General features: G+C 38.3%; 20 protein-coding genes, 3 long non-coding RNA genes and 14 pseudogenes across 25 annotated transcripts in view; 15 read left to right on the top strand and 22 right to left on the bottom strand.

Annotated features, from left to right (window-relative positions):
• Positions 1-502, top strand: part of LOC148931874 (norbelladine synthase-like) — a 714-nt gene extending 212 nt beyond the window's left edge. Inside the window, exons 1-2 of the mRNA XM_089064300.1 lie at positions 1-22; positions 103-502. The exon at positions 1-22 is cut by the window's left edge and continues 212 nt beyond it. Coding sequence (XP_088920426.1) covers positions 1-22; positions 103-401 — 321 coding nt within the window. The 3' untranslated portion in view covers positions 402-502. The remainder of the gene's footprint in view (positions 23-102) is intronic.
• Positions 503-4805: 4303 nt separating this feature from the next.
• LOC148931873 (norbelladine synthase-like) lies at positions 4806-5523 on the top strand. Its single transcript, XM_089064305.1, has 2 exons — positions 4806-5043; positions 5124-5523. Exons 1-2 carry the CDS (start codon positions 4860-4862, stop codon positions 5420-5422), a joined length of 483 nt encoding a protein of 160 aa, XP_088920431.1. The 5' UTR covers positions 4806-4859; the 3' UTR covers positions 5423-5523.
• Positions 5524-8719: 3196 nt separating this feature from the next.
• LOC148931872 (norbelladine synthase-like) lies at positions 8720-9433 on the top strand. The gene is made up of 2 exons (XM_089064310.1): positions 8720-8953; positions 9034-9433. Exons 1-2 carry the CDS (start codon positions 8770-8772, stop codon positions 9330-9332), a joined length of 483 nt encoding a protein of 160 aa, XP_088920436.1. The 5' UTR covers positions 8720-8769; the 3' UTR covers positions 9333-9433.
• A 3195-nt stretch (positions 9434-12628) lies between these two features.
• LOC125202516 (norbelladine synthase-like) lies at positions 12629-13342 on the top strand. The gene is made up of 2 exons (XM_048100921.2): positions 12629-12862; positions 12943-13342. Exons 1-2 carry the CDS (start codon positions 12679-12681, stop codon positions 13239-13241), a joined length of 483 nt encoding a protein of 160 aa, XP_047956878.1. The 5' UTR covers positions 12629-12678; the 3' UTR covers positions 13242-13342.
• Positions 13343-16537: 3195 nt separating this feature from the next.
• On the top strand, positions 16538-17251 carry LOC125202435 (norbelladine synthase-like). The gene is made up of 2 exons (XM_048100831.2): positions 16538-16771; positions 16852-17251. The coding sequence occupies exons 1-2, from the start codon at positions 16588-16590 to the stop codon at positions 17148-17150; spliced, it is 483 nt and encodes a 160-aa protein (XP_047956788.1). The 5' UTR covers positions 16538-16587; the 3' UTR covers positions 17151-17251.
• A 3191-nt stretch (positions 17252-20442) lies between these two features.
• Positions 20443-21152, top strand: LOC148931871 (norbelladine synthase-like). Its single transcript, XM_089064354.1, has 2 exons — positions 20443-20672; positions 20753-21152. Exons 1-2 carry the CDS (start codon positions 20501-20503, stop codon positions 21049-21051), a joined length of 471 nt encoding a protein of 156 aa, XP_088920480.1. The 5' UTR covers positions 20443-20500; the 3' UTR covers positions 21052-21152.
• A 24582-nt stretch (positions 21153-45734) lies between these two features.
• Positions 45735-49079, bottom strand: LOC148931870 (receptor-like protein 54; annotated as a pseudogene).
• Positions 49080-53531: 4452 nt separating this feature from the next.
• Positions 53532-56388, bottom strand: LOC125189773 (receptor like protein 27-like; annotated as a pseudogene).
• Positions 56389-60182: 3794 nt separating this feature from the next.
• LOC125201944 (uncharacterized) lies at positions 60183-60699 on the bottom strand. The gene is made up of 2 exons (XR_007173004.2): positions 60562-60699; positions 60183-60405 (listed from the first exon to the last, which is right to left on the bottom strand). It is a non-coding gene; the product is annotated as an uncharacterized LOC125201944 (long non-coding RNA).
• A 286-nt stretch (positions 60700-60985) lies between these two features.
• LOC125201943 (uncharacterized) lies at positions 60986-62724 on the top strand. The gene is made up of 2 exons (XM_048100241.1): positions 60986-61781; positions 62302-62724. Exons 1-2 carry the CDS (start codon positions 60986-60988, stop codon positions 62337-62339), a joined length of 834 nt encoding a protein of 277 aa, XP_047956198.1. The 3' UTR covers positions 62340-62724.
• Positions 62725-66866: 4142 nt separating this feature from the next.
• On the bottom strand, positions 66867-88824 carry LOC148931868 (receptor-like protein 41; annotated as a pseudogene).
• Positions 79994-81767, top strand: LOC148931869 (uncharacterized; annotated as a pseudogene).
• Positions 88825-94289: 5465 nt separating the features above from the next.
• LOC125207299 (receptor-like protein 41) lies at positions 94290-97246 on the bottom strand. The gene has a single exon (XM_048106581.2). The coding sequence runs from the start codon at positions 97209-97211 to the stop codon at positions 94452-94454; it is 2760 nt and encodes a 919-aa protein (XP_047962538.1). The 5' UTR covers positions 97212-97246; the 3' UTR covers positions 94290-94451.
• Positions 97247-102700: 5454 nt separating this feature from the next.
• LOC125189820 (serine/threonine-protein phosphatase 7 long form homolog) lies at positions 102701-104441 on the top strand (the record flags this gene model as incomplete). The annotated part of the gene is made up of 4 exons (XM_048087051.2): positions 102701-103557; positions 103625-103712; positions 103792-104241; positions 104319-104441. Coding segments are annotated over exons 1-4 (1518 nt in total), but the record flags the coding sequence as incomplete, so codon positions are not given.
• A 14-nt stretch (positions 104442-104455) lies between these two features.
• LOC148931867 (uncharacterized) lies at positions 104456-104989 on the top strand. The gene has a single exon (XM_089063687.1). The coding sequence runs from the start codon at positions 104471-104473 to the stop codon at positions 104987-104989; it is 519 nt and encodes a 172-aa protein (XP_088919813.1). The 5' UTR covers positions 104456-104470.
• Positions 104990-105537: 548 nt separating this feature from the next.
• On the bottom strand, positions 105538-107425 carry LOC125189827 (uncharacterized). Its single transcript, XM_048087056.2, has one exon. It carries the CDS (start codon positions 107408-107410, stop codon positions 105539-105541), a length of 1872 nt encoding a protein of 623 aa, XP_047943013.2. The 5' UTR covers positions 107411-107425; the 3' UTR covers position 105538.
• Positions 107426-121769: 14344 nt separating this feature from the next.
• LOC148931865 (receptor like protein 27-like) lies at positions 121770-135910 on the bottom strand (annotated as a pseudogene).
• Positions 131214-131945, top strand: LOC148931866 (uncharacterized). Its single transcript, XM_089063815.1, has one exon. It carries the CDS (start codon positions 131235-131237, stop codon positions 131895-131897), a length of 663 nt encoding a protein of 220 aa, XP_088919941.1. The 5' UTR covers positions 131214-131234; the 3' UTR covers positions 131898-131945.
• Positions 135911-149121: 13211 nt separating the features above from the next.
• On the top strand, positions 149122-150908 carry LOC148931864 (uncharacterized). Its single transcript, XM_089064926.1, has 3 exons — positions 149122-150241; positions 150356-150489; positions 150774-150908. The coding sequence occupies exons 1-3, from the start codon at positions 149122-149124 to the stop codon at positions 150906-150908; spliced, it is 1389 nt and encodes a 462-aa protein (XP_088921052.1).
• A 3519-nt stretch (positions 150909-154427) lies between these two features.
• Positions 154428-163410, bottom strand: LOC125189849 (uncharacterized). Its single transcript, XM_089064925.1, has 2 exons — positions 162248-163410; positions 154428-154770 (listed from the first exon to the last, which is right to left on the bottom strand). Exons 1-2 carry the CDS (start codon positions 163408-163410, stop codon positions 154428-154430), a joined length of 1506 nt encoding a protein of 501 aa, XP_088921051.1.
• A 13400-nt stretch (positions 163411-176810) lies between these two features.
• LOC125197932 (receptor-like protein 50) lies at positions 176811-180561 on the bottom strand. 3 transcript variants are annotated; one of them, XR_016134882.1, is made up of 4 exons: positions 180165-180561; positions 179875-180049; positions 179173-179437; positions 176811-177089 (listed from the first exon to the last, which is right to left on the bottom strand). XR_016134882.1 is itself a non-coding variant. In XM_089063430.1 (3 exons), the coding sequence occupies exons 1-3, from the start codon at positions 180279-180281 to the stop codon at positions 177085-177087; spliced, it is 387 nt and encodes a 128-aa protein (XP_088919556.1). In that variant the 5' UTR covers positions 180282-180561; the 3' UTR covers positions 176811-177084. The 3 variants fall into 3 exon arrangements, 1 of the variants encoding a protein (XP_088919556.1); XR_016134881.1 differs by having other exon boundaries at positions 179875-180561; XM_089063430.1 differs by lacking the exon at positions 179875-180049.
• A 1856-nt stretch (positions 180562-182417) lies between these two features.
• Positions 182418-185529, bottom strand: LOC125189739 (uncharacterized; annotated as a pseudogene).
• A 2482-nt stretch (positions 185530-188011) lies between these two features.
• LOC125189746 (receptor-like protein 41) lies at positions 188012-190398 on the bottom strand. The gene has a single exon (XM_089064349.1). The coding sequence runs from the start codon at positions 190276-190278 to the stop codon at positions 188470-188472; it is 1809 nt and encodes a 602-aa protein (XP_088920475.1). The 5' UTR covers positions 190279-190398; the 3' UTR covers positions 188012-188469.
• A 3260-nt stretch (positions 190399-193658) lies between these two features.
• Positions 193659-196457, top strand: LOC148931863 (uncharacterized). The gene is made up of 2 exons (XR_016135359.1): positions 193659-193841; positions 194194-196457. It is a non-coding gene; the product is annotated as an uncharacterized LOC148931863 (long non-coding RNA).
• A 1084-nt stretch (positions 196458-197541) lies between these two features.
• On the top strand, positions 197542-209064 carry LOC125201647 (mRNA-decapping enzyme subunit 2-like). Its single transcript, XM_048099847.2, has 4 exons — positions 197542-197677; positions 201170-201317; positions 203151-203246; positions 208726-209064. The coding sequence occupies exons 1-4, from the start codon at positions 197595-197597 to the stop codon at positions 208987-208989; spliced, it is 591 nt and encodes a 196-aa protein (XP_047955804.2). The 5' UTR covers positions 197542-197594; the 3' UTR covers positions 208990-209064.
• Positions 209065-209862: 798 nt separating this feature from the next.
• Positions 209863-215047, bottom strand: LOC125209840 (receptor-like protein 40; annotated as a pseudogene).
• Positions 215048-223027: 7980 nt separating this feature from the next.
• On the bottom strand, positions 223028-226007 carry LOC148931862 (uncharacterized). Its single transcript, XM_089064220.1, has one exon. The coding sequence runs from the start codon at positions 225936-225938 to the stop codon at positions 223194-223196; it is 2745 nt and encodes a 914-aa protein (XP_088920346.1). The 5' UTR covers positions 225939-226007; the 3' UTR covers positions 223028-223193.
• A 5203-nt stretch (positions 226008-231210) lies between these two features.
• LOC125189724 (receptor-like protein 49) lies at positions 231211-233738 on the bottom strand (annotated as a pseudogene).
• A 3856-nt stretch (positions 233739-237594) lies between these two features.
• On the bottom strand, positions 237595-239218 carry LOC125202829 (uncharacterized). The gene is made up of 2 exons (XR_016135210.1): positions 238712-239218; positions 237595-238648 (listed from the first exon to the last, which is right to left on the bottom strand). It is a non-coding gene; the product is annotated as an uncharacterized LOC125202829 (long non-coding RNA).
• Positions 239219-250883: 11665 nt separating this feature from the next.
• Positions 250884-252316, bottom strand: LOC148931861 (receptor-like protein 6; annotated as a pseudogene).
• Positions 252317-253734: 1418 nt separating this feature from the next.
• LOC125189702 (receptor like protein 24-like) lies at positions 253735-256531 on the bottom strand. Its single transcript, XM_089066232.1, has 2 exons — positions 255674-256531; positions 253735-255610 (listed from the first exon to the last, which is right to left on the bottom strand). Exons 1-2 carry the CDS (start codon positions 256529-256531, stop codon positions 253814-253816), a joined length of 2655 nt encoding a protein of 884 aa, XP_088922358.1. The 3' UTR covers positions 253735-253813.
• A 1281-nt stretch (positions 256532-257812) lies between these two features.
• Positions 257813-260692, bottom strand: LOC148931860 (receptor like protein 27-like; annotated as a pseudogene).
• A 2829-nt stretch (positions 260693-263521) lies between these two features.
• On the bottom strand, positions 263522-264343 carry LOC125189691 (receptor-like protein Cf-9; annotated as a pseudogene).
• Positions 264344-268605: 4262 nt separating this feature from the next.
• Positions 268606-269227, top strand: LOC148931859 (uncharacterized; annotated as a pseudogene).
• Positions 269228-271370: 2143 nt separating this feature from the next.
• Positions 271371-272309, bottom strand: LOC148931858 (receptor-like protein 33). The gene is made up of 2 exons (XM_089064924.1): positions 272008-272309; positions 271371-271956 (listed from the first exon to the last, which is right to left on the bottom strand). Exons 1-2 carry the CDS (start codon positions 272307-272309, stop codon positions 271371-271373), a joined length of 888 nt encoding a protein of 295 aa, XP_088921050.1.
• A 7492-nt stretch (positions 272310-279801) lies between these two features.
• LOC125189683 (receptor like protein 27-like) lies at positions 279802-285588 on the bottom strand (annotated as a pseudogene).
• A 1345-nt stretch (positions 285589-286933) lies between these two features.
• On the bottom strand, positions 286934-287461 carry LOC125189677 (receptor-like protein 9DC3 pseudogene; annotated as a pseudogene).
• Positions 287462-288358: the final 897 nt, after the last annotated feature.

The following is a 288358-nucleotide window of genomic DNA, read 5'->3' as shown; positions in this document are numbered from 1 at the left end:
CTCGAGATTTTTATCCGTCCAGGTACCATCCACATTCAATTCAATTAAATTCCGCTAGATTTATATAATTATCCTAATTAATTTAATTGATTAATTGAGCAGGGATGGGAAGGGGATTGACGTCGTTCAAGGAGAAATTCATGGTGGTGGATCACGATAAGCGTGTGAAAGTGGCAGAGGTTGTGGAAGGTGGATTTCTGGATCTAGGGTTCACGCTGTATCGAATGAGATTCGATGTGATAGAGGTGGAGGGAAACGAGAAGCAGTGTATAACTCGATCTACGGTCGAGTACGAGCTCAAAGAGGAAGCTGCAGCGAATGTTGAAATCGCTTCCATTAAACCATTCACTACCGTCATGCAACTCTCTGCTAAGTATTTGCTCCGCAACAATGATAATTGATCAACTATTAGCCGCAAGAATGACAATTGATCTACTATTAACTTGGGACTATGTGTTTTACTTCCATGTTTACTAAAATAAATTTCTATCCTCCTACTATATATCTCAGTATTTCATTTTCTCTTTTTCCATGCGATTAATGACAACAATCAATATGAATCTTCATATTTTATCAATTCATAACTATGAAATCTAGAAAAAGCTGCCACAAAGAAATCCTAATCCCTCCATTAGCTATTGAAAGTCACTTTATCCGCCACAAATTTTTAAAATGTTAATAGAAAGAGAATTGAAAAAATTAATGAAATTTGAGTCAAACTTTTTGATACGCTCGGATTTTGCACTCTTTTTGGGCCTTTATTTGGTCGATTTTGAGTATCAATGTTGGATTACATGTTCAATAATTGTATATTTTATCTGTTTTGGTATTTTTATGTATTTTGTGAGAAATGTGCAAATTTGAGCCTAAAAAGATAACTACAAGTTGAAGATGAAAATCTGGAGCATTCAACCCGCTCAGCAGACCGCTGGCGGCCAACGACCGCTGAACAAGTAGCGGTCCGCTTTGAGAAAGTTGTGCTGAAAAGATCAGTTCAAGACATAATTGTAACACCCCAAATCAAGGTTTAGTTGGAAAATTCCTTTCTACACAAATTTGTCAATATAGGGTGAAATTCTTATAATTTGTGCACAACATAGGTTTAATAATTAAATGTTATTTTATATAGGATTGGGTCGCACAAGTATCACGGTGAGAAAGATTGAGCAAGAAAATAGAATTAAATAGGAAATTATATAGCGTATACAATAGAATGGAGAAATGGTCATTTTGCATGAAACGGAACAAGCGGGCCTTCAAAACCTTAACACACTAATACTATTTGATTAGCATAGGGAAGTAAGGATCGATCCCACGGAGATGAGGCAATTGAGATTTGCATGCTAGACACGAAATGGGAATGGCTGCTGCCGCGTTTCTAGGTGTGGGTTAAGTAAACTACTGGATTTGTGGAACTTAAACTGCTAAATTGATCAACTGGTCTAAACTACTTGATCAACTAAATTGTCTTTCCATAAATGGAAAAACAGAATAAACGGGAGACTTTCAGTCTCCTGCAAAAGGTACAATAAAGCAAAATAACTTTAACAACTTCATCTTCTTCAACAAGTAAACATGGAAAGACAGAGTACATTACAGATCTGAACAAATCAGGAAAAATCAAACTTCAAATCATCGCATGAAACTAAGATTACCCCCTAAGATTTAAGCTACGATGACAGAATCACAAAACTCACCCATACTCATGAAGACGCGAAACAAATACGACGAGATTACAGCATCCTAAGAACATTCCAGCATAAAACATCAGATCGGATCAAATCAAAACATTACAGAACATTTTAGAGCTAAGATATGCGACGGGAACAAAAACCTATAGCAGATCAAGAAATATCTGTTATGACAAATAGGGTAATACTGTAATCGACAAACAAAAGAACGTAAAGAGACACAGATTTACGTGGTTCACCAACGTTGTTGGTTACCTCCACGGACAGGAAACGGAGAACAAATTGTATTCAAAGTGTTTTCAGATTATGGCTACAGATTGGATCTGTCAGATCACAGAATTATGTGCCCTACTCCCATATAAATAGGCACACATAAAATCCTATCCTAATTCAGAAACATAATCCTATTCCAATTAGGAAACACAATCCTATACAGATTCAAGGCATACTAACAAATCTCCACCTTGACTTGAATTCTCCCTTGCAGACGCATCATTACAATGCCAGATGAACAGACTTCTCCTTCCCTGCCTCAGATTTGCCATAAACCGAATTCACCTTGCAAACGCATCATTACAATGCCAGACGAAGAAACTTCTCCCAAATTTGTCGACCTTCACGTTCAGAGCAGACATCTTCGATTTACCAGAAAACCCTAGCAGCGGAATTCAAAACCCTAGTCCGAAAACCAGGCTCTGATAATTTGTTAGGATCGTCGACTGCAACAAACGTTTGATATTGTCCGCTTTGGGTCAAGCCCACCCGGATTTGTTGTTGGGTCACTTCCAAAAAGCCTCAAACTAATTGAGGTTGGACAGGAATTACATACACCTTCCAATTTCCCTCAGACTCCCGATGTGGGATGGACTTTGTACAGAAAAAATTTCCCCCTCAAACCAGATCACATCGGGACAGACGCAGTCGACACAAACATGGGTCGCGGTCCGACCCATAGCCACCTAACCTGGCTCTGATACCAGTTTGTTATGACAAATAGGGTAATACTGTAATCGACAAACAAAAGAACGTAAAGAGACACAGATTTACGTGGTTCACCAACGTTGTTGGTTACCTCCACGGACAGGAAACGGAGAACAAATTGTATTCAAAGTGTTTTCAGATTATGGCTACAGATTGGATCTGTCAGATCACAGAATTATGTGCCCTGCTCCCATATAAATAGGCACACATAAAATCCTATCCTAATTCAGAAACATAATCCTATTCCAATTAGGAAACACAATCCTATACAGATTCAAGGCATACTAACAATATCATACATGAAGCAGAACACATCTACTGAAACATAACTCCAATTCAACATAACAGAGGTCAATAATATCCAAAAGTAAACTGTAAAAAAATAAGGAAAACAGGAAATTGTTTCATCGCTTCTTCTCGAAGCGAAACAGCCGAACAGATGATAAAAGTGCAGAAAACCAACACCAAAATACTAGCTAAACTAAACTAGAATGGAACCAAGTGTGTAATCTTCGGGGGATGAGGAGTATTGAGTGTTGGGAGCTCCCATTCCAACAATAGAAGAGAGCTGAAATCTACTAAGTGTCACGGCTCGGAAGCTCCTCCTTCCTCCTTCTCCATCTCCATTTGTAGAAAGGCGTGAGGCCTTGATCCTTAGTGTGTATGTTCTCTGAAAATTCCTTCCTACCCTTCGGGATATGTATAGTGTGAAATAATTCTGCGACACGTTCTACCGTCACACTAATAAAAATATGAAACATCTATGTCAATAATAATTCAACTGGTGGATAACTTCAACTTGAGCTCGATTAGGATGGTTCAGTCTGGGGCGGCGCCGCTGGGTTTAGTGTTTAGGGTTTAAGGTTTAAAATAACTTATATACCTAACTTCATTTTTCATGTCTTTTAAATGATCATTTAATACCAGAACACTAAATTCAATTTAATTGCTCCCTATATTTGTGTAGGATTATAAGAATTATACTACTAATTGATTTACATTATTTTACTCTAAATTCAGTGTTAAGAAAATTAGTTAGGTAGGTGGAGGAATGTGAAGTTAGGTCGGATTAATTTTTCATTTCTCCTTATTGATGTATTGCATACAAAACTAATCGATTTGAATCCTTATTATGGTATCACTTGCATCTAATTCTTTGTCAATTTTGATATATAATATAACTAAATGCACGACCCTAGAGAGAGATATTGCACCGAATTTTCAACAAATTCAACATTTATTTATTGAACTATAGAATAGCTTACTTATTTTGGCAGTTATATTATTGTCAAAATTGACAAAGTATTAGATGCAAGTGGTACCATGATAAAGATTCAAATCGATTAGATATATATGCATCACATCAATAAGAAGTAATGAAAAATTAATTCGACCTAACTTCACATTCATCCACCCACCCAACTAATTTTCCTAAAACTGAATTTAGAGTAAAATAAAGTAAATTAATTAGAAGTATAATTCTTCTAATCTCTACACAAATTTAGGGAGTAATTAAATTTAATTTAGTGTTTCTATTATTAAATGATCATTTGAAGGACATGAAAAATGAAGTTAGGTATATCAGTTATTTTTCACTTTTCACCTGTCCATAAAAACCGCCTGCGACACGCGGCTGAGCAGAGCCGGTTCCTGCTCCTTCCGCAGCGGCGGCGCCCCTGGCATAACCATCCTAATCGAGCTCAGGTCGAAGTCCAGCGGAATTATTAGTGACACAGATGTTTCTTATTTTTATTAGTGTGATGGTTGAATTTGTGGCAGAATTATTTCACCTACTGACATAGATCAATTATGTCGTGAACTAGTCTTTTTCAAGTGATGTTTCAAAGCCAATAAAGATGATTTTTATATTTCTACGGTCGAGGGCTATATTAGTAAATTCTATGTAATTTAAGATTGAAATAGTGTTGCACATATTATTATCACTGAATTTTTCATGATAATACAACAGTCAATTTCAGCCTTAATTCAATGGGCCCTTTCCCATTAAACGAGTTACACAAATTTTATTACCAACAAATCAAACACTACATTGGGGCATTAAATGCACTATGAATGCCCCTATCTACCAATTCAACCACACGCTTATTTTATAAATAATAACCCTCTCAATCTCAACTCCTCTCTGTAGTGCATAGACATCTCATCCGCCACAACCACAAATCGAAGATGTACGGAACAATGTCTGCTGAGATGACGGTTAACGTACCGGCAACCGAAGCGTGGAAGCTTTATAGCACTCTCCAGCTCCCCAAATTGGCGAAGGAAGCCAACTCCGACCTCATCAGCCGGATCGACGTCGTCCAAGGGGACGGCGGCGCCGGAACCATTCTCGAGATTTTTATCCGTCCAGGTACCATCCACATTCAATTCAATTAAATTCCGCTAGATTTATATAATTATCCTAATTAATTTAATTGATTAATTGAGCAGGGATGGGAAGGGGATTGACGTCGTTCAAGGAGAAATTCATGGTGGTGGATCACGATAAGCGTGTGAAAGTGGCAGAGGTTGTGGAAGGTGGATTTCTGGATCTAGGGTTCACGCTGTATCGAATGAGATTCGATGTGATAGAGGTGGAGGGAAACGAGAAGCAGTGTATAACTCGATCTACGGTCGAGTACGAGCTCAAAGAGGAAGCTGCAGCGAACGTTGAAATCGCTTCCATTAAACCATTCACTACCGTCATGCAACTCTCTGCTAAGTATTTGCTCCGCAACAATGATAATTGATCAACTATTAGCCGCAAGAATGACAATTGATCTACTATTAACTTGGGACTATGTGTTTTACTTCCATGTTTACTAAAATAAATTTCTATCCTCCTACTATATATCTCAGTATTTCATTTTCTCTTTTTCCATGCGATTAATGACAACAATCAATATGAATCTTCATATTTTATCAATTCATAACTATGAAATCTAGAAAAAGCTGCCACAAGAAAATCCTAATCCCTCCATTAGCTATTGAAAGTCACTTTATCCGCCACAAATTTTTAAAATGTTAATAGAAAGAGAATTGAAAAAATTAATGAAATTTGAGTCAAACTTTTTGATACGCTCGGATTTTGCACTCTTTTTGGGCCTTTATTTGGTCGATTTTGAGTATCAATGTTGGATTACATGTTCAATAATTGTATATTTTATCTGTTTTGGTATTTTTACGTATTTTGTGAGAAATGTGCAAATTTGAGCCTAAAAAGATAACTACAAGTTGAAGATGAAAATCTGGAGCATTCAACCCGCTCAGCAGACCGCTGGCGGCCAACGACCGCTGAACAAGTAGCGGTCCGCTTTGAGAAAGTTGTGCTGAAAAGATTAGTTCAAGACATAATTGTAACACCCCAAATCAAGGTTTAGTTGGAAAATTCCTTTCTACACAAATTTGTCAATATAGGGTGAAATTCTTATAATTTGTGCACAACATAGGTTTAATAATTAAATGTTATTTTATATAGGATTGGGTCGCACAAGTATCACGGTGAGAAAGATTGAGCAAGAAAATAGAATTAAATAGGAAATTATATAGCGTATACAATAGAATGGAGAAATGGTCATTTTGCATAAAACGGAACAAGCGGGCCTTCAAAACCTTAACACACTACTACTATTTGATTAGCATAGGGAAGTAAGGATCGATCCCACGGAGATGAGGCAATTGAGGTTTGCATGCTAGACACGAAATGGGAATGGCTGCTGCCGCGCTTCTAGGTGTGGGTTAAGTAAACTACTGGATTTGCGGAACTTAAACTGCTAAATTGATCAACTGGTCTAAACTACTTGATCAACTAAATTGTCTTTCCATAAATGGAAAAACAGAATAAACGGGAGACTTTCAGTCTCCTGCAAAAGGTACAATAAAGCAAAATAACTTTAACAACTTCATCTTCTTCAACAAGTAAACATGGAAAGACAGAGTACATTACAGATCTGAACAAATCAGGAAAAATCAAACTTCAAATCATCGCATGAAACTAAGATTACCCCCTAAGATTTAAGCTACGATGACAGAATCACAAAACTCACCCATACTCATGAAGACGCGAAACAAATACGACGAGATTACAGCATCCTAAGAACATTCCAGCATAAAACATCAGATCGGATCAAATCGAAACATTACAGAACATTTTAGAGCTAAGATATGCGACGGGAACAAAAACCTATAGCAGGTCAGGAAATATCATACATGAAGCAGAACACATCTACTGAAACATAACTCCAATTCAACATAACAGAGGTCAATAATATCCAAAAGTAAAATGTAAAACAATAAGGAAAATAGGAAATTGTTTCATCGCTTCTTCTCGAAGCGAAACAGCCGAACAGATGATAAAAGTGCAGAAAACCAACACCAAAATACTAGCTAAACTAAACTAGAATGGAACCAAGTGTGTAATCTTCGGGGGATGAGGAGTATTGAGTGTTGGGAGCTCCCATTCCAACAATAGAAGAGAGCTGAAATCTACTAAGTGTCACGGCTCGGAAGCTCCTCCTTCCTCCTTCTCCATCTCCATTTGTAGAAAGGCGTGAGGCCTTGATCCTTAGTGTGTATGTTCTCTGAAAATTCCTTCCTACCCTTCGGGATATGTATAGTGTGAAATAATTCTGCGACACGTTCTACCGTCACACTAATAAAAATATGAAACATCTATGTCAATAATAATTCAACTGGTGGATAACTTCAACTTGAGCTCGATTAGGATGGTTCAGTCTGGGGCGGCGCCGCTGGGTTTAGTGTTTAGGGTTTAAGGTTTAAAATAACTTATATACCTAACTTCATTTTTCATGTCTTTTAAATGATCATTTAATACCAGAACACTAAATTCAATTTAATTGCTCCCTATATTTGTGTAGGATTATAAGAATTATACTACTAATTGATTTACATTATTTTACTCTAAATTCAGTGTTAAGAAAATTAGTTAGGTAGGTGGAGGAATGTGAAGTTAGGTCGGATTAATTTTTCATTTCTCCTTATTGATGTATTGCATACAAAACTAATCGATTTGAATCCTTATTATGGTATCACTTGCATCTAATTCTTTGTCAATTTTGATATATAATATAACTAAATGCACGACCCTAGAGAGAGATATTGCACCGAATTTTCAACAAATTCAACATTTATTTATTGAACTATAGAATAGCTTACTTATTTTGGCAGTTATATTATTGTCAAAATTGACAAAGTATTAGATGCAAGTGGTACCATGATAAAGATTCAAATCGATTAGATATATATGCATCACATCAATAAGAAGTAATGAAAAATTAATTCGACCTAACTTCACATTCATCCACCCACCCAACTAATTTTCCTAAAACTGAATTTAGAGTAAAATAAAGTAAATTAATTAGAAGTATAATTCTTCTAATCTCTACACAAATTTAGGGAGTAATTAAATTTAATTTAGTGTTTCTGTTATTAAATGATCATTTGAAGGACATGAAAAATGAAGTTAGGTATATCAGTTATTTTTCACTTTTCACCTGTCCATAAAAACCGCCTGCGACACGCGGCTGAGCAGAGCCGGTTCCTGCTCCTTCCGCAGCGGCGGCGCCCCTGGCATAACCATCCTAATCGAGCTCAGGTCGAAGTCCAGCGGAATTATTAGTGACACAGATGTTTCTTATTTTTATTAGTGTGATGGTTGAATTTGTGGCAGAATTATTTCACCTACTGACATAGATCAATTATGTCGTGAACTAGTCTTTTTCAAGTGATGTTTCAAAGCCAATAAAGATGATTTTTATATTTCTACGGTCGAGGGCTATATTAGTAAATTCTATGTAATTTAAGATTGAAATAGTGTTGCACATATTATTATCACTGAATTTTTCATGATAATACAACAGTCAATTTCAGCCTTAATTCAATGGGCCCTTTCCCATTAAACGAGTTACACAAATTTTATTACCAACAAATCAAACACTACATTGGGGCATTAAATGCACTATGAATGCCCCTATCTACCAATTCAACCACACGCTTATTTTATAAATAATAACCCTCTCAATCTCAACTCCTCTCTGTAGTGCATAGACATCTCATCCGCCACAACCACAAATCGAAGATGTACGGAACAATGTCTGCTGAGATGACGGTTAACGTACCGGCAACCGAAGCGTGGAAGCTTTATAGCACTCTCCAGCTCCCCAAAGTGGCGAAGGAAGCCAACTCCGACCTCATCAGCCGGATCGACGTCGTCCAAGGGGACGGCGGCGCCGGAACCATTCTCGAGATTTTTATCCGTCCAGGTACCATCCACATTCAATTCAATTAAATTCCGCTAGATTTATATAATTATCCTAATTAATTTAATTGATTAATTGAGCAGGGATGGGAAGGGGATTGACGTCGTTCAAGGAGAAATTCATGGTGGTGGATCACGATAAGCGTGTGAAAGTGGCAGAGGTTGTGGAAGGTGGATTTCTGGATCTAGGGTTCACGCTGTATCGAATGAGATTCGATGTGATAGAGGTGGAGGGAAACGAGAAGCAGTGTATAACTCGATCTACGGTCGAGTACGAGCTCAAAGAGGAAGCTGCAGCGAACGTTGAAATCGCTTCCATTAAACCATTCACTACCGTCATGCAACTCTCTGCTAAGTATTTGCTCCGCAACAATGATAATTGATCAACTATTAGCCGCAAGAATGACAATTGATCTACTATTAACTTGGGACTATGTGTTTTACTTCCATGTTTACTAAAATAAATTTCTATCCTCCTACTATATATCTCAGTATTTCATTTTCTCTTTTTCCATGCGATTAATGACAACAATCAATATGAATCTTCATATTTTATCAATTCATAACTATGAAATCTAGAAAAAGCTGCCAAAAGAAAATCCTAATCCCTCCATTAGCTATTGAAAGTCACTTTATCCGCCACAAATTTTTAAAATGTTAATAAAAAGAGAATTGAAAAAATTAATGAAATTTGAGTCAAACTTTTTGATACGCTCGGATTTTGCACTCTTTTTGGGCCTTTATTTGGTCGATTTTGAGTATCAATGTTGGATTACATGTTCAATAATTGTATATTTTATCTGTTTTGGTATTTTTACGTATTTTGTGAGAAATGTGCAAATTTGAGCCTAAAAAGATAACTACAAGTTGAAGATGAAAATCTGGAGCATTCAACCCGCTCAGCAGACCGCTGGCGGCCAACGACCGCTGAACAAGTAGCGGTCCGCTTTGAGAAAGTTGTGCTGAAAAGATTAGTTCAAGACATAATTGTAACACCCCAAATCAAGGTTTAGTTGGAAAATTCCTTTCTACACAAATTTGTCAATATAGGGTGAAATTCTTATAATTTGTGCACAACATAGGTTTAATAATTAAATGTTATTTTATATAGGATTGGGTCGCACAAGTATCACGGTGAGAAAGATTGAGCAAGAAAATAGAATTAAATAGGAAATTATATAGCGTATACAATAGAATGGAGAAATGGTCATTTTGCATAAAACGGAACAAGCGGGCCTTCAAAACCTTAACACACTACTACTATTTGATTAGCATAGGGAAGTAAGGATCGATCCCACGGAGATGAGGCAATTGAGGTTTGCATGCTAGACACGAAATGGGAATGGCTGCTGCCGCGCTTCTAGGTGTGGGTTAAGTAAACTACTGGATTTGCGGAACTTAAACTGCTAAATTGATCAACTGGTCTAAACTACTTGATCAACTAAATTGTCTTTCCATAAATGGAAAAACAGAATAAACGGGAGACTTTCAGTCTCCTGCAAAAGGTACAATAAAGCAAAATAACTTTAACAACTTCATCTTCTTCAACAAGTAAACATGGAAAGACAGAGTACATTACAGATCTGAACAAATCAGGAAAAATCAAACTTCAAATCATCGCATGAAACTAAGATTACCCCCTCAGATTTAAGCTACGATGACAGAATCACAAAACTCACCCATACTCATGAAGACGCGAAACAAATACGACGAGATTACAGCATCCTAAGAACATTCCAGCATAAAACATCAGATCGGATCAAATCGAAACATTACAGAACATTTTAGAGCTAAGATATGCGACGGGAACAAAAACCTATAGCAGATCAGGAAATATCATACATGAAGCAGAACACATCTACTGATCATAACTCCAATTCAACATAACAGAGGTCAATAATATCCAAAAGTAAACTGTAAAAAAATAAGGAAAACATGAAATTGTTTCATCGCTTCTTCTCGAAGCGAAACAGCCGAACAGATGATAAAAGTGCAGAAAACCAACACCAAAATACTAGCTAAACTAAACTAGAATGGAACCAAGTGTGTAATCTTCGGGGGATGAGGAGTATTGAGTGTTGGGAGCTCCCATTCCAACAATAGAAGAGAGCTGAAATCTACTAAGTGTCACGGCTCGGAAGCTCCTCCTTCCTCCTTCTCCATCTCCATTTGTAGAAAGGCGTGAGGCCTTGATCCTTAGTGTGTATGTTCTCTGAAAATTCCTTCCTACCCTTCGGGATCTGTATAGTGTGAAATAATTCTGCGACACGTTCTACCGTCACACTAATAAAAATATGAAACATCTATGTCAATAATAATTCAACTGGTGGATAACTTCAACTTGAGCTCGATTAGGATGGTTCAGTCTGGGGCGGCGCCGCTGGGTTTAGTGTTTAGGGTTTAGGGTTTAAAATAACTTATATACCTTACTTCATTTTTCATGTCTTTTAAATGATCATTTAATACCAGAACACTAAATTCAATTTAATTGCTCCCTATATTTGTGTAGGATTATATGAATTATACTACTAATTGATTTACATTATTTTACTCTAAATTCAGTGTTAGGAAAATTAGTTAGGTAGGTGGAGGAATGTGAAGTTAGGTCGGATTAATTTTTCATTTCTCCTTATTGATGTATTGCATACAAAACTAATCGATTTGAATCCTTATTATGGTATCACTTGCATCTAATTCTTTGTCAATTTTGATATATAATATAACTAAATGCACGACCCTAGAGAGAGATATTGCACCGAATTTTCAACAAATTCAACATTTATTTATTGAACTATAGAATAGCTTACTTATTTTGGCAGTTATATTATTGTCAAAATTGACAAAGTATTAGATGCAAGTGGTACCATGATAAAGATTCAAATCGATTAGATATATATGCATCACATCAATAAGAAGTAATGAAAAATTAATTCGACCTAACTTCACATTCATCCACCCACCCAACTAATTTTCCTAAAACTGAATTTAGAGTAAAATAAAGTAAATTAATTAGAAGTATAATTCTTCTAATCTCTACACAAATTTAGGGAGTAATTAAATTTAATTTAGTGTTTCTGTTATTAAATGATCATTTGAAGGACATGAAAAATGAAGTTAGGTATATCAGTTATTTTTCACTTTTCACCTGTCCATAAAAACCGCCTGCGACACGCGGCTGAGCAGAGCCGGTTCCTGCTCCTTCCGCAGCGGCGGCGCCCCTGGCATAACCATCCTAATCGAGCTCAGGTCGAAGTCCAGCGGAATTATTAGTGACACAGATGTTTCTTATTTTTATTAGTGTGATGGTTGAATTTGTGGCAGAATTATTTCACCTACTGACATAGATCAATTATGTCGTGAACTAGTCTTTTTCAAGTGATGTTTCAAAGCCAATAAAGATGATTTTTATATTTCTACGGTCGAGGGCTATATTAGTAAATTCTATGTAATTTAAGATTGAAATAGTGTTGCACATATTATTATCACTGAATTTTTCATGATAATACAACAGTCAATTTCAGCCTTAATTCAATGGGCCCTTTCCCATTAAACGAGTTACACAAATTTTATTACCAACAAATCAAACACTACATTGGGGCATTAAATGCACTATGAATGCCCCTATCTACCAATTCAACCACACGCTTATTTTATAAATAATAACCCTCTCAATCTCAACTCCTCTCTGTAGTGCATAGACATCTCATCCGCCACAACCACAAATCGAAGATGTACGGAACAATGTCTGCTGAGATGACGGTTAACGTACCGGCAACCGAAGCGTGGAAGCTTTATAGCACTCTCCAGCTCCCCAAAGTGGCGAAGGAAGCCAACTCCGACCTCATCAGCCGGATCGACGTCGTCCAAGGTGACGGCGGCGCCGGAACCATTCTCGAGATTTTTATCCGTCCAGGTACCATCCACATTCAATTCAATTAAATTCCGCTAGATTTATATAATTATCCTAATTAATTTAATTGATTAATTGAGCAGGGATGGGAAGGGGATTGACGTCGTTCAAGGAGAAATTCATGGTGGTGGATCACGATAAGCGTGTGAAAGTGGCAGAGGTTGTGGAAGGTGGATTTCTGGATCTAGGGTTCACGCTGTATCGAATGAGATTCGATGTGATAGAGGTGGAGGGAAACGAGAAGCAGTGTATAACTCGATCTACGGTCGAGTACGAGCTCAAAGAGGAAGCTGCAGCGAACGTTGAAATCGCTTCCATTAAACCATTCACTACCGTCATGCAACTCTCTGCTAAGTATTTGCTCCGCAACAATGATAATTGATCAACTATTAGCCGCAAGAATGACAATTGATCTACTATTAACTTGGGACTATGTGTTTTACTTCCATGTTTACTAAAATAAATTTCTATCCTCCTACTATATATCTCAGTATTTCATTTTCTCTTTTTCCATGCGATTAATGACAACAATCAATATGAATCTTCATATTTTATCAATTCATAACTATGAAATCTAGAAAAAGCTGCCACAAGAAAATCCTAATCCCTCCATTAGCTATTGAAAGTCACTTTATCCGCCACAAATTTTTAAAATGTTAATAGAAAGAGAATTGAAAAAATTAATGAAATTTGAGTCAAACTTTTTGATACGCTCGGATTTTGCACTCTTTTTGGGCCTTTATTTGGTCGATTTTGAGTATCAATGTTGGATTACATGTTCAATAATTGTATATTTTATCTGTTTTGGTATTTTTACGTATTTTGTGAGAAATGTGCAAATTTGAGCCTAAAAAGATAACTACAAGTTGAAGATGAAAATCTGGAGCATTCAACCCGCTCAGCAGACCGCTGGCGGCCAACGACCGCTGAACAAGTAGCGGTCCGCTTTGAGAAAGTTGTGCTGAAAAGATTAGTTCAAGACATAATTGTAACACCCCAAATCAAGGTTTAGTTGGAAAATTCCTTTCTACACAAATTTGTCAATATAGGGTGAAATTCTTATAATTTGTGCACAACATAGGTTTAATAATTAAATGTTATTTTATATAGGATTGGGTCGCACAAGTATCACGGTGAGAAAGATTGAGCAAGAAAATAGAATTAAATAGGAAATTATATAGCGTATACAATAGAATGGAGAAATGGTCATTTTGCATAAAACGGAACAAGCGGGCCTTCAAAACCTTAACACACTACTACTATTTGATTAGCATAGGGAAGTAAGGATCGATCCCACGGAGATGAGGCAATTGAGGTTTGCATGCTAGACACGAAATGGGAATGGCTGCTGCCGCGCTTCTAGGTGTGGGTTAAGTAAACTACTGGATTTGCGGAACTTAAACTGCTAAATTGATCAACTGGTCTAAACTACTTGATCAACTAAATTGTCTTTCCATAAATGGAAAAACAGAATAAACGGGAGACTTTCAGTCTCCTGCAAAAGGTACAATAAAGCAAAATAACTTTAACAACTTCATCTTCTTCAACAAGTAAACATGGAAAGACAGAGTACATTACAGATCTGAACAAATCAGGAAAAATCAAACTTCAAATCATCGCATGAAACTAAGATTACCCCCTCAGATTTAAGCTACGATGACAGAATCACAAAACTCACCCATACTCATGAAGACGCGAAACAAATACGACGAGATTACAGCATCCTAAGAACATTCCAGCATAAAACATCAGATCGGATCAAATCGAAACATTACAGAACATTTTAGAGCTAAGATATGCGACGGGAACAAAAACCTATAGCAGATCAGGAAATATCATACATGAAGCAGAACACATCTACTGAACATAACTCCAATTCAACATAACAGAGGTCAATAATATCCAAAAGTAAACTGTAAAAAAATAAGGAAAACATGAAATTGTTTCATCGCTTCTTCTCGAAGCGAAACAGCCGAACAGATGATAAAAGTGCAGAAAACCAACACCAAAATACTAGCTAAACTAAACTAGAATGGAACCAAGTGTGTAATCTTCGGGGGATGAGGAGTATTGAGTGTTGGGAGCTCCCATTCCAACAATAGAAGAGAGCTGAAATCTACTAAGTGTCACGGCTCGGAAGCTCCTCCTTCCTCCTTCTCCATCTCCATTTGTAGAAAGGCGTGAGGCCTTGATCCTTAGTGTGTATGTTCTCTGAAAATTCCTTCCTACCCTTCGGGATCTGTATAGTGTGAAATAATTCTGCGACACGTTCTACCGTCACACTAATAAAAATATGAAACATCTATGTCAATAATAATTCAACTGGTGGATAACTTCAACTTGAGCTCGATTAGGATGGTTCAGTCTGGGGCGGCGCCGCTGGGTTTAGTGTTTAGGGTTTAGGGTTTAAAATAACTTATATACCTAACTTCATTTTTCATGTCTTTTAAATGATCATTTAATACCAGAACACTAAATTCAATTTAATTGCTCCCTATATTTGTGTAGGATTATATGAATTATACTACTAATTGATTTACATTATTTTACTCTAAATTCAGTGTTAGGAAAATTAGTTAGGTAGGTGGAGGAATGTGAAGTTAGGTCGGATTAATTTTTCATTTCTCCTTATTGATGTATTGCATACAAAACTAATCGATTTGAATCCTTATTATGGTATCACTTGCATCTAATTCTTTGTCAATTTTGATATATAATATAACTAAATGCACGACCCTAGAGAGAGATATTGCACCGAATTTTCAACAAATTCAACATTTATTTATTGAACTATAGAACAGCTTACTTATTTTGGCAGTTATATTATTGTCAAAATTGACAAAGTATTAGATGCAAGTGGTACCATGATAAAGATTCAAATCGATTAGATATATATGCATCACATCAATAAGAAGTAATGAAAAATTAATTCGACCTAACTTCACATTCATCCACCCACCCAACTAATTTTCCTAAAACTGAATTTAGAGTAAAATAAAGTAAATTAATTAGAAGTATAATTCTTCTAATCTCTACACAAATTTAGGGAGTAATTAAATTTAATTTAGTGTTTCTGTTATTAAATGATCATTTGAAGGACATGAAAAATGAAGTTAGGTATATCAGTTATTTTTCACTTTTCACCTGTCCATAAAAACCGCCTGCGACACGCGGCTGAGCAGAGCCGGTTCCTGCTCCTTCCGCAGCGGCGGCGCCCCTGGCATAACCATCCTAATCGAGCTCTGGTCGAAGTCCAGCGGAATTATTAGTGACACAGATGTTTCTTATTTTTATTAGTGTGATGGTTGAATTTGTGGCAGAATTATTTCACCTACTGACATAGATCAATTATGTCGTGAACTAGTCTTTTTCAAGTGATGTTTCAAAGCCAATAAAGATGATTTTTATATTTCTACGGTCGAGGGCTATATTAGTAAATTCAATGTAATTTAAGATTGAAATAGTGTTGCACATATTATTATCACTGAATTTTTCATGATAATACAACAGTCAATTTCAGCCTTAATTCAATGGGCCCTTTCCCATTAAACGAGTCACACAAATTTTATTACCAACAAATCAAACACTACATTGGGGCATTAAATGCACTATGAATGCCCCTATCTACCAATTCAACCACACGCTTATTTTATAAATAATAACCCTCTCAATCTCAACTCCTCTTTGTAGTGCATAGACATCTCATCCGCCACAACCAGAAATCGAAGATGTACGGAACAATGTCTGCTGAGATGACGGTTAACGTACCGGCAACCGAAGCGTGGAAGCTTTATAGCACTCTCCAGCTCCCCAAAGTGGCGAAGGAAGCCAACTCCGACCTCATCAGCCGGATCGACGTCGTCCAAGGGGACGGCGGCGCCGGAACCATTCTCGAGATTTTTATCCGTCCAGGTACCATCCACATTCAATTCAATTAAATTCCGCTAGATTTATATAATTATCCTAATTAATTTAATTGATTAATTGAGCAGGGATGGGAAGGGGATTGACGTCGTTCAAGGAGAAATTCATGGTGGTGGATCACGATAAGCGTGTGAAAGTGGCAGAGGTTGTGGAAGGTGGATTTCTGGATCTAGGGTTCACGCTGTATCGAATGAGATTCGATGTGATAGAGGTGGAGGGAAACGAGAAGCAGTGTATAACTCGATCTACGGTCGAGTACGAGCTCAAAGAGGAAGCTGCAGCGAATGTTGAAATCGCTTCCATTAAACCATTCACTACCGTCATGCAACTCTCTGCTAAGTATTTGCTCCGCAACAATGATAATTGATCAACTATTAGCCGCAAGAATGACAATTGATCTACTATTAACTTGGGACTATGTGTTTTACTTCCATGTTTACTAAAATAAATTTCTATCCTCCTACTATATATCTCAGTATTTCATTTTCTCTTTTTCCATGCGATTAATGACAACAATCAATATGAATCTTCATATTTTATCAATTCATAACTATGAAATCTAGAAAAAGCTGCCACAAGAAAATCCTAATCCCTCCATTAGCTATTGAAAGTCACTTTATCCGCCACAAATTTTTAAAATGTTAATAGAAAGAGAATTGAAAAAATTAATGAAATTTGAGTCAAACTTTTTGATACGCTCGGATTTTGCACTCTTTTTGGGCCTTTATTTGGTCGATTTTGAGTATCAATGTTGGATTACATGTTCAATAATTGTATATTTTATCTGTTTTGGTATTTTTACGTATTTTGTGAGAAATGTGCAAATTTGAGCCTAAAAAGATAACTACAAGTTGAAGATGAAAATCTGGAGCATTCAACCCGCTCAGCAGACGGCCAACGACCGCTGAACAAGTAGCGGTCCGCTTTGAGAAAGTTGTGCTGAAAAGATTAGTTCAAGACATAATTGTAACACCCCAAATCAAGGTTTAGTTGGAAAATTCCTTTCTACACAAATTTGTCAATATAGGGTGAAATTCTTATAATTTGTGCACAACATAGGTTTAATAATTAAATGTTATTTTATATAGGATTGGGTCGCACAAGTATCACGGTGAGAAAGATTGAGCAAGAAAATAGAATTAAATAGGAAATTATATAGCGTATACAATAGAATGGAGAAATGGTCATTTTGCATAAAACGGAACAAGCGGGCCTTCAAAACCTTAACACACTACTACTATTTGATTAGCATAGGGAAGTAAGGATCGATCCCACGGAGATGAGGCAATTGAGGTTTGCATGCTAGACACGAAATGGGAATGGCTGCTGCCGCGCTTCTAGGTGTGGGTTAAGTAAACTACTGGATTTGCGGAACTTAAACTGCTAAATTGATCAACTGGTCTAAACTACTTGATCAACTAAATTGTCTTTCCATAAATGGAAAAACAGAATAAACGGGAGACTTTCAGTCTCCTGCAAAAGGTACAATAAAGCAAAATAACTTTAACAACTTCATCTTCTTCAACAAGTAAACATGGAAAGACAGAGTACATTACAGATCTGAACAAATCAGGAAAAATCAAACTTCAAATCATCGCATGAAACTAAGATTACCCCCTCAGATTTAAGCTACGATGACAGAATCACAAAACTCACCCATACTCATGAAGACGCGAAACAAATACGACGAGATTACAGCATCCTAAGAACATTCCAGCATAAAACATCAGATCGGATCAAATCGAAACATTACAGAACATTTTAGAGCTAAGATATGCGACGGGAACAAAAACCTATAGCAGATCAGGAAATATCATACATGAAGCAGAACACATCTACTGAACATAACTCCAATTCAACATAACAGAGGTCAATAATATCCAAAAGTAAACTGTAAAAAAATAAGGAAAACATGAAATTGTTTCATCGCTTCTTCTCGAAGCGAAACAGCCGAACAGATGATAAAAGTGCAGAAAACCAACACCAAAATACTAGCTAAACTAAACTAGAATGGAACCAAGTGTGTAATCTTCGGGGGATGAGGAGTATTGAGTGTTGGGAGCTCCCATTCCAACAATAGAAGAGAGCTGAAATCTACTAAGTGTCACGGCTCGGAAGCTCCTCCTTCCTCCTTCTCCATCTCCATTTGTAGAAAGGCGTGAGGCCTTGATCCTTAGTGTGTATGTTCTCTGAAAATTCCTTCCTACCCTTCGGGATCTGTATAGTGTGAAATAATTCTGCGACACGTTCTACCGTCACACTAATAAAAATATGAAACATCTATGTCAATAATAATTCAACTGGTGGATAACTTCAACTTGAGCTCGATTAGGATGGTTCAGTCTGGGGCGGCGCCGCTGGGTTTAGTGTTTAGGGTTTAGGGTTTAAAATAACTTATATACCTAACTTCATTTTTCATGTCTTTTAAATGATCATTTAATACCAGAACACTAAATTCAATTTAATTGCTCCCTATATTTGTGTAGGATTATATGAATTATACTACTAATTGATTTACATTATTTTACTCTAAATTCAGTGTTAGGAAAATTAGTTAGGTAGGTGGAGGAATGTGAAGTTAGGTCGGATTAATTTTTCATTTCTCCTTATTGATGTATTGCATACAAAACTAATCGATTTGAATCCTTATTATGGTATCACTTGCATCTAATTCTTTGTCCATTTTGATATATAATATAACTAAATGCACGACCCTAGAGAGAGATATTGCACCGAATTTTCAACAAATTCAACATTTATTTATTGAACTATAGAACAGCTTACTTATTTTGGCAGTTATATTATTGTCAAAATTGACAAAGTATTAGATGCAAGTGGTACCATGATAAAGATTCAAATCGATTAGATATATATGCATCACATCAATAAGAAGTAATGAAAAATTAATTCGACCTAACTTCACATTCATCCACCCACCCAACTAATTTTCCTAAAACTGAATTTAGAGTAAAATAAAGTAAATTAATTAGAAGTATAATTCTTCTAATCTCTACACAAATTTAGGGAGTAATTAAATTTAATTTAGTGTTTCTGTTATTAAATGATCATTTGAAGGACATGAAAAATGAAGTTAGGTATATCAGTTATTTTTCACTTTTCACCTGTCCATAAAAACCGCCTGCGACACGCGGCTGAGCAGAGCCGGTTCCTGCTCCTTCCGCAGCGGCGGCGCCCCTGGCATAACCATCCTAATCGAGCTCTGGTCGAAGTCCAGCGGAATTATTAGTGACACAGATGTTTCTTATTTTTATTAGTGTGATGGTTGAATTTGTGGCAGAATTATTTCACCTACTGACATAGATCAATTATGTCGTGAACTAGTCTTTTTCAAGTGATGTTTCAAAGCCAATAAAGATGATTTTTATATTTCTACGGTCGAGGGCTATATTAGTAAATTCAATGTAATTTAAGATTGAAATAGTGTTGCACATATTATTATCACTGAATTTTTCATGATAATACAACAGTCAATTTCAGCCTTAATTCAATGGGCCCTTTCCCATTAAACGAGTCACACAAATTTTATTACCAACAAATCAAACACTACATTGGGGCATTAAATGCACTATGAATGCCCCTATCTACCAATTCAACCACACGCTTATTTTATAAATAATAACCCTCTCAATCTCAACTCCTCTTTGTAGTGCATAGACATCTCATCCGCCACAACCAGAAATCGAAGATGTACGGACAATGTCTGCTGAGATGACGGTTAACGTACCGGCAACCGAAGCGTGGAAGCTTTATAGCACTCTCCAGCTCCCCAAAGTGGCGAAGGAAGCCAACTCCGACCTCATCAGCCGGATCGACATCGTCCAAGGGGACGGCGGCGCCGCAACCATTCTCGAGATTTTTATCCGTCCAGGTACCATCCACATTCAATTCAATTAAATTCCGCTAGATTTATATAATTATCCTAATTAATTTAATTGATTAATTGAGCAGGGATGGGAAGGGGATTGACGTCGTTCAAGGAGAAATTCATGGTGGTGGATCACGATAAGCGTGTGAAAGTGGCAGAGGTTGTGGAAGGTGGATTTCTGGATCTAGGGTTCACGCTGTATCGAATGAGATTCGATGTGATAGCGGTGGAGGGAAACGAGAAGCAGTGTATAACTCGATCTACGGTCGAGTACGAGCTCAAAGAGGAAGCTGCAGCGAATGTTGAAATCGCTTCCATTAAACCATTCACTACCGTCATGCAACTCTCTGCTAAGTATTTGCTCCGCAACAATGATAATTGATCAACTATTAGCCGCAAGAATGACAATTGATCTACTATTAACTTGGGACTATGTGTTTTACTTCCATGTTTACTAAAATAAATTTCTATCCTCCTACTATATATCTCAGTATTTCATTTTCTCTTTTTCCATGCGATTAATGACAACAATCGATATGAATCTTCATATTTTATCAATTCATAACTATGAAATCTAGAAAAAGCTGCCACAAGAAAATCCTAATCCCTCCATTAGCTATTGAAAGTCACTTTATCCGCCACAAATTTTTAAAATGTTAATAGAAAGAGAATTGAAAAAATTAATGAAATTTGAGTCAAACTTTTTGATATGCTCGGATTTTGCACTCTTTTTGGGCCTTTATTTGGTCAATTTTGAGTATCAATGTTGGATTACATGTTCAATAATTGTATATTTTATCTGTTTTGGTATTTTTACGTATTTTGTGAGAAATGTGTGCAAATTTGAGCCTAAAAAGATAACTACAAGTTGAAGATGAAAATCTGGAGCATTCAACCCGCTCAGCGGACCGCTGGCGGCCAACGACCGCTGAACAAGTAGCGGTCCGCTTTTAGAAAGTTGTGGTGAAAAGATTAGTTCAAGACATAATTGTAACACCCCAAATCAGGGTTTAGTTGGAAAATTCCTTTCTACACAAATTTGTCAATTTACGGTGAAATTCTTATAATTTGTGCACAACATAAGTTTAATAATTAAATGTTATTTTATATAGGATTGGGTAGCACAAGTATCACGGTGAGAAAGATTGAGCAAGAAAATAGAATTAAATAGGAAATTATATGGCGTATACAATATAATCGATAAACGGTCATTTTGCATTAAAGATGCTATATATATATATTAATCTCCAAAAATCTTTGAGAGGCACGATTTTTTTAAGTTTGTAATTTTTTTTTACTACAATCAACACAATTATATATGGAATCGTCAAGAAAGAATATGAATGATCAAAATAGTGCCATTTGTCATTTACTATTTATAACTAGGGATGTCAATTGGGTAACCCGCTCGGGTTCAGGCCAATCCACTCGGGTTTTCTGGCTATTTGGATGCGGGTTATTCGGGTTGTGAATTTTTTTGGTTATAAATTTTCGGGCCTAACCCTAAATCGTCAGGTTTCAAGCTAACCCACGGGTTATTCGGGTCAGAAGTGATCTTGTATTACTTCTATCAAATCCAGTACTCTTACTTATATAAACACAGATTGTCGCAAATAGTAAAGCATTATCAAAGTGATAGAAATTGAAAATTGTAACAAAATACATAAACATATCGTGAATCTAACTACAATTAAATGAAAATCATGCATTTCGAAGGAGTTGAATAACATTCTTAATTGTATACCAAAAAAATAAATTCTAACTTTCAATTTGATAAAGAAGACATGATTACCATTTATACTTCATATCAATTATGTGTTTAGTATTGATATTAACATATATACATCATATAAGTATATTACCCAAAATTTTAATTATATTTTTATTTTAAATGCTCAACCCATGGGCAAACCCACAACCCACATGGGCCATCCTGCATACCGCCGAACAGGTCAGCCCATGTAGCCCTATTTTGTATTTGGGTTGCAATTTTTCGGCCCTAGCAGTAAAATTTTACCGGATTATTCGGATCGACCCGCGGGTTTCGGGATAGATTGACATCCCTATTCATAACAAATTAAATAATGTGGCTCTTGCTATAAAATCAAATATAGCTACTAGCCTACAATTCACCCCACTTTGGAGAATCAACCGATTAGTCATCAAAGGAGAAAGAAGAAGTTGCAATCTATGTAAGTTTCATTTAATTTGTGTTGACGCTTTGAAACAGTCGAACCAACGTAGGCTTATCAAGGTAGGGCTTTCTTTTATCCTATTTATCTTATATTTGAAACTTATGTAGGTTATGAGGTAAAAATTTTGGTAAAAAGTTTCTGACCTCGTTGGTTGTCAAATAAGGTGTGTGTTATGTTTTGAGTTTATCTATCAATTCTTGTCCGTAGGCGTCAGAAACATAAGTTTTTCCATTAAACTAAATTGAGTTGAACATATGTAGGATTTTGGGTATGAACGGACTATCTTAGGGAATCAATCCATGAATTTTAATTGGTCAATTTGTTGTTGAAAATGGATTCTAGATCTTATTTAGTGACTAAAGTGAATTTATCAGAATTTATAATGGTCATTTGATATATTTTGGAAAATTGATTGGAATATTGACAATTGATTGGAATATTGAAGTGAAAGATCTTTTTTTGAGTAAGGAATTAAATATGGTAGTGACTAATAACTAAATGTGATTATGTGAGTGGATTGACCATAGAAATGAGACTAGAATTGATGATTGAAGCATATTCTGACTACTGCAAATAATTGAGATTAATGAAATTTGGTTGAAAAGGTTAATGAGTTTTATTTATAAGATTTGGTAATAGAAATACTCCCTTCGTCCACAAACAATAGATCTATTGTTGTTCGACACGGGTTTTAATGTAGAATTGGTAAAGTAAAAGAGGGGAGGATAAAAAGTAGGTAAAGTAAGAGAGATAGGGAGAAAAAGTGAGTAAAGTATGAGAGAGGGAAGAAAAAGTGGGAAAAGTATGAGAGATAAACTTTCCATTTTTAGAAAGTGATCTATTTTTTGTGAACGTCTCAAAATGACAAAACTGATCTATTTTTTTTGGACGGAGGGAGTATGATTTAGAATGAATATGGATGTTAAACTAAATTTGAGGACTTAAGTAAGATTAGTAATTACGGAAAATAAAGTAACTAGTGGAAATAGTAACTTAGATTTTGATTAAGGGAATAAAAGACATGGAAAAACACATGGAATGGATTGATAAATGAGTAGGATATGGAATGCATTTAATTAATCTTGAAATTTATCTGTGATTATTAATATTTCAAAATTAGTATTAAGTTGAAGAAAATAAAACTATGAATAGTAATAGAATATTTCGTGATTTTTTTTTATTGGAGGATTTAATTAGTAATTACTCTAGTAAATATATATAAAACCCATTCTTAATACAAAAATACAGAGCCAAGCATACATAGGTAATTTTTAGGTCATCGTAAGCTTATTTTTATGTCATTATAATAAGGATGACATTAAAGGATCTTAACATGACCTCAAACCCAAATTTTATAATATGACCTAAAACTGCTTTATAATAACCCACTGTGTTTTTCTTTAATTATTGACCATTAGATTGAAAAATCTCATGGTCAGGATTTGGTCTGAATTTTGTATTGAGATGCATTTTTTAATTGATTATTTTCCTATATATATATATATATATATATATATATATAGGGATGTGATCAAATGAAAACTCTAAACGTTGTACAAACTCAAAACTATGATATGTATAATATATAAGTTTGCATTTTATCACTATCCTATATATATACATATATAGGGTAGCACTAGGGTGCCCCCTTATTTAGAATCACAACATACATCCAATCTGGTGCTGCCATGTGGCACAAAATATGCAATATTTTAAACACAAAAATGCAATCTAGTTGTATATGCATTTCCGCCGATTGCATTTTAGTTGTAGGTAAATTGCATTTTATAGTGTTGAGTTTTGTAATTTTCACATAAATTGCATTTTATATTGTTAAGTTTTCATTTTCACATATATAAATGCAATCCGTCTATATATAAAATGCAAATTAAACAGTCAATATCTAAAATGCAAAATTCAACAATTAAAAATGCAATCTGCATATAACAAAAATGCAATCTGCCGAAATTCATTTATAGCTTCTACAAATATATATTGCATTTTAGTGTTTACAATATTGCATTTTTTGTGCCACATGGCAGTACCAGATTGGATGTACGTTGTAACTTTAGAATTAGTTGTTATACTAGTACATCCATATATATATATAGGGGAGTGTTATATTGCTAACTCAATGCTTAATTGCTAACTACAACTCAATAATAGCCATTAGATATTCAAATTAAAGACCTAGATCATTAACCACAAAATGTCAATATGATCAACAAAAAACGTCAATAAGGCTATAGGATTAATTCCAATAAAAATCAATAGGGGTATTAATGTCAAGTTAGTTATAATTAACTTTTAAAAGAAATTCCAAAACTTTAAATTCATATAACATATATCAAATTAAAGATAATTTTATAAGGATTCCAACGATATACTACATGCATATGTTCCGACGTCAAAATTTGAAAAAAAAAATTAGAATTTTCGTATTTTTCGAAAGCATTGTGTTGATATTTTCGAAACACTATATTGACATTTTCAAAGCATTGTGTTGATATTTTCAAAACACTATATTGATATTTTCATCCAAAACCCTAATTTGGCGTTTTTTTAATTTTTTTCGATTTAATTAATAAAAACGCAAATTACACGTGGCAAATTGTAGACCACACGTTTTTTAAAATCATGTGGCCTTGAATTAGTTGTAGTTAGCAATTGATCACTCCCATATATATATATATATATATATATATATATATATATAGGGTTTTGATCTATGAAGACCAGATTTAAATACAGAAACGCAGAACACGGTCATACGTAAGGCATTTTTAGGTCATAGTTAGTTTATTTTTAGGTCATGCTAACTAAGCATGACCTAAAATGATCTTAACATGACATAAACCCAAATCTTGTAATATGACCTAAAACTATTTAATTATGACCTTTCGTGTTTTGAGTTAATTATTGACCATTAGATCATCTAATCATAGGGCCAAGATTTGGGCTGCATTTCTGGATTTAAATGCATTCTTGTTTTGATCATCTCCCTTAAGGTTTTGATCTATGCAAAACTAGATTTAAATACAGAAACGCAGAACAATATCATACGTAGGGTATTTTTAGATCATAGTCAGTCTATTTTTAGGTCATGCTAACTAAGCATGACCTAAAATGATCTTAACATGACATTAAACTCAAATCTTATAGTATGACCTAAAACTACTTAATTATGACCTTATGTATTTTTGGTTAATTATTGACCATTAGATCACTTAATCATATGGCCAAGATTTGGGCTGCATTTTTTGATTTAAATGCATACTTATTTTGATCATCTCCCTATATATATATATATATATATATATATGGGAGTGTTATATTGCTAACTCAATGCTTAATTGCTAACTACAACTCAATAATAGCCATTAGATATTCAAATTAAAGGCCTAGATCATTAACCACAAAATGTCAATACGATCAACAAAAAACGTCAATAAAGCTATAGAATTAATTCCAATAAAAATCAATAGGGGTATTAATGTCAAGTTAGTTATAATTAACTTTTAAAAGAAATTCCAAAACTTTAAATTCATATAACATATATCAAATTAAAGATAATTTTATAACGATTCCAACGATATACTACATGCATATGTTCCGACGTCAAAATTTGAAAAAAAAAATTTAGAATTTTCGTATTTTTCGAAAGCATTGTGTTGATATTTTCGAAACACTATATTAACATTTTCAAAGCATTGTGTTGATATTTTCGAAACACTATATTGACATTTTCATCCAAAACCCTAATTTGGCGTTTTTTTTAATTTTTTTTTATTTAATTAATAAAAACGCAAATTACACGTGGCAAATTGTAGACCACACGTTTTTTAAAATCATGTGGCCTTGAATTAGTTGTAGTTAGCAATTAAATGATGAGTTAGCAATTGATCACTCCCCTATATATATATATATATATATATATATATATATATAGGGGTACGTTAGGCTCCTTTGCACCCTAAGTATCTTATTTCCTTCTTAATCTCAGCCCCTGGATCCTTAAATTGGATGGTTGTGATCAATGCATTATTAATCTATAATGTTGCATTATTAGCCGTTGTGCATTATTAGAATGAAAATGTGCATTATTAGTCTATAATGTTGCATTATTAGCCGCTGTGCATTATTAGAATGAAAATGTGCATTATTAAATGACACGTGGCATTAATCTAACCGTCAGATGACAAAATCGTGGGGCTAGGATTAAGAAGGAAAAAGGACAAAAGATATGAAAAGTATTTGAATACATCCCTATATATATATATATATATATAGGGGCACACTAGGGTGCCACCATAGTTAAAATAACACCATACCACCAATATAGTCCGTTAGATCTCATCTATGGACGCCTAGGATTAAGTTTCGTGAAAAAACACGGGTTTGCAGTCTACTATAATAGATATTGCAGTCTACTGTATTAGATATTGCAGTCGCGGTAAACTGCAATATTGTTGTGGTACGACTGCAATATTCAATGAACAGCACTGCAATCTGGTAACGTAAAATTAGAAATTTCCTATTTTACCCCTCCGTGTTTTTACACGTGGCAGCATAACAGGCACACGATTTTCAGATCCAATGGCCTAAAATGGTGGTATGGTGTTACAATAAAGAGGGTTGTTATCTTAGTACATCCCTATATATACACGATTTTCAGATCCAATGGCCTAAAATGGTGGTATGGTGTTACAATAAAGAGGGTTGTTATCTTAGTACATCCATATATATATATATATATATATATATATAGGGGTGCGTTAGGCTCCTTTTCACCCTAAGTGTCCTATTTCCTTCTAAATCTCTGCCCTTGGATCCTTGAATTGGATGGTTGTGATCAATGCATTATTAGTCTATATTGTTGCATTATTAGCCGTTGTGCATTATTAGAATGAAAATGTGCATTATTAGTCTATAATGTTGCATTATTAGCCGCTGTGCATTATTAGAATGAAAATGTGCATTATTAAATGACCCGTGGCATTAATCTAACCGTCAGATGACAAAATCGTGGGGCTAGGATTAAGAAGGAAAAAGGACAAAAGATATGAAAAGGATTTGAGGGTGCAAAGGAGCCTAACGCACCCCTATGTATATATATATGTATGTGAATGTAAATATTAAATATGGGGTGCTATCGAAACTCGCTTCTTTCATATCCTCCTTTCTTCTGGTATTTGTATTGTTGTGGACTGCTCAAGTTGGGTCGTCGAACTGATCAAGCCAGCCTGTTTACGCTCGCTACCTGAGAAATGCGGGAAAGAGGGTCTGATAGAAACTAGGCTGATCAACCTGACTGACTCCGGCTCGATTGAGAGAAGAGGAAGAAAAAACGGAACAAGCGGGCCTTCAAAACCTTAACACACTAATACTATTTGATTAACATAGGGAAGTAAGGATCGATCCTACGGAGATGAGGCAATTGAGGTTTGCATGCTAGACACAAAATGGGAATGGCTGCTGCCGCGCTTCTAGGTGTGGGTTAAGTAAACTACTGGATTTGCGGAACTTAAACTTCTAAAATGATCAACTGGTGGTCTAAACTACTTGATCAACTAAATTGTCTTTCCATAAATGGACAAACAGAATAAACGGGAGACTTTTAGTCTCCTGCAAAAGGTACAATAAAGCAAAATAACTTTAACAACTTCATCTTCTTCAACAAGTAAACATGGAAAGACAGAGTACATTACAGATCTTAACATATCAGGAAAAATCAAACTTCAAATCATCACATGAAACTAAGATTACCCCCTAAGATTTAAGCTACGATGACAGAATCACAAAACTCACCCATACTCATGAAGACACGAAACAAATACGACGAGATTACAGCATCCTAAGAACTTTCCAGCATAAAACATCAGATCGGATCAAATCGAAACATTACAGAACATTTTAGAGCTAAGATATGCGACGGGAACAAAAACCTATAGCACATCAGGAAATATCATACATGAAGCAGAACACATCTACTGAAACATAACTCCAATTCAACATAACAGAGGTCAATAATATCCAAAAGTAAACTGTAAAACAATAAGGAATACAGGAAATTGTTTCATCGCTTCTTCTCGAAGCGAAACAACCGAACAGATGATAAAAGTGCAGAAAACCAACACCAAAATACTAGCTAAACTAAACTAGAATGGAACCAAGTGTGTAATCTTCGGGGGATATGGAGTATTGATTGTTGGGAGCTCCCATTCCAACAATAGAAGAGAGCTGAAATCTACTAAGTGTCACGGCTCAGAAGCTCCTCCTTCCTCCTTCTCCATCTCCATTTATAGAAAGGCGTGAGGCCTTGATCCTTAGTGTGTATGTTCTCTGAAAATTCCTTCCTACCCTTCGGGATCTGTATAGTGTGACACGTCAGTCATCTCATCTTGTGCTCCCGCTGCATGCCTGTTGACTCCACTTGATCAGTTTGCGCAGCAAAAACCACTCTTTTCTCCTGATCTTTCGTCCGCCCAGTTGATCAACTCAATTCTGGAATTTAGCGGATTTCATACACACCTGGCTCACAATTAGATGTTAGTTCATAGATTTAGATGCAGTTTTGACATGGAACACATGTGTTAAACGAGCCCCATCAGTTACAATAATTGATCTATGACAGACACGTTCTACCGTCACACTAATAAAAATATGAAACACCTATGTCAATAATAATTCAACTGGTGGATAACTTCAACTTGAGCTCGATTAGGATGGTTCAGTCCGGGGTGGCGCCGCTGGGGAAGGAGCTGGGAGTCGCAGAGGGTTTTGGACAGGTGAAAAGTGAAAAATAACTTATATACCTAACTTCATTTTTCATGTCGTTTAAATGATCATTTAATACCAGAAACACTAAATTCAATTTAATTACTCCCTATATTTGTGTAGGATTGTATGAATTATACTACTAATTGATTTACACTATCTTAGGGAATCAATCCATGAATTTTAATTGGTCAATTTGTTGTTGAAAATGGATACTAGATCTTATTTAGTGACTAAAGTGAATTTATCAGAATTTATAATGGTCATTTGATATAGTTTGGAAAATTGATTGGAATATTAAAGTGAAAGATCTTTTTTTGAGTAAGGAATTGAATATGATTGTAATATCCCGGATTTTCGAACCCTAAGTTTAGAGCCCTCAAATTTATTATTGTTGACGTGGGAGACGTGAATTAATTTATGAATGCATTTATTGCATGAGTTGCTATGAACGAGTCGAGTCTAGGGTTTGCGTTGGAAGTTTGAAAAGTCAAACTTGTTAATTATGTGATGTGGCATGTGATTTATTAAATTATGAGGTGAATTATTTGTTTAAGGGTGAGTGAGAATATTAGAGAAAATTTCCATAAATACTAGCCACCTAATTCTTGAGATTTTCGAACCCCTTGACTTTTTGAAGAAGGAATTCTATTTTTTTTTCCGGATTTAATTTAGTTCTTGGGATATTTATCCGAATTAAATCCAAAAACCAATAATTCTCTATTTCTTAATGAGAAAAATCGAGCCCTATTGTTTTAAGGTGATTTTTGAAAATCACCTATTCTTGGGAAGGAAGAATTTATTTTATTTTAATTGATCCCTTGTTTGATTTCCTTTCATACCTAGAATTTAAATATTCTACCAAATCTTTCTATACCTCAAGAGATCTTGCCATATCTTATTTTAGTTAATATTAAAAATCCATTCCTTATTTAAAAGGCATTGTACACGCCTCTTTTCCTATTAATTGGGAGGATTATTATTTTTATTTTGCTCCGTGATAATTTATTCTACTCCATAAAATATACCAAACGAAATCTTGGTTAATTAAGAGCCATAATTTTCGAAACCTACATGTTTGAACCCTAGCTCACTTTGTTTATTATTTCTTCCTCCCTACTCCACAATATTTGTTTTTAATTAATTGTGGATAATCAAATCTTACCAAATATTCTATTCTATTTACCTAAAGATTTTATTGAGCACTATAAATAAGAGAAACCCCTAACCCTGGCCATCACAATTTTCGCCCCCCACCCAAAGTACACGCCCCCTCCCTCACTTCTCACTCTCTCTATTTTTCTTCTACTTTTCTTCTATAATTCTTCATCCTTTGAGAAGAAATAGAGTTTGAGCCTCAAGATTTTTGAAGAACCAAGTCTTTACTTCGTTTCTACCGTTCGTTTTGCTCAAAAAGGTATTCTTATATTAATTCTTCTTCACCTAACCGATTAATCGGTATTCTTGAACCCTCTTGCATCTTGTTTGAGTGAAAGTGGGATAAAGGGGATATGGAATATATGTATGCGTGTATGTGTTGCGCGCGTGTGTGTGTGTTACGAGTGTGTGCGTGTGTGTGTTGTGTGGTGTGTGTGTTGGCAAAACACTCATGTGTGACATGTGTTGATGATAGATCTAGAGTTAAGATGCGAATGAAATTTATATGATGAGCATGATTTTGATTGGTGATATTAAGATAAGTCGATGGGAAAAGGGATAGCGTTGAGACATGCATATTTTAGGAGTTGATTTTTGAAACTAATTTGCGATATGTGCCTATGTGATTAAAAGGTGAAACCTCGGTTGCGAAGCAGGATAGCAAAGGGAAAGAACATATTTGAAATCTAAGCAGTCGAGGTGGACTTTATTCTTAAACTCTTTTATGTGCAATTTATGAATGTGGAGAAATAGGGGTGGTTTAATTGTTATGCCATGCCTATGTCTGTTTTGTTGTGATATTGTGCGCCTGATGCCTAGTTTGTGAGTTCGCTCCATTGGGCTATAGGGCTATGGATATGTTTAAACGAATTCGGGTCTGAGTAGGGCCGCAAACCCTACCAGGCTGTGTACACGGTGGGATCGGAGCCGTCCTTGCTAGTCGGCCGGTCTTGTGGGCGAAAAGTGTGGTCACACTTGCGTCTGCGATTGATGAATTCTTGAAAAAATGGGAGATTGTTTGACTGACAAGTCTATGAAAATTATTTTTGTGATACTCATTGATCTTTATTTTTGATATTTGTAAAAACTCGAGTTCATTATGGTAAGGGTGGCATAACTTATAAAATGTTTTGGCAACGAGTTCAGTATTTCAAAATACTCAGCCCTGCATATGTTTTCCTTATGTGCAGATTGAACGACGACGAGCGGTGGCGGGTGTTGAGCATATTAATTAATTAAGATGGATGTTTTGAACTTCGAGTGTAGTTGTGTCTTCATACATAGCTTCACTTCCTCTTGGCCGTTTCCGCTGAATTTTCTTTGAAACACTTTAGTATTATTTGGATATTCTGCACTCGTTCCTTTTGTTTTAGAAACTTGAGACATCTTGTGGTTTTTGTTGGAATTTGTTGAACCCTTAAGTTTTGATCATACTTTATAGTATTTATCCTTCATTTAGTTCTCTTGATTAAACCGTTGACTTGGGACTCTGATAGTTCATTTAATACCTAGGTCAAGTCTCTTTAAATGAAACCCTAGCCTACATTATATTGCTTTTAAGTCCGTTTTGGTAGCATGGTAGCAGTCGCCGTATTTATTATACCCTAGAAAACGGGGTTGTTACAGTTGGTATCAGAGCCTCAGTTCTTTCCGCTCTGGACCCGAGAGTCTTTTCAAAATTTAAGTTATCCTAGTAATCATTTTCTAACGTACTAAATATGGAAGGCTCGACACCGCAACTCGTCCCGTTCAACCACGAAGAAAGAGGTACGAATATTTCTATGACTTGTGTTTGAAACTCATGCTCTTGGAAATTTTGGTGGAAAATGTTATTTTTGTGAAAATAGAAAGCATGCCATAAGTGTTGGAAATATTGTGAATGTGAAGCGATGCTTCTCGAATGATGATCCGTTGAATGTTGTATGTGAACTTGTGAAAATTGTGAAATGCGAATGTGATTACGTGAGATTATGTTGAAATGTCGCGATGCTTAGACCTGGACTTCTTGGAACCTAGCATGCCTTAGTTGTACGATCACAGCACTTATATCAACAGTAGAAACGCGGAATGACTAGTACTAGGCCGTTAGTATGTGTAAGGACTCGACGAATCGTGAAGGGAAACGCGCGAATAGCTGCCTTAGGAACGAGAACATCCGACGATACTATCTTCGTTCCACCATCTTTCGTTTTATACGAATCCTTTTTCACCGCACCTTTTGAAACCTCACACACTTGTTATTCCTTTTCACCCATTTGGGACGATGCTGATTCTTTTCTTCTTATAGATGGCTCGACCCTATCATACCCTTATGCGTCGCCGTTATGCCAAGAACGCGAACTTTCCGGTAGAACGCTACGAGGAGCTGGAGTGGGATGGAAAACAGTTTCTCTTGAACTACGTCACCGGTTTCTACGACCATTGGCTAGACGCTTACGTGTATGGAACCACCCATCACGCGGGGATCATGAGACTTATCCATATGCTACCTTCCCCTTGGAGCGAATGGACAGCCCAAGCCACAGTGTCATACACTTGGTTCAGCCCGCCCAAGTACACGCTGAAGGGGTTGGCAGCGGAAGCGCTTACATAAATCAATTACATAATAATTCCGATCTATTTAGCAGATTATTTAGACAAAATCTATTCGCGTAATTATCACATGTATCATGCTCATAACTCAAATAATAACATGCTTTAAATTAATTGAAACCTAAAACATGCTTTTCTAAGGTTTAGCCATTATACCTTGATGATTCTCCAAAGAATCGAAGATAGCTAGCGCCTTCTCCACGTGAAGATTTTTAGTACAAAACCACGGATCTTCTGACTGGTTCCCGGACTATGGACTGATATCAAGGTGGGCTGATCTCACCAGTGCACTAGGACTTAAATAGAGAAGACAGAAATCCTTTCCCTCGGAGGAGAGAAAATTCGACCACTACTAGGAGTAGGGGGTCCAAAAATTTTAGAGAAAAATAAGTGTATTTTCTGTCTCCTTTATTCTCCTATTTATAATAAGTCACATATTGGGCCCAGACAGGGATCTATGGAAGGCTTTGGATATGGGCTCCTCCAACTAGCTTTTTACTAATCAAATTAAACCCAATTTAATATAAGCTTAAAATTGGAATATTACCAGCAGCCACTACAGAAGTAATACTGCACTCCCCATCCAAATCCGAAACTATAAGTACTTCGGGTTTCCATTACTTTATATTTATTTCCCGCGCTTAAGATAGAAACATCCATTAATTAATTATTGTCTGCTATGGACTTAATAAATCAATATCTTATTTATTCCAAAAGAGGACTCGGCAAGAAAATCTTATTTATTATTCATAGAGTAATTAAACTCCAACTAGCTAGGTTCCGAATAATAAAACCTTATTTCAAGCTTCTCTTGAGGATGTTATCAAACGAGACTCACCTCGCGCACGATTCAACAAGGGATGCAAAACGCCCAGAAGGAGCATAGGGCAAATATGGATATGATGAACAGGCAGTTGGCCCAGCTCGCTAATTCGGTGGGCGAAATGAAAGGGAACTCAGGGAAACTCCCATCTACAGTCCATGTACCTGAAAAGGCAAACGTGAGTAAAATCACATTGCGGTCCGGAATAGCCTATAATGGATCTCAACTCAAAGACCCTACTGGGGAATCTAGTGGAGCAAGGGTGCTGAACAACATCGTCTCAGCAGAAGAAGTCAAGAGGCCTCTACCTCAGATGGAGGATCCGTTTTTTCTAAATGAGAACCCTACTGTGGAAGAAAAGGAGGGAGAAACACAACCTGAAATTGAGCAACCGGAAGGAGCAATGCCCACATCGGAACCTCGAACCCAGGAGGACCCAAGGGAAGGCCTACGAGGACCAACCGGAGAGGCTAAGGGAGAAAAACTGTTTCCCTACCGGTTTGTGATAAAAAGAAAGAAGGAAAACCCTGTGGATTTCATGTCAATTTTTGGGAAGCTGGATGTAACCATACCATTCCTCCAAGCCGTGAGACTACCCCTCTGGGAAGTTTATAAAGGAATTAATAGCTGGAAAGGCCCAGGAGGATGGAAAAATCATGGTGGAAGGAATAGCATCAACCATTGTACAGTAGAAACTACCACCCAAGAGAGCCGACCCAGGTATGTTTACCCTACCCATAACAATTGGAGATGTGAAAATTGAGCATGCAATGTGTGATTTAGGAGCATCTATCAATGTTATGCCGTTATCCATTTATAATCAGTTAAAGGGGGTAAAATTGTCGAATACTAGGGTGTTGATCCAACTGGCTGATAGGTCATGTATAAATCCTGAAGGTGTCTTAGAGAATGTGTTGGTCAGGATACAAAACTTTACTTATCCCGCTGATTTTTATGTCATTAAAATGAGTGAACCAGAAGCTAGGGAGTCTAGCGGGATATTGTTAGGAAGACCATTTTTAAGAACGGCTAAGACAATTGTGGATATGGCTGATGGGACAATCTGTATTGATTTTAATGGTGAGAAATTTGTCTTTGATATCAATGCAGCCATGAAAAAATCAATAGATTCTGAAAATCTATGTTATGTTGATATAATTGACCCCTTAGTCCAAGAATTTCTTGAGACCGAATTATTGCAGGAAAAGCTCCAAACCTTGGATGCGTATGCCCAGGCTAATGTGGAAGCAGCTGCTGTTGGGGTTTGTATACTAAAAGATGCTTCGAGCGTACATGCCTTTGTACAGTCAGCTTGTGCATGTATACAAGAAACGCCACGTCCACTTGTTTACCTATTTATGAGAATAAATAATATAATATAATGGTTTATTATTGAAATATAATAAACAAGTCTAAGGCTTTTTACTAAGAAGGTCAAGTAGGGAAATTCGATGAATCTCCTCATGAGTTTTCCAGTAGGGGACTTGGCCAGATCTAGTAAGAAGAAAAACGTATTCACAACCTAGATAGGCTTTGGCTACCTATCGGTACGGTTGCGGTGTTTGTGATAATTCTCTCTTACCTAAGAAGAGATTAGTAACACCGGTGTGGTAAAGCACTGAAAGGATCTAATCCGAAATGTATTCTTTATTGCTATCTACTGAAAGAATATATTTCAGAAAGTTTAGTATTTTCTAGTCTATAATATTAATATCAATATTGTTTATTCAATCAAACGCCACTTTGACTTATCAATATGTGAGAGTTTGTACGCAACTCAAGTTCATGATATCTTGGGTGGTAGTAATTGAATAACATGAAGGTATTGGAATATTATTTCATAGAATTCGCGTGCCCAGTGTGGTATGATTAAATCCCTAAGGGGTGATCCCCAAGAGGTGTTTGAAAAAGGAATTTATTATTCAGAAAACTGCGCAGTTGGAATTTATTCCACGAATAATAAATAAAGTTTCAAACTAGAAAAACTCTTTGGAGAATTAATTTAATTCTAGTCACATAGCAGACAAAAGAATTAAATTGACGGATCAAGATAATCTTAAACGCGGGAAATATTATAAAATAAAATGGACCCAAGTTATTTGTAATTTGGTGATTTAAGTGGGAGTGCAATATTATTCTTTAGTGGAATAAAATAATATTCCATTGATAATATATTAAATCATGGGTCATTTGATTTAATTAGTTATTTATCTAATGGGTGAGCCCAACACTTAAGTCACTCCATGGATCCCCTTACTAGCCCAATAAGGTCCACTATAAATAATGAATGAATGGGAAACCCTAGCACACAATCCAAGACAACACAAACCCTAACCCTAGTGCCTAGAAATCGGCGCCTCCATCCTCTTCCTCTTGGTCTCGATTTTCGAGCCATAGTTGTGGGAGAATTAGGGTTTTGATTATTGTTCTTGATCTATCCTAATTCATAGGATTAGATCTATACAATTTGGTGTTTGTATTGGGTTTCCCTAGATCCGTTCAAAGTTATTTAATTGGTTTTCTAAGATCCGCCCACACGGATGGAGAATCAAGGACGAGGGAATAGTAAGGAAGATTCGTGGTCGATAAACCAAGGATCTCCGGGTGGTGCAGCTAGCAACGTCAATCCAATGATGGATTATGAGGTAACAATCGAATCTACATCAAATTGCATGTTTATGTGTTTATTTGATGTTATATCTATAGATCTATGTAATTGCATGAAATTGGAATCGAATGCATAATCACCTAAATAGATCCGTCTAGGACCTGTTTGATTTCCGTGTCTTCCGCTGCGGTAGTCCCAACAATTGGTATCAGAGCCAATTTTTAGGCTCTGATTATGTATTTGATTAATTGAATTTTTCGAAAATTATAGTGTGGAAACTTGGGATTTTCGAAAATAATGCAATATGTGTTGGATCTATGTTTTTCTTGATTTTCTTTTCGGATCTATGATATGATGCTCTAGATCGATGAAAGAATATTATGGATCTTGAATTTTATTCAAGTTTTTCACAAAAATATTCTAGATCTATGATGAACATCATTAGATCTATATGTTCTAACTAACATATACTAGTTTATATGTTTGATGTTACATATATGTATGTGTTTAAGTGAATATATGTTTTTGAATCAAGAAATAAAGTGGTCCATGATTGAATACTTGGATCGATGAAAGAATATTATGAATCTCGAATTTTATTTGAGTTTTTCACAAGAATATTCTAGATCTAAGCAAGTATTCATTAGATCTATAGTTTTATGTTCTTAATATGCTAGATCTATTTGAATTGCTAAAAAGCTAGATATTTAAATATGCATATGTGATGAACATAAAAGATTGTTACAAATTGAGAAACGAATAATTTTTAAGATCGCGGTCAAGCGAAGCGACCGCGATGAATCTAGTTAATTAAATTGAAAACGAACAAAGGAACACAAGGGTTAAACCCTAGTTGTGTTCGAAACCGGGCTGTGAATCTTGCCTTGTCGGGGATCGCCGATCCAGATCTGGCTAAGCGAGGTAGCCACGGTGGCTGGGAAAGTCGTCGGCGGGCAGCGGCTCCGGCAGCGACTGCATCGTCTTCGGACAGCAGCGCCGGGCAGCGGCTGCAGAGCCACGTGACAGCAGCGAGCTCCAGCGGCTACGTCGTCTTCGGGCGACGATGCAGGGGCTGACCAGCGGCAACAGCGACAGCCACAGTCAGCGGCTGCGCTGTCTTCGGGCAGCAGCGGCAGCCGGGAGATCTGCAACGTCGGAGGCCGCGAGGAGTTGCGCAAGCAGCTCTGGCAGCGGCAGCGACTCCAGGCAGCAGCTGCGTCGCCTTCGGGCGCCGGCGGAGGAGTTGTCCTAGTCGGACAGCAGCTTCTCCTCCGGGCAGCAGTGACGCTGCAATGGCAGCGGCGTCTGCGACGCCGGATTCTTCGTCGCTGGACGATGGCGGCTGCTCCAGTGGGAGCGGCAGCAACGGACGACGGCGGTCAGCAGCAGCGGCGACGCTGCAGTGGGAGCAGCGCCGGCAGTCGCAGGTGGCGGCGGTGGCTAGACGCGGCAGCAGCGGCTGCTGCGAGGCCCGTGGCGGCCCAAACCCTAATTAGGGTTTTGGGTTGCGTCGTTGCGTCGTCTCGTTCTTCGTTTTCATGTTTTCGTTTCTTAAGGCACAAGTTATTTATAATTGTGGTTTAAAATCCTAAACCTAGAATATTTAAAATATCTTGTGGGAATTAGAATGATTTTGTCATTAAATCAAGATTCTAATTTAAATGAGAATAATTGTCTTTCTTTAAATTTGCCAATTGGAATAATTAGGTCAAATAAATTGATTTAATTTGTTAATTAGTTGATTTTGATGGATTCTTTCCATCTAGATAATATCATGGTAATTAACATAAGGAAATTCAATATTTGATTGATCTAATTTTTGGCTTTTCCTTAATCGGATATAATTTTAAAGAATATTCTCATTATATGCTTTCATGTTTTAATTTTAAGGTTTAATTGAAAATTGTCTAAATTTTATTTGGTGTGTTATGGAATTCTTTCCTAGATATATACCTAAGGAAAAGACATGAGTTTTTCAATTGTTTTAAACCTTCAAAATTTTCGAAAATTACATGTATAATTATTGGATGGATTTTAATTGGAATCAAATTCCTAGTTTGAATTTTGTCTTTAATATGATGCGGGTGAATTTTATTTCATCTAGATAACATCGGATTAATTAAAGAAGTGAAAAATTCTTTTGGCATTAACGTGCTACTAAAATCCTAAATTATTAAATTGTTAAATGATTAATTGGATTTTAATTGGAATTCAATTCCTAGTTTAATTTGAATTTTATCTTTAATTTTGATGAAGGTGAATTTGTTTCATCTAGATAACATCAAATGTGATTTAAAGGTATGAAAATTCATAGAGCATTAATTTTGCTATTAAAATCCATAATTATTTATTTAAGTTGAATTTTGTCTTTAATTTTGATGAAGGTGAATTTTATTTCATCTAGAAAACATCATTTTGAATTAAAGATGTAATAAGATTCTTCTTGTCATGTGATTTTATGAAAGCTATGAGAAATTTAGTTCTCAAATTTAATTGGTGTGTTTTAAATGGATTTAGTCTTAATTGGATAAATGCGGATTTATATATCCAAGTGGGCATTTAAAATTAAGACTTAGCTAATCTTTTATGATATACACCTAGACATTAATTTTAGGATAAGGATGGATTAATTCTATCTAAGTGAATCCTAATAGTATTAAAAGGTAATTCTAATAATCAAGATACGTTATTTTAACTAATAATGTATGATTGTTTAAGATTGGACTTAATGTCTAGATAATCTTGTTTATGTGAAGATAGAATTTTAATTCTATCTATTTTTTTTAGATGCTTACATTAAATGATCAAGTTTCGTCATTATGTTTATGTGAACCTTTTGTAAATGTGTTTACATGTTTTATTGATGAATGATGGGTATTTAATTTGAGTTATGATTTTATTTGTTAAAATCTAGTTTAACTCATGCATCGCCTATGTACTTATTGCTTTACATGCATAGCTAGTACATGTTTAATTATTCTTTGAATGTGGATATCTGCCTTATCTGCTTAAGTGATAATTAAACTATTAAAAACCACCAACAAGAAAATATGAAGCGATAATTACAACATGTTTGTATATGGCCTCCATAAAATTGGTCTTAGTGCGAAGTAGTGACCGGCCTGTCTTTACGGGAGGAACATTACCAGTTCGTAAGTTTGGACTTCTCTAGATAAAGGATTATTAAAATCGTAAAATTAGTTTTTCAGTAATATCGCGACTGGTCTTTACCGGAGCAATATTGCTGCGAAATTATAAGGATTGTATTTTAATAATTCTTAGAGGGAGCTATAGGAGGAGGTGCTTGTCCGGTTCGACCTTTCTTTAGAGGAGTTCACGCACAAGTAAAGAATCCTTAGTGCTTAATTTTATGGTTATACGCTTTAGCATTGTTAGTCAGCCATGCCATTCTTATGGTCTCTGGACTATCTGTCGACATTGTGGCCAGTAAAAATAATGAATTTCTTGCATGAATAAGACTCGGCTTCCTCGTAGAAGAACGTTTGTGCTTGATTTTTGTGGATGTAAAATTGATGAATTGTTTTGTGGTTATTTGCAATTCCTTGAAATTTTACATGTTTATATTGTTGGTATTTATTCTCAGCTTGAACGATAGATGTTTGATACTTGGGATATTTACTATGCCATACTTAGTTCGAAGAAGCATGACTCTGAATTGTTTAAGGAGTGGAAAAGTAAGCTTGATGTTGATCGTTTGATCAATGACTTGAGGTTGATTCTCAGCAAGAATCGTCCGCCCACATACCATCTACAAGAAGAGGACAAGGAATTTCGTGATCAGTGGCATAACGCGGAATGTCATCTCAAGGGCTTCGTTTTAGCCAGTGTTGGCAATGCCCTTGAGAGGTTTGACGATCCCAAAAGGCCGTTGGTCAACAAGCCCACGTGGTTTGAAGAAAAGTCCTCTAAGATACGAGCTGGTATCGCCATGAAACATTTAAGGAATGATGTGTTTGAAGAGAGCCAAGACGTGGGGGTATACGCCCTAGTCATGCTTGGCTACTTCAATAAACTTCACATGTCGGGGGGGAAAATTGACCCAGAAACCCAACAGATAATGATCCTTGATGGGCTTCCAGATAGCTTTAATGAAGTCAAAGATGAAATTTTGTTTAGCGACAAAAGGTTTTCATTTTTGGAGCTTTATAACAAGCTTGTGGCTGCTCAAACTAAGATGAACAAAAGGGGTGGACTTTCGAGATGATCATGTTCAAGTCAGAAGAGTTTATTTTTGCTTTATTTACATTGTTGAATTTTAAGAGTTTTGATATTGTTTGGTTTTGATATCATATGGATTATTGATGTGGAATTTTATTCCTAGACTATCAATTGTGTTTTTGGATTATCGATGTCATTTTATAATGCTTGCATTATTAGATAAATGAAGTTTTGATTATCCAATTATTTATGACATCAAATGTAACATGGTTAATATCAAAATGTTTTTACTTGTGGTTAAAATTGTTGATTCAATTATTATGAAGTTTTCTTCTAGAAATATTGATTATTAAGTTTCTTTAATCCTTAAGTCTTTTGAACCATTATTTTGTTGATGAGTCAATAGAACATTAATGTTCGACATGGATTCAATACAAAATAAAATGATCTTATGATCGCGTTTGTTCAAATAAAGGTGTAAGAAAAATAATCACAATAATTGATTACAAGACAAGTAAATTAAATTCAACTAGAAACAAGATAAGTATTTATTATAAAATACTAGAAATTCTTGTGTGGTAAATATAGTATGCACATTAAATTTATTTTAATGTTCCAAGCCAAGAGTTGACTATTTGATTAGTTATTGTTTTATTTATTTTGTTGTGAAAGTGATAATTAAAATAGTGGGAGCTTTTCTTAAATGAATGATTAAATTCTAAGTGTTTAATAAGAGCTTCATAGCTCATTTTATTAAACTAGGATGAATTTAACTCCAAGCACTATTTAAATTGTTTTAATGGCCTTAAAGAATATTGAGACTAGTTTTTTTTTTTTTCTACTTTTAAAAGTGGGAGCTAAATTTTGTCTCATAGAATATTCATAAATGGAATTAAGGTAATGTTTGATAGAGTTAAAAGGGTTCACACCCTAGAATGAAAGAAGTGATGAATTGCACACTTTCTAAGACTCTAATAACATTAAAAGACATTTCCAAGTTAGCTATTAAAATTAGAATTACTTTTGGGTTTCCAAAGAAAGTATTTCTAAAGATCACAACAAATGGTTAAATAAATGAACTCTTGGAATTTATGACTATAAGACAAAGAATGCAATCATTCGGTTTTATTTTGTCATAAGGACTAATTTCCAATTAGTCATTGTGATGAGGTAATTATGTTCATACATAAATTTACATCACAAGTAATATAGCAAGGATAATACCAAGTTAAATTGGGATTATATACTTAAAGTTTTTGGAATCATATTCAACATGATTAAAACTTTATATTTGCTATAAGTATTCTACTTTAATTAGTAGAAATTCAGAAGGATCAAAATAATGGATTTTGATAGAGGAATATGTATAAGTGCACTTGAGAAAGGCACATAAAATTATTCCACTGGATCAAAGGGCCTAGAAATATTTTGATCAAATAATCGTGCTCCTTAGCAAGAATTAAGGTTATAAATTACAAGTATATTTTCGTTTTATGTACTCTAGAAAACTATGTTGGTAGATTCTTTTAAAAGAATTATAGTTTTGAGTACATAGTGGCCAAAGCCTGCTTTGAGTATAAGTGGGAGAAAATGTGTTGTGAATGTGTAGCACAAGGACAATAAAGCGGTTGGTATACTCGAAAGCATTCTTTGAGTATAAGTGGGAGATTGTTGGGGTTTGTATACTAAAAGATGCTTCGAGCGTACATGCCTTTGTACAGTCAGCTTGTGCATGTATACAAGAAACGCCACGTCCACTTGTTTACCTATTTATGAGAATAAATAATATAATATAATGGTTTATTATTGAAATATAATAAACAAGTCTAAGGCTTTTTACTAAGAAGGTCAAGTAGGGAAATTCGATGAATCTCCTCATGAGTTTTCCAGTAGGGGACTTGGCCAGATCTAGTAAGAAGAAAAACGTATTCACAACCTAGATAGGCTTTGGCTACCTATCGGTACGGTTGCGGTGTTTGTGATAATTCTCTCTTATCTAAGAAGAGATTAGTAACACCGGTGTGGTAAAGCACTGAAAGGATCTAATTCGAAATGTATTCTTTATTGCTATCTACTGAAAGAATATATTTCAGAAAGTTTAGTATTTTCTAGTCTATGATATTAATATCAATATTGTTTATTCAATCAAACGCCACTTTGACTTATCAATATGTGAGAGTTTGTACGCAACTCAAGTTCATGATATCTTGGGTGGTAGTAATTGAATAACATGAAGGTATTGGAATATTATTTCATAGAATTCGCGTGCCCAGTGTGGTATGATTAAATCCCTAAGGGGTGATCCTCAAGAGGTGTTTGAAAAAGGAATTTATTATTCAGAAAACTGCGCAGTTGGAATTTATTCCACGAATAATAAATAAAGTTTCAAACTAGAAAAACTCTTTGGAGAATTAATTTAATTCTAGTCACATAGCAGACAAAAGAATTAAATTGACGGATCAAGATAATCTTAAACGCGGGAAATATTATAAAATAAAATGGACCCAAGTTATTTGTAATTTGGTGATTTAAGTGGGAGTGCAATATTATTCTTTAGTGGAATAAAATAATATTCCATTGATAATATATTAAATCATGGGTCATTTGATTTAATTAGTTATTTATCTAATGGGTGAGCCCAACACTTAAGTCACTCCATGGATCCCCTTACTAGCCCAATAAGGTCCACTATAAATAATGAATGAATGGGAAACCCTAGCACACAATCCAAGACAACACAAACCCTAACCCTAGTGCCTAGAAATCGGCGCCTCCATCCTCTTCCTCTTGGTCTCGATTTTCGAGCCATAGTTGTGGGAGAATTAGGGTTTTGATTATTGTTCTTGATCTATCCTAATTCATAGGATTAGATCTAGACAATTTGGTGTTTGTATTGGGTTTCCCTAGATCCGTTCAAAGTTATTTAATTGGTTTTCTAAGATCCGCCCACACGGATGGAGAATCAAGGACGAGGGAATAGTAAGGAAGATTCGTGGTCGATAAACCAAGGATCTCCGGGTGGTGCAGCTAGCAACGTCAATCCAATGATGGATTATGAGGTAACAATCGAATCTACATCAAATTGCATGTTTATGTGTTTATTTGATGTTATATCTATAGATCTATGTAATTGCATGAAATTGGAATCGAATGCATAATCACCTAAATAGATCCGTCTAGGACCTGTTTTATTTCCGTGTCTTCCGCTGCGGTAGTCCCAACAGCTGCATGGTGCGATCTGATCAGTAGCCGAGGGTTAACTGACGAGGAGATCGAAGAAGCAATTATAGAATTTTATCAGAAGTATGGAGGAAAAATCAGATGCTGAAAAAGAGCAAGATGAAGATTCAAGGAAAAACCCTCTACCTACAGACACGCTACCCCCACAGGTGGAGTTGAAAAAGTTGCCAGCAAACCTTAAGTATGCCTACCTCTGGGAGGAAGACTCGTTCCCTGTGATCATCAATAGCGGGTTGACTGAAGAACAAGAGGCAAGCAAGGCTACTGACTGTGTGCTGGGTAAGAACAAGAAGGCTATTGAATGGAGCCTTACGGACCTGGTAGGTATAAGCCCGGACGTTCGCATGCCCCACATTAGGCTGGAGGATGGAGCCAAGGCGCATAGAGATTCTCAAAGGAAGGTGAACCCAAACATGCGAGAAGAGATACTGAAGGAAATCTTGAAGTTGCTCTCACTGGGCATTATATACTCGGTGCCAGATAGTGAATGGGTTAGCCCATTCCATATGGTCCCCAAGAAGTCAGGGATCCAGGTGATTAAGAATGAGAGGAATGAACTAGTGCCCACCAGACTAGTTACTGGGTGGCGAATGTGTATAGATTACCGTAAGCTGAACACTTCAACTAGGAAGGACCACTTCCCCCTGCCATTCATCGATCAAATGCTGGAGCGACTGGCTGGGAGGAAGTACTTCTGCTCTTTGATGGGTACACCTCTGACTGCGATGAAGAACCATGTGACCGTCTTCTCACCTCTTCATTTAACACTCCATTCTTGGCGATTTCCAAAGTCACAATACCACTGGGAGCTGAATTAATAAGTGAAATCCTTAGAGTTTCCCAAGAATCTGGTAGAGTAGCAAGCAACCAAAGTCCTACAATCTCATCATCTAATATGACCCCCATGCCGAGTAATTGAGTTAATGAACTCTGAAACTCACTCACATGATCAGCTATAGATGTTCCATCTTTGTATCTCAAACATCATCATCTTCTTAAGTAAGAATAATTTGTTATTGCTTGACTTGGAAGCATACAAATTTTCAAGCTTATCCCATAGTGTGCGAGCATGTGTCTCTTGATCAACGTGGTGATAAACATTCTCTTCAACAAATTGCCGAATAAAGCCACACACTTGATGATGTTCAAACTCCCATTCTTCATCACTTTTAGACTCAGGTTTTTGAGTAGCAAAAACTGGAAGATGCAAAGCTTTCACAAAAAGCAAATCCTTCATCTTATTTCGCCAAAGTTGATAATTTGTGCCATTCAACATAATCATTCTGCTTGTGCTAATTTCCATAATTACCGAACACAATAACCGTAGCTCTGATACCAGTTTGTTGGGAAGAAACCAAACAACCAAAGCCTGCGGAAGTACAAATGGTGTTCTTTCTCTCCCAATAAAACAAGTCGATAATTATTTCTAACACAATGTGGCACGATAAATATCAACGACAAACAATCAGCAGAAATATAAATTGTGACAACAATTTTTACGTGGAAAACCCTTTCGAAGCAAAAGGGAAAAACCACGGGACTTGAGAGTCCACTCAAAAGCTCCACTATAATATATTTTTGCTACAAGATCAAATATCCAACCTATACAACAAGTATAAACTCCAACTAGGTTGATAAAACAATCTTAAGCAAAATACCCAAAACAAGATGAGAAAATCACCAAAACAGGGGCAGACTTCGACAGCAGAAAATCTGACCTTACTGTTCACGGATCAACAATCCCACCGTACAAAATCAAGATCTTCAAGTCGACTACCCACTGCCCGAATTTCAGCTCAATCAGACCACGGATGAATACCCGATCGAAGCCTCGAACAGAACTGCACCAAGCTGAAAATCTGCACTCACCTTTCACAAAATGGAGTTATGTTGCCACTCTCAATCTCTCAGTTCTGACTCTGAATTGATGATAATAGCAGCTGACTCTCACCCTCTTTTCTCTTCTCCACCGTCTTAATTTTGTGATTCACCCCAAATCAAAAGATGTGCTGTCAATTTCTAGTTAAACACACACACTAATTAGCATTAAGGAAAAAAAGAAATATGCCCATTTATTTTAAGCCAACTTGAGTTGGGCTCCCACATAATGGGACCAGCCCAACAATAAGCTAAGATAAACCCCTTTTATTTCACTCTTACATAAAACACGGATAATATTTCCAACATTATTGCCTCCTGAGTCGATTCCTTGCTGCTGCTGCTCTTCTTGCACGCATTCTTATCATGTCTCTGGCAATGAACATGTCTTCAGCAACCTCTTCTATTTTGCCAAAGTATTTCTCTCTGAAGCTTCGACAGAATAAAAGTAGCCACACGATGCTTCCTACCCCCACAACATATCCCACTGCAGCACACACGTATTCCCACTCTATCTCCTTCTTCTCTTCCATTGTTTCATCATGTCCTGCTGGTGGTACATTAGTATTATTACTGCAATTTATGCTGACAGGAAAACCGCATAACCCCAAATTTCCTTCAAATGAGTCAGCCGTGAATGTTTGAATTTGGTGGCCTTTTGGGATTGCTCCAACAAACTTATTGTAGGAGAGATTCAAGACTGAAAGGAATGTGAGCCCTCCAAACTCCTTTGGGATTGGCCCTGCTAGTTGGTTTACAGAGAGGTCGAGTGATTCGAGATTACTCAACCTACCAAATGATTTTGGGATACTTCCATTGAGGGCATTGTGGGAAAGGTTGAGTTGATGAAGTAAGGGAAAATCACCAATTGCATTTGGTATATTTCCGTAGAAACTATTGGAAGACAAATCAATGGTACTAAAGTCTGACCAAATCTTGTGAAACTCCATCATTCTCCCTTTCATGATTAATGTCACGTCAAGCTTGTGGCCTAATATGCCTTCGAAATCTTCACCACTCGGAAACACCATAGCTGTCCAACTAGAGAAGTTGATTGATTCAAGACTTCCACTAAAATGATTCGATGATACATCTAGAATTTTCAGATATGGCCAATTTCCATGACATCTTAAATCCCCATGGAATTTGTTGGAGTGCAAAACAAGAGCAAATAACCCCGATGTTAGCATGCATGGAAAAGTGTCGTTGATCATGTTGTTCCCAACATTCAAGTACGCCAACCACATACAACTTTCGATGGACTTTGGGATCTTCCCTTCTAATGCATTATTGTTAAGATCCAAAAAACTTAGCCTACAATCCATTGAAAAAGTATCTGGAATGTTTCCGCTGATGTTGTTTCGACTCAGATCAAGGTCACTAATGTTTTCAAGTAGGCAATGGGGTATGCTGCCACTTAATTTATTTCTAGACAAAAAAAGAGAATCGAGATGTGTAGCATTGCAGAAAGATATTGGAATTGATCCACTTAAACTGTTATTAGCAAGAGAAAAGTTCTCAAGTTCAGATTGAAGTGGAATGGATATCTGCAACTCGCCCTTAAGCTGGTTAGATTCCAAGCGTAGATATTGAAGAGAAGCAGGTATATGGTAAGGCTTTTGCAGACTCGTATGAAGATTGAACGACAAGTCCAAATACCATAGTCGTTTTCCCCAAACCCAACTAGGTACTTCCCCCACAATACTATTATTTGAGAGATCCAATACTTCTAAATCCAAATGTTTGAAGAAATCAGGAAAACTGGACAAGTTACATGAATTTAGGTACAACACTTTTAATTCGAGACCTCCATATGAACTCGAATTGACATTGCCAATATCTACTGACAAGCTATTGCCGGATAGACCAAGCAATGTGAGATTGGGAAGGCTTTGAAAGTTGTCGAGTTGAAAAGTGCCATTAAATTGGTTATAACTAAGATCAAGTTCCAACAGTGATGGGAGGACAAAAAGAGAGCGGGGGATGTTACCAGAGAATGAATTTTTCCACAAATTTATATAAACGAGATTGGAAAGACCTTCAAAGAATGTAGAAGGAAGTGAGCCCGTCAAGGAGTTTAATGACAAATCGACATGAATCAGCTCGGTTAGATTACCAAAGGTGGATGGTATAGAACCCTTCAAACTGCAGTGACGAAGAGTCAAGGTGGTCAGACTTGGAAAATTGGTGAACAAGTCATCAAGTGCTACTGCTGAAAGATTGTTTCGATCTAGTCGAAGAATAGAAAGGGAATGAAGTTGCCAAAAGGATTTAGGCAAAGGAGAATGAAGACTACATTCAGCCATGCTAAAAGAGGTGAGGTTGGGTAAATGTGGTGATTCATTGTGGCTCCATTTTCGCTTTTCATGTGAAAAAGTGATATTGATTCCATCAAGATTGAGCTCTCTAAGCTCTGTTAGATTATGGACAAGCATCTCCAAATTTGGGTGCTCAAGGCTAAGAGTCGTGCCAAACGGACTGGAGATATCGAGACTAGCCAATCTCGTCAAGGTCGAAATTTCAAAAGGGACCTGCCAACCAAAACCAGCATATGACAAATTCAAATGTTTCAAACAAGTCAGCTTGCCAATACCTTTTGGAATGGCATCAGCGAAATCATTGAATGGCGAGGTTAAGCTTCTGCAAATATTTAAATCTGAAGAGACTCGATGAATCCTCAATTCCACCATAAATGGACTCACTATCGAGGTTCAAACTAACGACATAGCCAGAAGCATCACATTCCACGCCGGGCCACTTGCAGCACTCATCACTTTCATTCCATCGCACCAACTTTGTCGAACTAGATGGAAAGAAGATCAACTCGTGCTTGAGTTGAAGCAACAAGGTTTCCTGATGGTGAAGGCATTTGTTGTTATAAGAATGAGTAGTGAAAATAAAGGAAGAAATTAGGAAACAAATGAACCATAACAAGTTTGAAAGCATTGTGAAAGAGGATATTGATAATTCCTTTTTTTGTGTGTGTATACAAATGAAGATATGTGAATTTGGATTTAAATAGACAGTTTGGATATCTTTTCCACAATTACAGAAGTGGGTTACAACTTACAATACTGAGTTGACTTGAGGTCCATATGTCCTAATCCAGGAGACCAGGAATTTCCACAAACACTATTAAATCTTTTAAAACTTCATGACACAACTATATTTCATAATTGTAATTTCCACAAAAGACGATTATATACTACAACAATATTTTCTATATAGTGTTAGCCTAAATATTTATACAAATTTTTTAATTTTCATGAATATGGAGTTATATAAATTAAAGCTTGGAATCATAACTTATACTCAATCGGTCTCGGTCGTATTCTATTTCGGACTTTCTCATGTTACTTGAGTCACTTCCTCAAATAACATGGTGCGGAGGGAAGCAAATATCTTAAACTACTTGCAAATTTAGTGCACTTGCTTATTGGGTTGCTCTTCTTTATTTGAAATCAGTAGTTGCAACTCAATATGGCAACCCTTACTTCCACTCCTAGGTTTCTTGTTTCAACTATAGTGGCTCTGGGGTACTTTCTTCGATCCCTATTAAATGTTCCATATTTGACCGGTGCAGATTTTAGGAAATTATTTGATTTTGTTAAGGAAAATGGATAATATACTAGTTAGTGGAGTGTTAATCCTACTTTTATATGAGTGTGATGAGTAAGTGAAATTTGGGTCTAGTTACTAAAAGTAATAAAAGTGAAATGAGACATTTATTAAGAACCGTCTAAATAATGAAATATGAACATTTAATGGGGACCAGAGAGAGTAATATTAATGAGTTCACACTGAAAGTCCAACAAGTTGTGCAAGCCATACTCAACCAAATTCACTGCTCTCCGTCTCCACTTATATTTTCTTTTCTCCCTCTAATCTCTATTTCTTACTTTGGTATATTATCCTTGTAGAGAATTTGTCATAGGGCTACTTGTCTTGTTAGTCCGGAGAAAATATTTTGTACTCCTATCAATATTATAGTCGAATTTTTGTCTCTCTAGCCGGTGGTTTTTTACCTCTATTTAGAGAGTTTTTCCACCTTAAGACATTGGTGTCATTTTATTGTCTTTATTACTTCCTCAAAATCTTTAGTTGAATTTATCACGCTTCCGCGGTAGCTGTCTATCCCTACATTGCTTTATGAAATTGGAAAGACTTAGCAATTGACTTGAGGTCTTCTCTGGGTCAGTCATTTTGGAATAATGGATCTTGAAACATTAGTAGTCTTAATTGGGGAAAAACTTTGCAAAATCTTAAAAGATGTCATGTGGTTTTCCACTACAAAAGTTTGAATCTGAAATATAGTGTAAATAATGATCAACTATAAAAATTCCTTCGTACTACATACATAAGCTTGAATGGCCTCTCTTGATATATGAAGTCCTTTTTTCATTGTTTCCTTCTATTACAATGCTGGGTTTTACTTACCTTATATGATAACGGTTTGTTTTCCATCGCAACTATTTTTTCCCGAGCGTTGCTAATAAGGCCAGATTGTCATTGTTCGAAATATCTGTTGCTCGATGGTTGCTAATAGGACTCGTATTGCGGGACGGAGAAAGTATTAAATTTTCAATATTTTATATGAATAGTTGTGAAATACAACAAAATTATTATCTCAGAATGCCAAACTCAATATTGAGAATATATAGTCCATATCAAAATTAATTTGGGCGTCCACCGTTGTCTACAACGACCAAGACTTTGAAACAATTGTGACATGTAACCATTGTGCTTTAATGACACTAACAATATATACTTAACTATAATTTCAAAGTCTACGCAGTTGTACATTAATTGGGCCAATGCTATTTATGGTGACAAGTATAGATAAGAAGCCAAGTTTGACAATTCAAAGATAACTATGCAACAAAGACTTCAAGACTTGACTTGAAAGACTAATATATAGCAGTTTCTAACTTGATAAAGTGAGCCTGAGATAAAATTGAGATTGAAATAAAATTCCAAGAGTATATGTTTGGAACAACAAACTAAATGATCAAATCAACCGTTTATGTTTAGCCTAAGTTACAAGTAAAGTAGCCTTTGGATTTAATCAACGAGAAATGCTCGAAGGAGACGATTTAGAGTGATAATTATAAGTGAGGTTAAGCTTTTCTAAATATTTATCGATGAAACATAACTTAATTAGTACTTCCTCCGTCCCACAAAAGATGTCACACTTCCCACAAAAGATGTCGCATTTCCTTTTATGGAAAAAGTTCTCTCACATGAATATAAAAATATATTTTCTCTCTCCATTTAACACACAACAAAACCTCCTAAAATCTAGTGTCGTCCCACAAGTGTGACATCTTTTATGGGACGGAGGGAGTATAATAATTTTCTATAATCATAAATTGAGGTTGCGAACTATCCCAGTTACTAAAGCCAATTCCACAATAAATTATTGGGTCGATATTGGGTACGGCTGGACAGGATTTAGGACAACTGGATTCGCCCTAATTACCTCATTTAACCCGTGGACCCGGCCCGATCCCTTCTAACTTGGTAGTTTATGTGGATATATTTTGAATTATGCTTTAGTTAGTCTCCTTCGAAATTTGGGCCAAGCCCATATTTGTCAAAGGTTTAATAAAAAAGCATTATTTATCTTTTTAAAAAAAATCCCATCTACCCCAACTCATAAAAGGCACGAAAAAGGTTAAATATACGAACCATCATTTATCCTTTTCTGGATAATGTCTTCCGTTGCAGCTGCTGATAGAACTGGATGTAATTGGTGCTACAAAATAGGTGTATTGATGATCAAATTTCTTTCTTGATGATTCTAATCTTGCTCATTGAGTTATTCGGCAACGATCACTGGTTTCTTACTGTGTCGCTTTTATTCACCATGAACATGAAGGCACTACATATTCAGTTATGCAAGCACTCACGTTCCATTGTGTGTTTCCACTAATGATCCTGGCTTTTAGGTACTCCCTCCGTCCCACAAAAGATGGCACACTTTCCTTTTTAGTTTATCCCACAAAAAATGTCACATTTCCCTTTTAGGAAAAAGTTTTCTCTCACATGAATATAAAAATTATATTTTCTCTCTGTATTTAACACACAAAACAAAACCTCCTAAAATCCCCTGTCATTTTCAAAGTATGCCAACTTCTCTGGGACGGAGGGAGTACTAAATTTGTCTAGTTATCGATTTTGCTTAGTCTCCTATAATTTGAGGTCAATTGACACTTCAAAATAGAATTAAGTCCAAAACATTCACTTTTTTATTTCATTTGCTATGGACTTGTTTTTCACAAAGTGAATATTTTGGACCAAATTCGTATTTTGGTCTTATGTTTAGGACCAAAATTGACTTGATAGAGAGACTCAGGAAGTTTTTTAGGGAATAAATTTTGCATTTCTTTAGTAAAACTATATATTTATAGTAAGGATAAGTTGATGGCAGCACATTTAGAATAAATACTACTACCTCCGTTCCTCAAATATTGACACACTTTGACCCGGCACGGGTTTTAAGAAATGTAATGGAAAGTGAGTTGAAAAAGTAGGTGGGATGTGGATGCTACTTTTAAAGTATTAGTTTTATACTAAAATGTGAGTAGGAATGAGTTAGTGGAATATGAGGTCTACTACCAAAAATGGTAAAAGTGAATTGTGTCAAACTTTCAGGGACGGAGACAGTACTTTGGTTTCCTAGTTTGTCAAGAAAAAGATCCTTATAAGCTCAATATGTGTTTATAAAATTTATACTCCCTTTGTTCCCAAAGTCATTGTGAAATAATGGATCGCTGCCAATATTTGAATCATTTAAGGTGGCGGTAGCTCCCCCGTGTGGAACTCTTCCAACATGGGCATCTCGGTATCATCCCGAACATCCTTGATATGAGGTCATGCTCATCGGTTCATTGCCCTGGTTCCTCGATTTTGGACGTGACATGAGTACAAAAGTGAAAGCAGCAGATGGTAAGGATATCATCCTTATTGGCAGTTGAGCCGACGATGTGCTAATTCCGGTGGAGAGATATTACCCGCGAAATGCTAGGGTTTTTGGGAGATTAGGGTTTTCACAAGGAAATAGAAACTGAAAGTCGATTGATGGTAGTTTAAATGACAAAATGATTAAAGGTTTCTTGTATTTCTTAAGGGATAAAGAATACAAGGTCCTTATAATAGACTTAGGCCCTAGGGTTGGTTCGACTCTCTTTTGCAATCCGGGAAAGAATCAACAAAAAAAACCCGGAAGGGAGCTTATAATTTCGCTCGACTCTCTACCTATTACATTCAATTGAATCAAAATAAAGAAACTATTGTCAGACATAGTACGCACCGACGTGGGTTGATGATGAACCATTATTGATCCTTTTCTAATGAAAAGAAGAAAAAAAAAAGAGATAAAAACATGCACACAACTAAACACATTTCCAACACTACTGCCTCATGGCTCGATTCCTTTCTAATGCTGCTCTTCTTGCACGTCTTATTCTCATGTCTCTGGCCATGAACATGTCTTCAACAACCTCTTCTATTTTGCCAAAGTATTTCTCTCTGAAGCTTCGACAGAACAAAAGCAGCCACACGATGCTTCCTAATTCCTATTCCCACAACATATCCAACTGCAGCACACACATATTCCCACTCTATCTCCTTCGCTTCCCCCGTTTCATCATATCCCGGTACCGGTGGTACATTAGTATTACTGCAGTTTATGCTGAGAGGAAAACCGCATAGCCCCGAATTTCCTTCAAATGAGTCAGCTGAGAATGTTTGAATTTGCCGCCCTTTTGGGATCGCTCCAACAAACATATTGTAGGAGAGATTCAATTTTGAAAGAATGTGAGCTCTCCAAGCTCCTCCGGGATTGGGCCAGCTAATTTGTTCACAGAGAGGTCGAGTGATTCGAGATTACTCAGCCTACCAAATGATTTTGGGATGCTTCCATTGAAGGCATTGTGAGAGAAGTTGAGTTGGTGAAGTGAGGTAAGATCACCAATTGCATTTGGAATCTCTCCGTAGAAACTATTGGAAGACAAATCAATGGTACTAAAGTCTGACCAAATCTTGTGAAACTCCATCATTTGCCCTTTAATGATTAATGCCACGTCAAGCTTGTTGTCATATCCGCCTTTGAAATCGCCATCACTCGAGTGCACCATAGCCGTCCAACTAGAGAATTTGATTGATTCAAGACTTCCACTAAAATGATTCGACGATACATCTAGAATTTTAAGATTTGGCCAATTTCGGTGACATCTTAAATCCCCATGGAATCTGTTGGAGTGCAAAACAAGAACAACCAAGAGAGATGTTGTTAGCATGCATGGGAAGGTGTCGTTGATCATGTTGTTCCCAACATTCAGGTACTCCAACTGCATACAACTTCCAATGGACTTTGGGATCTTCCCTTCCAAAGTATTATTGTTAAGATCCAAATAATATAGCCCACAAACCATTGAAAAAGTATCTGGAATGTTACCGCTAATGTTGTTTTGACTCAAATCGAGGAAACCAATGTTTTCAAGTGAGCAAAGGGATATGCTGCCGCTGATGTTGTTTCGACTCAGATCAAGGACACTAATGTTTTCAAGTAGGCAAGGGGGTATACTGCCACTTAATTTATTTCTAGACATGTCAAGAATTTGGAGGTGTGTAGCATTGCAGAAAGATATTGGAATTGATCCACTAAAACTATTATTAGCAAGAGACAATTGCGAGAGTTTAGAATGGAGTGGAATGGACATCTGCAACTCGCCCTTAAGCTGGTTAGATTCCAAGCTTACATATTGAAGGGAAGCGGGTATATGGTAAGGCTTTTGCAGACTCGTCAGAAGATTGAACGACAAGTCCAAATCCCAAAGTCATTTTCCCCAAACCCAACTCGGTACTTCCCCCGCAATACTATTGTTTGATAGATCCAATTCTTCTAGATCCGAATGTTTGATGAAATCAGGAAAACTGGACAAGTTACATGAATTTAGGTCCAACACTTTTAATTTGAGACCTCCATTTGAACCCGAGTTGACGTTGCCAACATCTACTAACAAGCTATTGCCGGATAGACCAAACAATGTGAGATTGGGAAGGCTTTGAAAGTTGTCGAGTTGAAAAGTGCCATTGAATTGGTTGTAACTAAGATCAAGTTCCAACAATGATGGGAGAGCAAAAAGAGATTGGGGGAGTTACCATAGAATGAATTTTCGTACAAATCGAGATGAACGAGATTGGAAAGACCTTCAAACAATGTAGAAGGAAGTGAGCCTATGAAGGCGTTAAGTGACAAATCGACATGAATCAGCTTTGTTAGGTTGGCAAACAATGTGGAAGGAAGTGAGTCTGTCAAGGAGTTACGTGACAAATCAACATGAATCAGATTTGTTAGGTTAGCAAACAATGTGGAAGGAAGTGAGCCTGTCAAGGAGTTATGTGACAAATCAACATGAATAAGCTTAGTTAGGTTAGCAAAGGTGGACGGAATTGAACCGTTTAAACCGCATCCAGAAAGAGTCAAGGTGGCCAAGCTTGGAAAATTAGTGAATAAGTCATCAAGTGTTACCCCTGAAAGATCGTTCAGATCTAATCGAAGAACAGAAAGGGAATGAAGTTGACAAAAGGATTTAGGCGAAGGGGCATAAAGAAAACAACCAACCATGCTCAAAGAGGTGAGGTTGGGTAATGAGATGATATAATATGGCCCCAGTTTTTCATTTCTTGCAAGGAAATATAGACATCATCAAGATAGAGCTCTTGAAGCTCCGTCAGATTTCCGATAAGCATTTTCAAATTTGGGAGCTCAAGGATTAAAGTGCTGAGAAAGCTGATGGAAATATCGAGACTAGCCAATCTCGTTAAGGATGAAATTTCAGAAGGAACCTGCCCAACAAAACAAGCATGTGACAAATTCAAATGTGTCAAACAAGTCATATTGCCAATACCTTTTGGAATGGCATGAGAGAAGTAATTACGGGCAAGGTTTAGCTTCTGCAGATATTTACATCTGAAGAGACTCGACGAATCACCAATTCCACCATAAATGGCCTCATCATCGAGCTGCAAACTAACGACGTAGCCAGAAGCATCACATTCCACACCGTGCCACTGGCAGCACTTGCCACTTTCTATCCATCGCACCAGCTTTGTTGAAAGAGAAGAATTGAAGATCAACTCATCCTTTAGTTGGAGCAACAAGATTTCCTGATGGCGAAGACATTTGTTATTATAAGAATGAGAAGTGAAAATGTAGGGCGAACCTAGTATGGAAATGAACAACAACATGAAGTTTGAAAGCATTGTGAAAGAGGATAATGATAATTTTTTTGCGTACTAATGAATAAAGATGCATGTGGGTTTAAATAGACGATCACTTGAAAGATTAATTAATGGGTAGATGGGTAATTATCATAAGTTTATTCTAAAAAGGAATTATATGTTAATGGAATGTGATCAATTGTTAACTCATCCTTAATTACTAACTATAGTTAATTTAAGCCTATAGGATTTTAGAGATTTAAAAGTCAATAAATTGCCATGTGTAATTTTGCTTTTTTATTTTTTAATATTGAAAAGATAATAACAACTATCAATTTAGGGTTTAAGAACACAATATCAATATAGTGCATTAAATATATCAACACGAAGACATGACAATGTCAATACAATTTCATATTGACATTGTACAAGCAATGTATTGGCATATCATGTAAGATGTATTGACATAAAGCTGCTTTACGAAATTTATGAATATATTTGAAAAATTTGTCAAATTTTGACATCTAAATTTATAAATAATTACTTTAATTAATCATGGATTAAAATCCTTATTTAGTCAAAATTTCACTAATCGTCCGTTGACCGTTTTTTACAGTACCATGAAAAAATTATCAATCCGACAATGATTTCATTTGTTTAGGACTCCATTTTAGAAAGTGAATGTTATAGACCAACTTCTTATTTCAGTCATATATATAAGATCAAAATAATACTTTACTCTTTTTTTTTAAATAAGAACAAAATTATCTAAGAAAACCCTGTGTCTGATATGCTCATTGCACTTAAAGGTGTTCGATGAAATACTTGAAGGAGATGATTTAGAGTGTCTGATATAGGAGATGATTTATTACTGAAAAATGAGTCTCATTATATTATCATTAACTTTACAAATAACAAAAACAAAATTAAATCCTGATTATTTTAGTTTTTCATAAAACTTGCAGTGATTTAATGTAACACTATTTTAGTATCGTGAAAGATAAACATACTGTATCAAACGCATACAATTCCACAATTATCTCAATCAATCAGTTATATTCTGAAAATGAATGATACACTACATGTATAAATAAATAAGGACAACCCATAATTTGTTAATTCCACAAGTAAATGATAGGACTGACATATGTTACTTTCATGATTTCATCAAAGCTGCAATGAGTGGACTTGAGGTCAATGGATGTCCCAATCAGAGAATTATTGGTGGCAAACTCCAATAATTTACAACTGTGAACTAATGAGACAACAATGTTTTCAGTATTATAATTTCCTCCAACACGGGTATAAAGTACAATATATGATAAATTATTTTTTTTCTATATACAATTTATTGTTACCATTACTGTCAGCCTAAAAGTTTATATTGAATTCCACTACCTCACTTCAATTATTACACACTCCAACAACCACTACCTCACTTCATTTATTACACACTCTACCAATTTTTGAAACTCATGCAATAACTAAATCTTACTCTTAAACTGAGACGGATGGAGTATATACTAGTAAATTGGAATTTTTTATGGCTAGGGAGTGTGTTAAGAACCTAAATTCCTAACGAACCGATAAAACGGAAAATAACAATATAAAAAGAATCTGGCGCCCGTTAGGGTCGGCGGAGAGGTGAATACGGATAAATCCGGCGCCCGTGAGGGTCGGCGGCAGAACGGGGCTGAGCGCGGGAGTATTCCCGTCGGCAGCAATTGATTTGTGATTCAAGCCAAGTTGGGCGAAATACTGATTTCATTAATTGGTTGAATGAATAACCAGATAACAATCTATCCTATTCATAATAAATACTACTACCTAACTTATCTAACAAGAAAAACAATATATAGAAAAGATATCAAATCCCTATAATATCTAAACTAAAGAAAAGTCAAATCAGGCTCGTAACAACTCCCCCACGGTTAAAATCCACCTTGTCCTCAAGGTGGAAACTTCGAAACAAAGAGAGTCGAAAGCTCTCCTCCTGGGTCAAATAAATACGCACTGTCAATGTCTTTGTATCCAAAAACTGAACCATGATCCAATTTTGGCTGTGAACAAAATATGGGATCTTGAGCACTTGGAGTGAACATTTATTGCTCTAATATGACCATTCGATTGACTGTGAACTAGAATCACAGTGAAATCCCCACGGCAAGAAACATACTTGTCAAGTAAAGTCTCCAAATCAACTTTTATCTCCACTTTCGGATGTGTTGGAACAAAAAGATCACCAATCTTGTCATCATATGCCTTGACGGCCACTGGCAGTAACTCGTTTTCATTCGTGGCAATCTCTTCATTCTTGACGTTCTCTTCAACGGACTCGTTGGTTGGAATATCAAGAGTAGCACCATCATTGGGAACACCGGTAATGTCATTGGGAGGATCATCACCCAATACTATTACGGGAGTGATATTGGTTTTCTCTTCGGCTAGATTTTCGTCACTAGTGTTCTCCTCAAACCACGCGTTCAAACGGGTAAGCAATGCAGCTTGCTCCAACCTATAAACACGTAATTTCTCATTGTAATCGTTGATGGCGGCTTGTTGGACAGGTGAGAGCGATCGAACCTTGAGGGCTGGATTATTGGGGAGACCATGCTGCTGGGACGATTGAATAAACTTCGTAGGCTGTTGAGGCGGGTGCAGCGAACAATCTGAGACCGGCAGCGGGCGTGGGGGCTGATATTCCGGCATCGGAAGTGGATGATAACCATCATTGATATTCCGTGGCTGCCCATATGAATCTGGGTCTGTATATGGTGGACATGGGGGCTGGTAGTCAAGCAGCATTATGATTTCGGCATTGGGATTTCGCTGCTGCTGCCCGTAGGCGTAGCGCTGCTGCTGCTATGGGCCGTCCGGTTGGGGGCGAGCGTTGTTGTGGCGGTGGCGGCCAGCCGGGAGGCTGTTCGTGCCAGGAGGAGTGATCGTGCTGCCATGTGCGACGCGGTATGCACTGTTCCTGCTGCCATTGCTGATAAACAACGTTTCCACGCCGGCAATTGATTTCTTCCCAACGTGATTCCAACTTGTCGAATCGGGCCATGATGCAATCGAAACCCTGGGTTAGGGAGTCGAGCGGCTGCTGTTCTGTCACAGGTAACGGCTCCAGTGAGGTGTCATCACGAGGCGGAAGTCGCCGCTGACTGATGTGTTCCTTCCGTCCGATGTCGGGGTTGCGTCGCGAGGGACCAATACACACTTCCGGGGTTGGTGGAATTCCCCACGTTGATTTTCTTTGATTCCTTGACATGAGTGGTGGATGAAATAAGAAGGATTGATCGGTGAGTTTTTTGATGAAAAAGGTGTTTCTCTTTTTTTTTTTTTTTTTTTTGGTTTTCGGTGGAAGAAGATGAGGGTGAGCACGGAATGAAAGCACCAGTTGTTAAGAACCTAAATTCCTAACGAACCGATAAAACGAAAAATAACAATATAAAAAGAATCTGGCGCCCGTTAGGGTCGACGGAGAGGTGAATACGGATAAATCCGGTGCCCGTGAGGGTCGGCAGCAGAACGGGGCTGAGCGCGGGAGTATTCCCGTCGGCAGCAATTGATTTGTGATTCAAGTGACAGGCTAATTATTATATGAAGACAATATGAAATCTTTTTCTTGTTTGAAATTTTTATTGTCGGAGAAAAACTATGCAATGCCGTGTCTTAAAAGATGCATTATTGTGTTTTTTCACTAGAAAAACAAAGTAAATTAGGTGACATTGTAATATATGTCGATGACTTCACATTTTAATTATAGGAGTATTTGTTAGAAATAATAAAGATTTGATTGAGAATCAATTATTCCTATCAAAGATTGATTGAATATATTGTATTGAATAGGGTGATTGATTATAGGAACGTACCATGTACATCATACTATATTCTCTATTTAAAGGGAGCAATACTCAATAATAAAATCATCCAATTCCATACAAACCGTATCTTATCTCTCTCTCTTTTTTACAATATGTTCTGTGAACCATTTAACATGGTACCAGAGCAGAAAAACTTCATCACTGTCCTTAAACCTTTCCCAACCCTAGCCAAAATCTGCAGAAAAATAATCAGCAGCCATGTCAGAAACCGAAAAAAATATGACCCCATCCCAGTCAGATGAGATTGCTCGGCAGATTGCCGAAATCATGAGCAAGAGTTTTGCCATGATGACACCACCAACACCCAAAGAAGAAAACACAAATAACCCACCAGAAAAATCTGTAGCATACAAGATCGATACACAACCTCTCCATATCGGAGGAAACAAATTGAATGGAGAGAATTACTCCATCTGGGTCGTCCTAATGGAGGCGGCGATAAGCGGCAGGGTGATGGTTTCTCACGTGACTGGAGTGCCGGGGTCGTCCTAATGGAGGCGGCGATAAGCGGCAGGGGAATGGTTTCTCACGTGACTGGAGTGCCGCCTCCCCCGCCACGAACCGATCCAACCTTTCCACAATGGCAACAAGTAGATCATTGCGTATTTACATGGCTCACACAGAATATCGAACCACGACTGATTGGTCGGGTTTCCAAGCAACCAACGGCTAAACACATCTGGGATGCATTGGCAGTGACATATGGGAGTGGAGGGGACAAACTCCAAATATAAGACCTAGAAATTCAAGCAAGCATGGTGAAACAGGGAAGTCGGTCACTAGAAGAAACATGGAGTACTCTACAAGATCTATGGTTGTCAATAGATCAAAAACGACAAAATCCCATGAAATACCCTGAAGATATGGTGATTCACGACCAATTCATCCAAGAACAAAGGTTGTTTCAATTCTTAATTGCAATTGATAGCAAATATGAATCAACCAAGAGAGAAATAGTCAAAATGGAGCCACTTCCCTCGGTTGATCAAGCTTACAACCTGGTCCGGCAAGAGGAGACGCGGTCCCAGGTTCTACAGCCAGGAACCGGAACAACCACAGATGGTATCGGCGCTGGATTCGCTGTCCGAGGGAGATCGATGCCCAGCCACGGATCTCACGGCGGTTCGCGGGGCGGCAGCAATCTCGGTGGAGGAGGCTGGAACCGACGAAATGATGATGAAGATAAATCGAAATTGGTGTGCTCATACTGCAAACGGAAGAAACACACCAAAGAATCTTGTTTTGAATTAATCGGATACCCAGAGTGGTGGAAGAGAAGCACGGCAAGCCTCCAGCACCGACATCTGCTCGCACGCCCTGGAACCGCGGCGGCGGCCATTGGAGGACAATCGGGGGACGGAGGAAACCATGCTATCACCACCGAGGGAAACCGAGAGGTTGCACAGGCTCGGAGCGGCAACAAAGGGGAAACTCACGGAGCAGTTCAGCCAACAAGCTTGACCGGAACGGCCAATTTCGCCGGCGGAACTGTGATAGCGAATTGGGCAGATGAACAAATGGGGTATAGTAAAACGGCGGCGGGTGAAGAAGGTAAGTTGGGGTTAGGGGATTATTTTAGGATAAATCCTCATACTCCTAATAAATTGCATATCTCACCCCACTCATTACAAATTAAACCCCAAGCTTCTGATAATTTGCATGTTTTACCCCACCAATTGCAAACTGACCCCTATACTTCTATTTGCTGCGGAAATGCCCAGATTTCATGTGAAAATATCAACCCCTCGAAAAACTCGGAATTGCATGCAATATGTATAGTGATCATGAGAAAAATGATAGATGGATATTTGATTGTGGTGCTATTGATACAATTACTTATGATCCATCAGACCTTGAGGGAATTCAAAAGCCTCAGAAATCTCATATTCAGACAGCCAATGGCGAGTTTACAAAAGTTGAGGGGGCTGGGACTATAAAGATATCACCGACTCTGAAATTATCAAATTGTCTTTACATTCCATCCATGTCTCATAAATTATTGTCAATTAGCCATGTCACAAAGGAGTTGAATTGTACTTTGCTAATGCAACCACACATCTGTTTATTGCAGGATATCCGAACAGGGGAGATTATTGGGCGTGGCACTGAACGCGATGGATTGTACTACGTGGATGAGATAGCTCAAAAAGGAACTGTCATGCTAACTCACGGGTCTGCTGATCGGAAAGCTTGGCTTTGGCATCGACGTCTGGGGCATCCTTCCACGGGTTACTTAAAATTATTATTTCCTGATATTGTTCCTAAGCATGATATGTATTGCGAAACTTGTTTTTTATCTAAAGGTCATCGTAACTCTTATCCGTTAAATAATACTCAGAGTTGAATCCTTATTTTCCCTTGTGCACTCTGACGTATGGGGGCCCGCACCAATTATTGGGGGGTAAGGTTTTAGATACTGCTTAGTCTTTGTTGATGATTGTACACGCATGACTTGGGTATATTTTATGAAACAAAAATCTGAGGTTCTCACTCACTTCTCCCACTTCTATAACTTCATACAAACCCAATTTCAGCAAACAGTAAAAATTCTTCGTTCAGATAATGGGGGGAGTTCGTCAATTCTGGTATGAAACAATTCTTCCACGAAAAAGGCCTCATTCACCAAACCACCTGTGCATATACTCCTGAACAAAATGGTGTATCTGAAAGGAAAAATCGAACCCTCCTTGAAATGACCCGATCCTTACTACTAGAGTCAAAAACCCCAGAACATTTCTGGCCTGAGGCCATTGCCACTTCAGCTTACCTCTTAAACCGCTGAGCAAGTCCCTGATGTAGTAGAATCCATCGCGGAAAGTGACAATGTTCCGACAAACTCTCCAACGCGGATATCCAATGTAAGTACACACACACCTGTGGATACAATTATAATTCCTATTGACGCCGAGGTTGTAGAAGGGTCTGACAGTGAAACAGGAGATATTGGTGGGGTAGTGGAAGTGGAAGGAGTAGATCCAGATACAGGTAATACATACTTCCTCCAAGACCAAATAGAGGAGTTCCACCAAAGCGGTATACACCAGAGAAGATTAATAGGAAAGCGCGATATTTTGTGGTGAATCTAGTGAAGGGGCACCTATCAGAGATGGCTCAGGCATTTGAAGATGCTTTATATGAAGAAGAGGAAATCCCACAATCATGGGAGGAAGCAATGAGGCACAAGCACCGGAGGGAAGCTATGAAAAAGGAGATAGATGCACTGAATCGGAATCTCACTTGGGAAAAGTGTACAATACCGCGAGGGAAACGACTAGTAGGATGTCGTTGGGTGTTCACTATCAAGAGAAAACCTGATGGGTGGATAGAGAGATATAAAGCCAAGCTCGTAGCAAAAGGGTACACTCAAACGTATGGAGTGGATTACTCATAAACATTCTCCCCGGTTTCCAAGATGGATACAGTCCGCGTATTACTATCTATAGCAGCAAACAAAGATTGGCCACTACACCAATTTGATGTGACAAACGCCTTTCTTCATGGAGAATTGAGGAAGGAAGAAGAAGTCTACATGGAAGCACCTCCACGATTTGCCACAGACTTTAAAATGGGAGAAGGGTGTCGCTTGAAGAAGACTCTATATGGGCTTAAACAGTCTCTGAGAGTGTGGTTCGGAAGATTCGCAGGAGCAATGAAGGGATATGGGTATAAGCAGAGCAATTCAGATCATACATTGTTTCTGAAGAAACGAGGTGATAGAATCACCTGCCTGATTATATATGTGGATGATATGATCATTGCAGGTGACGACCTCGAGGAGATTGAAAGTCTGAAGAAGAACCTGTTTCAAGAATTCGAGATGAAGGATTTGGGAGATCTTAAATACTTTCTTGGATTCGAAGTGCTTAGATCTCCGAAGGGGATATTCCTGAGATAGAGGAAGTATATTTTAGACATTCTGGCAGAAACTGGCCTACTAGAGTGTAAACCAGCGGACACCCCCATGGCAGTCAACCATGGATTGAAGATCAATGATGGATCCAAGTTAGCTGACTGACGTCGATACCGACGACTGGTTGGAAAACTCATTTACCTCTCCCACACTAGGCCTGATATTGCTTATGCAGTCGGGATTGTAAGCCAGTTTATGCACAAGCCACAGGCAGACCATATGGAGGCAGCACTCAGGATTTGCCGGTATTTGAAAGGGACAACGGGGCATGGAGTGATGTTCTCAAAGAATGAACACCTTGAAATCCATGGCTATACAGATGCTGATTGGGCAGGAAATCCGAACGACAGGAAATCTACAGCCGGTTACTTTACCTTTGTTGGTGGGAATTTGGTGACTTGGAAGAGTAAAAAACAAAAGGTGGTAGCTCTCTCAAGTGCAGAAGCAGAGTTCTGTGGAATTAAAAGTGGTTTGACTGAAATTTTGTGGCTCAGAAGGTTAATGAAAGAAATTAACTTCTCACCAAAGAGGAGCCAACTGTACTGCGACAATAAGGCCGCTATCAGCATCTCAGAGAACCCAGTTCAACATGACAGAACTAAGCATGTGGAGGTGGATAGACACTTCATCAAAGAAAACATTGAGAATGGTACTGTCGAGTTTCCTTTTGTTATATCTGAAGACCAACTGGCTGATATACTGACCAAAGCAGTCAATGCTAGAAGTTTTGAAGAGGCATTATGCAAATTGAGTGTTGGAGATCCCACCATTCAATTTGAGGGGGGTGTTAGAAATAATAAAGATTTGATTGAGAAACAATTATTCCAATCAAAGATTGATTGAATATATTGTATTGAATAGGGTGATTGATTATAGATACATACCATGTACATCATACTATATTCTCTATTTAAAGGGAGCAATACTCAATAATAAAATCATCCAATTCCATACAAACCGTATCTTATCTCTCTCTCTTTTTTACAATATGTTTTGTGAACCATTTAACAGTATTTACATTTTTTTGTGTGAGGATGTGGCATTCTTCTCCATATAGTTGATTTGTGAAATAAGATCAAAATTATCTGAGGCGTTTTAATTATGTTAGCAATTTTTTTTACATGGGATGATGTAGCTCTTCTTTCCATATAGTTAATTTGTGAAATAAGATCAAAATTCCCTTGCTGTTAAAATTACACCTTAGATAATTTTTTTGGTATTTCGTAGTACTACTTTCATTACATAGGTTACTGATTTGATGCATTTCATGATTTAATTATACATTTTCAATTTTTTCAGTAGCATCATTTTCCACGTATTTAATTAATTTTTGAAATAAGACCAAAATTATCTAAGACAACACTGATATGCTTGTTGCACCGAAAAATGTTCGATAATATGCTTGAAGGAGATGATTTAGAGTGAAAATTGTTGGAGAGGTTGGTTAACCTTTGTTAAGGATGAAGTTCCTTAACTCGGATAATTTGCGTCGAACGTCGCGGGAGCTTTTGCCCGTCGATCAATCCGGCGTCAAATTTAGGAATAAAAGGTAGTCGCCGGAGCTTTGCCGGTCGATCAAACCAAGAATGATATGATAAATGCGTAAAAGTATAATAAAAGGATAATTGATATTTCTTGAATGAAATAGAAGAATACAATATCTCCTATTTATAATACTACTCTGACTTAGGAAACAAGAAAATAAAGATCTTAATAATATATGAAAAGATATAGGAAAGCAATAACTAACTAAATAAGAGATATGGAGATAATCCTAGGGAATATGCCGTATCAACCTTCGCCACATATTTGATGATGAAGCGAATATATTTGACAAGTTTGATATCAAAATTAGCCAAAGCTGATAAATTAGTATTTGGATCCAATGTCATTATCTAGTGATATAATTTAGTTGGCTGATAAATGGGCTTGTTATTGGGCTGGGCTGGGCTCTATTTTAGGTTCAACAAGATTTAGGACAGGTGAATTGGCCCACGGACATCGGCCCAATCCTTTATAACTTGATAAATAATGTGTTGGTCTCATGGGCTATTGGATAAGCCTTATTATTATGCTGTTTTGTTAGCCCGATCCAAATTCCCGAGTTGGGCCAGGCCCATATTTACCAATTCTTCTATAGGAAACGTAAAAAGTACAGCCGTTGCTAATAACAAGTAGCATAGCTGAATTCTGAGTTAGGAGTGATTTAGGGTAATTATTATATGTTGCAAATGACAAATAATAGTAGTACGTATTAGATTTGTAAATTGGTTGTTGCTATTTGTAATGAGACTAAGGAAAAATAAGTTGGCTTGAGGAACTGTTTAGAAACTGTTTTAAAGGAGCTAATAAGCTCAACCAAACACCCTTTGAGGCTAGTAACTTATAATTTATTCATCTTTTGCTAAACCTTTTGTGTCACTAAGTTATTTCTATAAATAGGAATGCTTAAAAGTGCCATTCCATTCTGTAACATTTCATTCCAAAATTCACAACACTGTACAACCTACAAACATTAAGATAAAAACACGCACACAACTGAACACATAGGGAACCACACACGCTAAACACACACACAACTGAACACATAGGGAACACATAGGGAACCACACACAACTGAACACATAGGGAACACGCACACGCTATACCCTTTTTATTTCACTCTCTTACATAAAGCTAAGCTGAACACATAGGGAGAACACAGATAATATTTCCAAGTTCCAACATTATTTCCTCCTGACTCGATTCCTTGTTGCTGCTGCTCTTCTTGCACGTCTTCTTCTCGTGTCTCTAGCAATGAACATGCCTTCAACAACCTCTTCTATTTTGCCAAAATATGTCTCTCTGAAGCTTCGACAGAACAAAAGTAGCCACACAATGCTTCCTACTCCCACAACATATCGCACTGCAGCACACACGTATTCTGATAGAACCTCGTTCTATCGGGATTGAGCACACCGTTTGTAACAAGAACAAAAGGAAGATAAACCTAGTTGAAGTGCTAGGGTTTCAGAACCAAGAATGAGAATAGAAGTTAATTCATATTTCTCAATGAAAATAATGCTAAACATATCACTAATTTATAGAATCTAGAATGACTAAATAACTAGAAGACACGAGAGATAATTATATTGATATACACCAAATCCTTGACTTAGAATAAGATATATCTTGTGATGATATCTTCAGATTCGGTGAGATGTGGTTCTTGGGCTTTTGACGTCTCTGCTGAGAAGGGCTCTCCTCGACATCTGGGCTGCATGGGAATGATTGGGCCTTCCATCGTGAACCCACGGAATCGAGCTGTTGGGCCTCGGCTGGAGCAGCTGTGACGTGAGTGTGAATGTTGAGGTCCCTATCATATTCCCACTCTATCTCCCTCTTCTCTTCCCCGTTTTCATTATATCCTGGTGGTGGCACATTAGTTTTACTGCAGTTTATGTCGAGAGGGAAACCGCATAGCCCCAAATTTCCTTCAAATGAGTCAGCATGGAATGTTTGAATTTGCCGCCCTTTTGGGATCACTCCAACAAACTTATTGTAGGAGAGATTCAATTTTGAAAGGAATGTGAGCCCTCCAAGCTCCTCCGGGATTGGGCCTGATAAAAGAAGATTTCTATTCATTTTCTTGTATATTTTACACACTGATTTACATGTCCTTTAATAGGTAAAACTATAGCTAAACATGGTAAGGATTCTCCTGCAATTATTCTCCAAATCACACGGTAATACCATTATCACATGATTCTTTTCTTGATTGCTACTTCACTAATTGATTTCTTTCCAACACTCCCCCTCAAGTTAAGTAATGGGGTCACCCATTCTTAACTTGCTTAGTACTTCACGGAAGCTTCTTGAATCCGCAGCCTTAGTCAGAATATCGGCCAGCTGTCTTCGCAAACGGGAGCTCTACTATTTTAGCTTCTATGTTGTCTTTGGTGAAGTGTCTATCCACCTCGACGTGTTTTGTCCTATCATGCTGAAAAGGGTTTTCAGATATGCTAATCGCCGCTTTGTTATCACAGAACAACTTGCACGATTTTTGTGAGTTTAGGCTTAGCTCTGTCATTAGCTTCTTCAGTCATAAAATCTCAGTCAAACCACTCTTGATTCCTCGAAACTCAGCTTCTGCACTAGATAAGGCAACAACCTTTTGCTTCTCACTTCGCCACGTAACAAGATTACCTCCAACAAAGGTAAAGTACCCTGCAGTTGATTTTCTGTCATTTGGATTTCCTGCCCAGTCAGCGTCTGTGAAACCGTGGATCTCCAAATGTCCATGATTCTCGAACATCACTCCATGTCCTGGCGTCCCCTTTAAGTACCTTACAATCCTAAGAGCTGCCTCCCAGTGAGCTGCTTGAGGTGCGTGCATGAACTGGCTGACCACTCCAACAGCATATGCAACATCAGGTCTGGTATGGGACAAGTAGATTAATTTCCCAACCAGAGGCTGGTATCTCGTGTGATGAGTAGACTCGGCTCCTTCGACTATTTTCAAACCGTGATTCTGTGCCATAGGAGTATCAGCTGGTTTGCAGTCTAGCAAAACCAGCTAGCATTCCAGTTTCTGCCAATAAATCAAGTACATATTTCCTTTGGCTGATAAAGATTCCCTTCTTCGAGCTACATGGAATTCTGATCCTAAGCTTGCTGCTGTTATTGTCGAGCTACAACAAAATCCACAGTGCAACAATAAATTCTCTTGGATTGGTGGTCAGTTGAGGAGGAAAGGTAGATTGGTGGTGGGTGATGATGAAGATCTGAAGCTGAAAATTATCAAGCTCTTCCATGATTCCAGCTCTGGTGGGCACTCAGGAGTTCATGCTACATATAAGAGACTCTCATCCCTGTTTTATTGGGCCAACATGGATAAACAGATCAGGAACTACATCAGGGAGTGTGATGTGTGCCAAACATTTAAGTATGATAATAATGCCTTGCCTGGATTACTTCAACCTCTGCCTATTCCTGAAGAAGCTTGGTCTCAAGTCAGTCTTGACTTCATCGAGGGATTGCCATTATCTGCTGGAAAATCAACCATACTTGTAGTGGTTGATAGACTCACAAAATATGCCCACTTTATGAGCCTATCACATCCTTACACTGCCTTGACAGTGGCTCAAACCTTTCTTGACCATGTGTTTAAGCTACATGGCCTACCTACTATATTGATAAGTGACAGAGATAAGGTATTCTTGAGTAATTTTTGGTCAGATTTCTTCAAGCTACAAGGGGTGGAACTCCATTTATCTATTGCCTATCACCCTCAATCAGATGGGCAAACTGAAGTGGTTAATCGTTGCTTGGAATCATACCTCACGTGCATGTGTGGAGACCAGCCAACCGAATGGAGCAAATGGTTAAGTCTTGCTGAGTTTTGGTATAATACCTCCTTCCACTCAGCTATTGATACCACACCTTTTGAAGCTCTGTACGGCTATCCACCTCCCATCCACATTCCTTACTTTCGAGGTGACTCCCATGTTCATGATGTAAACGAAAGATTGGTGGCTAGAGAGGCTATGTTGGAAGTCTTGAAACATCATTTGGGTCGTGCTCAAAGAAGAATGAAGAGCCAACATGACAAACACAGATCTGAAAGGAAGTTTGAACTCGGAGATTGGGTATACCTAAAGCTCCAACCTTATAGGCAAAACACACTACGTGATCGCCAATTTCAAAAGCTGAGTCCTAGATACTTCGGCCCTTTTAAAGTCATCGACAAGTTTGGAGAAGTTGCATATAAGCTACAGCTTCCTCCTAGTAGCAAGATTCACCCGGTGTTCCATGTATCTCAATTGAAGAAACGAATGGGACCTCTCACTCAACTACACGGCTCTCTACCGGCTGTAGGCAACTCCACTTTCTTGGAACCTGTTCAGATTCTGGAAAGGCGTTTAGTTAAACAAGGAAACAAACCAGCAACCCAAGTTCTAGTTCACTGGGCCAACTCATTTCCTGAAGATGCAACGTGGGAATTCCTTCATGATTTGCAGGAGAAGTACCCAACTTTTAAACCTTGAGGACAAGGTTGATGTTAGGGGGGGAGATTTGATACGTGGAAGATGAGAAGAATAAGTGAAAGAAGAATAAACGCTACGAGGAAGAGTAAATAAAGCGGTGCATGGTCGCATGCATCGCCGAGAAACAGAGGATCAAACGAGCTCAAGCGTGAAGTGGAGAATTAGTTAAACGGTTAGGAGTTAGTTACGAGTTGGTTGTAATTCGGTTAAATACAGGTGGCAGCGTGTATATAAGCTGCCTCCTCACTGTGTAAACTCATACTTTCGAATTAATGCAAAATATCTCTTCTCCCTCTTCATCTTGTAACGCACTACGCATCGGTACTCTCTCGGTCGCCGTTCCTATCTCCGGTGGCCCTGACTTCGTACCACTCCCTCGGGTATTGGCAGTCTCTCGGTTGCCGGTCGTGTCATGGAATAAGCCACCTCCTTCTCCGATTCCAACGGCGAGTCGTGCTTTCGCCTTTTGCCCTTCATCCCACCATTCCGGGAACCCGACTATAAGGAAGCAATTTTCCTTGGTGTGTCTCGTTCGTTGACAGTTGGTACACCACAGTTTGGATTTGTCAGGTTTGAGCCGTCTGCCGACAATCGCAATCTTCATTCGTTTCTTCCAAAGTGGGTAATTTTTCTTGTTGAGTCTAACTTTACTCATCTTTAACCTCGAATCGTGGAGGTTTGGTTTCTCTTCGTCGTCTGACATTCTGTGATGCAGGTTTGGTTGAAGCCTTTTGGCCGAGATTTTGGTATTTTCAGGCTAGGATGAATTCTTTTTTGAGCCCTTGCTCTGATGCCATGATAAAAGGAGGAGATTTCTATTCATTTTCTTGTATATTTTACACACTGATTTACATGTCCTTTAAAAGGTAAAACTATAGCTAAACATGGTAAGGATTCTCCTGCAATTATTCTCCAATCACACGGTAATACCATAATCACATGATTCTTTTCTTGATTGCTACTTCACTAATTGATTTCTTTCCAACAGGGCCTGCTAGTTGGTTCACCGAGAGGTCGAGTGATTCAAGATTCCTCAATTGACCGAATGATTTTGGGATGCTTCCATTGAGGACATTGTGAGAGAAGTTAAGATAATGAAGTAAGGTAAGATCACCAATTGCATTTGGTAACCATAGAAACTATTGGAAGACAAATCAATAGTACTAAACTCTGCCCAAATCTTGGAAAGCTCCACCTTTTGCCCTTTCACCATTAATGTCACGTCAGCGTCGTAATAATTTATCTCTCTCAACTTTCCATTATTGAGTATCATCATTGACATCCAACTAGAGAAATTGATTGATTCCAGACTTCCACTAAAATGATTGGAAGATACATCTAGAATTTGGAGCAATGGCCAAGTGGTGTGACATCTTTAATCCCCATGGAATCTATTGGAGTGCAAAACAAGAACAAATAAATCCGATGAGAGCATACACGGGAAAGTGTCGTTAATCATGTTGTTCCCAACATTCACGTCGACCAGTGACTTGCAACTCTCGAGCGACTTTGGGATCTTTCCTTCTAATGTATTATTGTTAAGATCCAAATATTCTAGCTGACAATCCATAGGAAAAATATCTGGAATGCTACCGTTGATGTTGTTATGACTCAGATCAAGCATCATAATCATTTCAAGGGGGAAAGGGGTATGCTGCCGCTGATGTTGTTACGACTCAGATCGATCTGCCTAATGTTATTAAGTAGGCAAGCGGGTATGCTGCCACTTAATTTATTTTCATACAACTGAAGAAAACTGAGTTGTGTGGCATTGCAGAGGCAGGCTGGAATTGATCCACTGAATTTATTTCTAGACAAGTCAAGATTAAACAGTAGTGTGGCATTACAAATGGCGGTTGGAATTGATCCACTTAAACTGTTATTAGTAAGAGACAAGTCAGAGGGTTGAGATTCAAGTGGAATGGGCAGATGCATCTCGCCCCTAAGCTGGTTAGACTCCAAAAATAGGGTGTCAAGAGAAGAAGGGATATGGAAAGGCTTTTGAAGATTTGTTAGAAGATTAATGGAGAGGTCCAAATTCACAAGTTGTGTTCCCCAAATCCAACTAGGTATCTCCCCGGCAATACTATTGTTTGAGAGATCCAATCCTTCTAGATCCACATGCTTGATGAAATATGTTAACTGGACAAGTTACATGTATTTAGGAACAACCCTTTTAATTGGAGACCACCATATGAACTCGAATTGGCGTTGCCAACATCTATTCACAACCTATTTCTGGATAGAACAAGCAATGTGAGATTGGGAAGGCTTTGTAAGTTGTTGAGTTGAAAAGTGCCATTAAATTGGTTGGAACTAAGATCAAGTTCCAACAATGACGGGAGAGCAGAAAGAGAGCGGGGGATGTTACCAAAGAGTGAATTTTCTCTTAAAGTTAGATGAACGAGATTGGAAAGACCTTCACCAATATATATTGTTTGTCAAAAGTTTATAGTAGAAATAAAAATGATTTTTTCTACATATTATCACCAATACATATTGTTTGTCAAAAGTTTATAGTAGAAATTTGTACTCCATCCACCAATAGTGTCTCATTCTGCCATTTTTGTTTGTCCACCAATAAATGTCCTATTTATTTTTGTTAATCAACCTCGCATTCCACTAACTTTATTTCACTCATATTTCAGTGTAAAACTAATATATTATAAAAGTAGGATTCACCTTCCACTAACTATTTCTATTCATTTTTTACTACATTTCTTAAAACTCGTGCCTGGCCAAATTAGCCTTGTATTAGTGGACACAGGGTCGGATCTAGCCTTTGCCAAGGTGGGGCAATTTCCCCTTCTTATTCCCACTCACCCTTCTATATTTTGCTAAAATTTTCCAAATATATATAAGTTTTTCATTAAATGCCCCCTTATTAAAACTCATAAAATTACTCTATATATTTTTGCCCCGTTTAATATAGTATTCTAGCTACGTCCCTGAGTGGATAGAGGGAGTATTTTATTTTTATGAATACGGAGTTGTGAATTAATTGTAAATTCAGTGCAATTACTTTTTAGAATTGGAAAGACTTGGATATAGACTAGAGGTGTCAGTTGACGGAATAATTATTACTACCTCCGTCCCCCAAAATTTGCTACACTTTGACCCGACACAGATTTTAAGAAATATAATGGAAAGTGAGTTGAAAAAGTTGGTAGGTGTGGGTCCTACTTTTAAAGTATTAGTTTTATAATAAAATGTGAGTAGGAATGAGTTAGTGGACTATAGGGTCCACTACCAAAATTGGTAAAAGTGAAGTGTATCAAATTTTCAAGGACGGATCGAAATAGTAATGTGTATCAAATTTTCAGGGACGGAGGTAGTAATAGGATAGTAGGAATATCATTTTCTTACTTGAAAATTTTATTGTCGTAGAAAAACTAAGCAATGCCGTGTCATAAAAGTTGCCTTGTGCTTTTCCACTAGAAAAACAAAAGAAAGATGACTTTGTAATATGTGTTGATGACTTGAGTAAATTATATATTTGCAAATCTTTTCATAGAGGGATGTTTTCCATACAGTTTGATTTGTGAAATACGAACCATTCCCTAGTTGTCCCTATTTTGAAACAGGGTAAGCCCTGTTTTGGGACCTGTTTTGGATTGGGCTGGGTAACCCCTGTTCTACACATCTTGCTAAACCATTCTGTCACTAAGCTTTCTAACAATAGCACGAGACATGGGACAAAAAAAAAAAAAAAAAAAAAAAGAAATATTCAATACATAGGAAAGATTGGAAGTGTCATTCCATTCTTCAGCATTATTGTAACAGCCCGGATTTCTAAGGTATAATAAATACGGCGACTGCTACCTAAACGAACTTAAATGCAACAAGAACATAGGCTAGGGTTTCATTTAAAGAGATTTGACCAAGTATTTAATGAAGCGTCAAGGCAATAAGTCAACGGCTAACTCACGAGAATCAAGATTTAATAGATATAATAGACTAAGCTCAAAAGTCAAAGGTTTAGCGTAACTCCAACAAAACACAATAATTCCCATTATTCCAAATTAAAAAAACAAGTTCAAAACACCCTAAGATAATAAGGTTTCCAAATATTCAGCGGAAGCATTCCAAGAGAAAGCGAAGCCATGTATGAAGACACGACTACACTCAAAGTTCTAAACACCCATTATTCGATTCAACCGTCTCAACACCACCGACCGCCCGTCGCCGCTCAACCTGCACATAGGGAAAACACATGCAGGGCTGAGTATTTTAAGCATACTCAGTGGACTCATGCCAAAACGTTTTAATAGTTATGCCACCCTTACCATAGTGAACTCGAGTTTTGCATTTATTTAAAGATAAGCATCGAGTATCACAAAATATTTCATGGACTGACCAGTTAAACAATACCTCCCATTTTCTCATCAATCAACAATATCATGGTGCGATGAAGTGTGGCCACACTTTCGCCCACGAGACCGGCCGATGAGCAAAGACGACTCCCGGTCTCCAGTGTACACTAGCCTGATAGGGTTTACGGCCCTACTCAGACCCGAATTCGTTTATATAGCCCTATAGTCTAATGGAGCGCACTCGCAATCTAGGCATCAGGCACACACAATATCCAAAAATAATCATAGGCATGGCATAACAGTTTAATCCACTCTTATTGCTCCACTATCACAATTTTGCAACATAAGAAAGAGTTAAGAATAAAGCCCACCTCGATTTCCTTCGATTTCAAATACGCACTTCTTTTTGTTATCACACTGGGAACGCGAACTATCACCTTTAGTTCATATATTTCAAATAAGTCTCAATCATGGATCAAAATCATGCATGATCTCACGTTTCCCTTTTCCCATCGATTATTTTCAATATCACCAATCAAAATCAAAGTACGATTATCATATCGTTTTTATTCACACAACAATTCCAGATTTATCATCAAATCGTGTCACGCATGAGTGTTTTCCACACAAAACACACGCACACGCACCACACATGTGCATGCCTATCGAGGCGTGCACACGCACACACACGGTCACACACACATACACGGGCACACACCCACACACATGAATCCCAAATTCATCGTTTAATTTCCCCCTTCACTCGATCTAAATGCATGTGGACTCAAGAACACCGATTGATCGGTAGAGGAAGAAAAGATCAAAATAAAAGTACCTTTTCAATAGAACAATTGGTAGGAAACAAGTAGGATCTTGATTCTTCAACAAAATCTTGAATTTCAGCTTCAATTCTTCACACAAGATGAAGAATAAATGGAGAAAAGTAGAAGAAAAATTTGAGAGAGTGGGAGAGACAGAGATCGAGATTGAGGGAGAGTGGGGGACGGTTTTTGTGATCTAGGGTTTAGGTCTTCTCTCTTATTTATAGAGTGCAAGATATAATATCTTTAATTAAATAAATTAAAGATTTGGAGAGATTTGTTAGTTGTAGTTGGCGAAAATTTGAAGAGGAAAAATAGGGAATTCGAATTTTTAGGCTATTTGTTTAGCCTATGGTTTAATTTGAATATTTCAGGGAGTTGAATAAAATATCACGGAGCAAGAAAATAATACTAATCTCCCCAATAATAGTGGAAAGTGGCGTGTAGTTTGACTTCTTCAAAAGGGATTTAATAATAATCCTAATTAAATTAGGATATGGTAGGATCTTCTTAGATTTGGAAAGATATGCTAGGATATTTGAATTTATTTATGGAAGAGAATAAACAAGTGATCAAATAATATAATAATAAAATCCATTCTCCCATAAAACATGGGATTTTCGAAAATCCCCCTAGAGACAAATATAAGGGCTGAAAATTTCATCAATTAAAAAGGAATAATCAGACTTTGGATTTAATTTGGATAATTATTCCAAGCAATAATTAAATCCAAGAAAAATAGGATTTCTTTCCAATAAATAGGAGGGGGTCGAAAATTCCACATAATTAAATAATGCTCCTATTAAATTCTCACTCATCCCTTAGGAAAATAATCCACCAAAATATTATTTCACCCCACATCAAAATATTCACAAATTCGAATTTCACCACCATTTCACATTTTCCAACGACTTTGACCATTCCACGACCACGTCATATTTTCCACAATATTGACTATTCAATAGCCACGTCACATATTCAACAAGTTTGACTATCCAACTCAAACTCAACTCCATACCGCAATTAGGTCACAAAGAATACTGCAATAAATCATTTAATTCCACATATATCATAGCATTAAAGCATTTAATGCAAAAATTTTAACGTCACGAAAGTTAGGATTCGAAAAAGCGGAGCGTTACAATTACAACCCACAAACTTTAAGATAAAAACATGCGCACAATTGAACACATAGGGAACCACACAAGCTAAGCTAACCCCCTTTTTATTTCACTCACTTACATAAAACATGATAACATTACCAACACTAATGTCTCCTGGCTAGATTCCTCACTGCTGCTGCTCTTCTTGCACGCTTTCTTCTCATGTCTCTGGCAATGATCATGTCTTCAACAACCTCTTCTATTTTCCCAAAGTATATCAATCTGAAGCTTCGACGGAACAAAAGCAGCCACACGATGCTTCCAACTCCCAAAACATATCCAACCGCAGCACACACATATTCCCACTTTATCTCCTTCTCCTCTTCCACATTTTCATCATATCCCGGTGGTGGTAAATTAGTATTACTGCAGTTTATGTCGAGAGGGAAACTGCATAGCCCCAAATTTCCTTCAAATGAATCAGCTGAGAATGTTTGAATTTGACGACCTTTTTGGGATCGCTCCAACAAACATATTGTAGGAGAGATTCAAGTGTGCAAGGAATGTGAGCCCCCCGAGCTCCCCTGGGATTTTCTCAACTAGTTTGTTTACAGAGAGGTCTAGTGATTCGAGATTACTCAGCTGACCAAATGATTTTGGGATGCTTCCTTCGAGAACATTGTGGGACAAATTGAGCTGATAAAGTAAGTTGAGATCTCCAATTGCATTTGGTATCTTTCCATGAAAATTATTAGAAGACAAATCAATGGTACCAAAACTTGACCAAATGTTATAAACATCTACCATCTGCCCTTTGATGGTTAATGTTAAGCTAGACCTCCGCATGTTGCAATTGTTAGGAAAAGTGGTGAAAATTATCAAAGAGTATCAAAAATAAATTGATACTTGCGCAGCAGAACCAGAATAATTCTTTTCCCTCTTGCTGGATTAAATAATGGGACCAAACCAAGAAAATAAATTTAGTGCAGAATAAAACGTGAGACTAGAAATTTACGTGGAAAACCCAAATCGGGAAAAACCATGAGACCGAAGTCTAAATCTTCCACTATGTATATAGTAGGCTTACAAATTCTCCCTACACTCTATAGGGGAAATGACATACTTGGATTTTACATTGTTTTAGAGGGTGGTTTTGTATGAATTTGAGCATATTTCATCTATTATTAGGCGTGTTTATATCTACTTCTCTATTATGTTGGTATGTTGATCATTTTGTTAAGAATGTGTAGAAAAAGGTACAAAATATGTGGATGTGCAGCAGCCTTGGTTTGAGACAATATTTACTGGAGATTTTGAAGTCCAATCAGCCCCTAATGCATACCAATATCTTCGTCTTCGAAAGAGCTTCACGTGGGTATCTCGCACGCCTCAATCGGAGTTCGGTAGAAGAAGTTATGGCTGTTATACGAACACTGTGCTGTCTATAAAATCTCACGCGGCCGGGTGAATTATTACCCTATAATCCACCCGGCCGGGTGGCGTAATTATGCCTGCGAGATTCCAGAGAGTACCAAAGAAGTCCTAGTGGATTAATTCCACCCGGCCGGATCCGTCAGTTTGGCGTTTTTTAGAGTTGAAACGCAATTTTTTGAAGAAAAAAATAAGAAGGAAGAATTAGGTCAATTCTAATCATTCCTCGACAAGAGACAAAACACACGCTCTCTTTTTGTGAAGAACTCTTGGAAGAAGATTGAAGATTCAAGCTTCAGTTCCTCCGCCAATTGCGATTCGCATCATGATTTCCACTGTTTTTCATTGTTTCTATTTGTTTTCTACCATGAACAAGAGTAGCTAAACATCTTTTATGTAGAATTCTTGGTGAAGATGCATTGATTTATAGTTTTAATCCAATTGACTTCGTTTTTATCTTGCTCTTGCAATTGTTTGAATTATTCTTGTGCTTTTTCCTAACAATTGTTTGATCACCAATTGGGAGTGTAGGGTTTCTTAGAATAATCGGGAGATGAAATATTTAACCTTGAAAGAAGAATTATTCACACCTTAATTCAATAAAACCCGGGAGAGTTGAGGTTTTGAGTGGGATCTTTAATCTAATCGAACTATTAGGAGTTAGGTCTAAGAATTAGAAGGGGACTTCAATTATTACACCTAATCTACAGATTTCTCACCTCGGGAGGGGGTTTAATCTATATTTGTGATTGATTCAACAATTCTGGAGACTTTAAATGGTAAATCGGTTTCAATTGGGTTAGGCTATGAGTTGAGCATCGGATCCTTGAATTCTGCATATTTCTCTATCATTTTTACAACTTGTTATTTATTCTCTTGTTTAAGTGTTTATTTTAATCTCTGAATTTATATGCTTTTCGTAGTTGTTAGAAAAAAAACCCAAAACTCTTGATCGTCTAGATAGTAGTTAAAATTTGTTTGTGGTACTTAGGTTTACACTTAATTGTCTCTGTGGGATACGATATACTCTTGCTTGCTATTTGCTACAATAACCCTTCACACTTGCAGGTATTATTTGGGTAAAATAAAGTTGAGTCAAGTTTTTGGCGCCGTTGCCAGGGATAATTTTTGTGTTATATAGCTTGATATCGTGATAATAATCAAGACTACTACTTCAGACATTATTGTTTTTTTTTTCTTTTCTGTTAATTTTTCGAGTTCTCACAATTGTGTTTCTTGTTCAGGTGTATGCACACACGTTCTAAAGGCTTGCCTCTAGAACCTTTCGACTATGAGATCGAAGCATCGAACCGGAAGAGGAACGCATATAGGAGACTCATAAAGAAGATTCAAGCTTCTTCACCAAACCGCGTAGGAGCATCTTCAGATCGGAGGGACCTCTAACCTATTCGATCACCAGTTCAGGATCATATTCAGCTTGATCCCGATTCTCCTTTTCTGATGGAGCACGAAGAAGGGAACAACAATGGAGGCAACAATGGTCCACCACCCCCTCCTCCCACTAATGCTGAGCTTCTACAACAGCTGGAGGAATTGCGCCGACAGGTTAATCGTGAACCAGCTGTGCCGGTGCAGAACCAATATGTATACCACGGAGTGGCAAACCCAACTGTCTTCAACAATATTGATGCCAACAACTTTGAGCTGAAACCAGGACTGATCCAGATCGCGGAAAACAATGCTTTTAGGGTCAAATCCTCAGATGACCCTAACAAGCATATTACCAAGTTCATTCAGATCTGCAACACGACGAAAATGAATGGAGTGACAGATGATCAGATCCGATTGATACTGTTTCCTTTCTCTTTGGAAGACGCAGCAAAGGATTGGCTCGAGAGTTTGACACCGGGGTCCATTAGAACATGGGACCAGATGGTCACAAATTCCTGGAAAAGTTCTATCCCCCTAGTGAGGCTATTAAGAGGCAACACGAGATCATTGCCTTCCAGATGATTCCTGTGGAGACTATCGGAGATGCATGCGGGAGATTCAAAGCCTTGCTGAAGAGGTGTCCCAATCATGGTTTGTCCCCAACAGTGCAAGTCATTATATTCTTCAAGGAATGTATACCTGAAGCACAACGAGAGTTAAATCTTAGCGCGGGAGGTAATCTTCTCAAGAAAGGAGAGGAGGAAGCGATGGAGGTGATTGAAGAGCTTGCATCCAGTGATGAAGGATGGAGCAACGAAAGGAGTAAGGTGCATAGGGTGGCTTCTACCACGGATCATGATACAATGAGCACCTTATCCGACAAGCTGGATGCCTTAACCATGAAATTTGACTGCATGGCGATGAGGCAACCGTCTCAAGAGCCCCAAGGAAGTATGGAGGATGTGAATTACGTGCAGCAGGGGGGCAACATGTATTACAATAACTCACGCACGAACTTTAATGGTGGAGGATACAACCAGTATGGGAACAAGGGGCATCCGAATCTATCTTATGGGAATCCCAATAATGCTCTGCAACCTCCTCCGGGTTCACAGTCACTGATGGGATGATGAACGACCCCAAGAAGATAACCACGGACGACATACTCAAGTCCTTCATGCTACAATCTAATAAGGTCATGGAGCAGAACAATCAAAGGATGGAAAAGATCGAGGCGGATGTACAGGGAATGACCACTCATTTGAAGAACATTGATATTCAGATCAGCCAGATTTCCCAGACTGTGAGCACTCTTACGCAACCAGGAAAATTCCCTTCTACCACTATCATCAATCCCAAGGATTGCAAAGCTATACATCTGAGAAGTGAAACAAACTATGAGGAACCTTTAATGCCATCCGAGAATGAGGGTAGAGTAGCAGAAAAGAGATATGAAGAGGAGGAATTGGTCGAAGAAGATGAGACAGTGCAAATTTCTACTCAACCTAAGGAGAACACGGCTATACCTTCACCCACACCACATACAGCTCACACTCCAGCTGAAGTGAGGATCCCTTATCCTCAACGTGTTCAGAAGAAGAAGACAGATGCTCAGTTCTCGAGGTTCTTAGACATCTTCAGGAAGGTGAACATGAATATCCCATTGTTAGAGGCACTTCAAGAAATGCCTACATATGCAAAGTTCCTAAAAGATGTGCTCTCCAAGAAGAAGAAGTGGACTGACTATGAGACGGTGACATATCTGAAAACTGTAGTGCCATAATTCAGAAAAAGCTACCGGCCAAGCTTAAAGATCCTGGGAGTTTCAACATCTCATGCGTCATTGGAAATGACAGACAGACAAAGGCACTTTGTGATCTGGGGGCGAGCATAAATTTGATGCCATTATCGTTTTTCAGAAAGATGAAGATCGGCACTCTCAAGCCGACTACAATCACACTGCAGATGGCAGATAGAACCGTCACATATCCTAAAGGAATTGTTGAGGACGTTCTTGTGAAGGTACACGACTTCATATTTTCCGTCGATTTTGTTGTGTTGGATATGGAAGAAGACGTGAATGTACCGCTTATCCTGGGGCGTCCATTCCTTGCAACCGGAAAAGCATTGATAGATATAGCGAGGGGAGAGCTCACTCTTCATATGGGCAACAAACGACTCATCTTATCTATCTACAATGCTATGAAGAGTCGTGAGGAAGAGGAACTGGTTACGAAGAAGGAGTGCAAAGCTGTGCATGTTGTAGAAGTCCAAAAGGCACAAGAAATTGAGTCCACATTTGGGGATTTCTCTTTGCCGCAGTGGATGTTTGGTTCATGTGGTGGATCAATTTCTAAAGAAAAGACTGCATCAAATCCTAAAGTGAAGGAGAAGAAAACAAATGGTGAAAATTCACCCATAGTGGAGACCAAAATTTCTGATGGAGCTCTGAAGAATGCTTGGTGGAAAAAGAGATTGGCTAGATCCTATGCTTCCAAGATTGACAGAAAAGCCAACACCACCATTTATGGCGTGACATGATGCAGCTCATGGAGGACGTCGAGCCAACGACGATAACCAAAGGCACTGTAGGGGAGGTAACCCCTAGTATGTAACTTTTAATTTTATCGTTTTAGTTTGTTTTTGGTGTGTTTTGTGTTACTTGCATACCATGTAAGTCTTCATTCTCCACCAACTTTTCAAACTTATTCTTTGCATAGCTTTGAATAAGTTTGGGGGGATGATATGGTGGATAGGGATACTAACGAGGTACTTGTCTTACTGCTTTAGATTGATTTGTTGTCTTTTGTTGCCTTTTTGGTATGTTTTAGGATAGAATTGTTTTGTTTGGTTGTGATTGATTGAAAATTTTGAGGCTTGAATTGAAAACAAAAAAAATTGGTTTCTTGGGATAAAGACTAATTGTTAATGATAAAAACATCATCCATCTTTTAAGCTATCATGGTCTTTGACTTAAGAGTTTGAGTAATAGGTGCATAAGTAACGAATTGCTTGTTTGCCTTGATTCATGCTATTACCCGAGTGAGATTTGAGCCAAAACTTCTATTTTGTGTGATTTTTTTTCATATGCTTGTTGTTGTTTCTAGAACTTGCTCCCTAATCATATTAAGTCTACATAGTGAATGTGAATTTAGGAGATGACGTTAGGCATTCTTTGTTTTCCCCTTCACAAGTGTATATATTTTTCTTAATCCCTAGTTAGCCCTTCTAGCCTAAAAAGTGTCCAAATGTCAAATAATTGTTAAGTCACCATCAAGAGTGATAAGCCTACAAACTTAGAAGCACATATGGGGCGTTGTAAAAAAATAAATAATAATAATGGAGGTATAAGCTAGACGAAGTCTAGAGGAACAAAAAAAAAACAATAAATTTGTGGAGGTATAAGCTAGACGAAGTCTAGAAGAGTTATTGGTTGGGTTTCTAAATAAGTGGGGACTGGATGGGAGGAAGAAGTTCGACAAAGTCTTACTTATCTGAGATTTGTATTGGGAAATGGTCTTTTGTTTGGAGTTGTAGTATATGGGTACCTGTGCTTCTTATACTTTTCAGTCACTTAAGCCTAAATTTTCCCTACCGTCCAAAGAGCCACGTTACAACCTTAATAAGTCCTTTCTGATTTTAAATTCACTTTCACATTCTAGTAGAGAAGATTTTTTATTTTGAGCAAGCCTATGGTAAACACTACTTGTATTTTGATTTGAGAGTATTATTTTCTATACATACACTTTTGAGAGTGAGATACACATATACAATATCTTGAGAGAAGCATGAATCCAAGGTGATATACGAGTTAGTAGTAAAAGTGTACTCGACGGCTTGACTTGATAGGATTTGTATTTTGATATGCTCTTTTATTCCATACCCTTTGAAACAATGATGATGTCTAAACCCCTTTAAACCCAAGTCTACTTTTAGTTCTTTTTCTTCATTGCTCGAGGACTAGCAATTATGTAAGTTTGGGGGAGTTGACATACTTGGATTTTACATGGTTTTAGAGGGTGGTTTTTTATGAATTTGAGCATATTTCGTCTATTATTAGGCGTGTTTATATCTACTTCTCTATTATGTTGGTATGTTGACCATTTTGTTAAGAATATGTAAAAAAAGGTACAAAATATGTGGATGTGCAGCAGCCTTGGTTTGAGACAATATTTACTAGAGATTTTGAAGTCCAATCAGCACATAATGCATACCAATCTCTTCGTCTTCGAAAGAGCTTCACGTGGGTATCTCGCACGCCTCAATTGGTATTTGGTAGAAGAAGTTATGGCTGTTATACGAACACTGCGCTGTCCAGAAAATCTCTCGCGGCTGGGTTAATTATTTCCCTATAATCCACCCGGTCGGGTGGCGTAATTATGCCTGCGAGATTCTAGAGAGTACCAAAGAAGTCCCACCTGGCCGGGTGAATTTCCAGCGGATTAATTCCATCCGGCCGGGCGTCAGTATGGCGTTTTTTAGAGCTGAAACGCAATTTTTTGAAGAAAAAAATAAGAAGGAAGAATTAGGTCAATTCTATTCATTCCTCGACAAGCGACAAAACACACGCTCTCTTTTTGTGAAGAACTCTTGGAAGAAGATTGAAGATTCAAGCTTCAATTCCTCCGCCAATTGCGATTCGCATCATGATTTCTACCGTTTTTCCTTGTTTCTATTTGTTTTCTACCATGAACATGAGTAGGTAAACATCTTTTATGTAGAATTCTCGGTGAAGATGCATTGATTTATAGTTTTAAACCAATTGACTTCGTTTTTATCTTGCTCTTGCAATTGTTTGAATTATTCTTGTGCTTTTTCCTAACAATTGCTTGATCACCAATTGGGAGTGTAGGGTTTCTTAGAATAATTGGGAGATGAAATATTTAACCTTGAAAGAAGAATTATTCACACCTTAATTCAATAAAACTCGGGAGAGTTGAGGTTCTGAGTGGTATCTTTAATCTAATCGAACTATTAGGAGTTAGGTCCAAGAATTAGAAGGGGACTTCAATTATTACACCTAATCTACGGATTTCTCACCTCGGGAGGGGTTTTAATCTATATTTGTGATTGATTCAACAATTCTGGAGACTTTAAATGGTAAATCGGTTTCAATTGGGTTAGGCTATGAGTTGAGCATCGGATCCTTGAATTCTGCATATTTCTCTATCATTTTTACAACTTGCTTCTTTATTCTCTTGTTTAAGTGTTTATTTTAATCTCTGAATTTATATGCTTTTCATAGTTGTTAGAAAAAAACCCAAAACTCTTGATCGTCTTGATAGTAGTTGAAATTTGTTCGTTGTACTTAGGTTTACACTTAATTGTCTCTGTGGGATACGATATACTCTTGCTTGCTATTTGCTACAATAACCCTATACACTTGCAGGTATTATTTGGGTAAAATAAAATTGAGTCAGGAAACACAAATCTCAAGTTGAATAACTTGGAATACACACAAGAGGAGTGAGCTACAATTTCAAAAGAGAGAGGAATTTTTCCTCACTTTTTCTTCTCTCAAAATGCACTCACCGAAACTCTCTGTTGCTCCCTCTCTCACTAGTTGCTATAATCTGCAACTCTTACACTGCTCTTCATCGACAGAATGAGCTCTATTTATAGGAGAACTTGAGCTGCAAATTTCTACTCCTATAGCCACCTCTACCACCGCCCAAAAGCCGCAACATTTGATTTTTTGAGGGAGTTGCAGCAGCTTTGCTGCATGAAGTTAGAAAACTCATACGTAATGCATTTATTGCATTAATGCGCACCTACAATTGTTGAGATTCTTAGTCAACTTTGGTGGCTTCCATATGTGGTGGACTATAAAACGCCACCAAGAGTTCTGTCTTTCATGTAGCACAAATCTGTGTGCACCAAATCAAGAGGCTGAACTCTTCTTGAGTGAGAGAAGCTCTTGAATGTGACTGTGTTGTTTTCCGGCCAAACAATCAACACAGGTTTCCAAATGCATTCCTTTTACCTCATGGATGAGGCTTCTTCTAGCCAAGATCGCCAGGCCTTTCTGGCTCAGATGTCCAAGCCTTTTATGCCATATCTCAATGGAGGAATTTTTGACGAATGCATTCACCTCTCCATTGGACAACGTTGCATGCATCAAGTAGCGCGAATTTTTCTTTCTACCTTTTGCTGCAATGAGGGAGCCTTTTATCAGCTTCCATTTTCCTTCGCCGAAATGGTTGATGTAACCATCGTCGTCGAGCTCGCCGGTGGAAATAATGTTGAGTCTGATATCAGGAACATGTCGAACATCTCTCAGAACGAGCTTGCATCCTGTGTCGGTGAGCAGATGAATGTCTCCTATACCAGCAACTTCTGTCACGCCGTGATTGGCCATTCTGACTTTTCCAAAGGTGCCACTGGTGTAGGATGTAAGCATATCACGGTATGGGTTAATGTGATATGATGCACCCGAATCAACGATCCAGTCCGTTTGTTGGCATGACGAACTCACACAGGCATCATCGCAAACTATGACGACATCGCCATCAGTTGCAACTGCTGCTGTGTCCTTCTCAACATTTTCATTATTTCCCCGCGTTTGATCTCTTTTCTTCTTTCTGCAGTCTCTCTCGTAGTGGTTTGGACCACCGCAATATTGGCATTTGAAGTCCTTTTTGTGTTTAGACTTCCCCCTGGATTTCTCTCTCGTGTTTTGAGAGTTTCTATTTTTACTTCTCCCTCGATCACTATTTTCAGCAACCATCGCTTTTGTCTCAGAAGAATGATCTTGCTCCCTTCTCCTGGATTCTTCATTAAGAAGACAATCTTTGACCATCTGCAAGGTCAGTGCTCCCCTGGAGCCGAGTTGCTGATTGACGCCACAAGAGTGTCCCAACTATCTGGCAACGAACTGAGTAGCAATAAAGCTATCACTTCATCATCAAGAGAAATCTTCATGTTGATGGATTGGTTAATAAGACCCTGATATGCATTGAGGTGCTCCGTCATGTTGGCACTCTCCACATATCGCAATCGAACGATTTTTCTGATGATGGATGCTTTGTTCAAGGCATTTTTCCTCTCGAACATAGCTTCCATTTTCTTCCAGAGAACATCAGCCTTTTCCTCATTGGCGAAATGATGGAAGATACTGTGTTCGATGAAGCGCCGGATGTAACCAACAGTTTTTCTGTGCATGATGATCCACTCATCATCACTCATATCCTTTGGTTTGGCATCATCTCCATGTAAGGGCAAATAGAGATCCTTACAGTAGAGAAGATCCAACATGCTTGGCTTCCAAACTGAGTAATTCGTTCCGCTCAATTTGAACATGCCACTAAGCGAAGACGATTCCTCCATTTTTAATCCGCCTCAGAACCACGATGGTCTGATACCACTTGTTGGGAAAAGTGGTGATAATTATCAAAGAGTATCAAAAACAAATTGATACTTGTGCAGCGGAACCAGGATAATTCTTTTCCCTCTTGCTGGATTAAATAATGGGACTAAACCAAGAAAATAAATTTGGTGCAGAATAAAACGTGAGACTAGAATTTTACGTGGAAAACCCAAATCGGGAAAAACCACGAGACGAAAGTCTAAATCTTCCACTATTTATATAGTAGGCTTACAAATTCTCCCTACACTCTATGGGGGAAACACAAACCTCAAGTTGAATAACTTGGAATACACACAAGAGGAGTAAGCTACAATTTCAAAGGAGATAGGAATTTTTCCTCACTTTTTCTTCTCTCAAAATGCACTCACCGAAACTCTCTCTTGCTCCCTCTCTCACTAGTTACTATAATCTGCAACTCTTGCACTGCTCTTCATCGACGGAATGAGCTCTATTTATAGGAGAACTTGAGCTGCAAATTTCTACTCATATAGCCACCTCTACCACCGCCCTATAGCCGCAACTTTTGAGTTTTTGAGGGAGTTGCAGCAGCTTTGCTGCATGAAGTTAGAAAACTCATACGTAATGCATTTATTGCATTAATGCCCACCTACAATTATTGACATTCTTAATCAACTTTGGTGGCTTCCACATGTGGTGGACTATCTCAACAGTAATTAATGCGGCCCATTTTTCCATCACTTGGTAGCACCATAGCCGTCCAACTTGAGAAGTTGATTGAGTCAAGACCACCAGTAAACTGATTCGATGATATATCTAGAATTTGGAGATTTGGCCGACTAGCGCGACATCTTACTTCCCCATGGACTGCAAGTCCATGATAGAAAGAGAAGCAGGGATATGGAAAGGCTTTTGCAGATTTGTTAGAAGATTAAAGGAGAGGTCCAAATACTCAAGTTGGGTTTCCCCTGCGATACTATTGTTTGAGAGATCCAATTCTTCTAGATCCAAATGTTTGATGAAATCAGGTAAACTAGACAGATTACATGAATTCAGAGTTACCACATTTAATCGGAGACCTCCATATGTACTCAGAATTAATGTTGTCAGTATAAACTGACAAGCTATTCCAGGATAGAGAAAGCAATGTGAGATTGGGAAGGCTTTGAAAGTTGTCGAGTTGAAAAGTTCCATTAAAATGGTTGTAACTAAGATCAAGTTCCAACAATGAAGGGAGAGCAAAAAGAGATTGGGGAACATTACCAAAGAACGAATTATGCCTCAAATCAAGATGAACAAGATCGGAAAAACTTTCAAACAATGTAGAAGGAAGTGAGCCTGTCAAGAAGTTAAAAAACAAATCGACACGAATCAGCTTGGTTAGGTTAGCAATGCTCGATGGAATAGAACCCTTCATTTTGCATCTAGAAAGAGTCAAGGTGGTCAGACTTGGAAACTTGGGAACCAAGTCATGGAGTGATACCCCTGAAAAATCATTATAATCTAGTTGAAGAACGGAAAGGGAATGAAGCTGCCGAAAGGATTTAGGAAAAGGGCCACACAGATTACAATTAGACATGCTCAAAGAGGTGAGGTTGGGTAAACGTGATGATATAATATGACCCCAATTTTTCCTTTCATGCAAGGAAGAAATATAGACATAATCAAGATAGAGCTTTCTAAGCTCTGTTAGGTTTTGGACAAGCATCTCCAAATTTGGGTGCTCAAGTCTTAGAGTATACCCGTTGGAGATATCGAGAATAACCAATCTCTTCAAGAATGATATTTCAAAGGGTACCTGTCCACCAAAACCAGATTCTGACAAATTCAAGTGTGTCAAATAGGTCAGATTGCCGATACCTTTTGGGATGGGAAGAGTCAAGGAGATGTCATTGTAGGCGAGGTTAAGCTTCTGCAGATATTTAAATTTGAAGAGACTCGACGAATTCCCAATTCCACCAGAAATGGCCTCACCATCAAGCTGCAAACTAACAACGTAGCTAGAAGCATCACATTCCACACCAGGCCACAAGCAGCACTCAACACTTTCTTTCCATCGCACCAGTTTTGTTGAGCGATAAGGCTTGAAGATCAACTCATCCTTGAGCTGAAGCAACAAGATTTCCTGATGAAGAAGGCATTTGTTATTATAAGAATGAGCAGTGAAAATGAAAGACGAAGTTAGTATACAAATGAAGAACAAGAAGTTTGAAAGCATTGTGAAAGAGGATATTGATAATTCTTTTGTTTGTGTAGAAATGAAGATATGTGCATGTGGGTTTAAACAGGGAGGGGTTTAACCATCTTACTTATTTCTTAGCCCCATCATTTAAATTCTAAAGATGAATGATACACTGCATAAATAAATAAATAAATAAATAAAGACTATATATATTTTGTAAATTCGACCAGTAATTAAACCTAAATGATATGGATGTGAAGAAAATGATAAAGTGATCATATAAATAATTGAGTCAACATGAGGTCCTTCTAATTCTCAATCAAATAAATAAATATTTGAATTAAAAAAAAAACACCAATAATCTCAGCCAAGCAATCCTTTGGCGTTAAATTCGGGCATTAGAACTTTGAATTGGTCATAACAGATTAGTTGTTAATGTGACAAAAATGATACTTGTAATTTCCACAAATTACGGTTAGACAAATGAAAACGAAAGTTTATATTCTTATTATTAGACTAACAGTATGTAGAAAATATGCACCATTTCGTCCCTGAAAATTTGTCATTTATTTTTATTTTCGTTCGTACCTAAAAATTTATCATTTTTTACTTTTATCACTTTTGGTAGTAGACCCCACATTCCAGTAACTTGTTCTCACTCATATTTTATTATAAAATCAATATATAAAAGTATGACCCACATGCTACTAACTTTTTCAACTCACTTTCTATTATATTTCTTAAAATCCGTGACGGGTCAAATGGCGATAAAATATAATGGACAAAGGGAGTAATTAGGAGTAGTATTTTTTATGAATAGGAAGTGATTGAAACTTAAACTTCTTATATATTGTGAGAGGTGTGTGTTAGGGTCCTTACAACATCTTAGTGTAAAATACAGAACAAATCACAGCCCTTAGATCCTTAAATTGGATGGTTGTGATAAACTACATTATTATACTAAAAATGTACTCCCTCCGCTCCTAATAATTCGTCACCATTTGACCCGACACGGGTTTTAAGAAATGTAATAGAAAGTGGGTTGAAAAAGTTGGTGGTATGTAGGTCCTAGTTTAATATATTAGTTTTATAATAAAATGTGAGTGTGAATGAGTTAGTGGAATGTAGGGTCAACTACCGAAAATGGTAAAAGTGAAAGGTGATAAATTTTTAGAGACGAACGGAAAAGGAAATATGTGACAAATTTTCAGGGACGGAGGGAGTACATTATTAGCCGAGGTACATTATTAGACTGGAAATGTACATTATTAGACTAAAATGCTACATTATTATCCGAGCTACATTATTAGGCTAAAAATCTACATTATTAGATGACGCGTGACATTAATCTGACCGTTAGATCACAAGATCCAATTGACTGCAAGTATTTGAGTTTTACTTATATTTAGCGTTTTGATATGAATACATCTCTATTGTGAGAACCGTCAAATGTTTGAACAAATTAAAACTTATAAAAGTTATTTAGCAATTATCGCAAATTACTTGTAAACTCAGTGCAATTACATTGTAGAGTTGGAAAGATCTTTGATAAATTAATGGACTAATAATTATCTGAGTGGTGATAAATATTTATCATAGATAATTGATTGTTCTAAATATTTTGCATGAAAAATTGGTTTAAAAATAGTAATTAATTTAAAACAAATTTATATTTAATGAACTAAAATCACTATAATAATTTAGCAAAGGAGTATCTCGGATTACCAAGAAGTTCAATACAATTATATTTTGAGCTGGAAAGACTTGCACCTAATTTAAGGTCTTCTGGGTCAGTCATTTTGGATCTTTGATAAGTCGATGGACTGATTATATAAGACAATATCATGTCATTTTCTTTTTGGAATATTTTCTTGTCCTAATTGGAGAAAAACTTTGTTATATATTTGCAGTTTTTTGTTTTGCCTTAGAATGGAGGTGTTTCATACTACTACTAATATATAGACGATAACACGAGTTAATTATTTCATCCTTTAGTTATATATTTGCAGTTTTTTCGTGTTGAGCTTTATTAAACATAGAGGCCTAACTGACAGGAGCCAGAAATTCACCACATATTGAATAAAATCTTATGGAAGCTAATTAATTATACATATAAAAGGAAAAGAAAGTATTTTTCCCCACTTAGATACACCCTTGCAATAGTGGGAAAGGAAGGAAGAGGAAGGGACGGCCATAACCATTTTATGAATCTCCAAGCTAATCTTTTCTTCAGTTTATTTCTATGATGAGGGATTAACCGGATGGATATCTTCGTAGAACTCGAAAATAAATCAAGTAAGCCTTTCTTTCTATACTTTTTTTATGACATGAAATTTGTTAATGACTGGAAGTTTTGCCCCAATGGAGTAGTAGTGAGTATATGATTTAATTAATGTTTGATTTATTAATGAATATTTTATGCTCTCGTTTGGTTATTGATTTGAAGATTAAAATACCATAAATTGGAATATGCATAAGGATCGAGGAGAGTGAAACTAAAATTATTAAATAATATTGAGTAATTGTTTGATTTAGTTAGAGTTATGATGTTGATAATGTGATTAAACATGCTTTAAAATAAGAAGTGATTAGTCTTGATAATGGAATTATAGCTTGTTAATTGGTAATAAAATAAGTCGGAGAGGAAAATATTTAATATAGTCAATGAATTTATTTAGGAATTTATGAAAATACCTATGAAATAGTAAAGAATAATTGGTGGTTTTTATTTGAAGGTTTAATGGAATAAAATGGATAAATAGTGAATATATATATTATATATAATGATATAAAGAATGTGTATAATTAATATGAGCTGCTTGTGAGTAGTACATAAGGCGGATGATTATCGACGGTGGTTGCAAAGATAGGATAATGATTGGAAGAGAAAAAGGATGCGAAGTGACTGAAACGTAAAGGTGGTAAAAATGACTTATGCTCATAAGTCTGTCAGGTAGCCTGCTCAGCAATTAAATGGCTTAATTCTCTTATGTGCTATAATATGACACTTATGTGACCATTATTATCTTAGTAAAATTATGAGTAATTATGTGATAAAGACTATGAAGTAAAATATGAGAATACGATTGTGACTGTAGATAATTGTGGAAATGGGTTAAGTTGAATATGATAAGTGATATAAGATGTTGAGATGTATACAAATATGATTAAATGTGATGATGTTTGATCTATCTATCTGTGACGAGGTCTGATCTGTATGTATTGATGGGAATTTGGGATGGTTTTGAGAGTGTTGGAATTTAATCTATAAATTCGAAATGATATGGTGTGAAAATAAGTTGTTGATGTGTTATGTTGGAAATAGTTGAGAATAAGTATTGAGATGAAAATGAGTGTACTTGCATGTGTTTATGCCCCGTGCTTGAGTGCATTCTGTGGTTACAATTGGCATGCCATAGGACAGCAGCGCTGCATTATCTGCGATCACTCGTCTTATAACCGAAGTGAGGATCGTCTCTGTCTCTGATCTCTGATCTCTGATCTCTGTCTAAATCAGGTATCTGTGATCATCTCTGTCTCTGTCTGCATCCTAAATGGGTGGTCTGTGCGGAGTCCTCTCGAGGATGAATTTCGCTCTGCATCTGATTCTGTTTCTGATTTGGTCCGCGTACCCTAGTCTATCACTAAGCACTTAATGAGGGCTATATGTGTTCGGATATGTGAAAATGTTAGTGATCTGTATATGCTATATAAGTTGATTGTGATATTGATGTGATGTGTGGATATCATGTGTAATACTTGATGAATATGTGAATCTGCTGGGATTGATGTTGTCTACTATTGGGTTCTAGGCACGTGTTGGTTATAGGGGAGATGCTGCCCAATTTATGTTAGAAATTAATAAGACAATAATAATATGATAGATGTGGATGATTGGTAGCAAAATAATAAAAAATTTCAAGCATTTTAAGTTGTATAATTTTTGCCTATAGAAAAATTGGCTAAAGTGTTGAGTGTGCTACAGGTTAGTCGGCTTGGGGATTATCAGTCGATGTTTCTTCATGTCTTCCTCAGCTTTGCATCCTTGGCGGGTCACTGAGTTGTCAATGATAGACGTTTCGAATTGTTAGTTGTGGCATATTAGTAATAAATATTATACTAAGTTACTACCGCTGTAATTATAAATATTGATCAATAATTTGAATATTTGGGTTTGAATTCAGAAAATGAAAATTTTAAATTGTCATACTTTACGGTACCGGAAATGTGACATCACCTATTCGGCCGGCGGACGATCGAGTGGGGGGGTGTTACAAACTTGGTATTCCTTGATCATAGAATTTTTTCTCCAAAAATATACTCCCCGTCCACAAAAAATAGAGAACAATTACCATTTTCGACCATCCACATAAAATAGAGCACATTCATTTATGGAAAGTTTTCAACAAATAATAATCCTGCACATCATTCCACTAACACTACTTTTCTCTTACTTTTTTCTCCTTCTCTCTTACCTTTTTCCCTGAACTCCTACTTTACCTATTCTACATTAAAACTCATGTCATTCACAAATTGCTCTATTTTTTGTGGACGGAGGGAGTATATAAAGATATTTTAATATACTAAAAATGGGCAAAATTATGGATATTTAAAAAAAAAACATTAAAATTAACGATTAGAAATAGCATACATGAATTTTTTTTAGGTGGGGTATTTGCCCCTTGTGGAGGCCATATAGATCCGTACCTTAAGTTTCAGATGCCATCATTTGCCACTTCTCTCTTTCTCTTCTATGTTTTTCTATTTCTTGAAATATTGATGTCAATCTACATCTGCAACAATAAGGTAATCAGTTAATTGATCGTCACCAAATGCCAATTCTTGCGACTTAACTAAAAATAGTAGAAACTCAGCAAGATTAATCATAATTTAGATCCAATGACAATATATAGCTGTTTGATGAGTAGGCTTGATTTTGGACTGGGCCGAGCCATAAATTAAAGTCTAATGGGCCGGGTATACCTTATTTTGGACTGGGCTGGATTATGCTTTAGTTAGTCCCTATCCAAATTCTCGAGTTGGGCTATGCCCACATTTTTCAAAGGCTTAATAATTTTTTGAAGATTAAAATCCATCTTCCCATACTTAAAAAAAAGGCACAAAAAAGGATAAATATATGAACCATCATTTATCCCTTTTCGTATAGTGTACTCCTTTGCACATGATTGAAGTGGTTAGCTCAGACAGAAGTTTATGCATTTGTTGCTACAAATTGGTATTTTGATAATCTAATTTGTTTCTTTCTTTCTCCAGAATCGATCTCTTTGCCCTTATTTTTTACAATCCTAATCGTGTTGAGTTATTAAGAAACATATATCATAAGTGTGCCATTAAAGAATTTCTTTTTATGGTTTTTCAACTTGAATGATTGGCTGTAGAATAATTTGAATCACTTGGGTTCTGGAATTTGATTTTAAGTTCACTTGCTATCATATGTATGATCCATGATTGCTTCTTTTCATAATTTGTATTGATATGGAGTAAAGGCAGTTTGTATTGCTTCTAATGAAAATAAAGAAAAACCGAATACAAAAACTTGAATTGAAACTTAAAATCATAATTTCATTATACTGTACAACCCATAAACTTTAAGATAACTAAATCATAATTAAACATAGGGAGCCACACAAGCTAAGCTAAACCACTATTTATTTCAATGTCTTTAGAAAACATAGATAAAATTTTCAACACTAATGTCTCATGACTGATTCCTTGCCGCTGCTCTTCTTGCACGCCTTCTTCTCATGTCTCTTGCAATGAACATGTCTTCAACAACCTCTTCTATTTTCCCAAAGTATTTCTCTCTGAAGCTTCGACAGAATAGAAGCAGCCACACGATGCTTCCTACTCCCACAACATATCCAACTGCAGCACACACGTATTCCCACTCTATCTCCTTCTTCTCTTCCCCATTTTCATCATATCCAGTTGGCAGTGATACATTAGTATTATTACTGCAGCTTATGTCGAGAGGGAAACCACATAGCCCTGGATTTCCTTCAAATGAATCAGCTGAGAATGTTTGAATTTGCCGCCCTTTTGGGATCGCTCCAACAAACTTATTGTAGGAGAGATTCAATTTCGAAAGGAATGTGAGCCCTCCAAGCTCCTCCGGGATCTGCCCTGCTAGTTGGTTTAAAGAGAGGTCGAGTGATTCGAGATCACTCAACCTACCAAATGATTTTGGGATGCTTCCATTAAGGGCATTGTGGGAGAAGTTAAGTTGTCGAAGTGAGGTAAGATCACCAATTGCATTTGGTAACTTTCCGTAGAAACTATTGGAAGACAAATCAATGGTACTAAAGTCTGCAAAAATTCTGTAAAGATCCATAGTTTGCCCTTTCACCATTAGTGTCATTCCAAAGCTCAGAAAGTCGATACGGAACTTTTCATCACTCGATAACATCATAGTCGTCCAACTAGAGAAGTTGATTGATTCCAGGCTTCCACTAAAATTATTCGAAGATACATCTAGAATTTGGAGATATGGACAACTATTGTGACAACTTAAATCCCCATGGAATCTATTGGAGTGCAAAACAAGAACACGCAAGGTCGATGATAGTATGCATGGGAAAGTGTCGTTCATCATGTTGTTCCCAACATTCATGTACAATAACTGCTTGCAGTGTTCAAGGGACTTTGGGATCTTCCCTTGTAAAGTATTATTGTTAAGATCCAAATAAAATAGCTCACAATCCGTAGGAAAAATATCTGGAATGATACCGTTGATGTTGTTTTGACTCAGATCGAGCAAGCTAATCTTTTCAAGTGGGAAAAGGGGTATGTTGCCGCTGATGTTGTTACGACTCAAATTGACATCCGTGAGGTTTCTAAGTAGGCAAGCGGGTATGCTGCCACTTAATTTGTTTCCAGATAAGTCAAGATAACTGAGTTGTGTGGCATTGCAGAGGCAGGTTGGAATTGATCCACTCAATCTGTTACTATACAAGTAAAGTTCAACCAGTCGTGTGGCATTACAGATGGAGGTTGGAATTGATCCACTTAAACTGTTATTAGCAAGAAACAAGTACCTGAGTTGAGATTCAACTGGAATTGGCAGATGCGACTCATCCCTAAGAAGGTTAGAGTGCAAGTATAGGGTTTCAAGAGAAGGAGGGATATAATATGGCTTTTGCAGATATGTTAGAAGATTAAAGGAGATATCCAAAACCGAAAGACGTGTTCCCCAAATCCAACTAGGTGTTTCCCCTGCAATACTATTGTTTGAGAGATCCAGTCTTTCTAGATCCAAATGTTTGATAAAATCAGGAAAACTGGACAAGTTACATGAATTTAGGTATAATTCTTTTAATTGGCGACATCCATATGAACTTGAATTGACGTTTCCAACATCTACTGACAAGCTATTGCTAGATAGACCGAGCAATGTGAGATTGGGAAGGCTTTGAAAGTTGTCGAGTTGAAAAGGGCCACTAAATCGGTTGTTTCTAAGATCAAGTTCAAACAATGAAGAGAGGGCAAAAAGAGAGCGGGGAATGTTACCAAAGAATGAATTGTACCTCAAATCGAGATGAACGAGATTGGAAAGACCTTCAAAGAATGTAGAAGGAAGCGAACCTGTCAAGTAGTTATTTGACAGATCAACATGAATCAGCTTTGTTAGGTTAGCAAAGGTGGATGGAATAGAACCATTCAATTTGCAGTAACTAAGAGTCAAGGTGGTCAGACTTGGACAATTGGTGATCAAGTCATGGAGTGATACCGCTGAAAGATCGTTCCAATCTAGTCGAAGAATAGAAAGGGAGCGAAGTTGCCAAAAGGAATTAGGCAAAGGGCCATAAAGACCACAACTAACCAAGCTCAAAGAGGTGAGGTTGGGTAAATGTGATAATGTAATATTGACCCAACTTTTCCTTTCATGCAAGGAAGCGATAATGACACGATCAAGATGGAGCTCTCTAAGCTCTGTTAGATTTAGGACCAGCATCTCCAAAATAGAATAATCAAGAAATACTGGATTGTTGGAGATATCGAGACTAGATAGTCTCGTTAGGGATGAAATTTCAAAAGGAACCTGCCCACCAAAACCCGCATATGACAAATTCAAATGTGTCAAATAGGTAAGGTTGTCAATACCTCTTGGAATGGGAACAGTATAGTTTAAGTGATTGTCGGCAAGGTTAAGCTTCTGCAGATTTTTAAATCTGAAGAGACTCGACGAATCCCCAATTCCGCCGAAAATGGCCTCATCATCAAGCTGCAAACTAATGACATAGCCAGAAGCATCACATTCCACACCGTGCCACTTGCAGCACACATCACTTTCATTCCATCGCACCAGCTTTGTCGAAAGAGAAGAATTGAAGATCAACTCATGCTTTAGTTGAAGCAACAAGATCTCCTGATGACGAAGGCATTTGTTGTTATAAGAATGGGCAGTGAAAAAAGAGGACGAAATTAGGAAACAAATGAACAACATCAAGTTTGAAAGCATCTTGAAAGAGGATATTGATGATTCTTTTTTTATGTACATATGATGATAGGTGAATGTGGCTTTAAATAGACAATCGCAGTATGGCAAGACTTAGTCTCTTCTGTGAGGAGGTTCAATAAAAGCTAAGGATAATATCGTCAAATTTTCCATAATTTTGTTCATATGGAGTGTAGGCCCTAAATCCGAAACCAATGTTAGTCTCTTCTGTGAGGAGGTCACAAATGATCTCTTATCTTATGCAACCACTACCTGACACAATAAGAGCAAAAGAGAGAGTTAAGACCCTACCAATTAAGTAAAATACTTATTTGTATAATATCATCAGAAATTTCGGTAATTTATTATAATCGTTGTGCATAAGACCCTATCTTTAAAAATAAACACAAGGAAATTATTATCTCAGCAAAATTGAGTAAATGTTAATTTTGGTCCTAAGCATATTACCAAAATATGAATTTACCCCAAAACATACATTTTTTGAAAAATTGGTGCATAACAAATGAAAATGTCGTCGTCAAAAAACTAACGGACAACGCTAATTGCACAGTGGCATGACCGTTAGTTTTTTGACAGAATCGTAGAAAAAGGACCACTCCGACAAGGATTTCATTTGCTATAGACTATTTTTCAAAGAGCGAATGTTTTGATCCAAATTTGCATTTTGGTGATATGCTTAAGACCAAAATTGACCTTTACTTAAACAAATTTCAGCATTCACCCGTATGCCTTATCTACAAGGACTAAGACTTTGAAACAATTGCGACATGTAACCATTTCACTTAATGATAGACTAACAATATATACCTACTTCACTATAACATTAAAGTGTATGCAGTTGTACATTAATTTTAGCGTGTTGATTGAAGTGAGTTTGGGCCACTGCTATTTAAGGTGCCAAGTCTGACATTTTCAAAGATGACTATGCAACAAAGACTTCAAGAGTTGACTTGAAAGACTAATAGGCTTACTTTAAAGTTAAAATAGTTTCTAACTTGATTAGGGCTGGCAAAATATACCGTCGTACCGAAATACCGCACTTACCGTACCGAAAAAATACCGAAAATACCGAATTTTCGGTATACCGCACTTTTCGGTACGGTATGATACCGTACCGACAAATTAAGGTACGGCAAAGGTATGGATTTTGCATATACCGAGGTATACCGCACCATACCGCATCATACCGCAGTTACGGTATATACCGCAAAATTACGGTATATACCGCAAAATTATGGTATATACCGTAATTTTGTGGTATAAACCGTTAATAATTATATATATTTAATATATTTATTATTTATAAAATTATACTAATATTTTTAAATGACATGAATTATGTTTGATTGTAATGGAATTTTATATTTTGGACATTTTCTAGATAGACAAAATGTTATTTTCAATATTTTATACATCAAACCGGTATCATTTGCGGTATACCGCGGTATACCGCAACACGGTACGGTATACCGAAATGTCGGTAAGGTAAAGGTTTTCAAAGATTGATATACCGAATTTTCGGTATACCGCATTGCGGTATACCGAAGAATTCGGTTAGGTATAGGTATGACATTTTCTCATACCGCAGTTTGCGGTACGGTATGCGGTATGAGATTTTCGGTGCGGTATACCGTACCGTGACAACCCTAAACTTGATAAAGTGAGCTTGAGATAAAATTGAGATAGAAATAAAATTCCAAGAGTATATGTTTGGAACAACAAACAAAATAATCAAATCAACCCTTTATGTTTATCCTAAGGTAAAAGTAAGTTAACCCTTTGGATTCAATCTGTCACACAAGCATCACATTCCACACCGTGCCGGTTGCAGCACTCGCCACTTTTATTCCATCGCATCAGCTTTGTCGAAAGAGAAGAATTGAAGATCAACTCATCCTTGAGTTGAAGCAAAGATTTCCTGATGGCGAAGGCATTTGTTATTATAAGAATGACTGTTGAAAATGTACGAAAAATTAGGAAATAAGTGAACCACAACAAGTTTGAAAGCATTGCGAAAGAAGAAATTGATAAATCTCTTTTTGTGTACAAATGATGATAGGTGAAAGTGGGTGTATATAGACAATCGCGGTTTACTTAGATATCGTTTTAAGCCTTTTGAGACCAGAAATAATGCTAGAAGGGGTTTCACCATTAATAAACACAAAAATCTACCTTTAGTCCATATTTCACCATTAATTTTACGAATAACATAAAAATTAAAGCCTGAATTTTTTATTTTTCATAACACTTGAGGTAAATACTACTCCCTCCGTCCCCCATTACTTGACACGGTTCGACCCGGCATGGGTTTTAAGAAATGTAATGGAAAGTGTGTTGCAAAAGTTGGTGGGATGTGGGTCCTACTTTTAAAGTATTAGTTTTATAATAAATGTGAGTAGGAATGAGTTAGTGGAATATGGGGTCCACTACCAAAAATGAAAAAAGTGAAGTGTGTCAAGTAATGGGGGACGGACCAAAATGGCAAACTGTGTCAAGTAATTGGGGACGGAGGGAGTAACATACTGGAGTGAGTTAATGTAAAACTATTTTTTTTATAGTAAAAACTAAACATACTGTATCAAACGCATAAAATTTCACAAGTAGCTCAATCAGTCAGTTATAGTCTAAAGGTAAATGATCATGCACTATAAATAAATAAATAAATAAAGAAGGAAAACTCATAGAATGTAAATCATCTAGCTTATTTTCCTCAAATCATCTCATTCAAGCATTAGATCCAAATTATTTATCTTTTGAAGAAACAAAATGTATATTTGTGTGTCTGAAATTTAACCTTATTCATCTTCATCCAACATTAGATGAAAAAGTGCCTCTTCTAATTAACTACTGCACTTCTCCCAGTTTCTCATTTGTGATGTTTATATTGGCTCATAGTTGCATATTAATTTTTGGGTGCGGAAAATGCAGTATTACAAGCTTTTGTTGAAAGGCTTCAAAGCTTCAAAACTTTTGATTATTCAATCCTTCCCTTGACAGAGTATTTTTGTAGCAGAGGTATGATGGAAGTTTTTTAAAGCATAGTAATTTTTTGCATTTTCTCATCACAGTAGTATTTATTGGGGTCAATACTTTTTTCTTTCTTCTGATGATGAAAGTGCTACTTAAGAAATACTAATATGCATCAAAATCCTTAGGAAATTTGCAGTGCAATTCTAGAAGATACCATAATTGAATGATGTTTTGCAACATACTAACATGCACCACAAATAATCAGTATATTCCAAAATTCATTAAATTGTACAACCCACAAACTTCAAGATAAAAACATACAGGGAACCACAAAAGCTAAGCTAAATCCCTATTTATTTCACACTCTTATATAAAACAAATAACATTTCCTTTCCAACACTACTGTCTCCTGATTCGATTCCCTGCTGCTGCTGCTCTTCTTGCACGTCTTCTTCTCTTGTCTCTAGCAATGAACATGTCTTCAACAACCTCTTCTATTTTGCAAAAGTATTTCTCTCTGAAGCTTCGACACAATATAAGCAGCCACACGATGCTTCCTACTCCCACAACATATCCAAATGCAGCACACACATATTCCCACTTTATCTCTTTCTTCTCTTGCCCCATTTCATCATATCCCGGTGGTGGCACATTAGTTTTACTGCAGTTTATGTCGAGAGGGAAACCACATAGCCCAGAATTTCCTTCAAATGAATCTGCTGAGAATGTTTGAATTTGCTGCCCTTTTGGGATCGCTCCAACAAACTTATTGTAGGAGAGATCAATTTTGAAAGGAATGTGAGCCCTCCAAGCTCCTCAGGGATCCAGCCTGTAAGTTGGTTCACGGAGAGGTCGAGTGATTCGAGATTCTTCAGTTGACCAAATGATTTTGGGATGCTTTCGTTGAGGGCGTTGTGGGAGAAGTTAATTTGATGAAGTGAGGTAAGATCGCCAATTGCATTTGGAATCTCTCCATAGAAACTATTGGAAGACAAATCAATGGTACTAAAGTCTGACAAAATCTTGTGAAACTCCATCATTCGCCCTTTCATGATTAATGTCACGTCAAGCTTGTGGCCAAAACCGCCTTCGAAATCTCCACCACTCGATCGCACCATAGCCGTCAAGCTAGAGAAGTCGATTGATTCAAGACTTCCACAAAAATGATTCGATGGTACATCCAGTATTTTAAGATTTTGCCAATTTCCGTGACATCGTAAATCCCCATGGAATCTGTTGGAGTGCAAAACAAGAACAGCCAAGAGAGACGTTAGCATGCATGGGAAAGTGTCGTTGATCATGCTGTTCCCAATATTCATGTGCTCCAAAAACACGCAACTTCCAGTGGACTTTGGGATCTTCCCTTCTAAAGCATTATTGTTAAGATCCAAATAACTTAGCCCACAAAGCACTGGAAAAGTATCTGGAATGTAACCGCTGATGTTGTTTCGACTCAGATCAAGGTCACTAATGTTTTCAAGGAGGCAAGGGGGTATGCTGCCACTTAATTTATTTCTAGACATGTCAAGAATTAGGAGGTTTATAGCATTGCAGAAGGAGATTGGAATTGATCCACTAAAACTATTATTAGCAAGAGAAAAGTACTGAAGTTCAGATTGAAGTGGAATTGACATCTGCAACACGCCCTTAAGCTGGTTGGAGTTCAAGTGTAGGAACCAAAGAGAAGCAGGTATATGGTAAGGTTTTTGCAGATTCGTCAGAAGATTAAACGACAAGTCCAAATACTCAAATTGTGTGGGTTAATTCTATTTGTGTTCTAGGCTACAATAGCCATTCCAAATTAATACTGGACTTTATTTAGCTTCCCAGTTTAGGAAAGACGCATGAGGATCATGCGTCTTTCGTTAATAAAACGTATCAGATATATGCGTCTTAGGGAAAGACGCATGACCCTCATGCGTCTGTTAATTTTTTAATTTTTTTTATTGAAAGACGCATGACCCTCATGCGTCTTTCCCTAAGACGCATAAGGGTCATGCGTCTCTATTTTGAACATATCAGACAGAGGCAGAACGCAGAATACCATTCTGTGAAACTAAGGCAGCGGCGATTTCCGGCGATTAGCGGCGAATCCCGGCGAAATCTTCCAATTTTCCGTTTGATTTCGGTTAGTTTTCTTTAATTCTTCAACATTCCTCACTTATTCGTTGGTAATAGGCTTTTTTGTTCTGGTTTTAGGTGATTTTGTAAATTAGATTTTTGATGAAGTTGTTCAATTAGTCCGATGATTTGTTGTTTTGTTAATTGTAATGGGTTTTTGTTGATGATTTGCAAGCAATTGATTCTATATGTTTGTAAAATTTGTCCAATTATTGAAGTTGTGAAATTTATCCAAATAGGGAAGAAAAATTGTTGAATCTTGATATTTTTGTTAAGTCTTTTGTCTCCAATTCATGGACAAAATTCAGAAATTAATGTGAGGAATTCACCATACATTGGGTTGTTAAATTGGGTGGATTCTTGTTTGTAATTATTGTTTTGTGAAAATCTCGTAGGATTAGATGACAACTTCAAGTTCTAGAGGGCAATTGTTATATGGACCTGAAGATCCGTCAGTTCTATATCTTCAGAAACAACACATATCAAATAAACTACTGACGGAAGGCACATCACATATTTTCAAAGTTCGCCGGACGGAAAGTAAGACATGGGATGTGGATATTCATGCCAATGTGAGGCATTGGCTTAACATGTTTGGTTTTGGAGGCGTGATCGAATGTGGGAAGTCGATGAAGGTCGACAACGAGCTTATAACTGCTTTGATTGAGCGTTGGAGGCCGGAGACACATACTTTCCATCTACCGGTTGGAGAGGCGACAGTCACCCTAGAAGATGTGCAAGTCCTGTGGGGCTTGAGAGCGGACGGTCGTGTTTTCACAGGCCGTGACCATCATACCAGATATGATGATTGGCCCAGCAAGTGCCGAGATTTGTTGGGATGGATACCCGATGTAGCATCAGAGACAAAGCAAGGCGGTATGCTGATGACCGCTCTGATCAACCAAACGAGGATACCTTTGGGTGATGACCTACCTCCTTATGTCTACATCCAAAGGGCACGTATCCATGCCTTAATCTTGTTAGGAGGATTGATTCTACCAGACACTACTGGGTGTAAGGTTCATTTCATGTGGCTAAATGCATTTGAGGATCAAGACGATGTGATAAATATTAGTTGGGGAAGTGCAGCTTTATCGTACTTGTATCATTATCTGTGCGAGGCTTCCGTGGACAAGAGGAAAGAGTTGGGCGGGCCCATGATTCTTCTGCAGCTTTGGGCGTGGGAAAGAATGCCTACATTGAGGCCGTCATTCGTAGTAGCGCCTGTGCACGAGCCGTATACGCCATGTGGCGCTAGGTGATATATTTAAACATTTATTTGTTTATGCATCTTGAGTTTTTTTTTATACCAATTTTATTTATAGATGGAAAGGAACTACTCAGATAGGAAATGCTCCTAGATATTCAGTGGAGCATTACCGTGATCAAATATCCTTGATTAAACCTGGCCAGGTGACTTTCTCTTTTGATTACTTAATGTATAAATTTATTATGAAGTTAATTTGCGTTTGCATTGCTGGTTTTTTTTTAGTTTGTATGGACACCATATGTGGATCGCATATTGCCAGACTACTGCAATGATGTGAATGAGTGCTATATGTGCGACACTTATTTGGTATGTTGGTCGTATGTCGAGGCGCATGAGGCTGGACGAGTGCGCAGACAATTTAATCGATACCAGGGGATTCCTCAATCCATAGATAGGATGCTCAAAAATGCCGATCATTTGGGTAAAAATGATCGGCGTGGTAAGAAGGGTACTGATTGGGAAAAGATGCATCAGTTCTTCATTGGGGAGTGGGACATGAGGTATGAAAGGTTCCAGGCAACCGTAGATGCCGCGACGATGTCCATAAACATTCCATTGAATCCGGGATATATGGCGTGGTATAACAAGATTACAGTGACGTACCTAACTCAACCTGGGGGGGTACGGACAACTGCTGGGATGAACGAGTCGGCTTCGTCGATTAGATTAGTTGTAAGTTTGTGATATTAAACTATATGCCTTCATTTATTATATACGTATTGATATTTGTATGATTTTCTTTTATGTAGGTTGAGGGTTTTCAGGAGATTTGGCATATGACTACTGAACAAGAAATAGACCCAAGAATACGACGATTTCGTGAAATCGCTAGGCATGCCCTTCAGTCAACGAACCACGGTGATGTCATGGAGTACCAACTTCCCAACACCGCGATGTGGTCATGCCTTTTGAACCACAAGACGTTCCACCACGTCGAAGTCATAGAGTGGGGGGTGCTCGAACTGGTGGGCACGGTAACACAAAACAGATAAGGATGTCGCAGCAGCAGTGGGATTATGTGCAACCAGAGCCTATGAATCCAGAGTATGACCCACCTCAATGGTCTTTGTATCCAAGCCAGGAGTCGCAATCACAGTGGGGGTGTCCCCTCTATTCCCCAAGCCAACCTGAGCCTGATTGGAGTCGTCGCCCATACTCACAAAGCCAAAATGAGCCGCAATGGAGTGGAGCCCGAGCATCAGTCGATTCATACTTCCAAAATTATCAGTTCATGGCTCCTCAACGAGTTGAAGAAGAAGATGATGATGAAGGAGAAGGAGAAGGAGAAGGAGAAGAAGAAGAAAATGAATTTGAAGAAGAAAATGATGACCGAGAAGAGGAAAATGAGGAAGAAGAGGTTCAGAACATCCACGTACAACCTCGACCAGTTGCAGAGGGTCCAACACTAAAAAAAAAGTAGTCCAACACTAAAAAAAAGTAGTCCAACACTAAAAAAAAAGTAGTCCAACACTAAAAAAAAGTAGTCCAACACTAAAAAAAAAGTAGTCCAACACTAAAAAAAAGTAGTCCAACACTAAAAAAAAAGTAGTCCAACACTAAAAAAAAGTAGTCCAACACTAAAAAAAAAGTAGTCTAACACTAAAAAAAAAGTAGTCCAACACTAAAAAAAAAGTAGTCCAACACTAAAAAAAAGTAGTCCAACACTAAAAAAAAAATAGTCCACACTAAAAAAAAAGTAGTTCACAATTATAAAAAAAGTAGTCCAACACTAAAAAAAAAGTAGTCCAACACTAAAAAAAAGTAGTCCAACACTAAAAAAAAGTAGTCCAACACTAAAAAAAAAGTAGTTCACAATTATAAAAAAGTAGTTCACACTGTGACACACATAACAGCATAAACCTTCATTTCTTCAAGACACTGCAAGAAAGTAGTTATTATGTCAGCATTATTATCTACTTAAAGCAAGAAATATTATAAGAACTTACTTGTGCATATAGGCTGCTAGAAACTACATAACACGACCGACTGAGCAATTTCTTCGATCGTGTCCCTCTTGCCCACAATTCCTGCAACGGCGGGGAGCTTTCGGTTCACCTTCCTCGCGGACATCCATTTGATTAGGTATCCTCTTCTTTCTACCACGGCCACGCCTTCGAGGAAGCAACTGCTCAGGGGTGATGTCCAATTTCCATCCAGGTTTAGCCCAATAATCTTCGTGTCTTGGTGCATCCCATGGATGAGGACTAGAATACTGTGCTTCCCATGTAGATTTGTGGAATTTTTTAGATATGAGCTCAAACATAGCGATACCTCTATCTCTAGCAACTGCACAAGCATGTGAGCAAGGAACTCTCCACGTCTGCCACTTCCCACAAGTGCACTTAGAATCTTCAAACTGCACCTTCTGTACATTGTTGCCCTTTGGCTTCCCATCTTCTAACCGTGCCTGACTTCGAATTTGGTAATGTCCTAATCCTCGGTCAAGTACAGTAATGTGATGTTTTTGCCCCTTGGCATCATTCTCAGCAAGTTTGTCCCTCGCCCACGGTGTTAACCGACCTTCGGTGTGCTGTATTTTTGTCTTCTTTTGTGCCCACCATTCCACTGTTCTCCAAAATGTGAGATCAATCAAAGCTCTAATTGGCAACTCTCTTACACCCTTCAAAACATTGTTGTAGCACTCCGACATGTTTGTTGAGGTAACCCCCCATCTAAGTCCATCATCGTAACAAAGAGACCAATTTTCTTTTCCGGCCCTGTTCAGCTGTCGTATCGCATCAGGGCTTTCCTCATGCAGTGCACGCCGCCTTCTCTTATATTTACGCTCTTGAGTTGTAGCACCCAATGCCCACACCATGCCTTTCACAGTAGGACCCTTGCACTTCTGCAAGATATTTTTCCTCACATGGATCAAACAAAATTTATGGTGACATTTCGGCTCCTTTTTCCATTCATCAGAATCCATAGCCTTGAAAATTCCTTTATGCCTATCCGATATGATGCACACCTCCCTCTGGTATTTCACCACATGAATTCTGACATGTTTCAAGAACCATGTCCAACTGTCGCCAGTTTCCTCATCAACAATGGCATATGCAATAGGCAAGCATTTTTTGTTAGCATCAACACCACAAGCAACAAGCAATTTACCTTTAAATCTTCCTCGAAGGTGAGTCCCGTCAATTGTTAAAACTGGTTGGGCCAGCTGAAAAGCATGTATAGCAGCTCCAAATGCCCAAAAACCATAATTGAACACCTTTTTACGTCCGTGACTCAACAGCTCGTTGTGCTTCCACTCAACAATTGTGCCTGGATTCTGTGACTGCAGTTCAAGCATGTAGCTTGGTAACTGTCTGAATGATTCCTCCCATCCACCAAAGACAATCTCTAAAGCCTTTCTCCGTGCATACCATGCCTTCTTGTAACTGATCACCACATTGAATCTTTCATGAATATATGTTTTTATGTTCGAGGCCTTGAAAGAAACATCTTCTTGTATTTGATGTCGTATACACAGAGCAATCATCGCTGATGAAAAGTTAGCATGTCCTCTATTCACACGATGACCTTCACAAGTATGTCGTCTCACCCACTTCCTAATTTCCCAAAGATCATCATGAGCCCTTTGTGTAACAGAGACTTCCCACGAGCATTCATTCGCTTTTTCAGCGTCGGTCTCGCTGATAATAGCTATCCCATCTTCTGTCGTTCCCGCTGGAAATTTGCATACGGCATGCCACCTTCTTAACTTGCTCTCAACGACCTTAAACTGTCTTTGATGCCACAAACTCCACATAGTCATAGCCGTCTTCACATGGAGCTTGGAGTCAAATTTTGTTCCCATACCAATCCGATATGGATGTCTCTCATCCCAGTACATGTTGCTCTATTCATTACCAACTTCATCAAGTACCTCAGAAGGACCACTTGGTAAGTTGCGAAAGAATTTCATCCCCTTGGGAACGTATTTTGGAAGCGGTTGTTCACCTTGCACAACGGGTTTACAAACTACTATCTCATCATCAGAAGCATCACCAAGAGAATCCTCACTTAGACTGGCATCTGCCTCAGATGTTACTGGCGACAATGGTTCATCATTATCTCGTACAATGCGAGTATTATCATCAAGGGTATCTGCAACATCTAAGTCGTTATTTATTCCAACACCAACATTAACAGCATCTGCAACACTCATATCACGATCAGAGCTCACATGTTCAACCCTCGCCGATGATCCAATACCACAATCAACAACGCCATAATCAACACTTGGTGTGATTTCCGAACTTCTCACAGGTGTATACTCAACAAACAATTCAATACAACGAGTAGAATTTTGAGCATCGTTGAACATAAACTCCACACTTTGATCAGTGTAAATCTCAGTACATATATAACTCATAGTGGATGCAAAGACTAGACAATGTCTCCAAGATATTTGAATGACGTGTTGATTCATATCTATTCTCATTGCACCACATATCATTGCAACTAATTCAGAATACGAAACGCACGAATTCAATATAATGGAGCCTCTCGCCCGAGGTGGATCATAACAAATACCCAAGTGTGGAAGTTGAACTATTTTACCACCCCAATACAAACTCACAAATATTTGCATGATTTCTGCATAAGAAAATATAACAAATACAAAAATTAGGGACAATTTTTTTCCTATGAACCCTAATTTAATAAATTAGGGAAAATCAACCTAATCTAACAATATTATTCAATAATTAAGAGTAAGAGATAAACTTACCTAAATATAACGACAAGATGGAAGAAATCTCCGGCAAAATTAACGAAATCGCCGGAAATTAGCTCAAAATCGCGCTGCCTCCTTTTTTTTCTCTCATCTTTCACAGAATGGTTTTTCTGCCTCTGTCTGTCGCGATATGTTCAAAATAGAGACGCATGACCCTTATGCGTCTTAGGGAAAGACGCATGAGGGTCATGCGTCTTTCAATAAAAAAATTAAAAAATTAACAGACGCATGAGGGTCATGCGTCTTTCCCTAAGACGCATATATCTGATGCATTTCATTAATGAATTGTAGCCTAGAACACAAATAGAATTAACCCCAAATTGTGTTCCCCAAATCCAACTAGGTACTTCGCCCGCAATACTATTGTTTGAGAGATCCAATTCTTCTAGATCCAAATGTTTAATGAAATCAGGAAAACTGGACAAGTTACATGAATTTATGTACAACATTTTTAATTTGAGACCTCCATATGAACTAGAGTTGACGTTGCCAACATCTACTGACAAGCTATTGCCAGAGAGAGAAGGCAATGTGAGATTGAGAAGGCTTTGAAAGTTGTCGGGTTGAAAAGTGCCATTAAATTGGTTGTTACTAAGCTCAAGATACAACAATGATGGGAGAGCAAAAAGATATTGGGGGATGTTACCAGATGAATGAGATTGGAAACACCTTCAAACAATGTGGACGGAATAGAACCCTTTAAACTGCAGTTATAAAGAGTCAAAGTGGTCAGACTTGGAAAATTGGTGAACAAGTCCGAAACCGCTACCATTAAAAGATTGTTATGATCTAGTCGAAGAATAGAAAGGGAATGAAGTTGCCAAAAGGATTTAGGCAAAGGGCCAAACAGATTACAATAAGACAAACTCAAAGAGGTGAGGTTGGGTAAATGTGATGATAGAATATGGCTCCAATTATTCCTTTCATGCAAGGATGTGATACTGACATGATCAAGATAGAGCTCTCTAAGCTCTGTTAGATTTTGGACAAGCATCTCCAAATTTGGGTGCTCAAGGATAATCTCTCCAATGTAGTTGGAGATATCGAGACTAGCCAATCTCGTCAAGGATGAAATTTCAAAAGGAACCTGCCCACCAAAGCCAGCATGTGACAAATTCAAGTGTGTCAAACAAGTCAGATTGCCAATACCTTTTGGAATGCGATCATTGTTGAAGTGATTGTAGGCAAGGTTAAGCTTCTTGTTAGGAACCTAAATTCCTAACGAACCGATAAAATGGAAAATAACAATATAAAGAGAATCCGGCGCCCGTTAGGGTCGGCGGAGAGGATAAATCCGGCGCCTGTGAGGGTCGGCGGCAGAACGGGGCTGAGCGCGGGAGTATTCCCGTCGGCAGCAATTGATTTGTGATTCAAGCCAAGTTGGGCGAAATATTGATTTTGGTTAAATGAATAACAAGATAACAATCTATCCTATTTATAATAAATACTTCTACCCTAACTTATCTAACAAGAAAAACAATATATAGAAAAGATATCGAATCCCTACAATATCTAAACTAAAGAAAGGCAATTAGGGCTCGTAACAACTCCCCCACGGTTGAAATCCACCTTGTCCTCAAGGTGGGAACCACGAAACCACGAAACAACGACAACGGTTGTAAGCAAATGCTTTGGCAATGAGTATCCTCCTGGGTCAAACGCACACTGGATTGATGAACATCTCACTTTATCAATTCCCTGACGACCAGTTTGGCCACTCATTTGTACATACCCCCTACTAGATATCCGTCTAAACCTGATAAATCCTTCTCGGAACAAGATTTCCATGACTTCCTTCAGGATCGGAAGAATAAAAGTCTCAGTCAGGAGCTTGATAGCTATTCTCTTGCGGGAAGAAGAACTAGAGCTGACGCGTTTCACACCCTCTGAAATCTCCATTTTCCTTGAGCTGGGGACAACAGCAAGTACAACATGAGGGACCAATGTTGGATTGGTATCAGGGCTGTCCGGCTGAGAGATCACGGTTGGTGGGGGCGGGTCACTGTCTAACAAACCGCCCTCCTCTCCACTGATATCGGGGCTGCACGGCGGAGCTGGTGGGGACCAACAGGAGGGAGAGCGCTGCAGTGGTGGTGGCGGAACAGCAAGGGCAGCAGGTAGAGAGCTGCTAGATAGATCGTGAAGGAGATGGGGATGCGAGAGGCGTCGAGAATCAGCAGCGCGGGGCGTCGGGCAATTACCCAGCTGCCATGGATGAAATCTGGATGTAGTTGCCGGATTACTCACCTGTCCTTTCCCCTTCACATTGTCACTTGGGTCGGCAATTTCATTCGCCGGAAACCAAGTCTTATCCTCAACTGGTTGTCTCATGAAGCTAGCATCAACGTCCTCATAATCAACCCAGTCCCAATGATCAATAGTATAATGTACAGATTCACTATCTCCACTCAGATGCTTGATATTCTAATGAACCTGTTGTGGGGTGTTGCTGATCATATGCTTGAGATTCTTGTTGCACACGATAGTCCCAACATGTAGGTGGGCGCTGTGGTTGGTGCGTAGGCTGTTCAAGCTGCACTCTTGGTGGGACCCAACAGGAATTCGGGCTGGTTGCCGGCTGCAGCGACTGTGTCAGATGAAGCCCCTGCAGATACCAACTTGAACTAGGACGGAGGGCTGGTGGCAGCCAGTCGAGAGGTTGTTTGTGGCAGGAGCGGAGACGAGTTGGGTGCTGATATGAGTATCCCAGATGGCTGCGGTCTGGCGGTGGTCCCCAGCACGATTTGTTCCTCGTCCGCGGCTGATCTTCATGGTCAAGTTCTTGCGGCGAGCGGAACCGACGCTTCACAAGTCTCTGGTCGTTTGCGTCCATACGCGACTCCAATTTGTCGAAGCGTTCCATAATCCGATCGAACATGTGGGATAGAATGATTTCATCATCGGAATTCATGGATGGAGGATGAGCTCTGGATGAAAGCACCAGTTGTTAGAAACCTAAATTCCTAACGAACAGATAAAATGGAAAATAACAATATAAAGAGAATCCGGCGCCCGTTAGGGTCGGCGGAGAGATAAATACGGATAAATCCGGCGCCTGTGAGGGTCGGCGGCAGAATGAGGCTGAGCGCGGGAGTATTTCCGTCGGCAGCAATTGATTTGTGATTCAAGCCAAGTTGGGCGAAATATTGATTTTGGTTGAATGAATAACAAGATAACAATCTATCCTATTTATAATAAATACTTCTACCCTAACTTATCTAACAAGAAAAACAATATATAGAAAAGATATCAAATCCCTACAATATCTAAACTAAAGAAAGGCAATTAGGGCTCGTAACACTTCTGCAGATATTTAAATTTGAAGAGAGTCGATGAATCCCCAATTCCCCCAGAAATACACTCATTAACGAGCTGCAAACTAGCGACGTGGCCAGAAGCATCACATTGCACACCATGCCACAGACAACACTCAGCACTTTTATTCCATCGCCAAAGTATTGTTGGAAGATAGGAATCGAAGATCAACTCACGCTTGAGTTGAAGCAACAAGATTTCCTGATGAAGAAGGCATTTGTTATTATAAGAATGAGCAATTGAAAATGAAAGACGAAGTTAATATACAAATGAAGAACAACAAGTTTGAAAGCATTGTGAAAGAGGATATTGATAATTCTTTTTGTGTTACAAATGAAGAAAGATGCATGTGGGTTTAAATAGACGACCACTTGAAAGATTAATTAATGGGTGGATGGGTAATCATCATAAGTTTATTCTAAAAAGGAATTATATGTTAATGCGATAGTGATCAATTGTTAACTCATCCCTAATTGCAAACTATAGTTAATTTAAGTCTATAGGATTTCAGAGATTTATTAATCTATAAATTGTAATGTATAATTTCGTTTTTCATTTTTTAATATTAAAAAGATAATAACAACTACTACCTCCGTCCCCCAAAATTTGCTACACTTTGACCCAACACGGGTTTTAAGAAATGTAATGAAAAGTGAGTTGAAAAAGTTGGTGGGATGTGGGTCCTACTTTTAAAGTATTAGTTTTATAATAAAATGTGAGTACGAATGAGTTAGTGGAATATGAGGTCCACTACCAAAAATAGTAAAAGTGAAGTGTATCAAATTTTTAGGGACGGACCAAAATAGTAAATTGTATCAAATTTTCAGGGACGGAGGTAGTATCAATTTAGGGTTTAAAACGCAATATTAATATAGTGCATTAAATATATCAACACGAAGACATGCCAATGTGAACACAATTTCATATTGACATTGTACAAGCAATGTATTGACATATCATGTAAGATGTATTGATATAAAGCTGTTTTACGAAATGAAAATTTTATTAAATTTTGACATTGAAATTTATGAATGTTTATTTTAATTAACCATGGATTAAAATTCTAATATAGTCAAAATTTCACTAATAGTCCGTTGACCGTTAACCAATCCGACGATGATATCATTTGTTTAGGACTCGATTTCAAAAAGTGAATGTTCTGGACCAACTTCTTATTTCAGTCATATATTTAGGATCAAAATTGTACTTTACTCTTTATTTTTAAATAAGACCAATATTATCTAAGGCAAAATTGATATACTCATTGCACCGAAAAGTGTTCGATAAAATGCTTGAAGGAGAGGATTTAGAGTGGTAATTGTAGGAGAGGTTAAACTTCGCCACATATTTGATGATGAAACGAATATAATTGGCATAAGTCACATAAGTGCCACGTGCCCAGCTTCATTTTATATACTCTCCGTTTTCTAAAAATAATACTTAAAACAACAAAAATTTTAATATAAAATTAGTAAAATAAGAAGATAGAAAAAAAATGTGAGTGAAAAATAAGTCTCATTATACTAAAGAGAAAGAAATTTTTAGAATAGAAATTTTCTATTTTTAGGTAACATACTAAAAAGGAAACAGAGTCTACTTTTAGGTAACTGGGAGAGTATATATTTTATGCTTGTTGTCTAAAAACTTTTAACTGGTATCATTAATTTTATAAATAACAAAAACAAAATTAAATCCTGATTTTTTTAGATTTTCATAAAACTTGAAATATATACTCCATCTGTTCTATAAAAGATGTCTCACTTTTTTTTTTAGTTTTTCCAACTAAAGATGTCACAATTCTATTTTTGGAAAAAAATTTCTCTCACACTAATATAAATATTAAATATTATATTTTCTCTCTCCACTTTTCTCACAAGACAAAAACCTCCTATGAGAAAGAGGGAATACTATAATTTATTGCAGTGAGTTAATGTAACACAATTATATTCTGAAAATGAATGATAAACTACATGTATAAATAAATAAGGACAACACATATTTTGTGAATTCCACAAGTAAATAATGGACTGACATGTTACTTTCATGATTTCATCAAAGCTACAATGAGTTGACTTGAGGTCAATGGTTGTCCCAATCAGTGAATTATTGGGGGAAAACTCCAATAATTTACAACTGTGAATTGATCATAGAATAGTTTCTGATGAGACAACAATGTTTTCAATATTTTAATTTCCTCATGATAAATTATTTTTTTTCTATATATAATTTATTGTTACCATTACTGTTAGCCTAAAAGTATACAAGTAATTAATTGGAAATTTTTATGGCTATGGAGTGATTTAAACTATCGTAAAAACCTTTGTAGGAACAATTATATTACTTGTGACTTACTTGTAAATTCAGTGCAATAATGTAGTAGTACTATAGAATTGGAAAGACTTGGAAATTGACTTGAGGTCTTCGGGATCAGTTGACAGGCTAAGTATTTGAAGAAATCTTTTTCTTGTTTGAGATTTTTATTGTCGGAGAAAAACTATGCAATGCCGTGTCTTAAACGATGCATTATTGTAATTTTTCTCTAGAAAAACAAAGTAAATTAGATGACATTGTAAAATATGTCGATGACTTCACGTTTTAATTATAGGATTATTTGCAATTTTTTGTGTGAGGATGTGGCATTGTTCTCCATATAGTTTGATTTGTGAAATAAGATCAAAATTATCTAAGGCCTTTTAATTATGTTAGCAAATTTTTTACATGGGATGATGTAGCACTTCTTTCCATATGTTAATTTGTGAAATAAGATCAAAATTCCCTAGCTGTTAAAATAACACCTTAGATAAATTGTAGGTATTTCACAGTACTACTTTCATTACATAGGTTAGCGATTTGATGTATTTCATGATTTAATTATATATATTACAATTTTTTAATATCATCATTTTCCACGTATTTAATTTTTGAAATAAGACCAAAATTAACTAAGACAACACCGATGTCTGATATGCTCATTGTTGGATATTTTAGTGTAATTGGATTAACTTGAATGATCGGTTATTGTTATAATGATACATCATTTAAGTATGGAGGTGCGGAGTGCACGCTTATTTGAATTCGTTATAATATTAGGGGCGAAGCTCCTAGATAGATGAACGAGGGTCCGGGGGCAGCGCCCCCGGGTAGCGGGGTCCAAGGGGCGGCAGCCCCTGGCGGGGTCCAAGAGGCAGAGCCCCTGGCTGGGGTAAATTTTTTATTTCCGACAAAGTTACTGTATCGGAAATTCATCCGAAAATATAATTTCTAAAAGTCAAAGGACTAAATTGCAAATTTGGAAACCTTTGAAATTCGGTTATTTTCGGTTTCATCTCCCAATAGTTGCAATGTTTCATTGCACTGTTTTCATCATCTTCTTCTTTTACTGATCATTTTCTGGTTCAAAGATATCGAAAAATAGAGACATATGATATTCTAATACTCTGAATTTTATCCGATCAAACATTTTGGTTGAACCCCGAAATTGATTTGATCTGAAAGTGATAAACACGACTTTCAGATATCCAGTTATTTGTTTCTCTGTTTTAAATTTCCCTAGCAAAGATCAAATCAATATGTCGAACAAAGAAACAATGAAGGAAGGAGCGAAAGGTTTTGCAAAGTTAGATAAGTTTGCTGGCCAGGACTTTAGACACTGGCAAAAGAAGATGCTTTCATGCTGACAAATCTCAAGGTGGTGTACGTTCTAAGTACTCCCATGCCCGAGGCTGTTGATAATGAAACTCTGGAACAGACGAGGAGGCGGATGAAGTGAGAGAACGATGACTACATATGTCGTGGTCACATCTTAAACGGTATGTCTGATTCCCTCTTTGATGTGTATCAAAATGTAGAGTCTGCTAAGGAATTGTGGGATTCTCTCGAAGCCAAGTATATGGCAGAAGATGCCTCTAGCAAGAAATTTCTTGTTGGTTGATTCGAGGCCTGTCATGGAACAATACAATGAATTGTTGAGGATATTGGGACAGTTTTCCCAATATGATATGAAAATGGATGAATCTATTTATGTTTCTAGTATTATCGATAAATTGCCACCTTCTTGGAAGGATTTTAAAAATAATCTGAAACACAAGAAGGAGGAACTGAACTTGGTCGAACTTGGAAGTGATTTCCAAATTGAACAGTCCATACGTGATATGGAAAAGAGTTCTGGTGGTAATACTAAAAACGTGGTCGGTTCTTCTGTGAACATGGTGGAAGAGGGTGAATCCTCAAAGGCTGGTAAAGAGAAACGTAAGTTTCAAGGGAAACGAAAGTTTCAATGTTATAATAGTAAGGATGGGAATAAGAAGCCCAAACTGACTTGCTGGAAGTGTGGCAAATCCGGGCACTTCAAGAAGGATTGTAAGTCTGGAAAGGGTGGAGGAAAAGGGAGAAACGAGGCTGGTCAAATTGGATCCAAGGATCCGGAAAAGCAATCAGGTTCGTCTTTTGTACCTAATGATCATTCGGTTGAGAATTATTATGCATCAATAATCTCTGAAGCATTTTATGTGCAGGATGATGATATCTCATGGTGGATTGATTCGGGTGCAACATGTCATGTATGCAAGGATCGTCAATGGTTCAAGGACTTTAAACCAATTGAAGATGGATCTTCCTTGAAGATGGGCAATGTTGCAACTGAACCAATCAAAGGAATTGGATCTGTTAGCCTAGTATTTACCTCTGGAAATTCGTTGTTGTTAGAAAATGTTATGTAAGTACCTGGAATTTGTAAAAACTTAGTTTCTGGTATTGTATTGAATAGTTGTGGCTATAAACAAGTATTAGAAAGTGATAAATACATTCTGTCAAGGCATGGTAATTTTATTGGCTTTGGTTATCTTTGTGGCATGTTTAGGTTGAATCTAGATGTCTCTTTTGTGAATAATTCTGTTTGCATGACCTCTTCAAGTATTGATAATCATGTTAGTAAATCAGAATTGTGGCATGTTAGACTTGGACATGTTCATTATAAGAGATTAAAAGATATGTCGAAAATGAGTTTGATACCTGCTTTCGAGTTGAATAATGAAAGGTGTAAAACTTGCATGTTAACTAAAATAACTATACAACCTTTCAATAAGAATGTAAATAAAGAAACTAAGGTATTAGAACTTATACATAGTGACTTGTGTGATTTTCATTCGACTCCATCACTTGGTAACAAAAAGTATATAGTTACTTTTATTGATGATGCTACTAGATATTGCCATGTCTATCTATGTCATTCAAAAGATGAAGCTCTTGATAAATTTAAAATCTTTAAGGAAAGTGTAGAGCTTTATCATGGTGTGAAGATTAAAACTCTTCGCACTGATAGGGGAGGTGAGTATTATGATCCAGCGTATTTTGAATCGACTGGTATAATACATCAAACGACTGCTCCATATACACCACAACAAAATGGTGTAGCTGAAAGAAAGAATAGAACGTTGAAAGAAATGATTAATTCAATGTTGTGTTATTCTGGCCTAAGTGAAGGATTTTGGGGTGAGGCTATGTTAACAGCCTGTTATTTGTTGAATAGAGTTCCTAACAAAAGGAACAAGATTACCCCTTATGAACTTTGGCATAAGAAACCTCCAAAATTGAGTTATCTTAGAGTTTGGGGTTGTCGAGCAGTGGTAAGACTAACTGATCCTAAAATGAAAACCATAGGTCAAAGAGGCATAGATTGTGTGTTTCTGGGGTATTCAGAAAATTCTGTGTGTTATAGGTTCTATGTCTTAGAACCTAATGACTATGTATCTGTGCACTCTATTATTGAGTCAAGGGATGCTGATTTTGGAAATGAGGATAGATTCACGTCTATACCTAAACCTGGAGGCATGATTGTAAGGTCTAGTAACTCTGATGATGTTACTGGAAAGGTGATAGATACACCTCCTGAGGCTAGGAGAAGTAGTAGAGCAAGAAAAGCTAAGTCCTTTGGAAATGATTTCCAATTGTACTTACTTGAAGGATCAAGAAATGAAATTAATTTTCAATATCAGTATTGCTTTACTATTGGTGATGATCCAAGGACTTACAAAGAAGCTATGGCTTCAAGAGATTCCGCTTTTTGGAAAGAGGCAATCCAAGAGGAGATGGATTCTATAATCCAAAATGGTACTTGGATACTGACTGATTTACCACCTGGTTGTGAAGCTTTAAATAGCAAATGAATCTTCAAAATGATGATGAAGGTGGATGGAAGCATAGACAAATATAAAGCTAGATTGGTTATCCAAGGCTTTAGGCAAAGGGAAGGAATTGATTATTTTGACACCTGTGCTCCTGTTGCTAGGATTTCCATAATTAGATTATTGTTAGCACTTGCTGCTATACATAATCTTGTAATTCACCAAATGGATGTCAAAACTGTCTTCTTGAATGGTGAATTAAATGAAGAGATTTATATCAAACAACCAGAAGGCTTTGTCATGCCTGGTAATGAACATAAGGTTTGTAAATTGGTAAAATCTCTTTATGGACTAAAGCAAGCCCCCAAACAATGGCATCAGAAGTTCGATGACGTAGTATTGTCTAATGGTTTTGTATTAAACAAAGCAGACAAGTGTGTATATAGCAAATTTGATGCTACCGGTAAAGGGGTTATCATTTGCCTATATGTGGATGACATGTTGATCTTCGGTACTGACCAAGATCAAGTTGATAAAACAAAGCATTTTTGTCATCTAAGTTTGAGATGAAAGACATGGGGAAGGCTGATGTGATTCTTGGAATTAAGATCACACACGGAGAACAAGGAATTTCCATTTCTCAATCACATTATATTGAGAAGATTTTGGAAAAATTTAACTTCAAAGATTGTTCTCCAGTTAAGACTCCTTTTGATCCTAGTGCAAAACTCGTACCTAATAAAGGAGTTGCTGTAAATCAGCTTGAATATTCAAAGGCTATTGGATCACTAATGTATGCTATGATTAGTACCAGACCCGATATAGCCTTTGCAGTTGGAAAGTTGAGTCGATATACTCATAATCCAAGTTTAATCCATTGGCAAGCCATGAATCGAGTATTTAAGTACTTAAAAGGAACAATGGATTATAGGTTGTCTTATTCTGGATTTCCTTCTGTTCTTGAAGGTCATTCGGATGCAAGTTGGATCACCAATATGGAAGATCATTCTTCCACAAGTGGTTGGGTATTCCGTCTTGGAGATGGTGCTATATGTTGGGCATCAAAGAAACAAACTTGTATAAGAAATTCAACAATGGAATCGGAGTTTGTGGCATTAGCAGCAGCTGGTAAAGAGGCTGAATGGCTAAGAAATTTGATATATGAGATTCCATTGTGGCCTAAACCGATATCACCTATATCTATCAGAAGTAACAGTGTTGCTACCTTGGCTAAGGCATATAGTCAAGTGTATAATGGAAAGTCAAGACACTTAGGTGTTAGACATAGCATGATTCGTGAACTTATTTTGGATGGTGTGATATCTGTGGAGTTTATAAGAACTCATGATAACTTAGCCGATCATTTAACCAAAGGGTTAAGTAGAGATCTTGTGTACAAATCGGCTATAGGGATGGGATTAAAGTCCACTACAAATCTCTGATATTAAGATACCCAATTCCCATTTAGTATATGACACTAGATGCAGAATTCAATGTGGAAAACTTAATGTTGGAGATTGGAACACATTTGAAAATCGTCCCAAGGTATGTGTTCGGACCTACAAGTTAATGGGGTTGAATATATAGATTCTTAATAGTTCTTTTGAAAAATTGCAAATGTAGGTGCAAGAATAAAGGAGCTACCTATATAAGCATGAAGTTTAGCCGCTTCAAGAAGCTGGGACTTGGTTTCGATATGCTTATGAAGGATAAGGACATAGGCTAGTAAAATATAGTGTCAAGATAGAACTATTCATATGTAAACTTTTGTGTACATTATCTTCGTGTATTCAATGGGAGTTCCCAGGGTTCTAACCTTAGAGACACCCGGGGTATTCGAATATTTGGAATGTGTAATGTACTAATATGGAATTCAATCGTTACGATATTTCATTTATGCAAAAGTTTGAATGTTTGAGATGACTTGTTTTAGTTAATCAAGGATTGCACTAAATTAGGGGAGGATTGTTGGATATTTTAGTGTAATTGGATTAACTTGAATGATCGGTTATTGTTATAATGATACATCATTTAAGTATGGAGGTGCGGAGTGCACGCTTATTTGAACTCGTTATAATATTAGGGGCGAAGCTCCTAGATAGATGAACCGGGGTCCGGGGGCAGCGCCCCCGGATAGCGGGGTCCAAGAGGCAGAGCCCCTGGCTGGGGTAAATTTTTTATTTCCGACAAAGTTATTGTATCGGAAATTCATCCGAAAATATAATTTCCGAAAGTCGAAGGACTAAATTGCAAATTTGGAAACCTTTGAAATTCGGTTATTTTCGGTTTCATCTCCCAACAGTTGCAATGTTTCATTGCACTGTTTCATCTTCTTCTTCTACTGATCATTTTCTGGTTTAAAGATATCGAAAAACAGAGACATATGATATTCTAATACTCTGAATTTTATCCGATCAAACATTTTGGTTGAACCCCGAAATTGATTTGATCTGAAAGTGATAAACACGACTTTCAGATATCCGATTATTTGTTTCTCTGTTTTAAATTTCCCTAACACTCATTGCGCTGAAAGTTGTTCGATGAAAAACTTGAAGGAGACGATTTAGAGTGGTAATTGTAGGAGAGGTTAACCTTCGCCACATATTTGATGCTGAAGCGAATATAATTTACAAGTTTGATATCAAAATTAGTCAAAGCTGCTCGGCCCAACCCAAAAATTTAAGATTTAGTATTTGGATCCAATGTCATTATACAATGATACTCCCTCCGTACGCGAATAGGAGTCCCGTTTTACCATTTTAGTCCGTCCGCGAATAGGAGTCCCGGTTCACTTTTACCATAAATAGTATAGTGTCTCACCTTCCACTACTCATTTCACTCACATTTCATTTAAAACTAATATATACAAGTGGGATTCCTATTCTGCTAACTTTTTTCCACCCATTTTTCTTAACATTTCTTAAAACCCATGCGGCAAAGAAATGAGACTCCTAATGACGGATGGAGGGAGTATAATTTAGTTGGCTGATAAATTGGCTTGTTATTGGGCTGGGCCGGGCTATATTTTAGGTTCAACAAGATTTAGGACAGGTGAATTGGGCCACAAACACCGGGCCAATCCTACTTGATAAATAATGTGTTGGTCTCATGGGCTATTGGATAAGCCTTATTATTATGTTGTTTTGTTAGCCCGATCCAAACTCCCGAGTTGGGCCAGTCCCATATTTACCAATTCTTCTATAGGAAAAGTAAAAAGCAGTCGTTGCTAATAACAAGTGGCATAGCTGAATTCCGAGTTAGGAGTGAAAATCTATTTGGGGAATTTTTTGAAAAATATAGTATTAATTAGAAGGGTATATGTTGCAAATGAAACTGTTTTATTCATCTTTTAGTGGCTTCAGCACATTCACTTCTACACATTTGGCTAAACCTTTTGTGTCACTAAGTTATTTCAATACATAGGAATGTTTAAAAGTGCCATACCATTCTGTAACATTTCATTCCAAAATTCATAACATTGTACTGTTAGAAATTTGGACTTCCACATGACTAATTTAATGTGTATGGCTATCTTTCAGTTGCCCAATTAAAGTGATCCAATAAAGATTAAAGTTTGGGCTAAAGTGTATTTAATTGTTATGGAAATAAGTGTAGATACCATAAAGTGATTTTCTATTTGATGAGGGACCGAATAGAAAATAAAGGGGTTTATATTTAATATAAATATAAGCTAGGGTTATGGTCCCCAGACGTCAGAAGAACATTCGATATCTCTGTATTCTCTCGGCAGACATCGTTTGGAAGATCCATAGCCGCTGCAAAGCAATTCCACCGTTCAATTCGTTATGGATCAAGGTACGCTTCCGCTCTATAGTTTATGCTCCTTCTCCGTCGTTCTCGGTTAATCATCATAGAGAACTTTAAGTAATTGTTCACTCAATTAATCCAACATGTACAACCTACAAACTTTAAGATAAAAGCACGCACACAATTGAACACATAGGGAGCCACAAAAGCTAAGCTAAACCACTATTTATTTCACTCTCTTACATAAAACACAAATAACATTTCCAGCATTACTGCCTCCTGACTCGATTCGTTGCTGCTGCTGCTCTTCTTGCACGTCTTCTTCTCATGTCTCTGGCAATGAACACGCCTTCAACAACCTCTTCTATATTGCCAAAGTATTTCTCTCTAAAGCTTCGACAAAACAAAAGTAGCCACACGATGCTTCCTACTCCCACAACATATCCAACTGCAGCACACACGTATTCCCACTCTATCTCCTTCTCCTCATCCCCATTTTCATCATATCCCGGTAGTGGCACATTAGTATTACTGCAGTTTATGTCGAGAGGGAAACAGCATAGCCCCGAATTTCCTTCAAATGAGTCAGCTGGGAATGTTTGAATTTGTGGCCCTTTTGGGATCACTCCAACAAACTTATTGTAGGAGAGATTCAATTTTGAAAGGAATGTCAGCCCTCCAAGCTCCTCCGGGATCGGCCCTGCTAGTTGGTTCACCGAGAGGTCGAGTGATTCGAGATTTCTCAATTGACCGAATGATTTTGGGATGCTTCCATTGAGGGCATTGTTGGACAAGTTAAGATAATGAAGTGAGGTAAGATCACCAATCGCATTTGGTAACTTTCTATAGAAACTATTGGAAGATAAATCAATAGTACTAAAATCTGCCCAAACCTTGGAAAGCTTCACCATTTGCCCTTTCACCATTAATGTCACGTCAGCCTCGTAATAATTGATCTCTCTCAACTTTCCATTATTGGGTATCATCATTGACGTCCAACTAAAGAAATTGATTGATTCAAGACTTCCGGTAAAATGATGGAAGATACATCTAGAATTTGGAGATATGGCCAAGTGGTGTGACATCTTAAATCCCCATGGAATCTATTGGAGTGCAAAACAAGAACAAACAAATACAATGATAGCATGCACGGGAAAGTTTCGTTCATCATGTTGTTGCCAACGTTCACGTGGGCCAACGACGTGCAGCTCTTGAGGGACTTCGGGATCTTCCCTTCTAGTGTATTATTGTTGAGATCCAAATAAGTTAGTAGATCACAATTCATAGGAAAAATATTTGGAATGCTACCGCTGATGTTGTTTTGACTCAGGTCAAGAAACCCAACATTTTCAAGCTGGAAAGGGGGTATGCTGCCGCTGATGTTGTTACGACTCAGATCGATCTGCCTAATTTATTTTCATACAACTGAAGAAAACTGAGTTGTGTGGCATTGCAGAGGCAGGTTGGAATTGTTCCACTTAATTTATTTCTAGAAAGGTCAAGATCAAACAGTTCTGTGGCATTACAAATGGAGGTTGGAATTGATCCACTTAAACTGTTATTAGTAAGAGACAAGTCAGAGAGTTGAGATTCAAGTGGAATGGGCAGATGCAGGTCGCCCCTAAGCTGGTTAGACTGCAAAAATAGGGTGTCAAGAGAAGAAGGGATATGGAAAGGCTTTTGCAGATTTGTTAGAAGATTAAAGGAGAGGTCCAAATTCACAAGTTGTGTTCCCAAAATCCAACTAGGTATTACCCCCACAATCTGATTGTTTGCGAGATCTAATGTCTCCAGATCCACATGCATGATGAAATCGGGAAAACTGGACAAGTTACATGAATTTAGGTACAACCCTTTTAATTGGAGACCTCCATATGAACTCGAATTGATGTTGCCAACATCTACTGACAACTTATTTCTGGATAGAACAAGCAATGTGAGATTGGGAAGGCTTTGAAAGTTGTCGAGTTGAAAACTGCCATTAAATTGGTTGGATCTAAGATCAAGTTCCAACAATGATGGGAGAGCAAAAAGAGAGCGGGGGATGTTACCATAGAATGAATTATTACTCAAATCAAGATGAACGAGATTGGATAGACCTTCAAATATAGTAGGAGAAAGTGAGCCTGTCAAGGAGTTATATGACAAATCGACATGAATCAGCTTTGTTAGGTTACCAAACAATGTGGAAGGAAGTGAGCCTATCAAGGAATTACGTGACAAATCAACATAAATCGTTGTTAGGTTAGCAAACAATGTTGAAGGAAGTGAGCCTGTCAAGGAGTTACGTGACAAATCAACATGAATCAGATTTGTTTGTTTAGCAAACAATGTAGAAGGAAGTGAGCCTGTCAATAAGTTATATGCCAAATTCACATGAATAAGCTTGGTTAGGTTAGCAAAGGTGGATGGTATTGAACCCTTCAAACTGCATTCAGTAAGAGTCAAGGTGGTCAGACTTGGAAAATTGGTGAACAAGTCATCAAGCGCTACTGCTGAAAGATTGTTCCGATCTAGTCTAAGAATAGAAAGGGAATGAAGTTTCCAACAGGATTTAGGCAAAGGAGCTTGAAGACTACAAGCAACCAAGCTCAAAGTGGTGAGGTTGGGTAAATGTGATGATATAATATGGGTCCAACTTTCCCTTGTTGGAAGATCTGGAGTATTCAGCAAGACATCTTCTGGAGTATTCAACAAGACAAATGTTGGAAGATCTGGAGTATTCAGCAAGACATCTTCTGGAGTATTCAAATAAGACAAAAGATTGAGGGAAATCTTACCTTGTATAGCACTATTCTAGCTTATATATAATATACAAATTCATTGTGAATAATATAACAAAGAATTTATCCAATTCTACATGGCATCCGAGCAGGTTAGCCTCTGAAAAATATCATCATAGCCCTCAAATAATAATCCCAGAACAGATATACAATTCTCGACCGAGACGGCGAGAAACCAACAATCAAAATGACCGACGAGAATAAGGAACAAATCGAGCCGATTGCCGAGAAGATCATATCAAGTAAAAGCGTTACCGTAGCCTTCAAATTGAACGGCTCCAACTATTCACTGTGGGCTCGCCTAATGAAGGTGGCCATCGGCGGCAAAGGAGTCTACCGCCACATCACTGGAAATCCGACTCCACCGGGACCGGGAGAGAAGGGATACTGATGCACTATTTATTAGCACTAAAAATACCTGCAAGTTTACAGGGTAGATCTAGTATAGCTAAAGGTCAGTACCAGGATATCGAACACAGGGAATAAGATTGCAACTGGCTATCATATACTAAGCGTCATATACTATCTAGAGACACGCATTATTTTTTGTTTTTGGTTTTATAAACTAGACATAAATATAAATAAATAAAATAAAATGAAATAATACAAAACAGGCTAAAGAATGTAGAGTTTTAGGATCCAACCACTACGACCTAGTGATGATTAATCTCATAGAACCTTTCGCGATTCTAGAATAAGCCCTCTCTCGAGTGCACCTATCCAGTAGATTAGATTCTAACTATCAAAGTCTCCTTCCAATAGATTAGATTCTAACTCCTTAAGTTCCTAAGACTCAAGTCCTCACAAAGGGTCCCCTCTCTCGAGTGCAGATAAACCTATGTGTTGTACTCGTTCCTTTTACCACGTAAAACTAGTTATCTCTCTATTAATCTAGTTAAACGGACATAATTCTAAAGTTGGCCAGACAAAAGAACAATAAAAGCACAAGAACAAGCAAAACAATCACAAGAGCTAGGAAAAAGTTCAATTCAATAAATCAAAATATGTTCATATTAGTCTTCACCAAAAAACATACAAAAGATATTTAACTACTCATAGACAAGTAGTAAAATCAATAAAAGTACTAGACATAAAGAAATTGATAAAACCCAAGGTTGAATCTTCAATCTTCAGTCTTCTCTTGCCTGGATCTGCAGAGCTCCGCTCCAATGGAAGATGGATGATTAGGTGTGGAATATGAGATGGATGAATGTGTAGAGGGGGTAAGGATTGGAGGCTCTGAGATGAAGATTAAAATTAGGTTTAGAGGTTTAGTTAGGTTTAGAGGTATTTATAAGCTGGAAAAAGGTTAATTTTCGTGGCCTTCAAGATATGGGAGAGATTTGGCTTCACAATATAATAATTTATTTTCTTCCGTGAATTTCCGCCTAAATTCCCGTCAGCTTTGACTGCACTGCGCAATTTTCGTAGAATAGTCATAACTTTCTCCACAGAACTCCGATTGAGACGTGCGAGATATCCATGCGAAGCTCTTTCGAAGACGAAGAGAATGGTATGAATTAAGCACTGATTGGACTTCAAACTTGCTGGCAGAATGGGATCGAACAGAGGCTGCTGCACCTTGGTCTTTTTGCACCTTTTTCTATCTTTTTCTATCATTTATCAACAAACACATTAAAAATACCAAATGTATAACATATGCAATTTAAGAACATAATTTGCATTATTGACATTTAAAACAAGTCAAATCTAGCCCTTAAAAACATGCAAAATCCGTGTTTGTCAACTCCCCCAAACTTAATTATTTGTTTGTCCTCAAACAAAACAAGAGAAAAACAAATTAAGAAACACGGATGCTAAGAACTAGACTTCATAGTCGCCTCAAAAATTTTAACAAGAAATAAAGAGTTTGACAATAACACAAATCAAATCAAGCAAAGCTTATTAATGCATTTTCATTACTAGCTCGTTGATCACCTTGAAATACATGCGCTCACAAGTGTTTAGAAGTGTGTTTATCACTCACTCTCAAAGTGTATGTTGGGAAAAGTGTATTCTCTCAGATCATGCAACATGCAAAGTTTACCATAGGCTTGCTCGAAGTCTAATCCCTCCTCTACTTGATGTGATTAAAATCAAAAATCCGAAAGGTCTTTGTTTTAGGTTATAATGTAGGCTCTTTGATAAGGTTAGGAAATATGGCTAAAAAGTGACTAAACCCAAACATAGCAAAAGTGATCAAGTTCTACTACATCAAACTTAGCACCCCACCAACAATTCGAATCTCGGTAAATTCTAGACTTTGTCTAATTTTCTTCTCACTTCCCAAATTCCTTTGATTTTCTTCTTCTTTTCTTTTCATTTTTTTTCTTTTGTACATCCTTTTTTTTCTTTTATGCACAACCAAATATCTCATTCAAACCACATATGTCTATGCACTTTTCACAAGTAAGCACACTACTTTTCTTTCTACCTTATCTCTCCAACTCTTTTCATAAAATATTGACTAAAATTCCCCAAGAGTATATGGATATTCCCCTTTATTTAGCTTCCAAAGAAAAAGGCTTTAAAGGCTCAAAGTGGCTAGCTAGGGAAAAAATGTTTTGAGTAAGGTCAATAATTTGGATATATAAAGTAGCTAATAAGGATGGCCTAACGTCCTCTTTTATCATTTAAACACTATGTAGACTTAGGCAGACTAGGAGCAAGTTCTAGAAACAAATACATGAATGCAGATAAATCACACAAGAAGGAAATAATAGCTCAAGTCTCACAAGGTATAAGCATGATTCAAAGCAAACAAGCAATTCATTAATTGTGCACATTTTCACTGAACCTTCAAATCAATGCATCAAGTCAACTCAACCAACACATAAACGAACTTTTTATCATAGGCAACTCGGTCTGATGTCCCTAAACATGAGTATTTCTAAGTTTTCTAATGCTCATGACAAGATTCACCTCGGGTTTACTAAAAAAAAAAAATTAACAAAAACAACTAAACTCACGGTCCACCACTTCATCCCTCCAAACTTATTCAAAACTACGTCAAGAATAAGTTTGAAAAGTCGGTAGGGATGTGAGTAAACTAAGAAAATAAAATAAACTAAAACAAAATTAAATAAAAAAATGATACCAATGTTGGGTTGCCTCCCAACAAGCGCTTGGTTAACGTCTTTAGCTTGACGTTCTTTGAAGCTCAAGTTATCCCTCATTCTTGGGACTTCCTTTGGGATGCCTTTTGTACCTCATCTGAGCTCGACGGAGCTTATTGGAGCGTGGAATAATCCATTGTTGTGCTCCGTGCTCTCCTTAGATTGCAGCCCTCGCAAAACCAAAAAAATAAAATAAAATAAAATTTAAATAAACTATATAAAATATTACACTCTAAATTAGTATTATCAACCGTTTTACAATATCAGCTTAAAGCAATAATAATCCCCGGCAACGGTGCCAAAAACTTGATGCACTATTTATTAGCACTAAAAATACCTGCAAGTTTACAGGGTAGATGATAGGCTAGTTTTCGTCACTCGGATTTGATCACTTTTAGCACTTATAAGTTGAATATTTGCATGAGAAGATGCTATTTTGGCAGGGAATTGAGCATATGGTTCGGAGGAATTGTAGAAAGGCATTTGTAGTGGAGTGATGCAAAAAGGAGGCAAAAGTGCAAGAATTTGAAGAAAATCAGAAAAATGGCAAACTGCCCAAGCTGTCAGCTTGGCCAAGCTGGACCCGACGGGAAAACTGCATGGAGCCACTTGAGCACAAATACAAGACTGCTTCCTTGTTGCTACACGTGTCCACATCCGTCCCTAGGGCATGAGAAAGGGGAAATAACTTTTATTTGAAAAATGTAACAAAATATTTAACTATGCTTTTCCCCAAAACCACTTAACACTTTATCACTTTAGCTTTAGTTTAGTTTAGCTATTTCTCTCTCTAGGAAACTTTTCTCTCTTCCTTAAGAAGAGAGATTTCAACTTCAAGGCTGCCAAGATCTTTAATTCACCATGGGTTGAAGTAGTAATTTAGTAGTAGTGTTTGCTTTCTCTAGTTAGCTTGTTCTTAACTTTGTAGTACTTTTGCTCCTTTCTAAATCTTAGTTGTTGTTGTTGTTGGACTTGTTTTAAAGGCTCATTTCAAGTAGTAATTGCTCTTAGTGTTATGTATTGAATGTGTTTTAAAGTTTAGTTCTTGTTTGATGGTTTAGCTTGTTGTTTAGTTCTAGTGTTGGTTATGTTCTTGTTTAGTTAAAACCTTTTTCAAGCTTTTAAAATCAGTTTCTCTTCAACATGTTTAAGAGTTCTTGAAGCTTCTTTCTATCATGTTTAAGTGCTTTAATTTTCAGCTTTTCATTTGGTGTTTCCAATGCATGTTTAGGTAGTTTAATTGATGATTTTATGTTTCTCTTGCATTTTTAATTATGTAGCAGCCATCTACTCTCTTTCTTCTCCATATTTTCGTGCCTTATGATGTAGAATTAGGAGAGATATCAGCTTTTAGAAGTTAAGTGAAAGGACCATTAGTTGTAGGCTTTTATCCAATGGTTTTACACCTTGGGTAATAGAAGTTAGGAGACAACAAGTACATGATTCCTTTTCACTTTTGCCAGCTCTTTTAGTTTAGTTAATCCCTGCACTCAACCTCCATTTACATCTTATTTAGTTTAGCTTTTAGGATTAAATTAGTTTAGCCACTTTTAAGTGTCACAATCCTAGTTTTCTAGCTTTCTTTTAGGAGCCAACACTTAATTTATTTTCCTTAGTCTTTTAACTTAGTTCCTTTTGCTTTCTAATCTTAGGATGCTCATGCAAGTTGCTGCTTTCTTTTCATTTCCGTAATGTTATTATTTTCGCCACTGCTGAGTTGCCCAGTTTACCAACTTGCCCAGTCTGCTTTCCAGTTTAAATGCTTTCTTTTAATTGCATGTTATTTGCATGTTTAGTTCCCAATCTTAGCTTAAGTGTTATTTACATTTCGTAGTTCAGTTCCCACCCCCAATTTAAAGCGTGGCGGCATCGCCAAAACCTTTCTAAGTGTGGAAATGCATAACGGATGCTACCGTTCCTCGTGGGTTCGACACCCTAACTTACCATATACTAATTAATAGTATTTTGGAAAGTGGGAACTTATAAATCTTGTTGAATAGGAAGGGACACGTGCCTACGACACGCGTGCAAAATCCTGACCTTTCAGTAGATCTAGTATAGCTAAAGGTCAGTACCGGGATATCGAACACAGGGAATAAGATTGCAACTGGCTATCATATACTAAGCGTCATATACTATCTAGAGACACGCATTATTTTTGGTTTTAGGTTTTATAAACTAGACATAAATATAAATAAATAAAATAAAATGAAATAATACAAAACAGGCTAAAGAATGTAGAGTTTTAGGATCCAACCACTACGACCTAGTGATGATTAATCTCATAGAACCTTTACCTTTATGTGTCTCCAGGATTATTAGGAAAGTCGCGATTCTAGAATAAGCCCTCTCTCGAGTGCACCTATCCAGTAGATTAGATTCTAACTATCAAAGTCTCCTTCCAATAGATTAGATTCTAACTCCTTAAGTTCCTAAGACTCAAGTCCTCACAAAGGGTCCCCTCTCTCGAGTGCAGATAAACCTATGTGTTGTACTCGTTCCTTTTACCACGTAAAACTAGTTATTTCTCGATTAATCTAGTTAAACGGACATAATTCTAAAGTTGGCCAGACAAAAGAACAATAAAAGCACAAGAACAAGAAAAACAATCACAAGAGCTAGGAAAAAGTTCAATTCAATAAATCAAAATATGTTCATATTAGTCTTCACCAAAAACCATACAAAAGATATTTAACTACTCATAGACAAGTAGTAAAATCAATAAAAGTACTAGACATAAAGAAATTGATAAACCCAAGGTTGAATCTTCAATCTTCAGTCTTCTCTTGCCTGGATCTGCAGAGCTCCGCTCCAATGGAAGATGGATGATTAGGTGTGGAATATGAGATCGATGAATGTGTAGAGGGGGTAAGGATTGGAGGCTCTGAGATGAAGATTAAAATTAGGTTTAGAGGTATTTATAAGCTGGAAAAAGGTTAATTTTCGTGGCCTTCAAGATATGGGAGAGATTTGGCTTCACAATATAATAATTTATTTTCTTCCGTGAATTTCCGCCTAAATTCCCGTCAGCTTTGACTGCACTGCGCAACGTTCGTAGAATAGTCATAACTTTCTCCACAGAACTCCGATTGAGACGTGCGAGATATCCACGCGAAGCTCTTTCGAAGACAAAGAGAATGGTATGAATTAAGCACTGATTGGACTTCAAACTCTCTGGCAGAATGGGCTCGAACAGAGGCTGCTGCACCTTGGTCTTTTTGCACCTTTTTCTATCTTTTTCTATCATTTATCAACAAACACATTAAAAATACCAAATGTATAACATATGCAATTTAAGAACATAATTTGCATGATTGACATTTAAAACAAGTCAAATCTAGCCCTTAAAAACATGCAAAATCCGTGTTTGTCAGATACTCCGATTGGGAGGAGATAGACTTGATAGTCTTCTCATGGATTATTGACAACATGGAGACACATATTATAGCCGATTTCGCACACCACCAAACAGCGAAATCTCTGTGGGATACGCTCGCCGTAACCTTCGCAAGTTCGGCAGATTCGTATCTAATATATGACCTGCGAGAGAAAGCAAGCAGAATCACTCAAGGGAAACAAGTTTGGAGGCCTACTGGAGTAGACTCCATGGAGCATGGATGGACATAGATCGGTGTCCACACAGGACCGTAGATTGCTGTGATAAAGGAGTTTCAAGTATCGGAGCATCAAATCGGAGTTGAGATTATTCAAATTTCTCACCGGATTGAACGAGAGGTACGATTGGGTCAAACGCGAGATCCTCAAGGAGGATCCATATCCCTCAGTCGATGAGGCCTACGGATGGGTAAAACGGGAGGCAGCTCGATTGAAAATCATGTCACCGGCGTCCGAATCACCCACCACCGCCGTCGGAAGTGACTCATCATCGGGAGTAGGGTTCGGCTTTGGAGCCAGTGAATACCGCCAGTCGCAACCTCAACACAGGAGTCAACCGCCGCCACCGCCGCCGCGCCCCACCACTAACCGCCGGGGAAACACCAAACCGGACAAATCAAAGCTATGGTGTTCCTACTATGGGATGAACAAGCACACAAAGGAAACTTGCTTCCAATTAATTGGATATCCAGACTGGTGGGAGGAGGCGAAGGCGGCGAAGGCCAAGGTAGCCATCGGAACAGAAGGAGGAGGAAAAATTCAGGGAGGAGCAGGGGCAGAAAGGAGCCGTGAAACGGCTCAATTCCAGGAGCGGCGACCGGAAACCAGTGGTCTCCAAACCGGCGGTGGCCAGCGCGGCGACAACGGAGGGGGAAGAACAGCTGAGGCAATGATCGCCTCCCTCAAGCTTGACGGTGCCGAAAGTGGAGGTAAAGGGTTGGGGAGTGAGAACCCTAGCCCTAATACTTTCTCTCTTGCAATTAAGTCCCCAGTTAATAAAAAATGTGAAAGAAGACTCCATTTTAGGAGTATTACAGAATCCGACCCCATTATTTGCAAGAATTCATTTGGTACCCTTAGAAAATTTGTCGTATGCTTTTGAGGCCCGGGATAGTGATGAAATTGATGATACGGGGTGGATTTTCGATTGTGGGGCCACAGATACAATGACTTATGATAGAAAAGATTTTTTAGAATTTTATAAGACCCCTAAGTCACATATACAAACTGCCAATGGAGGAATAACACCAGTTGAGGGGGCAGGGACTATAGAAATATTTCCGAATGTTCAACTTTCGAACTGCCTCTATGTTCCGAATTTATGTCAGAAGTTGATGTCAATTAGTCATGTGGCTAAGGATTTAAATTGTACTCTGCTGATGCAACCAGCATTTTGTTCCCAAACTTTGGTGCGGCGATGCTTGCTCACGGACCAACCACTCAGGAGACTTGGCTCAGGATATCCGAAGAATGGGTCATACCTCTCCGGGTTATCTAAAATCTTTATTTCCCAAACTTTTTGTTCCTAAGAAATTTTCTTGTGAAACTTGTGTTTTGGCCAAGAGCCACCGTAACACCTTTAAACCGAATGATACTCGTGTTAAGACTGTTTTTTCTTTAATACATTCTGATGTGTGGGGCCCTGCGCCTGTTGGTACTAATCTTGGTTTTAAGTATTTTGTGATATTCGTGGATGATTGCAGTAGAGCCACTTGGGTATATTTTATGAAACAAAAATCAGAAGTTGTTGACAAATTTATTTTGTTCTATAAAATGATCCAAACCCAATTTCAAACATCCATTAAGATCCTACGTTCAGATAACGGGGGGGAATTTGTGAACAAATCTATGACTCAATTTCTTAGGGAAAATGGGTTATTCCACCAAACTTACTGCCCTCACACACCCGAACAAAATGGAGTTGCTGAACGAAAAAACCGAATCATTCTAGAAATGACCCAAGCCCTCCTATTTGACTCAAAAGTTCCACCATATTTTTGGCCAGAAGCCATATCCACCTCCATTTACCTTCTAAATCGACTCCCCACTAAAACATTAAACCAAAAACTCCACTAGACCACTTGACTACCTTGACACAAGTTCCCGCAGCCTTATATCTTCCACCAAAAATTTTTGGCAGTTCGGTCTATGTACACATTCCAAAACACGAAAGAACCAAGTTTTCACCATGTACGATTAAGTGTGTATTTGTCGGTTATGGGATCAATCAAAAGGGCTATAGATGTTACGACCCAAAAACCAAATGGGTTATCACTACCATGAACTGCAACTTTCTCGAAACAGAATTCTTTTACCACCTTGGGACTCAGGGGGAGAGTGACACAGGGGGAGACCCAAGAAACCGGCTCCCTTCGGTGGTATGTGCCAAGTCACTTCGATATGGGGCCAACAGAGCAAGTTGGCACTGTTCATGAGCCGAACTTATCTACAGAAATGAGTCAAACGACGCTTCCGCTGCGATCCTCTGATCCAACCGTAACGGAATCTGAGGTAATATCTAGTCCATATCTTGACAGTTCAGTTATTATTTCTGACCCTCCTAGTACAGAAGAAGAAGACACTAGTATTGATCAAGATACAGGGCAATATGTGCGTCCCGTTAGGAGTACGAGGGGAATCCCTCCGAAAAGATACTCTCCAGAGAGAATAGGGCGAAAGAGCAGGTACTCAATAGCCAACTTCGCCGAGGCCAACATCTCCAAAATGGCAAAGGCTTTTCAAACTGCACTGTACGAGGAGGAGATGCCTCGAACCTTTGAAGAAGCAGTAAAGATCAAACATTGGAGGGATGCAATGCTGGTAGAGATGAAAGCATTAAAGAAGAATGGTACTTGGGAGATTAGCCCATTGCCCGATGGAAAGCATACAGTGGGGTGTCGATGGGTCTTCACAATTAAACGAAGACCAAATGGAAGTATCGAGCGATACAAAGCTCGATTGGTAGCAAAGGGATATACTCAAACCCAAGGGATCGACTACTCTGAGACGTTCTCTCCAGTTGCGAAGATGAACACTGTGAGAGTACTTCTTTCTATTGCGGCAAATAGGGACTGGCCACTTCATCAGTACGATGTAACCAACGCATTCCTTCATGGAGAATTGAAGGACCCTATATATATGGAGGCTCCACCAGGATTCTCAGAAGAGTTTGAGCAAGGAAAGGTGTGCAAACTGAAGAAGACACTATATGGGCTAAAGCAATCCCCAAGGGCCTGGTTCGGAAGATTTACAGAGGTGATGAAGAAGTATGGGTACCAACAGAGTAACTCCGACCACACCCTCTTCATCAAACGGAGAAAGGAAAAGATCACTTGTCTAATAATCTATGTAGATGATATGATCATTACTGGAGATGATATCGAAGAGATACAACAACTCAAGGAACATTTAGCCACGGAATTTGAGATGAAGAATCTTGGTGACCTCAAGTATTTCCTCGGGATTGAAGTACTTAGGTCAGGGAAAGGAATCTCCATCAGTCAACGAAAATATGTTCTTGATCTTTTGGCAGAGATAGGGATGTTGGACTGTAAGCCGGTAGATACACCTATTGTTCAGAATCACAGACTTCAACTCATCAAAGGGGCGGTCCCTACTAATCGGGGAAGATACCAGAGGCTAGTTGGGAAACTCATCTATCTATCCCATACTAGACCAGATGTTGCATATGCAGTGGGAGTCTTAAGCCAGTTCATGCATAGTCCGCAGGAAGAACATTGGGAGGCAGCACTTAGAGTTGTTTGCTACTTGAAAGGAAACAGCCGGGCATGGAGTTCTGTTTCGAAAAAACGGACATCTAGATATCCATGGATACACTTATGCTGATTGGGCAGGGAATCTGGTCGCCAGACGTTCCACGGGAGGGTACTTCACCTTTATTGGTGGGAATTTGGTGACTTGGAGAAGCAAGAAACAGAAAGTGGTCGCCCTCTCTAGTGCCGAAGCAGAGTTTCGAGGCATCAGGAGCGGATTAACTGAAATCCTTTGGCTTAGGAGATTGATGAAAGAATTAAGCTTGGAACCGCAGAAAACTTGCAAATTGTTGTGTGATAATAAGGCCGCGATCAGTATCTCAGAAAACCCGGTACAGCATGACAAAACGAAGCATGTCGAAATTGATCGACACTTCATAAAGGAGAACCTTGAGGAGAAGATAGTGGAAATTCTATATGTGAAATCAGAAGATCAACTGGCCGACATCCTGACCAAAGCAGTCTCGGCAAAGTCATTTCAAGAAGTGTTGGGCAAGTTAAGCTTCGGTAATCCCGTCACTTAACTTGAGGGGGAGTGTTGGAAGATCTGGAGTATTCAGCAAGACATCTTCTGGAGTATTCAACAAGACAAATGTTGGAAGATCTGGAGTATTCAGCAAGACATCTTCTGGAGTATTCAACAAGACAAAAGATTGAGGGAAATCTTACCTTGTATAGCATTATTCTAGCTTATATATAATGTACAAATTCATTGTGGATAATATCACAATGAAGTTTCCAAAAGGATTTAGGCAAAGGAGCTTGAAGACTACAAGCAACCAAGCTCAAAGTGGTGAGGTTGGGTAAATGTGATGATATAATATGGCTCCAACTTTCCCTTTCATGGAAGGAAGTCATATTGACACCATCAAGATGGAGCTCTCTAAGCTCGGTTAGATTTTGGAACTTGCCCAACAAAACCAGCATATGAAAAATTCAAATGTATCATACAAGTCAAATCGCCAATACCTTTTGGAATGGCATCATTGAAGTAATTGCAGTCAAGGTTAAACTTCTGCATATTTTTAAATCTGAAGAGACTCGATGAATCCCCAATTCCACCAGAAATGTCCTCACCATCAAGCGGCAAACTAACGACGTAGCCAGAAGCATCACATTCCACACCGGGCCACTTGCAGCACACATCACTTTCATTCCATCGCACAAGTTTTGTTGAAAAATCGGAATTGAAGATCAACTCTTGCTTGAGTTGAAGAAACATGGTTTCCTGATGACGAAGGCATTTGTTATTATAAGAATGGGCAGTGAAATTGAAGGATGAAATTAGGAAACAAATGAACAACAACAAGTTTGAAAGCATTGTGAACGAAGAGATTGATAATTCGTTTTTTCTTTTTTGTTTTGGTTCACAAATGATGATATTAAATAGGAAATTGCATTTACTTGGATATCTTTTTAGGACCACCTCTAGGAAGACTTATAAATGTGGTACATACGTAATAAAGGATTAAAGGCAGTCCATATTTGGCAAATTCCACAAGTACCGGGCCTACATGATTTGGATTTGATGAAAATGAGAGAATAATATGGCATTGCAACTTTGAATAGGTCATACTAAATTAAATTTTTACTATACAAAACAATCTTTCATGATACAAACTTGCCATAAGAATAGTGAGAGATATAGATGGTAATGAGATAAATAATCACATAACGAGTGTTGAGATATACGCTTAAACTTTTGTTAAAATCAATCTCGACGTCAAAATAATCGACAACGTAGTGAAAATGACGGTATTACTATCAAAACTGATTTTAACAACATTTCTATGACGAATATACATAGCAACATCAGATAAATTACTCCCTTGTCCCTGAAAATTTTGTCACCTATTTTTTTTTCGTCCGTCCCTAAAAATTTGTCACCTTTCACCTTTAATATTTTTGGTAGTAGAGCATGCATTCCACTAACTCTTTTACACTCACATTTTATTATAAAACTAATATATAAAAGTAGGGCCCACATGCTACCAACTTTTTCAACTCACTTTCTATTACATTTCTTAAAACCCGTGCCGGGTCAAATGGTGACGAATTATTAGGGACGGAGTGAGTATATAATATCATTCTTCGCAATTATTCTATTAGGTTTGGTATACTGAAAAGCATGTTTCGAGCAAGTTTCGCTCGAATAGAATCTTGCTTGTATACGTGAAACTCTATAATCCACTTTTAACCTGATTCAGTATTATTCGAGCAATCTCGCACGAATAGAATCACTATTATTATTACATTATGTTTGCTTGTGCATTTATAAGATGTTTTACAAACATTTAAATGCATAAGAAGTAAACAAAGTCTAAGACTTTTGCTTAGTAGACCGGTTGTGGGCGTCGTCCACTTTAAGGTAACACGATCAGATCTATGCAATGCTTTGCAAAAGAAAAAGAAGAATTTCACAACCTAGATAGGCTTAGACTACCTATCGTGAAAGGTTGCAATGTCAGTCCGCATATTTCTAAGCCTTACTGAAATAAGATGACATTGGTGTGGTATAGCACTGAACGGATCTAACAGCAAGACGTGTCTTTATGCTATCTACTGAAAGACTAGGTCTTGATAAAATACTATTTCTTAATCTACATATGTTAGCATTGAGCATACGGTATTGATTATGCAGTACTTTGACTTATCAAATGGTGCGGGTTTTTCGCAACCCAATAATCCTGATATATTGGGTAGTGGTGATTAATATCTAGCGGTACTAGAATTGCTATTATGTTGAAACGTGCGCGGGGTGAGTCTCGTTTGATAATGTCCACAAGAGGAGCTCGAACAAAGTTTTATTATTCGGAAAACTGGTCAGTTGAAGTTTTATTATTCTATGAATAATGAATAAATGTTTCTTGCTAAGTCCACTCTTGGAATTAATAAGATATTAATTAATTAAGTCCATAGCAGACATTAATTAATTAATGGACATTTATATCTTAAGCGCGGGAAATAAATAATAAAAGTGGAAACCCGGATTACTTGTAATTTCGGATTTGGATGGGGAGAGTTCAATATTACTTCTATAGTGGCTGCTCGTAATATTCCAATATAAGCTTGTATTAAATTGTGGGTTCAATTTAATTAGTAAAAAGCTAATTGGGCGAGCCCATATCCAAAACCTTCCATAGATCCCTGTCTGGGTCCAAAAGGAACTTAATATAAATAGGAGAATAAAGGAGACAGAATGATCACAATTTTTATTCTCAAATTTTTTGAAAATTTCGAACTCTCCAGCTGTGGAGGATTTCGAATTCTACTCCTTTTCCCAAAAGGATTTCTTCTGTCTTCTTTATTCGAATCCTAGTATTTTGATAAGATCAGCCCACCCTGATATCAAGATACAGTTCGGGAACCAGAGAGAAGATCCGTGGTCTAGTATTGAAGATCATCACGTGGAGAAGGCGCGAGCAATCGTCGATTCTTTGGAGAATCAAATCGGTAACCTAAACCGTAGAAATCATGTTTAGGATTTACTTTCTATGAGCATGAATTATTTGCGTTCTAGCATGCAATTATCTGTTTAACATGTGAATTGATTAATCGCATAATCGGTCAAATAGATCCGTATCTGATTTATTTATTTTGTACAAGTCTTCCGCTGTGCAAGGGGCACCAAAACCCCAGCATATTCATCACTCTAAATCTTACAATACCCTTTTGGTAAAGCTCTCTATATTTTTTTCGATCGATTTTGTATATATATAAGTTTAAAATAATCAAATATTTGTTATTGAAAGTAATTAGATGTAAAAATAGACTGGCTATATATTTTATATTTTAAAATAAGCAAATATTTGTCATTCAAAATAAATTAGAATAATAACTAATACGATAGTTAAATTATTAAAAAAAAAATTGACTAGCTAGTATAACGAATAGTATTATAAATAAAGGACTAATATTAGATTAGTGGTTAATGAGACAACGATATTTCAGTATTATAATTTTCCACAAACTTTACTAATTTAATTCTAATAACGTAGAACGGTGTCATTTTATTGATATAATATAGTAGAATGTTGGGAGTAATGTTATTTAGCAAATATCGTGAACTATTTGTAAATTTAGTACACTCTGCTTTATAGAATTGGAAGACTTATCTATTGACTTGAGGTCTTCCACTATTTTATGCACTAGTGACTTATGGTAGTACTTCATATACTGTAATTACATATTTGTAGCATCATTTTCCATATAGATGAATTGTTTAAGATCCAAATCATTTAAGATATGTTTTTCCCTTCAATACAATACATACATAAATAAGGACAACTCATAGTTTGTAAATTCCACAGTAGGGCCTATATGATTTGGATTTGAATAAAAGGATAAAAAGGATAAGACCACCACTTGAATAAATAAAGACATCCACAAACTTGATCACAACTTTTAATTGGCCATAAAAGAGTAGTTGTGGATGAGACAACGAAATTACATACTACATATTTCCACAATAACGGTTATTTGCATGAATACAAAAAATTCTACATATTATTGTTAGGCAAAAGTTTATAGAAATTTGTAATTTTTATGAATATGAAATATTTTATATTATCATTAGAACTGAGAAATTGACTTGAGAGGTATTTTTGGTAAGTTGTCGATGAAGACTATATGAATAGAATATCATTCTCTTTGTTGAAAATTTGTTGTTGTGGAAAGACACTTTTTGCTTTTTCCACATAGTTGATTTGTGAAATTAGAACACTACGTTTGATGGCGTGGAAGAGCCTAGAAAATGACACAATTAAAATGTCTGTAACTAAGATCAAGTTCCAATAATGATGGGAGAGAAAAAAGAGAGCGGGGAATATTGCCAGAGAAGTTATCGATAATTCTTTTCTTTTTCTTTTTGTGAACAAATGATGATAGTAGGTGAAAGTGGGTTTAAATAATTTACTTGGATATCTTTTTAAGACCATCAATTAAATAAATAAAGTCACCCAGCCATTTGTAAGTTCCACAAGTATAGAAGTAACGAGATTAGTTGTTAATGAGACAACGATATTTCAATATTATACTAGTAATATCCACAAACACGATTATGTGCATTAAAACCAAATTTTGAATATATTATTACCTTTATAGTACTCTTTGCTCATAAAAATAGCATATCTTGAAAAGACATATGTTTTAATATACTATTATAAAATAAGAGAGAGAAAAAAAATTAATAATTGGAGAATTTATTGTGAAAAATGAACTCCACCTTATTAGAAAAAATATTTTATCAAAAATAGAAATTTCTATTTTTATGGAAAGGTTAAAAACTTCAAAAATAGTCTACTTTTTCGGGGCGCCGCTGTTGGCCTATATATTTATAAAAAAAGTTATATTTTTATTAATAGGGAGTGAATTAAATAAAGCTAAGAATTGTTATATTACCTCTATCCCAAATTATTTGAACCATAGTATGAAGTTGTTTTATTCAAATAACGTAGTAGAACGGAAGGAGTACATGTTATTTAGAAAATATCATGAAAATTTAGTTCACTCGCTTTATAGAATTGGAAAAACTTAGCAATTGACTAGAGGTCTTCCAGTATTTTATTCACTCATTGTGGTGGTGACTTAAGGCATTTCATAACTTTAATTACATTTTGTAGCATCATTTTCTAAATACTTGAGGTCTTCCACCATTTCATTTAGTTTATTTGCATTTTTAGGTTCGCCTAAATTGAGGACAAATGAATAGGCCTGAATTCCACTATTTGGGCTGTTGGCGCAGCCCGATTCCTCCTAAGTTGATAATCATATCTTGTACTCCCCCGTCCCATTTTAGGAGTCCCGGTCACTTTAGCATATACGTTTTGTAAAAATCATAATAAATAGTTAAAGTGGGGAAATAGTAAAGTAAAAGAGAGAATAATGTTGAGAAAAGTCTTTTCAACATTATTCTATCTTATTTTATCATTTCTCCACTTTAACTATTTATTATGATATTTACAAAATGGGTGTGCAATATATATTGTTGCTTGATTAGTAGGCTTGATTTTGGGCCGAGCCATAAATTTAAGTTCGACAAGATTTAGACAAGTGGATTCACCCGAATTTCCCATTTTGGCCCATGAACCTGACCCGATCCCTCCAAACTTGATAGATTATGTGGTCGTCTAATGGGCTGGGTATGCCTTATTTTGGATTGGGCTGGATTATGCTTTTGTTGGGCCTGGACCCACAATTGTCAAAGGATTAATAATAATGCCTTATTTATCTTCTTGCCAAATACAAGTCATTCTTCCCCGACTCAGAAAATGGCAAAAAAAATATATAAACCATCATTTGATAATCATAATTGTTAGTGCCAACTCATTATGGAGGATACCAATGATCAGTACATACCAAAATTCATTACATTGAACAACCCACAAACTTTAAGAAAACACATGCACATAATTAAACGCATAGGGAACCACATAAGCGATGCTATACCCCCTGTTTATTTCAATCTCCTTCTTCTCTTCCCCATTTTCATCATATATCCCGGTGGTGGTACGTTAGTATAACCACAACTAATGTTGAGTGGAAAACCTTTTGACGACCTTTTGGGATCGTTCCAACAAACATATTGTAGGAGAGATTCAAGTGTGCAAGGAATGTGAGCCCTCCGAGCTCCAGTGGGATTGGCCCAACGAGTTGGTTTACAGAGAGGTCGAGTGATTCAAGATTACCAACCTACCAAATGATTTTGGTATGCTTCCATTGAGGGCATTGTGGGATAATTAAGTTGAGATGATAAAGTGTGATAAGCTCGCCAATTGCATTTGGTATATTTCCATAGAAACTATTGGAAGACAAGTCAATGGCACTAAAATCTGGCCAAATCACATGAAGCTCCATCAATTGCCTTTTCATTATCAGTGTCATCCCAGAGCTTTGCGCGTAATAATTCAAGTTGTGTCTCAAATTTTCATGACTCGGTAGCACCATAGCCATCCAGCTAGAGAAGTTGACTGATTCCAGGTAGGAAAGAAGCGGGTATGCTGCCACTTAATTTATTTCCAGACAAGTCAAGAGACCCGAGAAGTGTGGCATTGCCGAGGAAGGTTGGAGTTGTTCCACTTAAACTGCTATTGGCAAGAGACAAGGACCAAAGCTGAGATTCAAATGGAATGAGCAACTGCAACTCTTCCCTAAGATGGTTGGAGTTCAAGTGAAGGAGCCAAAGTGAACCAGGTATATGGTAAGGCTTTTGCAGATTCGTCAGAAGATTGAACGACAAGTCCAAATACCAAAGTCATTCTCCCCAAACCTGACTAGGCATTTCCCCTACAATACTATTGTTTGAGAGATCCAATTTTTCAAGATCCAAATGTTTGATGAAATTGGGAAAATGGGACAGGTTACATGAAGCTAGGCCTAATCCTTTCAATTTGAGACTCGAATTGACGTTGCCAACATCTACTGACAAGCTATTGCCGGATAGATCAAGCAACGTCAGATTGGGAAGGTTCTGAAAGTTGCTGAGTTGAAAAGTGCCATTAAATTGGTTGTATGTAAGATCAAGTTCCAACAATGAAGGGAGAGCAAAGAGAGAGCGGGGAATGCTACCAAAGAATGAATTGAACCCCAAACTTAGATGAATGAGATTGGAAAAACCTTCAAACAATGTAGAAGGAAGTGAGCCTGTCAATAAGTTATATGCCAAACTGCACTCACTAAGAGTCAAGGTGGTCAGACTTGGAAAATTGGTGAACAAGTCTTGAAGTGCAACCGCTAAAAGGTTGTTATGATGTAGTCGAAGAAAAGAAAGGGAATGAAGTTGCGTAAACGACTTCACCAAAGGGCCAAGTAGATTACAATCAACCATGCTCAAAGAGTTGAGGTTGGGTAAATATGATGATACAATGTGGCTCCAATTTTTCCTTTCAGAAGAGGAAGTGATACTAGATTTCGGACAAGCATCTCCAAATTTGGAAGCTCAAGACTAAGAGTATGGCCAAACTTGTTGGAGATATCGAGACTAGCCAATCTTGTCAATGACAAAACATCAGAAGGAACCTGCCCAACAAAACCGGCATTTGACAAATTCAAGTTTGTTAGATAAGTCAGATTGCCAATACCTTTTGGATTGCAATCAATGTAGTTGAAGTCATTGTTGGCGAGATTAAGCTTCTGCAGATATTATCTGAAGAGACTCGACGAATCCCCAATTCATAGTAAATGCCCTCACCATCAAGCTACAAACTAACGACGTAGCCTGAAGCATCACATTCCACACCGTGCCACTTGCAGCACTCGCCACTTTCATTCCATCGCGCCAGTTTTGTTGTGACAGAAAGTTAGGTTGAAGGCCTTCAAAGCCATAGCTAGAAAATGAACAAGGCTACTGTATTGCATAAGGATGATTGTATTGGATGATCAATTTGAAGATCAGTACGTCCCATTATATAGGGAGAATTTCTACATGTCAAAGGTATACTTTGATTTGATTGAATTCTATGGAATGGATCACTAATTTCTTGCTTGTTATCTTCCATAATTTCTGTCAAAGATCCCTGACTTCTTGCTTGTTATCTTCCATGATTTCTGTCAAGGATTTCATTGCAGTGCCAGCTCTATCCAACTCATCATTCATCTTCAACTCTCTGATTCCATCGTTGAAGATGGCAAGGTTTACACTTCCCCTCAATTCGATGGAGGAACGAGAGTAAACTCCGAGTTTATTCCGCAGACGAGAGAAGAATTGGTGGCTCAAGGGCTTTGTGAATATATCTGCTATTTGATCTGTGGTCGGGACATGGCGAAGGTCTATCATTTTTGCTGCTACCTTGTCTCTTACAAAATGAATGTCCAGTTCGATGTGTTTCGAACGAGCATGGAGGAAAGGATTTGAAGCAAGGGCGATAGTGCTCATGTTATCAATCCAGATTATCGGACAATGAGGAAGTTTTATGCCCAATTCAGTGAGAAGCGAGGTGAGCCAAGTTATTTCAGAAACGAGGAGTGCAAGGCTGCGGTATTCTGACTCAGTGCTGGAACGAGATACAACCTTTTGCTTCTGTGAGCACCATGAAACCAAATTACCCCCAAAATAAGTGCAGTAGCCAGAGACCGATTTCCTATCATCGGGATCCGAAGCCCAATCAGAATCACAAAAGCCAGTGAGATTAAAATTAGAGGCACGAATGTGGATGCCATGATTAACTGAGCCAGCAAGGTAACGGAGAATTCGCTTTACAGCTTTCCAGTGTTGATCAAGAGGGCACGCCATAAATTGACTGACCTTGTTAACAGAGAAGCTGATTTCCGGCCTTGTGATTGTTGCATACTGTAATGCACCAACCACGCTTCTGTAAAGCTTACCTTCGACAAAAGGATCACCATCATGCTTGCTAAGTTTCGAATCAGAAATCATAGGAGTGGGGGAAGCTTTGGCACTGTCCATCTTGACCTTGAGCAATAATTCCTTGATATATGCTGCTTGACATAGGTGAATTCCTTGAGAGGTTTTTGAAATCTCCACACCGAGAAAATGGGATACCTCTCCAAGATCCTTCAGTGAGAACTTACTGTTAAGCTGCTTAATCACAAGTTGTATGGCCGACGGAGAAGAGCCGGTGATGAGCATGTCATCAACGTAGAGCAGGAGATAGATCACTTCAGAGCCAATCTTGCGAAAGAAAAGTGAAGTATCGGCCTTAGAATGAATGAATCCAAGACCCATAAGCACTGATTGAATGGTTAGAAACCAAGCACGAGAAGCTTGTTTCAAACCATACAACGCCTTATTGAGCTTGCAAACCACATTAGGACCACCCTGTTCAAAACCGGGAGGTTGACGCATGTATATTTCTTCTTCCAAGGAGCCATTTAGGAAAGCATTGTTTACATCGAGATGAGTTATCGACCAGCCAGATGAGACTGCTATACTTAGGATGAGACGGATGGTATTTGGCTTTACAACGGGACTGAAGGTATCAGTGAAATCGAAGCCTGCTTCTTGTGAAAAACCTTGGGCCACGAGGCGAGCTTTATGGCGAGCAATTGAGCCAGACACATGCTTCTTAATTCGAAAGATCCATGTGCAACCGATCAGATTTTTGCCCGGGGGCAAAAGAGTGAGGATCCAAGTCTTGTTGCGGAGAAGGGCAAGAAACTCGGCTGTCATAGCTGCTTTCCAGATTGGAATAGATAGAGCTAGGCGGATGGAACGAGGCACAGTGGACGAAGGATCAATTACACTGATGTGAAATACCTTTGGCTTGAAAATGCCTACGCTAGATCTTGTCACCATGTGATGAGTGCTAGATGGCTGAGTTATTGGGGAAGGCGAGGAGGATGAATCTATGGATGGTGGATCTTTATTAGGTGGTGGTTGAAAGGAGGCAGCAGGTGGAGAATCTTGATTAAGTGGTAGTTGAGAGGTGGGTGGTGGGGATCCATGTACATGATCAGGAGAATCATGATCTGAGATGTCCATATGTGAGTCAGGAGGGGAGCTGAGAGGTATAGGAGAGTTTGGAGGTATAGTAGATGGTGAGACGGATGTGATTGGAGAATCTGGAGTGAGCACAGGTGCAGGTGGTAATGAGGGAAAAGAGAGAGGCAGTGAGGGAGGTATAAGAGGTGACGGTGGGATTTGTGATGGGACGAAAGAGAGTGGTTTTTTATGAGGAAATGTGTATTCATCAAACAAGATGTCCCGTGTGATGACAACTTTGCCACAAGGAAGTAAAGCCTTATAACCCTTATGAGAAGAGCTGTACCCAATAAAGATTGCAGCATCAGATCGAAACTCGAGCTTGTGATGATTGGTAGGGCGAAGATGTGGATAGCAGAGGCAACCAAAGGTTTTTAGCAGTGTATAGTCTGGCTTTTTGTGATAAAGTTTTTCATATGGGGACATATTGTTGAGAGTGGGCGATGGGAGCCGATTGATGATATATACGGCTGTGGTGAAAGCATCATCCCAAAAAGATGTGGATAGCCCTGATTGAGCTAGAAGTGCCAACCCCATCTCAGTGATATGTCGGTGTTTCCGCTCAGCCATCCCGTTTTGTTGGGGAGTATATGGGCAGGAAACTCGATGTACAATCCCTCGAGATTGAAGGAGGGATGAAAGGCCCCTGTATTTACCACCCCAGTCAGATTGGAGAGCCTTGATTCTTGTATCAAATTGATTTTCAGACAACACCATAAAGTGTTTGAACACATCAACAAGCTCAGATTTGGACTTGAGTAGATAGAGCCATGTATAACGACTGAATTGATCGATGAAGTTCACATGATATTTGTAATCATTTCTAGAACTCAAGGGGGCAGGACCCCAAACATCACTATGTACCATTTGGAGGGGGGCAGTGTAAAGAGAAGAAGAAACGGAATATGGCAGACGGTGACTTTTAGCAACACAGCAAGGATGACATAATAAACTTGATTTCATAGATGAGAAGGGGATATTACAACTATGCAAAGTCTTTTCAACAATATTGAAAGCACAATGGCCAAGCCTTTTGTGCCAAAGATCTATGCTAGATGTAGTAGATTTAGGGAAAGCAGTAGAGTGTCCTAATGAAGAAGTATAGGCGACTGGAACACATTTCTTCAACTGTGATGTAGGAGTGGATGATAAAGTAGCAGCAGGCTTGTGGAGATCAAACTTGTAAAGGCCATTCTCAAGGGAGCCCTTGAGCAAAATTGATTTGGTGACCTGGTCCTTCACGAAACAACAAGAGGAATGGAATTCAAAAAACACATTATTATCTCGAGCAAAGTGGGAGACACTCAGAAGGTTCTTGGTGACTTTAGGGACAAGGAGAAGATTTTTTAGCAAAAGAGTTCTTGATGAAGAAGGAGATGATTTAGCAATAAACTGACCTATGTGAGAAATGGGACCCCGTGACCATCCCCAAGGTGAAGATTATTACCTCCATTGTATTCAGAAGAGGTGGTCAGATTGTTGAAATCATTTGTTACATGATTGGTGGCACCAGAGTCGGGATACCAGGAGGACATGTTGTCGCCACTGAAATTAGTTTGAGAGTAGTGACTGGGGCTTCCCCTTGTCTGCACCAAGTTTGCCGAAGGAGGTGGTGGTACATGCTGCGGATTGAAGCTGGACTGTCTGGGCTGAGATGCAGCTGCTGGAAAATTTTGTTGGTACCTGTACCAGCACCTATCTGCCATGTGTCCAGGTTTCTGGCATAGTTGGCAGGTGGCTCGATTGCCGCGACTTCTGCAGCCACCTCGACCTCCACGACCTCTGAAATTGCCACCTCCACGGCTACCTTCCCCTCGATTGAAGCTGCTCCCATAATGGCCAATAGTGTTTTCCTTTCTTGGAGGAGGAGCTTGAGATAGGTGAGCAGTAGGTTGAGATCCATCCACATTGATGGAGAGGCTTTTGGTGGATTCGAGCCTGGATTCAAAACTCAAGAGAAGTCCTGTAACTTCTTGAACAGACCAGGTTTCACCTTTGGATGTTATCGTCACCATCACAGGATTGTATTCAGCTCCGAGGCCACTCAAGATGTGAAGAATTTGATCCATCTCCATGATTCGACATCCCGCTGATCCAAGCATATCACATATGCTCTTGATTTTGTTGAGGTATTCCATCATTGTGAGGGAATCCTTTCTTAAGGTTTGTAGTTGGAGTTTGTAGTGCATAATTTTTGCTTTCGACTGGCTGGCGAAATTCGTTTCAAGAGCCGACCAGATCTCCCTACTCGTGGTCAAACCCACCACGATCACCATTGCACTTTCATCAAGAGAAGATTGCAGCCATGCCGCTAGGCGCTGATCCTGCTGGTGCCACACAAGAAAGCTCGGATTTGGCGACATAGTTGACGATTCTGTTGTGACCACCATTTTTGGCGGAATAATTTGCTCTCCCATGAGTTACGGTTCGAGTCCGTATCCTCTAACAGTGGCTAAGACTTGTTGACGCCAGATCAAATAATTGCTATCGGATAATTTTGTGGATATCGGGTGACTTTGCGGAAGCATTGGAATGGTGGGGATGTTATTTACTGAAGTTTGTTGTGTTGGGCTAGAGCTGTCACTTTCAGCCATATTTCAAGGTAGAAGAGATTAAGGTGAAGGAAGGGGTCAAAGCCTAGGTACGAAACCTAGGCTCTGATACCATGACAGAAAGTTAGGTTGAAGGCCTTCAAAGCCATAGCTAGAAAATGAACAAGGCTACTATATTGCATAAGGATGATTGTATTGGATGATCAATTTGAAGATCAGTACGTCCCATTATATAGGGAGAATTTCTACATGTCAAAGGTATACATTGATTTGATTGAATTCTATCTATGGAATGGATCACTAATTTCTTGCTTGTTATCTTCCATAATTTCTGTCAAAGATCCCTGACTTCTTGCTTGTTATCTTCCATGATTTCTGTCAAGGATTTCATTGCAGTGCCAGCTCTATCCAACTCATCATTCATCTTCAACTCTCTGATTCCATCGTTGAAGATGGCAAGGTTTACATGTTGAACGCGATAAATAGAAGATCAACTCATCCTTTAGTTGGAGCAACAAGATTTCCTGGTGATGAAGACATTTGTTATTATGCATGAAAATGATTTTTTCATATTTTTCCATTTCTATGTGCATGAAAATGATTTTTTCTACATATTATCACCACTATACTACTCCCCCCGTCGCTTAAATTTTGTCATATTTTTTCATTTCTATCAGTACCACAAATTTTGTTACATTTCACTTTTTACCATGTTTGGTAGTGGACCTCATATTCCACTAACTTAATTCAACTCACATTTTATTATAAAACTAATATATAAAAGTAGGACTCACTCTCCACTAACTTTTTCTACTCAATTTGCATCATTTCTTAAATCTCATGCCCGATCAAAGTGGGACAAAATTTAAGGTACAGAGGGAGTATATTGCTAGCCAAAGGTTTATAGAATTTTTATGAATATGGAGTTGTGAATTAATTGTAAATTCAGTGCAGTTGCTTTATAAAGTTGGAAAGACTTGGAAATAGACTTGAGGTTTTTGTGGTCGGTCTACGGAAATATGATAGGAATGTCATTTTCTTACTTGAAAACATTATTGTCGTAGAAAAACTATGCAATGCCTTGTGGCGTGTCATAATAAAAGTTTCCTTGTGCTTTTCCACGAAAAACAATAGAAAGTTAGGTGACACTAATATGTGTCGATGAACAAAATTTTTACAAATTTTTTGAAAATTATTAATTATATATTTGCATATTTTTTCATGTGGGATGTGTTGGAAGAAGATCACGAAATATCTCGCCATATCCGGAGGAAGATACACGAGATAATACTATACCAATCATAGAAGATTTGATTATGTAATTAATGGTAATTAGGTTTTCCTTGTATAGTTTCTACTAAGCCTATATAATAGTGCCTAATGTACAAAGTCATATATCAATGAATAAGAATTCCCCTTTACCGATCCTAATTACTTCTTAACATGGCGTCAGAGCAGGAAGTTTTTCGGCTCAGAAAATTTTCATCATAGCCAGAGCATACCAATCTCGACCTTTCTAGCCTGAATCAAACCAGAAATATCCAACCCTATAACAACAGAAACATGTCAGACACAGAAGATGTCAATAACGATCCAGAACAACAACCGGGGAAACTGAAAAACAACAAGAATGTCACTGTGACATTCAAGCTTAATGGGAAGAACTACCCATTATGGTCTAGGCTTATGAAAGTCACGATCGGAGGCCGAGGTGCCTATTCACATATCAAAAACGAACCGCCAGAACCCGGGAGCAGGGGTTATGACGATTGGGAAGAAGACGATTTGGTGGTGTTTTCGTGGATCGTCGATAACATCGAGAATGAGATTATCGCCGACTTCGCCCACCATCTGACATCGAAGGCACTATGGGATAGCCTTGCTGTGACATTCGAGAACAAGGCGGACAAGTATCTCATCTACGACCTGGAAGAGAAAGCAATTACCATTAGACAAGGGGATATGGACTTAGAGACGTATTACCGAAGAATCAATGGTTTGTGGATTAACATCGATCAATGTCAAAAACAGCCTATTACTTGCTGCGATAAAGGAGTCAGCCAATACAGAACACATTCCAACAAGAAGAGGCTGATCAAGTTTCTGACCGGCCTGAATCGGGAGTATGACTCAATCAAACGGGAGATCTTCAAAGAAGATCCCTACCCATCAGTTGAATCGCCTTACGGATGGGTGAAGACGGAGGCGGCTCGACGTAATATCATGCCACCGGCATCGCCTTCTCCCACCGAAGTCGTCGGCAGTTACGCCGGAGATACATCATCTGGGGAAATTGGGAGCGGGTTTGCTACCCTGAGTCAACGCCCATCAAATCGGAGTGGACCGCCGCGCTCCGCCGCTACCGGCCGACCGGGAAACCGGCCAGATAAGTCAGGTCTTTGGTGCACCCACTGCCAGAAGCCGAAGCACACGTATGAGACGTGCTTTAAACGATTGGGGTACCCAGAATGGTGGGAGGAGAGGCAGAGGACGAGAACCACCCAGCCTCAAGCAAAAATGGCGGTTGGCGTCACCGAGGAGGGACAGCCGCGAAATCAGAACGGGAATCAAGGGGGAACGACCGGCCATGGGTCGGCGGTGAATTTGGAAGCTTCAACCGGCGGCGGCAACATCCGGGGAAGCGGCAATTACGCCGAGAGAGAGGAGGCGGTGCCGTCGAGAGGTATCGGGTTTGGTTTTAAACCAAACCCTAAGAATTTCTTTAAATCACACTTTTCTCCCCTAAACTATGTTAAATTATAAAAACGACCCCATCCTTTTAAGTTTAAACCCCCAGACTGCCTGAATTTGCAAATTGACCCCATACAAGATAAGAAATCAGATATTGACCCCAATATATGTGAATTTGTGTCTGAAAACCCCTTTGCTCCTTTAGGAAATATTTCTGCTGCATTTCTTGTAAAAAACCAGGTTGATACGACGAAGGGTTGGATTTTTTACTGTGGGGCCACTGATACTATGACCCCAGAAAGGAATGATTTTAGTAGCATGAGTGAAATCACTAAAACCTATATTAGAACAATGGGGAATTAATTACTGTCGAGGGATCTGGCACTATTGAAATTTCTCCTACACTTCGTCTCAGAAATTGTTTATATGTTCCGACCTTGTCTCAACGTTTGATGTCTATCAGTCATGTGACGAAGGAGTTGAATTGCACTCTTCTAATGCACCCTGATTTCTGCATTTTACAGGATATTCGGACGAGGAGGATTCTTGGGCGTGGTACTGAGAAGAATGGACTCTACTTCGTGGACGAAATAGCTCAACATGGCAGTGCGATGCTGGCTCACGGATCCACGAAACAAGAAATTTGGCTGTGGCACTGAAGACTAGGACACCCTTCTCCTGGTTACTTTAAACTTCTTTTTCCGAATCTTTCCATTCTTACTGATTTTTCATGTGAGACTTGTGTTTTGGCCAAGAGCCACAGACAATCCTTTGAACTATCAAACACTCGTATGCAATCTATTTTTTCTTTAGTACATGCTGATGTGTGGGGTCCCGCACCAATTGTTGGGGGGAATGACTTTCGATACTTTGTGATATTTGTTGATAATTGCACTAGGATGACTTGGATTTATTTTATGAAACATAAGTCTAAAGTTATGGATAAGTTTGTCTTTTTTTTTAAAATGGGAGGGAATTTGTGAATAGCCCCATGACACAATTTTTTCAAGAAAAGGGAATGGTTCACCAGACTTCTTGTTCTTATACACCCGAACAAAATGGGGTAGCTGAACGAAAGAATAGGACAATCCTAGAAATAACCCGGGTCCTAATGATTGAATCCAAAGTCCCAAAACATTTCTGGCCAGAAGCTATAGCCACATCTGTCTATCTCATGAATCGCCTACCCACAAAAATACTTAACAAAAAAACCCCTCTTGATATCATGTCCAAACTATCCACAATCCCTCAACACCTGAATTTTCAACCCAAAGTCTTTGGCTGCACGGTTTATGTTCATGTCCCGAAACACGAGAGAACCAAATTGTCCCCATGTGCTACCAAATGTGTCTTCGTTGGGTACGGGGTAAACCAGAAGGACTACCGATGTTTTGATCCTAATACCAGAAAAATTATCACCACCATGTACTGTAATTTCCTAGAAACCGAATTCTTTTACAACACCCACCTTCGTAGTCAGGGGGAGAGTGATCCCGGTAATTCCATGGACTATCTTAGTTGGGTTGTGCCACTTCCAAACTCTTCGATTGAGGATCTAACAGGGTCAGTTGTCACTGCCGCCGAGCAGGTCTCGCCAACAGAGTCATCTCATCCGCGATCCCTCGATCCTTCTCCAACGATATCCGAGGTAATTACTGAACCGAGTCCCGTTACAGTTTCTACTGAATCAATAAGTGCAGAACCACTAGAAGAAGACAACACAATTGACAGTGATACTGGGAAATACGCTCTTCCTTATCGGAGTACGAGAGGGGTCCCACCAAAACGATATTCTCCTAAAAAGATTGGGAAGAAGAGCCGATACGGAGTGGCGAACTTTGTGCAAGGAAATCTGACAAAAATGGCAAAAGCCTTTGAAGCGGCCTTATACGAAGAAGAAGAGATTCCACAGTCGGCAGAGGAAGCAATGAAACATAAACACTGGAGGGAGGCAATGTTCACTGAGATGAAGGCACTGATAAGGAATGATACTTGGGTCAAAGGCAAGTTGCCAGAAGGAGTAAGGGCTGTCGGATGTAGATGGGTGTTCACGATAAAAAGAAGGCCAGACGGCACGATAAAGAGATATAAAGCCAGACTTGTGGCAAAAGGATACACCCAAACTTATGGTGTAGATTATGCTGAGACTTTCTCACCCGTGCCGAAGATTAACACCGTGAGAGTGCTATTCTCAATTACTGCTAACAAGGATTGGCCGCTTCATCAGTTCGATGTGACTAATGCTTTTCTACATGGAGAATTACCAAAACCAGTTTTTATGGAACCCCCACCTGGGTTCACGGACGAGTTTCAGAGCGGGGAAGTATGTAAGCTGCAGAAGACTTTTTACGGGCTAAAACAGGCTCCGAGAGCATGGTTTGGGAGGTTCACAAAGGTGATGAAAAAGTATGGGTACAAGCAAAGCAATTCTGACCACACGCTGTTTATCAAGAAACGAGAAGGAAGAATCACATGTTTGATCATATACGTGGATGACATGATTATTACCGGGGATGATGAAGAAGAGATGGCCGAGCTAAGAACAAACTTGTTCAGTGAATTTGAGATGAAGGATTTGGGACTGCTGAAGTATTTTTTGGGAATAGACGTGCTAAGGTCGAAGAAGGGAATTTTCTTAAATCAGAGGAAGTACGTGCATGATTTGTTGGCTGAAGATGGGATGGTGGATTGTAAACCAGCAGATACCCCAATGATTCAAAACCACGGACTGCAGATGAGGAAAGAGGCAAAGCAGGCTGACAGAGGAAAATACCAACGATTGGTTGGGAAATTGATTTATCTATCACATTCAAGGCCAGATATTGCCTATGCTGTGGGGGTTGTAAGTAAGTTCATGCATGCACCCCAAGAAGAACACTCAGAGGCAGTTTTGCGGATTGTTCGGTATTTGAAAGGAACCGCCGAACACGGGCTTCTGTTTGAGAAACATGGGCACTTACAGATACATGGATTTACCGATTCCGATTGGACTGGAAACCCAAATGATAGAATGTCAACTGCAGGATACTTTACCTTTGTAGGAGGTAATCTAGTAACATGGAGGAGTAAGAAACATAAATTAGTGGCACTATCTAGTGCAGAGGCCGAGTTCCGTGGAATTAAAAGTGGGTTGACCGAGTTACTATGGTTGCGAAAGCTTATGAAGGAGTTGGAGTTGTTTTCATCTCAAGCGTGCAAATTGTATTGCGATAATAAGGCAGCCATCAGTATTTCAGAGAATCCGGTTCAACATGATCGAACCAAACATGAAGTGGATAGACACTTCATAAAGGATAACATTGAAGCAAAGATTGTTGAGATGTCGTATGTCAAGTCCGAAGATCAGCTAGACATCCTGACGAAGGCCGTGAACTCGAAATCCTTTCGAGAAGTATTATGCAAGTTGAGTATCGAAAATCCCGTTACTTAACTTGAGGGGGAGTGTTGGAAGAACATCACGAAATATCTCGCCATATCCGGAGGAAGATACACCAGATAATACTATACCAATCATAGAAGATTTGATTATGTAATTATTGGTAATTAGGTTTTCCTTGTATAGTTTCTACTAAGCCTATATAATAGTGTCTAATGTACAAAGTCATATATCAATGAATAAGAATTCCCCTTTATCGATCCTAATTACTTCTTAACAGGATGTAGCATTGTTTTCCATACAGTTTGATCTGTGAAATATGAACAAAATTATCTAAGATGTTCTATTCCCTAGTTGTCAATTCTTGGGCCAGGCCTAAGTTCGACAAGATTTAGGACACGTGGATTGAAACCAGCCTGATGCCCCTATCTTGAAACAGGGTAAGCCCTGTTTTGGATTGGGCTGGGTAAGCCCTGTTCTACACATCTTGCTAAACCATTCTGTCACTAAGCTTTCTTACATAATAGCACGAGAAATGTAATAAAAAAGATTAAAAAAAAAAAAAAGAAATATTCAATACATAGGAATGAATGGAAGTGTCATTCCATACTTCAACATTACAACCCACAAACTTTAAGATAAAAACATACCACACAAGCTAAACTAAACCCCTTTTTATTTCACTCTCTTACATAAAACATAGATAACATTTCCAACACTAATGTCTCCTGAATCGATTCCTTGCTACTGCTGCTGTCTTCTCGCACGTCTTCTTCTCATGTCTCTAGCAATGAACATGTCTTCAACAACCTCTTCTCATGCTTCCTGCTCCCACAACGTATCCAACTGCAGCACACACATATTCCCACTCTATCCCCCTCTTCTCTTCCCCATTATCATCATATCCCGGTGGTGGTACATTAGTATTACTGCAGTTTATGTCGAGAGGGAAACCGCATAGCCCCGAATTTCCTTCAAATGAATCACCTGAGAATGTTTGAATTTGCCGCCCTTTTGGGATTGCTCCAACAAACTTATTGTAGGAGAGATTTAATTTTGAAAGGAATGTGAGCCCTCCAAGCTCCTCTGGGATCGGCCCGGCTAGCTGGTTTACAGAGAGGTCGAGTGATTCGAGATTAGTCAACCTACCAAATCATTTTGGGATACTTCCATTAAGGGCATTGTGGGAGAAGTTGAGTTGATGAAGTGAGCTAAGATTACCAATTGCATTTGGTATCTTTCCACAGAAACTATTGGAAGACAAATCAATGGTACTAAAGTCTGACCATATCTTGTGAAGCTCTTCTATTTGCCCTTTGATGATTAATGTCATGCCAGAGTTCCCAAACATGTAGCTAATGTTGCCTCTCAATTTTCCATCACTCGGTAGCATCATAGCCGTCCAGCTAGAGAAGTTGATTGATTCTAGACTTCCACTAAATTGATTTGAAGATATATCCAGAATTTTGAGTTTGGGCCAATTGATGTGACATATTACTTCCCCATGGAATTTATTGGAGTGCAAAACAAGAACACTATGGCTCGATAGCATGCATGGAAAAGTGTCACTCATCATGTTGTTGCCAACATTCATGTACCCCAACTCCTTGCAATGTGCAAGGGACCTTGGGATCTTCCCTTCTAAAGCATTATTGCTAACATCCAAATAATATAGCCCAGAATACCTAGGAAAAATATCTGCAATGCTACCGTTGATTTTGTTTTGGCTAAGATGGAGCGCTACAATCCTTTTAAGAGGGAATAGGGGTATGCTGCCGCTGATGTTGTTACAACTCAGATCGATCTCCTGAAGGTTTATAAGTAGGCAAGCGGGTATGCTGCCACTTAATTTATTTCCAGACAAGCTAAGAGAATCGAGTTGTGAGGCATTGCAGAGGCACATTGGAATTGATCCACTTAACTTATTTCTAGACAAGTCAAGATCAGACAATCGTGTGGCATTACAAATGGAAGTTGGAATTGATCCACTTAAATTGTTATCAGCATGATACAAGTAATGTAGTGTAGATTCAAATGAAATGGGCAGATGCAACTCATCCGTAAGCTGGTTAGACTGCAAGTCAATGTACGGAAGAGAAGGAGGGATATAATAAGGCTTTTGCAATCTTGATAGAAGATTAAAGAATAGGTCCAAAGACTCAAGTTTTGTTCCCCAAATCCAACTAGGTATTCCCCTGCGATACTATTGTTTGAGAGATCCAATTCTTCTAGATCCAAATGTTTGATGAAATCAGGTAAACTTGACAAGTTACATGAATTCAAGTTTAACATTTTTAATTGGAGACCTCCATATGAACTCGAATTGACGTTGCCAACATCTACCGATAAGTCATTCCCGTATAGACGAAGCAATGTGAGATTGGGAAGGCTTTGAAATTTATCGAGTTGAAAAGTTCCATTAAAATGGTTGTAACTAAGATCAAGTTCCAACAATGAAGGGAGAGCAAAAAGAGATTGGGGAACGTTACCAAAGAATGAATTATCCCTCTAATCAAGATGAACGAGATTGGAAAAACCTTCAAACAAAATGTAGGTGGAAGTGAGCCTATCAAGAAGTTAAAAAACAAATCGACATAAATCAGCTTGGTTAGGTTAGCAAAGCTCGATGGAACAGAACCCTTCATTTTGCATCTAGAAAGAGTCAAGGTGGTCAGACTTGGAAACTTGGGAACCAAGTCATGGAGTGATACCGATGAAAAATCATTATAATCTAGTTGAAGAACAGAAAGGGAATGAAGCTGCCAAGAGGATTTAGGAAAAGGGCCACACAGATCACAATCAGCCAAGCTCAAAGAGGTGAGGTTGGGTAAATGTGATGATATAATATGACCCCAATTTTTCCTTTCATGCAAGGAAGAAATGTAGACATAATCAAGATGTAGCTCTCTAAGCTCCGTTAGATTTTGGACAAGCATCTCCAAATTTGGGTGCTCAAGTCTTAGAGTATACCCGTTGGAGATATCGAGACTAACCAATCTCTTCAAGAATGAAATTTCAAAGGGTACCTGTAACAGCCCGCCCTCCTAGGGTACAATAAATGTGGCGAACTGCTACCCAACCGACTCCAACGAAATAAATATAGGCTAGGGTTGCATTTAGAGAGAGAAAACATCAGAGTAAATAATAGTGAAGACTTGACCTAGAGATTTAAAAAGAGAAAATAACGAAGATATCATAAATGGTTCAAGGGTCTTAAATGTACGACATAATATCCGAAGTGGAATCACCAAATAAATACTAAGGCCTCAAAACGGAAGAAAGAGTGCCATTCAGCCGAAACAATATCAGAGTATCAAAAACTTAGCGAAAAACGACCAAGAGAAAAGCATAGCTATGTATGGTGACACAACTACACCTAAAGTTCAACATATCCGTATTCATTAAGTAAGCTTCTCAACACCCGCCACCGCTCGTCATCATTCAACCTGCACATAAGGAAAACACATGCAGGGCTGAGTATTTTGAAATACTCAGTGAGCTCGTTGCCAAAACATTTTATTTAAAAGTTATGCCACCCTTACTAAGTGAACTCGAGTTTTAAGCAGTTATAAAAGAAGTATCACGAGTATCACAAAATATATTTTCATAGACTGGCCAGTCAAATATCTCCCATTTTCTCATCAAATTCCACAATCACAATCATATCCATGTGCGACGAAAGTGTGGCCACACTTTTCGCCCACGAGACCGGCCGACTAGCAAGGACGGCTCACGATCCCCTCGTGTACACAGCCTGGTAGGGTTTGCGGCCCATATTCAGACCCGAATTCGTATAACATATCCATCAATCGCAATCAAACAAACATAGGCATGGCATAACAGTTAAACCACCCTTATAGCTCCGATAATTATCTTTGACAAAATAGAAGAGAGTTTTTTAGAGTAAAGCCCACCTCGACTGCTTAGATTTCAAGTAGTTTCGCTTTTCCGTTATCTGGCTTCGCAACCGAGGGTTCACCTTTAGATTCACATAGACACATATTCACAAATTAGGTTCAATTATAGTTCTTAACGTATGCATGTCTCGTTACTTCCCTCTTTCCCAACGATTCACCTAAATCTTCATAACTTAGAGATTTCGAGTTACACTCATCAAGAATTACTAATTTCAAGTCGTGTTTATCATGCATATATTTCTTAGCGTCTCAACCCTAGATCTATCGTCATATGCCATACAAAAGTATTTAGCCATCAAGCACATACTTCAACACACACACACTACACGCATAACACACACACACGGCACACACACACTCGGCACACACACACACACACACACATGTTCCCATATCCCTTCTTATCCCTTTTCTCTCAATTAATATGCATGAAGGTTCAAGAACACCGATTAAACCGGTTGGAAGAAAAAGAAAAGAAGAGGTAGAAGAAGAACTACAAAATTCTCAAACGAAAATACCTTTTTAGAGAAAATCAATCGGTAGGAATAAAGTGGAGACTTGGTTCTTCAATATCCACGGATTAAACTTCGATTTCTTCTCAAAAGATGAAGGATTTATGGAGTAAAGTGGAAGAAAATTGAGAGAGCACAAGGGGGAGGGATTTTCGAAAATATGGGGGCTAGGGTTGGAGATTGGTTCTTATTTATAGAGTCCAATGAGATCTTTAGGTAATAAGAATAGAATATTTGGTAAGATCTTTTGCCTTGTAAATAAATAGAATAAAATAATAGGGTGAAGTAGAGAAGGAAAATTAACAAAAATAGGAGATGGCAATATCCCCTATTTTTCGAAAATAAGGCTTTCCATAAAGCCAAGATTTTGTTTTGGTATTTTTCCATATAGAATAAGATATTATGGAGCAAAATAAAAATAAGGAAAATCCTCCATGGAATAAAGTAGTAGGCGATTTTTATGCCTATTTAAATAAGGCATGGATTTTTGAATATTAATTAGAATAAGGTAAGGTAAGATCTCTTGAAGTATGGAAAGATTTGGTAGAATAAATATATTCTAGGTATGGAAGGAAATCGAGTAAGGGATCAAATAAAATAAAATAAATTCCTTCCTTCCAACTATAGTGATTTTCGAAAATCACTAAGAAATAAGGGGGCTCGATTTTTGTGTTCTAAATAAGGAAATAATTGGCTCTTAGAACTTAATTTAAATAAATATCCCAAGGATTAAATTAAATCCGGAAAAATAGAAATCCTCCTCACAAGGGGCTAGGGTTCGAAAATTTCAAGAATTAGGGTGACAAGTATTTATGGAAATTTTCTCTAACATCCTCACTCACCCTTAAACAATTAATTTGCCACATAATCAATAAATAAAACACATGCCACGTCATCAAATCAATAAGTTTGACTTTTCAAACTTTCAACATAGACTCATCTCCCGCACTTAAAGCATTCTCGACTTCACGTCATCAACAATAAATTCTAGGGCTCTAAGATTAGGGTTTTAAATTTCCGGGGCGTTACATCCTACCACACTTAAAGAAAATTTCGTCCCGAAATTTGGTACCTTTCACGGAAAGAGTTTCGGGTATAGCTCTATCATCTTATCCTCCTGTTCCCACGTGGCTTCCTCGGGTCCGTGGTTTCTCCACTGAATTTTCACGAAAGCTGTGGTTTTATTTCTCAAGGTTTGAACTTTTCGATCTAAGACTAACAGGGGTCGCTCCTCGTAGCTCAGATCCGGGCCTACAGCAATATCCTCATTACGAATCACATGCTTCGGATCGAACACGTATTTCCGCAACTGCGACACATGAAACACGTTTTGCACACTCCCAAGGCTGGGCGGCAACGCTAAACAATAAGCTACGGGTCCTACTCTTTCTAGAATCTCGTACAGCCCTATAAAATGCGGCTTCAGTTTGCCCTTGACTCCGAAATGCGTTATCCCTTTCGACGGGGATACTTTGAGAAAAACTTTGTCGCCAGCGTGGAACTGCAAATCCGTCCGTCGGACGTCGGCGTACGACTTTTGTCTGTCCTGAGCTTCTTTCATTCGCGCGCGGATTTGTCGGACGATTCTGACCATCTCTTCGACTGCATCGAGTCCAAGCGCTCTCCGTTCGCCAACCTCGTCCCAATAAAGCGGAGATCTACACTTTCTCCCGTAAAGTGCTTCGTATGGCGCCATGCCGATCATTGCTTGGAAGCTGTTGTTGTAGGCGAATTCGATCAAAGGGAGTGCGGACTCCCAACTTCCACCTCGGTCGAGCACCACGGCTCTTAGCATGTCCTCGAGAGTTAGTATCGTCCTCTCGGATTGTCCATCGGATTGGGGGTGGAAAGCGGTGCTAAAGTTTAAACGTGTCCCAAGCTCACGTTGTAAATTAACCCAAAACTTCGAGGTAAACTTCGGGTCACGATCAGACGTAATCGTCACTGGAACTCCATGTAGTCGCACGATCTCTCGAATATAGATCCGAGCCAGCTTATCCGATCCATGGGTCACGGGGATTGGTATGAAATGCGCACTCTTGGTAAGTCGGTCTATGATCACCCAGATCGCGGTATTCCCTTTAAGGGTTTTTGGCAACGCTGTCACGAAGTCCATAGCGATGTGCTCCCATTTCCACTCGGGTATCTCCAGCGGTTGTAACTTCCCGTACGGTCGTTGGTGTAGGGCTTTCACCTGCTGACAGGCTAAGCAACGTTCCACGAAAGCTGCGACGTCTCGCTTCATGCCGCTCCACCAAAAGGACTTTCTCAGATCCTGGTACATCTTCGTGCTTCCGGGGTGAGGAGTGTATGGGGTTTCGTGCGCTTCGCTCAAGATTTCACTCCTAAGGCTCTCATCGTTTGGCACACACAGTCTTCCTTCAAAGGTGAGAGCGTTATCGGAAGCCTCACTAAAACTCCCGGATTCACCGGTTCTCACTTCGACTCGAATCTCCTCCAAACTTTCATCTAGCCGTTGCGCTGCAACGATCCTTGTTCGTAGGTCGGGTTCTACTACTAACGCGGCTATTCGACTTCTCACGGTATCGGGGGTTCTAACTACTTCTATTCGCAACTTACTCAACTCCCGCACTAAACTTTCCTCTTCTGTCCGAAAAACAGCGAGTTGCGCATGGTCTCTACGGCTTAAGGCGTCTGCCACTACGTTGGCCTTGCCTGGGTGGTAGTTGATACCACAATCGTAGTCCTTTACTAGCTCGAGCCATCTTCGTTGTCGCATGTTCAGGTCCTTCTGCTCGAAGAAGTACTTTAAACTCTTGTGGTCCGTAAAGATTTCAAACCTAACTCCGTAGAGATGGTGCCTCCAAATCTTTAGGGCATGCACTACCGCGGCTAACTCTAAATCGTGGGTGGGATAGTTCAACTCGTGCGGTTTCAACTGTCGCGACGCGTAAGCGATCACCTTGTTGTTCTGCATCAACATGCATCCTAATCCGACTTTCGAAGCGTCGGTGTAAACTACGTAGTCGACTCCAAGCTCTGGCACAGCTAACACTGGTGCGGTGGTCAGTTTCTCCTTCAAAAGCTGGAAACTCGCTTCACATTCCGGCGTCCAATTCACCTTGATTCCTTTCTTGAGCTGCTGGGTCATTGGTCTCGCTATCTTAGAGAATCCTTCTATGAACCTTCGGTAGTATCCTGCCAAACCCAGGAAACTCCAAATCTCGTTCTGCGTCGATGGCGACTTCCATTGTGGTACCGCCTCAACCTTGGCGGGGTCTACTCGGATTCCTTCTGCCGACACGATGTGCCCTAAGAAGTTGACTTCCTTCAGCCAGAATTCACACTTGCTGAATTTGGCGTACAACTTCTCCTTCCTCAACGTCTCTAGCGCTATTCGTAGGTGCTCCGCGTGCTCCTCCTCGTTCTTCGAGTAGACTAGGATATCGTCTATGAACACTAAGACGAACGTATCTAGGTACGGGTGGAAAACTCGGTTCATCAGGTCCATAAACACAGCTGGGGCATTCGTCAAACCAAACGGCATCACAACGAACTCATAATGGCCATATCTGGTACGGAAAGCGGTTTTAGGGATATCCTCCTTTCACACTTTCAACTGGTGGTATCCGGACTTCAAATCCATCTTAGAGAACACTCCGGCTCCTCGGAGTTGATTGAACAGGTCATCTATCCTTGGCAAAGGGTACTTATTCTTGAGGGTCAATTTGTTCAACTCTCTATAGTCGATACACATTCTCATTGACCCGTCCTTCTTCTTAACGAAGAGCACCGGTGCGCCCCATGGCGAAACACTGGGCCTAACGAAACCTAAGTCTAAGAGCTCTTGCAGCTGAATCTTTAGCTCCTCCAACTCCTTGGGTGCCATGCGGTACGGCGCCTTTGATATGGGTGCGGCTCCAGGTTCAAGGTCGATCGTGAATTCTAACTGCCTATCCGGCGGCGGTCCGGGTAACTCCTTGGGAAAAACATCGGGAAAGTCTCGTACGACAGCAACGTCCTCAAGCCTCGCTTCCTCCTTCTCCTCTCCGTGGAGATAGACAAGGTAGGCCGGGCGTCCTTTTCTTAGCATGGCGGTGGCTTGCAACGCGGAAACTATAGCGGTTCGTCGATTCATCGAGATCCCGTGGCACACGGCGGGTTCCACACCCGGGGTTCGTAAGGTTATTAGCCTCTCCTTGCAGCGAATCGTCGCAAAATTCGCAGTTAACCAGTCCATTCCTAGGATTACGTCAACGTCTTTCATCGCCATAACTTGCAGGTCGCGAGCAACTAACCTACGTTCTCCTAACACGATTTCTATGTTCAAGCAAAAGCGAGAGATTTCTATCATTCCTCCTACTGGTGAGGACACCATCATCCTATGTTCGGATTTTCTAGTGGGCAAGCTTAGGGTTTGAACACACAACTCGGATATGAAAGAATGAGATGCGCCAGTATCAAACAAAACAACAACGGGGGTATTAAGGATTTCGCCGATACCTGCCAGATTTCCATTCTCGAGCTTTCCTGGTTCGCATTTGGGCTGCTTATGCTCTATCGCGTACGCTCTAGCCGGGGCAGGAAGTCTAGGGCGGACAGGCTGCTGCAGCCGCAGTGGCTGGTTCCGGTTCACTCCCGAGCCTGTAGGTGGCGTTCTCTGCTGCTGACGGAAACCCTGATGGTTCTGCCTCGATCCGTTTCCTTTGCTTGGACACTCCCTCGAGAAATGACCGTTCCCTCCGCAGTTGAAGCACCGCGTCGGGTTCGGTCCTCTACATTCCCCGAAATGGTACCTTGTGCAAACGTTGCACTGGGGTGGTCTAGCACGGGGGTCACTCCTGGGGTTGAACGAAGTCTGTCCTCCTCCGTACGGCGGCCTGCTCTGAGTGGGGCGGTATCGCTTGTTGTCGTAGTGAACCCTACTCTCCTCCCATCTCCTCTTATCATGGTTGGGACGCGGTGGGGGTAGTGTCGTCACGGTGTTCCCCACGCTCTTCTCTTTCGGCATTGCTGCCTCTACATCCAGAGCGAGGGCTAACGCCTCGGCGTACGTAAGGGTTCCACGAACTGCCAAAGCCATCCTAATCTCGTGCCTAAGACCCTCACGAAACTTATCGGCCAGCTTCTCATCGGTATCAGTCTGTTCCGGCGCGTAGCGGGTCATGTCGCAAAGTGCACGGTCGTACTCGGTTACTGACAGACGTCCTTGGGTGAGGTTGTGAAACTCGGCGGCTTTCGCCTTTCGGTAGCTCTTGGGTACGTACTTGTCGTAGATCTCAGTCTTAAATTCTTCCCATGTCATTTCGTCTATGCGATCCTGGGGCATGGTTTTCAACTTGGTGTCCCACCAAAAATCGGCAGATCCGGTCAGCTGATGCGTCACGCAGATCATCTTCTCCGCATCGTTACACACTAGGGTCCTAAAGATGCGTTCCAGGGCGTGTATCTAAGTTTCAGCTCGTGCAGGTTCACCCATTCCATCGAAGGTAGGAGGCTTCTGGTCAAGGAACAGCTTCACGACTTCCCTATCTACTTGCGGGGGTGGTGGTGGTGGTGGTGGTGACGGCGGTCTCGGTTGCGTCACACTTTCCTCTACCGAAGCCTGGGAGGCATGACCCTCATTCCTCACGTTGCGTCTTGGCGGCATCCTGATTATCACAGTCGAATTGTTAGCGCACTATTTTTCAAGGTAGCGATAGGGTACTTTGAGACCAGATGTGTATATAAGGATTTTCATTTGGATTCATTTCCAAGTAGGGTCTAAAGAAAGACCATATAATAACATTTGTGAGGTAAACAGGTGCGTAAGAGAAAACATAATAAGGTTGCACCATAAGGTAGTAAACACTTGATATACGATGGAACGAGCAATGATGCTCACTTAATAAGAATGGGGAAAAGAGTGAAAACGGCTCTTCGGCAAACAACAGAACAAAAGGTACGAATTCCCCATAAATTTTATAAAAATCTCAAAAGGTCTTGGTACAATGAATGAGAAAAGAAGCGCAAAGAAATTGCGAAAACGACAACGAAATTTAAGGTTCTAAAATTTCAAAAAAAACATGGGGAAGGGAAAACAAAATCGCTACTTGAGCACTAGCCACTTCTGTTCTCGTCCTCCTCGGGTTCTCCCGACTCTCCGACGCTCTCGGCGCTCGAACTCTCTCCTCTCTCGAACTGTCCCATCTCCTCGTCTTCCTCCTCGTCGCTAAGGGGCTAAGGAATCGAGGTAAGCATCTCTCCGGCCTCTCTTATGATCTCGCGAGGGGCCGAAACGCGCATCCTAAGGGTCCTTCTACGGGGAACGCGGGCAACGTGCGGTTCCTCATCATCGCGATACTTCATCCGGCGTGCTGCTCCTGGCGAGTACTTCTGCGTTGGCGGATGGAGTGGAGGTCCATCAACGGCAGTAGACATGGCCGGAAGTAAGACTCCCATAAGGCCGACGAAGTCTCCTCGAGGCGTATACTTGGGCGGACTAAACCAGACGTAGGATACTGAGGCCTGAGAGGTCCACTCGCTCCAAGGGGAAGGTAGGATATGGATAAGTCGCATGATTCCCTCGTGATGGGTAGTTCCATACGCGTAGGCGTCCAGCCAATGACCATAAAAGTCGGTGACGAAGTTCAGAAGGAACTGCTCTCCGTCCCATTCTAGCTCTCTAAAGCGCTCCACCGGAAAGTCTCTGTTCTTAGCGTATCGGTTTCGCATAAGGGCGTGTGAAGAGTTGATTTCTTGCTTGCTGTATCCTATCAATTTCTAATTACACACTTCCTAGATCCAGTAAATCAACTAGATCACAAGGTCTAGAGACTCACAAGACTGGAAGTCTGGTCGTTGGTACGCAAGCAAACCTTCAAAACCCTCAACCACAGATACTAAACTAGCACAGGGAAGTAGGGATCGATCCCACAGAGATGGACTCGTATAGTACATGCATAGAGATTTGGAAACTATTTTTGGGTTGGCTGCTGCCACGCATATTTTGGGTTGAGGAATTTAACTAAGTGAATTTGGAAATAAAGTATGCTATGCTAACTGCTAGATCTAGGCAAAAAATGAATTATGTATAAGAACTAAATCAAATCAACTACTAGATCTGGGACTTCTACGAACATCTCTAGACCAAGGAGATTAAAACAAGTGGGGACCAAACTCTGAAAAAGGTAAGTACGGACAGAATCGAATCTGCAGCCTAACTAACTAAAGCATCAACTGAAAATGACTTCATCTTCTTCAACGAACACAAATAAATGCAGAGATCAAGAAAAACAAACTCAGATGTAGATCGGAGGCATAATCTTAACAGAAAACTAAACAACGACGGAAATTAAACTGCTAGACGAAGCAAACCAAGCAGAACAAAATCCCCATAATCTCATGCACAAATTTCACCTCCCCTGTTCAGATCCACACTTCGGATGCTAAATCCACTCCGGATCCAAGCATCCGAACAAAAATCCAACCGAACACAACTTCAATACCACGATTCTCGAATCTCCTAAAATATTCAGCAACAAATTCAAGAGAACATCTCAAATAAACAAACCAAAATAGCAAGCGTCATAATAATCAACACGAAATCCAACTTCATCAAGGCAAATCAAACGTAAACAGAACGGTTAAACTAATCCAGCAACAAAACAACAAGCTCGACTTCCAAACGTGAAGTTCGAGACGGAACAGAGTAGTAAACAGAAATTAAGAGAACAATTGTTTCTTCGCCCTCAAGGGACGGTGGTGCACTGATACGTAATTCACGAAAACGAAAACCTCCCCCAATTCCCCATTTCCCTAGTGTGTGTGAGCTAAGAGCGTGACTGTGTGTGGAGTGTGACGGATCTCCATTCTTGTTGCGCACTCCTTTATTTATAAGCTTCGAGGTGGGGCCCAGCGAGGTATTGATTGACTTGATTGCCCTCAGCTTTTGGCTTCCTTCCTCTAGCTTTTCCTCGTGATTCCGTTCCTGCTCCTCGCTAGATATCCTCCTCCAGCATCTCCTGGATCTAGCGCTACACACACACCTGGCTTAACAAAACTTGTTAGATCCAGCAGAAATGTGATGTTTTTCACTACATAACCAATGCATGAAATTAGCCTTATCAAACTGCTCACACTTAAACCATACTTGTCCTCAAGTATAAAGACAAGAAGAAAAGAAGAATAAGGCGAATTTCAAGCATGGTTATCCCCTTGACCGACTCTACAGACTCTAGACAAAACTCCTACACCTAGACACAACTGAGGCAAAGCTAGACACTAAAACAAAGAGTACATAATCACATAGGATGAAAACATATAAACACATATGCATGAACTGGTTTCAACTTTTAGGCAACCGTCCCCACAAGATTAAGATCAATCCAACAGGCTGCACTCCTCCAAATAGGCCTTTTTCTCCCCTCTACCTAGCCAACCTGTCAGCTCGTCAAGATAGCCTGTTACTTCCCCAATTGTTAGATTCACTCGATCGCTCATTCCTTACCAGGGATGTTAGGACCGATTCTCTCTTAAGTTATTGCCAAACCACTGAAGCCTCGGGTTATGAGAATTTCCTCCTTCTATCCTCCGTCACTATCCCCCTTTTTTTTCTTTTTTTTTTTTTTTTTTTTTCTTTCTGGACTTCGTCCAGCTTATACCTCCTTGATTTCCTGGACTTCGTCCAGCTTATACCTCCTTGATTTCCTGGACTTCGTCCAGCTTATACCTCCTTGATTTTTTTCTCTCTTTTTATTTCCTCCTCTGGACTTCGTCCAGCTTATACCTCCAGATTTTATGATTATATATTTTCTCCTTTCCCCCTTTTTTATTTATATTTTTTTTTTCTTCTCTTTTCCTTCAGCATTCAGTGGCAGACTTTTGACATATGTTAGCTCTAAGTGTTATCACAGGCTTATAACTCACCTCTAGAGTAGGGCTTCACAACTGAGCAAGTAAAGGCATTTACTATCGTTCTCGCTTCATTCAGATTGGTTCGGCTTACTAAAGAATCAGGCTTCTAAGTTGGAATACCTCCTATTTTCAATTGCTCTCCCTAAGGGAATCTGCCGTATTATATCCACTAGTTCATGCGACACACCCCTAGACCTACGACTCCTCAAAGCATAATAACACTGCATTGACTCCTCTCCCCCTCCCGCTTCACTCAAGCTTGGCCTCAAGCCATCGTCGTGAAGGGGGGAAAAAGAGAATTCAATGCAGAAATAAACAACAATTCTAAAAAAAAACAACTTCTCACACTTAGACCGAGCAACGGGCTAAGTGGGAGAAGAACAAACCAACAGAAAACATAGAACTTCTCACACTTAGACCAAGCATTGGGCTAAGTGGGAGAAGATAGCATAAAACACAGCAACGCATGGAAATAAAACACAGAAAAAGAAACACAAAAACTAAAATTTACTTGGTCTGGGGAAATTGCTCATTTCTGGGGCTGGCTCCCGCGAGAGCCAGACGGTGGTGGAACACTGGGGCGGTTTGTTTTCACTTTCTTCTTCGCTGGTTGCTCCAGCTCTTCCTTTCCTTCTGCAGCTTGATCGAGTCCTGGTTTCCTCATTAGCATTTTCGTCCTCGGTGGATTTGGAACTTTCTCGGGAATAGTCGGGGTGGTCAACTGCTGGAATGGCTTGATCGAGGGACTGCTGTGGATGATCTTCTGTGCCTCGCCACTTGACCCAGGAGTCGACTTCGACTGGGTCAAGGGAAGCGTCTGATGCAGCCATTTCAACATCCGCGTAGATATCTCCACAGCTTCCGCCACTCTTTCACTTTGTTTGGCACATTTCGTGGCCAAATCTGCTACGTTGCTGCTCAGACCTTTCACTTCCTCCCGACTCCCATTGAGTTCCTTTCGTACCCCACCTAGTTCCTTCATCATCTCCTTCCTCATCAGCTGCATTTCCTTCCTAACGTCTTGCACTTCTTTCCTCATCTCCTGCACCTCCTTCCTAAGCTCTTCCACCTCTTCACTTGGCATGGCCTCCTCAGCTTCCTCTAATTGATTCCCTTGACCGCGACCTAAAAAAATATGAAGACCCCAGACTCCTGGGTCAAGGTTAAAGTACGAGACATAAACCCCCTTTGAGTTTGGGTCTTCGAAAATATTTTTGGAAATTTTTGAATTTTTATTTTGTTTGGATTTTCTTTGTCTTCTAAAGCAATTAAACTATGTACAATTACCTTTGAATATTCTCGAATCCCCTGGGTCAGCGTGTAAAAACATAAACATTTCTCTTGACCCAGGAGTTTATCGAGAATATTCCTTTGTCTGGCTAAGTGATAACTGAGAGCGCACGTAGTGGTATTTCCTCCACTACGCATAGCTCAGAATTATCCCTATAGACTTTCAATCGATGGCCATTAACAAGAAAAGGGACCGAGTTAGGAGCACTTCCCTGGATTTCCACTGCTCCGTGTGCGCGGAGGCCAACGATGGTATATGGACCTACCCACTTTGACTTCAACTTCCCTGGCATTAGCTTGAGTCTGGACTGAAATAGAAGTACTTTCTGCCCCACCTGAAGTTCCTTGACCCGGAGGTTCTTGTCGTGCCAGAGCTTCGTTCTTTCCTTGTACCACATTGCTGAATCGAATGCCTCTAGCCGTAGTTCCTCCAGCTCCTGTAATTGCAGCTTCCTTTCTTCTTCACATGCCACAGACTTCATATTCATTTCCTTAATGGCCCAGTATGCCTTGTGCTCCACTTCCACGGGTAAGTGACACATTTTCCCAAACACCAACCTATAAGGTGACATCCCGATTGGTGTCTTGTAAGCAGTTCTATACGCCCACAAAGCATCGTCAAGGCGTTTACTCCAATCCTTCCTTGTGGTGTTAACTGATTTTTCCAAAATACTCTTTATCTCCCTATTAGAGACTTCAGCTTGCCCATTCGATTGGGGGTGATATGGTGTAGACAATCTATGATGCACGCCGTATTTCCTCATGAGCGCTTCTATAGTGCGGTTGCAGAAGTGTGTTCCTTGATCTGAGATAATCGCTCTAGGAACTCCATATCTGCTGAAAATGTTTGACTTCAGAAACTTGGCCACCTCTTTAGACTCACAAGTGGGCGTAGCCTTCGCCTCTATCCATTTGGAAACGTAGTCTACAGCGACCAATATGTAAGCATTTCCGTACGACGACGGAAATGGGCCCATAAAATCCATCCCCCAAACATCGAAAATTTCGCAGATCACTATGGGCACTTGGGGCATCTCATCTCGTCTCGAGATTCCCCCTGTCTGTTGACACCTTTCGCAGCATTGACAGTATTCAAAGGCATCCTTGTTCAATGTAGGCCAGTAGAATCCACTGTCTAGAACTTTCCTTGCGGTTCTCCTTGGTCCGAAATGCCCTCCACACGCCAAGGAGTGACAATGATGGAGTACATCTCTTTGTTCCCATTCAGGAATGCAACGTCGAATTATCTGATCTGCACACATCTTCCAAAGATAAGGATCATCCCAGAAGTAATATTTGGCTTCGCTTTTAAGCTTCATCTTCTGGGCCCGGGAGGCTTCCTCTGAACTTGGCACCTCTCCCGTGACCAAGTAATTTGCCAGGTCTGCGTACCATGGTTCTGCGTTACGTACGCGCTTTCCTCGATCAGATTCTCCTGGACCGGTTAAAACTAAGACAGATTCCCAGCTTATCGGTCTAGGTGGTTCGTCCATATAGTACAAATGCTCTTCGGGAAAAACATCGGGAATAGCCTCGTCCGTATCTCCTTGATGAATTCTACTCAAGTGGTCAGCCACTCGATTCTCTGTTCCTCTTTTGTCTCTTACTTCCCAATCAAACTCCTGTAGAAGTAGGACCCATCGAATTAGCCTTGGCTTTGATTCTTTCTTAGCTAGCAAGTACTTTATTGCTGCATGATCAGTGAAAACAATAACCTTTGACCCAAGAAGATAAGGGCGGAATTTTTCGAACGAGTAGACGACAGCCAACATTTCCTTCTCCGTAGTATCGTAATTCTTCTGAGCTTGATTTAGTGTCTTGGACGCATAGAAAATTACGTAGTTTTTCCCATCTATCTTCTGCCCTAGGACGGCTCCCACAGCGAAATCGCTCGCGTCGCACATTATCTCAAAAGGGTGATTCCAGTCCGGTGCCCTGATAATTGGTGCGGACACTAGTCTCTCCTTGAGCAATTGAAATGCCCTCTTGCATCCCTCATCAAACTCGAACTCCACATCGTTGTGCAGCAAATGAGTGAGTGGTTGCGCAATTTTTGCAAAGTCCTTGATAAACCTTCGATAAAACCCTGCGTGACCGAGGAATCCTCTAACTTCCTTTTGATTTGTAGGGTAAGGTAGCTTTGCAATCACTTCCACCTTTGCCTTGTCCACTTGTATTCCTCTTTCAGAGACCACATGACCTAAAACAATCCCCTCAGTTACCATGAAGTGACATTTTTCAAAATTCAGAACTAGATGTTTCTCTTGACATCTTTGCAGCACTAGGTCAAGGCTGGCTAAACAAGTGTCAAATGAGCCTCCATATACAGTGAAATCATCCATGAATATCTCGATGCATACCTCTAGTAGATCCGAAAAAATACTCATCATACAACGTTGGAATGTACCTGGTGCATTACATAGACCAAATGGCATCCTTCGGTAGGCATAAGTTCCAAAAGGGCATGTAAATGTGGTCTTTTCCTGGTCCTCTGGGTCCACGAAAATCTGGAAATAACCGCTATATCCGTCGAGGAAACAGAAATACTGTTTACCAGCCAGCCTCTCTAGCATCTGGTCAATGAATGGTAAAGGAAAATGATCCTTTTTGGTGGCTTCATTTAGTTTCCTATAGTCAATGCACATCCTCCATCCAGTGACCAGTCGAGTAGGCACCAACTCGTTCTTGTCATTCTTCACCACTTGTATTCCAGACTTCTTAGGTACCATGTGAACCGGACTGACCCACTCGCTATCTGGAATAGAGTATATGATTCCAAGGGACAGTAGTTTCAGAACTTCCTTGAGCACTTCCTCCCTCATGTTTGGATTCAGTTTCCTTTGTGGATCACGCCGAGCCTTTGCCCCTTCCTCTAGTCTGATGTGGTGCATGCAAAGATCAGGGCTAATTCCAACTAGGTCAGAAAGTGTCCACCCTATGGCCTTCTTGTTCCTCCTTATTACTTCCAGCAGCGCACTCTCTTGGTCTTCAGTCAAGCGGCTGTTAATTATCACTGGACAAGTTTCTCCTTCCTCCAGGTATGCATACTTTAAATTTTCAGGCAAAGTTTTCAACTCCTTCTTCGGTGTGATGGCTTCCTGAGGTAAAGGGTTCTCCGCCTTACTTCTTGGCGCCATTTCCTCTAGATTCGCTCCCTCGTCTGGGCTCTTCTCCTGAACAGATCTGGCTGATTGGAATGATAGTGGCTGGTGGCAGAATGCCATGATCGCTTCATTGATCTGATCATCTGTCAAGTCCTGTGTGAAAAAAGTTTCACACCATCCTGTCACCTCCTTTTCTACAGTCTGGCTCAGCTCCGAATTGTCAAACTGTTCCTGCATTAGTTCAGTCTCAAGATATTCTTGGACTAGGGGGTTAATTACATCTACAACATGCAAGTTTTCAACATCAAGCGGTTTTTTCATAGCTTCTTCAATGTTGAAGGTGTATTTCTCCCCATGATAGTCCAGGCATATGGTTCCATCAAACACATCAATAACAGTCTTCGCGGTGCGAAGGAAGGGTCTCCCCAGTAACACCCCACTAGACTCAGCAGATTCATTACCCCTCATTTTTATCACATGAAAATCAGCTGGGTATAGGAAATCATGCACTCTGACTATGACATTTTCCAATACTCCCTCAGGAGAGATGCATGTTCTATCGGCCAACTGAATCACTACTTTAGTATCAACCAAACTGACTCCCACCAATTTTTTATATATTGACAGCGGTAGGACATTTATCGAAGCACCTAGATCACACATGGCATGCTCAATTTTAATATCACCTATAGAAATAGGAAGAGTGAACATACCTGGATCTGTACACTTTGACGGCATCCTCCTCTTTTGTATCACGGCGGATACATTTTCTCCTATAACAATCTTCCCATCAGGTTTGGTTTTTCCTGCTATGAATTCCTTGATGAACTTGCTGAAGGTGGGTATTTTCAGAGCCTGCAAAAAGGGTAGGTTAATCTCCAGCTTACTAAATATTTCCACAAGGTCCTCAGTATCATCTTTCTTTTTCTTGGCTTCTCCTCGATATGGGAATGGTTTGGGTCGCTTTACTGCATTCGTGGAACTCCCTGCTGGGGCTGCACCTGTCTCCCTGCTTCCCTCTTTAAGTTCCAACTCAGGTTCTGGATCAAGGAAAAATGGGTCACTTAGTCGAGGCATAGATCCCCTTAAATCTCCCTCCTGGAGGTCATCCTGTATAGGAATTTCTCTGAGTCCAGGATCATCTCCTCGAGACTTCTGATTCCCCTTTTCTCCGTTCATCTGTGAGGGTGTCTCCTCGTTTATCACTTGCTTCGGTCCTTCATAGCCTTTCCCCGATCTCAAGGTAATTTGACTAATATTTGCTCGGTCTGGTGGTTTGACAGTGGCAGGCAATTTCCCTTCATTTCCCCGCATTTCGTTCAGCGACGTGGCCAACTGGGACATCTGCTTTGCCAACATGTCCATGGCAGACTTCTGCTCCTGCTGGGCATCTTGAATTTTGTGCACCACGTCATTGTTAGCCTGCATGTTATTCTGCATGTGTTGTTGGAAATTTACCAGGTCATGCACCATGTCATCAAGATTCCGCTGTGGTCGGAAACCTTGAATTGAACTGGGATTAAATCCTTGATTTTGATTGGTTCCAACCACCTGGTTCTGGCGAAAATTTCCCTGACCTCCTTGATTATTGTTGTACTGGGTTGCTGGACCTGGGTGACTCTGTTGGAAATTTTGATTGTTTCCTGAATTGTTCCTCTGATGCGGTGGCACATAAGAATTCCCTTGGTTGCTCTGGTTCCTGTTGTTCCAGTTATGCTGATCCCCTTGGTTACGGAAATTCCAGTTGTTCAGCCCCTCTTGCTGCTTCCCTGCCCAGTTAGAATTATGCTGTGGTCCTTCCTGATTCCGGCTGGGCCATGTCTGCTGGTTCTCCGCTGGACCTGGGTGTTGTGACTGTGGTTGTTGGTTCCCTTCAGCCCATCTGAAACAAGGATTGTCCCTCCATGGTGCCTCCTTAATCTTCCACTGGTTCCAGTTGGTATTTTGATTACTTTGATTCCAATTCCCCATTGCATTCACTTGAGCTTGGAAATCTCCATCGAGTGAGGGATTATTGTAAAATTGAAGCTGATGTTCCTCTTGACCTGGGTTTTTTTCCTTATCAGTCGACCCAGGGGTATTTTTCTTTTCAATGGCATTTAGCAGTGCCTTCTCCAGTCGATCTATTCTGTCTCTAACCTCTTCTCCTTCTCGTTCCTTAACTGTGTTCGCGGAGCTTCTCCTCATGATAGCACGCGGGCAGTCATACGCCTTCTTCGCGTCGATTAATCTTCCCAGAATCTCGCGTGCCTCGCTTGCCTTATTCTTGGTGAAATTCCCCCCGCTCGAGGAATTCATTAAGTCCTTGGACTCAGGATTTGCCCCTTCGTAGAATAGATAAAATGTTTCAGCCTCCGTCATCCTGTGATTTGGGCAAGCGTCAAGCAGGCCTTTAAACCGAGACCAATATTGGCTTAAAGATTCATCGTAGTCCTGCTTACACTCTTGAATTTCTTTTTTCAAAGCGTTTGTCTTATTGGACGGAAAGAAATAGTCCAGGAACTCCAATTTGAAATCCCTCCATGTGGTGATCGAGTCAGGTGGAAGCCTCAGCAACCAAGTGTTTGCCTCTCCTTTCAATGCAAATGGAATCGCTCGCAGGCGATAGTCCTCCTCGGTAGTTTCGTTAGGCCTTTTCTGGATGCTACATAGCTTACTAAACTCGTTCAAAAACTCATAAGGACACTCATTCCTCCGTCCAGAGAATGTAGGTAAAACGCCCAGCACATTCGTCTTGATCTCAATAGACCGCTGACGTTGATTTGACACTATGGCATGAGCTGGCTCTCCGTCGAGATGTGCAGTTAGCGAACCAATCTCTGGGTCTAGGTCCACTAAGTTTGCCATTACAGACTCCTCTTCCTCCCTTTCCGAATGCTCAGTTTCTGACGACGACCGTGAATCCTCTTTCCCCGATGAATTCCACTCTTCTTCACTCCCTGATTCAAACGGAAATGGATCTACAGTTGACAACCCCGATCTGGTAGTTATGGCGGATGTTGATTCCTTAACTTGCCACTTCAACTGCACGTTCCTTGACCAAGATGGGTTGCTCCAGATTCCTGACCTTGAGCCCTTGCTCATAAACTGCCAAAAGCGAAATTCAAAAGATTAAAACTATTTACACCAAATCTCTAAACACATAAACAAACTACGCCATCCATCCCCGGCAACGGCGCCATTTGAAGAGTTGATTTCTTGCTTGCTGTATCCTATCAATTTCTAATTACACACTTCCTAGATCCAGTAAATCAACTAGATCACAAGGTCTAGAGACTCACAAGACTGGAAGTCTGGTCGTTGGTACGCAAGCAAACCTTCAAAACCCTCAACCACAGATACTAAACTAGCACAGGGAAGTAGGGATCGATCCCACAGAGATGGACTCGTATAGTACATGCATAGAGATTTGGAAACTATTTTTGGGTTGGCTGCTGCCACGCATATTTTGGGTTGAGGAATTTAACTAAGTGAATTTGGAAATAAAGTATGCTATGCTAACTGCTAGATCTAGGCAAAAAATGAATTATGTATAAGAACTAAATCAAATCAACTACTAGATCTGGGACTTCTACGAACATCTCTAGACCAAGGAGATTAAAACAAGTGGGGACCAAACTCTGAAAAAGGTAAGTACGGACAGAATCGAATCTGCAGCCTAACTAACTAAAGCATCAACTGAAAATGACTTCATCTTCTTCAACGAACACAAATAAATGCAGAGATCAAGAAAAACAAACTCAGATGTAGATCGGAGGCATAATCTTAACAGAAAACTAAACAACGACGGAAATTAAACTGCTAGACGAAGCAAACCAAGCAGAACAAAATCCCCATAATCTCATGCACAAATTTCACCTCCCCTGTTCAGATCCACACTTCGGATGCTAAATCCACTCCGGATCCAAGCATCCGAACAAAAATCCAACCGAACACAACTTCAATACCACGATTCTCGAATCTCCTAAAATATTCAGCAACAAATTCAAGAGAACATCTCAAATAAACAAACCAAAATAGCAAGCGTCATAATAATCAACACGAAATCCAACTTCATCAAGGCAAATCAAACGTAAACAGAACGGTTAAACTAATCCAGCAACAAAACAACAAGCTCGACTTCCAAACGTGAAGTTCGAGACGGAACAGAGTAGTAAACAGAAATTAAGAGAACAATTGTTTCTTCGCCCTCAAGGGACGGTGGTGCACTGATACGTAATTCACGAAAACGAAAACCTCCCCCAATTCCCCATTTCCCTAGTGTGTGTGAGCTAAGAGCGTGACTGTGTGTGGAGTGTGACGGATCTCCATTCTTGTTGCGCACTCCTTTATTTATAAGCTTCGAGGTGGGGCCCAGCGAGGTATTGATTGACTTGATTGCCCTCAGCTTTTGGCTTCCTTCCTCTAGCTTTTCCTCGTGATTCCGTTCCTGCTCCTCGCTAGATATCCTCCTCCAGCATCTCCTGGATCTAGCGCTACACACACACCTGGCTTAACAAAACTTGTTAGATCCAGCAGAAATGTGATGTTTTTCACTACATAACCAATGCATGAAATTAGCCTTATCAGCGTGATAAGGTTGAACCATCCGGAAAAAAGGGAAAAGGAACAAGTCAGCACCGTCACAAAGGTGGTAAAGGATAACAAAGCGTATGGTTCCAAGTGGTGCTGCGAAAAGGATGGATAAGCGTAAAAGCCAAAGATGGTGGTACGAAGGTAACGTCGCGTTCAAGGCTATCGTTCGTAAGACAACTATTCGTGCATCTTCCGTTCTCGGTTCGTCGAGTCTTCCCATACGCAAACGGCCCTAAGCTAGTTCTTTCGCGTTTCTAGAGTTGGTTCAAGCGCTGCGATCGTTCGCTAAAGCATACTAGGTTCGAAAGTCCAAGTCTAGGCATCACAACAATCTAACATAATCCCAAACAATCACATTCGCATTTCAAAATTCTCACACAACATTCAACAATTCACCATTCAAGAAGCATCGCTTCGCATTCACAAGATTCTTAGCACATAAGGCATGCTTTCACAAGTTCTCACATACATTTGAACAATCATCATTCGGGAAGCATCGCTTCGTATTCATAACATTTTCGACACGTAAGGCATGCTTTCACAAGTTCTCATATTCAACATATCATCATTAGGAAAACGTCACTTCCCATTCACAATGTTTCCAAAAGCATCGAGTTTCAAACATAAATCACAAAATATTTAGTACCTCTTTCTTTGCGGTTGAATGAGACGAGTTGCGGTGTTGAGCTTTTCCACATTTTAATTCATTAAGGACAAGACTACAAAGACAACCTAAGGTTCGAAAAGACTCTTGGGTCCAGAGCGGAAAGAACTGAGGCTCTGATACCAACTGTAACAGCCCGCCCTCCTAGGGTACAATAAATGTGGCGAACTGCTACCCAACCGACTCCAACGAAATAAATATAGGCTAGGGTTGCATTTAGAGAGAGAAAACATCAGAGTAAATAATAGTAAAGACTTGACCTAGAGATTTAAAAAGAGAAAATAACGAAGATATCATAAATGGTTCAAGGGTCTTAAATGTACGACATAATATCCGAAGTGGAATCACCAAATAAATACTAAGGCCTCAAAACGGAAGAAAGAGTGCCATTCAGCCGAAACAATATCAGAGTATCAAAAACTTAGCGGAAAACGACCAAGAGAAAAGCATAGCTATGTATGGTGACACAACTACACCTAAAGTTCAACATATCCGTATTCATTAAGTAAGCTTCTCAACACCCGCCACCGCTCGTCATCATTCAACCTGCACATAAGGAAAACACATGCAGGGCTGAGTATTTTGAAATACTCAGTGAGCTCGTTGCCAAAACATTTTATTTAAAAGTTATGCCACCCTTACTAAGTGAACTCGAGTTTTAAGCAGTTATAAAAGAAGTATCACGAGTATCACAAAATATATTTTCATAGACTGGCCAGTCAAATATCTCCCATTTTCTCATCAAATTCCACAATCACAATCATATCCATGTGCGACGAAAGTGTGGCCACACTTTTCGCCCACGAGACCGGCCGACTAGCAAGGGCGGCTCACGATCCCCTCGTGTACACAGCCTGGTAGGGTTTGCGGCCCATACTCATACCCGAATTCGTATAACATATCCATCAATCGCAATCAAACAAACATAGGCATGGCATAACAGTTAAACCACCCTTATAGCTCCGATAATTATCTTTGACAAAATAGAAGAGAGTTTTTGAGAGTAAAGCCCACCTCGACTGTTTAGATTTCAAGTAGTTTCGCTTTTCCGTTATCTGGCTTCGCAACCGAGGGTTCACCTTTAGATTCACATAGACACATATTCACAAATTAGGTTCAATTATAGTTCTTAACGTATGCATGTCTCGTTACTTCCCTCTTTCCCAACGATTCACCTAAATCTTCATAACTTAGAGATTTCGAGTTACACTCATCAAGAATTACTAATTTCAAGTCGTGTTTATCATGCATATATTTCTTAGCGTCTCAACCCTAGATCTATCGTCATATGCCATACAAAAGTATTTAGCCATCAAGCACATACTTCAACACACACACACTACACGCATAACACACACACACGGCACACACACACTCGGCACACACACACACACACACACACACATGTTCCCATATCCCTTCTTATCCCTTTTCTCTCAATTAATATGCATGAAGGTTCAAGAACACCGATTAAACCGGTTGGAAGAAAAAGAAAAGAAGAGGTAGAAGAAGAACTACAAAATTCTCAAACGAAAATACCTTTTTAGAGAAAATCAATCGGTAGGAATAAAGTGGAGACTTGGTTCTTCAATATCCACGGATTAAACTTCGATTTCTTCTCAAAAGATGAAGGATTTATGGAGTAAAGTGGAAGAAAATTGAGAGAGCACAAGGGGGAGGGATTTTCGAAAATATGGGGGCTAGGGTTGGAGATTGGTTCTTATTTATAGAGTCCAATGAGATCTTTAGGTAATAAGAATAGAATATTTGGTAAGATCTTTTGCCTTGTAAATAAATAGAATAAAATAATAGGGTGAAGTAGAGAAGGAAAATTAACAAAAATAGGAGATGGCAATATCCCCTATTTTTCGAAAATAAGGCTTTCCATAAAGCCAAGATTTTGTTTTGGTATTTTTCCATATAGAATAAGATATTATGGAGCAAAATAAAAATAAGGAAAATCCTCCATGGAATAAAGTAGTAGGCGATTTTTATGCCTATTTAAATAAGGCATGGATTTTTGAATATTAATTAGAATAAGGTAAGGTAAGATCTCTTGAAGTATGGAAAGATTTGGTAGAATAAATATATTCTAGGTATGGAAGGAAATCGAGTAAGGGATCAAATAAAATAAAATAAATTCCTTCCTTCCAACTATAGTGATTTTCGAAAATCACTAAGAAATAAGGGGGCTCGATTTTTGTGTTCTAAATAAGGAAATAATTGGCTCTTAGAACTTAATTTAAATAAATATCCCAAGGATTAAATTAAATCCGGAAAAATAGAAATCCTCCTCACAAGGGGCTAGGGTTCGAAAATTTCAAGAATTAGGGTGACAAGTATTTATGGAAATTTTCTCTAACATCCTCACTCACCCTTAAACAATTAATTTGCCACATAATCAATAAATAAAACACATGCCACGTCATCAAATCAATAAGTTTGACTTTTCAAACTTTCAACATAGACTCATCTCCCGCACTTAAAGCATTCTCGACTTCACGTCATCAACAATAAATTCTAGGGCTCTAAGATTAGGGTTTTAAATTTCCGGGGCGTTACAGTACCTGTCTACTAAAACCAGCATCTGACAAATTCAAGTGTGTGAAATAGGTCAGATTGCCGATACCTTTTGGAATGGGAAGAGTCAAGTGGATGTCATTGTAGGAGAGGTTAAGCTTCTGCAAATATTTAAATTTGAAGAGACTCGGCGAATCCCCAATTCCACCAGAAATGGCCTCACCATCGAGTTGCAAACTAACGACGTAGCCAGACGCATCACATTCCACACCGTGCAACTTGCAGCACTCGCCACTTTCATTCCATCGCACCAGTTTTGCCGAAAGAGAAGAGTTGAAGATCAACTCATGCTTGAGCTGAAGCAATAGGATTTCCTGATGACGATAGCATTTGATATTATAAGAATGAGCAGTGAAAATGAAAGACGAAGTTAGCATACAAATGAAGAACAACAAGTTTGAAAGCATTGTGAAAGAGGATATTGATAATTCTTTTATTTGTGTAGAAATGAAGATATGTGCATGTGGGTTTAAATAGGGAAGGGTTTAAACATCTTAATTATTTCTTAGCTCAACCAGTTAAATTCTATAGATAAATGATATACTGCATAAAAAAATAAAGACAATATATATTTCTTAGCTCAACCGTTTAAGCTGCAGCTAGAAAGAGTCAAGGTGGCCAAGCTTGGAAAATTAGTGATTAAGTCATCAAGTGTTACCCCTGGAAGATAGTTCTGATCTAGTCGAAGAATAGAAAGGGAATGAAGTTTCCAAGAGGATTTAGAGAAAGGGGGATAAAGACCACAACTAACCAAGATCAAAGAGGTGAGGTTGGGTAAATGAGATGATATAATATGGCCCCAGTTTTTCCTTTCTTGCAAGGAAGTTATATCGGCACCATCAAGATAGAGCTCTCAAAGCTCTGTTAGATTTTGGAGAAGCATCTCCAAATTTGGGAGATCAAGGCTATGATCGCTGTGAAAGTCGCTGGACATATCAAGGTTAACCAATCTCGTCAAGGATGAAATTTCAGAAGGAACCAACCAATAAAAGTCAGCATTTGACAAATTCAAATGTGTCAAACAAGTCAGATTGCCAATACCTCTTGGAATGGGATGAGTGTAGTTGAAGTCATTGTAGGCAAGGTTAAGCTTCTGCAGATATTTAAATCTGAAGTGACTCGACGAATCCCCAATCCCACCAGAAATGGCCTCATCATTGAGCTGCAAACTCACGACGTAGCCAGAAGCATCACATTCCACACCATGCCACAAGCAACACTCAACACTTCCATTCCATCGCACCAGCTTTGTTGAAAGAGAAGAATTGAAGATCAGCTCATGCTTGAGTTGAAGCAACAAGATTTCCTGATGACGAAGGCATTTGTTGTTATATGAATGAGCAGTGAAAGTGCAGGACGAAGTTAGTATAAAAATGAGAAAAAAGAAGTTTGAAAGCATTGTGAAAGAGGATATTGATAATTCTTTTTGTTTTGTGTGTATACAAATGAAGATAAGTGAATATGGGTTTAAATAGACAACGCAGTTCACTTGGATATCTTTCTAAGATCAGAACTTGCAACACTAATAAATAAAGACAACCAAATGTAAATTCCACAATGACAGAAGTGGGTTACAACTTGCAATATTGAGTTGACTTGAGGTTCATATGTCCTAATCCAGGAATTTCCACAAACACGATTAAAACTTTTAAAACTTCATGATCATGACACAACTATGTTTCATAATTGTAATTTCCACAAACACGGTTATATACATTACAACAATTTTATTGTTACTTTCTCAAAATCTTTAGTTAAATTTATCACGCTTCCGCACTAGCTGCCTATCCCTACATTGCTTTATGAAATTGGAAAGACTTAGCAATTGATTTGAGGTCTTCCCTAGGTCAGTCATTTTGGAATAATGGATCTTGAAACATTAGTAGTCTTAATTGGAGAAAAATTTGCAATGTCTTAAAGGATGTCATGTGGTTTTCCATAATTTGAGATATTTTATTCATTTCATACTAATTTAATTACATTTTGGAGCATTGTTTCTCATATAGTTCAATTGTGAAATAAGATCAAATTCATACTCCTTCTATCTAATTAAATATGAAAAGTTTGCTTTTTCACATGTATTTTGAACAAATGATAATAAAGTGAAGAAAAAAAAAAGAATAATATAAAAGAGACTCTCCTTCAAACTTTGAATCTGAAATATGGTGTAAATAATGATCAACTATAAAAATTCCTTCGTACTACATACATAAGCCAGAAAAGGCCTCTCTTGATATATGAAGGCCTTTTTCCATTGTTTCCTTCTTTTACAATGTTGGGTTTTACTTACCTTATATGATAACTGTTTATTTTTCTTCGCGAACTATTTTTCCCTTGCTAGGGAGATCAACTTATTTTAAATCAATACTCCATAAACTACACTTTGTCTGACCGTTCTGCTTAAATGGCAGCACATTTAGAATGTTGTACATTAATTAATTTAGAGTGTTTATTGGAGAGAGATTGGGCCAATGCTATTTATGGTGACAAGTATAGATAAGAAGCCAAGTTTGACATTTCAAAGATAACTATGCAACAAAGGCTTCAAGACTTGACTTGAAAGACTAATATATAGCAGTTTTTCAATTTTATGAATAGAGATTACATAAATTTTATTTATGCTTAACAGGCTTTTGTTACTAATATTCAAATATTTACTACTTGAAAATTTTCCAGTTTATGTGATAATAACATGTTGTATTATCTAATTATCTTGTGTTTATAATTTATTATTACTATGTTTATATGTGTATTGCTTAGTGTGAGTTTCAAATTTCATCGTGAGTCATCCCCATAAAAAAGAAAAGTTAATAACTAGTATTGTTTGCTGAGAACTTCAACAAAGACTGGGCTACTTCTTGGGCCGGGCCGAGACATAAATTTAAGTACAACTGGATTGACCCAAATTTTCCCATTCGGCCCATTAACCTGACCTGATCCCACTTAACTTGATAAATTATGTGGTGGGCTAATGGGCTGGGTAGGCTTTTTTTTTTTTACAGAAATCATAATTTATTCTACTTATTCTGGCCCACAAAATGTATATTTGCGTTGCTGAAATTTAGCCTTATTCATCTTCATCCAACATTAGATGAAAAGGCGGCTCTTCTAATAACTACTACACTTCTCCCAGTTTCTCATTAGTGATGTTTATATTGACTCATAGTTGCACAAATTTTACAAGCTTTTGTTGAAAGCATATTTTTTGCATTTTCTTTGGAGAAATAGTTACTATATAACAGTAGTATTTATTGGGTTCAATACTATTTTCTTTCTTCATGATGAAAGTGCTACTTAGGAAATACTAATATGCATCAAAATCCTTAGCAAAATTTGCAGTGCCAACTCATACTAACATACTAACATATAGGGAACCACAAAGCTAAGCTAAATCCCTATTTATTTCACTCTCTCATATAAAACACAGTTATCATTTCCAACATTACTGCATCCTAACTCGATTACTTGCTGCTGCCGTTCTTCTCGCACGTCTTCTTCTCATGTCCCTGGCAATGAACATGCCTTCAACAACCTCTTCTATTTTGCCGAAATATTTCTCTCTGAAGCTTCGGCATAATAAAAGTAGCCACACGATGCTTCCTACTCCCACAACATATCCAACAGCAGCGGAGACATATTCCCACTCTATCTCTTTCTTCTCTTCCCTATTTTCATTATATCCCGATGGTGGCACATTAGTATTACTGCAGTTTATGTCGAGAGGGAAACCACATAGCCCCGAATTTCCTTCAAATGAGTCAGCAGGGAATGTTTGAATTTGCCGCCCTTTTGGGATCACTCCAACAAACTTATTGAAGGAGAGATTCAATTTTGAAAGGAATGTGAGCCCTCCAAGCTCCTCCGGGATCGGCCCTGCTAGTTGGTTCACCGAGAGGTCGAGTGATTCGAGATTCTGCAGTCCACCAAATGATTTTGGGATGCTTCCATTGAGGGCATTGTGTGAGAAGTTAAGATAATGAAGTGAGGTTAGATCACCAATCACATTTGGTAACTTCCCATAGAAACTATTGGAAGACAAATCAATAGTACTAAAATCTGCCCAAATCCTGGAAAGCTCCACCATTTGCCCTTTCACCATTAATGTCACGTCGGTGGAGTGATAACTGCTCTCTCTCAATTTTCCATTATTGGGTATTATCATTGACGTCCAACTAGAGAAATTGATTGATTCCAGAGTTCCACTAAAATGATTGGAAGATACATCTAGAATTTGGAGTAATGGCCAAGTGGTGTGACATCTTAAATCCCCATGGAAACTATTGGAGTGCAAAATAAGAACAAACAAATCCGATGAGAGCATGCACGGGAATGTGTCGTTCATCATGTTGTTCCCAACATTCACATGGACCAGTGATTTGCAACTCTCGAGCGACTTTGGGATCTTTCCTTCTAATGTATTATTGTTAAGATCCAAATATAATAGCCGACAATCCTTAGGAAAAATATCGGGAATGCTACCGTTGATTTTGTTTTGACTCAGGTCAAGAAACCAAGGATTTTTAAGCTGGAAAGGGGGTATGCTGCCACTGATGTTGTTACGACTCAGATCGATCCGCCTAATGTTATTAAGTAGGCAAGCGGGTATACTGCCACTGAATTTATTTCCAGACAAGTCAAGAGAATTGAGTTGTGTGGCATTGCAGAGGCAGGTTGGAATTGTTCCACTGAATTTATTTATAGACAAGTCAAGATTAAACAGTTGTGTGACATTACAGATGGAGGCTGGAATTGATCCACTTAAACTGTTATTAGCAACATACAAGTCAGAGAGTTGAGATTCAAGTGGAATGGGCAGATGCAGCTCGTCCCTAAGCTGGTTAGACTGCAAGTGTAGGATGACGAGAGAAGAAGGGATATAATAAGGCTTTTGCAGATTTGTTAGAAGATTAAAGGAAAGGTCCAAAAGCCAAAGTTTTGTTCCCCAAATCCAACTAGGTATTTCCCCCACAATCTGATTGTTTGCGAGATTTAATGTTTCTAGATCCGAATGTTTGATGAAATCAGGAAAACTGGACAGGTTACATGAATTTAGGTACAACCATTTTAACTTGAGACCTCCATACGAACTCGAGTTGACGTTGCCAGCATCTACTGACAACCTATTTCCGGATAAATCAAGCAATGTGAGATTGGGAAGGCTTCGAATGTTTCCCAGTTGAAAAGTGCAATTAAATTGGTTGTAACTAAGATCAAGTTCCAACAATGACGGGAGAGCAAAAAGAGAGCGGGGGATGTTCCCAAAGAATGAATTTTACTTAAAGTTAGATGAACGAGATTGGAAAGGCCTTCAAAGAATGTAGAAGGAAGAGAGCCTACGAAGGAGTTACGTGACAAATCAACATGAATCAGCTTGTTAGGTTAGCAAATGTGGAAGGAAGTGAGCCTGTCAAGGAGTTACGTGACAAATCAACATGAATCAGATTTGTTTGTTTAGCAAACAGTGTAGAAGGAAGTGAGCCTGTCAATAAGTTATATGCCAAATTCACATGAATCAGCTTGGTTAGGTTAGCAAAGTTGGATGGTATTGAACCCTTCAAACTGCACTCACTAAGAGTCAAGGTGGTCAGACTTGGAAAATTGGTGAACAAGTCATCAACTGCTACTGCTGAAAGATTGTTCCGATCTAGTCGAAGAATAGAAAGGGAATGAAGTTGCCAAAAGGATTTAGGCAAAGGAGCATGAAGACTACATTCAACCAAGCTCAAAGTGGTGAGGTTGGGTAAACGTGATGATATAATATGGCCCTGACTTTCCCTTTTATACAAGGAAGTCATATTGATCCCATCAAGACGGAGCTCTCTAAGCTCGGTTAGATTTTGGACAAGCATCTCCAAATTTGGGTGCTCGAGGCTAAGAGTATTATGAAAGTCGTCGGTGGATATATCGAGACTAGCCAATTTGGTTAACAATGAAATTTGAGAAGGAACCTGCCCAGCAAAACCAGCATATGACAAATTCAAATGTGTCAAACAAGTCAGATTGCCAATACCTCTTGGAATGGCATCATTGAAGTAATTGTAGGCAAGGTTAAGCTTATGCAGATATTTAAATCCGAATAGACTTGGAGAGTCATCAATTCCACCGGAAATACCCTCACCATCGAGCTGCAAACTAACGACGTAGCCAGAAGCATCACATTCCACACCGGGCCACTTGCAGCACGCATCACTTTCATTCCATCGCACAAGTTTTGTTGAATAATCGGAATCAAAGATCAACTCTTGCTTGAGTTGAAGCAATACGGTTTCCTGATGACGAAGGCATTTGTTGTTATAAGAATAGGCAGTGAAAATGAAGGATGAAATTAGGAAACAAATGAACAACAAGAAGTTTGAAAGCATTGTGAAAGAATATATTGATAATTGTTTTGTGTACAAATGATGATATATGAATGTGGGTTTAAATAGGAAATTGCAGTTTACTTGGATATGTTTTTAGGACCACCTCTAGGAAGACTTATAAATGTGGTACATACGCAATAAAGACAATCCATATTTTGCTAAATGACACGGAGTTGACTTGAGGTCCACCTTTATACCTAACTTTATACTTTATAGTTTATAATTAATATCAAAATCAAAATGAAAATGAAAATGAAAAGATACTATAATGTCTTTATTACCCCTTCTTCTACTCATGGGTTTCTCGTTTCAACTATAGTGGCTATTACTTTCTTCGGTCCCTATTAAATGTCTCATATTTGATCTATGTGGGTTTTAAGAAATTATTTGATTTTGTAAAAAAAAATTGATAGAAAAAGTTAGTGGAGTATGAGTCTTACTTTTATATACTAGTTTTATAATCCCTTCATCCCATAGAAATAGGTCATATTTCCTTTTACGTCCAGTTATGCGTTTCAACTACTTTATCTTCTTCTCTCTTACTTTACCAGTTACGCGTCAAAACTCGTGTCAACCCTAAAGGACCTATTTTTATGGGACGGGGGGAGTAATAAAATGTGAATGGTTGAGTTGTGGAATGTGAGATCCATTTACTAAAAGTAGTAAAAGTGAAATGAGACATTCATTGAGAACCGTCTAAATAATGAAATACTCCCTCCTTTACTTTATAGTTGAGTCATTTTTCCATTTCGAAAAGTTCCTTCATAGTTGAGTCATTTCCATATATAGTAATCTTTTTCTCTTTCTTACTTTACTTTCTCTTACTTTATTTTCTCTACTTTTTTCCAACTCTTACTTTTTTATCTATTTATTTACATACTCAACATCCTTTTTTTAAACTCCATGCCGAAAAATTTCATTTCAAATATGAGGAAACGGAGGAAGTATGAATATTTAATGACCAGAGAGAGTAATATCAATGAGTTCACACTCAACAAGTTGTGCATGCCATACTCACAACCAAATTCACAGCTCCCCATCTCCACTTATATTTTCTCCCTCTAATCTCTACTTCTTACTTTTGGTATATTATCCTGGTAGAGAATTTGTCATAGAGCTACTACCAATATTAGTAGAAAAAGTTATTTGTATAATAGCTTTGAAAATTCGGTGTTTTACATCGTTGTGCATAAGACCCTAACTTCATAATGAAATCCAAGAAAATTATGAGTCAAAATGCCAAATCAAAATTGAGAATATATAGTACATATCAAAATAAATATAAGCGTCCACCCTTATCTACAAGGACTAAGACTTTGAAACAATTGCGACATGTAACCATTTCACTTAATGATAGACTAACAAATTCAAAGTCTATGCGGTTGTACATTAATTGTAGCGTGTTGATTGAAGAGAGTATGGGCCACTGCTATATATGGTGATACAAGTACAGATAGAAGCCAAGTTTGACATTTCAAAGATAACTATTCATCAAAGACTTCAACACTTGAAAGACTATAGTCTTACTTTAAAGATTAAACATATTTTAAACTGTTTAATTAAACTACTTGTCAGTTTTTGTTTTCATTTTTTATACTATTTGTCAATTTTTTATTTTTGTGAATAGAGATTAAATAATTTTTATTTATGCTTTACAAGTTTTTTGTTATTAATATTCAAAAATTACAATTTGAAAATTTGCCATTTTATGTGATAATAATATATTGTACTCCCACTGTCCCTGAAATTTTATCACATTTTTCGATTTCCGTCCGTCTCCACAAAATTTATCACATTTCACTTTTTACCATTTTTGGTAATGGACTCACATTTCACTAATTTATTCTCACTCACATTTTATTATAAACTAATACTTTAAAAGTTGAATCAACATCCTATCAACTTTTTCAACTCACTTTTCATTTTTCTTTTTAAAATCCGTGTCCGGTCAAACTGTGACAATATTTAAGGGACGGAGGGAGTATTATCTTGTGCTTATAATTTATTAACCTTACAATGTTTATATATGTATTGCTTGTATTTTACATTTATTCATTTTTCAATTGTTTTAGAATATCAGAATGAAGTGTAGTACATGTGCATCTCTCTCTTGTTTTTTTCCACGATAAATTATATGGTGGTCAAATGGGCTGGGTTTGCCTTATTTTGGATTGGGCTGTTAGTCCAATTCCAAATTCAGGAGTTGGGCCTTACCCACATTTGTCAAAGGTGTAAATAAGAAAGCATTATTTATCTATATGAAAAATAAAGTCCGTCTTCTCAAAAAATGGCATAAAAAAGGTTAAATATACAAACCATCATTTAAACTTTTCATCCCAAATATTCATTTAAAATGGATAATGTCTACCTTTGTGTCACTAAGCTTTCTTACTTGTCCATAGCCTAATAGCAGAAAGACAATAAGAAATATGCAATACATATGAATGATTGGAAGTGTCATTCACAACCCACAAATTTTAAGATTAAAACATGCACACAATTAAACACATTGGGAGCCACATAAGCTAAGCTAAACCCCTTTTTATTTCACTTCTTACATAAAACATAGATAACATTACCAACACTAATGCCTCCTAACTCGATTCATTGCTGCTGCTGCCCTGTGGCAATCTTTCAGCACTTGGTACTACCATAGCCGTCCAACTGGAGAAGTAGATTGATTCCAGACTTTCACTAAAATGATTTGAAGATATATCCAGAATTCTGAGACCTGGCCAAATGCTGTGACATCTTAAATCCCCATGGAATCTATTGGAGTGCAAAACAAGAACATTCAAGGTCGACGATAGCATGCATGGGAACGTGTCGTTGATCATGTTGTTGCCAACATTCATGTACATCAACCCCTTGCAATGTTCAATGGACTTTGGGATCTTCCCTTCCAAAGAATTGTTGTTAAGATCAAAAAATTGTAGACCACAATGCAAAGGAAAACTATCTGGAATGGGGCCGCTGATGTTGTTTTAACGCAGATCGAGAAACCTAATGTTTTCAAATAGGCAAGGGGGTATGGAACCACTCAATTTATTTCTAAACACGTCAAGATAACTAAGGTGTCTAGCATTGCAGAGGGAGGTTGGAATTGATCCACTTAAACTATTATTATCAAGAATCAATGACGTGAGTCTAGATTCAAGTGGAATGTGCAGATTCAACTCGCCCCTAAACTGGTTAGAGTCCAAGTATAGGGTGCCAAGAGAAGGAGGAATATGGTAAGGCTTTTGAAAATTTGTCAAATGATTGAAGGAGAGATCCAAAAACAAAAGATTTGTTCTCCAAATCCAACTAGGTATCTCCCCCGAAAGACTATTGGATGTGAGACCCAACACTTGTAGATCCAAATCTTTGATGAAATCAGGAAAATGAGAGAAGTTACAAGAAGATAGGAGTAACACTTTTAATCGGAGACCTCCATATGAACTTGAATTGACATTGCCAATATCTACTAAGAAGGTAGATAGATCAAGGAATGTGAGATTGGGAAGGCTTCTCAAGTTGTCAAGTTGAAAAGTACCATTAAATTGGTTGGATCCAAGTTGAAGTCCCACCAATGAAGGGAGACCAAACAGAGAGCGGGGAACATAGCCCGAGAAAAAATTAAACCCCAAATGAAGATGAACAAGATTGCAAAGGCCTTCAAATATCGCAGGAGAAAGTGAGCATGTCAATAAGTTGGTTGACAAATCGACATGAATCAGCTTTGTTAGGTTAGCAAAGGTTGATGGGATATGACCCTTCAAAAAGTTATATGACAAATCAACATAAATCAGCTTTGTTAGGTTAGCAATGGTTGATGGGATAGAGCTCTTAAATAAGTTATATGACAAATCGACATGAGTCAGCTTGGTTAGGTTAGCAAAGGTGGATGGAATTGAACCCTTCAAACCGCAGCTAGAAAGAGTCAAGGTGGTCAGACTCGGAAAATTGGTGAACAAGTCAAGGAGTGATACTGCTGAAAGATCATTCTGATCTAGTTGAAGAATAGAAAGGGAATGAAGTTGCCAAAAGGATTTAGGAAAAGGGTCATGAAGACCACAACCAACCAAGCTCAAAGAGGTGAGGTTGGGTAAATATGATGATTTAATGCGGCTCCAGTTCTTCCTTTCATGAATGGAAGTGATAATGACCCAATCAAGATAGAGCTCTCTAAGCTCTGTATGATTTTGGAAAAGCATCTCCAAATTTGGCTTCTCAAGACTTAGAGCAACGGTGGGGATCTTGAGACTAGGCAACGTCGGTGGTATCTCCATATTTCGCTTCTCAGGACCTTGAGCACCGGTGGAGATATCAAGAGTAGCCAGTCTCGTCAAGGATAAAATTTCAGAAGGAATCTGCCCACCAAAACCAGCATGTGACAAATTCAAATGTGTCAAATAAGTCAGATTGCCAATACTTTTTGGAATGGGAATGAGAACGTGAGGGTAGTTCAAGTCTAGATAATTGAAGGCGAGGTTAAGCTTCTGCAGATATTTAATTTTGAAGAGACTCGACGACTCCCAAATTCCACCATAAATGGCCTCTCCATCGATCTGCAGACTAACGACGTGGCCAGAAGCATCACATTCCACACCGTGCCACTTGCAGCACTCGCCACTTTCATTCCATCGCGCCAGTTTTGTTGAAAGAGAGGAATCGAAGATCAACTCATGCTTGAGTTGAAGCAACAAGATTTCCTGATGACGAAGACATTTGTTATTGTAAGAATGAGTAGTGAAAATGAAGGATGAAATTAGTATACAAATGAACAACAGTAACAAGAAGTTTGAAAGCATTGTGAAAGAGGATATTGATAAATGATAAGTAATTCTTTTCTGCGAAAATGAAGGTATGTGCGTGAGGGTTTAAATAGACATCTTTTAAGACTACTATTTGAAAGAAATAATATGTTCTTTTTGTAGCTTAATCAGTTCTATTCTAAAGATGAATGATATTCTATATAAATAAACAAATAATCTATAGTTTATATATTTCACAAGTAGGCCTAACTGATATTGATTTGAAGAAAATGATAGAAGTGATATGTGGCTTTAATATCAAAGCTTCACTAACTAGCTTTGAACAGAAAAATAATTACTAATTATTAAAAAAAAAAAAAAAAAAAAAAAAAAACATTTACAATTCAGCCAAGCAATCTTACGTCTTGAATATGGCATTAGAACTTTGAATTGGTCATAATAGAATAGTTGTTATTGAGACAAAATTATCTTTCTGTATTATAATTTTCACAAACACATATAAATGAAAACAAAATTTTCTATAATCACCAATATGTACTACTCCATCCGTTCCCACATAGTTGAGACGAAACTTTTCGGCACGTAATTTAAGAAAGGAATGTTGAGTATGTTAAATAAATAGATAAAAAAGTACTCCCTCCGTTTCTTCATAGTTGAGGCAGAACTTTTCGGCACGAAGTTTTATGAATGAATGTTGGGTTTGTTAAATAAATAGATAAAAAAGTAAGAGAGAGGAAAAGGTAGAGGAAATAAATTATAAAGTGAATAAAGTAGAGAGAATAAAGTAAGAGAAAGTAAAGTAAGAAAGAGAAAAAAGTTACCATATATGGAAATGACAACTATGAAGAAACTTCCCGAAATAGAAAAATGACTCAACTATGAAGAAATGGAGGGAGTAAGAACGAGAAAAAGGTAAAGAGAATAAAGTAAAAAGTGAATAAAGTAGAGAGAATAAATTAAGAGAGAGTAAAGTAAGAATGGAAAAAAAGTTACTATATATGGAAATGACTCAACTATGAGGGAACTTCCCGAAATGGAAAAATGACTCAACTATGAGGGAACGAAGGGACTTCAAGGGAGTATATTGTTACCCTAAAAGTATAGAAAATTCTTACTATATTTTATGAATAAGAAGTAGTTCAAATTAAAACTTCTTTATTGTAGTGAAAATCGTACTATAAAATATTGCACTGAACTTATATACTACTTATTTAGCAAATATCGTGAATTACTTCAGTGCAATTAATATTTAGAGATGGAAAGACTTAGCAATTGATTTGATGTATTCTGGGTCAGTCATTTTGGATCTTTGTTAAGTTGATGGACAAATTATTATATAAAGACAATATGATACTTTTCTATATGGAATCTTTTCTTGTCCTGCTTTTGAGAAATATCTTAATAGATTCCTTGTGGCATACGACGATCACGTATTTCATACTCAATTACATTATTTCCATTTTTTTCGTTATATAATAATTAATTTGTTATATAAGATCAATTATTGTATAGTTATTTTGGCCTAGCCATGTATATGAAATGTTGTTTTGCCCTAGTCAAAACAACATCGAAATTAGATAGAATTAGGGCAACTTTATACTTGATTTTTGGCCTAGCCATAAATTTAAGTTCGACAATATTTAGACAAGAGGATTGACCTCTATCCCTCCATTTGGGCCATGAACCTTACCCGATCCCTCTGAACTTGATAAATTATGTGGTCGTCTAATGGGCTAGGTATGTCTTATTTTGAACTGGGCTAGATCATGCTTTTGTTGGGCCAGGACCCACAATTGTCAAAGGTTTGAAAGCATTTTTTATCTTCTTGAGAAATAAAATTTATAAAGTCTTCTGGATAAAGTCTTCCGCTGCAGCTGCTGATGTAATTGGTGCACAAATAAGTATACTGATAATCAAAATTTATAGTGCCAACTCATTATGGAGGGTACCATAATTGAATGAAGTATTGCAAAATACAAACATGCACACAATTAAACAGAAATAATCAGTACATTCCAAAATTCATAACATTGTAAAACCCACAAACTTTAACATGCACACAATTAAACACAGATAACATTTCCATCACTAGTGCCTCCTGACTCGATTCCTTGCTGTTGCTGCTCTTCTTGCGCGCCTTCTTCTCATGTGTCTGGCAATGCACATGTCTTCAATAACCTCTTCTATTTTGCCAAAGTATTTCTCTCTAATGCTTCGACAGAATAAAAGCAGCCACACAATGCTTCCTACTCCCACAACATATCCAACTGCAGCACATACATATTCCCACTCCATCTCCTTCTTCTCTTTCCCATTTTCATCATATCCACCATTTTCATCATATCCCGGTGGTCAGGGACGGATGTAATGTTTTACCACAAGGAGCAAATGCCACATCTCAAAAAAAAATTTATATGCTATTTTATCATTAATTTGTAGTTTTTTTTGAAATATCCTTTCATATGCCCCTTCTTAAATTCTTAAAATATATTTATGTAGATTTTTGCCCCACCTATATCCTAAATCCTAAATCCACTTTAGTCTCTTCTATGAGGATGTAACACCCCGGAATTTAGAACCCTAATTTAGAGCCTTAGAATTAATTTTGATGGCGTGGAGTCGTAAATGCATTTATTGCATGTGATGCTATGGCCAAGTCGAGCCTAGGGTTTTTTTTGTTGAAAGTTTGAAAAGTCAAACTTATTTGATTTATATGATGTGGCATGTGATTTATTTATTGTGTGGTAAATTAATTGTTTATGGGTGAGTGAGAATATTAGAGAAAATTTCCATAAATACTTATCACCCAACTCCCATGAATTTCGAACCCTAGACCCCCTTTGAAGAGAAATTCCACTTCTTCCGGAATTGATTTAATCCTTGGGATATTTATCCAAATTAAATCCAAGAGCCAATTATTTCCTTTTAAAGAGAGAGAAAAATCGAGCCCTCCATTTTTATAGTGATTTTCGAAAATCACTATGTTGGGAAGAAATAATATTTTGCTTATTTTATTTATTCCTTGTTTGATTTCCTTCCATACCTAGAATTTAATTATTCTACCAAATCTTTCCATACTTCAAGAGATCTTGCCTTACTTTATTTTAGTTAATATTCCAAAAATCCATGCCTTATTTAAAAGGCATAGAAATCGCCCCTTACCTTGTCTCATGGAGGATTTTCCTTATTTTTATTTTGCTCCATGATATTTTATTCTATATGGAAAAATACCAAAACAAAATCATGGCTATTTGGAAAGCCTTATTTTCAAAAGTTATGGGGATTTGCCCTAGGATCTATCTTTGTTAATTCTTCTTCCCTACTTCACAATATTTATTTATTTAATTGTGGAGAATGAGATGTTACCAAATATTCTATTTATTTACCAAAGATTTTATTTGGACTCTATAAATAAGAGCCAAAACCCCAACCCTAGACCCCATATTTTCGGCCCCCCTCCATCCGATACACTCTGTCAATTTTCTTCTACTTTACTCCATTAATCCTTCATCCTTTGAGAAGAAATTGAAGTTTAATCCGAGGATTTGCGAAGAACCAAGTCTCTACTTTGTTTCTACTGATTGTTTTTCTCAAAAAAGGTATTTTTGTTTAAGAGTTAAGCTTGATCTTTTTCTACTTCTTCTTTTTCTTCTTCTAACCGATTAATCGGTCTTCTTGAACCCTCATGCATCTTAATCGAGTGAAAGTGGGATAAAAGGGATGTGCGAACATGTATGTATGTGTGTGTGGTGTGTGTGTGTATGCGACGTGTGTGTGTGTAGTGTTTGTATGGTGTGTGGTTGTTGGCTAAGTAATCTTGTGTGATAAATATGATCTTGATTAATTAGTAATGATAAGATAGATCGTTGGGAAGAGGGAAAAATAATGAGACATGCATGAATAAGGGTAGTGCTAAACCTAATTTGTGATATGTGCTTATGTGACTAAAAGGTGAAAACTTGATTGCGAAGCCGGATAACGGAAAAGCGAAACTACTTGATAACTGAGTAGTCAAGGTGGGCTTTACTCTAAAAACTCTCTTTTATTTTATCAAAATATTGTTCGGTGTTATAAGGGTGGTTTAACTGTTATGCCATGCCTATGTTTGTTTAAATGTGATTGTTGGATATGCTTATACGAATTCGGGTCTGAGTATGGGCCGCAAGCCCTACCAGGCTGTGTACACGATGGGATCGTGAGCCGTCCTTGCTAGTCGGCCGGTCTCGTGGGCGAAAAGTGTGGCCACACTTTCGTCGCACCATGGAATGTTATGATTGTTGGTTTGATGAGAAAATGGGATGTTAATTTGACTGGCCAGTCTATGAAAATCTATTTTGTGATACTCGTGATATTTCTTTTATAACTGCTTAAAACTCGAGTTCACTTGGTAAGGGTGGCATAACTTATAAAATGTTTTGGCAACGAGCTCACTGAGTATTTCAAAATACTCAGCCCTGCATGTGTTTTCCTTATGTGCAAGTTGAATGATGACGAGCGGTGGTGGGTGTTGAGTAGATTAATTAATTAATATGGATGTTTTTGAACTTCAAGCATAGTTGTGTCTTCATACATAGCTATTCTTTCTCTTGGTCGTTTTCCGCTGAGTTTTTGATACACTTTAGAATTTTCTTTGGAATATTTGCATCTTGCCTTCGGTTTGAGGCCTTAGTCTTTTTCTTTGACTTTGTCTTGGATACTATGTCGTACTCTTCAGATATTTTGATCGTGTTTATGATACCTTCCCTTTTCTTTTAAAATTCTAGGTTAAGTTATCACTTTAAATACCCTGGTGTTTCTTTCTAGTCTTCTGGTCAACACTCTTTAAATGGAACCCTAGCTTTTGTTTACTCGTTTTGGAATCCATTTGGGTAGCAGTCCACCGCATTTATTGTACCCTAGGAGGGCGGGCTGTTACAGAGGAGGTGACGAATGATCTGTATAAATATCCAATGAGAGAGTTAAGACCTGCCAAGTTTAAAAAGTTATATGTATAATAGCTTTAAAAATTCGGTATTTTATATTTATCGCTGTGCATAAGACCCTATCTTCATAATGAAATCCAAGAAAATTATGACTCAAATTGCCAAACTCAAAATTGAGAATGTTTAGTCCATATAAAAATAAATTTAAGCGTCCACCCTTGTCTACAACGACTAAGACTTTGAAACAATTGCGACATGTAACCATTTCACTTAAAGATAGACTAACAATATATACCTACTTCACTAAAACTTAAAAGTCTATGCAGTTGTACATTAATTATAGCGTGTTGATTGAAGTGAGTTTGGGCCAGTGCTATTTAAGGTGACAAGTATAGATAAGAAGCCAAGTTTGACATTTCAAAGATAACTATGCAACAAAGACTTCAAGAGTAGACTTGAAAGACTAATATATAGGCTTACTTTAGTTTAACAGTTTCTAACTTGATAAAGTGAGCTTGAGAGAAAATTCAGATGAAATGAAATTCCAAGAGTATATGTTTGGAACAACAAACCAAATGATCAAATCAACCCTTATGTTTATCCTAAGTTACAAGTAAGTTAACCCTTTGGATTCAATCTGTCACACAAGCATCACATTCCACACCGTGCCAGTTGTTTCATTCCATCGCATCAGCTTTGTCGAAAGAGAAGAATCGAAGATCAACTCATCCTTGAGTTGAAGCAACAAGATTTCCTGATGGCGAAAATGAAGGACGAAATTAGGAAACAAGTGAACCACAACAAGTTTGAAAGCATTGTGAAAGAAGAAATTGATAAATCATTTTTTTTTTTTACAAATGATCGTCGGCAAGGTTAAGCTTCTGCAGATATTTAACTAATGAAGATATGTGAATATGGATTTAAATAGACAATCGCAGTTTAGTTGGATACCTTTTTAAGACCCACCACTTTGAGCACTAATAAATGGCAATCCATATGTAAATTTCACAATAATAGAGGTGATGTATATGCTATTTTTAGCTAATACCTTGAACAACTTTGTAATACAGTGCAATCACTTTATAGAATTGGAAAGATTTTCAAGTCTAATTAGTTGGAGGAAAACTTTGCAAACCCCCCAAAACAAAATCTTAGATTGAACTGAGATAGTGCATTTGTATTTTTTTTTCATGTGGCGCTTATTTAATCGGTTTTGGTTGGAGAACAAGTGTATTGAACCCGCCTTTAGAGAAATTCATATATGGAAATTTGTCAAAAAATAGTAGAAACTCACGAGTCATGATGAATCATTGATAGCTCAAAAGGCATTTAATTAGCGAGCTCATTGCTCCAAAAGGTGTTTGATGAAACGCTTCAAAGAGATGATCTAGAGACTAGAGTGGCAGCAAATGTATGCTATGTTAGTTTAATTTGACAAAATGAAACGAATTTTGTTGACATGAATCACATGCACTATAAATAAATGGACTCACCATCGAGCTATAAAGTGATGGCACTCCAATCCAATCCGATCCAATCGAACTGCCACGAGTCCAATATCAATATTAGCTCAAGCTTCTCAGCCCAATCCAAAAGTTCAGGATTCTGTAGTTGGGCCCAGTGTCATATATAGCGATGTATTTTCTGATGGTCTGGCACAATTCTTGATCGGGCCAGGCCATAACCTTTAGGTGTGAGTCACACCGTGTGACAAGATTAAGGACAAGTCCATTGGCCCATATTCACCAATTCGGTCCGATCTCTCCTAACATGATAAATTATGTGATTGGGTTATGCTTTGTTAGTCACGATCCAAATTCTCTAGATGGGCCACACATTTGCCAATTATACGATATTAAATAAATTGTAAAATTCGACTCCCAGATTCTGATCCTAAACTCGTCAATGAAGCATAATTTAGTCGGTTAAATGTTTTGTAGGGCTCAAGTCATCACGATCAGAAGGTGGATCTTTTTTTATTAAAGTCCATCATCCGCAATTTTAAAATGTTAAAAAAAATATAACAATACGAATCATTATTTATAATCATTTTCCAGAAGAAAAAAGTCCCCAAAGTAAAACAAAATTAGGATAGATATTTGATTTTGTCTCACCGTTGTTAAATGAAAATTTACATACTCTACCTTTCAATTTTGGATTAAAATTTAAAAGTATCTCGATAATTTCATTTGGTAGGAGATATTGAAATACCATAATGGCAATGAAAGCTTTTATGATACATTTAGAATAACAATATTTTCCTCAAATACGCGATAGGATAAAATTGAATATTACTAAACAAAATAGAGAAAAAAAGATAAGAAAACAAGAAACTGTTAAACGACACCGTTTTGTGCAACTTGTATAATCCGTATGACGCCTCTCTCATAGAATACACACAGTGGTGAGTGTTTGAGGAGAGAAAGAAAAATGTCAGGCGGGCTCAATCGATCCTCGAGTGGTCCTACAAAGAACATCCTCCCTCCTCAGGAACTTCTCGACGATCTCTGCAGGTTTTTCCGCATTGATTCACTTCATCGTTTCTTTCAATTAGTTTCGATTTCTACTGATTCAGTTTTGTTGGGGAAAACTCGATAGGAAGAGTTGGTGTAGCTAGGGATTGTGATACGAGATATCTCTATGAATATTCCCTCTATCCTATTATTTAGTTAGTTATTGATTTAGCATATCTTTCCCTTTATTTTCCTATATATCTTTTAGGATCTTTATTTTCTTGCTCATTAAATTAGTCTAATCTTATAAATAGGAGTATTTGTATCCTTCTCATTCATTGAAGAAATACACTTACCTTTATCTTATTTTTACGCTTTATTTCAATTCGGTATTGATCTCGGTTTGATCGACGGGCAAAGCTCCCGCGACTACCTCATCTACCTTTTATCCCCCGACGATCGCCTCCGCGACGCCGGAATCTTGTTAAGAGAAATCATCTCTTAACAATTGGTGCTTCCATTTTCGATCTCATGGCTGAAGTCAATCTTCCTTCATGGTCGGAGATATCGCAAGCATTTGAAGGCTTGCAATTGAAATTGACTTCAACAGTAGCAACGTGGGAGAATATTCTCGCTAGGTTGGCCAGAATCGAGTCCCGATTGGTTGAACATGAGTGCAGGTAGCAGCAACGCTCCCTCCGTTGCAACCCGAACCTGATCCACCCGACCGACCCCAGCTGTACGCCAACCCACAACTGCAGCAGCCCTATGGTTCCCATGATTTTGGAACCACAGACCTCGTCGCACACGGCCACACGGTGGCTGCCGTTTTCAGTGCCTCTACCTACACTATTCCGGTGACTATGGCGCCACCGCGCACTTCGCTCACCGACCAGCAGACCCACCTCAATGAGTATACCCAGCCACACACCACCTGCAACAGAGTTGATTGGTACAATCGTCCAGCTCTCGTACATGGGCAACCAAATCATAACCCTAATTTTGGAGGGTTTCCGTCACATCAGTTTCAGCAACAACAGCACAACCCTATTTGTCAGCCATCGTGCTGGGACCCGCCGAAATACCAGTCACCACAGGGATATCCACCCGACGATCAGCATCCTTCTCACCAAACCTCCTGGTGGGAGCCGCCGGGAAATTGCTTGGGTTTCGCACAGTATGGACAGCAACACTATCATCCAGTCGACTACGGAAAGCCACCCATGCGCCGCCCTACCTGCTGGGACCCACCTCTTTATGGACAGCGACCCTATACCAACATGGAGTGTTTAAATGCACCGCCGACGCAGTACACAACCTCGACTTTTGGGCAGTCTCCCTACTCGTCAGACGCACTGTCGCAAAATCCTTCCGTTGGATATCACTCGGGGTTGCCTGAATACCAGTTCACACCGTCCCCGTACCAGCCCCCGAGCTTACCTACCTGTTGGGATCCGCCAGGACTAAGCGCACCGCAAGTATACACGGCATATGATCAACCGATCCCTGCTGACTGCCCGCTGCCTTGCACCACGGATTCCGGAGGCCTCTTGCGCCCCGATCTCCATCATGATCCATCTAGCAACTCGTTACCTGTTGCAGCTGTTGTCCCGCCCCCACCAGCCATGCTCTCCTCACCGTGCAGCCACGATATTAATGGAGAGGACGAGGCTTTGTTAGACGATGAAGAGAAGATGATCATTGATTTCACAACTTGGAAAATCACGTTTGGAGTGCAATTAGGAATTGAAGAATTCAATGAGGAGACAAAGAGAACGAAACAAATAAGAAAATTGATGGTTGAAAGCACTGGGACTCGAGGTGCCAGAAGTACTGAAGATGGAGGTCAGAGTTTAGGTGATACCAGTATGAACAGACTAGAGGATGGCTCGCAGGGAGCTCCAGCTATTTTGTCCGGGAAAGTAATTTTTGGGAAGAGTGGAATCGTCCAGTTTTTAATTGCAGGATTTGGTTCTTCTGGAGCGTTCGGATCCATCGTTGAATCTCTGGCAGAGAAACAGTGGCGAAAGAGAGCTGGTGTTGCTTACTGTCTCAGGTATATACCGAGCTTCATTAACGAACATTCTCCTCAGCATGCGTTTGATCCCGGAGGCACACCTCGCAAAGTTGTTGTTATCAACGCTAAATATTGCTTCTTGATTCCCACCTTGCGTCAAAGGATTCTTCCATTTGCTGCCGGGAGATATGCAACTGCCTTAGAAAGGAATCCTAATGAGAATGGATGCTATGTCGATTATCTTACCCACAGACAGTCGTCAACACTTGACGAAAGTCCAGATAGCTTTTTGGGTGGCGATGGGCTTGATTTGAGGGAGCAAGACCAAAGGATGCTTAATCCATCGTGTTTAGATGATCAAGCGGCTATTGTAAAGGTTGTGGCAAGGTCCGAAATTAAATGGATTGCCGATGTTGCTGCAGGAGGACTCGAGAATCTTAAGGTTGGTGAAAAATACCAGGATGTTATTGATGAAGAGGGGAGATGCTCGACTAGTCGGTGTGTGTTTGATCCAGGAGGGGATAACTCGTTAACGCTTTTGTTCGCGGCGCTCTTTACTGTGTCGTGGTTTCCACCTTGAGGACAAGGTGAATTTTAACCGTGGGGGAGTTGATACGAGATATCTCTATGAATATTCCCTCTATCCTATTATTTAGTTAGTTATTGATTTAGCATATCTTTCCCTTATTTTCCTATATATCTTTTAGGATCTTTATTTTCTTGCTCATTAAGTTAGTCTAATCTTATAAATAGGAGTATTTGTATCCTTCTCATTCATTGAAGAAATACACTTACCTTTATCTTATTTTTACGCTTTATTTCAATTCGGTATTGATCTTGGTTTGATCGACGGGCAAAGCTCCCGCGACTATCTCGTCTACCTTTTATCCCCCGACGATCGCCTCCGCGACGCCGGAATCTTGTTAAGAGAAATCATCTCTTAACAGATTGAGTATTAGAAGAGCTAACAGCAAGTTGCACAGCTGAATGCGGAATTGAACATTGTGTTAAAGTCAGTAAAAACTGCAATTTGCGTATTGGAAGATGAAGTGATGCTAGTTGTGGTTAGAGATTGAGGAATGGATTTTGTGATTTTTTTTAATAGGAGTTTTGTGAGTGAGATTTTGAAGGGTTATGTTGGACTATTTGATGAATTTAGGTGTTTTTAAGTGAAACTGTGTTGTTTCCTGTTATTTTGGTTGAGTGGAAAATTGAAGTCATTGAGATATTGTAGGGAAACTGTCGGTGTCTATTATTTACTGTTGAGATTATGTAGCTGTTGATTTAGATGAGGAGTATGAAACTATGATTCAAGAGGTAGTGACATACATTGAATCTTCTGTTTTTCCCCTCATCGTGTCGGTGACAATGCTAAACAATGAGGATTTGACTAATTAATTTGGGATGAAATATAAAAATGGTGGTGTCTAGAAAGAGATCACCGAGACCTATCAATTGGTCCTTTTTTTGATCTACGATAGTGAGCTTATATTATGATTTTTAGTTTCCTGACTGCTTTTGTGGTTGTTCTGCAGTCGGTTTGTTCTGAACGTTCCCAAGGAAGACCAGCAGTCTTTTGAGAGGATTTTGTTTCTAGTGGAGTACGCGCACTGGTTTTATGAAGATAACTCTGTTGAAAAGAACCCACCACTGAAGTCATTGACTTTGAAGGAATTTACTACCGTATGTATCCTTTAAGACTTACCTCAGTGTCTAATTCACTAATTCCTGGGTTTTGCTTATTTGTTCAAATGTTGAAGAGGGTCGAAATTTGTTTTGTTGTAGTGAGTTTTTCATACTCGTTGCTACCTGGTTGTCATTTGCTCATCAGCTTTTTATATGCATTCTTTTTTTTCTATGTAGGAGTAGGTGCTAATAGTTTTGACTCCATATATGTGTGCTTATCTAAAATCTAAATAAGCATGAAGAAACTTTAAGTCTCTTTGTCTAATATACAGTGTGCAGTTATCCTTAACCAATTCCAGTGTTTAACTATTGTGATGTTCTCAAACCATATGTACCTCATATAGATGACATATTTAAGGACTTCACATCCTATAAATTGTTGTCAGAATTTATCTATTTGGCATACCTTGTTAGGATTTATATGCTTAGTCAACCTGTTTAATTAAAAAGGGAAGCCTGTATATCTCAATTGATGGGTTTTTTTCACTAATGTGTTTATAGATGCTCTATAAAATTGTCTTGAGCCTTGAAGTAGGAATAGTAGTGTATATGTTTTCTTTTAATATATATATTTTTTCTTCAGAGAACTGCTCTTGCTAAGTAATGTAATATCTCATTTGAAATTTTTTATGATGTAAACCCTGTAATTTAATGATGACATAAAATCCTCCGGGGACATATATATTAAATATGGGTGCTAAATATCTAAAGTGTTTCCCTCTCTGCATAAAGAGGTGAACTCAGATTATTAGAGCATCCACAGCGGTGTCTCTTATCCGTCTCTTAATCGTCTCATCTCTTCACAATTCATGGGCCCCACTGTATTTTTCACTCCATCTCTTAACTAAGAGATAGCACCCACATCAATCCATCTCTTAACCATCTCATCTCTTAACGATTCATTCAATTTCATTTTTTATTTTTATTTTCAACAAATCCAATTAATAAAAAACACACTTCATTAAATAAAATAACATTACAATTTAAAATCCTAAAAATAAAAAAAAAATACATAATTAAAATCCTAAAAAAATAAAAACATACATAATTAAAATCCTAAAAAAAAATAAAAACACACGTAATTTAAAATAGTAGAAATTAAAAACACTTAAAAAACTACTCCGCCGGCGAATCATCCCCCGAAGCCGGTGGCGGTGCACCCAGCTGAAGACCAAGTTGCAAAGCCATCGCCTGCATTCCGAGAACATGATGTTCGTATTGGGTAGGCGTCATCTTGGAAGTGTCAGCCATCGTGGAGAGCATGTATACGGACCACAGGGAAGTGTTCGAGCCCATGCCCGCGCCCGCGCCCGCCTGGCTCGATTCGCCCCGGCTCTTCCCCTTCCCCTTCCCTCTCCCTGTAGCCGCCTTCGCCGCCGGCCGACGTCGTGAACCGGAGGAGCCACCGGCTTCAGTGGGCGTGTCCCCAGCCTCATGTGAGGCGTTGCCTGATCCGCCGCCCTCACTAGACGAGTAGCCACCCCCCGTGTGCTTCGTACGTTTCGAGCTCGAGGACTGGACACCGCCAGCCCACCGATCTTCGTTTCTGACCAGCTGCCAAACATCGATATGTTTGAAATCTTTTTTGACGTCGTCTTTAAAGACGCGCATCGCCGCTCGCAGAATGTCGGTTTCACTGGCTCCGCTTTGGTAATGCTTCGCTTCACCCCTGTAGACCGCGCAAAACTTTTTGACATCTTTGTCGACCCGGTCCCAATGACCGCGGAGCATCTTCACGGTGCGGGGGCGACTCCCCCTCGGTTTTGAATCTGTGTTGTAAATCTTATACTTAATCCTTTTTTAAGATTTTGCATTATTTTTTGTCTCCAGTGCTTGCTAGTCAAAGGCTGGAAAGGAAGTAGTTGGAGCTTTCCCCGTGGAAAGAAGAACAAAGATGAGGAAGATCATAAGTGTGCCATTAGAGAAGTAAGCCTGTCTTTGTATCATATCAATTTGAATGATGGGTTCTGAATTATGATTTTAAGTTAACAATTGACATTTGCATGATCAATGATGGTATGTTTTGCTTGGGGCTCTTTCTTTCATAGTCAAATTATAATACTACTCTGATTGCCTATATTGTTGCTGTAGGGTGGCTATGCCTTAAATGCTTAGCCTTACCTTTTTGACTTAGGCATAGCAACTTTGTCTTCTGAAGATTATGGCTCCTTATTTCTTGCTGAAATGCAAGTCATATATGTGGAGATTTGTGAGTGTGTACGTGATATTTGGGAGCACACATTGTGGACTTTCTCTCCATCCATTTTGCCTATAAAAGGAGCATGGGAGAATGCCTTTGGGGCAACCACTACTACTTCAGAACAAAGCTTCAAAGCTTCTGCCTTCTTTTTTTTCTCTTTTGTAGCTTAGGCTTTCTAATTCCATTATCCTAAAATATTGGTGTTAGCCTTTTTTGTAATCATCCCCACATTACTAGTGAAATTTCTCCTCCGGCCGTGGACGTAGGTCGCATTGACCGAACCACGTAAATTCTTGTGTCCATTGTCCAATTTATCTTTCTGTCTTTTGTCTTTGTTATCACTATTTTGGGTTATTAGATTGAACCGGAACTCCGATTCTTAACAAACTGGTATCAGAGCCGGTTTTCCAGTTCTGAAATAATCTTTAGCCATGACGATAACAAAGACGTCAATTGAAAAGTTTGACAGAAATGTTAACTTTTCAATGTGGCGACTCAAGATGGAGGCCATCCTCATTCAGGACGGTTGTGAGCTGGCACTCCAGGGAGTGGAGGAGAAGCCATCAGAGATGACGCTGCAGGAGTTTGCAGAGTTGGACAAGCGGGCCAGATCAGGAATCATATTAAATCTCGCATATGAGGTTTTGGCGGAAGTTGCTGCAGAGACGACAGCAAAAGGAATGTGGGATTCATTGAAAGCGATTTACATGAAGAAGACCATGGAAAATCGACTTTATCTGAAACAGAAGCTATATAGCTTGAGAATGACAGAAGGTACATCTATAATCTCTCATCTAGATAGATTTGTTTCACAGTCATTATTGATTTGGAGAATGTAGATGTTAAGGTTAGTGAAGAAGACCAGGCCATACTATTATTGTGCTCCCTTCCCCCATCTTTAAAACATTTTCGGGATACTATGATTTATGGGAAAGATACCATCTCATATAGTAGTGTCAAATCTGCTTTAAAGTCAAAAGAGCAGATAGATAGGGACATCACAGGGGAATCTAGTAGTGGTCAGGCAGAGGGTTTATTTGTGCGGGGTAGATCAGAGAGTAAAGATTTTGAAAATAGATCTAAAGGAAAGTCAAAATCGAAGCATGCAAATAAAAAATGTAATTACTGCAAGAAGAGAGGGCACATCAAGGCTGACTGTTTTAAATTAAAAAATAAGGAGAAAAATAACAATAGCCAGAACAATAACACTGCCGAAGCTAGTGTAGCTGCAGATGAAAGTGATGGAACTGTCTTTATTGCCTCAGCAAATGTTGTGAGGTCTAGTGATGAGTGGATCTTAGATTCGGGCTGTTCTTACCACATTTGTCCTAACCGAGATTGTTTTTCTACTTATGAATCTTATGATGGTGGATATGATTTGATGGGAAATAACGCCCCCTGTAAGGTTGTTGGTAAAGGTGCAGTTCAAATCAAGATGTTTGACGGTATTATCCGAACACTCACTAATGTTAGACATGTTCCGGACTTGAAGAGAAATCTTGTCTCTTTAGGTACCCTTGATGCACAAGGGTGCAGGTTCTCGGCTGAAGGTGGAGTTTTAAAGATAACCAAAGGTGCTCTTGTTGTGATGAAAGCTTGCAGGTCTGGAAACTTGTATGTTTTGCAGGGATCTACTGTTACAGGTGTTGTTGCAGTCTCTTCTACTCCAAAAGCTGATACCACAAGATTGTGGCACATGCGGCTTGGGCACATGGGCGAGAAAGGCTTAACCTTGTTAAGTAAGCGAAGCCTCCTTTGTGGTCAAAGTACAGGTAAGATGGAATTTTGTGAGCACTGTGTGTTTGGGAAACAAAAGAGAGTTAGCTTCCAAACACCAGCTGTTCATAAAACAAAAGGTACTTTGGATTACATTCATTCTGATTTGTGGGGTCCTTCTCGCATACCCTCTAAAGGTGGTGCCCGATATATGTTAACTTTCATTGATGATTATTCGAGGAAAGTTTGGGTCTATTTTCTTAAACAGAAAAGTGATGTTTTCCTAACATTTAAACAGTGGAAAATATTGATTGAAAAGCAAACAGGAAAACACATCAAGCGGTTACGGACTGATAATGGCTTGGAATTTTGTGGAAGCGAGTTCAACGATTTTTGCAAGAATGAAGGAATCGCTCGACACCGCACGGTCAGGATGACACCTCAACAAAATGGTGTGGCCGAGCGCATGAATCGGACTCTTCTAGAGAGAGCTAGATGTATGATCTCTAATGCCGGGTTGACTTTAGATTTTTGGGCAGAAGCCATCGCTACTGCATGCTACATTGTCAACCGCGCTCCTTGTGCTCCTCTTGATTTCAAGACTCCAGAGGAAATTTGGTCAGGTAATCCTGCTGATTACTCTAATTTGAGAATTTTTGGGTGTCCTGCTTATATGCATGTAAACGAGGGAAAGTTAGAGCCTAGAGCTAAGAAATGTATTTTCCTTGGATATGCTTCAGGGGTGAAAGGATATAGATTATATTGTCCTGATCCCAATTCACCCAAATTTGTAATTAGTAGAGATGTAACATTTGACGAAACCTCCATGTTGTATTCTAGAAATGAGTCTTGTAATCCTTATAATTTAGAAAAGGGGGGTAGTGAACAAAGTAATGTGGAGTTAGAGATAGATACTTCAGATTCTTCTCAAAATTCTTCTACTAGAGGGACGGGTCGAGAAAATGAAATAGATCCAGCTCTCTTTGAAGATGAACGTGAGGAACAAGAATATTCCATAGCTAGAGACCGACCAAGAAGAGAGATTCGACTACCACAAAGGTACGTTGATGTAGCTTCATACGCTTTAACAGTGGCACAAGAAACAGGTGGAGATGGTGAACCTTCCACTTATCTGGAAGCGATCCAAAGTGCACACTCAGACAAATGGGTGGTAGCTATGAATGAAGAAATGGAATCTCTGCACAAAAATGGTACATGGACTCTTGTGCAGCCGCCGAAGGGTAAGAAAATAGTTGGATGCAAATGGGTCTTCAAGAAGAAGGAAGTTGCTTCAGGTGTTGAGGATGCAAGGTATAAAGCACGATTGGTTGCAAAGGGCTTCAGTCAGGTACAAGGTGTAGATTTTAATGATGTTTTCTCACCTGTTGTTAAACATAGCTCTATTCGTGTACTACTTGCATTGGTGACCATGTATGATTTAGAGCTAGAACAGCTTGACGTCAAGACGGCGTTCTTACATGGTGAATTAGATGAGAAAATCTATATGAAGCAACCCGAAGGTTTTGAAGTTGAAGGAAAGGAAGATCAGGTATGTTTGCTAAAGAAATCCTTATATGGATTAAAGCAATCTCCAAGACAATGGTATAAAAGGTTCGATTCTTTTATGTTGGGTCATGGTTTCTCCAGGAGCAAGTATGATAGTTGTGTTTACTTCCGGAAGTTGAATGATGGCTCATTCACTTATTTATTGTTATATGTTGATGACATGCTCATTGCAGCTAAGAATCTTGCAGAAATTCATCAATTGAAGGCCTTGTTAAGTGGTGAATTTGAGATGAAAGATTTGGGAGCAGCTAAAAAGATTCTTGGTATGGAGATTAGACGTGACAGAGGAGTTGGTAAGTTATTCCTGACCCAGGAGAATTACCTTAAGAAAGTTTTGGAGAGATTTGGCATGCACGATGCCAAATCAGTAAGTACTCCTCTTGCTAGCCATTTCAGGCTATCTGCTGCTCAGTCACCAACATCGAAAGAAGAAGAGAATTATATGGCACGAGTTCCCTACTCTAGGGCTGTTGGCAGTATTATGTATGCAATGGTTTGTACTCGTCCTGATATTTCACAAGCTGTTAGTGTTGTAAGCAGGTATATGGCTAACCCAGGAAAAGAACATTGGCAAGCAGTGAAGTGGATTCTCAGATACTTGAAGGGTACTCTTAACACTTGTTTAGAGTTTGGTAGAAATGATAATACATTGGTTGGTTTTGTAGATTCAGACTACGCCGGTGATCTCGATAAACGCAGGTCTCTTACAGGTTATGTATTTTGTATTGGAGGTTGTGCAATTAGCTGGAAAGCTACTTTACAACATGTGGTGGCATTGTCTACCACCGAAGCAGAATATATGGCGGTTACTGAGGCAATCAAAGAAACATTATGGTTGAGAGGTTTATTCGGTGAATTAACTCTACAACAAGGCGTTACTACCATTTTTTGTGATAGTCAAAGTGCAATTCATTTGACTAAAGATCAGATGTATCATGAGAGGACTAAGCATATTGACGTTAAGTATCACTTTATTCGTGATGTCATTGCAGATAAGAAAGTCCTTGTTCAAAAGATCAACACCAAGGACAATCCTGCTGATATGTTTACGAAGGCCCTTCCGGTGTACAAGTTCAAGCAATGCTTGGACTTGATCGGCCTTTCAGAAGTGATGAATTAGCCCGTTGGGGCTTTGCCGGAGGTGATAAAAATTCACTAGTATTTTGCATTTAAGTCAAGGTGGAGATTTGTAGGGTGGCTATGCCTTAAATGCTTAGCCTTACCTTTTTGACTTAGGCATAGCAACTTTGTCTTCTGAAGATTATGGCTCCTTATTTCTTGCTGAAATGCAAGTCATATATGTGGAGATTTGTGAGTGTGTACGTGATATTTGGGAGCACACATTGTGGACTTTCTCTCCATCCATTTTGCCTATAAAAGGAGCATGGGAGAATGCCTTTGGGGCAACCACTACTACTTCAGAACAAAGCTTCAAAGCTTCTGCCTTCTTTTTTTTCTCTTTTGTAGCTTAGGCTTTCTAATTCCATTATCCTAAAATATTGGTGTTAGCCTTTTTTGTAATCATCCCCACATTACTAGTGAAATTTCTCCTCCGGCCGTGGACGTAGGTCGCATTGACCGAACCACGTAAATTCTTGTGTCCATTGTCCAATTTATCTTTCTGTCTTTTGTCTTTGTTATCACTATTTTGGGTTATTAGATTGAACCGGAACTCCGATTCTTAACAGTTGCACATTGAAATAGGCCGAATAAGAATACATATTCCCACTTCCTTTTGTGTTCTCTTTTAGGAGTAAAGGAACAATTTCCAAGGGCAACCATCTTAGTCTGGTGCTCTGAGTTCTTACAATCTTCCTTGAAACATAAATTCATCTGCTATGATTAATTAACCTCTCGTTCCTTTCTTTGTGCATTCTTTACACTCTTGTATTAGCTCCTTCTAATTTCGTGTCATGGATTCAGGTATTAGAGGAAACAGGCTTTGATGTTTCAGAACTCCTTAATGAAGACGAGCACATTGAAATGATTTTTGGACAGCAGAGAGTGAGGCTATACATCGTTTCTGGGGTGAAAGAGGACACTTATTTTGCTCCACAAACTAAGAAAGAGATAAGTGTATGTCATTCACCTTCTGAAATATCTGAATTTAAGAAGTCCCTGAAAATACATTGTTTCTTTACTTCTTGCATCAGTCTTTACTTTTTCTGTATCACAGTCCTTTTCTAATGTAACTGTTCTGTTTGGTACATTCGAAAGAGTGGCAAGCAGAGCTTGTTATTAATATTTAAAAAATTACTATTGAAATTTTGCCAGTTTATGTGATAATAACATGTTGTATTATCTAATTACCTTGTGTTTATAATTTATTATTCTTACTATGTTTATATATGTATTGTTTAGATTTTATTAATTCGTTTATCAATTGTTTTAGAATACCACAATGAAGTATAGTAGTACATGTGCATCTCTCCTATTTTTTTTCGTTCTATTGTGCCACCACGGCACCACGTAATCCCCAAAGCGATCGGGCCGTCTCTTTTGCGGTGGCGGACGATCGCTTCTTGCAGCTGGTGCTGCTGCCCCTGCTCCTTCTTCGTGCAGCTCTTCCTCCAACGTCTCCTCCTCCTCTAGATGCTGCTGCTGTATCGGGCTGTAGGGAGCCCGTATAATTGCATTTGGATCCAATGACATATCTTGATGAGTTGGCTTGATTTTGGGCCGGGCCAAACCATAAATTTAAGTTCGACAAGATTTAGGTCAAGTGGATTGACTCGAATTCCCCATTTAGCCCATGAACCCGACATGATCCCTCCTAACCCACATTTGTCAATGGTTTAATTAAGAGAGGATCACTTATCTGTATGAAAAAAAGGTTAAATATTATACAAAGCATCATTTAACCGTTTGTTCATCCCAAATAGAGTATTCATTTAAAAAGGATAATGATTGGAAGTGTCATTCCATTCTTCATCATTTCAACCCACAAACTTTAAGATAAAAGCATGCACATACTTAAACACATAGGGAATCACACATGCTAAGCTAAACCCCTTTTATTTCACTCTCTTACATAAAAAAACACAGATAACATTTCAAGCATTATTGCCTCCTGACTCGACTCCTTGCTGCTGCTGCCCTTCTTGCACATCTTCTTCTCATGTCTCTGGCAATGAACATGCCTTCAACAACCTCTTCTATTTTGCCGAAGTATTTCTCTCTAAAGCTTCGACAGAATAAAAGCAGCCACACGATGCTTCCTACTCCCACAACATATCCAACTGCAGCACACACGTACTCCCACTCTATCTCCTTCTTCTCTTCCCCTGTTAAATCATTTCCTGGTGGTGATACATTAGTATTACTGCAGTTTATGCTGAGAGGAAAACCGCATAACCCTGAATTTCCTTCAAATGAATCAGCTGAGAATGTTTGAATTTGCCGCCCTTTTGGGATTACTCCAACAAACTTATTGTAGGAGAGATTCAAGACTATAGGAATGTGAGCCCTCCAAGCTCCTCTGGGATGCGCCCTGCTAGTTGGTTTACAGAGAGGTCGAGTGATTCAAGATTACTCAACCTACCAAATGATTTTGGGATGCTTCCATTGAGGGCGTTGTGGGAGAAGTTAATTTGATGAAGATAGTTAAGATCACCAATTGCATTTGGTATCTTTCCATAGAAACTATTGGAAGACAAATCAATGGTACTAAAGTCTGACCAAATCTTGTGAAACTCCAACATTTTCCCTTTAATGATTAATGCCACATCAAGCTTTCCGCCAAAAGTGCCTCCGAAATCTCCACCACTCGGTAGCACCATAGCCGTCCAACTAGAGAAGTCCATTGATTCAAGACTTCCACTAAAATGATTCGATGATACATCTAGAACTTTAAGACTAGGCCAATTTCCGTGACATCTTAAATCCCCGTGGAATCTGTTGGAGTGCAAAACAAGAGCAATCAACCCCGGTGATAGCATGCATGGAAAAGTGTCGTTGATCATGTTGTTCCCAACATTCATGTACTGCAACCACATGCAACTTCCAATGGACTTTGGGATCTTCCCCTCTAAAGCATTGTTGTTAAGATCCAAATAACCTAGCTCACAAACCATTGAAAAAGTATCCGGAATGTTACCGCTGATGTTGTTTTGACTCAGATCGAGGACACTAATGTTTTCAAGTGAGCGAAGGGGTATGCTGCCGCTGATGTTGTTTCGGCTCAGATCGAGGACACTAATGTTTTCAAGTAGGCAAGGGGGTATGCTGCCACTTAATTTATTTCTAGACATGTCAAGAAAATCGAGATGTGTAGCATTGCATAAGGAGATTGGAATTGATCCACTAAAAGTATTATTAGCAAGAAACAATTTCGAGAGTTCAGATTGAAGTGGAATGGACATCTGCAACTCGCCCTTAAGCTGGTTAGATGCCAAGCGTAGATAACGAAGAGAAGCAGGTATATGGTAAGGCTTTTGCAAATTCGTCAGAAGATTGAACGACAAGTCCAAATACCAAAGTCGTTTTCCCCAATCCCAACTAGGTACTTCCCCTGCAATACTATTGTTTGCGAGACCCAATTCTTCTAGATCCAAATGTTTGATGAAATCAGGAAAACTGGACAAGTTACATGAAGCTAGGCCTAGTTCTTTTAATGTGAGACCACCATATGAAATCGAATTGACGTTGCCAACATCTACTAACAAGCTATTGCCGGAGAGAGAAAGAAATGTGAGATTGGGAAGGCTTTGAAAGTTGTCGAGTTGAAAAGTGCCATTAAATTGGTTGTAACTAAGACGAAGTTCCAACAATGATGGAAGAGCAAAAAGAGATCGGGGGATGTTACCAGAGAATGAATTTCTACACATATTTATATAAACGAGATTGGAAATGTAACGCCCCACTTTTTCAAACCCTAATTTTCGGGTTATAAAATTTTTGCATTAAATACCTTTAAGTGCTATGTGGATTAAATGATGAGTTAATTAATTACATGATGTCTTTGTGACCTAATTGTGGATGGAAGTTGAGATTGAGTTGAATAGTCAACTTATTGAAAATATGACGTGGCTATTGAATAGTCAAAGATGTGGAAAAATGACGTGGACGTTGAAAGGTCAATACGTTGAGAAAATGGAGTGAAAGTGAAGAGATGATTGATTCGAATATGTGAATATTTGATGCGGAGTAATATAATTGTGAGGAATTATTTTCCTAAGGGATGAGTGAGAATTAAATAGAAGCATTATTTAAGTATGTGGGATTTTCGACCATTATTATTAATTGGAGAAGGAATCATATTTATTTGTTTGGGATAATTATCCAAATTAAATCCAAAGTCCGATTATTCCGTATTTGTTGATGGAATTTTCGAAACCTTGTCATATAAGGGGATTTTCGAAAATCCCTTATACTATGGGAGAAGAGATTATTTTTATTATATTATTTGACCTCTTATTTATTCTATTCCATGAATAAATATAAATATGCTAGAATATCTTACCATATCTTGCCATATCTAAGAAGATATTGCCATAATCCTAACTAAATTAGGATTTGAATTTGAATCACTTGGAAGAAGTCAAATATAGACGCCACTTTTTCTTTTTAAATTGGGGAGTATTTTATTTTATTCTTGCTCCGTGATATATGATTCTACTCCGTGAAATATTTGAATTTAATTATAGGCTAATAAAATAGCCTAGGAATTTCGAATTCCCCATTTCTCTCAACCAAATTAACGCCACTTCCCCTATTATCTCTCCCAAATCTTTTTATTTATTTATTTGTGGGATATTATTCTTGACTCTATAAATAAGAGAGAAGACCAAAACCCTAGATCATAAATCACGCCTCCTCCCACTATCAAAAACCGTCCCCACTCTCTCCAAATTTCTTCTACTTTTCTTCAAGAATTCTTCATCAATTGAGAAGAATCCAAGTTGAAGTTCAAGATTTTATTGAAGAATCAAGGCTATAAATTGTTTCTACCGATTATTCTTTTGGAAAAAGGTACTTAAATTTTGATCTCCTCTTCTTCTACCGATCAATCGGTATTCTTGAGTCACATGCATTTAGAACGAGTGAATGGGAATTAAATTGATGAATTTTGGGATGCACATAAGTGTGTGTGTGAAAACGTGTGTGTGTGCGTGATCGTGTGTGTGTGTGCGCACGCCTTGGGGTGCGTGCATATGTGTGGTGTTCGTGTGCATGTGTTGTGTGTGTAGAACACTCATGCGTGACACGAATTAATGGTGAATTTGGAGTTGTTATTCGAATAAAAATGATATACTAATCGTACCTTGATTTTGGATGATGATGGTAAAGATTTATCGATGGAAAAAAGGGAAATTTGGGAACATGCATGATTTTGAATCAATGTTAGAAACTGATTTGTGAAACGCCTAATTTAAAGGTGATACTCCGCGCACTCAGCGTGATAAACGAGGAGAAGAGAATACTTTCGAGCTAAGCCGACGAGGTGGGCTTTCTTCTAAAATAAGGACATTGTCCTAAACTGATATTGATGAGAAAGAAATATATGTTATCATGCCTTGATTTATTTTGTCGTGCCTATCCCTCGTGGCTATGCCACTATTGTTATAATCGAATTCGGATCCCTGTAGAGCCGCAAACTCTACTTGGGTTAGTGTACACCAATGTTAGACCGAGTGTCAGCGTACGGGTTGGCCGGTCTAGTACCTGGATTGCGGCCGCATTCCTTGTCATGTAGAATGAGGATATGGTAAACGTCGATGAGAAAAATGGTTGCGCGACCGTGATATTTGATAAAGAATATATTGTGGTGCCTCGGGTCTTTCTAAAGTTAAAACCCCGATGGACACCTGAAAATGGCATGATAATTACTATATTTGTGATGAAACTGTTTTCGGCAATGAGTCCACTGAGTATGATTATTGTACTCAGCCCTGCATGTGTTTTCCCTATGTGCAGGTTGAGCGGTGACGAGCGGGCGGCGGTGTTGAGTAGAAAATAATATCATGATCTGTTGGAACGTTAAGTGTCGTTGTGTCTCCATACATAGCCTCACTTCTTTCTTGGTCGCTTCTGCTATATTATGAAAACTTGTGATCTTTTGGTTGGGTTAAACTCTTTTATTTCGTGGGAGTATTTTGAATAAGAAACAATTGAGATTATTTTGGAAACTTTGATAAGCATTTATTGCGATAGTCTTTTGTTGGATTTCGTTGCTAAGGCATTATTTCTTCTCCTACTTAATTGTTCATTAAATGCTTTGGTTATATCCCTTTTTAAATGGAACCCTAGCCTATGATCTTTGATGCATTTAAGTCCGCCTAGTTAACGATCGCTGCATTTATCATACCCTAGATGGGCGGGTCGTTACAGGAAAGACCTTCAAACAATGTAGAAGGAAGAGAGCCTGTCAAGTGGTTAGAAAACAAATCGACATAAATCAGCTTGGTCAGGTTAGCAAAGGTGGATGGTATAGAACCCTTCAACCTACAATCACGAAGAGTCAAGGCAGTCAAACTTGGAAAATTGGTGAACAAGTCATGGAGTGCTACCGCTGAAAGATTGCTCCCATCTAGTCGAAGAATAGAAAGGGAATGAAGTTGCCAAAAGGATTTAGGCAAAGGGCCATCAAGAATACACCCAGCCATGCTCAAAGAGGTGAGGTTGGGTAAATGTGATGATTCAATGTGGCTCCATTTTTGCCTTTCATGTGAAGAAGTGATATTGGCACCATCAAGATTGAGCTCTCTAAGCCCTGTTAGATTTTGGAGAAGCATCTCCAAATTTGGGTGCTCAAGGCTAAGAGGATACCCAAACTCGCTAGAGATATCGAGACTAGCCAATCTCTTAAGGTCAAAATTTCAGAAGGAACTTGCCCAACAAAACCAGCATATGACAAATTTAAATGTGTCAAACAAGTCAGATTTCCAATACCTTTTGGAATGGCATCATTGAAGAAGTAATTGTAGGCAAGGTTAAGCTTCTGCAAATATTTAAATCTGAAGAGACTCGATGAATCCCCAATTCCACCAGAAATACCCTCATCAACGAGCTGCAAACTAACGACATAGCCAGAAGCATCACATTCCATACCGGGCCACTTGCAGCACGCATCACTTTCATTCCATCGCACCAATTTTGTTGAAAGAGAAGATTTAAAAATCAACTCATGCTTGAGTTGAAGCAACAAGGTTTCCTGATGGCGAAGACATTTGTTATTATAAGAATGGGTAGTGAAAATGTAAGATGAAGTTAGTATACAAATGAAGAACAACAAGTTTGAAAGCATTGTGATAAAGGATATTGATAATTCTTTTTGTGTACAAATGAAGAAAGATGCATGTGGGTTTAAATAGACGACCACTTGAAAGATTAATTAATGGGTGGATGGGTAATCATCATAAGTTTAATAAAAAAGGAATTCTATGTTAACGGGAATGCTGATCAATTGTTAATTCATCCTTTAATTGCTAATTACAATTAATTTATGCTTACACTTCCTCTGTCCCATTTAAGATGACACGTTTTCCTTTTTAGTTTGTCCCAACTAAGATGACACATTTCTTTTTATAGAAATTTTCTCTCTCCAATTAATACACCCAACCACTTTTTCTCACTTCTATTAAAATATTCTCTCTTTCTTTCTCTCTCTATTTTAATACTTACGCCCACTTTTTCTCTCTCCAATTAAATACATTAACCAATAACTCCTAAAATCTCGCGCCGACCAAGGAATGTGTCATCTTAGCCGGGACGCAGGGAGTGAAATTTTAGAGATTTAATGGTCTATAAGTTGTCATGTGTAATTTAATTTGTTATTCCTTTTTTAATATTAAAAAGATAATAACAACTATCAATTTAGGGTTTAAGAATGCAATATCTATATAGTACATTAAATATATCAACACGAAGACATGACAATGTCAACACAATTTCATATTGACATATTATATACTAAGATGTACTGATATAAAGATGTTTTATGAAATTTATGAATATTTACAAAAATTTAATCAAATTTTGACATCAAAACATATGCATGTAGGATCTCGTTGAAATGATCTTAGCCTTTGATTTGAAAATCTAATACTTATCATTTAACTATAGTTATCAATTTAAGAGTGAGTTAACAATATAATACAGCTCGTATGCTACTTCTATTGAAACAACCCGGTTTTCTAGGGTATAATAAATACGGCGACTGCTATCAAAACGGACATAAAAGCACCAAGAATATAGACTAGGGTTTCATTTAAAGAGATTTGACCAAGGTATTAAACGAACTAACAAAGTAATAAGTCAACGGTTTACTCAAGATAAATAAATGAAGAATAATACCATAAACTATGACAAAAAATCAAGGGTTCGAAATAAATCCAACAAAACCACAACAAGTCTCAATCTTCTAACTCATAAGAAATAGGTTCAAAATAACCAAGTGATACTAAAGTGTTTCAAAAATTCAGCGGAAACGACCAAGAGAAAGTGAAGCCATGTATGAAGACACGACTACACTCGAAGTTAAAAATATCCATCTTATTTAATTAATGTGCTCAACACCCGCCACCGCTCGTCGCCATTCAACCTGCACATAAGGAAAACACATGCAGGGCTGAGTATTTTGAAATACTCAGTGAACTCGTTGCCAAAACATTTTATAAGTTATGCCACCCTTACCATAGTGAACTCGAGTTTTGCAATTATCAAAATAAATATTATCGAGTATCAAAAAAATATTTTCACAGGCTGGCCAGTCAACCAACTCCCCACTTTCTCAACAATCCATCAATCACAACCTTTCCATAGTGCGACGAAAGTGTGGCCACACTTTTCGTCCACGAGACCGACCGACTAGCAAGGACGGCTCCCGATCCCACCGTGTACACTAGCTACTCAGACCCGAATTCGTTTATACTTATCCATAACCCTATAGCCCAATGGAGCGAACTCACAAACTACAACATCATAACAAAGCAATCATAGACATGGCATAACAGTTTAAAACCACCCTTATAACACCATAATCAATATTTTGGAAATAAAAGAGTTTAGTGAATAAAGCCCACCTCGACTGCTTAGATTTCAAGTACGTTTTCGCAACCGAGGTTTCACCTTTTAATCACATAGGCACATATCACAAATCAGTTTCAACATCAACTCCTAAATCATGCATGTCTCAATGTTTCTCCTTTTTCCCACCGATCCAGGTTACGTTTATCATTCAAACCAAGACATATTCATCATATACGTTTATTCACTCAACAGTCTTAGATCTAACATCAACTTATGTCATACATGAGGGTCGTTCACGTGTCACACCCACACACACGCACACACACACACGCATGCACATACATACATACACGCACACATATTTTCCATACCATTTAACCCACTTTCACTCAATCTAGATGCATGGGGATTCAAGAATACCGATTAATCGGTTAGAGAGAAGAAGATTAATATATAGGTACCTTTTCTTGCTAAAACGAACGGTAGAAACGAAGTAGAGACTTGATACTTCAAAAATCTTGAGGCTCAAACTCTAACTCTTCTCAAAAGATGAAGAGTTATTGGAGAAAAGTAGAAGACAATTGAGAGAGAGAGAAAAAGGGAGAGGGGCGTGTGATATGGGATGGGGGGCGATTTCTTTGGGGGCTAGGGTTAGGTTTCTCTCCTATTTATAGGGTTAAATAAAATCTTTAGGTAATTAAATAGAATATTTGGGAAGATTTGATTCTCCACAATTAAATAAAATAAATATTGTGAAGTAGAATGGAAAGGAAAAATGGCGTTAATTAAGGTAGAGAAATAGGAGATATTTTTCGAAATCTTGGCTATTTAATTAGCCAAGATTTTGTTTGGTATTTTATGGAGTAGAATAAAATATCACGGAACAAAATAAAATAAAAGAAAATATTCCATGTAGAAAGGAAAAGTGGCGTGAATTATGGGGAGAATAAGGAGTAGGCGATTTTTGCCTATAATTTATGTGTAGGATTTATTTAAATATTCACGGAGGAGAAAGATATCATGGAGCAGAATAAAAATAATTTTCACAATAAAATAGGGAAGTAGGCGGTTTTTTTATGCTTCTCCCACAAGGAATCTATTTAAAATATTATGATAAGACAAGATTTCCTTAGATATTGTAAGATTTGCTAGGATCTTTGAATTAATGTATGGAAGGGAATAAATAAGGGATCAATTAAACAAATAAAATAATTCCCTTCTCCCATAAATAGGAGATTTCGAAAATCTCCATGTGAAGGAATAAAGAATAATTGGGATCTGGATTTAATTTGGATAAATATCCCAAGAAATAAATTAAATCCGGAAAAATAGGATTTCTCTCCTATAATATAAAGGGATCGAAAATTTCAAATAAAAAAATGTGGTTATAGTATTTATGGAAATATCCTAATAATCTCACTCACCCTTAAACAAATAATTCACCGAATAATTTCACCTTTAATTCAAATATTCACATGCCACGTCATATATTCCACAAGTTTGACTTTTCAAACTTCCAACTCAACCCTAGACACAACTTGGTCATAAGAACTCATGCAATAAATTCATTCATCAATTACTTCACGTCTCCCACGTCATCAAAAGTATTAAAACATTTAAGGCAAATATTTTTATGTCTCGAAAATTAGGGTTCGAAAAAGTGGGGTGTTACATATATACTTTGAGCAGATTTCATTTTATATATTTATTTTATGCTCGGCATCTAAAATCTTGTAATTGACATCATTAATTTATAAGTAACATAAAATAATCTATTCTATATTTATTTTTGTTGATTATATACTTGAAATATATAATAATACATTAGTCCTATTTTTATGTTAGACATCTAAAATCTTGTAACTGTCCCAATCATTGAATTATTGAGGGGTGTCAAGTTTGATCCCATTATCAATGAGACGGTCAAGAACGATGACGAATCGTCGCAAGCACTAAACGAGTCAATGGCATTGTTTTCCATATAGTAGTTGATTTGTGAAAAAAGATTAAAATAAAAATAATACTTAAAATGACATAAGTTTTAATGTAAAATTAGTAAAGTTAGAGAGATAGAAAAAAAAAATTACTAGTAAAAAATAAGTCTCATTATATTTGAGAGAAAGCAATTTCTAAAATGGAAATTTTCTATTTTTAGGTAACATACTTGAAAAGGAAAGAGCATCTACTTTTATGTAACCGGTAACCGAGAGAGTATTTATTTTATGCTTATCATCTAAAAACTTTTAATTGGTATCATTAATTTTACAAATAACAAAAACAAAATTAAATTCTGATATTTTTAGTTTTTCATAAAACTTGAAATATATTGTAGTGAGTTAATGTAACACTATTTTAGTATCGTGAAAGATAAACATATCAAACGCATACAATTCCACAAGTAGCTCAATCAATCAATTATATTCTGAAAATGAATGATACACTAGGGCTGGGGAAAAATATCGAAAAAATGATATATCACTCGTATCGTATTGAAAAATATCGAAAAATTATCGAATTTTCGATATATCGTAATTTTCGATACGATATGATACTGTATCGTAAGTTTTCGATACGATTACGATACGAATTTCCTTATATCGCGATATATCGTTTTATATCGAAAATACGATATATATCGAAAATTTTCGATATATCGATATTTTCGATATATATCGATATTTTATTTTCGATATATATCGAAATTTTTGATATATAGATATTTAACGATATATCGAATTTCGGTACGATATATCGAAATATCGATACGATAACGATATGAAATTTTTTTATATCGAAATTCGATATATCGAAACTTTCGATACGATAACGATATGGAATTCTTTCATATCGATATTTTCGATACGATACACGATACAACGTTTTCGATACGATATATCGTATCGACCCACCCCTACTAATCTCCATTCTCCATTTTACACACAAACACACATCTATTCTCTCATCTCTCTTTCTTTCCTCTCCAATCACTTCTATAAGATCATTCCTTTATTTTTTTCTTCTCCCAAATTTAATCAATTATGGATCCATTTGAGCAAATGCGTCGAATAATGGAAGAATCGCTAGAAGAAGATCGACGTAGGGAGGAGGAAGCCGCCGCGCCTCCTAGGTGACGCCGGACATACATCCACTGTAACCGGGAGGAAGCCGCCGCAAGGTTGGAACGTGATTACTTCAGTCCGAACCCGGTGTGGGGAGATATCTACTTCCGTCGCCGTTTCCGTATGTCACGCCCGCTATTTTTGCATATCGCGAATACATTGGCGGCACAGGAAGAGTTCTTCAGAGAAGGGTTCGACGCTGTTGGCCATCCTAGCCACACGACGCTCCAGAAATGTACTGCGGCGATCCGCCAGCTTGCTACTGGACAAACGGCGGATGCGTTCGACGAATACCTGCACGTCGGAGACACCACTGGGCAACTTTGTTTGTTGAACTTCTGCAAAGGCGTCCGGGCAGCCTTCACCGCCGAATTTCTGAAGAAGCCAACCACTGCAGATTGTCAGTTTCTGCTCCGTCTTCACGAACAAGTGCACGGATTCCCCGGGATGCTCGGGAGTGTCGATTGCATGCACTGGCAATGGAAGAATTGCCCTGTGGCGTGGAGGGGGTCATACACGAGCGGCCACAAAGGCACCCACCCCATCGTTATACTCGAGGCCGTCGCCGACTACCGGCTCCATATTTGGCATGCGTATTTCAGGGTCCCCGGCTCGAACAACGACATCAACGTGCTCAACAACTCCGACCTCTTCGCTGAAGTTCTGAATGGTAAAGCGCCGGCCATCAACTTCGTCGCTAACAATCGGCAGTATAGAATGGGGTACTATCTTGCCGACGGCATCTATCCGAAGTGGCCAACCTTCGTGAAGACGTTCAACAGGCCTACGGACGAAAAGAAGTCTCTTTTTGCGCAGAAGCAAGAGTCTGCTCGCAAGGATGTGGAGAGAGCGTTCGGGGTTCTCCAAGCTCGATTTAACATTATCAAAGCCCCGGCTCGTACGTGGTTTATCGATAATATGGTCGATATTATGTATATGTGCATAATCTTGCACAACATGATTGTCGCCGACGAAGGACCTGAGGTGGGAAATTGGTTCGACCCTGAAACCCCGGGAAGCTCAACCTCAAGTAGTCCGCCTCGAACGGGAGTGCATCCGTCTTTGCAAGAGCGGTTGTCTATTCGGGCAAGGACACGTGATTCTACCGCCCACGCCCAACTCCAGGAGGATCTAATGGAGCACATTTGGGCAAAATTTGGCAACCGTTAGATGATCGTCACTAGAGAACTCCTTCTTCTGCTTCTTTGCCTCCATTTTTTTTTTGAGTTTAAGTGTGCAATTTGTAATTTCTAGTTTTTTAATTATGTCTTTTTTATTTTTTTAGGTATTTAAATTGTAATTTTATTTTATTTATAATGAAGTGTGTTTTTTATTAATTGAATTTGTTGGAATTAAAAATAAAAAATGAAATTGAATGAATAGTTAAGAGATGGTTAAGGGATGGAGGGTTGCAGGTGCTGTCTCTTAGTTAAGAGATGAGCTGAAAAGTACAGTGGGGCCCATGAATAGTTAAGAGATGAGACGGTTAAGAGACGGATAAGAGGCAAGCGTTGCGGATGGCTTAAAGTACTGCATATGATAAAAAAAAAATCTATATATAATTTATTGTTACCATTACTGTTAGTCTAAAAGTTTATATATCCTAGTAAGTTGGAATTTTTTATTTCTAAGGAGTGATTTAAATTATCGTAAAAACCTTTGAAGGAAAAATTATATGGATTGTGACTTACTTGTAAATTCAGTACAATTGTAATACTATAGAATTGGAAAGACTTATATGAAGACAATTGTTTGAAATTTTTATTGTCGGAGAAACACTATGCAATGCCGTGTCTTAAAAGATACATTATTGTGTTTTTTCACTAGAAACAAAGTAAATTAGATGACATTGTAATATATGTCGATGACTTCACGTTTTAATTATAGGAGTATTTGCAATTTTTTGTGTGAGGATGTGGCATTGTTCTCCATATAGTTTGATTTGTGAAATAAGATCAAAAAGATCGAAGGCGTTTTAATTATGTTAGCAATTTTTTTACACGGGATGATGTAGCACTTCTTTCCATATAGTTAATTTGTGAAATAGGATCAAAATTTGTGGTATTTCGTAGTACTACTTTCATTACATAGCTTAGTGATTTGATTTTGATGTATTCCATGATTTAATTATATATTTACAATATATTTGTGTGAGCTGATGTTGCATCATTTTCCACGTATTTAATTTTTGAAATAAGACCAAAATTATCTAAGACAACAAAAGTGTTCGATATTATGCTTGAAGGAGATGATTAATGATTTAGAGTGGTAATTGTAGGAGAGGTTAACCTTCGGCCGAAATTAGCCAAAGCTGCTCGGCCCGACCCAAATATTAAAGATTTAGTATTTGGATCCAATGTTATTATCTAGTGATAGTATAATTTAGTTGGCTGATAAATTGGCTTGATATTGGGCTGGATCGGCCCAATCCTTTCTAACTTGATAAATAATGTGTTGGTCTCATGGGCTATTGGATGCTTTATTATTATGCTGTTTTGTTAGCCCGATCCAAATTCTCGAGTTGGGCCAGACCCATATTTACCAATTCTTCTATCGGAAATGTGAAAAGCACAGCCGTTGCTAATAGTAACAAGTAGTAGCATAGCTGAATTATGAGTTAGTGTGAAAATCTATTTAGGATATGTTTGGTTGTCAGAGAAGGAAAAGGAAAGCAAAGTTGACATGGAAAATGATTTATAGGAAAATGATTCCTAGTAATATGATTTCCGACAATTTTACTTTTCCGTGTTTGAAAAATGTCAAAATTTTGAATTCTATATTAAATTTAAATACTAAACTAAAAAATACAACAATTAGTCAAAATATGTATATCATCCTTCTACTATCAATAATGGTAATTAAAAGTGTCACTAAGTTATTTATATACTCCCTCCGTCCCATAAAAGTTGAGTCGTATTCCTTTTTAGTCCGTCCCAACAAAGTTGAGTCATTTCCTTTTTTAACAAAAGACAAAACATCTAATCACTCTACTTTATTCCATCATTTACTTTACTCTCTCTTATCTTTCCTACTTTTTTCATTTCTCCTATTTATTTAATATAAATTCTTAATCTCCGTGCCCAAAAATTTTGTCTCAACTTTTATGGGACGGAGGGAGTACATAAAATGTTTTAAAGTGTCGTTCCATTCTGTAACATTTCATTCCAAAATTCAAAACATTGTACAACCCCTTTTTATAGTAACTTTAAGATAAAAACACGAACGCAATTGAACACAAGCTAAACTGAACCCTTTTTTATTTCACTCTCTTACATAAAAACACATAGTATAACGTTCCCAACATTACTGCCTCCTGACTCCATTCATTGCTGCTGCTGCTCTTCTTGCACATCTTCTTCTCATGTCTCTGGCAATGAACATGTCTTCTACAACCTCTTCTATTTTGCCGAAATATTTCTCTCTGAAGCTTCGACAGAATAAAAGCAGCCACACGAAGCTTCCTACTCCCACAACATATCCAACTGCAGCACACACGTATTCCCACTCTATCTCCTTCTTCTCTTCCCCATTTCCATCATGTCCTGGTGGTGGCATATTAGTTTTACTGCAGTTTATGTCGAGAGGGAAACCGCATAGCCCCGAATTTCCTTCAAATGAGTCAGCTGAGAATGTTTGAATTTGCCGCCCTTTTGGGATCGCTCCAACAAACTTATTATAGGAGAGATTCAATTTTGAAAGGAATGTGAGGCCTGCAAGCTCCTTCGGAATTGGGCCTGTTAGTTTGTTCCCTGAGAGGTCGAGTGATTCGAGATTCTTCAGTTGACCAAATGATTTTGGGATGCTTCCATTGAGGGCATTGTGAGAGAAGTTAATTTGATGAAGTGAGGTAAGATTACCAATTGCATTGGGAATCTTTCCATAGAAACTATTGGATGACAAATCAATAGTACTAAAATCTGCCCAAATGTTGTAAAACCCCACCATTTTCCCTTTTATGATTAATCTCGGCCCAGAGTTATGAAACCACACCCTTAGCCCTTTGCCGCCTCTCAAATTTCCATTACTCGGTAGCATCATAGACGTCCAACTAGAGAAGTTGATTGATTCTAGACTTCCACTAAAATAATTCGATGATATATCTAGAATTTGGAGATTTGGCCAACTAATGTGACTTCTTACTTGCCCATGGAATCTGTTAGAGTGCAAAACAAGAATACACAAGCTCGATAGCATGCATGGGAAAGTGTCGTTCAACATGTTGTTGCCAACATTCATGTATACCAACATCTTGCAATTTTCAATGGACTTTGGGATTTTCCCTTCTAAAGTATTAAAGCTAAGATCCAAAAAATGTAGACTGCATTCATCCGTAGGGAAAATATCTGGAATGCTACCAATGATGTTGTTTTGACTCAGACTGAGCACCATAATCCTTACAAGTGGGAAAGGGGGTATTCTGCCGCTGATGTTGTTACGACTCAGACTGATCTCCTCAAGGTTTATAAGTAGGCAAGCGGGTATGCTGCCACTTATTTTATTTCCAGACAAGCTAAGAGAATCAAGTTGTGTGGCATTGCAGAGGCAGGTTGGAATCGATCCACTTAATCCATTTCTAGACAAAAAAAGATTAGACAATCGTGTGGCATTGCAGATGGAGGTTGGAATTGGTCCACTTAAATTGTTATCTGCAAGGGACAAGTAAGAGAGTTCAGATTCCAAATTCCAAAGTTGTGTTCCCCAAATCCAATTAGGTAACTCCCCTGCAATACTATTGTTTGAGAGATCCAATGTTTCCAGATCCAAATATTTGATGAAATCAGGAAAACTGCCCAAGTTACATGAATTTAGGTGTAACTCTTTTAATTGAAGATCTCTATATGAACTCGAATTGACGTCTCCAACATCTACTGACAAGCTATTACCGGAGAGAGAAAGCAATGTGAGATTAGGAAGGCTCTGAAAGTTGTTGAGTTGAAAAGTGCCATTAAATTGGTTGTAACTAAGATCAAGTTCCAACAAAGATGGGAGAGCAAAAAGAGATTGGGGGATATTACCAGAGAATGAATTGAAACGCAGATCTAGATAAATGAGATTGGAAACACGTTCAAATATAGTAGGAGAAAGTGGGCCTGTCAAGGAGTTATGTGACAAATCGACATGAATCAGCTTTGTTAGGTTAGCAGACAATGTAGAAGGAAGTGAACCTGTCAATGAGTTTTGTGACAAATCGACATGAATCAACTTTGTTAGGTTACCAAAGGTGGATGGAATTGAACCCTTCAATTCACAGCTTTCAAGAGTCAAGGTGGTTAGACTTTGAAAATTGGTGAACAATTCATCGAGTGTTACCTTTGAAAGATTGTTCGCATTTAGTCGAAGAATAGAAAGGGAATGAAGTTGCAAAAAGGATTTAGGCAAAGGGCCAAACAGATCACAATAAGACAAGCTCAAAGAGGTGAGGTTGGGTAAATGTGATGATATAATATGGCCCCAATTTTTCCTTTCGTACAAGAAAGTGATATTGACATGATCAAGATAGAGCTCTCTAAGCTCTGTTAGATTTTGGACAAGCATCTCCAAATTTGGGTGCTCAAGGCTAAGAGTATTGCCAAGTTCGTTGTTGGAGATATCTAGACTAGCCAATCTCGTCAAGGATGAAATTTTAGAAGGAACCTGCCCAACAAAACCAGCATTTGACAAATTCAAATGTGTCAAACAAATCAGGTTACCAATACCTTCTGGAATGACATCAGTGAAGTCATTGTAGGCAAGGTTAAGCTTCTGCAGATATTTAAATCTGAAGAGACTCGATGAATCCCCAATTCCACTAGAAATGGACTCACCATCGAGCTGCAAACTAACGACGAAGCCAGAAGCATCACATTCCACACCGGGCCACTTGCAGCACGCATCACTTTCATTCCATTGCACCAGTTTTGTTGAACTAGAGGGAAAGAAGATCAACTCAAGCATGAGTTGAAGCAACAAGGTTTCCTGATGGCGAAGGCATTTGTTGTTATAAGAATGAGTAGTGAAAATGAAGGATGAGATTAGTATACAAATGAAGCACAACGAGTTTGAAAGCATTGTGAAAGAGGATATTGATAATTCTTTCTGTGTACAAACGAAGATATGTGAATATGGGTTTAAATAGACAATCGCATTTTACTAGCTTGGGTAACGTTTTAAGACCACCACTTGAAACACTAATAAATAGGAGGGGGGGTTGTTTACAATATTGTGTATACAGCCTCACAAATGCAATCTGCGGAAATGCATATACAGCTTAACTAATGTTTATTGTATTTTAGTGTTTACATATTGCATTTTTCATGCTACATGGCAGCACGAGAATGGATGTACGTTAGCATTCCAATTCAGGATACACCCTAATATTCATATATATATATATATATATATATATATATATATAGGGGCATGTTAGGGTGCCACCACCCCTTAAAATAACACCATACCACCATTTCTAGCCAATCATTTGTACACATGGACGAATAAAAAACTGCCACGTGGCAAAAAAAAACTCAAAAAAGACGGGCAACAATTTTGTAGTCTTTAAACAACATTTTTTCTTGAACAGCAATATCCAACACGTTAGACAGCAATCTATAAATTGTTGTCTAACGTGTTGGATATTGTTGTGTAGCGTTTATAATATTGCTGTATAAGCGTTGTCACGTTGTCATTTTAAGAGGGGTTGTTATTTTAACACAAACCTATATTTATATATATATATATATATTACGGGGTGCGTTAGGCTCCTTTGCACCCTAAGTGTCCTATTTCCTTCTTAATCTCAGCCCTTGGATCATTGAATTGGATGGTTGTGATCAATGCATTATTAGTCTATAATGTTGCATTATTAGCCGTTGTGCATTATTAGAATGAAAATGTGCATTATTAGTCTATAATGTTGCATTATTAGCCGCTGTGCATTATTAGAATGAAAATGTGCATTATTAAATGACACGTGGCATTAATCTAACCGTCAGATGACAAAATCGTGGGGCTAGGATTAAGAAGGAAAAATGACAAAAGATATGAAAAGGATTTGAATACATCCCTATATATTACTATATAAATAAGACTCATATTCCACTAACTTATTAAACACACTTTTTTTTACATTTCTTAAAACTCGTGCCATAACTCCTATTGCAGGATGAAGAGAGTTTTCAGTATTTTATATGAATAGTTGTGCATTAGACCATCTCAAAGGGTACACTAAAAACTGAAATATAGGTAATTAGCTCCAATAGTATTCCAAAATCAATCCCATTTTTGGTTTTTGGAAAAAAAAATACATATCTTTAGGTTTACACTAAATTTAAACCCAAAAGTTTTTCAAATTTTGTGAGTAAAAAGGCATAATATAGAGAATATTCTTTTAAGTTTAGATTTAATGTAAATGGCTGGAGTAAAATCATATTTGATGTGATATTTAGACTAAAATGAGTTTGAGTTTAGTGTAAATTGTTGGAGATGTTCTTAGACCCTATCATAATAATGAAATAGAATAAAATTATTATCTCAAAATGCCAAACTCAAAATTAAGAATATATAGTCCATACCAAAATTAATTTGGGCGTCCACCCTTGTCTACAACGACCAAGACTTTGAAACAATAGTGACATGTAACCATTGTGCTTTAATGACACTTACAATATATACTTAACTATAATTTCAAAGTCTATGTAGTTGTACATTAATTTTAGGCTGTTGATTGAAGAGAGATTGGGCCAATGCTATTTATGGTGACAAGTATAGATAAGAAGCCAAGTTTGATATTTCAAAGATAACTACGCAACAAAGACTTCAAGACTTGACTTGAAAGACTAATATAATATATTTGCAGTTACTAACTTGATAAAGTGAGCCTGAGATAAAATTGAGATTGAAATAAAATTCCAAGAGTATATGTTTGGAACAACAAACTAAATGATCAAACAACCATTTATGTTTACCCTAAGTTACAAGTAAAGTAGCCTTTGGATTTAATCAACGAGACTGTTCGACGAAATGCTCGAAGGACACGATTTAGAGATATAATTATAAGTGAGGTTAAGCTCCCTATTAAATATCTCATATTTTTTTATTTAGACTATTTAGACAGTCCCCAATAAATATCTCATTTCACTTTTACCATTTTCTAAGTGGATCCCACGTTCGACTAACTTATTCCTACTCATATTTTATTATAAAATTATTATATATAAGTAGGACCTATATTCCACTAATATTTTCTATCCACTTTTCTTCACAAATTCAAACAATTTCATAAAATCCGCACCGGCCAAATATAAGACATTTAATGGGCCGGGACCGGAGGGAGTAACTTAATTGATATAATATTTTTCTATAATAACAAATTGAGGTTCCGAATTATCCCAATTACTAAAGCCAATTCCACTATAAATTATCGGGTTGATTTTGGAACGGGCTGGACCACATCTTTGAGGTTGGACAAGTGCATTGGCCCGGACTGGATTTAGGACAACTGGAATGGCCCTAATTACCTCATGACCCGGCCCGATCCCTTCTAACTTGGCAAATAATGTGGATATATTTTGGATGGGGCTGGATTATGCTTTAGTTAGTCTCGTTCGAAATTCTGGAGTTGGGCCAAGCCCATATTTGCCAAAGGTTAAAAATATAAAAAAGCATTATTTATCTCCCCCAACTCATAAAAGGCACAAAAAAGGTTAAATATACGAATATCATTTATTGGATAATGTCTTCCGTTGCAGCTGCTGATAGAACTGGAACTAATTGGTGCTACAAAATAAGTATATTGATGATCAAATTTCTTTCTTGATGATTCTAATCTTGCTAATTGAGTTATGCAAGCACTCACGTCCATTGTGTATTTCCTCATCGAATTTCTAATGATCCTGGCTTTTAGGTACTAAATTTGTATAGTTATAGATTTGCTTAGTCTTCTGTAATTTGAGGTCAATTGACACTTCAAAATAGAACTGAAAAAATGGTGATATTTGTGATGTATTTACCTATTTAGCCTAAAATCCAATGTGATTTTCAGTAACGATTTTCAGGCACGGATGGGTCAGTGGGAGATTCAGTCTAAGAGCATCTTTAATGCTAAATAGGCCAGCAACAAGCCAGCCATTCTCCCTCCCTGCCACGTCAGCAGCACTAAAAATACACCTGCATCAGATTTAGGCCAGCCATAGGCCAGCCGCAAAAAAATAATTCAAAAAATACTACATTTTACGGAATTAAATTTACGATTAAATTACGTATTTAAATTTAAGACACATATATGGGAAAATTAATTCATCTCATTAAAAAAAATACAAAGATTTAAAAAAAAATACATGATTTTTTTTTAAAAAAAAGGCTTCCACACACGAGTCCCGCCACTCTCTACTCCTCCTCGCCGTCGCCGCCGCCGCCGCCGCTGCCGCTGCCGCCACCCGTGGTATCTAAGCCCACGTCGGAACCCGCTAGCCGTGCCCTCGCGATTTCCGAATCAACCCGCATGCTCTCGAGCATCGAGTGAAGAAACTTCTTCTCCGCGGGGTCAGTGGCGACCCTCCAATCTTGGAAGACCTTGTACATCTTATCCCGCGTATGGTTACGCGAATGGAGAGTGTACTCGAGTGGGGCGGGTGGGAGGGCGGAGGACTGGACCTCGCGGGGCGATAGGGGGGACCCGCCCCTCGCAGCCCGTTGTGCCCGCTTCTGTCCAACCGGGCGAGGGTGACCAGCAAATGAAGGAGGGGATGGAAACTTCTCAGCATCCGGGGGGAGGTCGTGGGATCCGCCGTTGCTGCCGCAGTAGTCGCCGGAATAGTTCAGCCTCTGCTTCTTCGGCCACCCAGCATCGCACCCCGCCCTGAACTTCTCGGAGTCCTTCAGCAACAAAAAGCACTCCTAGAAGTTGAACTCCTTATACTTCCCCGCCAAGGGGAACTCATTCTCGGCTATCCTCCGGGCGTCCTCTTCATTCTGCCCACTATTGAGCTGACGGATGGCGTTGGCGTACAGCGACCAAAAACGGCCGCCCTGATGCACTCCCACCCCTTCCGGACCTCCTCCCCGCTGAAGTCCTTCCCGTGCGGGCAGTGCCTCGACAGCTCTGATCTTTGCCCACATGTTGACGACCCTCTGGTTGTTCGCAACCAGCGGATCGTCGCACACCTCCAACCACCCCCTGGCCACCCCGGCGTACTCATCCTCCGTCCACTTCCTCCGGCCGGGGTGTCGTCACCAACGGGCTGCGACGACTCGCCGACCTCCTTGGCCTTCCCATTCGTCTTCTTCTTCGGCGCGGCCCGCCTCGCTGGAACGGGAGTATCCGGGTCCCCGAGATCGATCCCCATATCATGCAATGACAGAAGGTCATCGCTAGTGAACTGCGTCTCCACTGGGGTCGCGTGTGAGACGCAGCCGTCAAAAAAATCAAGCGAGGGACGATATACCGTGTCCCCTCCCGGTGACTCCTGCATCCCGGGATGCATACCGTGCTGCATCCCCCCTGCATCCCTCCCTGCCACATCATTCCCATCATCTGCTGTAGCATCTGCTGCTGCATCTGGGGCATACACCCCCACCCGGGCGCTGACTGCCCACCGCTCCCCTGACCCCCGCCCGGCATCCCCCACGGCATACCCACCAGGTTCCCCCCCTGCATCCCCCCGGCGCACCGGCCATCATCCCCATCAACTGCCCCCCAGGGACGTTAAACCCCGGGCCCATCTGCCGCCATCCAGATCCCACAGGTACCGTGGGAGTCTGAGATCCACTCGTCGCTTGACTGGACTCGTTGTTGTGATCCATCGCTCGATGATGCTCTTGTACAGAAAGTTAGAGAGAGAGAAAACTCGTTAAAACAAGTGGTGCAAATGAAAATGAAACTAAAATCGCAGTTTTTAAAAAAAAAAAAAAAACAAAAACAAAATTAGGCGCTGGCCGATCGGGCCGCCACAATGGCGGCTAGCCGATCGGCCAGCGCATCGGCCAGCGCCGAGCGATCGGCCAACCCACGCCAGTCCGCTAGCCGATTTCCCGCTGGCCGCCTCCAATGGTTCGGCTAGCCGATCGGCCAGCGCCAAGAATCGGCTAGCCGGTCGCTAGCCGACCATTGGAGATGCTCTAAGAAGATTGTTATTCATAGCAAATCAAAGCAGTCTTTTAGGTAATATGCCAACTCATTTATGTGTGTGAATGGTGTGAGTTTTAATTGCATCTTTTGGAGCATTTTAGTTAATGTTGCAAAAATTTGTGTAAGATTGTGCCTAAATACAGATATGAACTGTGTCTAGTCTCATATCAGTTGGCATAATTGAGATTTTGTTAGTGTTATAGTTTGGTAAAAGTGTGGTATTTAATGAACTTTCTTTCCAAAATTCATTACATTTGTACAAACCCACAAACTTAAAAGATAAAAAGCATGCACACAATTAGATATTCTTACACAAAATAGATAACATTTCTAACACTAATGTCTCCCTACTTGATTCTTTGCCGCTGCCCGTCTTCTTCTCATGTCTCAGGAAAACAATACATCTTCAACAACCTCATCTATTTTGCTGAAGTATTTCTCTCTGAAGCTTCGACAGAATAAAAGTAGCCACACAATGCCTCCAAATCCCGCAACATATCCAACTGCAGCACATACGTACTCCCACTCAATCTCCCTCTTCTCTTCCAAATCATCATGTTCTTGTGTTGATAAGCCACTGTGGTTGTCATCACGATGACTGCAACTTGTGCTGAGAGGGAAACCACATAGGCCTGGATTTCCTTCAAAGGACTCAGCTGTAAACATTTGCATTTGACGGCCTTTTGGGATCTCTCCGACCAGCTTATTGTAAGATAGATTCAACACTTCAAGGAATGTGAGTTCTCCAAGCTCCTCCGGGATTGGCCCTGTTAGTTGGTTCACAGAGAGGTCAAGTGATTCGAGATTACTCAACTGACCAAATGATTCTGGAATGCTTCCATTGAGAGCATTGTGGGACAAGTTGAGAAGATGAAGTGTGGTAAGATCACCAATTGCATTTGGTATCTTCCCACAGAAACTGTTGGAAGACAAATCAATGGTAATAAAATCATACCAAACCTCGTAGAGCTCTACCATTTTCCCTTTCATGATTATTGTGACTCCAGAGCTCGAGAATCGAGGATAAGTGCTCTGTGAAAATCTTTCAGCATTTGGTACTACCTTAGCCATCCAACTGGAGAAGTTGATTGATTCCAGACTTCCACTAAAATGATTTGAAGATCTATCCAGAATTCTGAGACCTGGCCCAATGCTGTGACATCTTAAATCCCCATGGAATCTATTGGAGTGCAAAACAAGAACATTCAAGGTCGACGATAGCATGCATGGGAACGTGTCGTTGATCATGTTGTTGCCAACATTCATGTACATCAACCCCTTGCAATGTTCAATGGACTTTGGGATCTTCCCTTCCAAAGAATTGTTGTTAAGATCAAAAAATTGTAGACCACAATGCAAAGGAAAACTATCTGGAATGGGGCCGCTGATGTTGTTTTGACGCAGATCGAGAAACCTAATGTTTTCAAATAGGCAAGGGGGTATGGAACCACTCAATTTATTTCTAAACACGTCAAGATAACTAAGGTGTGTAGCATTGCAGAGGGAGGTTGGAATTGATCCACTTAAACTATTTTATCAAGAATCAATGACGTGAGTCTAGATTCAAGTGGAATGTGCAGATTCAACTCGCCCCTAAACTGGTTAGAGTCCAAGTATAGGGTGCCAAGAGAAGGAGGAATATGGTAAGGCTTTTGAAAATTTGTCAAATGATTGAAGGAGAGATCCAAAAACAAAATATGTGTTCCCCAAATCCAACTGGGTATCTCCCCCGCAAGACTATTGGATGTGAGACCCAACACTTGTAGATCCAAATCTTTGATGAAATCAGGAAAATGAGACAAGTTACAAGAAGATAGGAGTAACACTTTTAATCGGAGACCTCCATATGAACTTGAATTGACGTTGCCAATATCTACTGAGAAGGTAGATAGATCAAGGAATGTGAGATTGGGAAGGCTTCTCAAGTTGTCAAGTTGAAAAGTACCATTAAATTGATTGGATCCAAGTTGAAGTCCCACCAATGAAGGGAGACCAAACAGAGAGCGGGGAACATAGCCCGAAAAAAATTAAACCCCAAATGAAGATGAACAAGATTGCAAAGGCCTTCAAATATCACAGGAGAAAGTGAGCCTGTCAATAAGTTGGTTGACAAATCGACATGAATCAGCTTTGTTAGGTTAGCAAAGGTTGATGGGATATGATCCTTCAAAAAGTTATATGACAAATCAACATAAATCAGCTTTGTTAGGTTAGCAATGGTTGATGGGATAGAGCTCTTAAATAAGTTATATGACAAATCGACATGAGTCAGCTTGGTTAGGTTAGCAAAGGTGGATGGAATTGAACCCTTCAAACCGCAGCTAGAAAGAGTCAAGGTGGTCAGACTCGGAAAATTGGTGAACAAGTCAAGGAGTGATACTGCTGAAAGATCATTTGCATCTAGATAAAGAATAGAAAGGGAATGAAGTTGCAAAAATGATTTAGGCAAAGGGCCATGAAGACCACAACCAACCAAGCTCAAAGAGGTGAGGTTGGGTAAATATGATGATTTAATGCGGCTCCAGTTCTTCCTTTCATGAATGGAAGTGATAATGACCCAATCAAGATAGAGCTCTCTAAGCTCTGTAAGATTTTGGAAAAGCATCTCCAAATTTGACCTCTCGAGACTTAGAGCAACGGTGGGGATTCTTGAGACTAGGCATCCTCGGTATCTCCATATTTGGCTTCTCAGGAATTGGAGCAGCGGTGGAGATATCGAGACTAGCCAGTCTCGTTAAGGTCAAAATTTCAAAAGGAACCTGCCCACCAAAACCAGCATGTGACAAATTCAAATGTGTAAAATAAGTCAGATTTCCAATACTTTTTGGAATGGGAATGAGAAAGTGAGGGTAGTTCAAGTCTAGATAATTGAAGGTGAGGTTGAGCTTCTGCAGATATTTAATTCTGAAGAGACTCGACGACTCCCCAATTCCACCAAAAATGGCCTCTCCATCGATCTGCAGACTAACGACGTGGCCAGAAGCATCACATTCCACACCGTGCCACTTGCAGCACTCGCCACTTTCATTCCATCGCGCCAGCTTTGTTGAAATAGAGGAATCGAAGATCAACTCATGCTTGAGTTGAAGCAACAAGATTTCATGATGGCGAAGACATTTGTTGTTGTAAGAATGAGTTGTTAAAATGAAGGACGAAATGAGTATACAAATGAACAGTAACAACAAGTTTGAAAGTATTGTGAAAGAGGATATTGATAAATGATAATTATTTTGTGTGCTAATGAAGGTATGTGCGTGAGGGTTTAAATAGACATCTTTTAAGACTACTATTTGAAAGAAATAATAAGTTCTTTTCGTAGCTTAATCAGTTCTATTCTAAAGATGAATGATATTCTACATAAATAAACAAATAATCTATATTTTGTATATTTCACAAGTAGGCCTAACTGATATTGATTTGAAGAAAATGATAGAAGTGATATGTGGCTTTAATATCAAAGCTTCACTAACTAGCTTTGAACAAAAAAATAATTACTAATTATATATACAAAAAAAAAAAAACACTTACAATTTCAGCCAAGCAATCTAACGTCTTGAATATGGCATTAGAACTTTGAATTGGTCATGATAGAATAGTTGTTATTGAGACAAAATTATCTTTCTGTATTATAATTTTCACAAACACAGTTATATAAATGAAAACAAAATTTTCTATAATCACCAATATGTACTACTCCCTCCGTTCCCACATAGTTGAGGCGAAACTTTTTGGCACGAAATTTAAGAAAGGAATATTGAGTATGTTAAATAAATAGATAAAAAAGTAAGAAAGAGAAAAAAGTAAAGAGAATAAAGTAAAAAGTGAATAAATTAGAGAGAATAAAGTAAGAGCGAGTAAAGTAAGAAAGAGAAAAAAGTTACTATATATGGAAATGAATCAACTATGAGGAAACTTCCCGAAATGGAAAAATGACTCAACTATGAGGGAACGGAGGGAGTATATTGTTACCCTAAAAGTATATAAAATTATTATATTTTATGAATAAGAAGTAGTTCAAATTAAAACTTCTTTATTGTAGTGAAAATCGTACTATAAAATATTGCACTGAACTTATATAGTTATTTAGCAAATATCGTGAATTACTTCAGTGCAATTAATATTTAGAGATGGAAAGACTTAGCAATTGATTTGATGTATTCTGGGTCAGTCATTTTGGATCTTTGTTAAGTTGATGGACAAATTATTATATAAAGACAATATGATACTTTTCTTTATGGAATCTTTTCTTGTCCTGCTTTTGAGAAATATCTTAATAGATTCCTTGTGGCATACGACTATCACGTATTTCATACTCAATTACATTATTTCCATTTTTTTCGTATATAATAATTAATTTGTGATATAAGATCAATTATTGTATAGTTATTTTGGCCTAGCCATGTATATGAAATGTTGTTTTGCCCTAGTCAAAACAACATCTAAATTAGATAGAATTAGGGCAACTTTATACTTGATTTTTGGCCTAGCCATAAATTTAAGGTCGACAATATTTAGACAAGAGGATTGACCTCTATCCCTCCATTTGGGCCATGAACCTTACCCGATCCCTCTGAACTTAATAAATTATGTGACCGTCTAATGGGCTAGGTATGTCTTATTTTGGACTGGGCTGGATCATGCTTTTGTTGGGCCTAGACCCACAATTGTCAAAGGTTTGAAAGCATTTTTTATCTTCTTGAGAAATACTACCTCCGTCTCCCAAATTTTGACACACTTTGACCCAGCACGAGTTTTAAGAAATATAATGGAAAGTGAGTTGAAAAAGTTGGTGGGATGTGGGTCATACTTTTAAAGTATTAGTTTTATAATAAAATGTGAGTAGGAATGAGTTAGTAGAATATGAGGTCCACTACCAAAAATGGTAAAAAGTTAAGTGTGTCAAATTTTCAGGGACGAACCGAAATAGTAAACTGTGTCAAAATTTGGGGGACGAAGGTAGTAAAATTTATAAAGTCTTCTGGATAAAGTCTTCCGCTGCAGCTGCTGATGTAATTGGTGCTACAAATAAGTATATTGATAATCAAAATTTATAGTGCCAACTCATTATGGAGGATACCATAATTGAATGAAGTATTTCAAAATACAAACATGCACATAATTAAACAGAAATAATCAGTACATTCCAAAATTCATAACATTGTAAAACCCACAAACTTTAAGAAAAAACATGCACACAATTAAACACATGCTAAGCTAAACCCCTTTTATTTCACTCTCTTACATAAAACACAGATAACATTTCCATCACTAGTGCCTCCTGACTCGATTCCTTGCTGTTGCTGCTCTTCTTGCGCGCCTTCTTCTCATGTGTCTGGCAATGCACATGTCTTCAATAACCTCTTCTATTTTGCCAAAGTATTTCTCTCTGAAGCTTCGACAGAATAAAAGCAGCCACACAATGCTTCCTAAACTCTATCTCCTTCTTCTCTTCCCCATTTTCATCATATCCCGGTGGTGGTATATTAGTATTACTGCAGTTTATGCTGAGAGGAAAACTGCATAGCCCTGAATTTCCTTCAAATGAGTCAGCTGGGAATGTTTGAATTTGCCGCCCTTTTGGGATCACTCCAACAAACTTATTGTAGGAGAGATTCAATACTTCAAGGAATGTGAGTTCTCCAAGCTCCTATGGGATCTGCCCTGCTAGTTGGTTCACAGAGAGGTCGAGTGATTTGAGATTCTTTAATTGACCAAATGATTTTGGATGCTTCCATTGAGGGCATTGTGGGAGAAGTTTAGATGATGAAGTGAGGTTAGATCACCAATTGCATTTGGTATCTTTCCGTAGAAACTATTGGAAGACAAATCAATGGTACTAAAATCTGACCAAATTTGGAGAAGCTCCACTATTTGCCCTTTCATGATCAATGTCGCGCCGAGAGAGGAGTAATATGTGCCTCGTGTAAATTTTTCTTCACTCGGTAGCATCATAGCCGTCCAATTAGAGAAGTTGACTGATTCCAAGCTTCCACTAAAATGATTGGAAGATATATCAAGAATTTGGAGAAATGGCCAAGTGGTGTGACATCTTAAATCCCCATGAAATCTATTGGAGTGCAAAACAAGAACACGCAAGGTCGATGATAGCACGCATGGGAATGTGCCGTTCATCATGTTGTTGCCAACATTCATGTACTCCAACCCCTTGCAATTTTCAATGGACTTTGGGATCTTACCTTTTAAAGCATTATTGTTATGATCCAAATGTTGTAGCTCACAATCCATAGGAAGAGTATCTGGAATGCTACCGCTGATCGATGTTGTTTTGACTCACATCAAGCTCTTCAATTCCTCCGAGTGGGACAAGGGGTATGCTGCCACTGATGTTGTTACGACTCAGATCGATCCACTTAAAGTTTATAAGTACGCAAGCAGGTATGCTGCCACTTAATTTAAATCAGACAATTGAAGGGAACCGAAATTTGTGGTGTTGCAGAGGGAGGTTGGAATTGATCCCTTTAATTTATTTCCAGACAAGTTAAGAGAACTGATATTTGTGGCATTGCAGGTTGGAATTGATCCCTTTAATTTATTTTCAAACAAGTAAAGAGAATCAAGATTTGTAGCATTGCAGAGGCAGATTGGAATTGATCCATTTAATTTATTTGTAGACAAGTCAAGATTATATAGTCGTGTGGAATTACAGATGGAGATTGGAATTGATCCACTTAATTAAAGGAGAGGTCCAAATTCACAAGTTGTGTTCCCCAAATCCAACTAGGTATTTCCCCCACAATCTGATTGTTTACGATATCTAATGTTTCTAGATCCGAATGTTTGATGAAATCAGGAAAACTGGACAAGTTACATGAATTTAGGTATGCCTCTTTTAATTGAAGACCTCCATATGAGCTCGAATTGACGTTGCCAGCATCTATTAACAAGCTATTGTGGGAGAGACGAAGCAATGTGAGATTGGGAAGGCTTCGGAAGTTGTCGAGTTGAAAAGTGCCATTAAAATGGTTGTCACTAAGATCAAGTTCCAACAATGATGGGAGACCAAAACGAGATAAGGGGATGTTACCATAGAATGAATTTCCATGAAAATTTAGATGAACAAGATTGGAAAGACCTTCAAATATAGTATGTGAAAGTGAGCCTGTCAAGGAGTTATCTTACAAATCAACATGAATCAGCTCTGTTAGGTTAGCAAACAATGTAGAGGGAAGTAAGCCTGTCAAGAAGTTACCTGACAGATCAACATGAATCAGCTTGGTTAGGTTAGCAAAGGTAGATGGAATTGGGCCCTTCAATTTGCAGAGACTGAGAGTCAAGGTGGTCAGACTTGGAAAATTGATGAACAAGTCATATTTTTCCTTTCATTGTTCTGATCTAGTCGAATAATGGAAAGGGAACGAAGTTGCCAAAATGATTTAGGCAAAGGGCCAGAAAGACCACAATTAACCAAGCTCAAAGAGGTGAGGTTGGGTAAATGTGATGATTCAATGTGGCTCCATTTTCGCCTTTCATCTGAAGAAGTGATATTGACACCTTCAAAATTGAGCTCTCTAAGCTCTGTTAGATTTTGGAGAAGCATCTCCAAAGTTGGGTGCTCAAGGCTATGAGGATAGCCAAACCCGTTGGAGATATCGAGACTAGCCAATCTCGTTAAGGTCAAAATTTCAGAAGGAACCTGCCCAAAAAAAACCAGAATGTGACAAATTCAAATGAGTCAAACAAGTCAGATTTCCAATACCTTTTGGAATGGCATCACTGAAGTAATTGTGGGCAAGGTTAAGCTTCTGGAGATTTTTTAATCTGAAGAGACTCAACGAATCCCCGATTCCACCAGAAATACCCTCATCATCGAGCTGCAAACTAAGGACATAGCCAGAAGCATCACATTCCACACTGGGCCACTTGCAGCACGCATCACTTTCATTCCATCGCACCAGTTTTGTTGAACTAGAGGAATTAATAGAAGATCAACTCATGCTTGAGTTGAAGCAACAAGATTTCCTGATGACGAAGGCATTTGTTATTATAAGAATGGGTAGTAAAATGGAGGACGAAGTTAGTATACAAATGAGCAACAAGAAGTTTGAAAGCATGGTGAAAGAGGATATTGATAATTCTTCTGTGTACAAGTGAAGATTAGGTGCATGTGGCTTTAAATAGAAAATCGTAGTGGTATACTTGGAAAGACTTAGGAGAGGGCTTAAGACCCTATGTAAAAGTATATTTTTTATTCATATAATATCGTCGAATTTTTCAGTATTTTATTTATATTGAGTGTAGGTCCTAAATCCTAAATCCACATTATATAGTCTCTTCTATGAGGAGGTGACGAATGATCTCTATAAAGATCCAATGAGAGAGTTAAGACCTGCCAAGTTTAAAAATTTATTTGTATAATAGCTTTAAAAATTCGGTATTTTATATTTATCGATGTGCATACCTATCTTCATAATGAAATCCAAGAAAATTATGACTCAAAATACCAAACTCAAAATTGAGAATGTATAGTCCATATAAAAATAAATTTAAGCGTCCACCCTTATCTACAACGACTAAGACTTTGAAACAATTGCGACATGTAACCATTTCACTTAAAGATAGACTAACAACATATACGACTTCACTAAAACTTCAAAGTCTATGCAGTTGTACATAAATTATAGCGTGTTGATTGAAGTGAGTTTGGGCCAGTGCTATTTAAGGTGACAAGTTTGACATTTTCAAAGATGACTATGCAACAAAGACTTCAGAGTTGACTTGAAAGACTAATATGCTTACATTAAAGTTTTAACAGCGTCTAACTTGATAAAGTGAGCTTGAGATAGAATTGAGATGGAAATAAAATTCCATGAGTATATGTTTGGAACAACAAACCAAATGATCAAATCAACCCCTATGTTTATCCTAAGTTACAAGTAAGTTAACCCTTTGGATTCAATCTGTCACACAAGCATCACATTCCACACCGTGCGAGTTGTTTCATTCCATCGCATCAGCTTTGTCGAAAGAGAAGAATCGAAGATCAACTCATCCTTGAGTTGAAGCAACAAGATTTCCTGATGGCGAAGACATTTGGTATTATAAGAATGAGTAGTGAAAATGAAGGACGAAATTAGGAAACAAGTGAACCACAACAAGTTTGAAAGCATTGTGAAAGAAGAAATTGATAAATCTTTATTTTTTCTACAAATGATTGTCGGCAAGGTTAAGCTTCTGGATTTAAATAGAAGATAATGTGAAGATATGTGAATATGGATTTAAATAGACAATTGCAGTTTAGTTGGATACCTTTTTAAGACCCACCACTTTGAGCACTAATAAATGGCAATCCATATGTAAATTCCACAATGATAGAGGTGATGTATATGCTATTTTTAGCTAATACCTTGAACAACTTTGTAATACAGTGCAATCACTTTATAGAATTGGAAAGACTTTCAAGTCTAATTAGTTGGAGGAGAACTTTGCAAACCCCCCAAAACAAAATCTTAGATTGAACTGAGATAGTGTATTTGTATTTTTTTTCATGTTTTGGTTGGAGAACAAGTGTATTGAACCCACCTTTAAAGAAATTCATATATGGCAATTTGTCAAAAAATAGTAGAAACTCACGAGTCATGATGAATCATTGAGAGCTCAGAAAGCATTTAATTAGCGAGCTCATTGCTCCAAAAGGTGTTCGATGAAACGCTTCAAAGAGATGATCTAGAGACTTAGCGAACTCACGAGTGGCAAATGTATACTATATTAGTTAAATTTGACAAAATGAAACGAACTTAGTTGACATGAATTACATGCACTATAAATAAATGGACTCACCATCGAACTACAAAGTGATGGCACTCCAATCCAATCTGATCCAATCGAACTGCCACGAGTCCAATATCAATATTAGCTCAAGCTTCTCGGCCCAATCCAAAAATTCAGGATTCTGTAGTTGGGCCCAATGTCATATAAGCGATGCATTTTCTGATGGTCTGGCACGATTCTTGATCGGGCCGGGCCATAACCTTTAGGTGTGAGTCACACCGTGTGACAAGATTAAGGACAAGTCCATTGGCCCATATTCACCAATTCGGCCGGATCTCTCCTAACATGATAAATTATGTGATTGGGTTATGCTTTGTTAGTCACAGTCCAAATTCTCTAGATGGGCCACACATTGGCCTATTATATGACATTAAATAAATTGTAAAATTCGACTCCTAGATCCTGATCCTAAACTCGTCAATGAAGCATAATTTAGTCGGTTAAATGTTTTGAAGGGCTCAAGTCATCACAATCAGAAGGTGTGATCTTTTTTATTAAAGCCCATCATCCACAATTTTAAAAAGTTAAAAAAAAATATAACAATACGAATCATTATTTATAATCATTTTCCAGAAGAAAAAAACTCCCCAAAGTAAATAAAAAATTAGGATAGATATTCGATTTTGTCGCACCATTGTTAAATGAAAATTAACATGTACTACATTTCAATTTTGGATTAAAAGTATCTCGATAATTACATTTGGTAGGAGATATTGAAATACCATATAATGGCAAATTGGAAATGAAAGCTTTTACGATACATTTAACTTAAATTAAAATATTATTCTTTTCAATTACCCTTTAGAATATCTATATTTTCGTCAAAATACACGATGGATAAAATTGAATATTTACATTAAAAAAAAGTTAAAAACCAAACAAAATAGAGAAAAAAGATTAAAGAAAACAAGAAATTGTTAAACGACACCGTTTTGTGCAACTTGTATAAACCGTATGACGCCTCTCTCATTGAATACACACAGTGGTGAGTGTTTGAGGAGAGAAAGAAAAATGTCAGGCGGGCTCAATCGATCTTCGAGTGGTCCTACAAAGAACATCCTCCCTCCTCAGGAACTTCTCGACGATCTCTGCAGGTATTTCCGCATTCATTCACTTCATCGTTTCTTCAAATTAGTTTCGATTTCTACTTATTCACTTTTGTTGGGGAAAACTCGATTGTTGTGTTTGAGGAAGAGTTGTTGTAGCTAGGGATTGAATATTAGAAGAGCTAACAGCAAGTTGCACAGCTGAATGCGTGTAAAGAAATATGGAAGCAAAAATATAGAGGAAGACAAGAGAGTACAGAGAAGTGTAAACGTTTTTATTGCTCTGTTAATTTGGAGATAATATAAATGACAACAACTACAAAGTATAAATAGAGAAAATGAAACCCATAAAATTCTAACTAACTAATAACTAAATCAGCCAAATAGAAAACACCACTAACTAAAACACTGAAACGTAAATCCTAAATAAATGGAACAGAACTTGGACTACTTCAACTCACTCGTAAGTTTCACTATTTTCAACACTCCCCCTTAGTGAAAACTTACTATCAACAACGCCAAGAGCAGCTCGGAATTCTTCAAGTTTAGCTCGGCCAAGTGCCTTCGTAAAAATGTCAGCAACTTGATCTTCACTTCTTATCTTCTGCAAATCGATCTCTTGATTCAAAACCTTTTCCCGAACAAAATGATGATGCACTTCAATGTGTTTTGTTCGAGCATGGAACACTGGATTTTCAGCAAGCTTAATAGCACTTTCGTTATCACAACGAATCAGAACCGGATACTTCAAGTCATAGAAAATTTATTGGACAAGCCTCTTGAGCCAAACATACTCTTGAACAGCCATAGATGCTGCCACATATTCAGCCTCGCAACTTGATAGGGCAACCGTGTTTTGCTTCTTGCTGCACCACGAGGTTGCTACTGATCCTGTATCGAAACAATACCCTGTTGTTGAGCGTCTATCATTTATATCACCAGCCCAATCTGCATCTACAAAACCACTCAATAAGAATGTAGTTCCTTGTTTATAATGCAGTCCAAAATTCAGAGTATTCTTGATGTAGCGAAGAATTCGCTTTACTGCAATCAGATGAGGCTCTCGCGGCTCTCCCATAAACTGAGAAATTACTCCGACGGAGAAAGAAATGTCAGGCCTTGTGATAGATAAGTAGAATAAACTACCAACTGACGAAAAAGTGTTGCATCTTCCAGCAACTTCCCTTCATCTTTAGCTAACTTCAAGTATGATTCCATAGGAGTAGTCATTGGCTTTGAATCTCGCATACGAAAACGATCCAATAAATTTGAAGCATATCCTTGCTGCGAAACAAAAAATCCATCTGACTTTGTCACTTCTAGGCCAAGAAAACAGCTTACTTCTCTCAAGCTTTTCATATCAAAACGAACAGACAAAGCCTCTTGAAGACGAGTAATTTCAGTATCATCATTACCCGTAATAATCATATCATCCACGTAGAGAAGAACCATTATACAAGAAGAAGATGTTTTCTTGATAAATAAACTGAAATCAGTTTCAGAAGACTTATAACCACAAAATTCAAGATATTGAGCAATTTTACCATACCAAGCACGCGAAGCTTGCTTGAGGCCGTACAAGGACTTCTTAAGACGACACACATAGTCAGGAAACTCTTTCGAAATGAATCCAGCAGGCTGCTCCATAAAAAATATCTCGATCCAAGTCTCCATAGAGAAATGCATTCTTCACATCTAGTTGCCAAAGTCTCCATCCTTTACAAGCAGCTAGGGAAATAATGGTTCGAATTGTTGCCATTTTAGCAACGGGGCTGAAAGTGTGATCATAATCCTGACCATATTCTTGAGAAAAATCACGAGCAACGAGACGAGCTTTATAGCGATCAATTGTGCCATCAGCCTTTTTCTTCAATTTGAATACCCATTTGCAAGTAATAGGTTGGATATCTTTTGGCCTCTTAACAAGTTCCCATGTGCAGTTCCTAATTAGAGCCAAATATTCATCTTCCATTGCAGCTACCCATTTAGGATCGTCTTTAGCATCATTATAAGATTTTGGTTCATCATCGCAATATTATCCCATTAGAAAGGCATAAATCACTAATGAAAGATTTACCTCAACTTCATAGTTAGCTAAATGAGTAGGTGGTCTTCTCTGTCTATCAGATCTTCGACCTCCAGCCTCTATCGTCTCAGATTGTTGAACATTCTCTCCTGAAGTAGTGATGCTCCTCTTATCATTTGATTCAGTATCGCCACAAACGGGCAGAAGATCAGCCATGATATTTTTATCATTTGCACCAATGTGATCAGATGAAATTTCATCAAACACAACATCACGAGAGACAACAACTGTAACAACCCGCTTTCCTAGGGTACAATGAATGCGGCAACTGCTACCAAACGGACTCGAAGAAATGAACGGCTAGGGTTACATTTAAAGAGTGTTGACCAAAATATTTGAAAGAACTATCAGAGTATTTAAAACAACAACTTCACCTAAAGAAATGAATAAGAAAAAGGAAGGTATAATAAATGACGTTCAAGAATCTCAAGAGTAAGACATAGTTTCCAAGATAAAAACCACAAGATAATCTAAGGCCTCCAAACCGAAAGGAGAGTGCAAGATATTCCAAATAAACATAAGTGTATCAAAAACTCAGCGGAAAGCGACCAAGAGAAAGAATAGCTATGTATGAAGACACAACTACGCTTGAAGTTCAAAACAACCATCTTAATTAATTATCATGCTCAACACCCGCCACCGCTCGTCATCGTTCAACCTGCACATAAGGAAAACACATGCAGAGCTGAGTATTTTGAAATACTCAGTGAGCTCGTTGCCAAAACATTTTATAAGTTATGCCACCCTTACCAAGTGAACTCGAGTTTTAAGTAGTTATAAGAGAATATCACGAGTATCACAAAAATATATTTTCCAATAGACTGGCCAGTCAAAATAACTCCCCATTTTCCTCAACAATTCAACAATCACAATCATTCCATGGTGCGACGAAAGTGTGGCCACACTTTTCGCCCACGAGACCGGCCGACTAGCAAAGACGGCTCCCGTTCCCCTCGTGTACACAGCCTGGTAGGGTTTGCGGCCCATACTCAGACCCGAATTCGTATAAACATATCCATAGCCCTATAGCCCAATGGAGCGAACTCACAAACTAGGCATCAGGCGCACAATATCAAAATAAAACAGACATAGGCATGGCATAACAGTTAAACCACCCTTATTCCTCCACATTCATATATTTGCACATAAAAGAGTTTAAGAGTAAAGCTCACCTTGACTGCTTAGGTTTCAAGTATGTTCTTTCCTTTGTTATCCGGTTTCGCAACTGAGGTTTCACCTTTTTAATCACATAGGCACATATCACAAATCAGATTCAACACAAACTTCCTAATTCATGCATGTCTCTACACTTTCCCTTTTTCCATCGATTTATCTTATAATTACCAAACAAAGATTATGTTCATCGTATGACTTTCATTCGTATCTCAACTCTAAATCTAACATCAACATAAGTTGCAAAGAGTATTTATCCATCAAGCACACACCACACAACACAACACACACACACGCACATACACACCACGCACACGCCACACACACATACTACATGCATACATGTTCCCATATCCCTTTTTATCCCACTTTCACTCAAACAAGATGCGTGAGGGTTCAAGAATACCGATTAATCGGTTAGAAAGAAGAGGAATCGAGTAGAAAGAAGAAAATCAATATAAGAATACCTTTTCAAGAAAAACGAACGGTACAAACAGAGTAAAGACTTGGTTCTTCAAAAATCTTGAGGCTCAAACTCTATTTCTTCTCAAAGGATGGAGGATTAATGGAGTAAAGTAGAAGAAAATTGAGAGAGAAGGAAAAGGGGGAGGGGGCGTGTAGTATGGTGAGGGGCGAAAATTATGGGGGCTAGGTTTAGGGGTTTCTCTTATTTATAGAGCTCAAAAAGATCTTTAGAATATTTGGTAAGATTCTATTCTCCACAATTAAATAAATAAATATTGTGAAGTAGGGATGAAGAATTAACAAAAATAGATCATAGGGCAAAATCCTCTAGGTTTCGAAAATTAGGCTCTTAATTAGCCAAGATTTCGTTTTGGATATTTTACGGAGCAGAATAAAATATTACGGAGCAAAATAAAAATAAGAATTCTCCCAACTTGGGATTGAAAAAGGCGTCCCCTATGCCTTTTTAAATAAGGCATGGATTTTGAATATTTAACTAAAATAAGATAAGACAAGATCTCTTTAGGTATGAAAAGATTTGGTAGAATATTTAAATTCTAGGTATGGAAGGAAATCAAATAAGGGGTTAACTAAAATAAAATAATTCTTTCCTTCTCACAATAGGTGATTTTCGAAAATCACCAAGAAATAAAGGGGCTCGATTTTTCCTCCATAAAAATAAGGAATAAATGGGTTTTAGATTTAATTTGGATAAATATCCCAAGAATTAAATTAAATCCGGAAAAATAGAATTCCTTCTCCAAAAATCAAGGGGGTCCAAATTCTCAAGAATTGGGTGGCTAGTATTTATGGAAATTTTCTCTAATATTCTCACTCACCCATAAACAAATAATTCATCTCATAAATTAATAGATCACATGCCACATCATATAATAAACAAGTTTGACTTTTCAAACTTCCAACGCAAACTCGGCCATAGCATCTCATGCAATAAATGCATTCATAAATATTTCACGTCTCTACGTCATCAAAATAAATTCTAGGGCTCTAAAATTAGGGTTCGGGAAATCGAGATGTTACAACAACTTTCTTTGTTTCTGGATCCATACACCTCCATCCTTTCCTGTGAGTGGCATAGCCAACAAAAATACATCTTTTTGCCTTCGGATCAAGCTTAGTCCTGTTAGACTTTGAGACATGGATATAACAAATCGAACCAAAGACTCGAAACAAACTCACATTTGGCTTATGATGGTATAATAGCTCATAGGGGCATGGTTCCGTACCTGGCCACGAAGGTAACCGATACACAACATAACTCGCGGACTGAATTGCCGCTGCCCATAACTCTCTTGGAAGGTTCTTTGCATGTATCCATGATAAGCAAATGGATGTAAGATGTGCCAATTTATGCTCAGCAACTCCGTTTTGTTGTGGAGTTTCGGGACAAGTCATCTGACATCGAATACCATCGCAATAATTAAGAAACTGATCAGACATGAATTCACCCCATTATCAGTGCGCAGACTCTTAATTTTCTGCCCAAATTCTTTCTCCACTTGCTCCTTGAATTGAACAAACTTGGAGAATGCCTCACTTTTCTGTTCTAAAAAGAAGACCCATGAGAATCGAGAAAAATCATCCACAATAATCATCGTATAACGATAGCGACAATAACTTGGTGTTTTTGTGGGCCCCATCAGATCCGAGTGAATTAGCTGCAGCACGGCAGTAGCTTTATTCTTTGAATTTGAGAAGGGGAGACGATGTAATTTTCCATATTGACAACCAGAACAAACAACATCTGGATAAATCTTCTTGAACTGAGGGACACCTTCAAGAAGCTTCTTTTCAGAAATTTTCTGCAATAACTGAAATCCAACATGGCCTAATCGAGCATGCCGAAGTGTAGCATTAGCATATTGACTTGTTTTCTCAATATATGCTTCATTTGCAGACAATACATAAAGCGAATCTTTTCTCTTTCCCGTAAAAAGAACATCAGCATCAAGATGTTTAATGTTGGAAATAATTTTCACATCATGTGGACCAAAAAGAACATACCTCCCAGAATCCGCAATTTGAGAAACTGATGCTAGATTCTTCTTCAAGCCTGGAACGTGATAAACATCGTAAAGAGAGACATCCTTCTTGACGCAAAATTGCCCTTCATTTACTACAGGGTGTAGTGAATTATCTGCAGTCACAATAACCTTCTTTTGATTGTGTGGACGAATAGACGAGAGTAGAGAATCATTTCTAGTTGCATGGTGAAAGCATCCCGAATCAATGATCCATTCATAGTTGTAGTCTATAGTGACATTAGCCCTCGTATCAGCATCTGCAACTGGTTTTGGCACCTTATCTTGACATATATCTTCAATGGATAAGCATTGATCCCACTTTGGTTGTTCATGCTCATCATGTTCATAAGCCACATTCACTCCTTCTTTAGCAAAATTTGTGCGACAATTGCGTTGAATATGGTTAGTTTTCCCACACCGTTCACACTTCACTTTCACACGACAATTGCGCTTAATGTGTTCAAGCTTTCCACATCTATAACATTCTGGAGCAGATTTCTTCGAATGCCCTTCACCTTTGGAAAAGTTACCCCCAGCTGATGGGGATTTAGCTGTAAACTTGTTCTTTCCTTTGTCTTTTGCATAAAGAACCTCTTCAACACAAGACGAAGATTGGCTGTTACCACCAATTATTTGCTTTACCAATGCTTCTTGGTTTGATAGCAAATTTTCCAATTCTATGATCTTGATTTACCCACCCTTGTATTGAAGAGATAAAAGGCATAAACTCTTCACGTAATCCTCGAATTAGGTAGCGGCGCAATCGAGCTTCTTTGACAGCACCTTCTGCATCCAATTCTGAAATTTCAGAACACAAGCTTTTGACTTTCAGAAAATACTCTGAAATCGTTAGCTTATTTTGAATCGTCCCAGCAAGTTCGTTCTCCAGAAATTGGAGCCGCATCGTGTTCTTTTGAGTGAACAATCTGTTAAGTGTCTCTCACACTTCTTTGGGTGATTTCACATTACGAACATGCTCTATATAATCCTTACTGATCGACGTCCGCAAAGCAAATAAAGCTTTGCCACACTTGATCTTCCACTTTCTCCTTGCTTCTCCATTTTGTGGTGTATCTTCCGGAAGTACATCTTCACCGGATATAAGATCCCACAAATCCTGTCCTTGTAGGTAAGCTTCCATACATAACTTCCAATAACTGTAATTGTCACCAACAAGCTTATCTACAGAGGCACTACTTCCACCATTCATCTTCTTTGAGGTATAAAATCAAACACCTGATAGGCAACCAGGCTGTGATACCATGTAAAGAAATATGGAAGCAAAAATATAGAGGAAGACAAGAAAGTACAGAGAACTGTAAACGTTTTTATTGTTGTGTCAATTTGGAGATAAGATAAATGACAACAATAATATTGAGTTAAATTCAGTAAAAACTGCAATTTGCGTATTGGAAGATGAAGTGATGCTAGTTGTTGTTTCCTGTTATTTTGGTTGATTGGAAAATTGAAGTCATAGAGATATTGAAGGGCAACTGTTGGTGTCTATGAGATTATGTAGTAGTTTTTTCTTTGACCTCTGTTGATTTAGATGAGGAGTAATGAAATTATGATTGAAGAGGTAGTGACATATATTGAATCTTCTGTTTTACCCCTCATCGTGTCGGTGACAATGCTAAACAATGAGGAATTGGTGGTGTCTAGAAAGAGATCACCAGGGCCTATCAATTGGTCCCTTTTTTTATTTATGATAGTGAGCTTGTATTATGATTTTCAGTTTCCTAACTGCTTATTTGTCTCAAATCATCTTGTAGGGATCAGATTAGTCTAGATTAACTAATTACCGAGACCTCTTTGTTCTTGTACAAGAGTCAAACTCTCACCCACGCGGCTGATGTTACAATCACGAGCCAAAGAATTACAGATTAAGAACAAGAACAAGTAACCCTAGCTATTACAAGATCTTGAACCGATCTAAGCTATCAACCTTGCTAGCTCCATAATCTGCACACTTAATCAAACAGTTAGTAACAACAAGGAAGATCCTCTCGGATCTAAAACACAAGAAACTAACTACGAACAAAGAGTAAGATACAAAGAGTAAGATCAGAGATCAAAGTATCTTGGCTCAGAACCCGCCACAACAACACAAATCTATTCTACCAGAACTAGACCCAAGGGAGCACCAATGGATTGGATAGAGTTAACCCTCTGACCACCAATACCTCCACCAGAGAAACCCCTCACACCAGATCAAGTTCCACCGAACAAATCTCCATACACGGCCTTCAAGTTCTCACAAACCCTAGATCTTCTCCAGCACCAAGCAATCGAAGAGATTGCCTTACACCAGCACTCACAACAGATCTACCACTCAACAAACCATGGAAGATCACCAAGAGATGGTCGGAAGATCATCGGAGAAGAAGAGAGAGTAGAGAGAGATGCTCTGAAGAATCGAAGAGAGAGAGAGAGATGAAAGATGAGATAATGAAACCGGCGCCCAGCCATCTCTCACTAATCACCAACAACCCTACATCCAACGGCTGTCAAGCAAGATCCAAGAGGAAGGGCACGTGGCAGCATCTGGTGATAGAAGGTAAGTCATTGGGCTCAGCCCAATAAAAAACATTCGGGCTTAACAATAACACAGCCCAAATAAGAGTCCATCCAAATATCCAACACATCCCATAACTCAATCAAGCATTTTTAGTTTCCTGACTGCTTATTTTTCTCAAATCATCTCATAACTTTCCTCAACAAAATGAAAACATCTACTCATTAGCCTACTCGACCATAATTCTCTCTCTCTCTCCTATGTTTTTCCTTTGTTTAAATAAGGCCATTAGGATCGTAATTAACAAAATGCCAATTCTTGCCACTTAACTAAAAATAGTAGACACTCAGCAACATTAAGCATTTGGATCCAATCACATATCATGTGGATTGACCCGAATTCCCGCATTTGGCCCATCAACCTGACCCGATCCATTAGTGGACTGGGTACGCCTTATTTTGGACTGGGCTGGATTATGCTTTTTGTTGGGCCTAAACCCAAAAATGTCAATGGTTTAATAAGAGAGCATTATTTATCTTCTTGAGAAATAAAAGTCCATCTTCCCCGACTCAGAAAAAGGCAAAAAAATTTCTATAAATATACAAACCATCATTTATCCTTTTCTGGATAGTTTTCCGCTGCAGCTGCTGATGTAATTTGTGCTACAACTACAAATAGGTATATTTATAATCAAAATTTATAGTGCCAACTCATTATGAAAGAAACCATAATGAATGAAGTTTTGCAAAATACAAACATGCACGCCAAAATTCATTGCATTGAACAACCCACAAACTTTAAGAAAAAAACATGGGCATAGTTAAACACATAGGAACCCCATTTTTTTCACTCTCTTACATAAAACACAGATAACATTTCCAACACTACTGCCTCCTGACTCGGTTCCTTGCTGCTGCTGCTCTCCTTGCACGTCTTCTTCTCATGTCTCTGGCAATGAACATGTCTTCTACAACTTCTTCTATTTTGTCGAAATATTTCTCTCTGAAGCTTCCAACATCTACTGACAAGCTATTGCCGGAGAGATCAAGCAACGTGAGATTGGGAAGGTTTCGAAAGTTGCTGAGATGAAAAGTGCCATTGAATTGGTGTAACTAAGATCAAGTTCCAATAATGAAGGGAGAGCAAAAAGAGAGCGGGGAATGCTACCAAAGAATGAATTGAACCCCAAATTCAGATGAATAAGATTGGAAAGACCTTCAAACAATGTAGAAGGAAGTGAGCCTGTCAAGAAATTATACGACAACTCGACATAACTCAACTTGGTTAGGTTAGCAAAGGTGGACGGGATAGAGCCCTTCAAACTGCAGCTGCGAAGATTCAAGGTGGTCAGACTTGGAAAATTGGTGAACAAGTCATGAAGTGCAACCGCTGAAAGGTTGTTATGATGTAGTCGAAGAATAGAAAGGGAATGAAGTTGCGTAAACGACTTCGCCAAAGGGCCAAGTAGATTACAATCAACCATGCTCTAAGAGGTGACGTTTGGTAAATATGATGATACAATGTGGCTCCAATTTTTCCTTTCATGAAAGGAAGTGATATTGACACGATCAAGATAGAGCTCTCTAAGCTCTGCTAGACTTTGGACAAGCATCTCCAAATTTGGGAGCTCGAGACTAAGAGTATGGGCAAACTCGTTGGAGATATCGAGACTAGCCAATCTCGCCAAGGACAAAATTTCAGAAGGAACCTGCCCAACAAAACCAGCATTTGACAAATTCAAGTGTGTCAAATAGGTCAGATTGCCAATACCTTTTGGAATGCAATCAATGTAGTTGAAGTCATTATTGGCGAGATTAAGCTTCTGCAGATATTTAAATCAGAAAAGACTCGACGAATCCCCAATTCCGTAAATGCCCTCACCATCAAGCTGCAAACTAACGACGTAGCCAGAAGCATCACATTCCACACCGGGCCACTTGCAGCACTCATCACTTTCATTCCATCGCGCCAGTTTTGTTGAACGGGAAGAATAGAAGATCAACTCATTCTTTAGTTGGAGCAACAAGATTTCCTGGTGACGAAGACATTTGTTATTATAAGAATGAGTAGTGAAAATGAAGGACGAAGTTAGTATATAAATGAGTAACAAGAAGTATGAAAGCATTGTGAAAGAAGCTATTGAGAATTCCTTTTTTTTTTGTGTACAAACTAAGATAAGTGAATGTGGTTTTAAATAGACCATCTCAGTTAATGTAAAACTATTTTGTATCGTGCAAAGTAAGCATACTGTATCAAACGCATAAAATTCCACAAGTAACTCAATCATTCACTTACAGTCTAAAGATTAATGATACACTCCATTTATTGTAAATTCCACAAGTAGGGGCTATATGGTTAGGATTTGAAGAAAATGATAGAAATGTACATGTGACTTACATCGATGCTACAATGAATTGACATGAGGTCGTTCTAAGTCCCAATCAAGAATAATTGGGAAAAAAACACCTATAGTTTAGAATAAAAATGATTTTTTCTACATACTATCACTTTTGGGCGTGATCTGTTGCTAACTTGTTAACTCATCAATGCAATATATTAAAAATGTCAACATGATGATACTGAAATGTCAACATAAACTTAAGTTGATATTTTAATACATTATACTGACATTGGTATTTAAATATCAACACAGTTTATTAAAATATCAACACAAAATATGCGTTGACATTTTTAATACATCACGTTGATAAGTTATCAAGTTAACAATTTATGAAAAATTGGCATTTTAATGCACCCTTGTCACCAATGCATATTGTTAGTCAAGATTTATACTAGTAGAAATTTGTACTCCGTCCACTAATAGTGGACAGGGGGAATATTTTTTTTTTATGAATAAGGAGTTGTGAATTAATTGTAAATTCAGTACAACTACTTTATAGAATTGGAAAGACTTGGAAGTAGACTTGAGGTGTCAGTTGACGGAATAATTGTTAATAGGATCATAGGAATATCATTTTCTTGCTTCAAAATTATATTGTCGTAGAAAGACTAAGCAATGCCGTGTCATAAAAGTTGCCTTGTGCTTTTCCACTATAAAAACAAAAGAAAGATGACTTTCTAATGTGTCGATGACTTGAGTAATTTCATATTTTAATTATATAGTCCATTCGTCCAAAAAAAAATAGAACGCATTTACTATTTTTGGTCGTCCACAAAAAATAAAGCACATTCATTTATGGAATGTTTTCAATAAATAATAACTCTACACATCATTCCACTAACACTACTTTTCACTAATTTTTTCTTCCTCTCTCTTACTTTTTTCCTTCTCTCTTCCTTTACCGATTCTACATTAAAATTAAAACCTGTGCCAAACCAAGCCATATATTTAATTAAGTTCGCCAAGATTTAGGACACGTGGATTGAAACCAGCCTGATGCCCCTATCTAGGAACGGAGTAAGCCCTGTTTTGGATTGGGCTGGGTAAGCCCTGTTCTACACATCTTGCTCAACTATTCTGTCACTAAGCTTTCTTACTTAATAGAACGAGAAATGTGATAAAAAAAGATTAAAAAGAAAAAGAATTATTCAATACATAGGAATGATTGAAAGTGTCATTCCATTCTTCAACATTACAACCCACAAACTTTAAGATAAAAACATGCACACAATTGAACACATAGGGAAGCACACAAGCTAAGCTAACCCCCTTACATAAAACATGATAACATTTCCAACACTAATGTCTCCCGGCTCGATTCCTCACTGCTGCTTCTCTTCTTGCACGTCTTCTTCTCATGTCTCTGGCGATGAACATGCCTTCAACAACCTCTTCTATTTTGCCGAAATATTTCTCTCTGAAGCTTCGACAGAATAAAAGCAGCCACACGATGCTTCCTACTCCCACAACATATCCAACTGCAGCACACACATATTCCCACTCTATCTCCATCTCCTCTTCCACATTTTCATCAAATCCCGGTGGTGGTAAATTAGTATTACTGCAATTTATGTCGAGAGGGAAACCGCATAGCCCCAAATTTCCTTCAAATGAATCAGCTGAGAATGTTTGAATTTGACGACCTTTTGGGATCGCTCCAACAAACATATTGTAGGAGAGATTCAAGTGTGCAAGGAATGTGAGCCCTCCGAGCTCCTCTGGGATTGGCCCAACTAGTTGGTTTACAGAGAGGTCGAGTGATTCGAGATTACTCAACTGACCAAATGATTTTGGGATGCTTCCATCGAGGGCATTGTGGGAGAAGTTGAGTTGATAAAGTGAGTTGAGATCTCCAATTGCATTTGGTATCTTTCCATGAAAATTATTGGAAGACAAATCAATGGTACCAAAACTTGACCAAATGTTATAAACATCTACCATTTGCCCTTTCATGGTTAATGTTAGGCTAGACCTCCGCATGTTGTAATTAATGCGGCCCAATTTTCCATCACTCGGTAGCGCCATAGCCGTCCAACTTGAGAAGTTGAATGAGTCAAGACCACCAGTAAACTGATTCGATGATATATCCAGAATTTGGAGATTTGGCCAACTAGCGTGACATCTTACTTCCCCATGGAATCTATTGGAGTGCAAAACAAGAACACCCAATATCGATGATACTATGCATGGGAAAGTGTTGTTCATCATGTTGTTTCCAACATTCATGTAGTTCAACGAATGGCAACTTTCGAGGGACTTTGGGATCTTCCCTTCAAGATTATTGTTGTTAAGATCAAGATATTGTAGCACACATTTCATAGGAAAAATATCTGGAATTTCGCCACTGATGTTGTTTTGACTCAGATCGAGAAACCAAATATTATCAAGTGGGCAACGGGGCATGCTACCACTTAATTTATTTCCAGACAAGTCAAGAGTGTTAAGATGTGTGGCATTGCAGAGGGAGGTTGGAATTAATCCACTTAAACTGTTATTAGCAAGAGACAAGGACAAGAGTTCAGATTCAAGTGGAATGGACAACTGCAACTCACCCCCAAGCTGGTTAGATTGCAAGTATAGGATCCCAAGAGAGGCTGGCATGTGGTAAGGCTTTTGCATATCTGTCAGAAGATTAAAGGAAAGGTCCAAATAGCTAAGTTGTGTTCCCCAGCTCCAACTAGGTATCTCCCCTGCAATACTATTGTTTGATAGATTCAGTTCTTCCAAATTCAAATGTTTGATGAAATCGGGAAAGTTGGACAAGTTACACGAAGCTAGGTATAACACTTTTAACCGGAAACATCCATGTGAACTTGAACTGATGTTGCCAACATCTACCGACAAGCTGTTATCAGATAGACCAAGCAATATGAGATTGGGAAGGCTTCGAAAGTTGTCTAGTTGAAAAGTACCATTAAATTGGTTTTTCCTAAGATCAAGTTCCAACAACGAAGGGAGACCCGACAGAGAGTGGGGAATGTTGCCAGAGAATGAATTATAACTCAAATCTAGGCGAACAAGATTGGAAAGTCCTTCAAACAATGTAGAAGGAAGTGAGCCGGTCAAGTAGTTAAATGACAAATCGACATGAATCAGCTTGGTTAGGTTACCTAAGGTGGATGGGATAGAGCCCTTCAACGAGTTGAACGACAAATCGACATGAATCAGCTTGGTTTGGTTAGCAAAGGTGGGTGGAATAGAACCCTTTAAACTGCAGTTATAAAGAGTCAAGGTGGTCAGACTTGCAAAATTGGTGAACAAATCCGAAACCGCTACCATTGAAAGATTGTTATGATCTAGTCGGAGAATAGAAAGGGAATGAAGTTGCCAAAAGGATTTAGGCAAAGGGCCATAAAGATTACAACCAACCATGCTCAATGAGGTGAGCATGGGTAAATATGATGATATAATATGGCCCCACTTTTTCTTTTCATGAGTGGAAGTCATATAGACACCATCAAGATGTAGCTCTTCAAGCCTTGTTAGATTTTGGACAAGCATCTCCAAATTTGGGTGCTCGAGACTTAGAGTACCACGCCGGGTGGAGATATCGAGACTAGCCAATCTTGTCAACGATGAAATTTCAAAAGGAACCTGCCCACCAAAACCAGCATATGACAAATTCAAGTGTGTCAAATATGTCAGATTGCCAATTCCTTTTGGAATGGGAGTGTAGTTCAAGTATAGATTATTAAAGGCGAGGTTGAGCTTCTGCAGATATTCAAATCTGAAGAGACTCGACGAATCCCCAATTCCACCAGAGATGGCCTCATCATCGAGCTGCAAACTAACAATGTGGCCAGAAGCATCACATTCTACACCGTGCCACTTGCAGCACTCGCCACTTTCATTCCATCGCACCAGCTTTGTTGAAAGAGAAGAATCAAAGATCAACTCATCCTTGAGTTGAAGCAACAAGATCTCCTGATGACGAAAGCATTTGTTATTATAAGAATGAGTAGTGGAAATGAAGGATGAAATTAGTATACAAATGTACCACAACAAGTTTGAAAGCATTGTGAAAGAGGATATTGATAAACGATAATTATTTTGGGTGCAAATGAAGATATGTGCGTGAGGGTTTAAATAGGCAATCCTATTTTTTCTTCTTATTTTTTAACGTGGGGAGGGGTTTAACAATCTTAATTAGTCTTAATTTTAGAGTATTCCCTGGGTTGAGTTCAAGTGGTACCCCACATTACTAAAGCCATTAAGAATTTTGCATGCTTTGTAGTCTATTTTCTTGATCTTCTTTATAGTAGGGTAATGATAACTCATGAAAAATTGACATGGGATTTCTTTCATATGATTTGGATTTGAAGAAAATAATAGGACGCAATTCATATATGGTTTTAACCCTAAGTTCACGAAATTGACTTGAAGTCATTCTCTGCCCCAATCAAAGAATTATTGGGAAAAACACCTATAATTCTGGCATTAGAACCTTGAATTGATTATGATAGATTAATTAGTTGTTAATGAGACAAAACAATCTTTCAATTTTATGTTACTATTACCATTATACTACTATGATTCAATCATTCAAGAGGTAGTGGCATACATTGAATCTTCTGTTTTCCCCCTCATCGTGTCGGTGACAATGCTAAACAATGAGGATTTGAATAATTTGGGATGAAATAAAAAAACGGTGGTGTCTAGAAAGAGATCACCAGGGCCTATCAATTGGTCCTTTTTTGATTTACGATAGTGAGCTTGTATTATGATTTTTAGTTTCCTGACTGCTTATTTTTCTCAAATCATCTCATAACTCAATCAAGCATTTCGATGAACAACTTTCCTCAACAAAATGAACAACTTCTCTCTCTCTCATATGTTTTTCCTTTGTTTAAATAAGGCCATTAGGATAGAAATTAACAATGCCAATTCTTGCCACTTAACTAAAAATAGTAGACACTCAGCAACATTAAGCATTTGGATCCAATCACATATCATGTGGATTGACCCGAATTCCCACATTTGGCCCATCAACCTGACCCGATCCATCCGACGAACTTGATAAATTATGTGGTGGTCTAATGGGCTGGGTATGCCTTATTTTGGACTGGGCTGGATTATACTTTTGTTGGGCCTAGACCCAAAAATAGTCAAAGGTTTAATAAGGGAACTTTATTTATCTTCTTGAGAAATAAAAGTCCTTCTTCCAACGACTCAGAAAAAGGCATAAAAATTTCTATAAATATACAAACCATCATTTATCCTTTTCTGGATAAAGTCTTCCGCTGCAGCTGCTGATGTAATTTGTGCTACAACTACAAATAGGTATATTTATAATCAAAATTTAGAGTGCCAACTCATTATGAAAGAAACCATAATGAATGAAGTTTTGCAAAATACAATCATGCACGCCAAAATTCATTGCATTGAACAACCCACAAACTTTAAGAAAAAACATGGGCATAGTTAAACACATAGGAACCCCATTTTATTTCACTCTCTTACATAAACACAGATAACATTTCCAACACTACTGCCTCCTGACTCGGTTCCTTGCTGCTGCTGCTCTCCTTGCACGTCTTCTTCTCATGTCTCTGGCAATGAACATGTCTTCTACAACCTCTTCTATTTTGCCGAAATATTTCTCTCTGAAGCTTCGACAGAATAAAAGCAGCCACACGATGCTTCCTACTCCCACAACATATCCAACTGCAGCACACACATATTCCCACTCTATCTCCTTCTCCTCTTCCCCATTTTCATCATATCCCGCTGGCGGCGATACATTAGTATTACTGCAGTTTATGTGGAGAGGGAAACCGCATAGCCCTGAATTTCCTTCAAATGAGTCAGCTGAGAATGTTTGAATTTGGCGCCCTTTTGGGATTGCTCCAACAAACTTATTGTAGGAGAGATTCAAGACTGAAAGGAATGTGAGCTCTCCAAGTGCATCTGGGATCGGCCCTGCTAGTTGGTTTACAGAGAGGTCGAGCGATTCGAGATTCTTCAGTTGACCAAATGATTTTGGGATGCTTCCATTGAGGGCATTGTGGGAAAGGTTGAGTTGATGAAGTAAGGGAAAATCACCAATTGCATTTGGTATATTTCCGTAGAAACTATTGGAAGACAAATCAATGGTACTAAAGTCGGACCAAATCTTGTGAAACTCCATCATTTTCCCTTTAATGATTAATGCCACGTCAAACTTGAGGCCATAATCGACTTCGAAATCTCTATCACTCGATTGCACCATAGCCGTCCAACTAGAGAAGTTGATTGATTCAAGACTTCCACTAAAATGATTCGATGATACATCTAGAATTTTAAGTTTCGGCCAATTTCCGTGACATTTTAAATCCCCATGGAATCTGTTGGAGTGCAAAACAAGAGCAAATAACCCCGATGTTAGCATGCATGGAAAAGTGTCGTTGATCATGTTGTTCCCTACATTCAAGTACTCCAACTGCATACAACTTTCGATGGACTTTGGGATCTTCCCTTCTAAAGCATTATTGTTAAGATCCAGATAAACCATTCCAAAAGTATCTGGAATGTTACCGCTGATGTTGTTTTGACTCAGATCAAGGACAATAATGTTTTCAAGTAGGCAAGAGGGAATGCTGCCACTTAATTTATTTCTAGACATGTCAAGAGACATGAGATTTGTAGCATTGCACAAGGAGATTGGAATTGATCCACTAAAACTATTATTAGCAAGAAACAATAACAAGAGTTCAGATTGAAGTGGAATGGACATCTGCAACTCGCCCTTAAGCTGGTTAGATTCCAAGCTTAGAGACTGAAGAGAAGCAGGTATATGGTAAGGCTTTTGCAGATTCGTCAAAAGATTGAACGACAAGTCCAAATACTCAAGTTGTGTTCCCCAAATCCAACTAGGTATCCCCCCTGCAATACTATTTTTTGAGAGATCCAATCCTTCTAGATCCAAATGTTTGAAGAAATCAGGAAAACTGGACAAGTTACATGAATTTAGGTCCAACACTTTTAATTTGAGACCTCCATATGAACTCGAACTAATGAACTCGAACTAACGTTGCCAACATCTACTGACAAGCTATTGCTGGATAGATCAAGCAATGTGAGATTGGGAAGGCTTTGAAAGTTGTCAAGTTGAAAAGTGCCATTAAATTGGTTGTAACTAATATCAAGTTCCAACAATGAAGGGAGAGCAAAAAGTGATTGGGGAATGTTACCGGAGAATGAATTATACATCAACTTGAGATGAACGAGATTTGAAAGACCTTCAAAGAATGTAGAAGGAAGTGAGCCTGTCAAGAAATTATACGAAAAATCGACATAACTCAACTTGGTTAGGTTAGAAAAGGTGGATGGTATAGAACCCTTCAAACTGCAGTGACGAAGAGTCAAGGTGGTCACACTTGGAAAATTGGTGAACAAGTCATCAAGTGCTACTGCTGAAAGATTGTTTCGATCCAGTCGAAGAATAGAAAGGGAATGAAGCTTCCAAAAGGATTTAGGCAAAGGGCCATTCAAATAACAATCGACCAAGCTCAGAGAGGTAAGGTTGGGTAAATGTGATGATATAATATGGCCCCAGTTTTTCCTTTCTTGCAAGGAAGTTATATCGACACCATCAAGATAGAGCTCTCGAAGCTCTGTTAGATTTCGGGTAACCGTCTTCAAAGTTGGGAGCACAAGGCTATGACCGCTGTGAAAGTCGCTGGACATATCAAGGCTAACCAATCTCGTCAAGGATGAAATTTCAGAAGGAACCTGCCCACCAAAACCAGCATATGACAAATTCAAATGTGTCAAACAAGTCAGATTGCCAATACCTTTTGGAATCCCAAATGCATCACTGAAGTCATTGTGGGCAAGGTTAAGCTTCTGCAGATATTTAAATCTGAAGAGACTCGACGAATCCCAAATCTCACCAGAAATGGCCTCCTCATCGAGCTGCAAGCTAACGACATAGCCAGAAGCATCACATTCCACACCATGCCACAAGCAACACTCGCGACTTTCATTCCATCGCACCAATTTTGTCGAACGAGAAGAATCGAAGACCAGCTCAGCCTTGAGTTGAAGCAACATGATTTCCTGGTGATGAAGGCATTTGTTATTATATGAATGAGTAGTGAAAATGGAGGACGAAATTAGTATAAAAATGAGCAGAAAGAAATTTGAAAGCATTGTGAAAGAGGATATTGATTTGTGTGTGTATACAAATGAAGATATGTGCATTAGGATTTATACAAACAATGTGGATATGTTTTTAAGATCAGAACTTGCAACACTAATAAATAAAGACAACCAGATGTAAATTCCACAATTACAGAAGAGACAAGTGGGTTACAACTTACAATACTGAGTTGACTTGAGGTTCATATGTCCTAATCCAGGAATTTCCACAAACACGATTACTATATTTCATAATTGTAATTTCCACAAACACGGTTATATACATTACAACAATTTTTTCTATATATTTAGTATTACAATTATATATTGTTAGCCTAAATATTTTATAGAAATTTTTTAATTTTCATGAATATTGAGTGATTTAAATTAAAGCTTAGAATCGTAACTTATACTCAATCGGTCTCAATCGTATTCTATTTCAGACTTTCTCATGTTAGTCACTACCTCAAATAACATGGTGCAGAGGAAAGGGAGTATATAAACTCCATTTAGAAAATATCTGTTGCTCTACATTATTTGAAGTCAGCAATTGCAACTCAATATAGCTACCCTATTTCTACTCCCGGGTTTCTCAGTTTCAACTATAGTGGCGCTCTACATTATTTGAAGTCAGCAATTGCAACTCAATATAGCTACCCCTATTTCTACTCCCGGGTTTCTCAGTTTCAACTATAGTGGCTGTTACTTTCTTCGGTCCCTATTAAATGTCTCATATTTGATCGGCGCGAGTTTTAAGAAATTATTTGATATTGTAAAGAAAAATTGATGGAAAAAATTAGTAGAGTATCGGTACTACTTAGAGAGAGTTTTCCACCTAAAAACATTGGTATCATTTTACTCTTTATTACTTTCTCAAAATTATTGGTTGAATTTATCATGCTTCCGCACGATGTACCCCTACATTGCTTTGCTTTATGAAAGTGGAAAGACTTAGAAATTGACCTGAGGTCTTCTAGGTCAGTCATATTAGATAATGGATCTTCAAACATTAGTAGTCTTAGTTGGAGAAAAGTTTTGCAATGTCTTAAACGATGTCATTTAGTTTTTTTCTACAAAAGCAAAGAAAATTAGACAGACTTGTGATATACGACCATAACTAGATATATTTTATTCATTTATTACATGCGATGATGACTTAAAGTATTTCATACTTTAATTATATTTGTAGCATTGTTTCCCATACAGTTCAATTGTGAAATAAGATCAAAATAATATTTCTCCTATCCCATTAAATTATGAAATATATGTTTGCTCTTTCACATGTATTTTGAAAAAATAATAAGAAATAGTTAAAGTAGAAAATAAATAAATTAAAAAACATAATAATGTAAAGGAGACTCTAATCTATATTATTCTTTCTCCTACTTTATCTTTTTATCTCTTTAATTATTTATTATAATTTTAATAAAATAAGTGCAAAAAGACAAACGTTTCATATTTAAGGGGACAGAATGAGTATAAGAATTGAGATGGTTCATGCTTTAATTATACTAAATGACGATGACTTGAGATCATACTTTAATTATTTATGTGTAAGTTTTTTTTTCCATGTTGCATTTATTTAATAAAGATGTCAAGGTTTCCAATTTCAACCGTTCCCAGTTAGAAAATAAATTGATAACTCTGCGCAAAGAGAGGATTAATTCTCACCTTACTTATTTTCTCAATTGTCTCCTCAATAGAAGAAAATATCTAATCACTCCTCAATCACTCGACTTTCACCAAACGCCAATTCTTCCCACTTAAATAAATTCAAGATTCATTATTTGAGCCAATATCAATATATCATATCTTGATTAAGGAAAAGCTGGGCCATTATTATTTGAGATGAATGGGCTCGATTTTTGGATCGGGTAGGGCAATATCTTTGACAAGATTAAGGACCAGTCGATTGGCCCATATTCACCCATTCGGACCAATCTCTCTTAATTTGAAAAGTTATGTGGTCATTTCATGGGGTTTTGATGTTTTCAAAGATAACTATTTATCAAAAACTTCAAGAGTTGACTTGAAAGACTAATAATCTTACTTTAAAGTTTAAACATATTTTAAACTGTTTAAACTACCTGTCTGTTTTTCATTTTTTATACTATTTGAAAATTTTCCATTTTTTTGTGCTTATAATTTATTATCCTTACAATGTTTATATATATGTATTGCTTGTATTTTACATTTATTCATTTTTCAATTGTTTTAGAATATCAGAATGAAGTATAGTACATGTGCATCTCTCATATTTTTTTCCATGATAAATTATTAAATTATATGGTGGTCAAATGAGCTGGGTTAGTCTTATTTTGGATTGGGCTGTTAGTCCCATTCGAAATTTTGGAGTTGGGCCATGCCCAAGGTGTAAATAAGAAAGCATTATTATCTGTATGAAGAAAAAAGTCCATCTTCTCCAGACTCAAAAAAAGGCACAAAAAAGGTTAAGTATACAATCCATCATTTATCCTTTTGTTCATCCCAAATATTCATTTAAAATGGATAATGTGTACCGTTGCAGCTGCTGATAGAATCTTTGTCTCACTAAGCTTTCTTACTTGTCCATAGCCTAATAGCAAAAGGACAAAAGAAATATGCAATACATAGGAATGGTTGGAAGTGTTATTGACTGACTCATATTTTCATTGGTATAATTGCTCTGTTGATGTGCTTAATGTCAAGTTTATTGCTTGAATTGTCGTTTTCCAGCCAATTAATTGTTATTTTTGGAGTTTGATGCGTTAGTTGAGTTGTGTAGAAAAAAAAAACAAGAAAAATAGTCAAAAAATGGCGTTTCTCGTGCAATACCCGACCGTGTAGAGCTCCGGCACCAATGGAGCACCCGGCCGGGTAGAAGGCCAAGGCATAGCGGGAGTCAGCGAGTTATACCTGCCCGGGTATGCCTGTGACCATAGGTTCACAGCCTTCAAGAGTCAAGGTGGTCAGACTTGGAAAATTGGTGAACAAGTCATCAAAGTGCTACTGCTGAAAGATTGTTCTGATCTAGTCGAAGAATAGAAAGGAAATGAAGTTGCCAAAAGGATTAAGGCAAAGGGCCATGAAGACTACAATGAACCAAGCTCAAAGTGGTGAGGTTGGGTAAATGTGATGATATAATATTGCCCCAACTTTCCCTTTCATGGAAGGAAGTCATATTGACACCATCAAGATAGAGTTCTCTAAGCTCGGTTAGATTTTGGACAAGCATCTCCAAATTTGGGTGTTCGAGGCTAAGAGTATTACGAAAGTAGTCGTCAGAGATATCGAGACTAGCCAATTTGGTTAAAAATGAAATTTCTGAAGGAACCGGCCCAACAAAACTAGCATATGACAAATTCAAATGTGTCATTGCCAATTCCTTTTGGAATAGTCTTCTGCCTGAAGACATTGTAGGCAAGGTTAAGCTTCTACAAATCCGAAGAGACTTGACGAGTTACCAATTCCACCAGAAATAGCCTCACCATCGAGCTGCAAACTAACGACGTAGCCAGAAGCATCACATTCCACACCGTGACACTTGCAACACTCATCACTTTCATTCCATCGCACAAGTTTTGTTGAAAAATCAGAATCAAAGATCAACTCTTGCTTGAGTTGAAGCAACAAGGTTTCCTGATGACGAAGGCATTTGTTATTATTAGATTGGGCCGTGAAAATGAAGGATGAAATTAGCAAACAAATGAACAACAACAAGTGTGAAAGCATTGTGAAAGAAGAGATTGATTATTCTTTTTTTCTTCTTCTTTTTCTTTTTTGGTGTACAAATGATGATAGGTGAATGCTGGTTTAAATAGTTTGCTTGGATAATGATAGGGACCTGATATTCTATTTTATTCCGGAAGGGAGCTGATATTCTCTCTGTATATTTATTTAGTTTATTTATGTTTTAGTATTATTTAGTTATTATGATTTTATTTACTTTCCATAGTGGTTAGGATTTGATTTGCTTTTGATTTGTTTTCCTAGTTTATAGAGATCTTTTTGTACCACACATATTATAAATATGTGTGGAGTCTTTTATTATTATCAAGCAGAATGAAGAATTAAATTATTAATCTCGTTCTCTCCTCCGGTTCTCCCTCTTGGAGAAACCGTCAGTTCTCTCAAATCTCTCAAAGTCACGCTAGTTTCCACCCTCTCTAATCTCTTTTCATATAATTTCTCTACTATCAGATCATGTCTTCAACAACCTCTTCTATTTTCCCAAAGTATTTCTATCTGAAGCTTCGACAGAACAAAAGCAGCCACACGATGCTTCCAACTCCCACAACATATCCAACCGCAGCACACACATATTCCCACTTTATATCCTTCTCCTCTTCCCCATTTTCATCATATCCCGGTGGTGGTACATTAGTATTACTGCAGTTTATGTCGAGAGGGACACCGCATAGCCCCAAATTTCCTTCAAATGAATCAGCTGAGAATGTTTGAATTTGACGACCTTTTGGGATCACTCCAACAAACATAGTGGTTAGGATTTGATTTGCTTTCCTAGTTTATAGAAGATCTTTTTGTACCACACATATTATAAATATGTGTGGAGCCTTTTATTATTATCAAGCAGAATGAAGAATTAAAATATTAATCTCGTTCTCTCTTCTGGCGTGAAAACGCCCCCTAGAACCTCAACTAGGGTTGTTCTCTTTTTCTCTCTACAAATTCACTCAAATAATTCCTCCGATAGGCTAATTCCTATCAAATTGGTGCTTTCATTAGGTTCTCATCCTCCTATTGATTTCTACCACCATGCCCGTCCTGCTGTCAAACTTCCTCCAGACTCCTCCTCGGTTTTCTGGTGTTAACCCCGTGAGATGGATTTTGGATGTTCAGGAGTATTTTGACTATCATTTGTTTTCTGATACTGATCGTTTGTTTTTTGTAAGGTTATTTTTTGACCATCCAGCATCTGTATGGCTCCACGAGTATCGACGCTCGAATCCTAATTGCTCATGGCAAGAATTTCTGGATGTTGTTTATCATAACTTTGATGAGGATGCCATTTACTTCGCCGAGACAAATAAACTTCTCAACAAAATTTCAGAGGCAGTTGCATATTTAGCAAAAAAAGGAGGCCACATCTGATTCTGTCGTTGAGACTATTGCAAAAAATGACGATGTGTCAACAACAAATGTCAAGTCTGATCCCGTCATCGACGAGACGGAAAAAGATGGCGACGAATCGCCTCAAGCGTTGGATGAGGCAATGACTTTGGTGGAAACCAAATGTCCTCCACAATCTTACCCAAAAATCAATGTTGTCATCATTGGTTATGTCACTGAAATCGCTGAAGAGATCTCATGCCCGAAGACGGTTTCTCCATCATTCGTTGAGGTTACAAGCGATGCAATTTTATTTGAAGATCTAAACAAAGACAATGAGATGGAAGATTATTTTTCCGACTTCCACCTTGAGGGCAAGGTGGTTTTCAACGGTGGGGGAGTTGATAGGAACCTGATATTCTATTTTATTCCGGAAGGGAGCTGATATTCTCTCCGTATATTTATTTAGTTTATTTATGTTTTAGTATTATTTAGTTATTATGATTTTATTTACTTTCCATAGTGGTTAGGATTTGATTTGCTTTCCTAGTTTATAGAAGATCTTTTTGTACCACACATATTATAAATATGTGTGGAGTCTTTTATTATTATCAAGCAGAATGAAGAATTAAAATATTAATCTCGTTCTCTCTTCTGGCGTGAAAACGCCCCCTAGAACCTCAACTAGGATTGTTCTCTTTTTCTCTCTACAAATTCACTCAAATAATTCCTCTGATAGGCTAATTCCTATCAGATAACTTTTTAAGACCACCACTTGAATAAAGAAAGACTGTCATTAATTTCCACAAACACGATCGCAACTTTTAATTGGCCATAAAAAGATTAGTTGTTAATGAGAACGATATTTCAGAATTACTCCCTTCGCCTCCAATTATTGACCCACTTTTACCCGATACGGATTTCAAGAAATATAATGAATGAGTTGAAAAAATCAGTGGAATGTGGGTCCTATTTTTATATATTAGTATTAGTTTTATAATAAAATATGAGTAGGAATAAGTTAGTGAAATATAGGATCCACGATCAAAATGGACAAGAAGTGAAATGAAACAAATTTTGTGGGATAGACGAAAATGGAATAATGAGACAAACTTTTAGAGGCGGAGGGAGTATAATTTTCAACAAACTTCAGTAATTTAATTCTAATAACAGAAAACGGTGTCATTTTATTGATATACTCCAATATAGAATATAGGGACTGTATGTTATATTTAGCAAATATCGTGGACTATTTGTAAATTTAGTGCACTCTGCTTTATAGAATTGGAAGACTGATACGATCATCCTTTACATATTAGTATTAGGGAATATCCATAGAATATTATTCTATTTAGTTAATTTTGATTCACCGTATCATTCCCATATATATTTATTTTCTTGCTCAATAAGTTAGGTTAGAATTCTAACTTATAAATAGGTCATCTTGTTATCAATTGGAGCCAATCAATTATCAATCAAATACTTTTCCTAAACTTGTCTTGAGCAAAGAATATTATCTTTCGTCCCTAGTTGTTGTTCGTCGGAGAACGTCCGAAAATCAGCAATTCGTGGTCCATCTTTCGAGAACGTCGAAGGTTCGATCACCTTATCCCTCCGAGAAGTTAGTTAACCGGCCTCGTTACGGAGCACGTCTGTAACAACTGGTGCTTTCATCCCGTACTCATCCTCCATCTTCGTTCTTCCATATCCCCCAAATTATTCACCAATATCAAGCTTTCATCCCGTACTCATCCTCCATCTTGGTTCTTCTATATCCCCCAAATTATTCACCAATATCAAAAAAAAAAAAAAAATTAAGGTCTGCCAAATCATCCATCTTCTTCATTCATATTACCCAAATTATACACCAATATCAAAAAAATTCAGCCGCTGAATCATCCATCTTCTTCACCGCCGCCGTTCAAACGAAAAAAAAAAATTCAGTCATAGCACCTGCCCGAGTTTCACCGCCGCCGTTCAAAGTCATCATGTCATGCAACTACACCGGGTTGGGGCGTTATGAACATCTGTTCGATCAATTTGATGCCGCTATCTCCAGGTTGGAATCACGTTGCGACAAAATCGAACAACGTGTGACAAACTTGCATACGTCAAAAGCAACATATACACAGCAGCCCTATGCGTGCTCCGATTCCCGCAGAAAGCTTTGCCCTCGTCCGCTGCCGGAGCCACAGCCACAGCCGGCTCAAGATCTGCGGTACTATTCGCTGCCTTGCTGGGACCCTCCGGGCTATCGGCAACAGTTCGGTCGGGCCGCATATGAGCCGCTACCTGCTCGCCGGTATTCCACCCGACAGAATGCCTATCAGCCGCCGCGCAATGCCTTCCCCTCTAGGGATCAGTTTGTGGAGCAGGAACGGCCACTCCGACAGCCGCATTGCGCACGCCAAAGCCCGAACTCGGGTTGGTTTTCTCCAGAATCGCATCAGCAGCAATTTCTGGATGCGAAAAGGCAGACTTGCTGGGGTCCACCCTCCCAAACGTCCGGTCGCCGTATTGAAGATATTCGCACTTCCCCACTGCCAGAACCTCCGCCACAACCGACTCCACCAGACCTGCTGTGCCAGCAGCCCCAAAACCAGAACCTGCGACCCACGTTCCCAAGCTCCCGTACCCCCACACGACCGCAGCTCGTGCTCGACCAGAAGCCACCGCTGCAGTCAGATCGTCCGCTAAAACAGCCAAGTACAACATCGACTATTGAGCTTCCGCCCTACGCCGCATTGAGTCCTTGCCAGCCCTTGCTATCGTTGTCCGTGAAAGCTCCATTATGCGCCTCTCCTCATCAACTGCAAGCGGGTGTCTCAAGCTCAAGGAAAAATGAGTGGGAAATTGATTCGCATAATTGTGAAGAGAAGAGGGAGGAGAAGTTGATCGTATTTACTAGTTTGTGGAATGACTATATGGCCAAAAGAGAAGAAGAGGTCAATAAAACTTTTTTGCAGCTGCTCGAGAAAGAGAATACAGTCGAAGCCCTTCGATCTGGTTTAGCGACGAAAGAAAACGATTTCATTGTGTTGACTAAAAAGCCGAGCAAGAGAGAGAGCATGGAGATTCAAAACCTTGTTGATGACAATAAGGCTGGATTTGATATGAAAAAGCAGGACAGTCAAGTGGAACTGGAAGAGAAGCGAAGGTTGTTCGAGGATGTGCTTAAGTTACAAGCGGAAGAATTGGATAAGACAGGAGATGCTCACACCGGTTCGCAGGGACTTGCTTGTGTCTATGTGGATTTGAGTGTCAGTGATGTTCCAAATATGAATCCTCGATTACCATCGCTCAACGCCGATGCAAGGTTGATTCCTCCGCGAAATAACAAGTTGTGTTTGCACATTCAGGGATGTGTGGCAGAGCTTTCCATTTTAGCATTGAATTTGGATGAACACATCAGTCTGCCTATATTGATTTTTTACGGAGGTGATGAAGGGAGACGCTCAACTGTTCGGTGTGTGTTTGATCCAGGAGGAGATGCCTCGCCAAAGTCGGCTTTCAACTCTCTTAGTGTCTTCGTGGTTCCCACCTTGAGGTCAAGGTGGATTTCAACCGTGGGGGAGTTGATACGATCATCCTTTACATATTAGTATTAGGGAATATCCATAGAATATTATTCTATTTAGTTAATTTTGATTCACCGTATCATTCCCATATATATTTATTTTCTTGCTCAATAAGTTAGGTTAGAATTCTAACTTATAAATAGGTCATCTTGTTATCAATTGGAGCCAATCAATTATCAATCAAATACTTTTCCTAAACTTGTCTTGAGCAAAGAATATTATCTTTCGTCCCTAGTTGTTGTTCGTCGGAGAACGTCCGAAAATCAGCAATTCGTGGTCCATCTTTCGAGAACGTCGAAGGTTCGATCACCTTATCCCTCCGAGAAGTTAGTTAACCGGCCTCGTTACGGAGCACGTCTGTAACAAAGACTTAGCAATTGACTTGAGGTCTTCCACTATTTTATGCAATCATTATGGTGGTGACTTAGTATTTCATTGATAACGAAACACAGCTTAATTGGTAAGACGCTTCCCTCTAACTTATAGGTCGGGGGTTTGATTATTATGGGGTAGATGTGTGAACAATTGTCGATCTTCTTCTTCAAAAAAAGTTTCATTTAATTTAAATTTTAAGCGTCCAACCTGATTTACAACGACTAAGGGGATGTTCGGTTTGCAAGATTGTATATCAGATTAAATATGTAGTGTGTCTGGTTCATATGATTCAATTGCATAATTCAATCCTAGATGGATTAATGATAGACTAAGAGCATCTCCAAGGAGAGAAGGTTTATAGAAAATGTATATCATGTATTTACCTTCTCAAAAAGTGAAATATACCATTCTAAAAAGTATTCCTCCGTCCCGTTTAAGATGACACGTTTTTCTTTTTAGTTTGTCCTAACTAAATGACACATTTCCTTTTTCAGAAACCTTCTTTCTCCAATTAATACACCCAACCACTTTTTCTCACTCATATTAAAATATTCATCTTTCTTTCTCTCTATTTTAATACTTACACCAACATTTTCTCTCTCCAATTAAACACTTTAACCAATAATTCCTAAAATCTCGTGCCAGCCAAGAAATGTGTCATCTCCCGGGGTGGAGGGAGTAACATATACCAAACGAAAAAAGGTATATAGAAAGGTAAATTAGTTTTAAAAGATAAAATGCATTAAAAAACACAAAATATAATACTTTTCAAATACTTTTCCCTTGGAGAATGGTTTTTCATAAAAAGAAGGCAAATATGGTAGTTATATGATTTTATCTCTCTATTGATAGGGAGGTAAAGATATCTCTTCAAAATGGAGAAATGTATAATACCTTTTCAAATACCTATCATTTTGTAAAATGATATTTCATGAAAAAAAGATAAACATGGTAGTTATATGAGTTTATATCTCCACTCTATTGTGCAACCACGTAATCCCCAAAGCGATCGGGCCGTCTCGTTTGCCATCGCGGCCGATCACTTCTTGCAGCTGGTGCTGCTGCCCATGCTCCTTCTTCGTGCAGCTGTTCCTCCGATGTCTCCTCCTCCTATAGATGCTGCTGCTGTTCGGGCTGTGCTGTGACAGGTTCGGGCTGTAAGGAGCCCGTATCATTGCATTTGGATCCATGACATATCTTGATGAGTTGGCTTGATTTAGGGCCGGGCAAAACCATAAATTTTAGTTAGACAAGATTTAGGTCAATGGATTGACTCGAATTCCCCGTTTAGCCCATGAAACTGACCTGATCCCTCCTAACTTGATAAATTATGCGGTGGTCAAATGGGCTGGAATAGCCTTATTTTGGATTGGGCTGCTAGTCCCATTTGAAATTCCGGTGTTGGGCCAGGCCCACATGTGTCAAAGGTTTAAAAAAGAGTGCATCATTTATCCGTATGAAAAAAAAGGTTAGATATACAAACCAAATATTCATTTAAAATAGATAACGTCTCACTAAGCTTTCTTACTTGTCCATAGCCTAATAGCAGAAAGACGAAAAGATATATGCAATACGTAGGAATGATTGGAAGTGTCATTCCATTCTTCTTCATTACAACCCACAAACTTAAAGATATATAAAAACATGCACACAATTAAACACATAGGAAACCATATAAGCTAAGCTAAACCCCTTTTATTTCACTCTTACATAAAACACGGATAATATTTCCAACATTATTGCCTCCTGACTCGATTCCTTGCTGCTGCTGCTCTTCTTGCACGTCTTCTTCTCATGTCTCTGGCAATGAACATGTCTTCAACAACCTCTTCTATTTTGCCAAAGTATTTCTCTCTGGAGCTTCGACAGAATAAAAGTAGCCACACGATGCTTCCTACCCCCACAACATATCCCACTGCAGCACACACGTATTCCCACTCTATCTCCTTCTTCTCTTCCATTGTTTCATCATGTCCTGCTGGTGGTACATTAGTATTATTACTGCAATTTATGCTGACAGGAAAACCGCATAACCCCAAATTTCCTTCAAATGAGTCAGCCATGAATGTTTGAATTTGGTGGCCTTTTGGGATTGCTCCAACAAACTTATTGTAGGAGAGATTCAAGACTGAAAGGAATGTGAGCCCTACAAGCTCCTTTGGGATTGGCCCTGCTAGTTGGTTTACAGAGAGGTCGAGTGATTCGAGATTACTCAACCTACCAAATGATTTTGGGATGCTTCCATTGAGGGCATTGTGGGAAAGGTTGAGTTGATGAAGTAAGGGAAAATCACCAATTGCATTTGGTATATTTCCGTAGAAACTATTGGAAGACAAATCAATGGTACTAAAGTCTGATCAAATCTTGTGAAACTCCATCATTCGCCCTTTCATGATTAATGTCACGTCAAGCTTGTGGCCTAATATGCCTTCGAAATCTTCACCACTCGGAAACACCATAGCCGTCCAACTAGAGAAGTTGATTGATTCAAGACTTCCACTAAAATGATTCGATGATACATCTAGAATTTTCAGATATGGCCAATTTCCATGACATCTTAAATCCCCATGGAATCTGTTGGAGTGCAAAACAAGAGCAAATAACCCCGATGTTAGCATGCATGGAAAAGTGTCGTTGATCATGTTGTTCCCAACATTCAAGTACGCCAACCGCATACAACTTTCGATGGACTTTGGGATCTTCCCTTCTAATGCATTATTGTTAATTGATATTGGAATTGATCCACTTAAACTGTAGAATTGATCCCTTCGAGATGTGTAGCAATGTGAGATTGGGAAGGCTTTGAATTTAGGTACATGAATTTAGGTACAACACTTTCAATTCGAGACCTCCATATGAACTCGAATTGACATTTCCAATATCTACTGACAAGCTATTGCCGGATAGACCGCAATGTGAGATTGGGAAGGCTTTGAAAGTTGTCGAGTTGAAAAGTGCCATTAAATTGGTTATAACTAAGATCAAGTTCTAACAGTGATGGGAGGACAAAAGGAGAGCGGGGGATGTTACCAGAGAATGAATTTTTCCACAAATTTATATAAACGAGATTGGAAAGACCTTCAAACAATGTAGAAGGAAGTGAGCCCGTCAAGGAGTTTAGTGACAAATCGACATGAATCAGCTCGGTTAGATTACCAAAGGTGGATGGTATAGAACCCTTCAAACTGCAGTGACGAAGAGTCAAGGTGATCAGACTTGGAAAATTGGTGAACAAGTCATCAAGTGCTACTGCTGAAAGATTGTTTCGATCTAGTCAAAGAATAGAAAGGGAATGAAGTTGCCAAAAGGATTTAGGCAAAGGAGCATGAAGACTACATTCAGCCATGCTATATAAAAGAGGTGAGGTTGGGTAAATGTGGTGATTCATTGTGGCTCCATTTTCGCTTTTCATGTGAAAAAGTGATATTGATTCCATCAAGATTGAGCTCTCTAAGCTCTGTTAGATTATGGACAAGCATCTCCAAATTTGGGTGCTCAAGGCTAAGAGTCGTGCCCAACGGACTGGAGATATCGAGACTAGCCAATCTCGTCAAGGTCGAAATTTCAAAAGGGACCTGCCAACCAAAACCAGCATATGACAAATTCAAATGTTTCAAACAAGTCAACTTGCCAATACCTTTTGGAATGGCATCAGCGAAATCATTGTAGACGAGGTTAAGCTTCTGCAGATATTTAAATCTGAAGAGACTCGATGAATCCTCAATTCCACCAATGGACTCACTATCGAGCAGCAAACTAACGACATAGCCAGAAGCATCACATTCCACACCGGGCCACTTGCAGCACTCATCACTTACATTCCGTCGCACCAACTTTGTCGAACTAGAGGGAAAGAAGATCAACTCATGCTTGAGTTGAAGCAACAAGGTTTCTTGATGGCGAAGGCATTTGTTGTTATAAGAATGAGTAGTGAAAATAAAGGAAGAAATTAGGAAACAAATGAACCATAACAAGTTTGAAAGCATTGTGAAAGAGGATATTGATAATTCCTTTTTTTTTTGTGTATACAAATGAAGATATGTGAATTTGGATTTAAATAGACAGTTTGGATATCTTTTCCACAATTACAGAAGTGGATTACAACTTACAGTACTGAGTTGACTTGAGGTCCATATGTCCTAATCCAGGAGACCAGGAATTTCCACAAACACTATTAAATCTTTTAAAACTTCATGACACAACTATATTTCATAATTGTAATTTCCACAAAAGACGATTATATACTACAACAATATTTTCTATATAGTGTTAGCCTAAATATTTATACAAATTTTTAATTTTCATGAATATGGAGTGATTTAAATTAAAGCTTAGAATCATAACTTATACTCAATCGGTCTCAGTCGTATTCTATTTCGGACTTTCTCATGTTACTTGAGTCACTTCCTCAAATAACATGGTGCGGAGGGAAGCAAATATCTTAAACTACTTGCAAATTTAGTGCACTTGCTTATTGGGTTGCTCTTCTTTATTTGAAATCAGTAGTTGCAACTCAATATGGCAACCCTTACTTCTACTCTTAGGTTTCTTGTTTCAACTATAGTGGCTCCGGAGTACTTTCTTCGATCCCTATTAAATGTTCCATATTTGACCGGTACAGATTTTAGGAAATTATTTGATTTTGTTAAGGAAAATGGATAATATACTAGTTAGTGGAGTGTTAATCCTACTTAGTTTTATAATAAAATGTGAGTGTGATGAGTAGGTGAAATTTGGGTCTATTTACTAAAAGTAATAAAAGTGAAATGAGACATTTATTAAGAACCGTCTATGTAACATCCCGAATTTCCGAACCCTAATTTTAGAGCCCTAAAATTTATTATTGATGACGTGGGAGATGTGAATTATTTGCTAAATGAATTTATTGCATGAGTTTCCTTGACCGGGGAGTTTGAAAAGTCAAACTTGTTAATTAGGTGATGTGGCATGTGATTTATTAAATTATGAGGTGAAATTTATTTGTTTAAGGGTGAGTGAGAATATTAGAGAAAAATTTCCATAAATGCTAGCCATCTAAATATTGAGATTTTCGAACCCTTGGATTTTTGGAGAAGGAATTCTATTTTTCCGGATTTAATTTAATTCTTGGGATATTTATCCAAATTAAATCCAAAACCTAATTATTTCCTTATTTCTTGATGAGAAAATCACACCCTATTATTTCTAAGGTGATTTTTGAAAAATCACCTATTCTTGGGAAGGAAGAATTTATTTTGTTTTTATGGATCCCTTATTTGATTTCCTTCCATACCTAGAATTAAAATATTCTATCAAATCTTTCCATACCTCAAGAGATCTTGTCATATCCTATTTTAGTTAATATTCAAAAATCTATGCCTTATTTAAGGCACATATTACATGCCTATTACTATGCCAATGGGGTAGGATTTTTATTCTTATTTTGCTCCGTGATATTTTATTCTACTCCGTAAAATATACCAAAATAAAATCTTGGCTAATTAAGGAGCCAAATTTTCGAAAATCCCATGATTTGTGCCTTAGAGCTTATTTTTGGTATTTCTTCTCCCCTACTCCATAATATTGTTTTATTTAATTGTGGAGAATAAATCTTACCAAATATTCTATTCTATTTACCTAAAGATCTTGTTGAGCACTATAAATAAGAGAAGCCCCCACCCTAGCCCCCACATTTTTGGTTACTGATGATTCAGAAGAGGAACAGATGCAGTTGAAGGGCATATTGAACAAACTCACATCTCAAAAATTTGAGAAACTGTTCCAGCAAGTTCAGCAAGTCAATGTCGATAATTTGTTACACTGTCTGGGGTCATCTTGCAGATTTTGGATAAAGCTCTGATGGAGAATACCTTCTGTGAGATTGGGCAGGGTGGGCCCTGGTCTAACTGGATCCAGTTCTATTCCAGAACGGGCAGCTTATGGCCAAAGAGAGGATCCCATGCCAACATATGTGTCAGAAAGGTTTGTTGCTCCATCCGGTTATGACCAATTGGTGAAAGGAATGCTACACATGGGAAGAGAAACACAGATCGCATTGATGAATCTCTGCCTGCACTCAGTCTTTAATATATAGAGTGGCTTACAGTGGAAAACCTTGATCACCTTAAAAAATATTAGATCCTAGTCAGTTTGAACTTTGAACACTGTAAAGCTAAGATAGGTAATACACTCCTGCCTTAATCTCAAACTACTTGAAATTTTAATATTGAACTCATAACATGACAAAAAGAGAATCAGTGGCCCTTATGTGTTCAGGAACATTAACCTATTATATATTGAAATATTTGGTTGGATGTAGAGCATATGCAGTTGGCGAGATTTTGTGATTAGATGATTATGTTTTTAGTTTTTTTGCATTATATTTCACCCTTATACTGTGTGATTTTGCATATGCATTTGGTGAGATTATACCTGGCCGCGAACAATAATAGAGACATTGAGTAGGTCTCAGCTTCTAATGTTTTCCTGCAGAAGGCATTTATCACCTAATTCATCAGATGTGTCGGTAATTGGTATACCATGCATTTAACTCGTCTATACGAACACTACACAAGCAATATATGGAAGGCTTTGTAAGTTGTCGAGTTGAAAAGTGCCATTAAATTGGTTGGAACTAAGATCAAGTTCCAACAATGACGGGAGAGCAGAAAGAGAGCGGGGGATGTTACCAAAGAGTGAATTTTCCCTTAAAGTTAGATGAACGAGATTGGAAAGACCTTCACCAATACATATTGTTTGTCAAAAGTTTATAGTAGAAATAAAAATGATTTTTTCTACATATATCACCAATACATATTGTTTGTCAAAAGTTTATAGTAGAAATTTGTACTCCATCCACCAATAGTGTCTCGTTTTGCCATTTTTGTTTGTCCACCAATAAATGTCCTATTTATTTTTGTTAATCGACCTCGCATTCCACTAACTTTATTTCACTCATATTTAAGTGTAAAACTAATATATTATAAAAGTAGGATTCACCTTCCACTAACCCTTTCTATTCATTTTTTACTACATTTCTTAAAACTCGTGTCCGGCCAAATTAGCCTTGTATTAGTGGACACAGGGTCGGATCTAGCCTTTGCCAAGGTGGGGCAATTTCCCCTTCTCACTCCCACTCACCCTTCTATATTTTGCTAAAATTTTCCAAATATATATAAGTTTTTCATTAAATGCCCCCTTATTAAAACTCATAAAATTACTCTATATATTTTTGCCCCGTTTAATATATTATTCTGGCTACGCCCCTGAGTGGACAGAGGGAGTATTTTATTTTTATGAATACGGAGTTGTGAATTAATTGTAAATTCAGTGCAATTACTTTATAGAATTGGAAAGACTTGGAAATAGACTTGAGGTGTCAGTTGACGGAATAATTATTAATAGGATAGTAGGAATATCATTTTCTTACTTGAAAATTTTATTGTCGTAGAAAAACTAAGCAATGCCGTGTCATAAAAGTTGCCTTGTGCTTTTCCACTAGAAAAACAAAAGAAAGATGACTTTGTAATATGTGTCGATGACTTGAGTAAATTATATATTTGCAAATCTTTTCATAGAGGGATGTTTTTCATACAGTTTGATTTGTGAAATACGAACCATTCCCTATCTCTTCTTCAAGTGCTCGAAGACATGGGCAATTTGGGGACAGATCATGCTCTGGCTTGGCATTGCGAGGAGATCGACGACGATTAGGAGTGTCATCAAATGGGCCGGACGACAGACTAGAGGATCACAGATTGTTCAGATGGCAAAGAGGATTGCTCTCATGGCTTCAGTGGCAATCATTTGGAGAACGCGGAACAAGGTTATCTTTGATGGGAAAGTATGGGATGTAGCTAGGGTCATCTTTGAGAACAAGGAAGCTACCTATAGCATCTTGTACTCACGTTTCTCGCACGAGCAGGTTCTTCTCCACCTTCCAGACAGATGATGGAGTTTCTCGGGTTTTGGTTGTTTGGTCCTCGACACACTTTGAGCCACTCATTAGGGTACTCTTTTTTCCCTTGGGGAGTTTTATCCCATTGGGTTTTATCCCCAAAGGGTTTTAACGAGGCCCGCCCATTCTGGGTTTCAATGGGTGATTTGAAATGTGATCGGTCTTGTTGGGGCCCCGCCCCTTGCTTTTTTGGTTCTTGGTTGTTCCAAGTTGCTTTGTTCTAGCCGACTTGTGGCTATGTCTTTTGTTCTTCCTCGGGTATGCCCGAGCATATGATATAAACGTTTGGTTTATTTTATTTAATTATTTATTTATAAAAAAAAAACAAAAAAAAAAACAGGGTAAGCCCTGTTTTGGATTGGGTTGGGTAAGCCCTGTTCTACACATCTTGCTAAACCATTCTGTCACTAAGCTTTCTAACATAATAGCACGAGACATGGGATAAAAAAGATTAAAAAAGAAAAAAAATATATTCAATACATAGGAATGATTACAACCCACAAACTTTAAGATAAAAACATGCGCACAATTGAACACATAGGGAACCACACAAGCTAAGCTAACCCCCTTTTTATTTCACTCACTTACATAAAACATGATAACATTACCAACACTAATGTCTCCTGGCTGGATTCCTCACTGCTGCTGCTCTTCTTGCACGCTTTCTTCTCATGTCTCTGGCAATGATCATGATAGGAACCTGATATTCTATTTTATTCCGGAAGGGAGCTGATATTCTCTCCGTATATTTATTTAGTCTATTTATGTTTTAGTATTATTTAGTTATTATGATTTTATTTACTTTCCATAGTGGTTAGGATTTGCTTTTGATTTGTTTTCCTAGTTTATAGAGATCTTTTTGTACCACACATATTATAAATATGTGTGGAGTCTTTTATTATTATCAAGCAGAATGAAGAATTAAATTATTAATCTCGTTCTCTCCTCCGGTTCTCCCTCTTGGAGAAACCGTCAGTTCTCTCAAATCTCTCAAAGTCACGCTAGTTTCCACCCTCTCTAATCTCTTTTCATATAATTTCTCTAGATAGGAATTAATCCCATATTAATTCCTATCAAATTGGTGCTTTCATTAGGTTCTCATCCTCCTATTGATTTCTACCACCATGTCCGTCTTGCTGTCAAACTCTCCTCCGGACTCTCCTCCTCGGTTTTCTGGTGTTAACCCCGTGAGATGGATTTTGGATGTTCAGGAGTATTTTGACTATCATTTGTTTTCTGATACTGATCGTTTGTTTTTTGTGAGGTTATTTTTTGACCATCCAGCATCTGTATGGCTCCACGAGTATCGACGCTCGAATCCTAATTGCTCATGGAAAGAATTTCTGGATGCTGTTTATCATAACTTTGATGAGGATGTCATTTACTTCGCCGAGACGAATAAACTTTTCAACAAAATTTCGGAGGCAGTTGCATATTTAGCAAAAAAAGAGGCCATGGCTAAAAAGGAGGCCACATCGGATTCTGTCGTCGAGACTATTGCAAAAAATGACGATGTGTCAACAACAAATGTCAAGTCTGATCCCGTCATCGACGAGACGGAAAAAGATGACGACGAATCGCCTCAAGCATTGGATGAGGCAATGGCTTTGGTGGAAACCAAATGTCCTCCACAATCTCATAGCCCAAAAATCAATGTTGTCATCATTGGTTATGTCACTGAAATCGCTGAAGAGATCTCATGTCTGAAGACGGTTTCTCCATCATTCGTTGAGGTCACAAGCGATACAATTTTATTTGCAGATCTAAACAAAGACAACGAGATGAAAAATTATTTTTCCGACTTCCACCTTGAGGGCAAGGTGGTTTTCAACGGTGGGGGAGTTGATAGGGACCTGATATTCTATTTTATTCCGGAAGGGAGCTGATATTCTCTCCGTATATTTATTTAGTCTATTTATGTTTTAGTATTATTTAGTTATTATGATTTTATTTACTTTCCATAGTGGTTAGGATTTGATTTGCTTTTGATTTGCTTTCCTAGTTTATAGAGATCTTTTTGTACCACACATATTATAAATATGTGTGGAGTCTTTTATTATTATCAAGCAGAATGAAGAATTAAATTATTAATCTCGTTCTCTCCTCCGGTTCTCCCTCTTGGAGAAACCGTCAGTTCTCTCAAATCTCTCAAAGTCACGCTAGTTTCCACCCTCTCTAATCTCTTTTCATATAATTTCTCTAGATAGGAATTAATCCCATATTAATTCCTATCAGATCATGTCTTCAAAAACCTCTTCTATTTTCCCAAAGTATTTCTATCTGAAGCTTCGACAGAACAAAAGCAGCCACACGATGCTTCCAACTCCCACAACATATCCAACCGCAGCACACACATATTCCCACTTTATCTCCTTCTCCTCTTCCCCATTTTCATCATATCCCGGTGGTGGTACATTAGTATTACTGCAGTTTATGTCGAGAGGGACACCGCATAGCCCCAAATTTCCTTCAAATGAATCAGCTGAGAATGTTTGAATTTGACGACCTTTTGGGATCACTCCAACAAACATATTGTAGGAGAGATTCAAGTGTGCAAGGAATGTGAGCCCCCCGAGCTCCCCTGGGATTTTCCCAACTAGTTTGTTTACAGAGAGGTCGAGTGATTCGAGATTACTCAGCTGACCAAATGATTTTGAGATGCTTCCTTCGAGAACATTGTGGGACAAATTGAGCTGATAAAGTGAGTTGAGATCTCCAATTGCATTTGGTATCTTTCCATGAAAATTATTAGAAGACAAATCAATGGTACCAAAACTTGACCAAATGTTATAAACATCTAGGGGTATTTCTTTTTTGCTTCTAGAGCAAAACTTAGGTTCCATTTTTGTACTGCGTTTTTTTTTAAATCCGACTTTGGGAGAGACGCATTACGGTCATGCGTCTCCTTTTAATGAAACGCACGAGCGTCATGCGTCTTAGGGTAAGACGCATAAGCGTCATGCGTCTTTGAATTTTTTTAATTTTTTTTTTTTAAATTAGAAGACGCATAAGCGTCATGCGTCTCTGTGTCGAATTAAACAGACGCGGCAGAGGCAGAAGCTTCATTCTGCGCAAAGAGGAAGAGAGAAAGCGATTATCCGGCCGATTTCCGGCGATTCTCGCCGATTTCCAACATATTACGGTAAGTTTTCTTCAATCTTTCAATATTTATCCCTTAATTAGGTGTTTATTGCATGTTTTTGTGTAGATTTCTCCCAATTTTGTAAATTAGGGTTTATTGCAAATTGTTCAATTTTGACCGATGTTTTGTTGTTTTGTTAGTTATAATGGATTTTATTGGTGAAATTCATTGTATAGTATAGTTTTTGATATGTTTGAGATACGGATATTGTGATTTTTGGTTGTGATTTTGCTTGTTTTCCTCTGTTACATTCTTGAACTTGTTTGTTTAGGACCTAATTTGGTTAGAGAGTTTCTAGAACTTTAGTACTAACTTTCAGATATGTTACTGGAAAGTGTAGAATATTAGGCAACTAAATTCTTTCTTTTCCACAATTAATGAATTAACATATTATGTTGTTTTGTGAATATGTCATTAGATTAGATGGCAACTTCAAGTTCTAGCGGACCGTTATTATATGGACCCGAAGATCCGTCAGTGCTATTTCTTCAGAGAAAACACATTTCAAATAAACTATTGAATGATGGCACAACACATGTTTTCAAAGTTCGACGAATGGAAAGTAAGACTTGGGAGGTGGATATTCATGACAATGTGATGTATTGGCTCGAGAGATTTGGTTTCAAAGGCGTGATGGATTGTGGGAAGTCGATGAAGGTCGACAATGAGCTTATCACGGCTTTGATTGAGCGTTGGAGGCCGGAAATGCACACTTTCCATCTACAGATTGGAGAGGCGACGGTGACTTTAGAAGATATGCAAGCCATTTGGGGCTTGAGAGCGGACGGTCACGTTTTCACAGGTCGTGACTGTCATGTCGGATATCCCAATTGGCCTAGCAAGTGCCAAGCTTTGCTGGGATGGTTACCAGATGTAGGGTCAGAGACAAAGCAAGGCGGTTTGCTGATGACCGCTCTGATCAGTCAAACGAGGATACCTTTGGGTGATGACCTACCTACATATGTATATATCCAAAGGGCACGTATCCATGCCCTAATATTGTTAGGAGGACTCATTCTACCAGACATCACGGGGTGCAAGGTTCCTTATACGTGGCTGAATGCATTGGAGGATCCGGACGAAGTGCAGAATATTAGTTGGGGTAGTGCGGCTTTGTCGTACCTTTATCATTATCTGTGTGGAGCTTCTGTGGATCAGAGGAAAGAGTTGGGTGGGCCTATGGTGCTTCTGCAGCTATGGGCGTGGGAAAGAATGCCCACATTGAGGCTGTCGTTCATAGGATCGCTCGTGCACAAGCCATATATGCCATGTGGCGCTAGGTACGTATTTAAACATTTATTTGTTTATGTATCTTGGGACAACGGCTTTTTACATCAATTTTATTTAACTTAATTTATAAATATAGGTGGAAAGGAACTACGCACATAGGAAATGCTCCTAGATTTTCGGTTGAGCATTACCGTGATCAAATATCTTTGATTAAACCTGGGCAGGTGACTGTCTTTTTTTTTAACTTAATTTATAAATATATTATGAAATTAATTTGGTTTTTACATTGTTGGTGTTGTAGTTTCTGTGGACTCCATATGCAAATTGCATGCTGCCTGACTACTCCAAAAGGACCACTCGGTAATTTGCAAAAATATTTCAACCCACTGTGATCGTATTCTGAAAGTGGTTGCTCACCTTGCACGACGGGTTTATATATTACCTCCTCATCACTGGAAATATCAGCAGCTTGAGAATCATCACTTAAAATAGTGTCAGATGATGAAGACGACAATGGTGGATCACGGTCTCTTCGTACAACATCAACATCAACATTATCCTGAACATTCACTTGATTATTCATTCCAACATCAGTAGCATCAGCAACATCTGCTTGCTCATTCATACCACAATCAAAGCTCATATATTCAACCTTCGAAGATGATCCAACACCGTAATCAACAATTGGTGGGATTTCTACATTTCTTAAAGGCAAATACTCAAGAAATAATTCAATATGACGAGTAGAATTTTGAGCCTCATTAAACATAAACATCACACTGTCATCACTGTCAACCCCAGTACATATGTAACTCATACCGGTACCATAGAGACAATGCCTCCATGATATTTCAATTGAATGTTGATTCATATTTATTCTTATCTTAGCACATATCATTGCAACTAATTCAGAGAATGAGACACATGAATTCAATACGATAGAGCCTCTTGCACGAGGTGGATCATAACCAATACCCACTTGAGGAAGTTGAACTATTCTACCACCCCAATACAAACTCACAAATACTGGCAACATTTCTGCATAAAAAAATATACAACATAATAACAATTAGAGACAATTTTTTTCTATAAACCCTAATTTAGTAAATTTGACAAGTTTGGCATTAGAAACCCTAAAGTTATGCAATAAACAACGAATAAGTGAGAAATGTTGAAAGATTGAACAAAACTTACCGAAAGATAAGAGGAAATGGCCGAAAATCGGCGAGAATCGCCGGAAATCGACCAAAAAATCGCTTTCTCTCTTCCTCTGTTGCGCAGAATGAAGCTACTGCCTCTGTCGCGTCTGTTTAATTCGACGAAGAGACGCATGACGCTTATGCGTCTTACCCTAAGACGCATGACGCTTATGCGTCTTCTAATTAAAAAAAAAATTAAAAAAATTCAAAGACGCATGACGCTTATGCGTCTTACCCTAAGACGCATGACGCTCGTGCGTTTCATTAAAAGGAGACGCATGACCGTAATGCGTCTCTCCCAAAGTCGGATTTTTAAAAAAACGCAGGACAAAAATGGAACCTAAGTTTTGCTCTAGAAGCAAAAAAGAAATACCCCTAAACATCTACCATCTGCCCTTTCATGGTTAATGTTAGGCTAGACCTCCGCATGTTGTAATTAATGCGGCCCATTTTTCAATCACTCGGTAGCACCATAGCCTTCCAACTTGAGAAGTTGATTGAGTCAAGACCACCAGTAAACAGATTCGATGATATATCTAGAATTTGGAGATTTGGCCAACTAGCGCGACATCTTACTTCCCCATGGAATCTATTCGAGTGCAAAACAAGAACACCCAAGATCGATGATACTATGCATGGGAAAGTGCCATTCATCATGTTGTTCCCAACATTCATGTAGTTCAACGACTTGCAACTTTCGAGGGATTTTGGGATCTTCCCTTCTAGATTATTATCATTAAGATCAAGATATTGTAGCAGACATTTCATAGGAAAAATATCTGGAATTTCGCCGCTGATGTTGTTTTGACTCAGATCGAGAAACCAAATATTATCAAGTGGGCAAAGGGGCATGCTACCACTTAATTTATTTCCGGACAAGTCAAGAGTGTTAAGATGTGTGGCATTGCAGAGGGAGGTTGGAATTAATCCACTTAAACTGTTATTAGCAAGAGACAAGGACAAGAGTTTAGATTCAAGTGGAATGGACAACTGCAACTCACCCATAAGCTGGTTAGATTACAAGTATAGGATCTCAAGAGAAGAAGGAATATGGTAAGGCTTTCGAAAATCTGTTAGAAGATTATATGAGAGGTCCAAATACCTAAGTTGTGTTCCCCAAATCCAACTAGGTATCTCCCCTGCAATACTATTGTTTGATAGATTCAGTTCTTCCAAATTCAAATGTTTGATGAAATCGGGAAAGTTGGACAAGTTACACGAAGCTAGGTATAACACTTTTAACCGGAAACATCCATGTGAACTTGAACTGATGTTGCCAACATCTACCGACAAGCTGTTATCAGATAGACCAAGCAATATGAGATTGGGAAGGCTTCGAAAGTTGTCTAGTTGAAAAGTACCATTAAATTGGTTTTTCCTAAGATCAAGTTCCAACAACGAAAGGGAGACCCGACAGAGAGCAGGGAATGTTGCCAGAGAATGAATTATAACTCAAATCTAGGCGAGCAAGATTGGAAAGTCCTTCAAACAATGTAGAAGGAAGTGAGCCGGTCAAGTAGTTAAATGACAAATCAGCATAAATCAGCTTGGTTAGGTTACCTAAGGTGGATGGGATAGAACCCTTCAACGAGTTGAACGACAAATCGACATGAATCAGCTTGGTTTGGTTAGCAAAGGTGGGTGGAATAGAACCCTTTAAACTGCAGTTATAAAGAGTCAAGGTGGTCAGACTTGGAAAATTGGTGAACAAATCCGAAACCGCTACCATTGAAAGATTGTTATGATCTAGTCGGAGAATAGAAAGGGAATGAAGTTGCCAAAAGGATTTAGGCAAATGGCCATAAAGATTACAACCAACCATGCTCAATGAGGTGAGCATGGGTAAATATGATGATATAATATGGCCCCACTTTTTCTTTTCATTAAAGGAAGTCATATAGAGACCATCAAGATGTAGCTCTTCAAGCTTTGTTAGATTTTGGACAAGCATCTCCAAATTAGGGTGCTCGAGGTGGAGATACCGAGACTAGCCAATCTTGTCAACAATGAAATTTCAAAAGGAACCTGCCCACCAAAGCCAGCATATGACAAATTCAAATGTGTCAAATATGTCAGATTGCCAATACCTTTTGGAATGGGAGTGTAGTTCAAGTACAGATAATTGAAGGCGAGGTTGAGCTTCTGCAGATATTTAAATCTAAGAGACTCGACGAATCCCCAATTCCACCATAAATGGCCTCACCATCAAGCAGCAAACTAACGACATAGCCAGAAGAATCACATTCCACACCGTGCCACTTGCAGCACTCACCACTTTCATTCCATCGCACCAGCTTTGTTGAAAGAGAAGAATCGAAGATCAACTCATCCTTGAGTTGAAGCAACAAGATTTCCTGATGGCGGAGACATTTGTTATTATATGAATTTGTTGTGAAAATTAAGGACGAAATTAGTATGCAAATGCACCACCACAAGTTTGAAAGCATTGTGAAAGAGGATATTGATAATTATTTTGTGTACAAATGAAGATAGGTGCATGTGGGTTTAAATAGGCAATCCTATTTTTACTTCTTTTTTTTGACGTGGGGAGGGGTTTAACAATCTTTAATTAGTCTTAATTTTAGAGTATTCCCTGGGTTGAGTTCAAGTGGTACCCCACATTACTAAAGCCATTAAGAATTTTACATATTTTATAGTCTATTTTCTTGATCTTCTTTATAGTAGGGTAATGATAACTCATGAAAAGTGATATGGGATTTCTTTTATATGATTTGGATTTGAAGAAAATGATAGAACTCATTTCATATATGGCTTTAACCCAAAGTTCACGAAATTGACTTGAAGTCATTCTCTGCCCCAATCACAGAACTATTAAGAAAAACAACTATATTTCTGGCATTAGAACCTTGAATTGATTATAATAGATTATTTAGTTGTTAATGAGACAAAACAATCTTTCAATTTTCTGTTACTATTACCATTATACTACTATGAAACATGGGAGAAACTTTTTGTACTAACATGCAACACAAATCATCGTTTCATTACAAACTACAAACTTAAGATAAAATTATGCACACAATTAAACACATAGGGAACGAAACAAGCTAAGCTAAACCCCTTTTGTTTCACTCTCTTCTCTTACATAAAACAGAGATAACATTTCCAACATTATAGGTAAGCCTTATTTTTTATTGGGCTGGATTATGCCTTTGTTAGTTCGGTCCAAATTCTGGAGTTGGGCCATGCCCACAAAAAAGCATATTTATCTTTTGAAGAAACAAAATATAGTATCTATTTGGGTCAATACTTTTTTCTTTCTACTGATGATGAAAGTGCTATACTAATATGCATCAAAATCTTAGCAAAATTTGAAGTGCCAACTCATTATTGAAGAGACAATAATTGAATGAAGTTTTGCAACATGCTAACATGCACCACAAATAATCAGTACATTCCAAAATTCATTAAATTGTACAACCCACAAACTTTAATATAAAAACATGCGCATAAATCATAATTAAACATATAGGGAAGGAACCACACAAGCTAAGCCTATTTATTTTACTCTCTTACATTAATGTCTCCCGACTCGATTCCTTGCTGAAACACACTAAATTTTCCAACACTAATTTCTCCTGGCTCGATTCCTTGCTGCTTCTCTTCTTGCACGTCTTCTTCTCATGTCTCTAGCAATGAACATGTCTTCTACAACCTCTTCTATTTTGCCGAAATATTTCTCTCTGAAGCTTCGACAGAATAAAAGCAGCCACACGATGCTTCCTACTCCCACAAGTTCACAGCATATCCAACCGCAGCACACACGTATTCCTACTCTATCTCCCTCTTCTCTTCCCCATTGTCATCATATCCCGCTGGCGGCGATACATTAGTATTACTTCTTTTGTCGAGAGGGAAACCACATAACCCCGAATTTCCTTCAAATGAGTCAGCCGAGAATGTTTGGATTTGCAGCCCTTTTGAGATCGCTCCAACAAACTTATTGTACGAGAGATTCAATTTTGAAAGGAATGTGAGCCCTCCAATCTCATCCGGAATTGGGCCTGCTAGTTGGTTCACTGAGAGGTCGAGTGATTCGAGATTCTTCAGTTGACCAAATGATTTTGGGATGCTTCCATTGAGGGCATTGTGGGAGAAGTTAAGATGATGAAGTGATGTAAGATCACCAATTGCATTTGGTAACTTTCCACAAAAACTATTGGAAGACAAATCAATGGTACTAAAATCTTTCCAAATCTTGTTAAAATCCACCATTTGCCCTTTCACGATTAATGTCATGGAGCTAGGCAACTTGTAACTATGGACGCCTCTCTTTGTATTATCACTGGGTAGCTCCATATTCATCCAACTATAGAAGTTGATTGACTCAAGACTTCCACTAAAATTATTTGTAGATACATCAAGAATTTGGAGATTCGGCCAATTGATGTGACATGTTAAATCCCCATGGAATCTATTGGAGTGCAAAACAAGAACAGCCAAGAGAGATGGTAGCATGCACGGGAAAGTGTCGTTTATCATGTTGTTAATTCCCGACATTCATGTACACCAACCAATTGCAATGGTCAAGAGACTTTGTGATCTTCCCTTCTAAAATATTATAGCTAAGATCCAAAAAACGTAGCATACAATCATCCGGAGAGAAAATATCTGGAATGCTACCAATGATGTTGTTTTCACTCAAATCGAGCACCATAATCCTTACAAGTGGGAAAGGGGGTATGCTTCCGCTGATGTTGTTACGACTCAGATCGATCTCCTCAAGGTTTATAAGTAGGCAAGCGGGTATGCTGCCACTTAATTTATTTCCAGACAAGCTAAGAGAATTGAGTTGTGTGGCATTGCAGAGGCAAGTTGGAATTGATCCACTTAATTTATTTTTAGACAAGTCGAGATTATATAGTCGTGTGGCATTACAGATGGAGGTTGGAATTGATCCACTTAGGTTGTTTTCAGCAAGATACAAGTAAAAGAGTCCAGATTCAAATGAAATGGGCAGATGCAACTCATCCCTAAGCTGGTTAGACTGCAAGTATATGACCCGAAGAGAAGCAGGGATATAATAAGGCTTTTGCAGATTTGTTAGAAGATTAAAGGAGCAGTCCAAATACCAAAGTTGTGTTCCCCAAATCCAACTAGGTATTTCCCCGCAATACGGTTTTTGGAGAGATACAGTGCTTCCAGATCCAAATGTTTGATGAAATCGGGAAAATTAGACAAGTTACATGACTTTAA

Source organism: Salvia hispanica, chromosome 2, assembly GCF_029641045.1.
Source record: "Salvia hispanica isolate PSC_SH4W2 chromosome 2, Shi_PSC_v1, whole genome shotgun sequence".
NCBI lineage: Eukaryota > Viridiplantae > Streptophyta > Magnoliopsida > Lamiales > Lamiaceae > Salvia > Salvia hispanica.
The sequence above is the reverse complement of the archived record's forward strand: the minus strand, read 5'-3'. Positions and strand labels throughout refer to the sequence as shown.

Bases quoted from the DNA above. Each gene is read 5' to 3' on its own strand.
- LOC125189827 (XM_048087056.2), bottom strand. From the start codon at position 107,410: ATGTACTGGGATGAGAGACATCCATATCGGATTGGTATGGGAACAAAA.
- LOC125202435 (XM_048100831.2), top strand. From the start codon at position 16,588: ATGTACGGAACAATGTCTGCTGAGATGACGGTTAACGTACCGGCAACC. The intron at 16,772-16,851 runs GTACCATCCACA...TTAATTGAGCAG, and splicing joins CGAGATTTTTATCCGTCCAG to GGATGGGAAGGGGATTGACG.
- LOC148931866 (XM_089063815.1), top strand. From the start codon at position 131,235: ATGTCACCGGCGTCCGAATCACCCACCACCGCCGTCGGAAGTGACTCA.
- LOC125207299 (XM_048106581.2), bottom strand. From the start codon at position 97,211: ATGCTTTCAAACTTGATGTTGTTCATTTGTTTCCTAATTTCGTCCTCT.
- LOC125189849 (XM_089064925.1), bottom strand. From the start codon at position 163,410: ATGATCTGCGTGACGCATCAGCTGACCGGATCTGCCGATTTTTGGTGG. The intron at 154,771-162,247 runs GTTAACTGCGAA...ATGATTTGGTAG, and splicing joins GTAATCCTAGGAATGGACTG to GTTGACTAATCTCGAATCAC.
- LOC148931862 (XM_089064220.1), bottom strand. From the start codon at position 225,938: ATGCTTTCAAACTCGTTGTGCTTCATTTGTATACTAATCTCATCCTTC.
- LOC148931864 (XM_089064926.1), top strand. From the start codon at position 149,122: ATGTCAGACACAGAAGATGTCAATAACGATCCAGAACAACAACCGGGG. The intron at 150,242-150,355 runs GTATCGGGTTTG...TTAAACCCCCAG, and splicing joins GGAGGCGGTGCCGTCGAGAG to ACTGCCTGAATTTGCAAATT. The intron at 150,490-150,773 runs GTTGATACGACG...TGCATTTTACAG, and splicing joins CATTTCTTGTAAAAAACCAG to GATATTCGGACGAGGAGGAT.
- LOC125189702 (XM_089066232.1), bottom strand. From the start codon at position 256,531: ATGCTTTCAAACTTGTTGTGGTACATTTGTATACTAATTTCATCCTTC. The intron at 255,611-255,673 runs GTCGATTTGTCG...AACCTAACCAAG, and splicing joins ACCAAACCAAGCTGATTCAT to CTGATTCATGTCGATTTGTC.
- LOC148931858 (XM_089064924.1), bottom strand. From the start codon at position 272,309: ATGCGGTTGGCGTACTTGAATGTTGGGAACAACATGATCAACGACACT. The intron at 271,957-272,007 runs GTTTCACAAGAT...GTCTTCCAATAG, and splicing joins ATGAAAGGGCGAATGATGGA to TTTCTACGGAAATATACCAA.
- LOC148931867 (XM_089063687.1), top strand. From the start codon at position 104,471: ATGCCTTTTGAACCACAAGACGTTCCACCACGTCGAAGTCATAGAGTG.
- LOC148931871 (XM_089064354.1), top strand. From the start codon at position 20,501: ATGTCTGCTGAGATGACGGTTAACGTACCGGCAACCGAAGCGTGGAAG. The intron at 20,673-20,752 runs GTACCATCCACA...TTAATTGAGCAG, and splicing joins CGAGATTTTTATCCGTCCAG to GGATGGGAAGGGGATTGACG.
- LOC148931872 (XM_089064310.1), top strand. From the start codon at position 8,770: ATGTACGGAACAATGTCTGCTGAGATGACGGTTAACGTACCGGCAACC. The intron at 8,954-9,033 runs GTACCATCCACA...TTAATTGAGCAG, and splicing joins CGAGATTTTTATCCGTCCAG to GGATGGGAAGGGGATTGACG.
- LOC125197932 (XM_089063430.1), bottom strand. From the start codon at position 180,281: ATGATGAGGCCATTTCTGGTGGGATTGGGGATTCGTCGAGTCACTTCA. The intron at 179,438-180,164 runs GTATTGGCAATC...TATCGTCATCAG, and splicing joins CACTCATCCCATTCCAAGAG to GAAATCCTATTGCTTCAGCT.
- LOC125201943 (XM_048100241.1), top strand. From the start codon at position 60,986: ATGGTGAAACAGGGAAGTCGGTCACTAGAAGAAACATGGAGTACTCTA. The intron at 61,782-62,301 runs GTAAGTTGGGGT...TGTTTATTGCAG, and splicing joins AACGGCGGCGGGTGAAGAAG to GATATCCGAACAGGGGAGAT.
- LOC125202516 (XM_048100921.2), top strand. From the start codon at position 12,679: ATGTACGGAACAATGTCTGCTGAGATGACGGTTAACGTACCGGCAACC. The intron at 12,863-12,942 runs GTACCATCCACA...TTAATTGAGCAG, and splicing joins CGAGATTTTTATCCGTCCAG to GGATGGGAAGGGGATTGACG.
- LOC125189746 (XM_089064349.1), bottom strand. From the start codon at position 190,278: ATGCTTTCAAACTTCTTGTTACTGTTGTTCATTTGTATACTAATTTCA.
- LOC125201647 (XM_048099847.2), top strand. From the start codon at position 197,595: ATGTCAGGCGGGCTCAATCGATCCTCGAGTGGTCCTACAAAGAACATC. The intron at 201,318-203,150 runs GTATGTATCCTT...TTTTGTCTCCAG, and splicing joins CTTTGAAGGAATTTACTACC to TGCTTGCTAGTCAAAGGCTG. The intron at 203,247-208,725 runs GTAAGCCTGTCT...TCATGGATTCAG, and splicing joins ATAAGTGTGCCATTAGAGAA to GTATTAGAGGAAACAGGCTT.
- LOC148931873 (XM_089064305.1), top strand. From the start codon at position 4,860: ATGTACGGAACAATGTCTGCTGAGATGACGGTTAACGTACCGGCAACC. The intron at 5,044-5,123 runs GTACCATCCACA...TTAATTGAGCAG, and splicing joins CGAGATTTTTATCCGTCCAG to GGATGGGAAGGGGATTGACG.